The sequence below is a fragment of the Pristis pectinata genome, chromosome 38 (assembly GCF_009764475.1).
Source record: "Pristis pectinata isolate sPriPec2 chromosome 38, sPriPec2.1.pri, whole genome shotgun sequence".
In the NCBI taxonomy this organism is placed as follows: Eukaryota; Metazoa; Chordata; class Chondrichthyes; order Rhinopristiformes; family Pristidae; genus Pristis; species Pristis pectinata.
This window is the reverse complement of record NC_067441.1, coordinates 6,427,077-6,715,434: the sequence shown is the minus strand read 5'-3', so window position 1 is coordinate 6,715,434 and position 288,358 is coordinate 6,427,077. Positions and strand designations below refer to the sequence as shown.

The 288,358-nt window shown below is 48.2% G+C and overlaps 5 protein-coding genes across 9 annotated transcripts in view; 3 read left to right on the top strand and 2 right to left on the bottom strand.

The window, feature by feature from the left end:
• Positions 1-17,605, top strand: part of fibpa (fibroblast growth factor (acidic) intracellular binding protein a) — a 32,770-nt gene extending 15,165 nt beyond the window's left edge. The window contains exons 5-10 of the mRNA XM_052045285.1: positions 4,894-5,027; positions 9,721-9,829; positions 10,352-10,415; positions 10,591-10,677; positions 14,831-14,928; positions 17,136-17,605. Of these exons, the coding sequence (XP_051901245.1) occupies positions 4,894-5,027; positions 9,721-9,829; positions 10,352-10,415; positions 10,591-10,677; positions 14,831-14,928; positions 17,136-17,205 (562 nt within the window). The 3' untranslated portion in view covers positions 17,206-17,605. The remainder of the gene's footprint in view (positions 1-4,893; positions 5,028-9,720; positions 9,830-10,351; positions 10,416-10,590; positions 10,678-14,830; positions 14,929-17,135) is intronic.
• Positions 17,606-23,609: 6,004 nt separating this feature from the next.
• efemp2a (EGF containing fibulin extracellular matrix protein 2a) lies at positions 23,610-40,486 on the top strand. Its single transcript, XM_052045281.1, has 11 exons — positions 23,610-24,044; positions 29,447-29,559; positions 30,656-30,704; positions 33,668-33,895; positions 34,550-34,672; positions 35,492-35,608; positions 36,842-36,961; positions 37,822-37,941; positions 38,721-38,847; positions 39,420-39,615; positions 40,235-40,486. The coding sequence occupies exons 2-11, from the start codon at positions 29,479-29,481 to the stop codon at positions 40,394-40,396; spliced, it is 1,323 nt and encodes a 440-aa protein (XP_051901241.1). The 5' UTR covers positions 23,610-24,044; positions 29,447-29,478; the 3' UTR covers positions 40,397-40,486.
• Positions 40,487-43,583: 3,097 nt separating this feature from the next.
• On the bottom strand, positions 43,584-80,970 carry mus81 (MUS81 structure-specific endonuclease subunit). Of its 3 annotated transcripts, none has more exons than XM_052045268.1 (17): positions 80,885-80,970; positions 78,518-78,717; positions 77,760-77,889; positions 74,813-74,982; positions 69,760-69,858; positions 69,036-69,116; positions 68,550-68,638; positions 62,152-62,316; positions 58,670-58,894; positions 57,129-57,256; positions 54,809-54,921; positions 53,543-53,659; positions 51,700-51,795; positions 49,923-50,045; positions 46,390-46,493; positions 45,501-45,584; positions 43,584-44,956 (listed from the first exon to the last, which is right to left on the bottom strand). In XM_052045268.1, exons 2-17 carry the CDS (start codon positions 78,638-78,640, stop codon positions 44,890-44,892), a joined length of 1,914 nt encoding a protein of 637 aa, XP_051901228.1. In that variant the 5' UTR covers positions 78,641-78,717; positions 80,885-80,970; the 3' UTR covers positions 43,584-44,889. The 3 variants fall into 3 exon arrangements, with proteins under 3 accessions (XP_051901228.1, XP_051901230.1, XP_051901229.1); XM_052045270.1 differs by having other exon boundaries at positions 58,670-58,891; XM_052045269.1 differs by having other exon boundaries at positions 80,917-80,942.
• Positions 80,971-94,369: 13,399 nt separating this feature from the next.
• nudt22 (nudix (nucleoside diphosphate linked moiety X)-type motif 22) lies at positions 94,370-106,119 on the bottom strand. Of its 3 annotated transcripts, none has more exons than XM_052045287.1 (6): positions 105,904-106,119; positions 103,340-103,826; positions 99,839-99,946; positions 97,702-97,799; positions 96,006-96,099; positions 94,370-95,581 (listed from the first exon to the last, which is right to left on the bottom strand). In XM_052045287.1, the coding sequence occupies exons 2-6, from the start codon at positions 103,805-103,807 to the stop codon at positions 95,477-95,479; spliced, it is 873 nt and encodes a 290-aa protein (XP_051901247.1). In that variant the 5' UTR covers positions 103,808-103,826; positions 105,904-106,119; the 3' UTR covers positions 94,370-95,476. The 3 variants fall into 3 exon arrangements, with proteins under 3 accessions (XP_051901247.1, XP_051901248.1, XP_051901249.1); XM_052045288.1 differs by having other exon boundaries at positions 105,874-105,925; XM_052045289.1 differs by lacking the exon at positions 105,904-106,119 and adding an exon at positions 105,488-105,548.
• Positions 106,120-159,316: 53,197 nt separating this feature from the next.
• dnajc4 (DnaJ (Hsp40) homolog, subfamily C, member 4) lies at positions 159,317-276,929 on the top strand. Its single transcript, XM_052045290.1, has 7 exons — positions 159,317-159,442; positions 166,063-166,182; positions 168,535-168,628; positions 200,794-201,008; positions 222,338-222,502; positions 257,604-257,690; positions 276,285-276,929. The coding sequence occupies exons 2-7, from the start codon at positions 166,097-166,099 to the stop codon at positions 276,382-276,384; spliced, it is 747 nt and encodes a 248-aa protein (XP_051901250.1). The 5' UTR covers positions 159,317-159,442; positions 166,063-166,096; the 3' UTR covers positions 276,385-276,929.
• The last annotated feature ends 11,429 nt before the right edge of the window (positions 276,930-288,358 follow it).

The following is a 288,358-nucleotide window of genomic DNA, read 5'->3' as shown; positions in this document are numbered from 1 at the left end:
TCATCAATGTCCTGTCCCTATTCCTTCCTTTTTACAATATTTTTTTTGATTCCACATAGAGAATACAGAGTACATGAATCAGTAAAAAGGTAAAATAGTACTAAATACGTTGTCCTAAATCATATTTGAAATCACAATACCCCATATTGGTAATTAAAAATGATAATTAATAACCATTAAATTGGAATAATTTTATTATTAAAAAAATCTAAACCCACTACCAGGACTGTTTGGTTAAAAAAAAAGAAACCCTTAACACGTAATAATATCAGCCAATATCTACTTCAACCACCAAATCAAAGGTTTTGAAAGTAGTTCAAAAAAGGTCCCCACAATGTTTGGAAGTCTAAGTTAGATTCAGAATTTGAACAATGGATCTTCTCTAAATTTAGGTATGACATAACATCCCATGGTCATTGGACACGAGTAGGGGGAGTAACTTCCTTCCATTTAAGCAACACAGCCCTCCTGTCTATAAGAGAAATAAAGGCCAATAAATGTAGATCAGAAATCTCCAAAGTTAAATCTTTTTCTCCAACAATGCCAAATAATGCACCCAAAGGATTCGGCTTAAAATTTATTTTAAAAAGCACGGAAAAAGTTTGAAATACCTCTGTCCAGTATTTTTTAAGACTCGGACATGTCCAAAACATGTGGATTAGAGAAGCCTCTCCGTTGTTGCATTTATTACAACAGGAAGATATATCTGAATAAAAACGAGATAGCTTGTCCCTATTCCACAGTGAATCCGATAAAAGTAGGAAGACTCGGACATCCTCTCCCTCACCCTCAATGTCAGCACAATGAAGAAGCAGGTCATTGACTTCAGGAAGCGGGGCGGAGCACACGCTCCTGTCTCTATCAGTGCTGAGGTGGAGATGGTTGACAGCTTCAAGTTCCTAGGTGTAAATATCACCGACAACCTCTGGTCCAGCCATGTGAACGCTACGGCCAAGAAAGCGTCTCTACTTCCTCAGAAGGCTAAGGAAATTCGGCACGTTCCTGATGAATCTTCCCAGTTTTTACAGATGCACCATAGAGAGCATCCTATCCAGATGCCTCACGGCTTGGTACGGCAAGAAGGATCCTGACCCGAAACGTTGACTGCCTGCTTTTCCCCACGGATGCTGCCTGGCCTGCTGAGTTCCTCCAGCATCATTGTGCTTTTCATCTTGGTACGGCAACTGCTCTGCCCGAGACCGCAAGAAGCTGCAGTGAGTTGTGAACACAGGCCAGCGCATCACGCAAACCAACCTCCCCTCCACTGACTCTGTCTACACTTCCTGCTGTCTTGGGAAAGGACCCCCTCCCACCCTGGACATTCTCTCTTCTCCCCCCTCCCATCAGGTAGAAGATACAAAAGCCTGAGAACATGTACCACCAGACTTGAGGACAACTTCTATCCTGCTGTTATCAGACTCTTGAACTCTCAGTCCCACAATCTACCTTGCTGTGGCCCTTGCACTTTATTTATCTGCCTGCACTGCACTTTCTCTGTAACTAGAACACTATATTCTGCATTCTGATTTCCATTTTACTACCTCGATGGGCTTACGTACGGAATGATCTGTCTGCTGGACGGCACACAGACAAAAGCTTTTCACTGTATCCCGGCACAGGTGACAATATCAGAGCAGTTGCCACTCGGGACATTGTGGGTTGCTGAGAGGCACGGTCGCGCTGCAGTGCAATCTCGCAAACCCGCTCCCTCCCACCAGGCATGTAAGAGAACGGAACAGGCCGCCGTGTGCCCCTCTGTCGCACGCGCCCGGCCGCCTCAGAAATACACCTACCCCTCCGCTGGGCCTGAACGCTGCAACTCCTGGTGGAATGTTGCGCTCGTCCCAGGGACCGCCAAGAATGGGGGGGGGGGGGGGGGGGGGGGAATAAACATCGTCAAACACACACAGCAGACATCCGTATACACACAGACACACAGACAGACATACACACAGACAGACACATGCACACACAAACACTCAGGCACATACAGACACGCACACACGGGTGGGAGTTGTTGGGGAAGTGTTGGGGGCTGAGTGATGACCCGTGTTGTCCTCTTAGCTCTATTGTTGGGTTGGGGGAGGGAGTAACTTTGCCCCTCTGCCCCCACACAGGGTACGGTGTATTTTAATTGGCTGCCTCCTGTTAAGCACAGTTTACACGTAGCTCTGGGTGTCCCGAACAAGAATGCAGGAGGGGGCTCAGTGAGCCAGGTGTCGCTCACACACAGTAGAGGCCATGGGTGCCTATTCTTCATGGGGCAGGGGGCGGGCAGCTCGTAATGTGCCCACATCCTGCCTGGTTCCTATTTGGGCCCTGGCATCTGACTATCTTTGGTGGTGAGGGTTTCTCCTGTGTGCTCAGATCCCGCCACTAGGAGGCAGGCACGCTCCATGCAAGAGACAGAACCACATCAAGGCAGGACGTGCTCCCAGTGACAGATGTTTCTTGTCTGTCCTGTAAAAGAGCAGAGATTTCTTTCCTTGCACACCTCTTCATCAAGAGCACACAGTGGCACAGCGGGTGGAGCCAGTGCCTCACAGCTCCAGTGACACAGGTTCAATCCCCACCTCTGCCGCTGCGTGTGCATGTGCGTGTGTGTGTGTGTGTGTGTGGGGGGTTTGCATGTTCTCCCTGTGACCCTGTAGGTTTCCCCTTGGGTGCTCCGGTTCCCTCCCACATCCCAACGATGTGCGGGAGGTGTAAGTTGGCCTGCTAGTGTGTGGGGGAGGGGTAGAATCTGTGGGGGGGGGAGTTGATGGGAATGTGGGGAGAATAAAATGAGATCGGTGTAAATGGTTGATGGTCGGCATGGACTCTGTGGGCCGAAGGGCCTGTTCCCATGCTGTATCTCTCTATGACTCTCTACGGAGGGTGGCAGGTGAATTGGGAGGAGGGTTGGTGGGAATATGGGGAGAACGGATTACTAGGAAATAAATGAGGGAAATAGGCTTGTGCTGAGAGCTGGCATAGACACAATGGGCCAAATATCCTCCTCCTCTATGTAAGAAGATATGAGAAATACTGTATGTTATTGCTCCCTCGACCACCTATTCCTTCTAAAGAGAGGATCCCCCAGCTCCCCCCCAGTGCCCCACCCCACCCCAGCCAGTACAGAGAACCTGCCAACCCAGGCACGGGACGGTAGTGGAGCAGTTAGCGTAACACTTTACAGCGCCAGTGACCCGGGTTCAATTCCGGCCGCTGTCTGTAAGGAGTTTGTACATTCTCCCTGTGTCTGCGTGGGTTTCCTCCGCGTGCTCCGGTTTCCTCCCACATTCCAAAGACGTACGGGTTAGGAAGTTGCAGGCGTGCGATGTTGGCGCCGGAAGCGTGGCGACACTTGCGGGCTGCCCCCAGAACACTCGATGCAAAAGATGCGTTTCACTATGTGTTTCGATTTACATGTGATTAATAAAGATATCTTAACCCAACCCATTGACTCCCAGTCAAAGCGTTCCCATGGAAGGGGTCCAGTCATCTGACTGTGCTGGAGCTGCAGTACGTTATTGTAGGAGGGTACTCCGCCCATCAAGTCTGTGCCAGCTCTCTGAGTGCCCCCCGGCTCCTCGTGTTACCCTCCCACGGCTCTCCCCCCCTCCCCCAGCACTCTCCCCTGTTGAATCTGCTCTCACCATCTTCCCAGACAGTGCAACCCAGATCTCAGCACAAACACCAGCACCGACCGGATGGGCTGAATGGCCTGTTTCAGTGCGGAATGATTTGATGGAGGTCTGGCCCACGTGTCTCCGTCAGTACTGAGGAGGAGGCCAGGAGAGGTGGGGTGGAAGGGTGAAGGGGGCCAGAGGTTGAGAAAGGTGTGGGGAATGGAGATGGATGGGGGGGGGGGGGGTGGGGTTGAGGAGGAGGAGCAAGAGGGTGGAGTGGGGAGGAAGTTGAGGAGAAGGTGGGATGCGGGGAGGAGGGAATAGTGCAGGGGAAGTGGAGGAGAGGAGGAAGGCGATGGGGAGGAGGAGAAGGCCTTGGGCGAGGAATTTGTGCAGGGGAGAAGGGCAGAGAGGGGGAGGAAGAGATGAAAGGAGCCTTGGGGACGGGAGGACAGTTGAGGGTGATGTTGGGTTGGTTGGGTGAGAGGGGGTGTCGGGCACTGTTGTCACCACTTCTGGTTCTTGTTCCCTCCCTCTGAACACTGTCTTCTTCCCAAGGGCACAGGTTTAAGGTGAGAGGGGAAAGATTTAAAAGGGACTTGAGGGGCAACTCTGCGCAGAGGGCGGTGGGTATATGGAAAACTTGTCTTGCATACCAATCGTACAGTTACATTGGGTTGGTACAGAGTGCGTTGATGTAGTACAGGTAAAAGCAATAACAGTACAGAGTAAAGTGTCACAGCTACAGAGGAAGTGCAGTGCAATAAGGTGCAAGGTCATGATAAGGTAGATCGTGAGGTCAGAGTCCATCTCACTGTGATAAGACTATTGAACGGTTCCCTTATACAATGAGATGGACTCTGACCTCACGATCTACCTTGTTGTGACCTCGCACCTTATTGCACTGCACTTTCTCTGTAGCTGTGACACTTTACTCTGTGCTGTTATTTTTACCTGTACTACATCAATGCACTCTGTACTAACTCAATGTAACTGCACTGTGTGATGAATTGACCTGTACGATCAGTATGCAAGACAAGTTTTTCACTGTACCTCAGTACAAGTGGCAATAATAAACCAATACCAATACGGAAGTGGTTGAGGCTTGGTACAATAACGACATTCAAAAGCCATTTGGACAGCTACATGGACAGGAAAGGTTTAGAGGGACATGGGCCAAACACAGGCAAATGGGACTCACTTAGAGGACAGCATGGACGAGTTGGGCCGAAGGGCCTGTGTCTGTGCTGTATTACCCTAACTTTGACCCCTCTCCCTCCAGTGACTACGCGGCCGTGGTGTTCTTTGCCAACAATCGCTTCGAGACAGGCAAGAAGAAGCTCCAGTACCTGACCTTTGAGGACTTTGCCTGCTGCGCTGAGCAGCTGATACAGAACTGGACCCTGGGAGCCGTGGGTGAGTGAGGGCTTCTGTGGCCCCAGGGGGGCCTGCTGTGAAATGTGGCTGCAGTTTGTTGGGAGCTGCACCTGTACAGTCATGGAGACTGACCAACAGTTTCCCATCCACACTCTAAAGGTACCATCGTTCATTTCTTCTGCAACCTCCCAGGCCTAGAGTCATCGAGAGATAACAGCACAGATGTGCTGATGAGGCTCTATGGGGCACTGGTGAGACCTCGTTTGGAGTACTGTGCACAGTTTTGGGCCCCTTAGGAAGGATGTGCTGATGTTGGAGAGGGTTCAGGGAAGATTTATGAGGATGATTCCCGGAATGAAAGGGCTTACTTACCATGAGCGATTGTTGGCTCTTGGACTGTACTCACTGGAGTACAGAAGAACGAGAGGGGACCTCAGAGAAACATTTCGAATGTTGAAAGGACTGGACAGAGTAGATGTGGCTAAGCTGTTTCTCTTGGTGGGTGAGTACAGGACTAGAGGGCACAGTCTTAGAATTAGAGGGCACCCATTTAGAACGGAAATGAGGAGAAATTTCTTTAGCCAGAGGGTCGTGGACTTATGGAATTTGTTGCCACGTACAACTGTGGAGGCCCGATCATTGGGGCTGTTTAAGGAGAAGATTGATAGGTATCTAATTAGTCAAGGTATGAAGGGATATGGGAAAAGGCCAGGAATTGGGGCTAGATGGGAGAATAGTTTAGCTCACGGTGAGGGAGCGAAGCAGGCTCGATGGGCCGAATGGCCTACTTCTGCTCCTTTGTCTTGTGAGAAACGGGCCCTTTTAAGTCGAGCTTCGTTGTCATGCGCACAAGTGCGGTGAGGTACAGGTACAGTGAAGAACTTGCAGCAGCATCACGGGCACGTGGGTTCAGACAACAACACAGAACATAAATTATACAAGACAGTGAAGAAAAACACTGTAGAACAAGACATTTAGTGCAAAGAAGCCCAATCAGAGACAAGTCCACGGCAGTGCAAGAGGCAGTCCGTAGTGTCCCATTGCTGAGGTGGGGTTAGGGTTGTACAGGTTGGTTCAGGAAGCGAATGGAAAGTAGCTGTTCCTGAACCTGGTGGTGTGGGACTTCAGGCTTCTGTACCTCCTGCCCGATGGGAGCAGCGAGGAGAGGGTGTGACCCGGATGGTGGGGACCCTTGATGATAGATGTCGTTTTCTTGAGGTCACTGAGTCCACCGTGGTCATTAGCCATCCATTTACACAAACCCGTTTTACTCTCCTCACAGTCCCGTCGTCATCCCCCAGATTTTACCTGTCATCAACACGCGAGGGGCAATTTACAGTAGCCAGTTCCCCTGACTCTTTGAGATGTGGGAGGAAACCCACATGATCACAGGGAGAGCATGCAAACCCCACACACAGAAGGCACTGGAGGTCGGGATCGAACCTGGGACTCTGGAGCTGTGAGCTCTGCAATCTCAGCCACCGAGACGGACAAGGGCAGCAGGCCCAGGGGAACACCACCACCTGCGGGTTCCCCTTCAAGCCCCACACCATCTTGACTTGGAAATATATTGCTGTTCCTTCACCTGGAACTCCCTCCTTCACCAGAGGACTACAGTAGTTCAAGGAGAGGATTTGCCCCCACTTTCTCAAGGGGTATTTAAGGATAGAGGTGTACAAAATATTAAGAGGAATAGACAGAGTGGACAGCCAGCACCTCTTTCCCAGGGCACCAGTGCACAATACAAGAGGGCATGGCTTTAAAATAATGGATGGGAAGTTTAAGGGAGATATCAGAGGGAGGGCTTTTACCCAGAGAGTGGTTGGGGCATGGAATGCGCTGCCTGGTGCAGTGGTGGAGGCTGATACGTTGGTCAAGTTCAAGAGATTGTTAGATAAGCATATGGAGGAATTTAAAATAGAGGGATCTGTGGGAGGAAGGGGTTAGATAGTCTTAGGCGAGGTTTAAAGGTCGGCACAACATTGTGGGCCGAAGGGCCTGTATTGTGCTGTACTGTTCTGTGGTTCTACGACAGGCAATAAATGCTGGTCTTGCCAGATCCCCAGATAGAGTCCATATAATGCACAACAACCCCCAGATTATATTTCTTAAATCCCATAGTTTTAAAATGTTTTGTAGTCCACTTTCCAATTGGAGGCTTTGATTCCCAGACCCAAGCTCACCAAGATGAAGAGAGGTGTGTGTCTCATCATCCATCGGGACCCAGACTTCTGTCATTAATGCTATTGGTGAGAGAACGTTGTGGGGAGTTCCCTGGCTCTTCCAACACTGGCTGTAGGAGGGCGAGTGGAGGGAGAGTGTGGTTAGAATCCTACAGCACAGAAACAGGCCCTTCGGCCCACCTTGTCCATTCTGACCCACCTACACTAATCCCATTTACTTGCACTCTTGGTCCACAGCCTTCTATGCCTTGGCAATTGATGTGGGGGAAGAGATGTTGGTCACCCATTTGTAGTTATTTGTATTTTAATCACTGGTTTAGCCAATATTTTGAAGGAGTTCGAGCCATAAAGACACAGCAAGGGAATAGGCCCTTCGGCCCATTGAGTCCAAGCTAACCATCGAGGATCTATTTTTCACCAGTCCTACACGATCCCATTTTATTCCCTCCATATTCCCATTAACACTCCCCCACTGAGATTCTACTGCATCCCACTTTCTCCTCTCCAACGCTCCCCCCTCCTCCATTCCTGGACACTCAACCTCCTCCCCAACCCTGCACCTCCTCTCCCTTTTCCTCCTCCCCACTCCATCCCCTGCCCCACCCCATCGCACCCCCTACCCCTAGTTCCCCACACCCTCCTCTAGCTCCTCAGACCCCACCACCCATAGCCTCCTCCTCCTGGGGCCAGTACTAATCCCCTCAACCGGCTCACTTTGCTGTTTGTGGGGGCTTCCTCCGTACTAATCAGCTGCTGTGTTGCACAGCAGGGGCCACATTTCGGAGTTACTTGATGCAGATGAGGAGGCCCAAGCCTCTTCCTAAAAAATTATTATAAAGATTCAGATAGGTAGTAAAAGAAGTTCCCTCCCCCCCCCCGCGCTCTCTCTCCCCCCCCGCGCTCTCTCTCCCCCCCCGCGCTCTCTCTCCCCCCCGCGCTCTCTCTCCCCCCCGCGCTCTCTCTCCCCCCCGCGCTCTCTCTCCCCCCCGCGCTCTCTCTCCCCCCTGCGCTCTCTCTCCCCCCCGCGCTCTCTCCCCTCCCGCGCTCTCTCCCCCCCGCGATCTCTCCCTCCCCCTCCCCCTCTGCCCTCCCCCCTCCCCCTTCCCCGTTCCCCCCTTCCCCCCTTCCCCCCTCCCCCTTCCCCCGTTCCCCCCTTCCCCTCTTCCCTCTCCCCTCCCACTCCTCCTTCTCCCTCTCCCCTCCTGATCCCTCCTCCTCCTTACATACTACTCAAAAATATTAGTGTTCCATCATTGTCAAACTTTGAAAACTGCATTTGGTGTGATTTGTTGCAATTAATATTTTTTAATTGTTCAATATAATTGTAATTTCAAAGGCGTTGTAATGTTAAAAACATTTATACAGAACACAGCCAAAGATGATCACTCTTTTTAATACAGATTTCACTTTACTACACTCTCTAACTTTCACATTTCCCCTTCTGCCTTTTGCAAGGAACGTGCTGATTCACTTACTGATCGAGCAGACAATGTCCTGGACTATAGATCCACAGTTATGATTTTGACTCCCAACCCAGCAGCTAGGGATTTAAATTTGTGATTAAATAACTCTGGAATTTAAAAAGTGACTGCAGCCTTGGATCCACAGCTCTGTTGTAAACTGGTGACGTCCAAGAAGAAATTGATTGCCCATATCTCGTCTGGCCTATATGTGTCTCCAGACCTGTTGACAGCTCTTCCATTCAGGGGCAATTAGAGTTGGACACTAAACATATACATAGAGCACAGAAAAGTACAGTTCAGGAACAGGCCCTTCGGCCCATCATGTCTGGGCCGAACACAATGACAAATTAAATCCCTTCTGCCTGCACAGGATCCATATCCCTCCATTCCCCACATATTTATGGGTCTGTCTAACAGCCTCTGAAACACCACTGTCGTATCTGCTACCACCCCTGCCTTTGCAAGGAACGTGCTGCTTCATTTACTGGTCAAGCAGAGTCCTGCCCTATATATCCACAGTTATAAATTTGACTCCCACATTCCAGGCACCCACCACTCTCTGTTTTTTAAAAAAAATCTTGCCCCGCACATCTCCTTTAAACTTACCCCCCTCACCTTAAATGCATGTCCTCTAATATTTGACATTCCTACCCTGGGACAAAGATTTTGACCGTCCACCCTACGCCTTTCATAATTTTATAAACTTCTCTCCTCAGCCTCCATTGCTACAGAGAAAAGAACCCAAGTTTGTCCAACCTTGCCTGATAGTTCCTACCCTCTAATCCAGGCAGCGTCCTGGTGAACCTCTCCAAGGCCTCCACATCCTTCCTGTAATGGGGGCGACCCGAACTGCACACCATAAATGTGAATGTGAATAACTAGCAATGTGAATAACTGAAAATATCTAAAACGTGTTAATGCAATTATATGTGAATTTCTTTAGCACTGGAAATGTTAGAAAGCTCTTGCTCAGGCTTCAGACTCACGAAGGGTTGGAGGGTGTGTGCTGGGGTGGGGGGGGGGCTGTTGGTGAGGAGTGGTCAGTCAGTCCAGCGGCAGGCACTGTGTGATTGTCCTCTACTGCAGACTCCAATGTTGATGACATGGATGTGGACCTGGACAGAGAATTCCTGCAGGACCTCAAGGATCTGAAAGTGCTCATCACCGACAAGGACTTGTTGGACCAGCACAAAAGGTACAGGGGTTGTTCGGAGATGTACTCGGTCCCTCTACCCTGTCCCATCACACATTCCTGGGGTCAGACGCAGAGTGAAGCTCTCTCTGTCCCATCGCACACTCCTGGGGTCAGACACAGGGTGAAGCTCCCTTCGCACCATCCCATCACACACTCCCGGGGTCAGACGCAGAATGAAGCTCCCTCCGCACCGTTATATCACACACTCTCGGGGTCAGACACAGAATGAAGCTCCCTCTACACTGTCCCATCACACACTCCTGGGGTCAGACACAGAATGAAGCTCCCTCTACACTGTCCCATCACATACTCCTGGGGTCAGACACAGCGTGAAGATCCTTCTACACTGTCCCGTCACACACTCCCAGGGCACGGGTCAGACACAGTGAAGCTCCCTCTACACTAACCCAGTTGTTGAGGTGCGGAAGCAGCTGTGGAAGTCTGCCTCCCTCCTTTTCAGCTGTTCAAGCATTGAATTGTGAAGGATTCCGATGATCGATTTCTTTCTGTGGTTTCCCTCAGCTTGGTCTGCACTGCTCTGAGGGGCAAGGTCAGCATCTTTAATGAAATGGAAGCAAACTTCAAGGTAAAGCACAAGTATTTAATGTGTCAGAGACTTGGCAGTTGTGCAGTGCTTTAGGCAATGCTTCCTCACAGTTGGCAGTAAGTCTTTGCAAGGAATGCGAGGGAACATTGACTAACGTACTGCCCAGAGAGGGTAGAGTCCTTCCTGAACACCTCTGCTGTGACTCCCTCTGCAGAACCTCTCCCGGGCTCTCATCAACATTGCTGCCAAGCTCATTCACACCAAGGACGTGCGAGATCTCTTCATTGACCTGGTGGAGAAGGTGAGTCCACGACGGTAGTTCTCACGGAGCTGAGGGGATCTCTGGAATTCCGTACCCTCGGGAGTTGCAGAGGCTGGATCATTAGTACTCAAAATGGAGGTAGATAACTTCCTGAAAGATCAGGGTGTTGAGGGTTTAAGGAGAACTGGTGCACAGGAGGAGTTGAGGCCTAGGGCAGATCAGCCATGATCATGTTGGAAGGTGGCACAGGCTTGAGGGGCCGAATGGCCTTTTCCTGCCCCTATTAAAGAGTCACAGCACGAAGCAGGCCCTTCGGCCCAACTCGTCTATGCCGCCCTGAGCTAGTCTCATTTCCCTGCCTTTGGCCCATATCCCTCTAACCCTTTCCTGTCAATGTACCTGTCCAAATGCCTTTTAAATTGATATTGGTTTATTATTGTCACTTGTACCGGGGTACAGTGAAAATCTCGTCTTGCATACCGACCGTACAGGTCAATTCATTACACAGTGCATAGAGGTAGTACAGGGTAAAACAATAACAGAATACAGAGTAAAGTGTCACAGCTACAGGAAAGTGCATTGCAGGTAGACAATAAGGTGCAAAGTCATAACAAGGTAGATTGTGAGGTCAAGAGTCCATCTCATCGTAGAAGTGAACCGTTCGATAGTCTTATCACCGTGGGATAGAAGCTGTCCTTGAGCCTGGTGGTGCGTGTCCTCAGGCTCCTACCTGATGGGAAAGGGGAGAAGAGAGAATGACCCGGGTGGGTGGGGTCTTTGATTATGCTGGCTGCTACACCACAGCAGCGAGAGGTATAGACAGAGTCCATGGAGGGGAGGCTGATTTCCGTGACGCGCTGGGCTGTGTCCACAACTCTGCAGTTTCTTGCAGTCCTGGGCAGAGCAGTTGCCGTACCAATCCATGATGCATCCAGATAGGATGCTTTTTATGGTGCATGGATAAAAGTTGGTGAGTGTCAAAGGGGATGTGACAAATTTCTTTAGCCTCCTGAGGAAGTAGAGGTGCTGGTGAGCTTTCTTGGCCATGGTGTCTACGTGGTTGGACCAGGACAGTCTGTTGGTGATGTTCACTCCCAGGAACTTGAAGCTCTCAACCCTCTCGACCTCAGCACCATTGATGTAGACAGGTGCATGTACACCGCCCCCTTTCCTGAAGTCAATGACCAGCTCTTCTGTTTTGCTAACATTGAGGGAAAGGTTGTTGTCATGACACCATGTCACTAAGCTCTCCATCTCCTTCCTGTACTCCGACTCATCGTTGTTTGAGATGCGACCGACAACGGTGGTGTCATCTGCAATCTTGTAGGTGGAGTTAGAGCAGAATCTGGCCACAGTCATGAGTGTATAGGGAGTGCAGTAGAGGGCTGAGGACGCAGCCTTGTGGGGCACCAGTGTTGAGAATAATCATGCTGGAGGTGTTGCTGCCTATCCTCACTGACTGAGGTAAATATTGTAATTGTGCCCGCCTCTGCCACTTCCTCTGCTTCCATGTATCCGCCACCCTCTGTGTGAAACCGTTCACCCTTGGGTCCCTTTTAAATCTTTCCCCTCTCACACTAACCCTCTGCCCTCTAGTTTTGGACTCCCCTACCCTGGGGAAAAGACTGTGTGCCATTCACCTTACAAGACCATCAAATATAGGAGCAGAATTAGGCCATTTGGCCCGTGTGATTAATAATAAACCAATTACATAAATCCTACCTCAATCCCATTTCATTCTCCCCACACTCCCATCAACTCCCCCCCAGATTCTACCCCTCACTGACACATGGGAGAATTTGCAGCCAATTAACCCACCGACCAGCACATCTTTGGGATGTGGGAGGGAACTGGAGCACCCTGGGGAAACACACTGTCACACACACTCACTGACACTGACAGACACACACACACTCTGACACAGACACACTGTCACACACAGACACTCACGCACATACAGACACTGTCGCACACACACACACAGACACACACACAGATACACAGACACAGACGCACACTCACTCACACAGTCACACGCAGTCACACACACAGTCATACACACGCACGCAGTCACACGCAGTCACACACACACATGCAGTCACGCACAGACACACATGCAGTCACACACACACACACACACACACACACACACACACACACACACACACACACACACACACACACACACACACACACACACACACACACCCCCAGAGGTCCCGAGGTCAGGATTGAACCAGGGTCCCTCCAGCTGTGAGGCATCAGCTCTACCCACTGCGCCACTGTTTTTGCTCCTTAAAACATTTCAACCCAGACTTTAGAGCCAGCAAGTGCAGTTACTGCTGTACAACATAGTCCATTTACTTCCATTCCATTCTCCAGTAAACACCTTCTGAATTTTTGTAAAGTTTACAAAGGGGAAGCAAATTGATGCAAACCATTGCATTGTTAATGTTTTGCTGTGTGCAGTTCAGTTGCACGCAGGTGCTGATGTCTGTAGGTGCACTGCAGGAACTGCACTCCGAGTGAACGTTGGGGAGTGAGAAACCAGACGGTGTATCTTGAATGAATCTGTGTGATCCACACAGTGCTGTGGCCCAGGGACAGCAGCTCACAGTGCAACACAGCAGCTGGGGAATTTAAATTCGGCTAATTAAATAAATCTGGAATAAAAAGCTGGTCTTAATAACGGTGACCGGGGAGTTACCTGTCTGGTTCACAAGTGTCCTACAGGGATGGACATCTGCCCTCCTTTCCCCAGTCTGCAGCGTACGTGAGCATCAGCACCAGGGTTGGCACGTACCTGCCCCCTGGGTGGGCCCAATGTAATTGGTTTATTATTGTGGCAAGCACCGAGATACCTGTGAAAATTTCTGCGTGCCATCCAGACAGATCATTCCGTACATAAGTATATCCAGGCAGTACAAAAGGAAAACAATGCAGAATATTGGAATTAGTTTATTATCATCACTTGTATCGAGGTAGAGCGAAAAACCTCTCTTGAAAAACACAGCCCGTACCCTCTGCCTTCAAGTAAGTAGGTGGGTGAGGGAAGGTTGCCCCAGGGTCCTCAGTTCCCTCCCATGTGCCAGAGCCGAGCTCGGCTGCAGGTACCCCTGGCTCAGTGAAGGACCCCTCAGATTCGGATTAGTTTATTGTCATATACACCGGTGTGCAATGAAATTCCTTGCTGGCGTGAAGCTCACAGAGTAAGCAGTGTACATGGTGATAATAAATACAGTAACTCCGGCAGTGAGTGCAAAATGACAGAATACAGTGTTACAAGGAAAGTGCAGCGCAGGCAGACAAGTAAAATGCAAGGGCCACAAGGAGGTAGATTGGGAGATCAAGAGTTCATCTTTAGCGTTCAAGAATACAGCAAGGTAGGAGCTGCTTTTGGGCTTTTGTATCTTCTGCCCAATGGAAGGGGGGAGAAGAGAGAATGTCCGGGGTGGGTGGGGGTCTTTGATTACGTCGGCTGCTTTCCCTGAGGCAGCGGGAAGTGTAGGCAGAGTCAGTGCGTGGGGAGGCTGGTGTGCGTGGTATACTGGTTGGCGGGGGTATCTCTAGGGTGGAGGTGACCAAGGGCTGCAGGTGACGGCATCTAACGGGAAAGGAAGGCAGAGCAAGTGTGGGAGGTGGGGCGGGCAGATGGGAACAGTGGGCGGGGAGGGGACCCAGCGGGAGTGGCGTGTGGGATGACGGGCAGATGGAGTGAGTGGAGGAGGGGAAAGGGGGTGGGGGGGTGTAGGAGGAACGGGGTGGATCAGGACGAGAGAGAAAAGGGACAGAGCGGAGAGCAGGTTAACAGAAGTCAGAGGTTTCAATGTTCAAGCCATGGGGTTGTAGACCACCCAGGCAGAATACGAGGTGCTGTTCCTCTGGTCTGCCTTCACCCTGGCAGTGGACGAGACTGAGGACAGGCATGTCGGTGCGCGGACAGGGGAGGGGAATTAAAATGTCTGAGCAACCACAGTGGACAGAGTGCAGGGTTCCCGGCGGAGCGGTCGCCTGGTGGTTTGGGCTTCACTGACTGACTGACTCTCTGTCTCTGTCTCTGTCACTCTGTCTGTCTGTCTGTCTCTCTCTCTCTCTCTCTCTCTCTCTGTCTCACTCTCTCTGTGTCTCTCTCTCTCTCTCACTCTCTCTGTCTCTATCTCTCTCTCTCTCACTCTCCCTTCGATTGGTGCAGTTCATCGAGCCTTGCAAGTCGGATCGCTGGAGCAGCAACGACGTCTGCATTTTCCTGGCACAGTACACCAACACAGCCCGCGCCCTCGACGCCTTCAAGTAAGTAGGTGGGCGAGGGAGGGTTGCCCGAGGGGAAGCAGCCCCAGGGCCCTCGGTTCCCTCCCGTGCGCCAGAGCCGGGCTCGGTCCTAGGCTGCAGGTACCCCTGGCTCAGTGAAGGACCCCTCAGATCCAGAGTTGTTTCTCGTCCATATACATCATGGTACAACGAAATTCCTGGCTCACGTGAAGCTCACAGTATCAGTAATAACAAATACAGCAACGAGCACAAACCAACAGAATGGTGCAGAGAACTGAAGTAGGGCAAGAAGAAATGCTATAGTGACAATAACGGGTAGAATTGAGGATTTGAAATGCAGCACGTAACAAGGGGAAGGGGATGTAACGGAGGGGACTGGTTCAGAAACCTGACAGCAGTGGGGAAGAAGCTGTTCTTGAGTCTGGTCCATAAACTTCATTCCCAACCTTTGCCTCGCTCCTCAAACTCTTCTTTTAACCTAGTCCCATCAATGCATGAGAGAGTTTGAGTTACGATCGCCCCTTTGCTGACCCCGAGCTGTCCCAGAGCCCTAGAACCTGTTAAAATGTAGTAACAGTTGTAAGGTAGGCGGCAATTCACTGGTGTGTTTAAATATTCATTACAAAGTAAAACTTAATATACAGGTCGCAGGGAGGATATTCCCAGTGGATAGAGCATCCAGAGCCAGGGGTGGCACTCTTGAGATTCGGGATAACCATAAAACCATAGAACCATACAGCACAAAACAGGCCCTTCGGCCCACCATGTTGTGCCGTCCATCAAACCACCCTCACACTACCTAACCCCTTCCTCCCGCATATCCCCCCCATCCCACACTCCTCCATATGCCTATCCAACAAGCTCTTGAACCTGTCCAATGTATCTGCCTCCACCACCACCCCAGGCAGTGCATTCCATGCACCAACTACTCTCTGGGTGAAAAACCTCCTCCTGACATCTCCCCTGAACCTCCCACCTTAAAGCCATGTCCTCTCGTCTTGAGCATTGGTGCCCTGGGAAGGAGGCGCTGACTGTCTATATCTATTCCTCTCAATATTTTATATACCTCTATCATGTCTCCTCTCATCCTCCTCCTTTCCAGTGAATAAAGCCCTAGCACCTTAAGCCTCTCCTCATATTCAATACACTCTAATCCAGGCAGCATCCTGGTAAATCTCCTCTGCACCCTCTCCAACGCCTCCACATCCTTCCTATAATGAGGCGACCAGAACTGAGCACAGTACTCTAAGTGTGGCCTAACTAGAGTTTTGTAAAGCTGCATCATCACCTCGCGGCTCTTAAACTCAATCCCGCGATTTATGAAAGCCAACATCCCATTGGCCTTCTTAACTTCTCTTTCCACCTGTGAGGCAACTTTCAATGAACTGTGAATATGAACCCCCAGATCCCTCTGCTCCTCCACACTGCCAAGTACCTTGCCATTCAGCCAGTACTCTGCCCTGGAGTTTGTCCTTCCAAAGTGTACCACCTCACACTTCTCCGGATTGAACTCCATCTGCCACTTGTCAGCCCAGCTCTGCATCCTATCAATATCCCTCTGTAAGCTCCGACAGCCCTCCACACTATCCACAACACTGCCGATCTTAGTGTCATTCGCAAACTTACTAACCCAGCCCTCCACCCCCTCATCTGAGTCATCTATAAATATCACAAAAAGTAGAGGTCTCAGAACCAATCCCTGCGGGACACCACTAGTCACTGCCTTCCAATCCGAGGGCACTCCTTCCACCACAACCCTCTGCTTTCTACATTTAGAACTGAAAATGTGCAGAAATTTCTTCACCGAGCATGTGGAATCTTTCCTACACAAGGCAGTGGAGGCCAAGTCATTAGATTTATTCAAGAAGGAGGTAGATCTACTTCTTAATGCCCAAGGGGATGCAGAGGTGGATGATTGAGTTGAAAGGTAGAGCAGATCTGAGGGGTTGAATAGCCTCCTGTTTTTTTTTATATCCCTTGCTATGTTTTTTTAAAGAAGTTATATTTTGGACAGTAGAATTTTCAGTTACTGAAATAATGACTGGTTCACAACTTCCACTGCATCCCACAGTGCCATTGTGTGACCGGAGTTTGGAACTGCAGATGGAACATGTATTTGGGGTGCCAGCTTGAGACATTACTACCGGGGTGGGGCAGGGGAGCAGATAAAATCAGCACAGGGGTCCTCCATTGTAATGTCTGGCTGGTTTTGTCTTATATTTATCCAGACACCAGGCTTTGTGGGAGCGATACATGGGCACCATAAAAAGTTGCATCATGAAGATGTATCACGACTGAGGATTGGCTCAGGTCTTGGCCCCGCACGGAGGGAGCTACAGAACTCAGACTGCTGTTCGCAGGGAGAGACCCACCAACTATCCGAATCAATCCTCTGCAGAAACTAGCAGGAATCTGCAAACCCGTGAGAGATTTTATGAGTGTGGCTTCTTAAAACTTTGGAATGATTTAAAGAGTGGATCCTGCCCTGGTGGACCCTGCTGTTTGTTATTTTAATGTGGAGGGAGCAAAGGGCCTCTCCTTCACGGTGTTTCCCTGGGGCTTGTCCAGGGGACTGTGTTATCCGGGGGACAGGATTTTCCGAGGGACTACCCACTTCAAAGGCAAACAGGCTGCCCGAATGTTCAATAAACAGGTTAAACCCTCTCACTGCCGTTGGGTCTGCAGGAGAGTTGAATGATTCTGCATGTCAGCTGTACTTCACCGGCTGCGGAGATGCGGGTGGAGGGCTGATGGAGGAATGTGTGTTAGTTTCTCTGTTCTCTGTCTTACATTCTCCTGCCCCCTCCTCTCACACTCTCGCTTTCTGACATCTGCCTCCCTCCTTTGGTTCCCTCCCTCCCTCTCTGCTTCTCTATCTACCTCTCGCGCACCCCCTCCTCTTCCCTCCCCCTCCCCTCTCATCCGTTCAAATCTCTCCTCCCTCCTCTAAACTCCTCCCCTCCTCCACCCCCTCCCCTCCTCTACTCCCCCTCCCCTCTACCCCATCTCCCTTCCTCTACCCCCTCCCTTCTACCCCCTCCCTTCTACCCCCACCCCTCTACCCCATCTCCCTTCCTCTACCCCCATCCCTCTACCCCCTCCCCTCTACCCCGTCTCCCGTCCTCTACCCCTCTACCCTCCCCTCCTCTACCCCCTCTCCCTTCCTTGACCCCTCTACCCCCACCCCTCTACCCTACCCCTCTACCCCTCTCCCCTCTACCCCTCTCGCCTCCTCTACCCCCTCTCTACCCCCCTCCCTCAACCCCTCTACCCCTCCATTCTCTATCCCCCTCCCCCTCTACCCGCTCCCCTCCCACCCCTCCTCTACCCCCTCTCCCTCTCCCTTCCTCTCCCTCACCCTCTACCCCTCCCCTCCCCTCTCCCTACCCCCTCCTCTACCCACACCCCCCTCTACCCACCTCTCCCTCTACCCCATCTACCCCCTCCTCCTCTACCCCCTCCCACCATGCACCTGTCCCCCTTCTCTTCCTACCCCTCAAATGCCCTCTACCCTCCCTCATCCTTCCCCCCTCCTCTCCCGACCTCCATCACCAATTCTCTCTCCCCCCACCTTAACCCATCCCCCCCTTCCCCCACCTTCGCACTCCACCTCACTAACCCGCCCCCCCCTCCCGCCTCCTCTCTCTCCACCCTTCCCTTCCTCCTCTGCCCTTCAGCCCATCATGTCTGTGCTGACTGGCAGGCACCCAGTTAGCAACTGTACGCTAACTCCTTCTCCCCTTCCTTCTCCCTCCCTTCCCTCCCTTCCCTCTCTCCCCTCTCCCCTCTCCCCTCTCCCCTCTCCCCCACAATGCTGTGGACAGCAAAGGATTAGTGGAAGATTGTTCGGCCCCGGATGGGGTAGGGATGGCAGACCTCCAGCCCCGGAGGTCCACAGCCGAGCCCCATGTTACGGGAGGGTTGCGTTCCGAGAAAACGGCCCCATCGCGATCCTCCATAATGCGAACCCGCGTCACCTGCGCGTGTGTCGGGATGCACACGCTGAAAGAGAATGAATTTTGTCTCCATTTATTTACCCTTTTCCCATAAATTTCCTAAGAGGGAATTTTTATTCTGCGTCCCAGATTTTCTGGTAGTGATCTGTGGATTCCGTAAGGGAGAACTTCCGTACCTGAAATGAGAGGGTCGTCTGTACACTGAAACATCATTTTTTGTTAAAAGTAATCCCAGTTTCCCGGTTAGACTGGGTTTTCCTCAGAATCCCTGGATTATTTAATTTCAGGAATTTAGATCCTCCAACAGCCACCCCAGGTTCCGTGGGTTACTTGACCAGTGACCCGACCCTGGCATTACCGGTGTCTCCTCTGGTGCAGACACGGGGTACTCATTGTTGCCCATGGGAGGTAGTTGTCCGCTGAAGGTGCCTGCCTCCCGGATCCGTCCAGGAATTGTGGATGGCAGCCCATAGGTGGCCACACTGATGATGGATGTGTCGGTCGACCAATGGGGAAGTAGAGTGCTCCAAGGGTTGGGAGAATTTGGTGATAAACCATCCCTGGTTACGTTTGTTTCTGAGGCTCCTTGGGGCACCAGGAGTGGCCACCAATTGATTCAGTGGCAGGTAGCACAGTGGCACAGCGGGTAGTGCTGCTGCCTCCCAGCTCCAGAGACGCCGGTTCGATCCCAACCTCCGGCGCTGTCTCTGTGTGTGTGTGTGTGTGTGTGTGTCTGTGTGTGGAGTTTGCACGTTCTCCCTGTGACCCCCCCGGGTGCTCCTGTTCCCTCCCACATCCCAACGACGTGCGGGCTCGGTGGGTTAGTTAGCCCCCAGTGTGTGGGTGAGGGGTAGGATCGGGGGGTGGGGGGGGGGGAATAAAATGGGACAAGTGTGGGATCAAGTACATCTCTGTGACGCCGTGAGGAGAGGCAGTCGGAAGGTTCAGAACAAAGCTGGGAAAAGCCAAAGGCTCTGGGAATCTGGGAATAAGCAAGGGCTGGATAACGGAGCTCGTCAGGGAGTGCCGGGAAGAGCTCGGGAATGGGGAGGTGGGATTAAGCCCGTGGATCTGTGGGCGGCACAGTGTCGCGGTTAGCAGAGCCACTTCCTCACAGCTCCAGAGACCCGAGTTCAATCCTGACCTCCGGCGCTGTCTGTGTGTGGAGTCTGCACGTTCTCCCGGTCATTGCGTGGGTTTCCCCCGGGCACTACAGTTTCCTCCACACATCCCAACGATTAGTTGGTCACTATAAATTGCCCCAGTGTAGACAGGTGTCAGGAGAATCAGGGGGGTCAGTCGAAGGCCATGTCAAAGAGAAATAGATAGAGAAACAGCACTATTGGAATTGCTCTGCTGCGAGCCAGAATGAACGCGATGGGCTGAACAGCCTCCTGCGTTGCAGTAGAAGAGAAATCTGCAGGGAAATGGAGCAGGCTTCCAATATCAGTACAAGGCCTGCTTCACCATTGGATTGATTTGGGTCCTTAAACCTACCTTCACTCCCACACTATCTGCACCTGACGCTGGCCCTCATCTTCAGGAGCTTAAACTCGAGCCTGACGCCAGAGGTTCACCAGGATTCTGCCGGGATTAGAGAGAACCGGGGTCTCTGAAGCTGGGAAGCAGCGGCTCTGCCCGCTGTAACACTGGCTTGCCTCTAAATCCTGTCAGGTTCAACTTCCGTCCCTTTGGTTAGCATGGAAACATGACAACTGTAGGGCCTGGAGAAGGTCCAGAGGAAAAGGATCCCGGGAATCAAAGGGTTAACATACAAGGAGTGTTTGATATCTCCGGGCCCGTACTCGAAGGAGTTCAGAAGGATGGAGGGGGGAAGTCTCATTGAAACCTACCGGATACCGAAAGGCCTGGATAGAGTGGACGTGGAGAGGATGTTTCCATCAGCGGGAGAGTCCAGGATCCGAGGGCACAGCCTCAGAACGAAGGGACGTCCCTTTAAAACTGAGATGAGGAGGAATTTCTTCAGCCAGAGGGCGGTGAATCTGGAATTCATTGCTACAGAGGGCAAGTCATTGGGTGCATTTAAGGCAGAGACTGACAGGTCCTTGATTGGTAAGGGAGGGGTGCAGGGTTATGGGAAGAAGGTGGGAGAGTGGGGTTGAAAAAAAAATCAGCCACGATTGAATGGCGGAGCAGACTCGATGGGCTGAATGGCCTAATCCTGTCCTGTATCTTATGGCTTTTCACCACATGGCTCCCACCAGCCCGAGGCTCACCCCTTCTTTCTGGACCAGGAATACAGCAGGAGACTTGCAAGTGAACCTGTCGCCAGCGTGTTGTGATTTTAACAGAGAGCTGAGCTGCCACTGTTCTTGAAGTAGAAACACCTCGAAGGGTTAAGGGTTCAGTAAACGCGCACAGCATGTGCAATCGCCCCCCCCCCCCCCCCCCCTCCGCTGTTGTTCAGGTCTGGTGGTTTGAGTTGGCGCCTTCTAAGTATAGACCGGTAGTTCTGGACCCTGTCTTTATTGCGATGACTGTAGTGCTTCATGATGCTGGGAGGGGGAGGGAGAACTCTGCAGCTGCCATAGAACCACCATAGCCACACGTAGCCTTCGAGTTTGTCTTGGTCCAATCCCATCCAATCTGGACGGCTCCCAATCCAATATAGGAGTTGAGTCAGTGGCTGACGTATGTGCTCGGCTCCATGCATCACCAGGGAGAAGGCCTGTAAATAACTCTGTTTTCGGGCAGAGGAGATTGGGGTCTGAGTGGCTGGATGGGGAGAGGTTAGGGTTAGGGGTCCCTGTAGCTAGGGGTGTGAGCATAGGCACCACTTCCATCTCTTCCCAGTGTGAGAGCTAACAACTCTGCGCACACACACACGCTCACTGACACACACACCATCACACACAGACACACTGACACACACACTGTCACACATACTGACACACACTCACACACACACTCACTGACACAGAAACACACTGACACAGAAACACACTGTCACACACACTCACTGACACTGACAGACACACACGCTCTGACACAGACACACTGTCACACAGACACTGTCACACACACACTTGCACAGACACTGTCACATACAGACACTGTCGCGCACACACACACAGACACAGACGCGCACTCACTTACACAGTCACACGCAGTCACACACACACAGTCACACACACGCGCAGTCACACACACACATGCAGTCACGCACAGACACACATGCAGTCACACACACACACATACAGTCTCACACACACACACGCAGTCACACACACACACATGCAGTCACGCACAGACACACATGCAGTCACAGACACACACACACACACACATGCAGTCTCACACACACACACACACACACACTCAGTCACACAGATACTCCATAGCACCTCTGCGTCCAGGGAGAAAGCAAATGTTTGTTCAGAGTGGAAAGTCCAGAACAAGCAGGCAGCACAAGTGGCTCAGCATGTAGAGCTGCTGCCTCAGAGCTCCGAAGACCCGGGGTTCGATCCCGATCTCAGGCTCTGTCTGTGTGGAGTTTGCACGTTCTCCTTTCCCCCGGGTGCTCCTGTTCCCTCCCACATTCCCAACAATGTGCAGGGTGGGTGCAGGGTGAGGGGTAGAATCTGGGGGGAGTCGATGGGAACGAGGGGAGAACGGAATGGGATCGGTGTAAATGGGTGGTTGATGGTCAGCAGGGACTCGGTGGGCCGAAGGGCCTGCTTCCGTGCTGCGTGATGGATGACCAAGGGTGGGTGTGGAAACCAGGGACAATGAAAGAGGCTCGAGGAAGGTTTGGGCATTGAAACTGCGGGTGGAAGGTGACAGATGGTGGATCAGAAGAGGCTCGGTGGGACTGAGACACAAGGGGCTGCAGATGCTGGGATGTGGATCAACGGTGTGCTGGCGGGACTCAGCGGGTCGAGCAGCATCTGTGAAGGCGGGGAAATGTTGCTCCAGTGCTGGATGTGGCCGTACCGATGAGCAGAAGCCAGTGGGCCGGCGCGGTTCACCTGTGGCTCCAGGTAGTTTCATCAGTGGAGGATGTCGGCAGCAACATCACCGGGGCAAGACTCACAGGTTAAGTCACAGAGAGAGACACAGCCCACCAACGCCGCACCAACCATCCATTAATCCTACTTTATTCTGCCCACATTCCCATCAACGCCCTCCCCCCCCCCCCCAAATTTCACCCCACGGGGGAACGTGCAATCTCTCTCTCTCGCTCTCTCTCTCTCTCTCTCTCTCTCTCTCTCTATATATATATACACACACACACACGCAGCGCCGGAGGTCAGGATCGAACCCAAGTCTCTGGAGCCATGAGGCAGCTGCTCTACCCTTAGGGTCCTCGCTGACCCTAACTCTCAGGACGTGGCCCTCAGAAAGATCCAGGGTCAGGGTTCACACTGACCTGGGTCAGAGGTCACACTATCCAAGGTCAGGGCTCACTCTGGTTGATGCGGAGGGAGGTGTCACATGGGTCAGGGTCAAAAGTCACTGACCAGGATCGTGGGGGGTGTGAGAGTGGGGAGCATTAAACAATCAAAGTCATTAAAACTGAATTCTTAAAGGGCAGAGACTCCAGAACAAGACGTGTCTCTGGAGCAGAATGTCTCTTGCTTCCAGTTTCAACCCCCCCCGCCCCCCACTCGAGTTCCATGGAAGGCAGGGTGTGTGTTGTTACTCCCTGCTGGGGTCAACAGTTGTTGCCATGTTACTTACACCCTTCTTCACGCCTGCAAGGAATTTCATTGCACCCTGGGTGTGTGTTCTCTGCCAGCTGAACAAACAGTGAATTCCGGCCCTGTCCCAGGCACTAAAGTGTTAACGCTGCTTGTTTGACATCTGTTATTACTGTGGAGCTAAGTAGAGCCAGGTGGGGTTGTGGCATAGTTCGAGCTGTTAGGCAAACACACTGGAATTTGGAGCTGCAGAACCAAGGGAAGGAATGAGAGAGCAGAGCAGAGAGGGAGAGGTACACGAAGGAACCGGGCCAGAGAGAGGGAGAAGCGGGGGACAGAGGGAGAGAAACCGGCAGGGAGAGGGGGGAGACGCAAAGTGAGTCCGGAGCGAGAGGGAGTCCAGCCTCTTCCAAACATCCAGATGAATCAGCACCTCTCGCTCAGCTAATTCCTGACTGGGAAGTAATCCAGGAACCAGCTTGTGGCCTGTTCGACCCCTTCACTCCACAACTGTTGACCGGTGAGTAAACTGCAAAGAAACTTCTCTCTTCTGCGCGGGAGAGGGTCATGGGTAGGGAGTCACTGAGGGGTAGGTAGCTCTGGGAAAAAGGGACATTGGGCAAGAAAGAGTAAATTCCCTATAGGGCAGCGTACATGCCAAAAGACACGACTTCTCTGGAGCAACGTGAATGGTTACTCTGCTCCCTTTCACTGTGTACTTAAGAGCTTTATAAATGTTTAAATACCTTGCTTATTTCCCAACTAAATAGCGCTGTGAAAGTATCCTTGAAAAGTTCACTGGCATTAACCAGAGACCCAATTGCAATCGCCATACCTAATGTTCTCTTAGTAAAGGTACATGTTCCACTTTCAGTAAAAAAAAGTCCAGCTCTCCCCCAGTAAAGATAAAATGCCCCTCTCTGCAAACAGTCTCAGAAAACATAACATCTTTCTCTCTCTTAGCATAACGTGTCTCTCAATAATACATCTCTCTGACAGAGATAACCTTTTCTCTGTCTGTCGTTGGAAACAAAATGTAACGTGAAGATTAAGTGGTAGGATGTTTCAGTAAATGTAACCTCTATCTTTGCCAAGAGATGTTTTTATGATATCTCTCTCAGCAAAGAAAAAAACTTGGCTAAGTAAACATAACATCTCCCTGTCTCACAGTAAAGATGTCACTTTCTGTCCCAGAAAGGTAGCAAGTTTCCCTATTTCTTTAATAGCCAATCTCTGAAGATTTTTCTTTCTCTCTCAGTAAATATAACCAGCGCCTTATATAACATGTTTTCTGTCTTAGCAAAGGAGGAAGTCTCTACCACTCTTATCTTAGTAAAAATATTCCTGTCTTAGATAACAACCTACCCTGTATTTGTATGGTCTTAGTAAAGATATTGTTTCACTTTGTCTAGATACCAATAACTTTCTCTTGAAGCCTTGGTAAAGGTAACCAGTCTCTGCCTTTCTTCGATAACCACTCCTTCTAGTAACAGTAGCACGACTCTCCTTGACTTGTTTTTTCCCTGTATTGTAACAGATGGCATGTGTGTCCCTCTCTGGTACACACTGCCTCCCCTTCTCTTGGTTATGAGGCATCCCTGTCTTTCACAACCAGACTCCGATAACTTTACCCACCGTTAGCAAAGATGATTTATTTCGTGCTGTTAGTAAAAATAATCTGTCTCACTCAGTTTGAAATAACATGTCTCCACGCCTTGCTAGAGATTATGCCTCTCCCTGTCTAATCAGTCAGAGATAACCGTACTCCTCAATATTAAAGATAACATCGAAAGGTAACACTCACTCTGTCCTTGTTTAAAAAAAAGATGTCTTTAGGTCAGCACGGTGGCGCAGCGGGTAGAGCCGCTGTCTCACGGCTCTGGAGACCCGGGTTCGATCCCGACCTCTGGCGGCTGTGTGTGTGTGTGTGTGTGTGTGTGTGTGTGGAGTTTGCACGTTCTCCCTGTGACCCCGTGGGTTTCCGCGGGTGCTCCGGTTTCCTCCCACATTCCAACGGCGTGCAGGGTCAGTTGGTTAATCGGCCCCCTAATGTGTAGGTGAGGGGAATGTGGGGGAAATGGGTTCCACAGACCTAAGTAGGGAATGGGACTGATGGGATGTTTGGCACAGACTCGATGGACCAAATAGCCTCTGCCTATATCATAAGAAAATCTGAGAAGTGTCTCACCATAGATACCGATCTTTAATAACGTGTCCTTATTAAGTGAGATGTCTTTACAGATTAAACCGTCTCAGTAAAAACATTGCATCCTCTCTTAGGTAACATGTCTCTCTTACCAAAGATGAAATATATGTCTATATAATATAGATAACATCTCACCCTCGCTTCTGTAACATGTCTGAACAAAAATCTTTCCCTCTCTTAGTGCAGGTAACACACCTCTCCCTTATTAAATATAATCTCTTCCTCTCTTAGTAAAAGTAATTTAATCATCCTGCCTTAACTAACATATTAATAAATGTAGTCTTTCTCTCCCTCTCTTAGTAAAGATAACATGACATCCCCTCTTAGATTACATCTCTCTTGCTTAGGAAAGAAAACCTTTCTCCCCCTCTCAGTAAAGATAACATCCATCCTTGTTTTCGTAAAAATTATGTCTTACCCTGTCTACAATAAGCAACCATAGATAACCTTACTTAGCCTTAACAAAGATAACATCTGTCAGTCTGTCTCAGACACCAGCCTTTGATAAACCTGCCTCTTTTTCAGTAAAGATGGTCTCGCCAATTCTTCGGTAACGTGTCTTTCCATGCTCCCTTTAGATAACGTCTCTCCCTCCCTTGGTGAAGACAACATGTTCCTCTGTTTTAGATAATGGGTATCTCCCCCTTTCTGACGATCACTGCCTGTCTTAATCAGAATCAGATTTATTATCACTAACTTGGATGATGTGAAATGTGTTGTTTTGCGGTACAGTACAGCGCAAAGACAGAAAATTACTATAAATTACAAAATAAATGCTGCAAAAGAAAAGGAAGAACGAGGTAGTTCACAGGTTCATAGACCCTTCAGAGATCTGATGGCGGTGGGGAAGAAGCTGTTCCTGAATTGTTCAGTGTGGGTCTTCAGGCTCCTGTACCTCCTCCCCGATGGTAGCAACAAGAAGAATAACCTGCCTCTTTGTGTCTTTAAAGTGGTGAAGGGGACCCAAGGGGGAATATAGATAGATTCGACGAGTGGGCAGAGATCTGGCAAGTGGAGTGTAATGTGGGAAAATGTGAAATTATGCATTTTGGCGGGAAAAATAAAAAGCTTACCATCTCGATGGTGAGAGATTGCAGAACCCTTGAGATACAGAGAGATCTGGGAGTCCTAGTGCATGATTCACAAAAGGCTGGTATGCGGGTACAGCAGGTGATTAAGAAAGCCAATCGAATGTTGCCATTTATTGTGAGCTCAATTGAATACAGAAGTAGGGGAGTTATAGTTCAGTTATGTAGGGCATTGGGAGGCTATAGCTGGAGTACTGTGGGCAGTACTGGTCTCCTTATTTAAGGAAGTTAATGCATTGGAAGTCATGGAAGGGGCAGATTGTCCAACGAGGAAAGGTTGGACAGGCGCTGCTTGTATTCGCTGGAGTTTAGAAGAGGTAGAGGGGATGATTGAATGGAAAGATCCTGATGTGGAGAGGATGTCTCCTCTTGTGGGAAAATCTAGAATCAGGGGCCACTGTTTAAAAACAAGGGGCTGCCCATTTAAGGTAAAATCATTTCTCCGAGGGCTGAGAGTGTTCGGAACTCTTTCCCTCGAAGGGCAGGGAAGCAGAGTCTTGGAGTATGTTTAAGGCAGAGGTAGGTATGTTCCTGACAAAGCGAGAGTGAAAGATTGAGACACAAGAGACTGCAGTTGCTGTCGCATGCAGTTCTGGGGGAACTCAGCAGGTCAGGCAGCATCTGTGGAGGGAGACAGACAGCGTTTCGGATCGAGACCCTTCATCAGGGTAAAACGTTACCTGGGAATTCGAGTCGAGGTTACAGTAGGATCAGCCACAATCCTATTAAATGGCAGGGCAGGATTTGAGGGGTTAAATGACCTCCTCCTGGTCGTTTTGCTGTCTCACTGTCTTAGTAAAGTTAATACATTCCCCCTCTTCCTTAGTAAAGATAACTTCTCTCCCTCTTGGATAACACGTCTCTCCTGTCTTAGATAACAAGTATCTACCTGTCTTCAAAAACATCTCTCAATTTCTTGATGGTATGTCTGTGCTTTACAGAATGTGCTGCGTTAGATAACCTGCCTTGTCTGATTAAGTAAAGGTAACACGTCTGTGTTTTAGTGGATAACACAGCTGTCCTAGATAACATGTCTATTCCTGTCTTAGTAAACATACCATCATTCTATCTTAGTAAAGCTGAGCTGTTTTTCCCTTTTTAATGATTGTGTGTTCCAACCTATTAGATAATGTCTAACTTACTTAATGCATCTTTTCCTGTTGGGTAATGTGTCTGTCTTCAATAAAATATCCCTCCTTGTCTTAGGAACAATGATAGGAACAATGATGTCTGTCAGTGAAGGTGGTGCCTCTTTTAGCAAAACCAATTCTCCCCGCAGAAATATCTCATCGTAAACGTAACGTCTTGGTAAAAAACATGTCTCAACTAAAGTGCCCACTCTCAGCACACCTTACATTTCTCAACTAAGCGAAACATTTACTCAGAGTCAGAGAGCAATGCAGCACGGATGCAGGCCATTCGGCCCAACTGGTCCATGCTGACCACGGTGCTGACTTCCGAAGAGAAGGGTTCCCCGTGCCACCAGAGCGATCGGTATGTACCAACCGTCCCCTGTGTTAAGTGCAGGATGACAGTCTCAACCTTTGGACGCAAGGAGATTTACAAGAAAGTTGCCGGGCGGGACTCGAGGGCCTGAGTTATAGGGAGAGGTCGGGCAGGCTGGGACTTTATTCCTTGGAGTGTAGGAGACTGAGGGGTGACCTTACAGAGGTGTATAAAATCATGAGGGGCGCAGGGTGAACGCACACAGAGCTAAAACTAGAGGTCACAGGTATAAGGTGAGGGAGAGAGATTTAAAAGGGGACCTAAGGGGCAACATCTTCACACAGGGGGTGGTGCGTACGTGGAACGAGCCGCCAGAGGAAGTGGTTGAGGCAGGTGGTACAACACCTAAAACACACTTGGACAGGTTCATGGATAGGAAAGGTTCAGTGGGATATGGGCAAAACATGAACGAGTTGGGCGGAAGGGCCTGTTTCCGTGCTCTGTGACTCAGTGAGGGGAGGGAGTGGGTTCATTTGGGAAGCTCCTGAGTCTACGTAGCAAGTGAGGGGAAGGGTTGGCAGGGCAGCACTACATGGGGCGGAAAAGTCTCCATGGGACGGTGGGAGCTGTTTGTGGGTTTGGGGGCGGCGCTAGAGTTGGTAGGGTAGGAGTGGTGGGGAGAAGGCTGAGGATTTGTGGGGTAGGGAGGGAGTCGGGGTGAGTCGAACAATGGCCCCAACCCTCTCAGCGGGTAGTGCTGCTGCCTCCCAGCCCCAGAGACCCCGGTTCGATCCCAACCTCTGGTGCTGTCTGTGCAGAGTTTGCACGTTCTCCCTGTGGCCGCATGGGTTCCCCTGGGTGCTCCGGGTCCCCCAGTGTGTGGGTGAGGGGTAGAATCTGGGGAGTGGGGGTTAACGATGGGAAGAACAGGGAAGTAGTGTAGATTGCTCTGTGATAGGCATGGGCCTGATGGGCCAAATGGCCTTAAGGAGGTCTGGAGTAACAAACAATCCCCCAGCATCAGGTGTGTCGCTCCTGTACCTGCAGTCTCCGTGTCTCCAGGAGGTATGAAGTGTTCTGTGCCTCGGGTGGTACATACCCCCTCCTCCCTCCTCCCTCCTCCTTGCCCTCCTCCCCCTCGCTCCGACAGCCTGCCTGAGGATCTCTGCCCTCTGATTTCAGGCGCCGACCCCGTTCCTCGCCCGGCGGGTAGAATGCTGTGGCTGCGGCTCCTCGTTGCTCTGCTGCTCCAGGCGGCCACATCCCAGCAGGTGGACGAAGCCGTCACCTACACGGTGAGTCCTGGCCTGCGAGCTGGGGTGTTCTGCTCCGTCCGTTGTCCACTCTCCTCCCCCTACCCCTCCTAGGGAAAGGGGCGGTGAGGGAGCACCACGGGAGGGGCAGTGAGGGAGCTCTGCACTGCAGGAGGGGCAGCGAGGAGGGAGCGCCGGACTGCAGGATGGGTGCTGAGGGAGCTCTGTACTGTGGGAGGGGCGGTGAGGGAGCTCTGCACTGCGGGAGGGGCAGCAAGGAGGGAGCGTTGCACTGCAGGATGGGTGCTGAGGGAGCTCCGTACTGTGGGAGAGGCAGTGTGAGGGAGCTCTGCACTGCAGGAGGGGCGGCGAGGAGGGAGCTACTGACTGTGTGTACCGGGGGATCTTCTGCGGCTTCACCAGAAGTTCAGTCCCTGCTGGGAAGCTGGCATTCCCTGTGCACAGCAAGATCCCATACGACATTACCCAGCAGGTGATGTGTTCTGGTGACGGGTTCACAGCCCTGGGACATGGCGGAGAACTCCGGTGGTTCTCCTGTGAGACCGTTCGCCCCCGCCTGAGCAGGGCAGACAGATCTCAGGGTCACACAGTCTGGGTGGGGGGCTCGAAGTCCCGGCAGGCACGCCGCTGTGCAGTGATGGGGTCCTGGGACCTCTACGTCTGGGGCAACACCCGCACTATGTGCGTGGCTCCAGATTCCAGCTTCTGCAGAATGTCTGTCGCCCGTCCGGCTGGGGACACAAGGTTAGGGTCAGTGACACAGGCGGCGAGCCCTCTCTGTGTCGGGACAGAGCTGAGCCGCAGCACCCTGCTGCTGATTGACAGTCCCCTCTGAACAACTTGTTGACGCTTCCCTTCTCCAGACTCTGTGTCCTGTCGAAACTTCTGCTCGGGGGTTCCAGGAACGTCCTATCCCCATCTCCTGCCATTGGCCAAGCAGCCTGTCCGTCACTGACCACCCAGCCAATCAGAAAGCTGGGGGTGCCTCCCTCTGCTGGTCCCCCCTCCCTCAACACCCCCCCGCCCCCCACCCCAGGGTTGTATCCTGGTGCAGTGTGGTGATATCTCCCCCACTGTCTCCTGTGGACACTGACTACCTGGCTGTTTCTATTCACAGGAGTGCACTGATGGATACGAGTGGGACCACGAGAAGCAACATTGTCGAGGTGAGCCGGGGAGTTTCTGGGGTGTGGGCTGGGATCACAAACCCCCCGCGCTCTCCTCAGGGTCAAAGTCGGGTTTACAGTCACACACACAAGTCCACATGTGCACAGGTGCAATGAAAAACTTACTTGCAGCAGCATCACAGGCATATAGCATCAGACACACAATGTTCACAAGAGAAGCAAATTATACAAGAAAGAACACAATTTAGAGCAAAATAAAAGCCGACTGTAGTGCAAAGTGGTCCCAGTGTTGCTGTACTGAGGCAGTGATTAGGTTTGTTCCGGTCGGTTCAAGAACCTAATGGTTGAAGGGAAGTCGCTGTTCCTGAACCCGGTGGTGTGGGACTAGGTTCAAGAACAGCTGCTTCCCTTCTGTAATACAAAAACAGTGGAAAAAAAGGGACTAAAACCACAATAAAATAGCAACGTAGACTGAGGGAGATCACAACACAGTCTGCACCTGAAAATACTCTCCCAGATGCAACTCCCAGGCCTTCCGTTCATAACAGCAGTGGCCTCACTTTATCCCAATGGCATGAAAAGGGATTTTTCCAATTTTAGATAAACCCCCCCAGTGGGATTTACCCCTTCCCCCCCCTCACTCGCCAATCCTCTCATTTTTGTCCCCTTTCTCACCCCTCCCTCCAGCCCCCCCACCCCCATCACCCATCTTCAGTCCCCCTCCCCTCCTGGGTCCACCCACCCACACACAGTTCAACAGGCTTTCCCTACCACCCCCCCACCCCCCGGTCCTGGTTCCACCTGCCATACACCTCTCCCCTAATGGTCCTGATTATCACCTCCCTCCCTCCCTCCCTCCCTCCCTCCCTCCCGTATCCGAGTCCAGCACTGGGAGCCCTTTGTGTTCCTGCTTCTCTCCCTCCGGCAGCCGTCCCTGCCTCCCCTCCTCCCTCCTCCCCTCCTCCCACCTCCCCCCCTCCTCCCGCCTCCCCTCCTCTCCTCCTCCCCCTCCCCTCCTCCCACCTCCCTCCTCCCCCTCCCCTCCTCCCCCTCCCCTCCTCCTCCCCTCCTCCCCCTCCCCTCCTCCTCCCCTCCTCCCGCCTCCCCCCTCCCCTCCTCCCCCTCCCCTCCTCCCGCCTCCCCCCTCCCCTCCTCCCCCTCCCCTCCTCCTCCCCCCTCCCCTCCTCCCCCTCCCCTCTTCCCGCCTCCCCCCTCCTCCCCCTCCCCTCCTCCTCCCCCCTCCCCTCCTCCCCCCTCCCCTCCTCCTGCCCCCCCTCCTCCACCCTTCCCACCTCCCTCCTACCTGCCTCTATTATCTCCCTCTGTCTCCAGCCCCCTCTCACCTCCCCTACCTGCCCGTCATCTTAGACCCCTCCTCAGTCCACCAACCACCTGCCTCGCCCCTCACCCCCCTCCTCTTTACACCGGCCATCCCCCGCTCGCCCCCCCCCCCCCCGCCCCCACTCTCAGTCCCGACGCAGGGTCTCGACCCGAAACGTCGACAATCCCTCCCTGCCAGATGCTGCTCGAGCTGCTGAGCTCCTCCCGCAGACCTTCGTTGCTCACTTTGTCCCCACCTCCCCTGAAGCCCGTTTACACCCTCCTCCCCACTTGCAGCCCCCTCTGGGTTAGCACTGGCAACAAACGGAGTAACGTGACCCGTCTCGACCCCTCGGTCAAATCGACTGTGATCAGCTGGGGTGATTGAGTGCACTCGGTGACTGATGCACCCCACCAGAGACAGCCTGCCGACCTGAGACCCATCCATTGTGGACCTCTCCTGTGTATGTCAGAAGGCCGTTAACCCGTGCAGCAGAGTCCTAGAGTCCTACAGCACGGAAACAGGCCCTTCAGACCAACTCGTCCATGCCGACCAAGATGCCTATTTAAGCCAGTCCCATTTGCCCGCGTTTGGCCCGTATCCCTCTAAACCTTTCCTGTCCATGTACCCGTCCGAATGTCTTTTAAATGTTCTCATTGTACTCACCTCAACCATGTCCTCTGGCAGCTGGTTCCACACACCCACCACCCTCTGTGTGGAAAATGTTGCCCCTTTAAATCTTTCTCCTCTCACCTTAAACCTGTGCCCCCTAGTTTCAGATTCCTCTACCCTGGGGAAAAGACTGACCGTCCACCTTATCGATGCCCCTCATAGTTTTGTAAACCTCTCACCCCTCAGCCTCCTTCACTCCAGGGAAAACAGCCCTGGCCCGTCCAGTCTCTCCTTATAACTCAACCCAGTAACGTCCTTGTGAGTCTTCCTGTCCAGCTTAATGACATCCTTCCACACAGCCCAGCACATCACGGAAACCAGCCTCCCCTCCGTGGACTCCGTCTCCACTTCTCGCTGAAGCAGCCAGCGTAACAAAGACCCCTCCCCACCCCCGACATTCTCTCTTCGCCCCCCCCCAACGGGCAGAAGATACAAAAGCCTGAAAGCACGTACCACCAGACTCAAGGACAGCTTCTATCCCGCTGTTATAAGACCATTGAACGATAAGAGGGACTCTTGACCTCACGCTCTACCTCGTCGTGGCCCTTGCACCTTATTGTCTGCCTGCACTGCACTTTCTCTGTAACACTTTACTCTGCATTCTGTTATTGTTTTTCCCTTGTACTACCTTAACATGATGAAATGATCTGTCTGGATGGCCTGCAAAACAAAGTTTTTCACTGTACCTCGGTACGTGTGACAATAATAAACCAATTACCAATAGTACAGCGGCCAGGCCTGCACACAGTCCTCCAGGTGTGGTCTGACTAATGTCTTGTACAGTTGTAACACGACGTCCCAACTCCTGTATTCAGTGCCCTGACCCTCGAAGGCCAGCGTGCCGAATGCCTCCTTCACTGCTGGTGTGTGTCAGGAGAGCCCCAGTGAAACTGGACGTGTGTGCGAGAGCTGGTATCAAATGCAACCGGTTGTCCAATCGTTGCCACTGTTTGTGTACGATAGAAGTCGCTACAGAAATGTAACTCTCCCTCTTCTCTCTCGGCTGCAGATATAAACGAGTGTGAAACCATTCAGGGTGCCTGCAAAGGGGCGATGAAGTGTTTCAACCACTACGGCGGTTACCTCTGCCTCCCCCCCTCGGCCTCCATCATCTCCCAGGACATGGCACCCGATCAGGAGGCTGACACCCTGCCGCTCGAGCACCCGAGGGAGACCCGTCCCGGTGACAGTGGGTGCCCCCTGGGTTACATCCGTGACGAGGAGGACCAGTGTGTGGGTGAGAGCAGGGGCGGCGAGGTGAGGGGGATTGCAGTTGGACCTGGGACAGGGGTCAGGGCACCAGTAGGAGACTAACCGCCCTGGGAGGTCGTTCGGCCCATTGAGCCTGTGCTGGGCGGGAAATTCCCCAGCCCAACCCAGCTTCCTGCCCCATGGACTGGGCATTGGCAGAGTCGGGGGGCAATTCAGCCCCTCGCATTGGTCAGGCCAGTGGCAGGCTCTTCATCTGTGCCTTCTCCACCAAACTGCCCTGGTTCTCGCGGTGAGGCCCTCCCTCGGCACGGCACTCCCTCCTCGCTGCCCTCCATCGGGGCAGAGCTCCCTCCTTGCTGCCCCTCCCTCGGCACGGCGCTCCCTCCTCGCTGCCCTCCATCAGGGCAGAGCTCCCTCCTTGCTGCCCCTCCCTCGGCACGGCGCTCCCTCCTCACTGCCCCTCCCTTGGCGCGGCACTCCCTCCTCGCTGCCCTCCATCGGGGCAGAGCTCCCTCCCCGCTGCTCCTCCCTCGGCACAGCGCTCCCTCCTGACTGGCCTCCCTCGGCGTGGAGCTCCCTCACCGCCCCTCCCGCAGCGCGGAGCTCCCTCCTCACCGCCCCTCCTTCCTCACGGCCAGGCTGTATCCAGACCTGACTGCCCGTTTCCCCCTCCACACAGACCAGGACGAGTGTGAGCAGGATGTCCACAGCTGCCAGCCCAGCCAGACGTGCATCAACACCGCCGGCAGCTACGAATGCCAGTGCCCAGATGGTTACCAGAAGGTGGGGGCCGAATGCATCGGTAAGGTTCACCCCCCAACCCCGGCCGCCCACGGCTCTCGCAGTCTTCCCTCTCCTCGCCTCTCCCAGACTCCCTGCCGGTGGGGTATCCATCACACGGGACTGGGACCTCTACATCCTCCCTCCCTCCCGGGCACGGCTCCTGGGCTGGGGGCTGTCCCCGCCATGTGTTTCCAGACTTCTCCTTCCCGGAGTTTTCTCCTGGTCTCTTGTGAGCCTCAGGAAAAGGCGAATGTTAGATCCCAGCCCAGCTCTGGCTCAGTCCTGGTGATGGGGACGACGCAGGCCCTTGGAGAACCTCCTGGCTTTGAAGAAGTTGTAGAGATCAGGAGATTTGTAATGCCCCCCGGATCCAGCAACTGAGGTCGGGGTGGGGGTGGGGGGGTGTGGGTGGATCAAATCTAGACCCAGGGTTCATCCACAGCCGAGAATGGATTGGCCAGATGGAGACACGAGAGAGACAGCTGATGCAGGAATCTGGAGCAACACACAAGATGCTGGAGGAACTCGACGGGTCGGGCAGCATCTGTGGAGGGAGATGGACGGTCAATATCCAGATGAAGTGTCTCGACCCAAAACGTCGCCTGTCCATTTCCCTCCACAGATGCTGCCCGACCGGCTGTTCCTCCAGGACTTTGTGTGTCGCTGCACACTGGCCAATCCCACCCTCACAATGCAAAGCCCCAAGGGCTGTGGGGAGCGGTGGGTGTGGGTGGGGGTGGGGAGTGGGTCCGAGGGGAGAATCTGGGAAATGAACAGCTCCCCCCTCGCCAAGGGGAGCGGCTCGCAGAGACGATTCACCAGCTGCCTTGCCTTTCAGATATAGACGAGTGCCAGTTCAGGCGCTGTCAGCATCGCTGCGTCAACTCCCCGGGCTCCTACACCTGTCAGTGTGAGTCCGGCTTCACCCTGGGGCATGACAACCGCTCCTGTGTGGGTATGTCCTCCTCTGCCCCGCGAGACCCCTCCCCCTCTCTCCCCCTCTACCCTTCTCTACCCCGCTCTCCCCCCCGGCCTCTGCCCCCTCCCATCTTCTCTCCCCACACTCTCCCCCTGACCCTCTCCCCCTCCCCCTATCCTCTCCTCTCCCCTCCCCCTCTCCCCCCTCCCCCTCTCCTCCCCCCTACCGTCCCTCCTACCCTCCTCCCCCTCCCCACCCTCTCCTCCCCCACCCCTCCTCCCCCTCCCCACCCTCTCCCCTCCCCCTCTCCTCCCCCACCATCTCCCCCCTCACCCTCCCCTCCTCCCTCTCCCCCTTCCCCCCTCCCCCTTCCCCCCTCCCCCTTCCCCACTCTCCCTCCCCCCCGGTCTCCCCCTCTCCCTCCAATCACCCCATCTTGCCCTCCCTCCCCCGTCCCTCCAATCACCCATCTCCCCATCCTCCCCTCCTCCCCCTCTCCCCCCCCACCTCACTGCATCATTACCACATGGGGAGGTGACCATTCAGCCCACGGAGTGGCTGCTACCCCCCCCCCCCCCCGGGGTTGACAGTCGGTGACTCTGCAGTCCTGCCATTTCTCTCCTGGACACTAGTCGGATTCAGCAGGAACACCAGCTCTCCATGTCTGACAGGATCCCCCTCACCGCCGCCGCCGCCGCCGCCGCCGCCGCGCACCTTTCCTTCTCGGGGTCTTGCCTTGCTCCGCCCCAACCGAGCCCACACCAACCCCACCCCCATCCCACCAGCACTGGGTGGGGGGATCCGCTGTCTCCCTGCTCCTCCACTCCCAGCACCTCACAGCTGTGGGGTGAGCCGCCACCCAACCCCCCCCCCCCCCCCCCCCCCCCCCCCCGCCTTCACCCAACTAAATCTGTCGCCGCCGCCGACGGTGGCTCCCTCGGTCCGCCGGTGGGGGAGGGTGCTCCCGATTCCCAGTGTCCCGTGCGGCGTGAACGCGGACTCCCCGAGTCCTCATGTCCTACCCGTGGGTGGGGGGAGCCTCTCCCCTCCGAAGCTGCCCCGTCAGATACCCTGCTCGTCCAGTGTCAGGGGGCACATGTCCGGCCGTGACCTTTCCCTCGTCACGCCGGGTGTAGTACACCCCCCAGGCCCTTCGGCCCCTCGATCCTGTCCCACAGAGACCGCTCGGCCCTTCGATCCCGTTCCCCAGAGGCCGTTTGGCCCCTCGATCCCCCTGTCGACCCCCCAGTAACGGCGGCCGTTCTGCAGACGTGGACGAGTGCAGCATGGGCGCTCCCTGCGAGCAGCGCTGCTTCAATACCTTCGGCTCCTTCCTCTGCCGCTGCGGACAAGGCTTCGAGCTGAGCGCCGACGGACAGATCTGCCAAGGTGAGGGGGCCGGGGACCCTGCCTCACCTCTGGTCCAGACTGGGGGGTGTGTGTGGGAGGTGGGGTCTGGGGTGGGGGGACGTGTGTGGGTGGGGATGGGATGGTGGGGCATGTCCCCAGGGCAGTGATCAGACGCGCAGGATCAGAACACAGAACAGGCCTTTCGGCCCACAAAGTCTGTGCTGACCACGATGCCAAATTAAACTGAATCCCTTCTGCTTGCTCGTGATCCACATCCCTCAATTCCTTGTCTAACAGCCTCTTAGCTATGACAAGGAATGGAGGGATGTGCCGGGTGCCTGGAACTGGCTGCCAGGGGACAGATACAATAGAAGTGTTTGCCTCCTCCACCTCCCCCCTGGCAGTCGGTGCCAGGCACCCACCACTCTCTGTGTGAAAATACTCACCCCCTTTAAACGTTCCCCCTCTTGCCCTAAACGCACGTCCGCTAGTGTTTGATGTTTCTACCCGGGGGGAAAGAAAAGACTCTTGACTGCTTACCCTGTCTGTGCCTCTGGTAATGTTATCACCCTCGATCAGGTCTCCCCTCAGCCTCCGCCGCTCTAGAGAAAACAACCCCAGTTTGAAGGGGAGGGTCACGGAGAGACAGGGAGGGGGTTGGGGGATGAGACAAGACAGGGGCTTTGGTTGGTGGGACAGAGAGCCCCAGGGAGGGAGGGGGTGGTGAATTCTATCGTTAGACTGTCTATGGCGTCAGTGTGGGAGGAGGAAGTGGATGGACGGTGCGGGGGTTGTTTGCTGTGTCCCGGCCAGTATTCAGGACTGGAAGGGTGTGTTTCGTCCAACCGCTCTTTAACTTTGCTGCTCGCTCAGCCCTGTCTCACTCTGCCTTGCCCCAGACATCGATGAGTGCAGCTACTCAAATTACCTCTGCCACCACCAGTGCGTCAACGAGCCGGGAAGTTTCTCCTGCGTCTGCCCCGAAGGATACCAGCTCCTGGGCACCAGGATCTGCCAAGGTACCAATAGACCTTCCCTCACCGTGACCCCCAATTTGCGCCGGTGGGTAAGAAAACAGTTGGCCTCGGCTCCCACCGCAGCGCGGCGGGTAGAACCGCCGGCTCGCGGCTCTGGAGACCCTGGTTCGATCCCAACCTCTGGTGCTGTATGTGTGGAGTTAGTACGTTCGCCCTGTGGGTTCCCCCCCTCCCCCCCGGGGGCTCCGGTTCCCTCCCACATCCCAACGCCGTGCGGGGGTCGGTGGGTTAATCGGCCGCTGTAAGCTGAGCAGCGGTGAGGGAGTGTCCGATCACTGTGGGGGCTCAGTGACTCACAGAGGGGTCACTGTGCTTGCTTCCACCGGTCCACCACCACCTTGCTCCCCAACCCACTGCCTGACTTCCCACCACCCCCTCACCCACTGACTGCCTCCCCTCACCCCACCTCCCTCGTCCCCTCACCCACTGACTGCCTCCCCTCACCCCACCTCCCTCATCCCCTCACCCACTGACCCCCTCATCCCCTCACCCAGACTCCCTCATCCCCTCCCTCTCCTCACCCCACCTCCCTCATCCCCTCACCCAACCGCTGCCTCCCCTCACCCACTGACTCCCTCCCCTGACCCCCACCTCCCTCGTCCCCTCACCCACTCCCTCATCCCCTCCCTCTCCTCACCCCACCTCCCTCGTCCCCTCACCCACTGACTCTCTCGTCCCCTCGCCCACTGATCCCCTCGCCCCCTCACTCACTCAGCTCCCTCGTCCCCTCACCCACTGAGCTCCTCCTCTGCCTCCCACAGATGTGAACGAGTGTGAGACAGGTCAGCACCAGTGCGCCGAGGACCAGCTCTGCACCAACGTGTACGGGGGCTTCCGGTGCGTGGAGAGGAACCAGTGCCTGGAGCCCTACGTCCGAGTATCCGACAAGTAAGCCCCCGCCGCCTTCGGATCCCGTCAGACCCGCTCCCCTTGCCCTATCCCGAGGGACAAAAGGTGCTCCCTGGGTAAGGGGTCCACAGCCTTGGGGAGGGGGGGGAGGGTAGTGGGGAGAGAACAGCATCCCATAACTTCACCCCCTCCAGACACCCTGTTGAGCAGAGGGGGAGGGCAGTGTGGCTGTGTCACCACTCTTACCCCATCCAGCTACCCAAACCCACCTGGGCAACCCTGCCTGCGCTTCCTCAGAGACCCCCACACACCCTCGTGTCTTGCAGCAGGAAAGTGTGGAGACTTGAGCACAGCAGGATCCCGAACAGATGGCTGGCTCTTTGCCATCTCGGCCTCAGGACCCCCCTCCCTGGGATTGAGGGTGTGCTGCACCGTCAGGGGTGGGACGACGTTATTGCCCCTCCCGTCGGCCAGGGGTTAAGGTCCCGTGGGGTAGTCGAGAGTGCGGCACCCCCAGGGGGTACAGTGTGGGAGACGGGTTGGCGTCTCTGGAGCGATGAGGGGGGGGCCCTTCCCTCCGAGTGAAGCCGTGGTGTGTCCGGTCCCTGCAGCCGCTGCCTGTGCCGATCGAACAACGGAGCCTGCGGGGACAAGCCCGCGTCCATCGTGTACCGCTACATGAGCATCACCTCGGAGCGCAGCGTCCCCTCCGACATCTTCCAGATCCAGGCCACCAGCATCTACCCCGGGGCGTACAACACCTTCCGCATCAAGGCCGGCAACGAGCAGGGAGAGTTTTACATCAGGGTGAGTTCAACCTTCCGTGTTTGCTGTTGACAGGGGCCCCTTGCTTGGGCAGGCTCTCGGGATGTGAGATAGCTCGCTTCCAAGTGTGGTCACTGCGCCCGAGGTCCCACACGGCCAGGACAGGGAGAGGTCCCGGTCCAATGGTCAGAAGGTCAGAGCAGGTTCCAACTCATCCCTACCTGCACAGAGACTGCCCGACTCCTGCCCACCAGGCACCCATACAGCTCCCCTCTCCCCACGTGCTCCCCACCCGTACAGCTCCCCCTCCCCGCATGCTTGCCCTCCCTCCATTCCCCACCCCTTCAAAGCCCTCCCACGCACCAAAACTCTCCCATTCCCGCTCTCCCCATACCTATCTCCATCCCTCTCCTCCCTCCACCCAGCATCTGCCGTCTCTGGTGTCTCCTTCCCCGTCTCCCCCAGCCTTCCTCCACACCACTCCCTACGAGGGCCGTCGGGAAGCTCTTCTTCCCGGAGCGAGGAGTGGGAACTCGGAGCTCCGTGCCCCGTGGTGGTACAGGGGGTTGGCCGGTTGGGTCGGCACGGAATGCCCGTGGTCGGTCGATCGCCCGGCGAGGAGCAGGACGGCCCTCATCACTCTCTGTTCTCATCCCCACAGCAAATCAACAACATCAGTGCCATGCTGGTGCTGGTCAAACAAGTGACGGGACCCCAGGAGTTTGTCCTGGATCTGGAGATGGTGACTGTGAACCCACTGATGTCGTACCAGTCCAGCTCCGTGCTGAGGCTGACTATATACGTGGGCGCGTACGCCTTCTAGGGCGGAGGAGTGAAGCCTCGCATTAACGCTGTAAGAGAGTTCTTTAACTTTAACAAAGACGGTCTGCAACCGACCTTCTGTATCCCTGAATCCTTGTCCTTTGTGGTTCTTTCACCGGTAAATTTTGCAAAAGTCGAGAACAAGAAGCTTGCTGCTGCCTGAAGTTAAAGCAGCAAAACGCTGGAGATAAGAGGAGCAGGCCATTCGACCCCTCAGGACAGACCCACCATTCAGTACGATTGTGACGGATCTGCCCCCGTGCCTCAGCTGATCGGGCAGCACCATCTTATTGACCAGAGAGACCGTACATGACACAAACAGGCCCTTCGGCCCTCTGAGTCTGTGCTAACTAATCCGACCCCAATTCCATTTTATTCTCTCCAAATTCTTCCATATGGATCACAGAAACTTAACATTTTTGATCTGAGCCCCTTTGTCTGAACCTCTGTAACTATGAAACGATAACTACTTCTCTGTCCGGGCCTGCTGAGTGCTTGGGGCATTTTCTGCTTTTACCTCAGATTTCCAGCATCTGCAGGACTTTCCTTTCCCCTCTCCAGTTCCTCCCCTCCCCTCCGCTCCCCTCCGCTCCCCTCCCCATTACCTCCCAGTTCTGCAGGTTGGGAGTTTCCGTGTGGTCTCCCAGGCTTGAGGCAGAGCACTCCACTGGTCCATCCACTCACTGAACCTTCTGTCTTTATTTTGTTTCAGTTTAAAACACCACTCCAGCAGCACCCAGCTCCGCGTCACTGTCTCAGCCCTGGGCCATCCAGAAACGTCCCAATGCGTTGCAGCTGACACATGCTAAACAAACCTCTGATTCAGCCGGGGGGGTTACCAGGGCAGAGCACGCCGTTACTTCTATGACCACACGCACACAAAGTACAGACATCACGAACAACACACAGTGAATGTACCTCAACACACGATCCGAGGAAACACATTACAGGAGGGTATCAGGCAGGGCAACTCTGACTGACCGCGTCCCTCAGGGACCTCACTTTGATTTCAGGATACATTTAAACACAACACAAATAGCAACAAGCCACAGACTTAGTAAAACGCCAACACATCACACAGAATAAAGCTACAGTTCCTGGCATTAAACCCACTCTGCAGTCGATCTAGGCATCGGTAAGGCCCCTCTCCCACCCTTGCCCAAGGAGCGCCTGGACACAGGATGCCACCCCACGTGGTGCTGTGTGGGGTGGGTTCGGGACGGGCTGTGAATGCAGGGCGTGAGGGAGTGGGGAACAGCCCACAGCAGGGCAGCAGGATCTGCTCGGGCCCCTGGCTACCTGTGGGAAGGGAGGATGGGGGGGTGGGGGGGGGGGTAGTGAGAGAGGGGCTACCCAAAACGTCCTACTAGAGGTGGGGACCAGATGTCCCTTCGCTGGCCCCCACCCCCAAGAAGTGAGCAGTGCCAGGAAAGGGTGGGGTGGATGGGGTGGGGTGGATGGGGTGGGGTTGATGGGGTGGGGTGGATGGGGTGGGGTGGATGGGGTGGGGTGGATGGGGTGGGGTTGATGGGGTGGGGTGGATGGGGTGGGGTGGATGGGGTGGGGTGGATGGGGTGGGGTGGATGGGGTGGGGTTGATGGGGTGGGGTTGATGGGGTGGGGTGGATGGGGTGGATGGGGTGGGGTGGATGGGGTGGGGTGGATGGGGTGGGGTGGATGGGGTGGATGGGGTGGGGTGGATGGGGTGGGGTGGATGGGGTGGGGTGGATGGGGTGGGGTTGATGGGGTGGGGTGGATGGGGTGGGGTGGAGGGGGTGGGGTTGATGGGGTGGGGTGGATGGGGTGGGGTGGATGGGGTGGGGTTGATGGGGTGGGGTGGATGGGGTGGGGTGGATGGGGTGGGGTTGATGGGGTGGGGTTGATGGGGTGGGGTGGATGGGGTGGGGTGGATGGGGTGGGGTGGATGGGGTGGGGTTGATGGGGTGGGGTGGATGGGGTGGGGTGGATGGGGTGGGGTTGATGGGGTGGGGTGGATGGGGTGGGGTGGATGGGGTGGGGTGGATGGGGTGGGGTGGATGGGGTGGGGTGGAGGGGGTGGGGTGGATGGGGTGGATGGGGTGGGGTGGATGGGGTGGGGTGGATGGGGTGGGGTGGATGGGGTGGGGTGGATGGGGTGGGGTGGATGGGGTGGGGTTGATGGGGTGGGGTGGATGGGGTGGGGTGGATGGGGTGGGGTGGATGGGGTGGGATAGTGGAACAGGGAGGATGCAGAGGGGAGGGGGAGGGGAAGGGGGACTGGGGGAGTGGGGAGGGGGAGAGGGGAAGGGGAGGGGGAGGGGGGAGGGGGGAGGGGGATTGGGATTGGAGTGGGGAGGTGGAGTGGGGAAGGGGAGAGGGGGAGGGGGGAGGGGGAGAGGGAGAGGGGGAGGGGGGGAGGGGGAGGGGGGAGGGGAGAGGGGGAGGGGGGAGTGGGGAGAGGGGGAGGGGGAGGGGGGGGATGGGGAGAGGGGGAGGGGGAGAGGGGGAGGGGGAGAGGGGGAGGGGGAGAGGGGGAGGGGGAGGGGGAGAGGGGGAGGGGGATTGGAGTGGGGAGGGGGGGGGAGAGGGGGAGGGGGAGGGGAGAGGGGGAGGGGGGAGGGGGAGGGGGAGGGGAGAGGGGGAGGGGGGAGTGGGGAGGGGGAGAGGGGGATTGGGATTGGAGGGGAGGCGGTGTGGGGAAGGGGGGAGGGGGAGGGGGATTGGAGTGGGGAGGCGGTGTGGGGAAGGGGGGAGGGGGATTGGAGTGGGGAGGCGGTGTGGGGAGGGGGAGGGGGAGAGGGGGAGGGGGATTGGAGTGGGGAGGGGGAGTGGGGAGGGGGATTGGGATTGGAGGGGAGGCGGTGTGGGGAAGGGGGGAGGGGGGGGGGGAGTGGGGAGGGGGAGAGGGGGAGGGGGAGTGGGGAGGGGGAGAGGGGGATTGGGATTGGAGGGGAGGCGGAGTGGGGAAGGGGGGAGTGGGGAGGGGGAGGGGGAGGGGGACTGGAGTGGGGAGGCGGTGTGGGGAAGGGGGGAGGGGGGAGTGGGGAGGGGGGAGTGGGGAGGGGGAGTGGGGAAGGGGAGAGGGGGAGAGGGGAGAGGGGGAGGGGGAGGGGGGAAGGGGGAGGGGGGGAAGGGGGGAGGGGGGAGAGGGGGGAGAGGGGGGAGGGGGGAAGGGGGGAGGGGGGAGGGGGGAGAGGGGGGAGGGGGGAGAGGGGGGAGGGGGGGGAGGGGGGAGCAAAGAGCAAGATGGAAGTGCAAAGGGAGCACAGTCAATGTGGGGCAGTGGAAGAGGGACAACTCCCCGGGGCTGTTCTGGAGGTGACCCATGGGTCTGGCCTGCCCTCCGCCCCCACCCAGAACCATCGCCATTACACTAGGTACCAAAGCCAAGAACTCCCCAGTGCTGCCTGCACACTCCAGACCGACCCACGTTTGGAACAAGCCGTGGATCTACGTGGACGGCGGGTACCCGCGGACAGTCCGCAGTGGAGCCGGGCAGCAGTTCCCTGAGCTGCGTCCTCCCCTGCTGAAGGCATCGGGGTGAGCAGCCACTAGCACTGGGGCCCCGGCGTTCCCGGGTCCGGAGACACCCTCTGCTCTCCCGCCCTCAGTCCGAGAGCGAGGTCGGATTTCACTGCCCTCCGCTCCCTCGGAACGAGAGGGAGGCCGGCCTTGACGATGCACAGGGGAGAGCGCCAAATCCCGGCCCACACCTCTGCGAGAGAGGAGAGGAAGTTAAACAGTAAACAAGTTTCAGGGACCGCATGACGGCGAGACTCGGGAATCGGAAAGTCAGAAACCTCGGGAACAGAGTCAGCAAGTTGAGAGAGAGAGATCCTGACGGGGAATGGGACGGTCTCCCTTCTCAGAACAAACCCCACAGAATCTGTGAGGACAAGCATTGTAGCTCAGGATGAAGCTCTTCATTGATGGCCGCTCAGAATCAAAATATCCATTCGTTTACTTTAAAATCTGGTCCACGTCCAGAACGACATGAAGGCCTTCCATTCAACTCGTGATATTTTTGTTAAAAAAAAGTTGCTCCACCCAAACAGTGAAGCGACGGGCTGCTTCTGTCTTCCGTAAGCAAAGTGCGGCGGCACTTTTATCGACTAAAATCCTTGCCCGAATCTCCAGCTCCTTCGGGGAGTCGGGGGGCAGTTCAGTGCCCAACTCTGGTCAAGGCAACGTGCAGAGAAATAGGATGCAAGGGAATGTGTCCGTAGATCCTGCACACCAAGGAGTCGCGGGCTTCTCTCCGGGAAGTGGCGGAGGAGGGGAGGGGGGGAGGGATGGAATGGGAGGGAGGATGGGATGGAGGGGAGGGGTGGGATGGAGTGGGAGGGAGGTAGGGATGGAGGGGAGGAGGGAGGTGGGGAGGGGGTGGGAGGGAGAGAGGGCAAGAACTTGGTTCCAATTGATAGCAGCTCCTCAGGAGGGGTTCCCTCGATGGGTCGAGGTGTGGGGTCCCTCCAAAGGGAGGTCCTGCTGCGGTTGGTGCCACCGTGGGCCTGACTCAGCAGAGGGGTCCTTCGGTGCAGTACAGCTGTGACACCGTCTTGCTCAGCGCTGGCCCCAGGTTCCTTGGGAGGGAAAGTGCAGGGAGTTGATTTGTCCCCGTTACAGCTCCACGCAAACCTCCCAACACATCGCAATCACCGCAGGCTCAGTCACGTAACGTTCAGGGTGGGAAACCGATGTAGGTGCAGATCCCCCCACACAACCACCCCAACCCCCCCCCCCCCCCCCCCCCCCCCCCCCCCCCCCCCCCCCCCCCCCCCCCCCCAGTGTGGAGGGGAAGGGACTGTGGGTGAGGGGTTTACCTGCTTGTGATCAGGGTATCAGCAGTCAGTGATGGACCCTCACCACAGAACAACCGGCCCTGTCCTCATCTCCCTCAAACCCACCCTCTCTCCCTCCTCCCTCAAACCCACCCCTTCTCCTTCCCCCTCCATCCCACCCCCTCTCCCCCTCCCCCTCCCCCTCTATCTACCCCACCCCCTCCCCAAGTGTCCATGCCACCCCTCGAGTGCCGTGGCCCAGTTGCTGCAGGTGGGGTTAGCCACAGAGCCTGAGGTAACGCTGCCGGCGGCGGGACCCTGCGGACTGCGCTACCCCAGTACTCACCGCTGGGTGTTGCCACACTTGATGTTGGACAGCAGCTTCTCCCGCCCCAATGCCGTCGGACACGCCTCATAGGCTTTCATCAGGCTGTCAATCAGAAGCAGAGGTCTCAGTGAGGCCGCCAATTGAAAGCAGGGATCGCTGTCAGCCAACCAATCAGAAACACCTGGCAAGGACAGTTCCCTCCCATTCACTGTCCAAGGGCTGGTTGTCCGCAGTGTGGGGACTCCGTGCGGCACCTCGAATTACAACCCAGGAGACCATTCGGCCCTTCCAGTCCATGCCGGCTCCCAATCTCCTGCTTCTTATTCTCTCAACTCACCTTTGCCTCGCTTTGCAACTTATCTGGAACACAGCACAGAAACAGGCCCTACGGCCCACAATGTCTGCTGAACACGATGCTGAATTAAACGAAATCTCTTCTGCCTGCACATGATCCACATCCCTCCATTCCCTGCACATTCATGTGTCTAACAGCCTCATAAACCTCCTTGTTGTATTCCACCGCTTCCCCCAGCAGCCTGTTCCAGCTACCCACCGCTCTCTGGGTTAAAAAAAACTGGCCCTGCACATCTCCTTCCCCCTCTCACCTTAAATGCACATCCTCTGGTGTTTGACATTTCTACCCTGGGGGAAGAGATTCTGTCTACCCTATCTGTGCCTCTCACAACTCCACACTGAAGGAGCCGGTTCAACCTCCCACACTCCTCTCCCTCATGAGCCGCTGAATGGTGCACTTGAAACTTTAATGTTAGAGCCCTCACCCACTGGGGCAAGGGGAAGTTCCCCGAGCAATGGTCGCTGGGGCAGAGCGGAGATCACACCTGTGGTGCTGCGTATCCGATGCTCTGTGCCTGTGATGCTGCTGCAAGGAAGTTCCCCGGATACGCACCTGGCCACGGAGTCGTAGTGGCCCAGAATGGCCACGGCCTTCTCCCCACTGATACCATTGATCTGCATCAGCTGCTTAGCAAAGACCTCCTTCACAGTCTGCGCCTGAAAAACAGCAGCCACATTTAACAACAACCTGCATTTATATAGCACCTTTAGACACGGGAAAACGGCATTATTACTCATTCGTGGCAGCAGGTAGAGACCTGGATTTGATCCTCACATCCAGCAGTGTGTGTGTGTCTGTGTATGTGTGTGTGTGTGCCTGTGTCTGTGCCTCTGTGTGTGTGTGTGTGTGCCTGTGTATGTGTGTGCCTGTGTGTATGTGTGCGTGCCTGTGTCTGTGTGTGCTTGTGTGTGTGCCTGTGCGTGTGTGTGTGTATGCGTGTGCCTGTGTGTGTGTGTGTGTGCCTGTGTATGTGCCTCTGTGTGTGTGTGTGCGTATGCCTGTGTCTGTGTGTGCGTGTGCCTGTGTGTGTGTGTGTGTGCGCGCGTGTGCATGCTTGTCTGTGAGTGTGTTTCCTTCCCGTGACCCCATGGGTTTCTCCCGAGTGTTCCGGTTTCCTCCCACGTCCCAACAACATGCAGGGTCAACAGAATGTAGAACAGCACAGAACAGGCCCTTCGGCCCACCATGTCTGTGCCGACCATGATTCCAATTTAAACTAATCCCACCTGCCTACAAGCGGCCCATGTCCCTCTGTTCCCTGCCTGTTCATGTGCCTGTCTCACTGCCGAGTCGTTATCGTATCTGCTTCCACAACACCCCTGGCAGTGCACTCCAGGTACCTACCGCTTGCTGTGTAAGGTAAAACGCCTCGTAAATCTCCGCTAAACTTTCCTTTGCTCACCTTAAACCTATGCCCTCTAGTATTTGAGGTCATAGGTTAATTAGTCGCTGTAAATTGCCCCCAGTGTGTGGGTGGGTGTTAGTTGATGGGAAAGTGTGGAGGATAGATTAGTATAAGATTAGGAGGGGGATGAGACACGGAAGGAAAGCCCGTACTCTACGGAGGAAGAAGGCGCAGCACGTTCCGGTGATCCGATATACACACCAGACCTCGGAGGGATTGAGTGCAGATTCGTTGCTCTGATTGGAATATCAGCAGTTTGACTCAAATGTCAGCAAAACAAAGGAGCTGGTCACTGACTTCAGGAAGTGGGTCAGAGCACACGCCTGTCTATCAGTGGTGCTGGGGTGGAGATGGTTGAGAGCTTCAAGTTCTTAGGTGCAAATATCACCAATAATTTGTCCTGGACCAGCCACGTGAACGCTATGGCCAAGAAAGCTCACTAGCGCCTCTGCTGAGAAGTTCGGCCCGTCCCCGATGACCCTCACCAATTTTTACAGATGCATCGTTGAAAGCATCCTACCCGGATGTATCACGGCTTGGTACGGCAACTGCTCTGCCCAAGACCACAAGGAACTGTAGAGAGTTGTGGACACAGCCCAGTCCGTCACGGAAAACAGCCTCCCCTCCACTGACGCCGTCTACACTTCCCGCTGCCTCGGGAGAGCAGCCGACATAATCAAAGACCTCTCCCACCCCAGACATTCTCTCTTCTCTCCCCCTCCCATTGGGCAGAAGATACAAAAGCCTGAGAACACGTACCACCAGGCTCAAGGACAGCTTCTATCCCGCTGTTATCAGAGTCTTAAACGGACCTCTCATACACAACATGATGAACTCTTGATCTCCCAGTCTGCCCTTGCATCTTAGTGCAGTGCAGGCAGACAATTTCTCTGTAACTGTAACACTATATTCTGCATCCTGTTTTCCTTTATACAACCTCGATGTACTTATATACGGAATGATCTGTCTGACTGGCACGAAACTGTATCTTGGTACATGTGACAGTAATAAACCAATTCCAAATTGGACTTGGCGACCAGAACGATTGGGAGATTGAAAGGGTTAAACAACGCCCAGGGCTGACAGACTGACTGAGAGACAGTTGAAAGGGCAGAGAGAACAGAGGGAAGGGCACAACTACTGTGTTGTGGAGGCAACATAACTACTGTTCGACAGACTTTCAGTGCAGGAATATCAGAAACCTCCCAGTAACGTTAGGAGGAGGCCCATTGAGCTCCTGCTGTCCCAGAGGTAGGAGGATATATTGAACTCCCAGAAAGTTGAGCTGGGGTTCAGTTGGAAATTTCAGATCGAGACTTGCTCCAACTGAATTAGCAGAAGAGATTCAAAGGGTTCAGGACCCCATGACCATGCGGAAGGGATCGGATGAGACGCGCCTCAGCTCAGAAACTGGGATGTGGGTCATTAATATATTGTAAAAGGAGGTGGCCTTTCTGCACCACAAGGCACTCTACTGTTCAATTATCACTGCGCCCTCATGCACTTTGGCTGGGTTTGGGGTACCCAGCACCACAGGGTAGGCACTTCTTACAGAGTAATGTAGTTTGATGGCATTTATCACAATGTTTGCTAATTGCCAATTAATGTACCCCTCATTAGGATGTTAAGGCAAGAGGTAAATGGGCAGGGCTTAGGACTGGCAATGCTCAGGTAAAGAAGCAGGGCCTGGGTAAATCAGGTGCCCAGGTAAATGGGCAGGCACGGTAGTGTAGTGGTTAGCGTAATGCTATTACAGCGCCAGCAACCCAGGTTCAAGTCCGGCCACTGTCTGTGAGGAGTTTATATGTTCTCCCCGTGTCTGCGTGGGTTTCCTCCGGGTGCTCCGGTTTCCTCCCACGTTCCAAAAGACGTATGGGTTAGGAAGTTGTGGGCATGCTATGTTGGTGCCAGAAGCATGGCAACAGTTGTGGGCTGCCCCCAGAACACTCTATGCAAAAGATGTATTTCACTGTCTGTTTCGATGTACATGTGACTATCTTAGGTTCAAGGGCTGACAGTGCCCAGGTAAACAGGCTGAGTTTAATACTGACAGGGTCCTGGCAAGTAGGAAATGTCTGGGTAACTGGGCAGTGCTGACAGAGTGCAGGTAAACAGAAAGTGCTCAGGTAACTTGGCAGGTTCGGTTGTGGTCAACTCATTGTAGGAAGGATGTGGCAGGTAATTGGTCTGACAGTGCCCATGCTCTAGAGACGTCAACCCAAGTCCAAGGCACACCAGGAGGGAGTGATTAGCTGCTGCTGTGATTAGATGCGTGATTTCGGACTGCGAGGGGAAGATGAGGGTTGGTGAACAGGGGAAGGAGAGGTGTCACTCTGAATCAGGTGCACGAGAATTCAGGGGGTAAAGGACGTTTGAAAGGGACAACCAAACGAAGGTATGTCATGCCAGAACGCAGGGCTAAAGGGAAGGTGGAGTCAGTGACGGAGCAAGGGAACGGAGAGGGAGCAGTGGGTTGGAAGGATCAGGGGGACCTGGTGCAGAGAAAGATCCCACACCTCCAGTACAATACAAATACGCCCTCAGCCACAGCTCGTACACAGACGGGAGTATCCACCTCTCCCGCTCAACACGAGGAGCCGGGGAAATCCTGCCGTCCCGTCTTGATCACACGGTCTGGGGTCCCAGCAGGGACGAGGGAACCCCCATCCCCCACACTCACCCTGTTCTTCATGGCTCCTTCGTTGAAGTCGTTGAAGGTGAGCAGGATGCAGGTGTTGGAGTCTGTCTCCTCCTTGCTGCACGCCACTTGCTCCTCCTTCCTGCAGCTCACCAGGGTCTTTTGCTGGGGGAGGAAGGTACGGGAATGTTAAGATCCTCTCCCTTCTGCGGTCAGGTGTGCCGCCGCTCCCCCTCCCCTTCCTGGGAGCCACAAGGTGCGCCCTCCCCTCTCTTATACTGTTCTCCACGTGGCTGGGACTGACAAACCCCTGTTACACAGGGGGATCCCTGCTGGAGCCATCAGCTTGTCTTGTGATGACGTTAACAACGCTCCCTCCCAGACCAACACCCGGTGTACAACAAAGTTGCCACGCTAGTTGATAGGGTGGTCAAGGGGCATGTGGTGTGCTGGCCTTCATTAGTCGGGGTATTGAGTTCAAGAGCCGCGAGGTGATGTTGCAGCTCTATAGAGCTCTGGTTAGACCACACTCAGGGTATTGTGTTCAGTTCTGGTCGCCTTATTATAGGAAAGATGTGGAAGCTTTAGAGAGGGTGCAGAGATTTATCAGGATGCTGCACGGATTAGAGAACATGTCTTATGAGGATAGGTTGAGCAAGCTAGGGCTTTTCTCTTTGGAGAGATGCAGCTTGAGAGGGGAGACAGAGGACATCTTCGAGAGGCAGTGCCTCAAGAAGGCGGCATCCATCATCAAGGACCCTCACCCCCCCCAGGACATGCCCTCTTCTCGTTACTACCATCGGGGAGGAGGTACAGGAGCCTTAAGACCCACACTCAACGATTCAGGAACAGCTTCTTCCCCTCCGCCATCAGATTTCTGAATGGTCTATGAGCCCATGAACGCCACCCTTTCGCACTATTTATTTATTTTTGTAACATAGTAATTTTTATGTCTTGCACTGTATGGCTGCCACAAAACAACACATTTCACGACATGTGTCAGTGATAATAAACCTGATTCTGACTTGACAGAGGTGTACAAGATTATGAGGGGCATAGATAGCGTGGACCTCTTCCCCAGGGCGTAATGGCCAATACCAGAGGACAGCCGTTTAAGGTCAGAGGAGGAAAGTTTAGGGGAGATGTCAGAGGTAGGTTTTTGTTTTACACAGAGAGTGGTGGGTGCCTGGAACACACTGCCGGGGGTGGTGGTGAGGCTGATACAATAAGGACATTTAAAAGACTCTCAGATAGGCACATGGATGTAAGAAAAATGGAGGGTTGTGGGCTGTGCAGGAGGGAAGGGTTATATTGATCAGACAGAAGGTGTTTCTATAGGTCGGCACAACATTGTGGGCCGAAGGGCCTGTACTGTGCTGTAGTGTCCTATGTTCTCCCCGTCGACTCTGTTGCCTCACGCCAGGATCCTGAAAGCAACACGCTCCCTGGCGCTCTGTAGGAGGAGGTTACCGGGAGGACAGAGGAAACGATTCATGGACGTGCTCGTCTTCCCGCTACAACCCCACCAACTCTTGGGAGTCTCGCTCCAGGAGCGGAAGGAGAATGCTGCGTTGCTTCAGGAAGGCCGACGGTATCATCAGGGATGCCTGCCACCCCTGGCCATTCCCTGTTCTACCTTCCGGGAGACAATACAGGAGCTCAAAAGCCCCGGACATCCAGACTCAAGAACAGCTCCTTCCCCGCTGCGGTCAGACCCCTGAACCAATCCCCTCTGTCACACCCCCTTCCCGGTGGGGCTGCCACACCTTGGACTCTGTGTTCCTGTGCCTGAACACAGGGTTACAACAGAAACACCTACCAGGTACAGGTTCTGCAGGTATCGGGTCATGATCGTGAGGTAGGCGGCCGACTCCTTCACGTCCTTGGTCCGCTTGACAAAAAATCCGTCCACAACCTGCCGGGCGGGACGTACAGAGGGTCAGGCAACGGTCAGTACTCTCGCGGCAATCCAACACCCCCACAGAGCGGGGCACTGGCAACTGCAGGGGCACACGTTTAGGGACGCTGCAAAGCGGGGGTTAGGGAGTTGGGTCTGGTAACGCAGTGGGTTTTCGGGAAACCGAGGAGATTTACAAGGACGCTGCTCAGGATTGGGGAGCATGCCTTATGAAAACAGGTTGCGGGAACTCGGCCTTTTCTCCTTGGAGCGACGGAGGATGAGGGGGGATAGAGGTGTATAAGATGATGAGAGGCATTGATCAAGTGGATAGTCAGAGGCTTTTCCCCAGGGCTGAAATGGTTGCCACAAGAGGACACAGGTTTAAGGTGCTGGGGAGTAGGTACAGAGGAGATGTCAGGGGTAAGTTTTTTACTCAGAGAGTGGTGAGTGCGTGGAACGGGCTGCCGGCAACGGTGGTGGAGGCGGATACGACAGGGTCTTTTAGGAGACTTTTGGATAGGTACATGGACCTGGGAAAAATAGAGGGCTATGGGTAAGCCTAGTAATTTCTAAGGTAGGGACATGTTCGGCACAGCTCTGTGGGCCAAAGGGCCTGAATTGTGCTGTAGGTTTTCTATGTTTCTAAATGGTCTCACCAACCGGAAGCAGCAGGAGGTTCGGAATCTAACAGAGCTTCCGAGGACAATGGAGGGATAGGTGCTCGGAGAAAGACAATAATAATTGTCCTTAGGGTGAAAGTGTGATGGGAGGTGGTGCAGGTATAACAGGAGAGCACAGAAGAAAGCAATGTTTAAGAGGCATTTAGGCAGACACATGAACAGGCAGGGAGTGGAGGGATATGGCCCACGCGCAGGCAGTTGTCCAGTTTAAATTAGTGTCATGGTCAGCACGGACATTGTGGGCCGAAGGGCCTGTTCCTGAGCCGTGCTGTTCTGTGTGAACACTGGCGATGGGTCAAGTGAGGAAAGGGAGCCACAGCCCCGGAGCCTGGTCCTCCCACTCACGAGCAACACACAATCTGCTGGAGAAACTCAGCCAGTCGTGCAGCATCTGTGGGGGAGGGAGAGAGGGATCATCGATGTTTCGGGTGGAGACCAAACGTCGACAATTCCTTTCCTCCCAGGGATGCTGCTCGACCCGCTGAGTTCCTCCAGCGGGTGGCTTGTTACTTCAGATTGCAGCGTCTGCGTGAATGCACACTGTCTTTTCCCCGGGGAAGGGGAACTAAAAACTTGAGGGCACAGGTTTAAGGTGAGGGGTGCAAGATCTAAAAGGGACCCGAGGGGCAGCTTCTTCACACAGAGGGTGGCGGGCGTGTGGAACGAGCTGCCAGAGGCAGTGGTCGAGGCGGGTACAACGACAACATTTAAAAGACAGTTGGACGATGACAAGGATTGGAAAAGTTCAGAGGGAAATGGGCCAAACGCGGGCAAATGGGACTGGCTTAGTTGGGAATCTTGGTCGGCACGGATCAGTTGGGCCGAAGGGCCTGTTTCTGTGCTATCAGTACCGTACCTGATCTTTTGCCTCTCTCATTTTCCAGCCAATGCCCATTCCCCTCACTCTTTGTCCTTCACCCCCCCCCCCCCACACCCTCACCTCTTCCCCCCTCCTCGGTCTTCCCACCCCCCACCTCCCCTCGCTCCCCGTCATTCCCCATGGAACTGCGTCGGCGGAGGCTCTGTTGACGCTGGCGGAGGAACGGAGTTTCTCAGGCGGCGCCTGCTCCCGGCGCGTTTACCTGGGTGTTGACGATCGCCTGTTGCAGCGTGCTCTCGGGGAGGCTCAGGTGTTTGACGAAGCTGCAGTCCTCGACCAGGTAGATGCGGTTCCTCAGTCCACAGCGCTTCATCCGAAACTGGAGAGACAGGCAGTTAGACATGGGCGTCCCTCAGCGTCAGGCAACGAGCCTCCTGCACAGTGGAGCAGCGGGTAGAGCTGCTACCTTGCAGTTCTGGAGACCCGGGTTCGATCCTGACCTCCGGGGGTGTGTGTGTGTGTGTGTGTGTGTGTGTGTGTGTGTCTGTGTGTGTGTGTGTGTGTGTGTGTGTGTGTGTGTGTGTGTGTGTGTGTGTGTGTGTGTATGTGTGTGTGTGTACGTGCACGCGCGCGTGTTCTCCCTGTGACCCTGGGTGCTCCGGTTCCCTCCCACGTCCCAATAACGTGCGGGGTCGGTGGGTTAATTGGCCGCTGTAAATTGCCCCCAGTGTGTGGGTGAGGGGTAGAATCTGGGAGGAGTTGATGGGAATGTGGGGAGAATGAAAATGGAATTGGTGTAAATGGGTGGTTGATGGCCGGCAGGGGCTTGATGGGTGAAGGGCCTGTTTCCGTGGTGTATGACTATAAGGACTACCGACCTGGGGCAGCTCACTGAGGCAGAGTACACCACGGGACGGAGAGAGAGACAGAGAGAGAGACACACACACACAAACTGACACAGAGACACATACAGACAGACAGACACACAGACAGAGACACACACATACAGAGAGACATACACACAGACAGGAGACAGAGAGAGACACACACACAGAGGCAGAGACACGCTGACACAGAGGCAGAGACACACTGACACAGAAGCTGACTCAGAGGCACACTGACACAGAGGCAGAAACACGCTGACACAGAGGCAGACGCTGACACAGGGGCAGAGGCACACACTGACACACAGACAGACGCTGACACAGAGGCAGACGCTGACACAGAGACAGGCACACGCTGACACAGAGACAGACGCTGACACAGAGACAGACACACACTGACAGAGGCAGACGCTGACACGGAGACAGATGCTGACACAGAGACAGACACACACTGATACAGAGACACACACTGACACACAGGTCGGCCTGGGACCTGTAGTGGGCTCAATATCAAACTCCTATAGTTACTGACCACCGACACTGAGACACAAGGAGCCAGTCACGGAGAAGTTGGGACTTTGGTCCCGAACGAACAGCCCCCACTGTCGGCCGCCCCAGCACATGGTGATGGTGACGCTCCTTACCTTCTGCTCCCGGAAACGGCCGTCCACGATGCTGCCGCACAGATCGTCCATCCTCTTCCTCTCCACCACATAGTCCAGGACCAGCTCCCGGGCACGAACCGGCTGAGGTTGCCCTGTGATGGCGACACAGGTGGATAGGGGATAAGGTGGTGTTCAGCCTGCTCACCTTCATAGGCAGGAGCACTGAGTTACAAGAGTTGGGATGTCATGTTACTGCTGTATAACACTTGAACACTGTGTGGAGTTCTGGTCACCACACTACAGAAAGGACATGGTAGTCGGCCGAGGGTTCCGGCCGGTCGGCCTGCCTGCCCGTATTCCGGGTTTACGTGCGCGCGCGGGTGTCCTTGGAGAGGGAGCACGCGGTCTCCGCGGGCACTCTGGTTGAGTTCCGCGCTCAGGGGATCGCGTGTGTCGTGGACGGTGAGAGCGTGATTCTTCTCTGAAGTGTTGCGGGTGTGTTTAGCGGGTGTTTAGTTGGCGTTATTTTGCTGTAGTTCTGTAGCTGCTCAGTCTCTTCTCTTTCTGTATTAGTTGTAGTGTTTTGGCACTCCTTTTGTAGTGCTTTTAGTTAATAAATGTTTAAAAAGAAAGGACATGGTGGTGCTGAACAGGGGGTAGAAAGGATTCAAATGGATGTTGCCAGGATTGGAGAGCTTCAGCTATAAGTTGAGACTGGATGGGCTGGGACTCTTTTCCCAGCAGTGAAGGAGGCTGAGGGGTGACCTTACAGAGGTTTATAAAATGATGAGGGGCACGGTCACAGGGTAGTGTAGTCTTGAACTAGAGGGCATAGGTTTAAGGTGAGAGGGGAACAAATTAAAGGGGCAAGTCTTCTCACAAAGAGGGGAGTGGGTGTATGGAACGAGCTGCCAGAGGAAGTGGTAGAGGCAAGTACAATAACAACGTTTAAAAGACAGTTGGACAGGTACACGGATAGGAAAGGTTTATAGGGATAGGGGCCAAACGCAGGTAAATGGGACTAGCTTAGGTAGGCAACTTGGGCAGCATGGGCAAGTTGGGCGGAAGGGCCTGTTTCCATGTGGTATAACTCCATGACACGGTGTAGAAAGTTGGAGAAACTGGGAGAACGGAGTGATTCTGGCAGGAAGGGAGAGAGGCAGTGTAACCTGGAGCTGTGGGAGTCTGTGGGCTTGTCATACATAGTGGCCACCAGCCTATCCCTGAGGTGGAGATGGGGAAGTGTCTGAGACAGAGGAGGGTGGGAATTGGACGCTACCTGTCCTGCTGGATGTACCCGGATTTTTTGTTTTTATTTCAGATTTTTAGTTCTGCATCTTTTTCGCTCTGAGTCCTACTCTAAGAAGAGGCTGGTCAACAAGACAAGGTTGAGTGTGGTCAAACGCGGGCCGTCTGTCCAGGGAGCCAGTCCACGTCTAACCTGAGACAGTTCAGGAGAAACACTGTAGCCTCCTGACTGACCATTTGCCCAGGACCGCGAGGAACTGCAGAGTTGTGAACGCAGCCCAGTCCGTCACACAGACCAGCCCGTCACACAGACCAGCCTCCCCTCCACTGACCCCGTCTGCACTTCCCGCTGCCTCGGGACATAATCAAGGACCCCTCCTTCCCCGGACATTCTCTCTTCTCCCCACTCCCAATTGGGCAGAAGATACAAAAGCCTGAGTACACGTACCACCAGGCTCAAGGACAGCTTCTATCCCACTGTTATAACGGACCTCTCATACGCTAAAACATGAATTCTTGATCTCTCAATCTACCTCATCATGGCCCTTGCACCTTATTGTCACTGCACTTTCTCTGTAACTGTGACACTTCATTCTGCATTCTGTTTTCCTTTTTACTACCTCGATGTACTTATGTACGGTATGATCTGTCTGGATGGCGCACAGACAGAAGCTTCTCACTGTATCTCAGTACATGTGTCAATAAACCAATGCAATTCAATAAAGCAGTGGACCTGACTATGCAGAGTTTGGAGCTAATCAAGGCTAAGTAACATGACTTATGGATGACTACTGAAATAAAATGAGTAGTTCAAAAGATTTGAGGTTATGGATGAGCTAAACTATACCAGAAGATAAATGGAGAAGGAGGAGGGAGAGAGAGAAAGATTTGGAGGGAGAGGGGCAAGAGGGGGGCAGAGGGAGAGGGGGAGAGTGAGAGGCAGTGCGAGGGGGAGGGCGAGGGGGGATAGCGAGGGGGGAGAGCGTGAGGGGGGCAAGGGGGTAGAGCGAGGGGGTAGAGCGGGGAGTGGTGGGGGGAGTGGGAGGGAGGGGAGCGAGGGGGGGAGCACGAGGGGGGAGCGAAGGGGGAGAGCGAGAGCGGGGAGCTGTACCTGGACAGTGCTGCAGCCTCTCCCGGGCCACCCACAGGAAGTCCCCGACGTGAAGCTTGCGAACATCGAAGTTGATTTTGTTTTTCCGCAGCTCGGTGACCAGTTCCCGCTTCCTGTGACTCGCTCCCCTAAAGGAACAACAGACCAGCGGTCAGTTGGGGCGGGGGGCTGGTAACGGGAGAGGGAGGCCGCTCGCAGGGGTAAGGGGGCAGCGGTCTGGACTCTCTGCGCGGGTCTGCCACTGCGCCATACGTCTGTAGTGGGAGAAGGAAGCGTCTCCCCACTGGGCTCCGGAAGCAATGAGATTGGCCAATGGTCACGCGCCCCGAAACAAAAACGTTGGGACTCCTGGGAAGAGGGAGTGATCGTCCAGAGTTCCTGCCCCCCGACTGCCGGGCGATTTCCCAGCGAGGACAAGGTCAGGGTCAGCTGTCAGTGCCTTTCCTCAGTACGTAGGCATGGAGACGACGGGGCAGTGCCCCCGCCACCTCTGTATGGAGAGTTAGCACAGCAGAGGAGCGAGGGGTGAAAGACGGCGAGAGGGTTAGTGAGGGAGGGGGGAGGAGGAGGGGCAGAGAATGGGCAGCGGGGGGGGGGAAGGGAACAAGAGAAGGCAAGGAGGGGGTGGGGGGGAGTGGGCGGGGGGGTGCCGGGGCGGGGAGTGTGAGACCGCAGGAGGCAGAGGGGAGGGGCAGAGAGAGAGCATGGGCGTTGGGCTAGAGAGCAGACAGCGAGGGGGGAGTACTTGCAGGGAAGAGGGGGCGTGTGTCGGAGTGAAGGGTGGGGACTCCCAGCAGAGGAGAGGATGGTGGAAGGTCACTGGGAGGGAGTTACTGTGACCTGTTGAGCCCCGTCCCGGTTAAATTGCGCAGATGGCATGAGGAGGGAAAACAGACATCGCAGGCTGAGGGAGAGAGGGGGGTAGGGAGGGGGGATGGGAGGAAGGGGGAGGGTGGAGGTGGGGAAAGGGGAGAGTGGGAGGAGGGGGGAGGAAGGGGGAAATGGAGGGGGGAGAGCGGGAGGGAGGGGGAGTAGGAGGGGATGGGGATGGGATGGGTGGGCAGCAGGGGGAGTGGGGAGCAGGAAGGAGGGGAGGGGTGGGGAGTGGGCGGGAGGGAGGGAGGGAGGGGTGGGGGGGAGCGCGGGGGGGATGGGAGGGGTGGGAGCTGGGGGGGGGGTGGAGGGAGGGGAGGTGTGGGGAGCCAGAGGGGAGGGGGCTGGGAGGGGAGGGATCGGGTGGGAGCTGGGGAAGGAGGGATGGGAGTGATGGGGAGTGGGAGGGACCGAGGGAGGGGTGGGGAGCAGGAGGTGGGGGAGAGTGGGGGGGATGGGAGGGAGCTGGGGGGTGGGGAGCAGGAGGGGTGGAGGGAGGGGAAGGTTGGGGAGCAGCAGGGGGAGGGAGGGGAGAGTTGGGGAGCAGGAGGGAGAGGTGGGAGGGGGGAAGGGGAGGGGAGGGGTGGGAGTGGGAGGGGGAGGGGCAGGGTAGGGGCAGGGGGGCAGGAGGGGTGGGAAGCAGTTGGGGGTCCTCATCTCCGACATACGCCGTTGTTTCGATGAAGTCGATGCATAGGACGACGTCGAAGTCCCCGGGGCGGAGGGTGAACTCAGGGACGTGTGTGAACGCGGGCTGCCGGTGGCGGGGGGCGCAGGTGGTCGTGCTCGGGGTCTCTGCGGGTGCCCCAGTGCCCAGCACGGTGTCTGTCAGTCTGCCGGTCGGTGCTTCGCCGGGCTCCGTGGGGAAGGGCGGCAACTGGACGGCACTTCTGCTGAGGAGAGAGAGCAACGTGAGTCAGAGGCAGGGAGCTCCCCCATAGCCCACCAGTCTGTCCCCCACCCGTCCCACCCCCACACCCGACCACCCATCCCTCCCACGCATCCCACCCCCACACCCCACCCCTCATCCCTCCCCCGCACCCACCGCCCACCCATCTCCATCCCCCACCCATCCCTCCCCCACTGCCCACCCCTCCCCACACCCCACCCATCCCTCCCCCACACCCACCTTTCCCCACACCCCACCACCCATCCCTCCCGCAGCAACACCCACCCCACTTCCAGAGCTACTGCAACAGGTGACACGGCAGCAGTCGGAACCACTGCCTTTCAGCACCAGCGATACAGGTTCCATCCCAATCTCCGGCACGGTGTATGTGTGTCTCTGTCTGTGTCTCTGTCTGTGTTTGTGTCTCTGTGTATGTCTGTTTGTCTCTGTGTGTGTGTGTGTGTGTGTGTATATATATGTGTGTGTGTGTGTGTGTGTGTATATGTGTGTGTGTCTCTGTGTGTGTCTCTGTGTTTGTGTGTGTGTGTGAGTATATGTGTGTGTGTGTTTCTGTGTGTGTCTGTTTGTCTGTCTCTGTGTGTGTGTGTGTGTGTGTGTGTGTGGGGAACGAGCTGCTGGAGGAATCGGTAGAGGCAGGTACTGATTTATTCTCCCTGTGGTGTGGGGTGGGGTGTGGGGTGGGGTGTGGGGTGGGGTGCGTGGGGAACGAGCTGCTGGAGGAATCGGCAGAGGCAGGTACTGATTTATTCTCCCTGTGGGTTTCCTCCCACATCCCAACGACATGCGGCTTGTTTAAGTGGCTGCTGTAAGTCATCCCCAGAGTAGGCAAGTGGCAAAAGCCTCAAGAGGGGGAGTGGACAGGCATTTGAGAAAGAATAAGGGAATTAGGGAGCTGGGGAATGGGATTGATATGGTGGGAGCTTGCATGGACTTGATGGGCCGAATGGCCTCCTTCTGTTGCAGTTAAATAACACACACTGCTGCAGTGCAGTGTTACTACCAGTGTTTCTCAGGTGAACCAGGCTGCTCGCAGTTTACCATCAGTGGACCCAAGGTGAGTGGGGAGCTCTGAGCTGGGTCCTGGACAACATTCATCCCTCAGCAAACGTCACTGAAACACTTTGTACAAACAGAGATGCTGGAAAGACTCAGCAAGTCAGGCAGCATCGGCGGAGAGAGACACAGAGATGCTGGAAACCGTCTCTCTCCCTACACTCGCTGCCTGACCTGCTGAGTGATTCCGATATTTTCTATTTCAGGTTTCCAGCAGTTTGATTTTTCAATTACTACAGTGGATCATTGTTTCATTGCTGTTTGTGGGTTTTACTGCGCATTAATAGTTCTGCACTTTTTCCAATATTATAACAGGGAAGCTTTTTGGTGACTTTAGGTCACTGGCCTACAGTTCAGTGACAGTCACTGGCCAAGTGCGAGGTGTTGCACTTTGGGAGATCAAATGTAAAGGAGCAGTACACTGTTAATGGGAAGACCCTTAACACTGTTGATGTACAGAGAGATCTTGGGGTCCAAGTCCATAGCTCCCTGGAAGTGGCTGTACAGGTTGATAGGGTGGTAAAGAAGGCATATGGCATGCTTGCCTTTATTAGTCGAGGCACTGAGTTCAAGAGTCAGGAAGTTATATTGCAGCTCTATAAAACTCTGGTTAGGCTGCATCTGGAGTATTGCATTCCATTCTGGTCGCCCTATTGTGGAGGCTAAGGAAAGGGTGCAGGAGAGGTTCATCAGGATGCTGCCTGGATTAGAGTGCTATAAGGAGAGGTTGGACAAACTTGGGTTGTTTTCTCTGGAGCAGCAGAGACTGAGTGGAGACTTGATATAAGTTTATGAGAGGCATAGATAGAGGACACATTCTTTTCCCTAGGGTCCAGATGTCTACTACTAGATGGCAGGCATTTAAGGTGAGAGGAGGGAAGTTTAAAGGAGATGTGCGGGGGCGTTTTTTTTACACTGAGAGCGGTGGGTGCCTGGAATGCGCTGCCAGGGGTGGTGGTGGAGGCAGGTACGATAGAGGGGTTTAAGAGGCTCTTAGATAAGCACATGAATGTGCAGAGAACGGAGGATGTGGACATTATGTAGGCAGAGGGGATTAGTTTAGTTGGGCATTTAATTACTAGTTTAGTTAGTTCGGCACAACACTGTGGGCCGAAGGGCCTGTTCCTGTGCAGGCCTGTTCTCTGTTCTTTGTTCTATGTGAAACACAGGTCAGGAAAGGCAAGTCCACCCTTCTCTGAGCCTGTGGCTAGAACAGAGGGTACACAGTAAGATCCATTCCTGGGCAAGACAATCTCATTTGGTTAACGTTCTATAATCTGCCTCAAACTCTTGGGTTTGGACCATAGAAAATTCACCAAAACCTTTTTTTTCTGGGGTGGGTGGGGAGTTCCAAATTTACATTACCATTCAGGTGCCAGTCCTGCCACCACAGGACCTTGACAGACTGGGCTCTGTCCTGCAAGCACCTTGTGAGTGTATTGTTTAAGGAGGTGATATGAGTGGCATTGAGGCACTGTACTGAATTAATGGTACAATCCATGTAGAGGAAGATGTGAACCCAATGTATTTACTGTACTATATTATAAATAAAATATATATTTGAAATTCTTTGGGTCATCATGTACATCAGTAACCCCTCCAGCTCTGCCTGTACACCTGTGCTTGTAACTTAATCCGGTGGGATCCAGAGTCATACAGCACATAAACTGTCAACCACCACTTACACCAATCCCACTTCATTCTCCCCACATTCCCGTCAACTCCCCCCAGATTCTACCCCTCACCCACACACTGGGGTCAATTAACCCACCGACCCTACACGTTGTTGGGATGTGAGAGGAAACCGGAGCCCCCGGGGGAAACCCACGGGGTCATGGAGAGAACATGCAAACTCCACACACACACACACACACACACACACACACACACACACACACACACACACACACACACACACACACACACACACACACACACACACACACACACACACACACACACAGCACCGGAGGTTGGGATCGAACCCGTGGCTGTACCTGCAGCGCCACCTTAGCCCGACACATTAAAGCCTTTCCACTGTGAAAGTGTGAAGGGGTGGGCAATAGGACGAGATACCAGCGGAGAGTTGGTGGAAGGAAAGAAACGAGAGAGTGAGAGTGGAAGACCACTGGTCCAACACACAGCAGCCGCTGATGGTAAAGCCCGCTCTCGATTCCTGGTGCTTACTCTGCAGCTGGGGTCGCTGGGGGCTGGTCCTCTTCACACTCCCCGACGAGGATGGGCTCAGCGGTTCCCACCGCCCCTCCCTGCACCTCCTCCAGCCGCTCCTGCTCCAGGTGCTCTGCGTTCAGCTTCTCGCCCAGCTTCAGACCTTTCTCGGTCAGGGTGAATCTGAGTGCACCGGACAAAAGGAGACCCGCTTAGAGTCAGAGAGATGTACAGCCCTTCAGCCCAACTTATCCATGCCAACGTTGCCTACCTGAGCCTGTACTTTGCCCATATCCCTCTAAACCTTTCCTATCCATGGAACTGTCCAGATGTTTTTATAATTGTATTGGTTTATTATTGTCACTTGTACCGAGGTACAGTGAAAAACTTGTCTTACAAACCGATTGTACAGGTCAATTCATTACACAGTTCAGTTACATTGGGTTAGTACAGAGTGCATTGATGTAGTACAGGTAAAAACAATAACAGTACAGAGTAAAGTGTCACAGCCACAGAGAAAGTGCAGTGCAATAAGGTACAAGGTCACAACAAGGTAGATCGTGAGGTCAGAGTCCATCTCATTGTATAAGGGAACCATTCAATAGTCTTATCACAGTGGGGTAAAAGTTGTCCTTGAGCCTGGTGGGACGTGCCCTCAGGCACCTGTATCTTCTACCCGATGGAAGAGGAGAGAAGAGAGAATGACCCGGGTGGGTGGGGTCTTTGATTATGCTGGCTGCTTCGCCAAGACAGCGAGAGGTAAAGACCAAGGAGGGGAGGCCGGTGTCCGTGACGCGCTGGGCTGTGTCCACAACTCTCTGCAGTTTCTTGCAGTCCTGGGCAGAACAGTTGCTGTACCAAGCCGTGATGCATCCAGATTGTACCCACCTCTCCCACTTCCTCTGGCAGCTCGTTCCACATACCCACTATCCTCTGCGTGAAAAACTTGCCCCTCAGATCCCTTTTAAACTTTTCCCTTCTAGTCCATCGCGCAAACCAGCCTCCCCTCCACTGACTCCGTCTACACCTCCTGCTGCCTCGGGAAAGCAGCCGACATAATCAAAAACCCCTCCCACCCCCGTCGTTCTCTCTTCTCCCCTCTCCCATCGGGCGGAAGGTACAAAAGCTCGAGAACACGTACCACCAGACTCAAGGACAGCTTGTATTCTCGCTGTGATAAAACTCTTGAACAGAGCGTTCATACGATAAAGACGAACTCTTGATCTCTCAGTCTACCTTGTTGTGGCCCTTGCACCTTATTGTCTCCCTGTACTGCAGTTTAACACTGTATTCTGCATTCTGTGTTTGGTTCCTTTTGTAGTACCTCGATGTTCTCATGTACGGAGTGATCTGTCTGGATGGCACGCAGACAAAAGCTTTTCACTGTGTGCCGGTACAAGTCACCATAATAAACCAATTACAGATTTAGACTCCCCTACCTTTGTGAAAAGACAGTGACCGTCCACCGTATCTCTGCCCCTCATGATTTTATAAACCTCTATAAAGTCACCCCTCAGCCTCCTCCAGGGTTAACAGTCCCAGCCTACCCAGTCTCTCATAACTAAAGCTCTCCGGACCTGGTAACGTGAATCCTTTTTGCTTCGTCGGCTTGCTGAGGCGTGATGAAATGTCACCCACCCACTTCACAGGAGGTACTGGGGCAGATGGGCCACAGGGGTGGGGGGGGGTGGATTCTGGTGCTTGGGGCCTGAAAGGCCTGGATCGAGCGGATGTGGAGAGGACGTTCCCCTCCGTGGGAGAGTCCAGGATCCGAGGGCACAGCCTCGGTATAAAGGGCCGTCCCTTTAGAACTGAGATGAGGAGGAATTTCTTCAGCCAGAGGGTGGTGAATCTTGGGAACTCATTGCCACAGAGGGCGATGGAGGCCAAGTCATTGGGTGTATTCAAGGCAGAGATTGATAGGTTCTTGATTGGTAAGGGGGTTAAGGGTTATGGGGAGAAGGCAGGAGAGTGGGGGTCAAAAAAAACCAATCAGCAACGGGAACATGCACCCAGTGAATGAAACCTCTCCAAGTATTCCTCACCACCACCCGTCTCACCACTGCCAGCAACGTATGCGGTTGGGCTCAGGAAAAATGTTCTTCACTCTTCTTAGTCTCTGTGCTTGATTACACATTCCCAGACTGTTACTATGGAAACACGGGGTCGCCCGAGGATTAACGATTAGGGAGCAAGTTGGCGGCTGGAATTCACGACGGATTATCAAAGAGGCCCCGCCACACTGACAGGCACAGGGCTGCAGTGAACCCTGGCATAAATAGTTAGAAGTGGCTCAGGAGGGAGCTCAAGCTGGTTCCTCAAGCTGTAAACAAAATATTTTCCTCATCTTTCCTCTTTTGCTTTAAGTCTGCGCCCGCAGAGAATTGCTTCTCCTTTATTTACTGTGTCTAATCCTTGCATGATTTCGAACTGCTCCATCAGTGATCTCCCTACTACGAGAACCTCACCATTCACCCATTTCTCGTTCCTATAAACATTCTATTAAATCCCCTTGCCCTTCCTAGGGTGAGATGCCCAGAGAGAGATTCTAAATTCTCCTGCCACTGGAAGCAGCTTAAATGCTGCTGTGGTCTTAGCTTCAGTCACAAACCCCAATGGTGCACTTACAGCCTCCTCGCTACTGTGCAAGAAAGATTCCCCCTCATCCTCCACCCTAAAGCTCCTATGGTTACTATTATTTCTAAGCTCTCTGATTCCAGCCTCTCAACGGCAGGAAACAAAACCGCAGTCGCTCGAAATCTGAAATAAAAACAGAAAATGCTGGAAACACTCAGCAGTGCGAGCAGCATCTGTGGAGAAGGAATCAGAGGCAAACATGCTTGATTACAAAGTTTTTTCAGTTTTAATGGAAGGGCGGTGAGCTGAAATGCTAACTGTGTTTCCCTTGCCATAGATACTGCCCAACTCAGTCCAGATGAAGGGTCTCGACCTGAAACATCGACTGTCCATTTCCCTCCACAGATGCTGTCCGGCCCGCTGAGTTCCTCCAGCAGCTCGTTTTTTGCCCAATGTTGTGAGTTTCCAACATTTTCTGGGGGTTTTTTTTGCAATATTTATTTTTGTAATTTATAGTAATTTTATGTCTTTGCACCGTATTGCTGGAACAAAACTACAAATTTCACCTTGTATCAGTCAGTGATAATAAATCTGGTTCTTATGCTGCTTTTATTCCCCTGTGGGAGTGAGATCTACATTCCACTCGCTCTCTGGTAACCGACTGGGATTTATTAGCAACTGTCTTACACTGACAGTCCATCGTCACCGTGCGTTGTTTCAGGAAGTCTAATGGTATCATCAGGGATGCCCGTCACTCTGGCTCTTCCCTTTTCTCTCTTCTACCTTCTGGGAGAAGACACAAGAGTTTGAAAGCCGGGACGTCCAGACTCAAGGACAGCTTCTTCCCCACTGCTGTCAGACTCCTGAACCAGTCACCTCCCTCACATCCCCTTCCTGGTGGTGTTCTTGAATTCTTAACTCTACCTCTTCCGTTATTGTCACTTTAGTGTATCTTTTTGCACTAGCTCAGTTTGCACGACTATCTTTGCACCATTCTGCTGTTCTGCACTCATTGCTGTATTTATTATTACCATGTACGGTGTTTACTCTGTGAGCTTCACCCATGCAAAGAAGCGTTGGAAAGGGTGCAGAGGAGATTTACCAGGATGCTGCCTGGTTTAGAGAGTATGCATTATGAGGAGGGACTAAGGGAGCTAGAGCTTTACTCTTTGGAGAGAAGGAGGATGAGAGGAGACATGATAGAGGTGTACAAAATATTAAGAGGAATAGATAGAGTGGACAGCCAGCGCCTCTTTCCCAGGGCACCAATGCTCAATACAACAGGGCGTGGCTTTAAAGTAATGGGTGGGAAGTTCGAGGGAGATATCAGAGGGAGGTTTTTTACCCAGACAGTGGTTGGGGCATGGAATGTGCTGCCTGGGGCGGTGGTGGAGGCAGGTACATTGGTCAAATTCAAGATAAGCATATGGAGGAATTTAAAATAGAGGGATATGTGGGAAGAAGGGGTTAGATAGTTGAGGTTTAAAGGTCGGCACAAAATTGTGGGACGAAGAGCCTGTACTGTGCTGTACCGTGCTATGATTCTATGAATTTCATTGCACCCTGGTGTATATGACAATAAACTAAACTAATCTAGTTCTGGTCCCTCCATGAACGGAAGTATCACCTCTGCACCTTTCCTATCGAATGGTTAAATCAAGTTCAGGATGGTTCTCAATAAAATTTCAATTATTACAGCATAACGTAAATGAACAAGATATAACCGATGGTTTCCTATCACATGAAGGATGTGGAGGGTGTGGAAGATGTTCACCAGGATGCTGCCTGGATTAGAGGGTGTTGTCTATAAGGAGAGGTTGGACAAACTTGGGTTGTCTTCTCTGGAGCAGTGGAGGCTGAGGGGAGATTATGAGGTTTATAAGATTAATGAGAGGCAGAGACAGAGTAGATAGCCAGAGTCTTGTTCCCAGGGTGGGAATGTCAAACTATTGTTTGGGCATAGCTTTAAGGTGAGAGAGGGGAAAGTTTAGATTTACAACGCATTTTTTTAAACCAGTGAGTGGTTGGTGCTGACACAGGTTTGGGTGCCTGGAACGTGGTGCCAGGGGGCCGAATCAGACACAAGAGCAAAGTTTAAGAGGCTCTTAGACAGACACATGAACAGGCAGGGAATGGAGGGATATAGATCATGTACAGGCTGCCGTGCAGGTTAAACTGGCATCATGGTTGGCACAGACATTGCGAGCCACAGGGCCTCTTCCTGTGCTGTTCTACATCTAACACCGTTACATTTCCAAAGCATTTCACAGAGACATTATGAAACAAACTGAGACAGCTGTAAAACACAGCGACCTTTTCCTATTCGACACAGGGCAGAAAGCCTGCTAACGATTTGCCCTTCTTTCTGTTGGTATTTTTGCAAACTAGTGAATGTGTCAGGTATCAACGCTCCCTCTGTAGTGTGGAGCACAAAACTGCATGCAGTACTCCATCTGAAGTTAACGGACTTTCTAAGTTTCAAAGAGAAAGGGTTAGAGGAGGGAGGGGGAGAGGGAGGTGAGGGGCCGGGGGAGAGAGAGGGGAGGTGAGGGACGGGGGATAGAGGGGGGTGGTGAGGGACGGAGGAGAGAGATAGGGAGGGGACGGAGGAGAGAGAGAGAGGGAGAAGAGCAGAGAGGGAAAGGGAGAAGGGAACAGAGGAGGGGGGGAAAGGGGGAGAAGGGGACAGAGAGAGGGAGGGGGAGAAGTGGATGGAGGAGAGAGAGGAGGAGAAGGGGATGGAGAGAGGGAGGAGGGGACAGAGAGAGAGAGGGAGGAAGGGACAGAGAGAGAGAGGGAGGAAGGGACAGAGAGAGAGAGGGAGGAAGGGACAGAGAGAGAGAGGGAGGAAGGGACAGAGAGAGAGAGGGAGGAAGGGACAGAGAGAGAGAGGGAGGAAGGGACAGAGAGAGAGAGGGAGGAAGGGACAGAGAGAGAGAGGAGGGGACAGAGAGAGAGGAGGGGACAGAGAGAGGGAGGGAGGAGGGGACAGAGAGAGGGAGGGAGGAGGGGACAGAGAGAGAGAGGGAGGAGGGGACAGAGAGAGAGAGGGAGGAGGGGACAGAGAGAGAGAGGGAGGAGGGGACAGAGAGAGAGAGGAGGGGACAGAGAGAGAGAGGGAGGAGGGGACAGAGAGAGAGGGAGGAGGGGACAGAGAGAGAGAGGGAGGAGGGGACAGAGAGAGGGAGGGAGGAGGGGACAGAGAGAGGGAGGGAGGAGGGGACAGAGAGAGGGAGGGAGGAGGGGACAGAGAGAGAGAGGGAGGAGGGGACAGAGAGAGAGAGGGAGGAGGGGACAGAGAGAGAGAGGGAGGAGGGGACAGAGAGAGAGAGGGAGGAGGGGACAGAGAGAGAGGGAGGAGGGGACAGAGAGAGGGAGGGAGGAGGGGACAGAGAGAGAGGGAGGAGAGGACAGAGAGAGGGAGGGAGGAGGGTGAGAGAGGGAGGAGGGGACAGAGAGAGAGGGAGGAGAGGACAGAGAGAGAGGGAGGAGAGGACAGAGAGAGAGGGAGGAAGGGATGGAGGGAACTGAGAGAGGGGAGTAGAAGGACGCAGAGGAACAAAGAAGAGATATTCAGGGTGCGAGCTCCAGGCACTGAACGCGGGGACAACCAATGGTTGATCAATAATCCACAAGAGGCTAGAAGTGGAGCAGAGAAACCTTCGAGCGTTGTCGAGGTGACAAAGAGAATCTGACCACGAGGATGATCATTTTAAAACTTGATGCTTTGTTGGCCCAGGAGCCAATGGAGGTTGGAAAATAAAGAACCAAAATTAAAAGGAAGAATAACTGTTGGACACCTTCAGGATCTGTCGCGTCTATGTGATGCCTTGTCCTACCTGGCTGGGAAACCGGTCTTTATCACGAGGTCCTTCTGGATTAAGGCGCTGATAGATGACCATGCATTGTACCGGTAACTTGCTTTAAACTGTTTAAAAAAAAAATAGCTAACAAGAGAGGGACTTACAGAATTGGCAAAAGACTAGTGAACTGAGTGTGAATGGGAGCGACTGGCCCAGGTATCGCCGTTTGTCTGTGCTTTTCTCCCGAGGCCCCTGTGAGCCCTGAAGCCACCAAGGAATCCCACCGTTGAGGGAAGGACCCCGGCCAACTGTGTCAGGCTGTGGCGTCCAGTCTCAGAGGGCTGGTGGGTGGGGGGAGGGGGAGGGGAAGCCCTGCGAGCAAGCTGCACACATTCCTATGGCGGTGTGTGTGCGCGTGGCGAGTTGTGAGCGGAAAGGGGTTGAAGGTGACACGCTCGCCGGCGGGAGGGGCGTGAGTGGGACGCGCCGCGGTTACACCAGGGGGTGGGGGTGGTGACTCACGTGAGTGAAGGATATCCTGCACAGGGGCTGGGCTTTCCTCTGCAGTTCTCCCTTCGTCATGAAGCCTCGGTAACCCGGTTTCTGTACGGATTGGGACAGAGAGAGAGCAGCTCACAGTAAGGCAGATCGAGTTCATCCGGGCGCGATTTATAGTCAGAGAGCTACACAGCAAGGGAACAGCTGCCTGTGCTTCTATTCCACACACACCTCCTTCCACCCCTCTCCATCTCACCCTCCCACCTTGCATGCTTTTACCTTAAGCAAAGAGCTATACAGCAGGGAAACAGGCCCTTCGGCCCAACTCGTCCATGCTGACCAAGTTGTCTACCTGAGCTAGTCCCATTTGCCTGCGTTTGGCCCGTATCCCTCCAAACATTTCCTATCCATGTACCTGTCCAAGTGTCTGACCTGCTGAGTTCCTCCAGCATTTTGTGTGTGCTGCTCCAGATTACAGCACCTGCAGAATCTCTTGTGTCTCTGTCTTTTAACTGTACCCGCCTCTACCTCCGGCAATTCGTTCCACATACCCACTGCCATCTGTGTGGAAAAGTTGCCCCTCGGGTCCCTTTCCCCTCTCACCTTAAACCCCCGTAGTTTTAGACTCCCCTACCCTGGAGAAGACTATGACCATTCACCTTTTCTATGCCCTTCGTGGTTTTATACACCTCTATGAGGTCACCCACCACCCCCCCCAGCCACACCCAACGTGAGCCCCCGCACTTGCCTTGGCCTCTCTGTAGAAGGTCAGTAGGAGCGCATACCCTCCCGAGCGTTTCTGCGGCTTGTATTCTTGCTCCTCTCGGTTCTCCTGACGCCTTCTTTTCTGCAAGAGGAAAGGACGGGTGTGAGTTAGTGTATGGTATAAATGGCCTGCGGAGGGGCCAGCTCCCCCAACACCTTGATCCCATTACATTAGATCCACGGCAACGTCGACAGAGTCCCAGACTCACAGAGCACGGAAACAAGCCCTTCGGCCCAACTCGTCCATGCCGACCAAGATGCCCATCTAAGCTAGTTGCCATTTGCCTGCATTTGGCCCATGTCCCTCTAAACCTTTCCTATCCATAGGATGCAGATCGGTTTGGTTCTGAGGTGTGGACTCTCCGTAGACAACACATACTTGAGGAGTTGGGGCCCAGGGCAAATCAGCCCTGATCGTACTGAATGGTGGGGCAGGTTTGAGGGTCCTGCTCTTGCTCCTATTGTCTTGTGACAAGTAAGATGGTTCAAGCAGTTCGCTCAAGAGCAAACACATTCGGTGAGGAGGAAATGGCGCTGAAAACACAACTTAGGTGGATGGGGAGCATCACCGTTTGGTTCCATGGCCGCCCCTCGGGCCTTGGACGGGGACCCGAGGCAGGACAGGAGAGGAGAAAGACGGGGTGTCCGCAGACAACCTGAAGGGCAGTCCGCAGCAGGCTGGGCACCAGTGCCGGGCATCCCACGGTCAGGGCAGGGCTGACCGACGTGCTTGGTAGGACCAGCAGTGCAGCCGTGTTGAGGGAGATCAATGTAATGGTCTCCAGTCTGCAGGCGAGATACAGGAGGAGGCTGAAGTGTTAAACGTCAGGGCGTCTGCCACGCCAGTGCGTTTCCATCAAGTCCTGTCCCACCCTGCTAATCTCTGCAGAAGATAACCCGCCCATCCTATGTATCAGTCCGGTAAACCTTCTCTGGACTACCTCCAAAGAAAGTACATGCACCTGTCTACATCAATGGTGCTGAGGTCGAGAGGGTCGAGAGCTTCAAGTTCCTGGGAGTGAACATCACCAACAGCCTGTCCTGGTCAAATCACGTAGATGCCACGGCCAAGAAAGCTCACCAGCGCCTCTACTTCCTCAGGAAGCTAAAGAAATTCAGTTTGTCCCCTTTGACTCTCACCAACTTTTATCGATGCACCATAGAAAGCATCCTATCCAGCTTGGTATGGCAATTGCTCTGCCCAGGACTGCAAGAAACTGCAGAGAGTTGTGGACACAGCCCAGCACGTCACGGAAACCAGCCTCCCCTCCATGGACTGTCTTTACTTCTCGCTGCCTTGGCGAAGCAGCCAGCATAATCAAAGACCCCACCCACCTGGGTCATTCTCTCTTCTCTCCTCTTCCATCAGGTAGAAAATACAGGAGCCTGAGGGCACGTACCACCAGGCTTAAGGACAGCTTCTACCCCACTGTGATAAGACTATTGAATGGTTCCCTTATACGATGAGATGGACTCTGACCTCACGATCTACCTTGTTGTGACCTCGCACCTTATTGCACTGCACTTTCTCTGTAGCTGTGACACTTTACTCGGTACTGTTATTGTTTTTACCTGTACTACCTCAATGCACTCTGTACTAACTCAATGTAACTGAACTGTGTAATGAATTGACCTGTACGATCCGTATGTAAGACAAGTTTTTCACTGTACCTCGGTACAAGTGACAATAATAAACCAATACCAATACCAATTAACACCCTTTCTTAATTAAGGAGAACAACAATATCCAGAGTACTCCAGAGGTGGTCTTGCTAACGCCCTGTATAACTGAAGCATCCCACTACCCCTGCAATAAACAATAACGTTCTGAAGGCGTTCCTAACGTCTTGCTGAACCCGCACACTGATCATCTGTCAGTCATGGACCAGCAGGCCCTGATCCCGCTGTAACTCGCCAACCACTCACCATTCAGATAATACGACTTCTATTTTCCCTGCCGGAATGGATACTTCCACATTTTCCTGCATCATACTCCATTTGCCCACTCACTATCCTATCTATATCCCTCTGTAGCCTCCTCATGCCCTCTCTTCACAACTTAATTTCCTACTTACTTTTGACTCATCAGCAAACTTAGCAACCACCCCACTGGCACTGGCACAGGCACAGGGAAAATATAATCGTACCTGCCTCCACCACCTCCTCTGGCAGACACAATTATAATGTTTAAAAGGCATTAGGAATATCGTTCCTGAGATTCACCACCCTTTGTGTGGAAAATCTTACCCCTCAGATCTCCTTTAAATTTCAGTGAAAAGCTTTGTTTTGTATGCCATCCATACAGATCATTTCATCACATCAGTACATCGAGGTAGTACTGGGGAAAAGCAATAACAGAATGCAGAATACAGTAAATGATATTAGGATAGGAGGGGCACATTAAATATATGCACTCCCTCAAGATGGCAATGCACTGTCAGACTAGGCTAATATAAACAGAAAATTCCGGAAATACTCAGCAGGTCAGGCAGCATCTGTGGCTACACAGGTAGATCGGGTGGTTAAGAAGGCTTATGGAACGCTTGCTTTCATTAATCGAGATATTGAGTACAGGAGTCAAGAAGTTCTGATGCTTCTCTATGGAACTCCAGTTAGGCCGCATTTAGAGTATTGTGGACAATTCTGGTCACCTTACTACAGGAAGAATGTCGAGGCTTTAGAGAGGATGCAGAGGTTTACCAGGATGCTGCCTGGATTAGAGGGCATGTGCTATCAGGAGAGGCTGGACAAATGTGGGCTCTTTTCTCTGGAGTGGCGGAGGCTGAGGGGTGATCTGTTGGAAGTGTATAAAATGATGAGGGGCATAGATAGGGTGGACAAGCAATATCTTTTTTCCATTATTGAGCAATCCAATACCAGAGGGCATGCGTTTAAGGTGAGACGGGACAGGTTCAGAACAGACGTGAGGGGTACGTTTTTTACTGAGAGAGTGATGGATGCCTGGAATGTGTTGCCTGATAGGGTGGTGGAGGCACATTCACTGGGGGCTTTTAAGAGGGGCTTGGATGGGCACATGAATGAGAGGAAAATTGATATGGGCATTCTGTAGGTAGGAGGGATTAGCTATGTCGGCACAACATTGTGGGCTGAAGGGCCTGTTCTGTGCTGTACAGTTGTATGTTCACTTTAAACCTGTGCCCTCTAGTTCTTGACTCCCCCACCTTGGGGAAAAAAAACACCATCCATGCCCTTCATAATCCCAGGTGCAACGCTGATGAATCTGTGTGACACTCAACCTGAAGTCTGAGGGGAGGTGCCAGTTTTGGAACTAAACATTCCGAGTGTTTTTCCCAATAGGATCGCAGGGATATTTGTTCATAACTGTCTGCTGCACACAAAACTGGTAAGATTTCTTCCAATTAAACTGCTCCCCCTCGGTCCCTTTGTCTCTTCCCCTGATTCACCCAGTCCCTCCTACACCCACCCTGCCCCCCCATCACCCTGATTCTTTCCCCTCCCCCACCCACTCCATCTGCCCATCACCCACACACCCCTCCCACTGGGCCCCTCCCCCTCAATGCTCCCATCTGCCCATCACCCACACACCCCTCCCACTGGGCCCCTCCCCCTCAATGCTCCCATCTGCCCATCACCCACACACCCCTCCCACTGGGCCCCTCCCCCTCAATGCTCCCATCTGCCCATCACCCACACACCCCTCCCACTGGGCCCCTCCCCCTCAATGCTCCCATCTGCCCATCACCCACACACCCCTCCCACTGGGCCCCTCCCCCTTAATGCTCCCATCTGCCCATCACCCACACACCCCTCCCACTGGGCCCCTCCCCCTCAATGCTCCCATCTGCCCATCACCCACACACCCCTCCCACTGGGCCCCTCCCCCTTAATGCTCCCATCTGCCCATCACCCACACACCCCTCCCACTGGGCCCCTCCCCCTCAATGCTCCCATCTGCCCATCACCCACACACCCCTCCCACTGGGCCCCTCCCCCTCAATGCTCCCATCTGCCCATCACCCACACACCCCTCCCACTGGGCCCCCTCCCCCTCAATGCTCCCATCTGCCCATCACCCACACACCCCTCCCACTGGGCCCCTCCCCCTCAATGCTCCCATCTGCCCATCACCCACACACCCCTCCCACTGGGCCCCTCCCCCTCGATGCTCCCATCTGCCCATCACCCACACACCCCTCCCACTGGGCCCCTCCCCCTCAATGCTCCCATCTGCCCATCGCCCACACACCCCTCCCACTGGGCCCCTCCCCCTTAATGCTCCCATCTGCCCATCACCCACACACCCCTCCCACTGGGCCCCCTCCCCCTCAATGCTCCCATCTGCCCTCCCCACCTCCCTTATTTGGTTCCATGCTCCACCTTTCTCTGCTATCAGATCCCACCATCTGCAGCCCTCACCTGTAATCCAAACTCCTCAGTGTCCAGCAACGTACAGTCACATGCACACAGGCGGAGACGGGGCAGCTCAGTGGCACAGCGGGTAGAGCCGCTGCTTCACAGCTCCAGAGACCCGGGTTCGATCCCGACCACTGGTGCTGTGTGTGTGTGGAGTTTGCACCTTCTCCCCGTGACTGCGTGGGTTCCCTCCCACATCCCAAAGACGGGTGGGTCAGTGGGTTAATAAGACACTGCAAATTGCTCCCCCCCCCCCCCCCCCCCCCCCCAGTACGTGAGTGGCAACAGAATCAACGAGGAGTAGGTAGGGCTCTATGAGGGTAAGACACAGGGGGTAGTGGGGAATAAGGAGGGGATGGCTGACCAGGATCCAACATGGACACGATGGACTGAATGGTCACAATAAGTAAGCCCTTCCTGGGAAAGTAAACCCGGATAACAAAGTCACTGGAGTGGAAACAGTCACCCGAACCTTGTAACACAGGCGCAGAACACCACAGTAACACCCCGCAATCACTCAGCGCTGCCCCGTCGAACTTCGGCACTTCCTCACGGCGAGGCAGTGGCAAGAGAATATGTTCGGTTCTCTCCACCAGCAACGCTGGCGGAGCCACTCTTCAGCTGGGGCAGCGCACACTCACGGAAGGGGATGGTCTCTGCTCGGCCGCGTCCTCTTCCTCGGACACGCTCTCTGCCGCCCAGCAGCTCGCCGCCTTCGCCGGTGACCTGGCACCGGGTGCCTTCTTCCTCTCGGCCCACGCTGCGTTCACGGGGACTGGGTCGCACACGTAATGAATGGGGGCATCTCTACCTGGAACCAAACAGAGCAGAAACCCTTGTTGAACCCTTGTTGTGGTTAAGACAGTGTATTGTCCTTTATCAATCGTGGAATTGAACTTAGGAGCCAAGAGGTAATGTTGCAGCTATATAGGACCCTGGTCAGACCCCACTTGGAGGATTGTGCTCAGTTCTGGTCGCCTCACTACAGGAAGGATGTGGAAGCCATAGAAAGGGTGCAGAGGAGATTTACAAGGACATTGCCTGGATTAGAGAGCTTGCCTTATGAGAACAGGTTGAGGGAACTCGGCCTTTACTCCTTGGAGCGACGGAGGATGAGGGGGGACCTGATAGAGGTATATAAGATGATGAGAGGCATTGATCGTGTGGATAGTCAGAGGCTTTTTCCCAGGGCTGAAATGGTTGCCACAAGAGGACACAGGTTTAAGGTGCTGGGGAGTAGGTACAGAGGAGATGTCAGGGGTAAGTTTTCTACTCAGTAGGTGGTGAGTGCATGGAATGGGCTGCCGGCAATGGTGGTGGAGGCGGATACGATAGGGTCTTTTAAGAGACTTTAGGATAGGTACATGGAGCTTAGATGGCATACATGGGTAAGCCTAGTAATTTCTAAGGTAGGGACACGTTCGGCACAGCTTTGTGGGCCGAAGGACCTGAATTGTGCTGTAGGTTTTCTATGTTTCTATGAAATCGTGGCTCTGACATCGCAGAGACTCACTTCACCCGTTACTTCTTGCGTACACGTTAAACTATTTCCAAATTTCCTTACGGAATAGGAGGCCATTCAGCCCAATGAATCCACGCCGGCTCACAGAGCAACCCTGCTAATTTTCCCATCACCTATTCTTCCCACATTCCTTACAATTCTACCCTTCACCCACACACGAGTGCAAGTTACAGCAGCCAATTACTGGAATTGGTTTATTACTGTCACATACAGTGAAAAGCTTTTGTTTTCCATGCCATCCAAACGGATCATGCTATGCTTAATTACAGCAAGAGAAAACAGACTGCAGAATATAGCGTTCCAGTTACACAGAAAGTACAGTGCAGGTAGACAACTTACAGCGGCCAATTAACCCACTCACCTGCACGCGTTTGGGATATGGAGGAAACGCAGTGGCACAGCGGGTAGGGCCGCTGTCTCACAGCCCCAGAGACCCGGGTTCGATCCCGACCTCCGGCGCTGTCTCTGTGTGGAGTTTGCACGCTCTTCCCACGACCGCATGGGTCCCCCCACCCCCGGGTGCTCCGGTTTCCTCCCACATCCCAACCACGTGCGGGATGTGGGAGGAAACCGGAGCACCCGGGGGAAACCCACACGGTCACAGAGAGAATGTGCAAAGTCCACTCACAGGCAGCGCCAGAGGTCGGGATTGAACCTGGGGTTTTTGGTGCAGTGAGGCAGCAGCTTTACCCGCTGCGACGCTGAATTGTCCTTCTTTCTCAATACATTATCAGGCTTGCCGACTGCAAGCCAAGCTGGTTACGAGGTGTCCCGGGACAGCCCCAGTCACCAGTTAGCCACACACCTGCCCCTGATATTTTTCCGATCAACAGTGCCCGGCTTCCACCTCTGTCTCTGCCACCAACCCATCTTGTACTTAAACACAGCCACGAAGGAGAACACCCTATACCTCTTAGAAAGGCACATGCTCCACCTCACAATCCTGCCCTCCTGCTCTCTTCTGCCTCCCTTCCCTCTGTTTGTTGGCACCAGTTCAGACAGCAGCCAGTTGGAGGCAGAGGAACAGATGTGTAGACAGATTATGGAGACGTAAAAGCAACAGGATTGTCGTAGTGGCTGACTTTAACTTATTCAATATTGACTGGGACTTCCTTCGTGCAAGAGGCTGAGATGGGATAGAATTTCTTTGGTGCATACAGAGGGTTTCTTGAAACAGTACATGGGTAGTTCAACTAGGGGAGGGACCATCAGTACGGAAGCTATCAGAGAGGATTCTTAGGGATAGGATTCATGCACATTTGGAAAAGCATAGCCTGATTAGGGACAGTCAGCTTTGTAAATTGGTTTATTATTGTCACAAGTAGTGGATAGCGTAATGCTATTACAGCGCCAGCGATCCGGGTTCAATTCCGGCCACTGTCCGTAAGGAGTTTGTACGTTCTCTCCGTGTCTGCGTGGGTTTCCTCCGGGTGCTCCGGTTTCCTCTCACATTCCAAAGACCTACGGGTTAGGAAGTTGTGGGCATGCTATGTTGGCGCCGGAAGCGTGGCGACACTTGCGGGCTGCCCCCAGAACACTCTACACAAAAGATGCATTTCACTGTGTGTTTCGATGTACATGTGACTAATAAAGATAATAAGGTGCAAAGGCTATGACAAGGTAAATTGTGAGGTCAATAATCCATCTTATCATACTAGGGGACCATTCAATAGTCTTATAACAGCGGGGTAGATACTGTTGTTGAGCCTGATGGTACGTGCTTTGGGCTTTTGTATCTTCTGTCTGATGGGAGGGGGGTGAAGGGACAGAGACTGGGGTAGGTGGGGTCTTTGATTATGTTGGCTGCTTTACCGAGGTAGTGAAAAGTGTAGACAGAGTCTACAGAGGGGAGGCTGGTTTGTGTGATGTGCTGGGCCATGTCCGCAACCCTGAGCAGTTTCTTGCAGTCCCGGGCAGAGCAGTTGCCGTACCGAGCCATGATGCATCCGGATAGGATGCTTTCTGTGGTGCATCTGTAAAAACGTGTGCGGTAGGTCATGTCTTACAAACTTGATTGAGTTTACTTGAGGAGGCAATGAAGGAGATGATGCTCTGTGTGTACCCACCGTGCTCAGCGTAGTATTCAGCCAGCTTCTCGTCGAGGCGATTACAAATTCCGTCCCCGAAGCCGTAGAGAATCCTCGCCTCTCTCCCGTTCCGCAGTGGCAGGGGGTACATGGTCAGGGATCGGATGGCCTAAACTCCAGACAAGCACAAACCGCCGGTCAGCACAAGGGCCGAGTCAGACCGGGCGGTGAGGTCGCCCATGCCCGTTGCTGACCAAGACCTGGTGATTCAGCACGAAGTGGGAGATTGCTGCTGGAATCTCACTGTGCTGCGTGCTTCAGCACTGCGTGGCTGCCCACCAAGCTCTTCCCCGGCTGCACAGAGTGAGCAGCCCGTCGGATACAAGACAACCCTGTCCCTTGCACCGGAATCCTGGACCGTCCCAGCACGGACACAGCACACTGCACCCAATGGTGAGCTGCTGCAATGGTGCCCAGTCTTACCAAACACCCCCCCCCACCCTTAAATACCTCACCCAGTCTCACCAAACACCCCCACCCTTAAATATCCCACCCAGTCTCACCAAACACCCCTCACCCTTATATACCCCACCCAGTCTCACCAACCCCCCACCATTAAATACCCCACCCAGTCTAACCAAACTCTCCCCACACCTTTTAATATCCCCCAGTCTAACCTCTCTCCCCCTGTCAGTACAGGAGGTGGCGAGAGAGGTAACTCATGAAGAAGACATGATGTGCCCAACCACCCCACAGCTTCCCGACCACATCGGTATTAGCGGCAGGTATTAGCGAACCTTCTCGTAAACGATTTGAGACTTGTGTTGTCTTTCTGCCGCTGCGTCTCGCCACTCCACCAGCCACTGCAGGAAGAGTGGGTTAGGGCAGACGGGAACCAGCTCGTCCCTCCCATACTCCATGCTTGATGCAGGCTTCTCCACCAACGCGCCCAGCAGCTTAAGCCATTGGAAAGGAGAGCGAAGCCTAACAGCCAGAGCTGGGCAGGGGGAAAGAAAAGAGATTAGGGTTACCAGGCTGAATCAGTGCAACGCCAGTGATCTGTGTGTCGGTGAGTTAATTGGCCACTGTAAATCATCCCCCCTAGTGTGTGAATGAGTGTCAGGTTAATTGGTGACTGTAAATTATCCCTAGCGGAGGTATCAGTTGGAGAATCAGGAGGAGTTATTGAGCATGGCCCTGTACGGCAATTCCAATGCACAGGAACGCAAGAGGCTGCAGACAGCAGTGGTCACAGCCCCGGTCCATCATGGGCACAGCCCTCCCCGCCACTGACAGCATCTACAGGAGGCGCTGCCTCAAGAAATGGCATCCGTCATCGAGGATCCCCACCATCCGGGCTGTGCCATCTTCTCGCAGCTCCCATCGGGCAGGAGGTACAGAAGCCTGAAGTCCCCACACCACCAGGTTCAGGAACAGCTACTTCCCTTTAACCATTCGGTTCCTGAACCCTAACCCTACCTCAGCAACAGAACACTATGGACCTCCTCTTGCACTGCCACGGACTTGCCACTGATTGTGTCTTTTTACACTACTGTCTTGTTTTACACAGTTTTTTCTTCACTGCCTTATATAATCCATGTATATTTTACGTACAACTTATATTGTGTGTGTTGTCTGATCCAATGTGCTCCAAGTTTTTCATTGTACCTGTACCTCACCGTACTTATGCACATGACAACAAACTTGACCTGACTTGTATATGACAGCAAGTAGGTAGGAGGGAAATAAGGAGGATGGGACTGTTCCAGAGGGCAAATGCCCTCCTTTGGTATTCATATGAAAGTTAATCCAGATTTTCTGCGTAACCAAGATCTTCTCAGCAAATGCAAACTCACGACTGGGTTACTATGGAACTAAATCTCATTCCCCCAAGGCTGATATGTCGTCTTCCCCAGACAGTGACTGCAGTGGGAGCCGGAATACAAGGAAAAGAACGTTACACGGTTTGAAGTGTGTTTGAAGAGCAGCAGCAAATCCCAAAATATTTCTGGTATCCCTCTGTGTTGAGACTTTCTGTCATCTTGCAGTGAGGTATTAGGGTGGCTCAGTGGAACAACAGGTAGATCTGCTTCCTCACAGCTGCAGTGACCCCGTTTCGATCCCGACCTCCGACGCCGTCCACGTGTGCAGTCTGCACATTCCCCCCCCTGTGACCGCATGGGTTTCCCCCGGGTGCTCCTGCTTCCCCCCACGTCCCAACGACGTGCGGAGTCGGTGGGTTAATTGCCCCCAGGGTGTGGGCGAGGGGTGGGATCTTGGGGGAGTTGATGGAAACGTGAGGAGAATGAAGTGGGATTGGTGTAAATGGGTGGTTGGTGGTCGGTACGGACTCAATGGGCCGAAGGCCCTGGTTCTGTACTGTATCACCCTTACGATACTCCCTTCGAATCCCCAGTCCCTGTGCAACATGAAGGGTGTAGTATCGACCACGTTATTTTGGCCCAGCTCTTGATATGTTGGGAAGTCTCAATCCCAGAAGAGAAATAACACCTTTGGCGGCCTTCACATTCTGTTCAGGACATCCCGGGGACCTCGGGCTAAGTAAGTGGTTGGAAGTGTGGCCACTGCAGGACACGTTGGCAGCCAAAGTGTGCACAGCAAGATCCCACAAACTGCACTGTGACCAGGACAGGCAGACCCCGTCTCAATTGGTCAAGGGATAGAATGCAACTCACGTGACGAGGTGCTCCCTCCCGCAGTGCGGCGCTCCCTCACTGCCCCCCCCCGCAGCGCGGCGCTCCCTCACTGCCCCCCCCGCAGCGCGGCGCTCCCTCACTGCCCCCCCCGCAGCGCGGCGCTCCCTCACTGCCCCCCCCCGCAGCGCGGCGCTCCCTCACTGCCCCCCCCGCAGCGCGGCGCTCCCTCACTGCCCCCCCCGCAGCGCGGCGCTCCCTCACTGCCCCCCCCGCAGCGCGGCGCTCCCTCACTGCCCCCCCCCCGCCTGCAGAGCAGTGCTCATTACCCCCCCCGCAGCGCGGTGCTCCCTCACTACCCCCCCGCAGCGCGGCGCTCCCTCATTACCCCCCCCGCAGCACGGCGCTCCCTCATTACCCCCCCCCCCGCCTGCAGAGCAGTGCTCATTACCCCCCCCGCAGCGCGGTGCTCCCTCACTACCCCCCCGCAGCGCGGCGCTCCCTCATTACCCCTCCAGCAGTGCGGCGCTCCCTCACTTTACCGGCCCGGGCCTGTCGCGTTGTCACGGCAACCGCCGTCTGTCTGCCCGTTCCGGAAACCAGCCGGGGTGTGCCACCCTAATAACAGTCCCCGGCCGGAATATTTCTTCTCAGGTCGCCTTCTTTTTGTTCCACCGCACCCGGACAGTTACTCGGTGCGCCAGAGTGGCTGCAAACCTTGCACTGAGTATTGCAGAGGTGCAGAGCCCACCTATTGCAAGAAAATATATGTTATTTATGTAGACTGCAATGACCCACAGCTTGTATATAGATGGGAAAAATAAATAATAATCGATTCCTGATATCTGCTGGAACATTGCAATCATCCACTTTCAGTAGTCAACCCACATTCGGATATTGATTGCAACAGCCCTGTTCATTGCAATGATCCACTGCCTGCAAACTGACTGCAACAACCCTCTGTCCGTTTGTTCAGTAAAGCACCGTCCGCATATTCATTGCAATAGTCCGCTCTTTGGATATTGATTGCAATACCCAAATGAAATTGTAATAACCCCATATCCACTTGTTCAGTCCAATAAAACGCCGCCCATAAATATATTCCAATAACCCACTGTCCATATGTTAATTGCAAATAACCCAATGCTTGGAAATTTATTACAATAAACCACTACCTGTATATTGATTGCAATAAACCACATGTCCAATTATTGATTTCATTAACCCACAGTCCAGATGTTGATTGTAATAACCCAATGCTTGGAAATTGAATACCAGAAGCTACTAACTATATATCAATTGCAATAATCCACAGACCAGATGTAGATTGCAAAATCCCACTGTCCAGGTGTTGACTGCAAAAACCACAAGTGATCTTCATGCAAGAACCGTACCTCTGATCTCCTCCGGCCCACCTGCGTTTGTCCTCTGTGCCTGAACTCCCGGCCTAGCTCTAACTGAAAAGAGTGGCAGGAAACGAGAAGGAGTTAAAGTTTATTTTTTAATTAGGCAACTGGAGTTGTTTCTGTCAGCTTCAAGGTGTGATGTCTCAGGATCCTGATCCTCGGATAGACCTGCAGCGACACGTTCTTTTAGAATCGGGAGGCTCGGAATTGTCTGGCTCTCAGCTAGTCCACCACATGTATGGCTTTGGTTGGCATGAGGATTCCATTGCCAGCAGGGAACAGGGAGCAGGGGTGGGGAGCAGATGTCCCATCCGCACAACTGGTCTCAGCCTTCTCCCTGAACAAGACAAGGAGAAAACGAGGCAGGAGCTTGGTCATTCCCCAGTCTGCCTGTGGTGTGCATGAGAGGGATTTCTACTGGGGTTTCCGGTATCTTTTGTAGCTGGTGCAGATACAGCTGGGGCTGACCAGCCTTTTTAAAGGGACATTGGGAGAACTGTGTGCAATTAGAATCATAGAGCAATACGGCGCAGATACAGGCCCTTCGGCCCAACTAGTCCATGCTGACCACGGTGCCCACCCAGCTAGTCCCAATTTCAAAAGACAAGTGAGCAGAAGTAGGCCATTCGGCCCATCGAATCTGCTCCGCCATTTCACCATGAGCTACTCCCATCTAGCCCCAATTCCCAGTCTTTTCCCCATATCCCTTGATATCCTGACTAATTAGATACCTATCAATCTCCTCCTTAAACGCCCCCAATGATCGGGCCTCCACAGCTGTACATGGCAACGAATTCCATAAATCCATGACCCTCTGGCTAAAGAAATTTCTTCTCATTTCTGTTCTAAATGGGTACTCTCTAGTTCTAAGACTGTGCCCTCTAGTCCTGGACTCCACCATCCTGCATTTGGCCCATATCCCTCCAGTCCCCGCCCCTCCCTGTACCTATCCAAGTGCTCCCTAAATGATCCTGTTGTACCTGCTTCACCCACTTCCTCTGGCAGCTTGTTCCATGTACTCACCACCCTCTGGGTGAAAAAGTTGCCCCTCAGGTCTCTTTTAAATCTTTGCCCTCGCACCCTAAACCTATGCCCCTAGTTTGGGACTCCCCTACCCTGGGGAAAAGACTGTTACTGTCCACCTTATCAATGCCTCTCATAATTTTAAACACTTCTATAACTTTGTCCCTCACCCTCCTACGTTCCAAGGAATAAAGACGTCACCCGGCCAACCTCTCCCTATAACTCAGGCCCTTGAGTCCTGGCAACATCCTCGTAAACCTTCTCCGCACTCTTTCCAGTTTAACCATGTTTTTCCTGTTACAGGGTGACCAAAACTGTACACAGTGCTCCAAATGTAGCCTCATCAACGACTTATACAGCTACAATATAATGTCCCGAATCCTATACTCAATGCCTTAACTGATAAAAGCATTTTTCACCACTCTGTCTACCTGTGATGCCACTTTCAACGAACTATGCCCTTGTACTCCTCACTTACTCTGTTCCATTACACTCCCTAGTGCCCTACCATTCATGATACAAGTCCTACACTGGTTCGACTTTGCAAAATGCATCACCTCACACTTATCTGTATTGAAATCCATTTGCCACTCCTCGGCCCACTTCCGGAACTGATCAACATCCCCCTTCTTCACTATCAACAACACCTCCCAGTTCCATGTCATCCACAAGCTTACTGATCAAGCCTTGTGCACTCACATCCAAATCATTTATATAAATAACAAATAACAAGGGTCCCAACACCGACCCCTGCGGCACACCACCGGTCACCGGCCTCCATCCCGAGAAACAACCTTCAACAACCACCCTCTGCTTCTTACCTCTGGGCCAACTAACTGGCTCTCCCTGGATTTCATGGGACCTAACCTTCCAGACCAGCCCACCATGTGGGACCTTCCATGTGGCTAAAGTCCAAGTAGACTACATCCACTGCCCTACCCTCATCTACCTGTTTGGTTACCTCTTCAAAAAACTCCACAAGGTCCGACAAGCACGACTTTCCACACACAAAGCCATGCTGACTTCCCTGTCTATCCCAATGCTGGTAGATCCTGTCCCTCAGAACTCCCTCCAGTAACTTCCCCACCACAGACGTCAGGCTGACCGGCCTGTAGTTCCCCGGCTTGTCCTTGCTGCCCTTCTTAAACAACGGAACAACACTAGCCAGCTTCCAGTCTTCGGGAACTTCACGATGAAGCAAATATCTCCTCAAGGGCCTCCACAATTTCTTCTCTAGCCTCCCTCAAAGTCTGAGGATGCACTCGGTCAGGCCCTGGGGATTTATCCACCTTAATGTGCTGTGAGGCTGCAAGTACCTCCTCCCTGGTAATATGAATTCCCTCCAAAACCTCTCCACTGGCTTCCCTTACCTCTTGAGCAACCATGATTTTCTCCTCAGTAAACACAGAGCAGAAACATTCATTAAAAATCCCACCCGTCTCCTGCTGCTCGAGACATAGGTGGCCCTGCTGATCTTTAAGGAGACCTACTCTCTCCCTGGCCACCCTTTATATAGCTATAGAACCTCTTAGGATTTTCCTTAACCTTACCTGCCAGATCCGTCTCGTGCCCTCTCTTTGCCCGCCTGATTTCCCTCTTTCTTCTTTTTCAATCTTTTGATTAAATTTCAAATTAATTTCAAATTAATATACATAACATTAGTGATTGTACACATGGTGCCAAGAGATCAGGATAGCAATAATAACAGTTGACATGTACACTCACAGGGAGTAAAATATATAATCTGAACCTCCCAATGTCTTACTAAGTGAGCATGATACAAAAGAATTTGAAAAGAAATTTAATTATATGAAAAGAGAACCCTCAAGTTTAAAAAAAAACAAAAACAAACCAAAAACTTCAAAAAAAAAAGCCGGACTGATGTTTCTTCGGTTAAAAGAAGATTGTCATGTCGTCAGCTCCACTCCTCTATATTCAAAGGTTATTGAAAGGACTTGAAAAAGGTCTGTTCATATCGTATGGAAATATTGAATAAATGGACTCCAGACTTCCTCAAATTTAAGCGAAGGATCAACAGTCCCGCTCCTAATTTTTTCTAGGTTTAAGCATGTCATAGTTTGAGAAAACCATTGAAATGTGGTAGGGGGTATAGGGTCCTTCCATTTAAATAGAATGGATCTCTTGGCCATTCATGTAACAAAAGCAATCATACGACAAGCAGAAGTGGATAGATGGCCAGAATCCATCATCGGTAACCCAAGCATTGCAGTAACAGGGTGGGGTTGTAAATCAATATTCAATACAGTTGAAATGATATTAAAAATGTCTTTCCAATATTTTTCCAAAAGAGGGCAGGACCAAAACATATGTGTCAGGGAAGCCACCTCCGAATTACATCTTGTCACATATAGGATTTAAATTTTAGGTTTTAATCCTTATTAGAAGGGCTTGATAGCAATAATTTATGATCTGATTATGAAAATACGTCTAGAGACACTTGATAAAATCAAGAATGAAATGGGAAAGAGAACTCCAGATACTTTTACTTATAGAGACATGGAAGAAAATTCTCCAATTAGTTAATACATCTTCAATGTGTGCTGGACACTTTGATACAGTTTAAGGTGGTTCACAGGACCCATATGTCTGATTTCCCTCTTAAGAGTATTCTTAATCTTTTAATAGTCATCAAGGGACTCATTCATCCCTGACCTCCTAAACACAATGTATGCTTCTTTCTTTTTCTTGACCAGAACCTCTATAACCCTCGTTAGCCAGGGTTCCCTAAACTTGCCAGGTTTACCCTTCACCCTAACGGGAATATGCTGCTCCTGGACTCTTGATATCACACTCTTAAAAGCCTCACACTTGCGATTCGTTCCTTTCCCTCCAAACCGGCTCACCCAATCGACCTCTGCCTCATTCCCCCAAAATTAGCCCTGGTCCAATTTAGGACCCTAACCTGTGGACCTGTCCTATCCTTTTCCATCACTATCTTAAAACTAATAGAATTATGGTCACTAGAGCCAAAGTGCTCCCTGACTGCCAGTTCTGGTCGCCCAGGTATAGGAAGGGTGTCATTAAGCTGGAGAGGGTGCAGGAAAGATTCACGAGGATGCTACCGGGACCGGAAGGTATAAGGAGAGGCTGGACAGGCTGGGACTGTTTATCCTGGAGCGAAGGAGGCTGAGGGGTGACCTTATGGAGGTTTATAAAATCATGAGGGGCTCAGATAAGGTGGACGGTCACCGTCTTTTCCCCAGGGTAGGGGAGTCTAAGAGGCCATAGGTTTAAGGTGAGAGGGGAAAGATTGAAAGGCGGACCTGAGGGGCAACTTTTTCACACGGAGAGTGGTGGGTGTGTGGAACGAGCTGCCAGAGGATGTGGTAGAGGTGGGGACAATTAAAAGACATCTGGACAGGTAAATGGATAAGAAAGGTTTAGAGGGATAGGGGCTAAACGCAGGTAAGTGGGACTAGCTCAGGTAGGCAACTTGGTCAGCATGGACAAGTTGGGCCAAAGGGCCTGTTTCTGTGCTATGTGTGTGTTTGTGTATCAACTACAGTTCAGGAGATCAGGGAGCTTCTGTCTTCTACTCTGCCAGCAGATGGCACCAATGTACCTTATCATACAGTGATATAGAACCCGACATTTGTCCCAATGTGTTCATGCTATCGACACTATCCCATTTACCAGCACTTGGTCCACAGCCTTCTAAGCATTAGTGATTCAAGTGCTCGTTCAGAAGCTTCATAAATGTTGTGGGAGTCTCTGCCTCCACCACCCCCTCAGACAGCTCAGTTACGGAGAAAGTGCACTGCAGGCAGACAATAAGGAGCAAAGCCATAACGAGGTAGATTGTGAGGTCAAGAGTCCATGTTATCATACTGGGGATAGAGGCAAGCTGAGAGAGTGGGAGAGAATGTAATGTGGAAAAATATAAGGTCCCTCCGCACCATCGGGACTATCTACAGGAGGCGCTGCCTCAAGACGGCAACATCCGTCGTCAAAGATCCCCACCATCCGGGCCGTGCCATCTTCTTACAGCTCCCATCGGGCAGGAGGTACAGAAGCCTGAAGTCCCCACACCACCAGGTTCAGGAACAGCGACTTCCCTTCAACCATTCGGTTCTTGAACCAACCAGCACAACCCTAATCACTGCCTCAGTACAGCAACACCGGGACCACTTTGCACTAAAATAGACTTTGTTCTTTTTTTGTTCTAGTTGTGATCCTTCTTGTCACAACGTGTATAATTTATGTTTAGTTTATGTCTTGTGAATGCTGCTTATCTGATGCTATGTGCCTGTGATGCTGCTGCAAGTAAGTTTTTCATTGTGCCTGTGCACACATGGACTTGTGCATATGACAATAAACTTTACTTTGACTCTGGTGAGACAAATATTTATTAAATGGTGAGAGATTGGGTAGTGCTGATGTTCAAAGGGACCTGGGTGTGCTCACTCACAAGTCACTGAGTTCCAACCTGCAGGGGAGGGCAAGTGATTAAGAGGGGAAATGGTATGTCAGGCTTTATTATGAGAAGGTTTGATTGCAGGAGTAAGGGAATCTAATTGCAATGGTATAAGAGATTGGGTGAGATCACATCTGGAACATTGTGGACAGCTTTGGTCTCCTTACCTTAGGGAGGATACACTTGTCTTCAATGGAGTGCAGTGAAAATTCACCAGAGTGGTTCCAGGCTTGGTGGGTTTCCTGTGTGAGAGAGATTGACAGGTACTGTATTCTCTGGAGTTTAGAAGAACAAGAGGAGCCCTCACTGAACATAGAACAGTACAGCACAGTACGGGCCCTTCAACCCACAGTGTTGTGCCGACCTATATAAACCCCTCCTACACAGCCCATAGCCCTCCATTTTTCCTACATCCATGTCCCTGTTGTATCAGCCTCTATCGCCACCCCCGGCAGTGCATTCCAGGCACCCACTACTCTGTGTGTTAAAAAAATACCTACCTCTGACATCTCCCCTAAACTTTCCTCCTCTGACCTTAAACGGATGTCCTCTGGGATTGGCTATTGCTGCTCTGGGGGAAAGGTGCTGGCTGTCCACTCTGTCTACACCCCTCATAATCTTATACACCTCTATCAAGTCGCCTCTCATCCTGCATCGCTCCAAAGAGAAAAGCCCTAGCTCACTCAACCTTTCCTCATAAGACATGTTCTCTAATCCAGGCAGCATCCTGGTAAACCTCCTCTGCACCCTCTCTAAAGCTTCCACATCCTTCCTATAATGAGGCGACCAAAACTGAACACAATACTCCAAGTGTGGTCCAACCAGAGTTCTATAGAGCTGCAGCATTACCTCTTGAACTCAGTACCCTGACTAATGAAGGCCAACACCCCACAGGCCTTCTTAACAACCCTATCGACCTGCATGGCAACAGTGAGGGATCTATGGACTTGGACCCGAAGATCCCTCTGTTCCTCCACACTGCTAAGAATCCTGCCATTAACCTTGTACTCCGCCTTCAAGTTCGATCTTTCAAACTGTATCACTTCACATTTTTCCAGATTGAACGCCACCTGCCACTTCTCCACCCAACTCTGCATCCTGTCTATATCCCGTTGTAACTTACGACAACCCTCTACACTATCCACAACCCCTCCAACCTTAGTGTCATCTGCAAACTTACCAACCCATCCCTCCACTTTCTCAACCAAGGCATTCGTAAAAGAACAGGGGTAAATTTACAAATTTACTCACTGAAGTTTACAAATTCCGTTCAGGGTTCGACTGGCTGGATGCAGGGAGGATGTTTCCGCTGACGGAGGAGACCAGACCCGGGGTCACCGTCTCTGAATATGGACTAGGCTACTTTGGGCCGAGGTGTGGAGAACTGAACCCTTTGGAAGTCTGTGGAGGATCAGCCACTGGGTTCACTCAAAACAGGGATGGACGGATCCCTGGATATTGTGGGAGTCATGGGGATAGGGAAAACGGCGCGGAGACGGAGGATCGACGGAGCCCGCAGAGAGTGGTAAACACGGCCCAGTCCGTCACAGGCTTCTCCCTTTCTTCCACAGTCCATCCTCACTGCCTGTTGCTTCAGGAAGGCTGACGGTATCGTCAGGGATGCCCTGACCTTCTACCTTCTATCTTCTATCTTCTGGGAGAAGATACAGGAGCTCGAAAGCCCCAAATGTTCAGACTCAAGGACAGCTTCTTCCCCACTGCTGTCAGACTCCTGAACCAATTACCTGTCACATCACCTTCCCGGTGGTGCTCGGGCTCTTAACTCTACCACTTCTGTTATTACATTGCATTTAAAGCATTTCTTTCTGCGCTACTTCAGTTTGCACCACGATACTTTGCATCATTCAGCTGTTTTGCGCTCATTGTATTTATGATCACATGTACACCGTTCACTCTGTGAGCTTCACTTGAGCAAGGAACTTCATTGCACCGCAGTGTATATGACAACAAACTAATCTGATCTAAGAGCAGCCATGATCTAGGCAAACGGTAGAGCAGGTTCGAGGGGCCGAATGGCCGACTCCTATTACGTTCTCTGGAAGTGGGGGCTTCACGGGGAAGGATGGGAACACGGTTGGCATTGCAGACACTGCGAGTTTGCATCATCCGTCTCTTCCTCACCCTCCCCTTCGCCCCCTCTCCCACCCACCCCTTCCCCTCCCTCCCTCTCCCCTCTCTCCCTCACCCACCCCTCCCCCTCCCCCTCTCCCTCACCCACCCCTCCCCCCTCCCTCACCCACCCCTCCCCCTCCCCCCTCTCCCTCACCCACCCCTTCCCCTCTCCCTCACCCACCCCTCCCCCTCACCCACCCCTTCCCCTCACCCACCCCTCCCCCTCCCCCCTCCCCCTCTCCTCCCCCTCACCCACCCCTTCTCCTCCCCCCTCTCCCTCACCCACCCCTCCCCCTCTCCCTCACCCTCCCCTTCGCCCCCTCTCCCACCCTCCCCTTCTCCTCCCTCCCTCTCCCTCCCCCACCCCTCCCCCTCCCCCACCCCTTCCCCTCCCCCACCCCTTCCCCTCACCCTCCCCTCCCCCTTCCCCTCACCCACCCCTTCCCCTCGCTCCCTCTCCCTCACCCTCTCCTTCTTTCACTCACCCCTTCTGCTTGCCCCTTCCCCTCACTCCTCTCTCCCTCACCCTCCCCTTTGCCCCCTCTCCCACCCTCCCCTTCCCCTCGCTCCCTCTCCCTCACCTATCCCTTCCCCTCCCTCCCCCCACCCACCCCTTCATCCTCCCCCTCTCCCACCCACCCCTTCCCCTCACCCATCCCTTCCCTCAGCCCTTCCCCTCCCCTCTCCCTCACACACCCCTTCCCCTCGCCCCCCTCTCTCCCTCCACATGCCCCTTCCCTCTGACAGGGCACTGCACACTTGGTACTGCCCCTCGGAAAGTGCAGCCACACTCCTCCCGTACTCTCTCCTCCCTCAGCGCTGGCTCCCCACCAGTGTGACACTCCCTCTGACAGGGCAGTGCACCCTCGATAACAGCCTTTCAAATGTCCGGCACTAATCCTGTACCTCCAACAGCCCGCTGGCCACTGCGGCGTTCCCTCAGCACCGCCCCTCCCAGAGAGCAGAACTGCCTCAGTATATCATTGAACAATGAAGTAAAGGAGGCACAGACCACAGACGCTGGAACCTAGAGCAACAAACAGCCTGCTGGGGGAGCTCAGTGGGTCGAGCAGCATCTGTGGGGAGCAAAGGGGATTGTCAATGCTTTGGAACCAAGACCCTGATGCAGGGTTTTGACCTGAAATGTTGACGATTCCTCTCCTCCCCACGGATGCTGTTCGACCTGCTGAGTTCCTCCAGCAGATTGTTTGTGGCTTAAGATAAAGTAACCTGGTCCAAAGTGCTTGGACCTTGGAGTGTTAAAGGAGGCAAAATTCAGTGCTAAATAATAACGTTTGCTTCAGGTTTTGCATTGCTGTCTTTGGAAGTGGCTCAGTATCACTGCTGGTGGTCCCATCACCTCACTGCTCCAGCACTCCTTGGAGGGTGGGATGCGACGGCAGGGTGTCAGATCGAGTAGAGCCGCTGTCTCTCAGCTGCAGGGACCCCGGTTCGAGCCCAACATCCGGCGCTGCCTGGCTGGGTGGAGTTTGCACATTCTCCCTGTTGGTTCCCCCCAGGCTCTCTGGTTTCCTCCCACATCCCAGTGGCAGGTTAATCGGTCGCTGTAAGTTGCCCCTAATACATGGGTGAGTGGTAGAACCTGGGGGGGGGGGGGGTGAGTTGGTGAGAATGTGGGGCTAAGTAAAGGGTTAAGGGGATTCGGCCTGACATTGAAGACTCTGACAAACTCCTACAGGAAGGCATTCTGACTGGTTGCATCATGGCCTGCTGTGGGAACTCCACTGGACAGGAACACAAGAGGCTGCAGAGAGTGGTGGGACTCAGCCGGTTCCATCACAGGTACAGCTCTCCCCACCATCAAGGACATCTACAAGAGGCGATGTCTCAGGAAGGTGTCAGCAAGGGTCTTTTGTGACATACCAAATCTCCTCAAACTCCAAAGTGCAAGTTATGTATAGTATGTTAAGTTTATGTTAACTTATGTGTGTCCCCATCTTGTAATGTACTGTGCTGCTTCTGCAAGAAGCTAATCTTCATGGTGTTTTTACCACCGTGCATGTATGCCTATGACAATAAACTTGAACTGGCTTGAGGGTCGGCATGGACCCGATGGGCTGAAGGGCCTGTTTCTGAGCCGTCTGACTCTGGGATCGCAGACACAGTTTCCAAAGGTCACGTTGGACATTGCTCCGCACCAACGACAGCTCCTGCGTACCCCGGCAGCTCTCCATCTCCTCCGAGGAGGTGTTACAAGTGAGGGCTTGTCCATGAGGTCTGGGCAATGCTCCAAGTGCAGCAAGCACTGTCCCTCATCCTGCCCCTCTGAAGAGCTCCTGTTTTGCATCTATTTAGCTTTCAGGCTGGGACTCTTGCTCGGTCCTGCCAACCGTTTCCTTGCCTTGGTAACCAGGGGCCTGGTCGGCAGGAATTCCCAGTGGTTTGAATCGAGTTCCGGACACACCCCTCACCCCTTTCACCCAGGGGACATGCCCCTGCGTTCCCCCTCGCCACCACTGCAAGGTCAATGACCTCTGCGATTGCGAGCTCTGCCAGTGTTTAACTCCTTCTTGGGGTTGAGAATGGCACTGGCAAAGGTGTAACATCCATTCCTAATCACCCCTCAAGAGCTGTGTGTGTCCGCGTGCGTGCGGTTTCCACATTCTCCCTGTGACCGCGTGGGTTTTCCCAAGGCACTCCACTTTCATCCCACATCCCAACGACGTGCAGGGTCAGTGGGTTAATTGTCTGCTGTAAATTGCCTCCCCAGTGTGCGGGTGAAGGATAGAATCTGGGGGGAGTCGATGGGAATGTGGGGGGAATTAAAATGGGATTTTGTGGGCAAATTGCACCCCCCCACCCCACCATCAGGAGTATCTACAGGAGGTGCTGCCTCAAGAAGGCAACATCTATCATCAAAGATCCCCACCATCCGGGCCGTGCCATCTTCTCACAGTTCTCATCGGGTAGGACGTACAGAAGCCTTAAGTCCCACACCACCAGGTTCAGGAACAGCGTTCTTTCTTGTAAAATTTGTGCATAATTTATGTTTTTCTTGTGAATGTTGTGTGTCTGATGCTCTGTGCCTGTGATGGTGCTGCAAGTGTTTCATTGCACCTGTGCACACATGGACTTGTGTGCACATGACAGTAAAATCGACTTTGACTTATTGTCTCCAGTAGCTAGGTGGTAGAATTGACGGGAACGCGGGGAGAATCAGCTAGTGCGGGGGTCCAAGAGCTGGCCTGGACTCAATGGGCATGTGTCGTAAGGAAAGTTATGTGCCCACTTGTTGGTGAGAGAGGTGGTGGGTTTGGGAAGTGGTAACAGAGGAGCAGGGGCAAGTAACTGGAGGAAAATAAAGATTCGTGCGGAGAGACGTTGTACTGACTGGTGCCCTTCACCACCACTGGGCCGTCAGGGTCAGAGGCAGCAAACATTCAGCCAGGGGGGTGAAGCAACATTCCCCTCCCTTTCTGGAGGACACAATTGGGGTGGGGGGGGGGGAAGAGGGGAGGTGAGGAAGAAGTTTCTCATCCAGAGCAATAAAGGCCCGGGCACGGTAGTGTAGTGGTTAGCGTAACGCTATTACAGCACCAGCGACCCGGGTTCAATTCCCGCCGCTGTCTGTAAGGAGTTTGTACATTCTCCCCGTCTGCGTGGGTTTCCTCCGGGTGCTCCGGTTTTCTCATACATTCCAAAGACGTACGGGTTAGGAAGTTGTGGGCGTGCTATGTTGGTGCCGGAAGCGTGGCGACGCTTGTGGGCTGCCCCCAGTGGGCACTGTACATCGAAACACACAAGGAAAGGTGCATTTCCCTGCATGTTTCGATGTACATGTGACTAAAAAAGATATCTTATAAAAAGCAAACAGCTGGAAGAACAGCGTGTTGAGCAGCATCTGTTGGCGAATTGTCAGTGTTTCAGATTGTGACCCTGCATTAGGACCAATCAGACTCAGGGGCAGGTGGCAGTAGGTGATGGGCTCAGCAGGAACCGGGGGTGGACGAGGAATTGTCCAGCAGATTTCTGTCACCCAGAAGACAGTCTCTCAGCCCCGGCTCGCTCTGGAATCAAACCAGAGGAGGCGCCACCTGGACCACTGGTCTCTGGATGTCCCAGGAAAGCCCAGTGTCCCAACGCTGCTGTGATCGCCCCTCAGCCTCCGATCTGCTAATGCCCTAATCCTGCACTTTCTGCTAAATCCTAAAGTTCCTTCTTCACCCAGAGGAACCCACTGCCTTAGAAAGCTATTGCATTACATTTAACAAGTGGTTCATTTTGGTTGGTCAAATATGATGGCAGAATATAGTATTAATGGTAAGACTCTTGGCAGTGTGGAGGATTTGAGGGATCTTGGGGTCCGAGTCCAAAGGACGCTCAAAGCAGCTGCACAGGTTGACTCTGTGGTTAAGAAGGCATACAGTGTATTGTCCTTCATCAATCGGGGAATTGAATTTAGGAGCCAAGAAGTAATGTCACAGCTATATAGGACCCTGGTCACACCCCACTTGGAGGACTGTGCTCAGTCTGGTCGCCTCACTACAGGAAGGATGTGGAAGCCATAGAGACGGTGCAGAAGAGATTTACAAGGATGTTGTCTGGATTGGGGAGCATGCCTTATGAGAACATGTTGAGGGAACTTGGTCTTTTCTCCTTGGAGCCACGGAGGATGAGGGGGGACCTGATAGAGGTGTATAAGATGATGAGAGGTATTGATCATGTGGATAGTCAGAGGCTTTTTCCCAGGGCTGAAATGGTGGCCACAAGAGGACACAGGTTTAAGGTGCTGGGGAGTAGGTACAGAGGAGATGTCAGGGGTAAGTTTTTTACTCAGAGAGTGGTGAGTGCGCGGAATGGGCTGCCGGCAATGGTGGTGGAGGCGGATACGATAGGGTCTTTTAAGAGACTTTCGGATAGGTACATGGAGCTGAGAAAAATAGAGGGCTATGGGTAAGCCTAGTAATTTCTAAGGTAGGGACATGTTTGGCACAACTTTGTGGGCCGAAGGGCCTGAATTGTGCTGTAGGTTTTCTATGTTTCTAAGTATCGAGACAAGCAGGTGAATCTCCAAGGCAGAGAAGGCTACAGACCAGGTGCCGGTAAATGGGATAGGTACTTGATGGACAGGATGGGCTGAAGGGCCTGTTTCTGTGCCATATGGCACTGTTCACAGAGGAGCCGATGGTGCGTTGGCTCAGGACAGCAGCTGCTGGGCTCAACACAACCAGCAAATAACTCATCCATCAAATTGCTATACAAAGACAGGTCTTTTAATTGACGTTGAGCCCCCCCTTGGTGAGTGAACGCAGCAGAATTGCCTGCCGTCACCAGACAATCCCTCGCTGACCCCCGCCCCCCCCACCACTCATTCCCCAACAGCTCCGTCATCCTCTGAATGGCACTGCCGATCAGACTCAGGGACAGGGGGCAGTAGGTGATGGGCTCGGCAGGAATGGGGGGGGGGGGGGGGGGGTCATAGGGAACTGTCCGGCAGATTTCTGTCACCCAGAAGATGGAGTCTTTCAGCCCCCAGTTCACTCTGGATTCAAACCAGAGGAGGAGCCACCTGCACCCCCGGTCTCTGGATGTCCCAGGGTAGCCCAGTGCAGAACCTGCTCACTGAGCATGTTCACTGGTATCCAATCACTGGGCTCCTGTGAGCCCTGAGGATAGGTGCCCAACACACAAACACACATGGATGGAATGACGTTGACTGTTAACCAGAGCAGACGAGTCTCTCAAGGAAAGACTGCAGGAGGCTCCAGAGAGAATACGTCCCTACGGAGATCTCAGTTAAAATGCACAACAGTGGTGTGAGAGGGAGAGGGAGGGAGGGAGGGAGGGCGGGAGGGAGGGAGGGAGGGAGGGAGGGAGGGAGGGAGGGAGGGAGGGAGGGAGGGAGGGAGGGAGGGAGAGAGAGAGAGAGAGAGAGAGAGAGAGAGAGAGAGAGAGAGAGAGAGAGAGAGAGAGAGAGAGAGAGAGAGAGAGAGAGAGAGAGAGAGAGAGAGAGAGAGAGAGACACACACACACACACACACACACACACACAGTGCCGGTGAGCCACTTGAGGACCCCACCCAAGGAAGCCCCCAGGTTCCCTGGCACACTGACATCACCCCCTCCGGTGTCCACGCCTTGCATTCAGCCAAGCTCCGCGTGGACCAGTGAGTAGAGCTTGACGCCTCCCTTAGCCGATGGGCACAGCTCCTGCCAGCTGCTCGTGGCCTCCTCCATCTTCAACACATCCTGTTGAGAGAAAGATAACAAGCTGGCACTCGAGGTCAGGTCAGCAGAAGCTGCAGGAACCTGTGAGGAAGCTCAGCTGCAAAGGTGAGCACAGCAAGCTCCCACAGACGGTGACGTGATAATGACCGGGTTTATTAAATAAAGTGATGCTGGTTGAGGGATTAAAATATCAGCCTGGAGGGACTGGCGGGAACTCCGGTGCACCACCACCACCCAGTATAGTGTTTACGTTCACCCAGGGAGCAGATGAGGTTCTCATCCGTAACGTAACAGGTCCCACACCCCTGCTCCCCCTTCCTCACCAGGAAGTCCACTATGTGTTGGGTCGGGGCTTAAACCCACAGTCAACTGGTCAGGGGTGGGGGGGGGGGGTGGTGGTGGGGGAGGGAGAGAGGGGAGGGGGAGGGAGAGAGGGGGGTGATACCTGTTGTGTGATGAAGATGATGTTAGTCGACTCCTGAGCCTCTGGGCCACCGATCAGATAGCGCTGCCTCACCTCCTCTGAGGTCAGCTTACACCTGTCCGGAGAACGCACAGGAACATAAGAAGCTGCAGGGAGTAGTGGACTCTGCCCAACACATCAGGGGCACATCCCTCCCCACCATCGGGAGTATCTACAGGAGGCGCTGCCTCAAGAAGGCAACATTCATCATCAAAGATCCCCACCATCCGGGCCGTGCCATCTTCTCGCAGCTCCCATCGGGCAGGAGGTACAGAAGCCTGAAGTCCCCACACCACCAGGTTCAGGAACAGCTACCTCCCTTCAACCATTCAGTTCTTGAACCAACCTGCACAACCCTAATCACTGCCTCAGTACAGCAACACTGGGACCACTTTGCACTGCAATGGATTTTATTTTTTGGTTTAAATTGTGTTCTTTCTTGTACAATTCTAATGTATTCTCTTGTGAATGTTGTGTATCTGATGCTATGTGCCTGTGATGCTGCTGCAAGCAAGTTTTTCAATGCACCTATACAGTATGTACATGTGTTTATGACAGTAAACTCGACTTGACTTTAGAAGCACAAAGACTCTAAACAAGGCTGCACTCCACAATTTTGTACCAACATATGAATGAGGGACAGGAGTACGTCACTCCTGTCCCGTCATCGAATTAGGTCACTCCCGATCTGACTGTAACCTCAAACCTACACCCCCGTCTTCCCCATTAAACCTTTCACCCCCTTTCTTATCTACCCCAGCCTTGATGGTATTTAAAGACTTTGCTTCCAGTGCCTGGTCCCAAACCCTCAGGAAATGTTTTGCCTCAGGTGACCCCTTAACTTTACGCCACTTGTTCTAGATTCTCCCACGGGGGCAAACACCCTCTCCACACCCACCTCGTCAAGACCACTCAGGATCTTACTATTCAATCAAGTCCCTTTTTGCTCTTCCAAACTCCAGCAGAGGGAACCGGCATGCCCAGAAATATTCCACATGGTGGGAAAATTGAAAGGCAGTTCAGTTTTCTGTTCACTGCAGTTTAGACAGAGTGCTGCACTGCCAGGAGGGATGTTGAACCCAGCACACAGCGTCCTCCCCGGGAACATTGTTGACCAGGAACTGTGACCTCCATATTTACCAATAGATGAGATCCACAATCAGGCAGCTCAGTGGCGCAGCGGGTAGAGCTGCTGCCTCACAGCTCCAGAGACCTGGGTTCGATTCTGATCTCCGGCTGTGTGTGTGTGTGTGTGTGTGTGTGTGTGTGTGTGTGTGTGTGTGTGTCTCTGCATCTGTGTGTGTGTCTCTGCGTCTGTGTGTGTGTCTCTGCGCCTGTGTGTCTGTCTCTGCGTCTGTGTGTGTGTGTGTGTGTGTGTGTGTGTGTGTGTGTGTGTGTGTGTGGAGTTTGCATGTTCTCCCTGTGACCGGGTGGGTTTCCTCCCACATCTCAACGACATGCGGGGTTGCTGGGTTAATTGGCCGCTGTATATTTCCCCCCTCGTGTGTGGGTGAGAGGTTGAATTGGGGCAGGGGAGCAGTTGATGAGAATATGGGTAGAATAAAAATGGGATTGGTGCAAGCCAGGAGTTTGATGACCGTGTTCCCTCTACGACTCTGCCCAGAAAGGGGGTGGGTACGGGGGCAAATTAATACTTTAAAAGTAAGACGCCCCATACCTGACGTAAAACTCCGCACTGGCTCTCCCTGCACTCCTGTTATTCCGCACAATTCCTAACAGCAGGGGTCTGTTTAAACTTTCCAAGGGGATGTTAACCTGATGAAGAGAACAAAATGAAACAGACATTACAGATCCACCTTGTGTTTGTCTGCACCTCACTGGCAGATCCCAACCAAAGATGCTTTGTAATTTATTCATTTTTCAGCCTATTATCTGGCAAGGTCGACATTTATTGTCCATCCCTGACTGGCCTTCAAAAGGCGGTGACATTTTGGTAGCCTTCTCGGTTTTATTCTTGAAGAGTGAAGCACATGGTGTAGGTCAGGAGTCACATATCGGCCAGACCTGGTAAAGTCAAGGTCAAAGTCGAATTTACCGTCATATGAAAAACTTACTTGCAGCAGCCTCACAGGCACATAGCATCAGATGCACACTGTTGACAAGATACACAAGTGATGGACTCTTGACCTCACAATTTACCTCGTCGTGGCCCTTGCACCTTATTGTCTGCCTGCACTGCACTTTCCCTGTAACTGTAACACTTTATTCTGCATTCTGTTATTGTTTTCCCTTGTACTACCTCAATGCACTGATGTGATGAAATGATCTGTATGGATGGCAGGCAAAACAAAGTTTTCGGTACATGTGACAATAATAAACCAATTACATTCACAAGAAAAAAATGAATTAAACATAAATTACACCCAATTTTTACAACGAAGAACACAATTAGGACAAAAAAAAGAGTCCACTGTAGTGCAAAGTGTTCATAGTGTTGCTATACTGGTCAAAGAGAGTCCCACCATTCCATCCCGCCCCACCATTCAATATGATCATGGCCTCATGTCCCTTCCTGTCCCAGTTCCCCATGAACCTCAGTTCCCCGACAGTTCAAAACATGTATCCACCTCCTCTTTAAACATCTCCAGCGATCCGGCCTCCAACCCTCCGACGTAGAGAGTTCGAGGGATTCACCGCCCTCTGCAAGAAGGAATTTCATGCCGAGGTGTTTCCATGAGTGGGAGAATCTCGAATGAGGGGACACAGTTATTAGATTTGGGACCGGTCGTTTAAAACTGAGGTGCGTAGAGGGTGGTGAATCTCTGGAATTCTCTCCCGCAGGGAATGCCTGTGTGCCCTGTGACGCTGCTGCTAGTCTTTCATTGCACCTGTGCATACATGTACTTGTGCATATGACAATAAACTCGACTTTGAGACAGAGGACTGGACCATTGAAGGCATTTAAAGAGAAGATAATTTTTTTTTGAAAGACAAGGGAAATGAGTGCTGTGGGGAACTGCCCCATCCCATCGGGCAGAAGATACAAAAGCCTGAAAGCACGTACCACCAGGCTCAAGGACAGCTTCTATCTCGCTGTTATAAGACCATTGAACGGTCCCCTAGTCTGATAAGATGGACTCTTGACCTCACAATCTACCTCGTCATGGCCCTTGCACCTTATTGTCTGCCTGCACTGCACTTTCTCTGTAGCTGTAACACTTTATTCTGCATTGTTTTGCTCTGTACTACCCCAATGCAGTTTTGTAATGAATTGATCTGTATGAACGCTACGCAAGACAAGTATTTCACTTGTACCTCGGTACAAGTGACAAAAATAAACCAATACCAGAAGAAGAGACGAGACCCGGGGCAGATCAGCCGTGCTCACAGTGAATGGTGGGGTAGGCTCGAGGGGCTGGCTGAACCCATTTGCTCATTCTGTCTGTGGCTTTGGTCCTGTTTAAGGAAGGAAAGAGGGTCAATTGGCTCTTTATTGCCTTGTGAGTTCGGGGGCAGCTAGGAATAGACAATAAATGCTGGCGTTGCCAAGGACATCCAGATCTCCTGAACAAATACATTTTATAAAATGCAAACCAAATGTTGCCGTAGAGGATAAAAAGAGTCTTCTGCCTGCTCTGGATCTGTTGAGGGGTGAGGGCGAGGCAAGCTTTTTGGTAACATGCAGAAACAGGCCCTTCGGCCCACCGAGTCCGTGCCAACCATTAACCACGCATCACACATTCTCCCCCCACTCACTCCGCCTGATGATATTGCAAGGGACTGGGTGCGAGCTAGCACCCGAGGAAGGGGCCAAACGGCGCTCGCCGGTTGGCGAGTCACGCCTGGAGCAATACCTCGTCACGAATCTCTCCTAAAATGGAGGCAAAGAGCTCTTGAACGACCAGCTCGGCCGACAAGTGTTCCAGTCGAATGGATTCCTCTGGCACACCCTTCACGGCTGCCTGCAATCAGAGAAATGGGTCGAGATTAGGAACAGTAAGGGGAAGAAAAGAATCACTGGTGGGAGTTGTCTATAGGCCACCAAATATCGACATTACAGTGGCACAGTCAATAAACCACGAAATATCTGATGCATGCAAGAATGGAACGGTTGTCATGGGGGACTTTAACCCACATAGATTGGGCAAATCAAGTTGGTTGAGGCAGTCTTGAGGAGGACTTTATAGAATGCATCCCTGATTGCTTTCTTGAACAGCAGGTTAGTGAACCTACAAGGGAACATGCGACAGGTAAAATTAACAACCTTGTAGTTAGGGATCCTCTTGGAAAAAGTGATCACAGTATGATTGAGTTTCTCATACAAATGGAGAATGCAATAGTTTGATCTGAAACCAGCATATTATGCCTAAACAAGGGAGACTACAACGGGATGAGGGAGGAGCTGGCTAGCATGGACTGGGAACACAGGCTATATGGTGGGACAGCTGAGGAACAGTGGAAAACTTTCAAAGAGATTTTTCAGTGCTCAGCAAAAGTCTATTCCAGTTAAAAGCAAGGACAGTAAGGATGGGGAGAGCCAGCCTTGGATAACTAAGGAAATAAAGGAAGGCATCAAGCTAAAAGCTCATGCATACAAAGTCGCCAAGAGTAGTGGGAAACAGGAAGATTGGGAAATCTTTAAAAAGCAGCAAAGAACCACTAAGAAAAGCAATAAGGAAAAGGAAGATAAATTATGAAAGTAAACTAGCACAAAATATAAAAACATATAGTCAAAGTTTTTATAATTATATAAAGCAGAAAAGGCTGGTTAAAGCGAATGTAGGTCCCTTGGAAAACTAGAAAGGGGAATTAATATTTCTCTCTTGAATATAGAGTCACAGCACGGAAACAGGCCCTTCGGCCCAACTTGTCCATGCCAACCAAGTTGTCAACCTGAGTGAGTCCTATTTGCCAGCGTTTGGCCCATATACCTCTAAACCTTTCCTATCCGTGTGCCTGTCCAAACGTCTTTTAAACACTGTAAATGTACCCGCCTCTGCAGCTTCCTCTGGCAGCTCGTTCCACCACCCACCCTCCTTTTATGAAAAACTTTGCCCCTCAGATCCACTTTAAATCTTTCCCCTCTCACCTTAAATCTTTGCTCTCTAGTTTTAGTCTCCCCTACCCTGGGAAAAAGACTGTTACTATGAACTATAACCCTCATGATTTTAGAGACCTCTGTATGGTTATCCCTCAGTCTCCTTGGCTCTTGGCTTATCTGGTCTCTCCTTATAACTCATGCCCTCTAGTCCTGGGAATGTCCTTGCGAATCTTTCCTGCACCCTCTCCAGCTGAATGACATCCTTCCTACAGCAGGGCAAAATATTCAGTGACTCGGCCTCCACAGTCCTCTTGGGTAGAGAATTCCAAGATTCACCATCCTCCAGGTGAAAAAAATCTTTTCTCGTCTGTCCTGAATGGCCAGCCCCTATGTATGAGCTTGTGACCTCCCCCCTTACCCCCAGATCGCAACACCCGAAGACACCTCAGCTACCTGTCAAGCCCCGTAAGAACTGTGCTTGTTTCAGTGAGATCGCTCCCCATTCATTCCTTAGGTTGGAAGACTTTATCGAGTTTAGTTGAGGTAAATCAGTCCCAGCCCTGAACTTCTCAGAAATATTTGGAAGGACTCCAAGGTCTCTGCAAAGTCACAATACTGTATGGACCAAGAATACGAGAGGAGACATGATAGAGGTGTACAAAATATTAAGAGGAATAGATAGAGTGGACAGCCAGCGCCTCTTTCCCAGAGCACTAAAGCTCAATACAAGAGGGCATGGCTTTAAAGTAGTGGGTGGGAAGTTCAAGGGAGGTTTTTCACCCAGAGAGTGGTTGGGGCGTGGAATGCGCTGCCTGGGGCGGTGGTGGAGGCAGGTACATTGGTCAAATTCAAGAGATTACTAGATAGGCATATGGAGGAATTTAAAATCGAGGGATATGTGGGAAGAAGGGGTTAGATAGTCTTAGGCGAGGTTTAAAGGTCGGCACAGCATTGTGGGCCGAAGGGCCTGTATTGTGCTGTACTGTTCTATGTTCTAATACATCACTGAAGCTTCACTTTAGTCGAGTATCCGTTATTCTGTACATTCTGGCCTGCAATTATTTACTATCAAGGGTGATTATCTTGTACCACACGGTGTAATGTGACTTGCTCCTGCTGCACTATTGGGTAATGTGGAAATGGCAGAGGCTTTGAAAGACTATTTTGTGTCAGTCTTCACGGATACGATAGGAGGTGAGGACCTCAATACAATCGCTATCACTAAAGATGTAGTGCTGAGCAAACTAGTGGGCCTAAAGGTAGACAAGTTCCCTGGTCATGATGGAATACATCCCAGGGTACTGAAAGAAATGGCAGAACTTATAGTAGAGGCACTTGTGATAAGTTACCAAAATTCTCTGGACTCTGGGCAGGTCCCGGCGGATTGGAAGACAGCGAATGTCACGCCACTGTTTAAAAAAGGATGTAGGCAAAAGGCAGGTAACTATAGGTCTGTACTGACCATGGGCGTGGCTCAGTAGGGTGGTAGACTCCAGACCACTGGCACTGGGCAGTAGGGAGACAGACCCCTGACCACGGGCACTGGGCAGCAGGGTGACAGACCCCTGACTAAGGGCATTGGGCAGCAGGGAGACAGACCCCTGACCATGGGCATTGGGCAGCAGGGAGACAGACCCCTGACCACGGGCATTGGGCAGCAGGGAGACAGACCCCTGACCACAGGCATTGGGCAGCAGGGAGACAGACCCCTGACCACGGGCACTGGGCAGCAGGGTGACAGACCCCTGACCGGGCATTGGGCAGCAGGGTGACAGACCCCTGACCGGGCATTGGGCAGCAGGGAGACAGACCCCTGACCATGGGCATTGGGCAGCAGGGAGACAGACCCCTGACCACATGCATTGGACAGTAAGGAGACAGACCCCTGACCACGGGCATTGGGCAGTAGGGTGTTAGACCCCTGACCACGGGCATTGGACAGTAAAGTGTTAGACCCTTGGCCACGGGCATTGGGCAATAGGATGATAGACCCCTGACCACGGGCATTGTGCAGTAGGATGATAGACCCCTTACCATGGGCATTGGGCAGTAGGGTGTTAGACCCCAGACCACTGGCATTGTGCAGTAGGGTGATAGACCCCTGACCACGGGCACTGGGCAGCAGGGTGACAGACCCCTGACCACGGGCACTGGGCAGCAGGGTGACAGACCCCTGACCACGGGCACTGGGCAGCAGGGTGACAGACCCCTGACCACAGGCACTGGGCAGCAGGGTGACAGACCCCTGACCATGGGTGTGACTCAGCAGGGCTGACAGACCCGTTCCCATGCTCTCTGCGTTATGTGCACCTACCTTGGGCTCCGGGTGGCCCCCTGGGACATCCACCAGACCCGCCGCCTCAGCCACCCGGTCGCTCCTCCTGAGGAAAACAAAGAGGCTGTCGGCAGTCTGGAGCATGGCCCCGACGCCCAGCGGCTCCGCCAGGTAGGCCTGGCTGTCGCCGAAGTCCCTCAGCCCCCACCGCTGGAGGGCCGGCGCCTCCGCCGACCAGTTGGTGCCCAGGTAGTCACGGTAGCAGGTCAGTCCTAGCCGCAGCACCAGCCGCCCGTCCCGCAGCTCGGCCGAGTGGAAGCGGAACTTGGCCCCGTTGAAGAGCCAGGGCTGGGCCCTCTGCCGACACTCCCAGGTCTCCGCGATCCTCCGCTCGTGGCCGGGGTGGGGACGGCGGTTGTGGTCGGTCGAGAGCTCTGCCTGCACCTGCTCCTGAGTCAGCCCGGCCCCTGGGGGGCACCGGAGCACCACTGTGATGTCCGGGTCCATCCTCTGCGCCCCACGGCCGCTGGAAGCAGAGCAGGAGGGAGAGGGGTTATGTCGGCATCTGGGAAGCCACTCGGCCCATCCAGCCTGACCCACCGTTCAGTGAGATCTGTCTGTAACTCCACCGGTGATCTTTCAAACCGCCCCCCCCATTCTACTACCACTCCCAACCCCACCCTCCCCCTGAACCCCACCCCACCCCCACACCCCTCCCCCAAACCCACGCCCCACCCCCCACATCCCTCCCCAACCCCACACCCCACCCCCCCGAAAGCACGTACCACCAGGCTCATGGACAGCTTCTATCCCGCTGTTATCAGACTATTGAACGGTCCCCTAGTACCATAAGATGGACTCTTGACCTCACAATCTACCTCGTCGTGGCCCTTGCACCTCATTGTCTGCCTGCACTGCACTTTCTCTGTAACTGCAACACTTTATTCTGTATTGTTATTGTTTTCCCTTGTACTACCTCGATGTACTGTGCAGCGATTAGTGTAACACTATCAGTGCCAGCGACCCAGGTTAAATTCCCGCCGCTGTCTATAAGGAGCTTGTACGTTCTCCCCGTGACTGTGTGGGTTTCCTCCGGGTGCTCTGGTTTCCTCCCACATTCCAAAGACGTACAGGTTAGGAAGTTGCGGGCGTGCTATGTTGGCGCCAGAAATGTGGCGACACTTGCGGGCTGCCCCCAGAACATCCTACGCAACAGATGCATTTCACTGTGTTTCGATGTACACATCACTGATAAAGATATCTTATCTAATGAAATGATCTGTATGGACGGCATGCAAAACAAAGTTTTTTCCACTGCACCTTGGTACATGTGACAAGAATAAACCAATTTAACCTCTGCCTTAAACATATTATGATTCAGATTAGTTTATTGTCATACACACCAGGGTGTAGTGAAATTCCTTGCTCGTGTGACGCTCACAGGGTAAGCAGCGCAGGCAGATGCGCAGTTTTACATTGGCATCGTGGTCAGTACAGACATTGTGGGCCGAAGGGCCTGTTCCTGTGCTGTTCTGTTCTATGTCTTGGGTTTTGCTCCTCTAATGACCCTTTGGGTGCAAAGGGGAGGTACAGGGTTGGTGGTATGAAAACTGGAAACGCTGGGAAATCTCAGCAAGTCAGGTGGCACCTTGTGGAAGGAGAAACGGTCAACGTTTCGGGTCAGAACTGGGGAAGAGTTTTCTTTGTTGGGGTAAGAAAAAGTTCTTCCTCCAACCTGTACCTGGCCTCAACGTGGCAGTAGAGGAGGCCGTGGATGGGCGTGTCGGTGTGGGAGTGGGATGTGGAACTGAAGTGGGTGGCCACCGGGAGATCTTGGCTGTTGCGGCAGGTGGAGCGAAGGTTCTCCCAATCTGCGTCAGGTCTCACCGATGTACAGGAGGCAGCACCAGGTTTTCAGAACGAGGGAAGCTGGGGGAGGATGTGTAGACCCAGGATGAGTTGCCAGGGCTTAATGGGGACACCTATCAGCACATTGACCAGGATTGATGGTAGTTCCTCCTCTGGTCGAATAGGCAAGCATTACAAATGCAAAAACAAAATACCCAGTCTCAAAGATTGCCACATTTGATAAAGAGCAGCAGTGAGAGAAAAAAAATACACTCTGGACTTAGAGGAGACCGAGGAAGTTAAAAAGTATGGGGAGTTCGCGCGGGGTCGAAAACTTACCTTGACAACGAGCATCATCTGCACTACACTCACATGAAGCAGTGACGGGGACAAATGAGACAAGTTCCTGTCACTGCGCATGTCCATCATTTCAGCCAGTCAGAGGCACACATCGCACCTCACAGGGTAACGACCCGTACCAGTGAGACGGTCTTACCTGGGGAGGCCGGCTTCCGAGGGAGCACTGTCTCACCCCGTGGAACGCCGTGTAACAATGTAGCGCATTCCATGGAACGTGACGTAACAATGCGTCCATTCCATAGAACGCGGTGTAACAATGTATCGCATTCCATTGGAACGTGACGTAACAATGCATCCCATTCCAAAGAACGCGGAGTAACAATGTATCTCATTCCACTGGAACGCGGACTAACAATGTCTCTCACCCCGTACAACGGGGAGTAACAAACTCTCACCGTGCCCCTTATTCACTGGCTACTCCACGCTCCATTGATTAATGTACCCGGAAACTGACTCCAGGGTCTATTCCGGAATAGGCGGCACTGGCCAAACCGGCTCGGTGCAAAATTTCACGTCGAGTTTCACAAAGCGGAAGTCAGAGTGGGATCGCTGTTCGCGATTGGTTCAGCGGGCTGCATGTGAGAGAGTGGCGGCTGAACGTTCGTCCGCAGATGGGGGCACCGGAGGAGGATGTTCAGCCCGTCGTGCCTGAGCATGGACACTTGCTGCCGAGTGGTATCTGCCTCCGGTTAGGAGGGCCGTTTCATTCCGAGGTCAGGGAATTTGCATTGCGCCCTGGCCGAGAAGAGGCAGCGGCGAGCCTCCCAACTAGCAGTTCAGCCTCAGGACATGTAGTGCTACAAGGAGAGGCTATACAGCACTTCCAGTTTTCCTTTATTCAAGTAGATTATTGGCGAGCTGCATTTGATGCATTGATTGCTCTTGTCCTTCTATTTTGTTTTATATATTTAGTAGGATATGGGCAAGCCCAGCTTTTTATCGTTGATCGCCAATTACCCATGCACTGCTGCCTATTCAACTGTTGCAGTCCTTCTGGTGAAAGTTTATTGTCAGATATAAAAAAAAGTCGAGTTTGTTATCATAACGCACAAGTCCATGTGTGCACAGGTGCAATGAAAAACCACTTGCAGCAGCATCACAGGCACAGAGCATCAGATAAGCAGGATTCACAAGAAAAACATAAATTAAACATTAATTATACAGTTTTTACAAGAAGTAACTCAATTAGAAGAAAGAAAGGTCCATTTTAGTGCAAAGTGATCAGAGTGGTCATAGTGTTGCTATACTGAGGTAGTGATCAGGGCTGTGCTGGTTGGTTCAAGAACCGAATGGTTGAAGGGAAGTAGCTGTTCCTGAACCTGGTGGTGTGGGACTTCAGGCTTCTGTACCTCCTGCCTGATGGGAGCTGCGAGAAGATGGCACAGCCCGGATGGTGGGGATCTTTGATGATGGACGTTGCCTTCTTGAGGCAGCGCCTCCTGTAGATACTCCCGATGGTGGGGAGGGATGGGCCCGTGATGTATTGGGGCTGACTCCACGACTCTCTGCAGCTTCTTACGTTCCTGCGCATTTGAATTGCCGTCCCAGACCGTGATGCAACCAGTCAGGATACTTTCAACAGCACATCTGTAGAAGTTTGTTAGAGTGTTCGGTGACAAGCCAAACCTCCTTAACCTTCTAAGGAAGTAAAGACGCTGGCGCGCCTTCCTTGTGATTGCATCTATGTGCTGGGCCCAGGACAGGTCGTCCGAGATGTTAACGCCCAGGGATTTAAAGCTGCTGACTCTGTCCGCCGCCGATCCCCAAGGGTAGATTGGTGAAGGTGCTCCTGCAGTGCCACTGAGGAGGGAGTTTCAAGATTTGGATCCAGCGATGATGAAGGACCACTGGTACTGTAGGGCAGGCAGGCTGTCTGTAAGGAGTTTGTATGTCCCCCCCCCCCCCCCCCCCCCCCCACCGTGTCTGTGTGGGTTTCCTCCAGGTGCTCCGGTTTCCTCCCACATTCCAAAGACGTACAGGTTAGGAAGTTGTGGGCACGCTATGTTGGCGCCGGAAGTGTGGCGACACTTGTGGGCTGCCCCCAAAACACTCTACGCAAAAGATGCATTTCTCTGTGTGTTTCAATGTACATGTGACTGATAAAGATATCTTATCTTCCAAGTTGGGATGGTGTACAACTTGGAGGGGAATGGGAATGTGAAGAGAATAAAATGGGATTAGTGTAAATGGGTGGTTGATGGACCGCACAGACTCAGTGGGCTGAAAGGCCTGTATCTCTCTATGAGAATGTGATGATTCACTGACCTGCAGGTTCCCCAGGTCTCACGTCTGTTACGAGCCAGGTTGCTATTTGGTGAATGTCCCTTTAAGGCACCTGGACATTACAGTAGTAATGTGTGTGTGTGTGGTGTCACCAAGACAGCAAGATAACAACGTGTTGGCTGTTTTGCTCAGTGAGTCGAAGTGAGTCAGAGGAGGGAGAAAGAGAGAGAGACACTGACTGCTGGTCTCTGTAACAATGGATGAAGAACAATAGCTGTGTCTGTCACTACAATCCATGTATGGATTTTTTTTGGAGCAAACAAATGGAGTCCACTTTGTCGTTAATCTGTAGTGGGAAACAGGTATTTCTGTGGGCGGCCATGTATCGAATGCTTTCGGGGTGGCAGATACTTCGGAACAAAGCAGTGGAGATCATCAGTGATTGACGTGTTGTATGGGTTCCATCGTGGAACGTGTGGATTTCGTAAATTCTCTCTACATTTTCTCTTCAGTCAACGGTGGTTTTGCAAAAGCCTTTGCTCACGTTTCACCTTATGACTTGCTGAACGGAACTTTGAGAACTATTCCTAGACTTGGGGTTTGGGAATTTGCCCCACACGCACACACACTTTGAGTTTATTAGATTTGGGGTTAATGTTTAACATCTAACGTTTTTGCTTTTCTTATTATTATGAGTAGTTATTAATAAAATAGTTTCTAACACTTGTACATGACTCAGTGTGTTTCTGTTGTTGCTGGTACGTAGCGCATCATCCTACCCGGGAACAGTGTTGTGCTTCCCTGATCGTGGCTTGGACTGAATTACCTCTACCCAACATGCAGGGAACAACTTCACACAGACTGCAGTGGTTCATGGTGGTAGCTCAGCAGCAGTCTCTGGGGGGACAATAAATGCTGTCACTTGCCAGCAACGGCCACCTTCTGCATCACCGCCTGATATGGAGGCTCCAACACACAGGGTCGCAAGAGGCTGCAGAGGGTTGTAGACTCAGCCAGCTCCATCATGGGCACAACCCTCCCCACCATCGAGGACATCTTCAAGAGGTGGTGCCTCAAGAAGGAGGCATCCATCACTAAGGACCCTCATCATCCGGGACATGCCCTCTTCTCGTTACTACCATCGGGGGGAGGTACAGGAGCCTGGAAGACCCACACTCAAATGATTCAGGAACAGTTTCTTCCCCTCCACCATCAGATTTCTGAACAGTCTATGAACACCACCTCTTTTGCACTATTTATTTTCGTTACTTGAAATTTTATGTTTTTGCACTGTACTGCTGCCGCAAAACAACACATTTCACGACATACGTCAGTGATAATAAACCTGATTCTGATTCTTCTGAGAATGAAGAAAAAGATAACACTACGAGATTAGGGGCAGCCCAGTGGACCAGCGGGTAGAGCCACTGTTTCAGACCTAGAGACCCGGGTTCGATCCCAACCTCTGGAACTGTCTGTATGGAGTTTGCACATTCTCCCTGTGCCAATCTAAGAGCCTCTTAAATGCCTCTATCGTATCTGCCTCCACCACCACCCCTGACAGCACATTCCAGGCACCCACCACTCTCTGTGTAACAAAAACTTGCCCCACACATCTCATTTGAACACCCCTCTCACTTTAAATGCATGCCCTCTAGTCTTAGACATATCAACCCTGGGGAGAAAAGATACTGGCTGTCTATCTATCTATGCCTCTCATAATGTTATAAACTTCTATCACGTCTCCCCTCAGCCTCCGCTGCTCCAGAGAGAACAACCCAAGTTTGTTCTCTCCTTATAGCTCATGCCCTCTAATCCAGGCAGCATCCTGGTGAACCTCTTCTGCATCCTCTCCAAAGCCTCCACATCCTTCCTGTAACGGGACAACCAGAACTGAATGCAATACTCCAGATGCGGCCTGACTGCTGCAAGCAAGTTTTTCATTGCACCTGTACCTCACTGCGCTTGCGCACGTGACGGGTTACACCCGAACCAGGAGGGGGCCAACATCCTTGCGGCGAGATTTGCTAGCGTGGTTCGGGAGGGTTTAAACTAGTTTGTGAGGGGGAAGGGAACCGGAGGAGTAGGTCAGAGGAAGAAGGGGATGGGGAAAAGTTAGATCAAACAGGTAGAGAGGCTTTGGGGAAGGAGAAGCAGAGTACAGGCTATAAAAGTAGTAACGTAGATGGACTGAAGTGTGTTTACTTAAGAAGTGCCAGGAATAAGGGGGATGAACTGAGGGCTTGGATAAGTATGGGGGACTATGATATCGTGGCTATTACTGAGACATGGCTGACGTCAGGAGAGGAGTGGATATTGAATATTCCTGGTTTTCGGTGTTTTAAGAGGGATGGGGGGGGGAGAAGAGGAGGAGGGTGGCGATACTGGTCAGGGACACTGTTACGGCTGTGGAAAAGATGGATGTTGTAGAAGGACCATCTCTAGAGTCCGTATGGGTGGAATTAAGGAACAAGAAAGGAGCAGTTACTCTACTAGGAGTATTCTATAGGCCCCCCGGTAGCAGTAGAGATATAGAGGAGCAGATTGGCAGGCAGTGTTTGGAGAGAAGCAAAAATAACAGAGTTGTTATAATGGGAGACTTCAACTTCCCAAACATAGACTGGAACCTGCTTAGTGCCAAAGGTTTAGATGGGACGGAATTTGTTAAATGTGTCCAGGAGGGATTCCTGACGCAGTATGTTGACAGGCCGACTAGAAGGAATGCCATGTTAGATCTAGTTTTAGGAAATGAACCGGGACAGGTGAAGGATCTATTGGTGGGTGAGCATTTGGGGGACAGTGACCATTGCTCCATAACCTTTAAAATTGTCATGGACAGGTGCAGAGAGGACAAGAGGTTTTTCAATTGGGGAAGGGCGAACTACAAGGCTATAAGGAGAGAACATGGGAGTGTAACTTGGGATGTTCTTTTTGAAGGAAAATGTACCATGGAGATGTGGTCGATGTTCAGGGATCTTATGCAGGATGTTAGGGATAAATATGTCCCGGTGAGGCAGAGAAGGAATGGCAGGGTGAAGGAACCGTGGGTGACGAGAGAGGTGGAACGACTTGTTAGGGAGAAGAAGGTAACATATGTGAGGTATAAGCAGCAAGGTTCAGACAGGGCCCGTGAGGAATATAGGGTAGCGAGGAAGGAACTTAAGAAAGGGCTCAGGAGAGCTAGAAGGGGACATGAAAAGGCTTTGGCTAGTAGGGTTAAGGAAAATCCCAAGGCCTTTTTCAAGTACGTGAAGGGTAGGAGGATGGCTAGGGTAAACGTAGGTCCGATTAAGGACAAAGGTGGGAGAATTTACCTGGAGGCGGCGGAAGTGGGAGAAATTCTCAATGAGTACTTCTCTTCGGTATTCACCAGGGAGAGGGGTCTTGATGATGCGGAAGGGAGTGCTGGTAGGGGTAATGTTCTCGAGGTTGTAGATATCAAGAGAGAGGATGTGTTGAAGTTGTTAAATTATATTAAGACAGATAAATCTCCGGGGCCTGCCGGGATTTACCCCAGGCTGCTTCGAGAGGCTAGGGAGGAGATTGTTGAACCGCTGGTAAGGATCTTTGAGTCCTCGTTGTCCACGGGGATGGTGCCAGAGGATTGGAGGAGTGTGGGATGGAGGGATATGTGGGAGGAAGGGGTTAGGTAGTGTGAGGGTGGTTTGATGGACGGCACAACATGGCAGGCCGAAGGGCCTGTTTTGTGCTGTATGGTTCTATGGTTCTATGGACAATAAACTCGACTTGACTTGAGCCAGGCCTGAGTTCATCCCCCTGTGAGAACCTTCAGCTCCTGACACCTGCTCTCCTCAGAAGGCTTCTCTGCTGAGGGTAAATGCAATCTGGGGTGGAGGGTTATTGTCGCAGTTGCCAGGTACCTTCAGTTGCTGCATGCAACCAGCTATTTCATCTGTGTGTGTGCCTAAAGTAATAAACAAGCTATTTGACCACATAGATGAGTCCTCATTTCAGCGAGATGGTAAGGAGAAGATGGAACTAAGATAAGGTATCTTTATTAGTCACATGTACATCGAAACACACAGGGAAATGCATCTTTCGTGTAGAGTGTTCTGGGGGCAGCCCGCAAGTGTCGCCACGCTTCTGGCGCCAACATAGCATGCCCACAACTTCCTAACCCGTACGTCTTTGGAATGTGGGAGGAAACCGGAGCACCTGGAGGAAACCCACGCAGACACGGGGAGAACGTACAAACTCCTTACAGACAGCAGCTGGAATTGAACCTGGGTCGCTGGCGCTGTAATAGCGTTACACTAACCGCTACACTACCATGCCTGTAACTGCTTCCCCCTCTTCGACATGTAGATGGGCTGATTAGTAAGTTTGCAGTACCTCAGCGTACTTGTGCACATGACGATAAGCTCGACTTGGTTAACAGAAGTGCAGAGGGGTTAATCCAGCAAGGTTAGTGATAAGGCTGCAGTGGGAAGCAAGTTAAGTTACTTTCAGTCCTAGCGCAGGGTTGCAGAGTCCTTGTGTGTGTGGGTAGTGAAGCTAAGTTAGCAGCAGCATTGATTTGACAGGGTGAAACTTTGCACAGGCGCGTCTTTGGATGCTGTGTCAAAGAGGGAATTGTGAGAATGGGATTAGGGATAATTACTGTCATATTGTTATTGTCATACGCACAAATCCATGTGTGCATAGGTGCAATGAAAAACTTACTTGCAGCAGCATCACAGGCACATAGCATCAACTGAGCAGCATTGACAAGAAAAACATAAATAAAACATATTATACACTATTTTTACAAGAAAGAGCATAATTAGAACAAAAAGTCCATTCTCAAGCTGATTTCAATGCAGAAGAGGGAAACAGAAAAGTAAAGGGTCGCAATTCCAGATACGAAAGGGTCAGAGAGAGGATGTGGAAAGGCCGTGACCCCCTGTAAATTGGCCTGATAGGTAGTTTGCCAGGAAATATTCTGCCTTCAGCGTTGCCAGAACTTCACGCTCATTTAAGAAACATGATCAGAAAATAACCTCCGATTGGCTGAGAATCAACTGCAAAGCTCACAACAGGCCCCACTGAATCGTGTTGACGTTAGACAGAGTAAAAAAAAGCACGGAAGCAGGCCCTTCAGCTCAACTTGTCCAAGTTGCCTACCTGAGCTAGTCCCATTTGCCCGAGCTTGGCCCATATTGGTATTGGTTTATTATTGTCACTTGTACCGAGGTACAGTGAAAAACTTGTCTTGCATACCGATCGTACAGATGAATTCATTACACAGTGCAGTTACATTGGGTTAGTACAGAGTGCATTGAGGTAGTACAGGTAAAAACAACAGTACAGAGTAAAGTGTCACAGCTACAGAGAAAGTGCAGTGCAATAAGGTGCAAGGTCACAACAAGGTAGATCATGAGGTCAGAGTCCATCTCAGAAAAGGGATCCCTCTAAACCTTTCCTATCCGTGTACCTGTCCAAGTGAATTTTAAACGTTGTTAATGTACCTGCCTCAACCACTTTCTCTGCATACCCAGTGCTCACTGTGTGAAGAAGTTGCCCCTCACATTCCTTTTAAACCTTTCCCCTCTCACCTTAAACCCATGCCCTCCAGTTTTTAGTTTCCCTTCCCTGGGAAATAGACAGTGTACATTTGCTCTATCTCTGCCCCTCATGATATACATTGACAACAAACACTATTTGTCCCCTGCCCTCCCCTCGAATAGCTCCCTGTGTGGCTCCGCCTTTGGCAGGGCCTCACGATCAGTTGAGGCAGTGAGTCTCAGGGGGTGGGGGGGGGGGGGGAGTCAACTGACCAGTGGAGTTGTGGGTGCGTCATATACGAAACCTGAGCTACCTGCACAACTGTGTGAACGTGGGCGGCATGGTGGCGCAGCGGGTAGAGCCGCTGCCTCACGGTGCCGGAGACCCCAGTTCAATCCCAACCTCAGGTGCTGTCCATGTGGAGTTTGCATATTATCCCTGCGATCGCATGGGTTTCCCACATCCCAACGACGTGCGGTGTCAGTGTGTAGGTGAGGGGTAGAATTAGAGGGCATGTGGGGAGAAGAGGCAACATGAAAATTGGGATTGCTTTATGAGCCAACACAGACTAAATGAGCCAACACAGACTAAATGGGCCAAATGGCCTCCCCTTATCATAAGGAGATTTTACGAATGAGGAACTTGGCCCCTGTAGCCCGCTCCCCGTTCAATAAGATTGTGACACACTCCACACTCCCGACCCCCCCCTCAGTAAACCTTTCACCCTTCCTTGCTGATGGTTCCTCTCCACAAAGGCAACCACAAACCAGTCCTGCCTCAACCCTGAAGCACACCGGGGCTTCCTGCAGGTGTGACAGGAACTACGTCTCTCGTTAGACGAGCCAGTCGGAGTTGGATCACTTTCTCCCCAACGACTGCAACTTCCGTGGGAGACCTCGGCCAATTTCCCCCGCTCCGGGCTCGGGGCACGTTGGAGCCAGAATGCCTGTGGTCAGATGGCTCCAAATAATCTGGCAAATTTGGAGCAGCCTTCTGATCTGTGTGTCTCCATCTCGATGGTCTGTGCATTTAGGTGAGATGTCATCAGCAGGATGACATTACATCCTCGGTTCTCGTGGACGTTCAACTTCCAGGGTTGTAATGATGCCCAGCAGTGGCTCAGAGGGTCAACACCCCTCCCGGGTTTAGTAGCTCGTGAGCCTCACCTGGACTGTGGAATCCAGGCCAGTGGAGAGTGGAAGGAGGTGGTACAGGGCGGCACAGTGGTGCCTCCCAGCAAGTTCGCACACATCGCGTTCCGCCAACGGCTGGTGGTGTTGGTCAAGGGACTCCCCTAGATACTGGGGAGATCAAACCATCAGTGACCTTGGGTCTTTAACAAGGGTAAGCTGGGTAGAATATAAGAGCAGGGATGTGATGTTGAGGCTCTATAAGGCATTGGTAAGGCCTCACTTGGAATACTGTGTGCAGTTTTGGGTTCCTTAAGAAAGGATGTGCTGATGTTGGAGAGGGTTCAGAGAAGATTCATTAGAATGATTCCAGGAATGAGAGGGTTAACATATGAGGAACATCTGACGGCTCTTGGGCTGAACTCCTTGGGGTTCAGAAGAATGAGGGGGGACCTCATAGAAACATTTCAAATGTTAAAAGGCCTGGACAGAGTAGATGTGGCAAAGTTGTTTCCCATGGTAGGGGAGTCTAGTACAAGAGGGCATGACTTCAGGATTGAAGGGCGCCCATTCAGAACAGAGATGTGGAGAAATTTCTTTAGCCAGAGAGTGGTAAATCTGTGGAACTTGTTGCCACGGGCGGCTGTGGAGGCAAAGTCATTGGGTGTATTTAAGGCAGAGATTGATAGGTATCTGAGTAGCCAGGGCATCAAAGGTTATGGTGAGAAGGCGGGGGAGTGGGGCTAAATGGGAGAATGGATCAGCTCATGACAGAATGGCAGAGTCGATGGGCCGAATGGCTGACTTCTGCTCCTTTGTCTTATGGGTTTAACATCCTTTCCGAAGGCAGCAGTCTGCCTGCGGACCCCCACGCCAGAGACCTTGGGCTGAATTACGGCCCCAGTCCTGTGGGGAAGGAACCTGAACCCATGGTCCTCTGACCCTGGGCGAGAGTGAGCGTGCACTGCTTACTGAGGCACAAGTGGGAGATCAGAGAATCTTGCCCAGTACACCACCAGGGCGGCTCAGTGGCGTAGTGGGTAGAGCCACTGCCTCGCAGCTCCAGAGACCCAGGTTCGATCCCGACCTCTGACACTGTCTGTGTGTGTGTGGATTTGCATGTTCTCCCTGTGACCCCATAGGTTTCCCCATGTGCTCCAGTTTCCTCCCACGTCCCAACGACGTGCGGGGTCGATGGCTAATTGCCCCCCTTAGAAACACAGAAAACCTACAGCAAAATTCAGGTCCTTCGGCCCACAAAGCTGTGCCGAACATGTCCCCACCTGAGAAATTACTAGGCTTACCCATAGCCCTCTATTTTTCTCAGCTCCATGTATCTATCCAAAAGTCTCTTAAAAGACCCTGTCGTATCAGCCTCCACCACCGTTGCCGGCAGCCCATTCCACGCACTCACCACTCTCTGAGTAAAAAACTTACCCCTGACATCTCCTCTGTACCTACTCCCCAGCACCTTAAACCTGTGTCCTCTTGTGGCAACCATTTCAGCCCAGGAAAAAAGCCTCTGTCTATCCACACGATCAATGCCTCTCATCATCTTATACACCTGGAGATATTCAGAAAAGAGTTGAGTTTCTCCAAACACACGCCAATCCAAAGTCAAAGTCGAGTTTATTGTCAGATGCACAAGTCCATGTGTGCACAGGTGCAACGAAAAACCTACTTGCATCTGCATCACAGGCACAGAGCATCAGATAAGCAGTATTCACAGGAAAAACATAAATACAATTTTTACAAGAAAGAACACAATTAGAACAAAAAAAAGTCATCAGGACTGGAAAGGAACAGGGCTTCTAAGAAGGTGGTGGGGGGGGGAAGGGGGAGAAGCAGACGCAGGCAGGGGATAGGTGAGTCCAGGTGAGAGGTGAATCCAGGTGAGGGGTGATGGTGGGTGGGTGGGGGAGGGGGAAGAGATATAAGAAGCTGAGAGGTAGAAGAGGCAAAGGGCTGAAGAAGAAGGAATCTGGTAGAAGAGGGCAGTGGACCATGGAATAAAGGATGGAGGAGGGGAGATGGGCAGGTCATCAAGGCGGGGAAGGGAGCCACAGGAATAAGGGAGGACAAAAGAATTGGGGGGGGGTGGTATAAAAATAAGGGGTCGAGCTACCGGAAATTAGAGAAATCGATTTTGAGGCCATGTGCTAGGCCCAGGACAGGTCATCCGATATGTAAAGCCCAGGAATTTAAAGCCATCTCAGAACCCATACAAGGCGATTCATGCCCAGAGGAGGCCTGAGAAGACATATACACTGATATGATAACCATACCTCTGCAGTACTATAATCATTGCTATAAAAACTGATAAGAATGAACAATTACTGAAACTGGAAAGAGAGAGGTTGTTGGTAGGAACAAGTATTCAGACTTTGGGATTTAGTAATATTATGGGAGCTCTTTTGTTTGTATGCATGTCAATAAACAGGCTGTTCATAACCTGGATCATCCCGGCCGTGTCATCTTCTCGCAGCTCCTATTGGGCAGGAGGTTCAGACGCCACCACCAGGTTCAGGAACAGCCTCTTCCCTTCAATCATCTGGTTCTTGAACCGACCTGCACGACCCTAATCACTACCTCAGTACAGCAATGCTTTGACCACTTTGCGCTGTGATAACGACTGAGTCATCATGGTTGAGGGATGAATTTTGGCCTCAGTACACTGGTGGGAGCTCTCCTGTTCATCTTCCGAATATTTCAGAATGGAGCCAACTCAAGAGGGCAATTTCTGTTCTTAAATACCTGAGATATTGACTCCGTTTCTCCCTCCACGGATGCTGCTTGATCTGCTGAGTGTTTCCATTGTTTTCTAGTTTTATTTCAGCAACTGCAGTTTGTTGTTGAATTTAATTTTCAGTATACCAGCAATTTATTTCTGCATTTCTTTCACAGACCTTCTGGTCCATACGGCTTCATCTTAAGAAGAATCCAGATGACACTTGAATCGCCAACGCACAGAAGGCTATGGACTAAGTGCGGGTGAACGGGAGTGGTATACATATTTACAATGGTCAACATGGAGATTGAGGGGCCGAAGGGCCTATTTCTATGCTGTACAAATCTATGACTCCATCTCAATGAACTGTGTATGTCCTGCTCCCTTCCTGCCCTTTTCTCTCTCCTCCTGGCCTACCCAGTCCCTCCTACACCCACCCCCCCACCACTCTGTCTCTTTCCCCTCCTCCACCCACTCCATCTGCCCATCACTCACACCCCCCTCCCACTGGGTCCCCCCCCCCCCACTGTTCCCATCTGCCCTCCCCACCTCCCTTATTTGCTTCCATGTGCCACCTTCCTCTCCTATCAGATCCCACCATCTGCAGCCCTCTGTCACCTCCACCTCTCAGCCTCTGTCACTATTCCCACTCTCCCCTCCTCCATCAGCCCATCACCCTCCTCACCTGGATCCACCCCTTCCCCTCACCTCTTTATACCGGGTACCTCCCCTCTATCTATGTGGGCGGCATGGTAGCGTAGCGGTTAGCGCGATGCTATTACAGCGCCAGTGATCGGGGTTCGATTCCTGCCGCTGTCTATAAGGAGTTTGTACGTTCTCCCCGTGTCTGCGTGGGTTTCCTCCGGGTGCTCCGGTTTCCTCCCACATTCCAAAGACGTGTATGGGTAGGTTAATTTGGGTTTAAAAAAAAAATGGGCGGCGTGAACTCGTTGGGCCGGAAGGGCCTGTTACCACGCTGTAAATAAAAAAAATCATTCAGTCCAGATGAAGGATCTCAACCCAAAACGTCGACTGTCCATTTCCCTCCACAGACGCTGCCTGACCCGCTGAGTTCCTCCAGCATCTAGTTTGTTGCTCCAGATTCCAGCAGCTGCAGTCCCTTGTGTCTCCTGTGTATATGTCTTCTTAGGCCTTCTCTGGAGATTGAGCATGAACCACATGGTGTGGGTCCTGAGGTGGCTTTAGAGAGGTGAAGAGAAGGGATGGGGCAAGAGCAGGTAAGCGATAGGTAGATCCAGGTGATGAGAGGGGATAGGCAGATGGAGGAGGGGAGAGTGGGAGTGGCGACAGAGGCTGGGAGGTGATAGGAGGAGGTGACGGAGGGCTGTAGGTGATGGCATCTGATGGGAAAGGAAGGTGAAGCAAAACTTATCCCAGCCAGATTTATATCCTTTCTTGAATATGGTCACAATTAAGGTGTGAGTTTCCTCTGTGGTCCTCTGATGTCCCCCTCTTCCCACATGTGGGAGATGAAGCTGTGAATTAGAACATAGACCAGTACAATACAGGAACAGGCCCTTCAGTTCATGATGCTGTGCCGAATTAAACTAGTAATTAAGTGCCTAACTAGACTAATTGTGCCTACACAAATCTACATCCCTCCATTCTCTGCACATCCATGTGCCTATCCAAGAGTTTCTTAAACCCCTCTATCGTATCTGCCTCCACCACCACCCCTGGCAGCACATTCCAGGCACCCACCGCGCTCTGTGTAAAAAAACCTTGCCCCCGCACATCTCCTTCGAACTTACCCCTTCACCTTAAATGCACGCCCTCTAGTATTAGACATTTCGACCCCGGGGGAAAAATACCAACTGTCTACTCTACCTTTGCCTCTCATAATTTTATAAACTGCTATCAGGTCTCCCCTCAGCCTCCGATGCTCCAGAGAGAACAACCCAAGTTTGTTCTCTCCTTATAGCTCATGCCCTCTAATCCAGGCAGCATCCTGTTTACCATCTTCTGCACCCTCTCCAAAGCCTCCACATCCTTCCTGTAAGGGGGAGACCAGAATTAAATGCAATACTCCTGATGTAGAGTTTTAGAGAGCTGCAACAAAATTTCTTGACTGTTAATAAAGGCAATCCTTCTTCACTACCCTATCAACTTGTGGCTGAAGACCCTCTCTGCCAAGTTTCAGAACCTTGGCAGGGTTGCTGCTGTCTGCTCCCCGTTGTTCCTCAGTTGACACGCACTGAAACCTCGGCCAATTTTCTGTCCCAAGCTCAGGGCTCGTTGGAGCCTCAGTGCCCGACTGATTGCGATCAGGTAGCTTGACGTAGTTTTGGAGCAGAGACCTTCTGGCTTTGTGTGGCTCCATCTCAATGATCTGTGTGTTTATGTGCAGAATCATCAGCGGGGTCACATTACATTACTGGCGTAAGTGCAAGTCTGACACTTCCTGGGCAATATTGCCAAATGTGACTCAGAGGGTCAACACTCCCCTCTGATTCAGTAGTTTGTGAGCCTCACTGCAGAGTTTGAGCCTAAAGTCCAGGCCGGTACTGCCACTGCAGAACTGAGAGAGTGAGTGTTTGAGTGAGGTGTTAAACTGACGCCCTTTTGAATGGAAAGGAAATGTACTAGAAGGAGCAGAGGCATTACAGGGTAACATTTACCCCTGAACAGTTGTTACCAAGATGCACTGAAGCATGGCGACTCTTTGCAAGCTGCTCTCAGCAGATCTATTCATTACATCTTTTATAATCGTTCTACTCTTTTCCGTTATTGTTTTTCCCTTGTACTACCTCAATATACTTGTGTTTTGAAATTATCTGTTTGGATGGCACGCAAAACAAAGCTTTTCACTGTATCTCGGTACATGTTACAATAATAAACCAATTACCAATTACGTGACTTGCGGCGCAGCGGATAGAGCTGCTGCCTGGCACCTCCAGCGACCTGGGTTCGATCCCGACCTCCAGTGTTTCCTGAGCTCTCCCTGCGACCGAGGGGGGTGTTTCCCCCTGGGTGCTCCAGTTTCCTCCCACATCCCACAGACGTACGGGTTGGAGGATTAATTGGCTGCTGTAAGTTGCCCCTAGTGTGTGGGTGAGGGGGAGAATCTGTGGGGGGTGTGGGGAATTGATGGGAATGTGGGGAGAATAGATGACAGGGAAAATTAGTGGGTGAATGGCAATACTCTGTGAGCCAGCATCAACGATGGGCTGAATGTCATAGGGCAATATGAAGTTATCATTTGGTTAGTTAGTTAGTTAGTTTAGTTTAATGTCATATACAGAGGGTGTAATAAAATTCCTCGCTCGCATGAAGCTACAGAGTAAACAGTGTACACAGTAATAATAAATGCAGCGATAAGGACAACTATGAGCACAGAATGGTGCAAAGATTGTAGTGCAAACTGAGGTAGTGTTTAGGATTTCTCAATAGGCAGCATTCACAAGGTCACAAGACAAAGGAGCAGAAGTAGGCCATTCGGCCCATCGAGTCTGCTCCATGAGCTAAACTACACTATTCCTATCTAGCCCGAATTCCTGGCCTTTTCCCCATATCCCTTGATACCTTGACTAATTAGATACCTATCAATCTCCTCCTTAAACACCCCCAATGATCGGGCCTCCACAGCTGCATGTGGCAACGAATTCCATAAATCCATGATCCTCTGGCTAAAGAAATCTCTCCTCATTTCTGTTCTAAACAGGTATCTTCTAATTCTAAGACTGTGCCCTCTAGTCCTGGACTCACCCACCAAGGGAAACAGCTTAGCCACATCTACTCTGTCCAGTCCTTTCAACATTCGAAATGTTTCTCTGAGGTCCCCTCTCATTCTTCTGTACTCCAGTGAGTACAGTCCAAGAGCTGACAAACGCTCATCGTATGTAAGCCCTTTCATTCCGGGAATCATCCTCGTAAATATTCTCTGAACCCTCTCCAATATCAGTACATCCTTCCTAAGATAAGGGGCCCAAAACTGCACACAGTTTCCAATGTTACAACAGTGACCACTGAAAAGAATCAGCTGCAAAGTCTGTTGAGATGTCCTGACAGTGTGAAAGGAACTGTGGAAGTGCAAGATTTTTTCAGACAAGTCAGGCAAAGTGCAGTTAGTTGGATATCTCTGCACCTTTGGCGTTATAGCTTCACTGTGCTCAAAGCAGTCATCCAAAAGAGCACCTGCAACAAGTCAGCACTCCCTCATGACTGTACAGAATGCATAGCTGAATCTCTGGATTTAACCCACTTCAATAAAAGTTTAAAGATACAAATGGAAGAATGTTACGTGCCCTCATGTCGGTGCTGTGAACAGGGGGGTGTGTGTGTGGGTCTGTGCAAGGGCCATGACGAGGTAGTTTGGGATATCAAGAGTTCACCTTTTAGTGCATGGGAGGTCCGTTCAAGAGTCTGATAACAGCGGGATAGAAACTGTCCTTAAGCCTGGTGGTATGTGCTCTCAAGCCTTTGTATCTTCAGCACAACGGGAGTGGCGAGAAGAGAGAATGCCCGGGGTGGGAGGGGTCCTTGATTATGTCAGCTGCTTTCCCGAGGCAGCGGGAAGTGTGGACGGAGTCAGTGGAGAGGAGGCTGGTTTGCCTGATGGGACTGGGCTGTGTTCACAACTCTCTGCAATTCCTTGCTGTCTCGGGCAGAGCAGTTGCCGTACCGAGCTGTTTTGCATCCAGATAGGATGTTTTCTATGGTGCATCTGTAAAAATTGGTGAGGGTCAACAGGAACATGCCAAATTTTGGCATCTGTGGACGTAACTAAAGTCTCCAACCAGATAAGATATCTTTGTTAGTCACATGTGCATCGAAACACACACTGAAATGCATCTTTTGCGTAGAGTGTTCTGGGGGCAGCCCGCAAGTGTCACCACACTTCCAGTGCCAACATAGCATGCCCACAACTTCCTAACCTGTACGTCTTTGGAATGTGGGTGGAAACTGGAGCACCTGGAGGAAACCCACGCAGACACAGGGAGAACATAAAAACTCCTTACAGACAGTGGCTGGAATTGAACCCAGGCCACTGGCGCTGTAATAGCGTTATGCTAACTGCTACACTACCATGTAGCAGAACATGGAGAACATCTCAAGGTGTTTCTCAGGATGCTTGGGCAGCTGACAAAGCTCAGTCGAAGAGGTTGGCTTGAAGGACAATCATCGAGGAGAGGGAGGTGGAGAGATTTAGAGAGGGAGGAGTTCCAGAGGTCGAGACCACGGCAAATGAAGGCAATGACGTGGTGATTAAATTCAAGGACGAACGCAAGACTGGATATGGACCTGATGCAGGGTTTCAACCCAAAACATAGACAGTTCCTTTCCCCCCACAGATGCTGCTCGACCTGCTGAGTTCCTCCAGCAGATTGTTTGTTGCTAAGACAAAGAAAGGGATTTGAAAACAGGTATAGAGTCATAGAGTCTTACAGCAGGGAAACAGACCTTTCACCCAACTTGTCCGTGCCGACTGTGTTGCCCAGTGAGCTAGTCCCATCTTCCTGCATTTGACACATAGCCCTCTAAATCTCTCCTATCCATGTATTTATCTAGATGGCTTTGAAACATTGTTACTGTGCTCACCTCAACCACTATTTCTGGCAGCTCATTCCAAATATGCACCACCCTTTGCATGAAGAAGCTGCCCCTGATGTCCCTTTTAAATCTCACCTCTGATCTTAAACTGGTAATGACGCAGACTGTCTTATGAGGAAAGGCAGGACAAGCTAGGCTTGTATCTGCTGAAGTTTAGAAGGGACTTCATTGAAACATGCATGAATGTAGAAAGGATGTTTTCTCTAGAACTAGGGATCACTTTAAAAATAAAGGGTTGCCCACTTAGACAGAGATGAGCTGACTTTTTTTTCTCTTTGATAATTGTGAGTCTTTGGAATTCTCTTCCTCAAAGGACAGTAGAAGCTGCCTGTGAATATTTTTAAGGCGGCAGTGGAAAGATTCTTGTTAAGCAAGGGGGTGAAAGGTTACCAGGAGCAGGCAGGAATGCAATGGTGAGGTTAGAGGCTGAGTGGCCCACCAACCCACGTCTTCTGCTGGGAGGTGGGAAGATGATACTTTGCAATTTCTGCCTGTAAGTGCAGTGTGGACCAATCACGGACTTGGACGGACGTTGTGAAGGTAGACCAGGCCTCAGCAAACAGCAGCCCGGGCCAGAGGCTTGTTAATGAAGGGCCACACTGCAGGGAGTTAAGCACAGAGTGATATGTAGCCCTTACTCCCTTTCACTCATCTTTCCTTTCATGCCTGCCTCTCTTTCACGCTCTCCCTGTTGTCATTCTCCCTCCTTCTCATTCTCCCTCTTTAGCCCTCCCTTTTTGTTTCACCTTCCCTCTCTCGCCCCTCCCCGTCACCCACCCTCTCCCACTTTCTCTCTCGTCCTCCCTTTCACCCTGCTTCCCTCTCTCCTGCCTCCTTCATCCTCCCTCTCTCATTAACCTTCCATCTCGTTCATACCCACCATCCTGTCCTCCCTTGCCTGCCCCCTCTCTCTTCCTCCTCATCCCCCCAGAAGTAGAAGCACCATCTTTGAATACATGAAGCTGCTGAGGAATATTTGCAGCTTCAAGTTCCTGGGTGTCAACATCTTGGAGGATCTATCCTGGGCCCAGCATATAGATGCAACCATAAAGAAGGCGCACCAGAGTCTCTCTTAGAAATTTAAAGAGATTCGGCATGTCATTGAAGACTCTCACAAACTTCTACAGATCTGCAGTGGAAAGCATTCTGACTGGTTGTATCACGGTTGGGTATGGAAGCTCCAATGTACAGGAACGCAAGAGGCTGCAGAGAGTGGTGGACTCAGCCAGTTCCATCACGAGTACAGCTCTCTCCACCATCGAACACATCTACAAGAGGCGATGTCTCAGGAAGGTGCCGTCCATCATCGAGGACCCCCACCATCCGGGCCGTGCCCTCTTCTCGATGCTGCCATCAGGCAGGAGGTACAGGAGCCTGAAGACCCCACACCACAAGGTTCGACGACAGCTTCTTCCCCACTGCCATCAGGTTCTTGAACTCACCTGAAAAACCCTAACACTACCTTGGATGATATTTCCCTCAAGATGCACCAATGACGTATTTTTATTTTGTCATGTAAGTTATGTATGATCTAAGTTTATGTAATTTCTGTTTGTCATATCTACAATGTACTGTACTGCTGCTGGCATTTATACTCTGGGTACGTGTGCCCATGACAATAAACTTGAACTTCCCTAAGTTCATAAGTTGAGGCATTGACTACGAAGAAGGTTCCTCGGCAGTGAGCATGGGTTAGCACACAAGAGCCAACAGACGAGGGGAGCTGACCCAGAGTGGGTTGGGTAGTCAGGTCTGGAGAGTCTATGAGCACTGGCTCTCGAACCCTCATTTATTGCGCTGATCAAGTGTTTAGATCACAGATACACAGCGCACAAAGGAAACGCTGTGAGCAGGGAGCTGACAGGAGGCAAAAAGGCTGCCACAAACATTATGGCTTTATTCCTTAATCAGTCATTAAAGTGAAATTTCCCTGAAATAATTGAAGGAATTAATATGGGGGAACGATTATCCGTTTAGTGAACTGGAGTTTGAGGTCTGGACTTGATGGTCTGTAGCAATGGAACAATTCCTGGAAACGGTGAGCGATTCCCGAGCTGGTGAACTGATAACACCGAGCCCTTTAAGATTAATGCTGCCCGTCAAGACGTGATTACTGATAGACGCTGGAATATCATGGAATATCAGGCCTATCTCTAGATTGTGACTGCGGCGGCTCAAGCAGGCTACACAGCCCGGAAGTGCCGCAGTTTGACGGGTGCCAGGCTGCACCAGTTCCGACAACTGTCTGCGGTCCCCATGGTTTGCAGAGGGCTGGGTAGTCAGGGTTTTGTTTGTAACTGACTGCTAGGCAGTAATATGCACATGGGCACTGGATGTGGCCTTGCTTAACAGGACTGCTTAAGCTCATGTTTGGTAGGACCTCAGTTTTGACCCTCACTTCCCCCCTCGCTTGGTGACTATTTGGCGTGTCCCCGATGACCCTCACTAATTTTTACAGATGCACCATAGGAAGCATCCTATCCGGATGCGGCACGGCTTGGTACAGCAACTGCTCTGCCCAAGGCTGCAAGAAACTGCAGAGAGTTATGGACACAGCCCAGTCCGTCACAAAAAAACCAGCCTCCCCTTCATTGACTCCGACTACACTTCCCACTGCCTTGGGAAAGCAACCAACATAATCAAAGACCCCTCCCACCCCTGTCATTCCCTCTTCTCCCCTCTCCCATCAGGCAGAGGATACAAAAGCTTGAAAAAAGCATACGGTTAGGTTAATTTGGGGGTTTAGAATGGGTGGCGCGGACTCGTTGGGCCGGAAGAGCCTGTTACCACGCTGTAAATAAAATTTAAAAAAAACCAGGCCCAAGGACAGCTTCTACCCCGCTGTTATCAGACTGTTGAATGGACCTCTTGTATGAAAAGTTATTGGTATTGGTATATTATTGTCACTTATACCGAGGTACAGTGAAAAACTTGTCTTGCATACCGATCATACAGATCAATTCATTACACAGTGTATTGAGGTAGTATAGAGTGCACTGAGGTAGTACAGGGTACAGAATAAAGTGTCACAGGTACAGGGAAGTGCATTGCAGGTAGACAATACAAGGTCAAACAAGGTAGATTGTGAGGTCAAGAGTCCATCTCATCATATAAGGGAACTGTTCAATAGTCTTATCACAGTGGGATAGAAGCTGTCCTTGAGCCTGGTGGTACATGCCCTCGGGCTCCTGTATCTTCTGCCTGATGGAAGAGGAGAGAAGCGAGAATGACCTGGGTGGGTGGGGTCTTTGATTATGCTGGCTGCTTCACCAAGGCAGCGAGAGGTATAGAGGGGAGGCTGGTTTCTGTGATGCGCTGGGCTGTGTCCACAACTCTCTGCAGTTTCTTGCAGTCCTGGGCAGAGCAGTTGCCATATGAAGCCATGATGCGTCCGGGTAGGATGCTTTCTATGGTGCATCGATAAAAATTGGTGTTTGTCAAAGGGGACATGCCAAATTTCTTTAGCCTCCTGAGGAAGTAGAGGTGCTGGTGAGCTTTCTTGGCCGTGGCATCTACGTGGTTGAACTAGGACAGGTGAACCTTTGATCTCACAATCTACCTCGTCGTGGCCCTTGCACCTTATTGTCTGCCTGCACTGCACTTTCTCTGTAGCTGTGACACTTTACTCTGCATTCTGTTGTTGCCTTCCCTTTGTAGCATCTCAATGTAGTGATGTCTTGAAATGATCTGTATGGATGGTGTGCAAAACTAAGTTTTTCACTGCACCTCGGTACATGCGGCAATAATAAACCAATTTACCAGCCTGAGGTCTCTCCTTCTCCTTGTTGTTAAGTCACTCTCCGTGCCAAGGTAAAAGATCAGCCATGACATGGAATGGAAAGCAGGCACAAGGGACCGAAAAGCCCACTCCTGCTTCTATTTCCCAGGCCCCCATTTACTAAAGCTCCCAATACAGGAAGATGCTGGTGGCTGACATTAATTTCAAGGTCAAACTTGGTCACAAAACCACACTGGGAGATAATGATTGGGGCAGGAGGTCAGTTGGTGGTCAGCTGGCTAGTTTTGGTGACAAAGATTTTAAAAAACTGCAGGTTACTGGAAATCCAAAATAAAACTGAAACACCTAGCAGGTCGGTCAGCATCCATGGAGAGAGAACCAGTGAACATTTTGGGTCAGAGACTCTTTGTCAGGTGCCTGCTGATAGACTGAGGCTGGTTGGGATGGTATGTCAAGAGTTGAGCCTGTATGGGTAACCAGATGCCCGGAGGCATTGCCAGTAAAGATATGGAAGGAACTCAGGAGAAGAAATCGAAACCAACTTTCCCCTCCCCAACCAAGGGCACAGACAGAAGTCCCTGCATGCTTGCTAAGATCAACAAAACCTGAGAGACAATCGGCTGGTCAGAATTCTGCTGACATATTGTTTCAATGAGCCTCACCAGCAACCTCTGTACACGGCACCTGGTGTGGGCAATAGCTAAAAAGAGACACAAGATGTCTTTTTGTCAAATCTATTTAAAAAATGGAAAATAAAAAAGTGTGTGTTGATTTTCACATCTGACAGACAAACAGTGTCTTCAGAAAGCTTCAGAACAAGAGAAGAAGACTGAGCCAATGTTGATAAATTGCCAAGCTAATGATATGACATTAAGGCTTCGTGATGGACGGACTTTCAACATAGACTTGTGGAGCACCAGTTCTGTGCAGCTTACGCATTCACTCGCATTCACAAAACAACTTAGTTTTCAGTGGCAGAGAAGGTGGAGGGAGGAATGGGTAGAACAAAGGAAACATCTCCAAAAGGGCAAGACTAACTGGGTGAACGAGGTGTTTGAAGCTTCTTTGTCTGTGTACCTGTTGCTAACAGCAGGGCTGTGGGACATGCCCAGCCGGTCAGGCTGTACTACTGGAGAGAGAAAAGCTAAGCCAATATCACAGATGGATGACTGGCAGAAATGGCCAGTTCTGATAGAGTGAGCTGCCAAGATTTAATATTGAGTCCGGGCGGCTGCAACATGCCAAGATGGAGTGTTGTTCCTCAAGCTTGTGTTGGACCTCGTTGTAACATTACAGGAGGCCGCAGACAGAAGGGTCAGAGTGAGTGGGAGTGGGATGGGGAATTAAAGCGGCAGGCAACGGGAAGCTCAGGGTTGCTCCTGAGGACTTAAAGCAAGTGCTCCGCAAATTGATCGTCCAATCTGCGTTTGGTTTCTCCACTGTAGAGGAGGCCACATTGTGGACACCGAGTGCAGTTCACTAGATTGGAGGAAGTACAAGTGAATTGATGTTTTAAGCAAAAAATGAACTGCAGAAGGAACTTTGGTGGGTCAGGCAGCATCTGTGGAGGCTAATGGAAAGTTGACGTTTCAGGTCAAGACCCTTCATCCGAAACGTTGACAGTCCATTTCCCTCCACAGATGCTGCCTGACCTGCTGAGTTCCTCCAGCAGTGTCATTTGCATCTGCCATCTCCGAGTTGGTGGAAGGGTAAGTGTTGCTGTGGGCTTTGGAGAGAGGTTTATGGGAGCCACAGACATTGGCAGTGCTCTTCCTTCCCTCAAGGCCTAAAAGGAGTTGATGGGCCAACTTACAACCACTTTGCACTGGCATCGCTGTGATGCTGAGGACATCCCCCAGCTCCTGGGGTGATCTACCAGCACTCCTCCTGCCACCACCCTCTTCCCCCCACTCCTCCCTACCCCTGACATTATCCCTGCAACACTTTTCCACTGTAGTTAAGTAAACTCTGCTGCATGGGTTCTAACTCGCACCAAATCGTGTTTGACCATTCACCCCCGAGCTTGCTGGTCAACATCTCATAAGGCCACATAAACAGGCCCTTCAGCCCACAGAATCCATATTGATCATCAATCACCCATTTACACTAATCCCATTTTATTCTCCCCACATTCCCATCAACTCCCCCCCCCCCCCCGATTCTACCCCTCACTCACACACTAGGGGCAATTTACAGCAGACAATTAAACTACCAACTCTGGGATGTGGGAGGAAACCACAGGACCCAGGGGAAACCCACGTGGTGACGGGGAGGACGTGCAGACTTCACACAAACGCTGGGGGTGGGGGTGTGTGTCAGGATTGAGCCTAAGTTGCTGAATCCGTAACACAGCGCCTCTACTAGCTACACCACCTTATGAAGGGAGCATGACGATGATTTGAGCACAGCAAGCATCTGCAAACTGCACTGTGATAATAAAAACAGAAAATGCCAGAAACACTCAGAAGGTCAGGCTGCATCTGTGGAACAAGAAACAGTTAACGTTTTCAGGTCTGGGACTCTGCATCAGAACCTTAACTTCTTCCAGTGTGACAATGGCCAAGTCACCTCATACAGTGATGTCTGGTTGAGGGAATGACATTGGCCCCAAGTCACCAGTGGGAACTCCCCTATTGTACTCCCACTGTGGCTGCGGAATCCATCACGTCTGCCTGGGAGGCCTCTACTTAATATCTCATTTGAAAGACAATGCATTACTCTGGGAATACTGGCTGTCCCCAAGTAACGGACAGGTTCCATTTTTACAGATGACCATTTTGTCCGCAAGTCAGAGACTACACAAACATCTCTCAATATGGTAACCACACCTCCACTACATCAAAAGCACGTTAGTCAGGAAAGAAAGAGCGGTAACTAAAAGTGGAGAGAGAGAGGAAACTAATTCTACCATTTGTGGGAGCAGAGGTACAATCCTTGGGCTCTTGAATTTACCAAGCTTGTAACTATAAGTTATGTACGCCCAACTCTTGGACAGCCCGTCCTTTCGAACGAGTGTTTGGGAGGGCAGCAGGATGGGATTGCCAGCTGCTGCAGGGCCGCGGGCATCTTCTGCCACGTGGAGATTTGGTTTGTGGCTATAGAACAGTACAGCACAGGAACAGGCCCTTCTGCCCACAATGTCTGTGCCGACTATGATGCCGAATAAAACTAAACCTATCTGCATACAAATGATCCATATCCCTCCATTCCCTTCATGTTCATGTGCCTACCTAATTACCTCTTAAATGTCACTACTGTGTCTGCTTCCACCACCACTCCTGGCAGCATGTTCCAGACACCTACCACCCTCTGTTTAAAATAAAACTTATTCCGTACATCTCCTTTAAACTTTCCCCCTCTCGCCTTACAGCTAGGTCCTCTAGTATTTGACATTTTTACCCCGGGAAAAAGAGTCTATCTACCCTATCCACGCCTGTCGTAATTTTATGAACTTCTATCAGGTCCCCCCTCATGACACCACATGGAAAGGGGAATTTTTCTTTTGACCTTTACATTAGTTCAAAAAGTGTTTCAATGACTGAAGGGGAAAGGTAGAAAGTAGGTCCTATATCATTGCATCTGGCAGAGGAAGATCTTGCATTTTGGAAGTACAAATCAAGGGAGGACATACACGGTAAATGGTAGGGCACTGAAGAGTGCGGAGGAACAAAGGGATCTGGGAGTTCAGATACATAATTCCCTGAAAGTAGAGTCACAGGTTGACAGGGTTATAAAAAAGGCTTTTGGCATCCTGGCATTTATAAATCAAAGTATTGAGTATAGGAGTTGGAATGTTTTGGTGAGGTTGTATAAGTCATTGGTGAGACCAAATTTAGAATATTGTGTGCAGTTCTGGTCGCCGAACTACAGGAAGGATGTCAGTAAGATTGAAAGAGTGCAGAGGAGATTTACAAGAATGTTGCCGGGTCTTCAGGAGTTGAGTTACAAGGAAAGCATGTTAGGACTTTATTCCTTGGAGCGGAGAAGAATGAGGGGAGATATGATAGAGGTTTACAAAATGATGAGGGGCATAGACAGAGTTAATGCAAGTAGGCTCTTTCCACCTAGATTAGGAGAGATAAGTACGAGAGGACATGGCTTTAGGGTGAAAGGGGAAAGGTTTAGGGAGAACATTAGAGGGAACTTCTTCACTCAGAGAGTGGTGGGGGTGTGGAATGGGCTGCCATCTGACGTGGTAAATGCCGGCTCACTCTTAACTTTTAAGAGTAAATTGGATAGATACATGGACGAGAGAGGTCTGGAGGTGTAAGGGCTGGGGGCAGGTAGATGGGCCTAGAAGAATAATGTTTCAGCACAGACTAAAAGGGCCAAATGGCCTGTTTTCTGTGCTGTAGTTTTCTATGGTTCTATGGAATCTGAATGGTTGAGTTAAACGCCCTGGTTTAACTGCACCTTGCGCTTAGTTGGCCAATGTTTTTATTTGTATGCATTTGATGGGTGGCCGCACTTCCGACTCGCAAACTGTCCGGGTTACGAACAGTGCTCAGAAACAGAACCCTGTCGTAACCTGGGGAAGGACCTGTGGGATTATAGGAGCTCGTTTGTACGTACGGGTGTCTGTAAGTCGAGCGTTCGCAACCCAGGGACAGCCTGTCCTACACTGGGAGTGTCAGCGTGGGTTGTTGTCCTTGTATCATTGCGGTGCAAAGTGATCACACAGCCTTCTGATCTAAGGGGCAAGAGGGTGAGGCACGGCTGACATTGAAGGAAGGAAGTCAGAAATAATATCTGAACTGCACTATTATTTTGTAATGTAGCACAGCAAATCTGATTTTAAAGATTAAAAAGCTCAATCATCAGGAAGGTTGAAACAGATGGTAAGATATCCACGTGCCATTTGAACACTGCCTCAACCCGGGCTAACAGTGCTGGCGTCAGCCATTTAATGGGCTCTTGCCACTCGGAGTGCAGCTAAAACTCTTAATTGGTTGGCTTTGAACTGCAGTTGTTTCAGACTGATTTAATCTGCACAGTTCAGCCCTCTGGCTGATATTGTTTGGTGCAGATTAGGGTTAATCCCCTTACTCTTCCACAGTTCACTCTCTACCTTTGTTTTGTCAGACTATATTTTGGAACCGAGAGCAATACAGCATGGAAACAGGCCCTTCGGCCCAACCTGTCCATGCCAACCAAGGTGCCCATCCAAGCTAGTCCCATTTGCCCGTGTTTGGCCCATATCCCTCTAAATCTTTCCTATCCATGTCTCTGTCCAAATGTCCTTTAAATATTATTGTACCCGCCTCTGGCAGCTCATTCCATATACGTACCACTCTCTGCCTGAAGACGTTGTCCCTCAGGTCCCTTTTAAATCTTTCCTCTCCCACCTGAAATGTCCTTGGTGTCATATTGTGCTCTAGTGAAACATCTTAGAATCACGGACTCGTATAGCACAGAAACAAGCCCTTAAGCCCACAGTATCCATGTCGAGCATCAGATACCACCTATGCTAATCCCATTTACCAGGACTTATTCTGTAGCCTTCCCATTACTTGGTGATTTAAGTACATGTTGAGATACTTCTTAATGTTGTGAGGGTCACTGTCTCCACCTCCCCCTTAGGCAGTGTGTTCCAGATTCCAACCACCCTCCGGATGGACAAATTCTACCAAAGATCCCATCTAAGCCTACACTTTTTTCCTTGAACCCAGGTCCTCTGGTTTTAGACATCTCTCCTATGGCAAAAAGTTTATTACCTACCCTACAACTTTGTAAACTTGAGCTATTTCACCACACTAAACATGAGAAAATAGGTGCAGGAGTAGGCAGTGGTTAAACTCTGAAGCATGAAGAGGTGTGGGCGCAAATGCAGGCGCAGAAATGCAGCCAAGAGGAAGAAGAGACCTCGCAAACAGAGATCAAGTACTATTGTCAGAGCCCACCTTGTTCACCGTAGAAGAGCCTCAAGACGTTGCCCTCAATAAGAAGCTACGATAGATCAAAGAAATAGTGAAAACCATGTTTTGAGCTGAACTAACCAAGTGCTAAAGACGTGCACAAGGCTGACTTGTACTTGAGGAAACTTTATTTGAATGCAACTTCGTTCTTCACACCCATGTTCACTGATTCAAATAGAAAATAAAAGCCTACAAGTACTGAAACTTGAAAAAAAAACTAAAGATCCCATCTAAGCCTTCACTTTTTTTTCTTTGAACCCAGGTCCTCTGGTTTTAGACATCTCTCCTATGGCAAAAAGTTTATTACCTACCCTACAACTTTGTAAACTTGAGCTATTTCACCACACTACACACGAGAAAATAGGTGCAGGAATAGGCCACCTGGCTCCTCAAGCCTGCCCTGCTAATCAATATGTCCATGGCTTATCTACATACCTCTCCTGTACCAGTTCCCCATGGCCCTCAGTTCCCCAGCCTTATCTACCTTCACCTTAAGTACTCCTAACGATATAGCCTCCACAATCCTCTGTGGTAGAGAATTGCGGAGAGTCACCACCCTCTGTGGAAAAGGTTCTGTAGAAATGCAGCTAGAGAGCATAGGTTTAAGGTGAGAGGGGAGAGATGTAATAGGAACTGGAGGGGCAAGTTTTTCACCCAGAGGGTGGTCCATATATGGTTGAGGAAGGTACATTAACAACACTTAAAAGGCACTTGGACAGGTACAGGTACAAGCTTTAGAGAGGTATGGGCCAAACACATGCAAATGGGACTAGCTTGGATAGGCATCTTGGTCGGCATGGACTGGTTGGGCCGAAGGGCCTGTTTCTGTGCTGCATGACTCTATGACATCGGGCTGTTGTTGGATAGCTCCTAGCATGTCAAGCAATGCAATTACTCCACTGAGACAGCAGGGTGCTGTGCTCCCTCTCTGTGTGTGGAACTACATGGGCCTCTTCTGCTGTCTGTGTTTAGTCAGAGCTCTTGGGTTGCCATGCCTTCGCAAGACTCCCTTTAGTCAGGCAGGCAGAAGAACAGGCGGCATAACTCAGTGACGAGTTTGCTGATGAGAATGTGTGGGAGGCTGTGGCAAGAATGTTTGAGGCTGAGGGGTCAAATCATTCCCTAAAACGATCCAGGCTGTGAGTACATCCAGCTGTGCAGGGTGAAGGGCCGCACTCTGCCAGGTTGCATTTGTAGTAGTGCCCTGTTATATGATGGGTTCAGGGGCCTGATCATGTTTTCCCGGACACCATCAAGCACTTAAGAACTCTTGCTTAAGTGCAGATACAGAGATGTCCACTTGCACGTTCTCAGAGTTATTTTTACATGCACCCATTGACAATGACCAGAAAGACCAAAATAAAAACCACACAGACCCCCACAATGCAGAGTAATCAGGGAGCACACAAGCCCAGAAAGCAGATTGCTTAAAGATGCTTTTTTTTAATGTGCTACACAATCCAAAGTCAATTTCAATGGCCTCCCGAGATTTGATGTTTACAGTCATAGAGTCATACAGCATGGAAACAGGCCCTTCGACCTAACTGTTCCATGGTGACCAAGATGTCCCATTTGCCTGCATTTGGTCCATAACCTTCTAAACCTTTCCGATTCATGTACCTGTCCAAATGTCTTTTAAAAGTTGTCATTGTACTTGCCTCAACCACTTCCTCTGGCAGCTCATTCCATATAGATACCACCCTTTGTGTAAAATAGTTGCCCCTCAAGTTCCTATTAAATCTTTCCCCTCTCAGCTTAAACTTCTGCCCTCTAGTTCTCGATTCCCCAACCCTGGGAAAAAGACTGAGTGTCATTATATTGTACCTGCTGTCCTTTGGACTGTGCCCGAAGTCAACCATCCAAGGAATCACGCTGCAAGCTGTGAGTACACGCGCCGTGCTGTCTCCAGGACTAATGGAGATGGATGAAAGCTGATGAGTCCCCGGGACCTGATGATCTGCGTCCCAGGGTTTTAAGGGGTGGCAACGGAGATAGTAGGTGCAATGGTTGTCATCCTTCCAAAAGTCCCACAGATTAGAAGGCAGCAAATGGAAACCCACCCAAGAACTGAGGGAAAGAGAAAACACCAGTTAGCCTGGTCTCGGAAGGAATAGGGAAAATGCTGGCATCCATTCCCTTTCATCAGTGGTAACGGGACATTTAGGAATAGGCAGAGTCAACATGGACTTACGAAAGGGAAATCATGTTTCATGTTTCTGTGGAGTTGCAGACAGCAGAGTAGATGAGAGGGAACCAGTTGTGTGTTTCACCTTTCAGAAAGCCGTCAATAAGAGATTATGAAACAGAACCTTGGTCGGCATGGACCAGTTGGGCTGAAGGGCCCATTTCCATGCTGTATAATTCTATCACTTGGAGGAATAATTTCCAGGTGAAATCATGCCAAACACACACAGAACCAGCCATTTCTAATCGAGATCCACACTGGTGCACGTACACTCTCGTACCTGACTGTTCTCTCCGTGGAGTTCAAGGTGATGGTGACTCTCTACTTCCTGGCCACTGGATCATTCCAGGCACATTTATCAACTTGGAACTCATTGCAGCACCAGAGAGGTCTTCAAAGTTTTTTCCAACTTAGTCACCAGGATTTGCCAATATTCTCAGCCTCCATCTCCTTATGCTCTTCCTGCTCTGCATCCCTGATGTTCTGGAAGACTGGAAAGCCGCCTCAGACTCTGCCAGAACAAAACAGAAGATGGTTGTATTTATAAGCTGTGGCCTAAACACTTACATGGTAGTGTAGCTGCACAGTTGTTAATGAAGCTGTCTAATAGAGTCGTCGAGTCATACAGCATGGAAACAGGCCCTTCGGCCCAACTCCTCCATGCCCACTGTGTTGCCCAGTGAGCTGGTCCCATCTGCCTGCGTTTGGCCATAAGCCCTCTAAACCTTTCCTATCCCCATGCTTGTCTAGATGGCTTTTAAATGTTGCTAATGTGCCTGCCTCAACCGCTGCTTCTGGCAGCTCACTCCAAATATGCACCACCCTTTGTGTGAAGCTGCCCGATGTCCCTTTTAAATCTCTCACCTCTGATCTTAAACCTATGCCCTCTTGTTTATAGCACCCTCTCCTTGGCAAAAAAAAAGGGATGTAACAACAATGAATGTTAATGAGCATACCTGTTAGATTTTGTATAGTCTCCACTCAAGGGGTGGTTGATACCTCTGTAGTCCCTCTGCACAGGTCCAGTGATCCAGTCTCCACAGAGAATTCCAGACATTCACCATCCTCTGTGAGAAGTAATTCCTACGCAACTCAGTTTTACACGACTGCTTCCTTATCTTGGAATACTGTCCCTCCTTTTCAGACTCTCCCACTAGTGGAAACATCTTGATATCTAACCTAGTCATGCCCCTTTGGATCTTATATGTTTCAATAAGATCATACTCATTCAATTCCAAACACAGATCCAACTTCTTCAACTGCTCGTGATCTTATCCCATTCTTTTCATCCGGGGAATTATACGACTACCTCCAATTCTGGTAAGTCCTTTCTTAAAACTCTCCAGTAAATCATACTGAAATGTAGTCGATGCTAGTTGAATTACTTGACAGGGTGGGTGTGCAGAGAACGTTTCAGCTTGTGGGAGAATCTGGAACTAGAGGTCACTATTTAAAAATAAGGGCTCACTCATTTAAGCCAGAGATGAGGAGAGTTTTTCATCTCAGAGGACATGAAACTTTGGAACTCTCTTCATCAAATGGCAGTGGAAGCAGTATCTTTGAATTTTTTTACGGTAGAGGTAGGTATATGTCATATTCCTCAAGACGTAGCTGGAGGCTATTCACCCCATCGAGTCTATGCCAGCTCCAAAGACGTACAGTTTAGGAGCTGCAGGCATGCTATGTTGGCGCTGGAAGAGTGGCGATACTTACAGGCTGCCCCCAGCACATAGTAATGCAGAAAGATGCACTCAGTGTGTGTTTCGATGTACATGTGACTAATAAATAAATATTTTAGCTTATCCCTATCAATTCCTTTTCCCCACTTATTTCCTGTACCTATTCTTTCTCACACCTCAATCAGCTCCTCACCGATCCACCTATTGCTTGCTCGCTCTAGCCCCACCCCTCCCCCCTTTATGCTGGCTGTCTCCCCTTTACTCTTTCAGTCCAGATGAAAGGTCTTGACCCGAAATGTCGACTGTCCAGTTCCCTCCACCACAGATGCTGCCTGCCCAACCCAGTCCCTCCAGCAGCTTGTTTTTAACTCCCTGCTTATTCTTCTGACATGCACTTAAACGGGGGTAACTACAGGAGCCAATTAATCCTTTAGCACCTCCTTGGAACATGGGAAGAGACCGAGGCACCCAGAGGAAACCCATGCATTCACATGGAGAACACGCAAACTCCAGATTGATACCCCACCCAAGGTCAGAATCGAACTCGGATCGCTGGAGCGTTGAGGCAGCACCTCTACTAGCTGTACCACTGTCAACCAAAAGGGTGAAAGGTTACTGGGGGTAGGCGGGAATACAGTAAGAGCAGCCACGATCTTATTGAATGGCAGGCCAGGCTTGAAGGGCGTGTGGCCTAATCCTGTGCCTAATCTGTATCTTTGTATGTATATACATATGGTATGGATGTATGTATAATACATATCCCAGGTATTGAGTATAGGAGTCAAGAAGTTATGATGCATCTCTATAGAACTCTAGATAGGACACATTTAGAGTATTGCGTGCAATTCTGGTCATCTCACTATGGGAAGGATGTCAAGGCTTTAGATAGGGTGCAGAGTAGGTTTACCAGGATGCTGCCTGGATTGGAGGGCATGTGCTATCAAGAGAGGCTGGACAAACTTGGGCTCTTTTCTCTGGAGCGGTGGGGGCTGAGGGGTGACCTGTTGGAAGTGTATAAAATTATGAGGAGCATAGATAGGGTGGACAGGTAATATCTATTTCCCATTATTGAGTGATCCAATACCAGAGGGCATGTATTTAAGGTGAGAGGGGGTAGGTTCAGAAGAGACGTGAGGGGTAAGTTTTTTTTACTGAGAGAGTGGTGGATGCCTGGAATGCGTTGCCTGATAGGGTGGTGGAGGCAAGTTTACTGGGGGCTTTTAAGAGGGGCTTGGATGGGCACATGAATGAGAGGAAAATGGAGGGATATGGGCAATCTGTAGGTAGGAGGGATTAGCTATGTCGGCACAACATTGTGGGCTGAAGGGCCTCTTCTGTGCTGTACTGTTGTATGTTCTATGTACATTTGAATACATGCAGTCACAACTACTGAGAAATGCTGAAAACCCCACAAGGCTATGAAGCCTCCAAACATTCAATGTGACTCACAAATGAATGGCCAGATAGTAACAGCTGGTGATCTTGGCCACTGCGCACAGAATCATGGCCAATAAATGTAATGAGATTTGCAATGAATTTTATCATGTCTGCATTCATACAAGAAAACTTTAAAAAAATATATTAATAGGATTATTTAACTTCCCCGTATATATTTTCCACAACGTTTGTTTGGTGCTGCATTTGGCCAAGGTTCCACTGTCCATCACAGCACAGTGTGTGCGTCACCAACATTAAAAGAAAGTTTCCTTTCAAAAGCTGGCATATGAGATCCTGTCAAATCCTGCAATGTTAAAGAATCCCAGAACTAGGAAGTACAGAATTGAATCTTATTATACTTAACAGATAGCAACTTAGATTCGGATGACCACAGAATGTCTGCTTCCAGAACAAAAGAGCAGGGAGGTCATACTAGAAACACTACTTAGGCCACAGCTGGAGTAATGTGTACAGTTCTGGGTGCCACCTTACAGGAAGGGCATGCTGGCACTAGAGAGGGTGTAGGAGAGATTTATGAGGATGTGTGAATCTATCGCTATGAGGAAAGATTGTACAGGCCAGAATGTTTTTTTTAAATGAATGGATCACTAGTCTCTTGCCTCCCGTGAGGGGAATGACATGAAGGATGTTCGTGACACAAGAGGCTGCAGATGCTGGAATGTGGAGCAACCAACAACCAGATGGAAGAACTCAGCAGGTCGAGCAGCATCTGTGGGAGGAAAGGAAATGTCGATGCAGGGTTTCGACCCGAAACGTCAACGATGCCTTTCCTCTCACAGATGTTGCTCGAACCGCTGAGTCCTTCCAGTAGATTGTTTGTAGATTTTGGTGTGGTGCCAATCAGAAGCATGGCTCCATACATCTCCGGATATGTCTCTTGGAGTTGGTTGAGGCACTACTGGGCATTTTCCACATCTCAAAGAGCAGAGTGGGCTTTGTTGGTTCCAGCAGAGTTTGCGGATGACCCAGTCTCTACATTATAAGGATGGGGATGCCCTGGCATCTGTGGGTTCTGGGTTGGCTGATCCTCAGTGGATTTCACTGAGCCATCATCTTTCTGTGCTGAATAGAGCTCTCTGCATATTGTTTCAAGAAGCAGTTCTCCTCTCTTTATTCCATGGAGAGGACTCTGAATCGCAGGACCCTGCTTCCAAGGAAGGGTCATTGATCGGAAACATCCACATCTCCACATCTGCTCCATAGATGATCTAAGAAGACCGAACAAAAGCTGGGCTTGCTGGCTCTTTACGGTTCTTTCCTTTGTCAGGGCCAAGGGGAGCAGAGCCTGCGTGCTCTTTCTGGAGGAGAGATGTCTTCCATTCTCTTTCTCTTGCATTCTTTCTCTCTGTCACCTTGTGAGCATTTACGAGAATGAAAAACCTTGTTTGGGGAAGTCAAAGAGTATTCATAGTTCTACCCAGGCGACACCTATAGGAACACAAGTCACCTTGCAAGAGCAGATACTCCACTGGATGACAGCTGAAAAGCCAAGTTGAGCGTGCACTGGAATGCAAGGAGATCAAATGTAAAGGGACAGTATGCTTTTAATAGCAAGACCCTTAACGGTGTTGATGTACAGAGGTATCTTGGGGTCCAAGTCCATAGCTCCCCGAAACTGGCTGCACAGGTTGATAGGGTGGTAAAGAAGGCATATTGCATGCTTGCCTTCATTAGTCGAGGCACTGAGTTCAAGAGTCAGGAAGTTATGTTGCAGCTTTATAATCTGGAAGATTGCATTCAATTCTGGTTGCCCCATTACAGGAAGGATGTGGAGGCTTTGGAGAGGGTGCAGAAGATGGTAAACAGGATACTGCCTGGATTAGAGGGCATGTGCTATAAGGAGAGGTTGGACAAACTTAGGTTGTTTTCTCTGGAGTGGCGGAGGCTGAGGGGAGACCTGATATAAATTTATAAGATTATGAGAGGCATAGATAGACAGCCAGAATCTTTTTCCCAGGGTTCAAATGTCTAACATTAGAGGTCATGCACTTCAGGTGAGGGGGGGGGGGGGTGTTCAAATGAGATGTGCAGGACGTTTTGTTTTTACACAGAGTGGTGGGTGCTTGGAATGCGCTGCCAGGGTTGGTGGTGGTGGAGGCAGATACGATAGAGGTGTTTAAGAGGCTCTTGGATAGGCATGTGAATGTGCAGAGAATGGAGGGATATGGACGTTGTGTAGGCAGAAGTGATTAGTTAGGCATGAAATTTATTTATTTATTTATTGAGTTTAGCTTGGCACAACATCGTGGGCCGAAGGGCCTGTTCCTCTGCTGTACTGCTCTATGTTCTAATCCAGTGCCAGTATTCAGGGACTGATGCACTGTCTCAACACTGGCTTTTTGTCAAGACCCTTGTGTCTCCCATCTATTCCAATCCCATTTACTGGCACTTGGTTTGTAGCCTTTTATGTTGGCCATGTTTTTCACATCATAGCATTATAGCCGTCCCAGGTGGACAAAAAGATTGTATGGTCGCTATTGGAAGAGCAGAAAAGACATGGGCCAATATTTATCCCACATCACCATAATGGAGTCCATTTCCCTCCACAGATACTGCCTGACCCACTGAGTTCCACCAGCATCTTGTTTGTTGCTCCAGATTCCAGCATCTGCAGTCTCTGGTGTCTCCACTACAAAAGATGAGTCGCTCATTATCATAGAGCAACAAGTGGGGGATTAGAGTTCGAGAATCAGACAGCACAGAAGCAGGACCTTTGGCCCGCCGTGTCCATGCTGACCATCACGTGCCTATCTGTCCCAATCCCATTTACCAGCAGTTGGTGTGTAGCCATCTCTGCCTGCCACGTTTTCCATGTCCTAGCACGTTAAAGCGCTTGATGTCGTGAAAGCCACTGCAAATATGCCGACTGTGCTTCCTTCACCCTTCGGTAAGATCTGCAACATTCGGTACTGAGCCACAAAAGACATCAAAGTAGAGGATTGAACACTCGCTTTGACGAAGTCCCTTGGAGGAGGAAGGAGAGACAGAGGATGTCAGCAGATGTTTGTGTCTCAGTTAGGGTCAGTCAGGAGTAAGAAGGATACACAAGAGAGACTGCAGATGCTGGAGATCTGGAGCAGCCAGAATCTCCCGGTGGCCAGCCATTTCAATTTCACTTCCCATTCCCACACTGACATATCTGTCCACGGCCTCCTCTGCTGTGAATTTGAGGCTAAACTCAGATCAGAGGAACAATATCTCATATTCCCCCTTGGTAGTCTCCAACCTGACAGCATCAACATTGATTCCTCCAGGAATAACTTCCCTCGGTTCCCCCCCGCCTTTGTTTTTCCCTTATCCCTCTGGCCCCTTTACCCCTTCTCTTTCCCCTCCCTATCCTCATGACCTGCCCCTCACCCATACCTCCTTCCCTCTATTCCGTGGTCTACTGTCCTCTCCTATCAGCTTCTATCTTCTTCAGCCCTTCGCTTCTTCCACCCATCACCTCCCATCCTACTCATATCATTCCCACTCCCCCCCCCAACTGGATTCACCTATCACCCCACCAACTCATGCTCCTCCCCCTCCCCCCATCTTTTTATTCTGGCTTCTGCCCTCTTTCTCTCCAGTCCTGATGAAGGGTCTTGGCCCGAAACGTCGACTGTTCATTTCCCTCCAATAGGTGCTGCCTGACCTGCTGAGTTCTTCCAGCATTTTGTGTGTGTTGCTCCAAGAGTAAGAAAGATGGTCAGTTTTTCCTTTGCTTGACCCAAGAGCCCTGAGACAAGTTGTACCTCCCTTGATCTGGCCAAGATGGGCATATCATAGTCATACAGTACAGAAACAATATGTAAACAGACCCTTCGGCCCATTAAGTCCATGCCACCTGGCAAGCAGCCACTTACACCAATCCGATTTTATTCTCCCTGCATTACCAACAACTCCCCCCAGATTCTACCCCTCACTTAAACTTAGGGCAATTTACAGCGGCCAATTAACCTACCAATACGTATATCTTTGGGATGAGAGAGGAAACCTATGAGGTCACAGGGAGAACGTGCAAACTCCACACAGACAGCACCGGCCAGCAGGATTGAACCTGGGTCACTGGAGCTGTGAGGCAGTAGTTCCACTAGCTGCACCACTGTGCCACCTAAATTAGGGCTTTGATAGCCTACGCAGGTCAGACTTGTGCCAAAAGTGCCCTTATCCATTCGAACATTGGGCAATGCAAGACACTTTTTAAACTGAACTTTGCAAAGCATATGTCTTCAGAAGGATAAACAGAATTGGCAAATGAGGGTCAAGGGAAAAAGCAATGTTTTCATTCTAGATTAGAATCAGGTGGTTTAGGCTGAAGACGTGTTATCCTGTGAATTTAAAACATAACCACACCGAGAGCCACGGGAGATGTTTAACACAACACAGATATTTACTTAACCATTGGCTTTGAAGGGGCAGGCTAATTGACTTCAGTTGTTCAGTGTGGCGATTGCTTTGTTTCAATTAACAAGGCTTCACAGTTGTCAACATCAAGTGCATGAGCAGGGAATTTTCACTTAGCGGTCGGACGGTTTGACCGCCTAGTCATTAGAACTGAGCTATGAGATTGAAAATGGGCTTGAAGAGAAAATGCCTTGCATTACTCCAGAAATTCCACAAGGCACATGGGCTTGGGCATTTGATTGCAATGCTCCTTTTGAAGCATTGACAGCAAAGTTAAAACAAGTTCTTACAGGAGGGTCCATCATTACAGACTGCACTGGGTCCCCATTAAGTTCTATACTTTTATGAAGCAGTCTGCCCGAGGAACTCAGTGGGTCGAGCAGCATGTTGGGGACGGGAAGGAACCGTCAACATTTCGGGTCAAAGCCTTGCATTAGGAACTAAAACACTGCTTGACCCGCTGAGTTCCTCCAGCAGAGTGTTTGTGTCTCCATATTCCAGCATCCGCTGTCTCTTGTCTCTCTGTACTTTTGTCCTTGGGGTCTTCCTCCCCACCCCCCAAAGCACAAAGAGCCTAGTCCTGATCTAACTCCTTGATTAGCCTTGGCCCACTGTGGCCCCGATCTCCAAACCTCCCCAATTACCTGATCGTTAACCCTACCCCAGGTGCCAGGCCTGATCAGGCCAGCGACTACCAGCCCCGGCTTCACCTCATCCTTAGGGCTGAAAGGGAGTGTGATAGCCATTAAGTAGCTACCGGGTCTTACACTTCCAATGCTGCAACAATGTGCCCATGATCGAAATCGTGCAAGCATAAATCAGCTATGATCACATTGAACAGCAGGGCAGGCTTGAGGTGGCTTATACCTCTGCCCCTATTTTCTTATGTTCACTGCTACAACCACATGGCACACTGGAGTTCCTAGGCCATAATAACATCGCCCAACTCTCCTCCTACATCAACCTCATCCGATACTTTTGCTCACCTTGTTTCCATCAGGCATGCTACCTTCTATACTGGCCAAACTCCCTTGTTCTGCCCTAGGTCAATGCAGCAATGAACACATAACCCTGGGATCATCCAAAGGCGTGCTGTCCCATGTCCTAACTTGCACCAAGATCCAGCACCCCATTGCTCACTTACACTGTCTCCCAGTTAAGTAACTCCTTGATTTTAAAATCCATCATGCACCGTAGTGTAGCGGTTAGCGTAGCGCTATTACAGCGCCAGCGACCTGGGTTCAATTCCCGCTGCTATAAGGAGTTTGTACGTTTTCCCCGTGTCTATGTGGGTTTCCTCCGGGTGCTCCAGTTTCCTCCCACATTCCAAAGGTGTACGGGTTAGGAAGTTGTGGGCATGCTATGTTGGCACCGGAAACGTGGCAACACTTGCGGGCTGCCCCCAGAACAATACGCAAAAGATGTATTTCACTGTGTGCTTCTATGTACATGTGACTAATAAAGATAGCTTAAATCTTATGTCTTCCAGCCTTAGAACCCTCTGAGATCTCTGCATTCTTCTGGTTGGGACTAGGGCACATCCACAACTTCCCATCAATCTTCCATTAGTGGCTGTGCCTTCAGGGGCTGGGTGTTAAGCTCTGCAGTTTCCTTCCTAATCTTTCCTCTTTCTCTCACTCACACACACACACGAATATAGGAGCAGGAGTAGGCCATCTGGCCCCCCCCCACCAAGCCTACTCTGCTATTCGATACAATAATGTCTCTTTTTTGCCAGTTCCTCATAGCTCTCAATTCCTCCTTCAGGGACCCCTTGAAAGCTTTCCAGTAAGTGTTTTGCCACCTACCATGGCATTTAATTTTGTGGCCCTAAAGTTGCACAAGTATTACTCTATGATTCTAAAGGCTCGTCCTTGATGGGAATATGGTGTCCTCCTACCCCTGTTACTTATGTTCTCACACAGCATGTTCATTGTCTCTCTCTGCAGATGCTGCCTGATCTGCTGAGTGTTTCCAGCTTTTTTCTACCTTTATTTCAGATTTCCAACATCTGGAGTTTGTTAATTTTCATGTTCCAATGTCAGTTCCTCTTCAATTCATACACGGGATTAGCAAATGCAACGCACAAATGACTAGGTTAATGCTGTGTAAGATCTTGTACAGTTTTCCAACTAAAAATACTTATAATCACATGAAAATTGCACAAGGAAATATTAGCGCTCTGGGGATTAACATTAGCAAGATCAACTGTGATTCCATGTTCCAATCTGTAGTAATTAGAGTATTCTCCTAGGAAATGGCAGGAACAAGAGTTTGTGGAAAATGATGGTAAATTATGCACTAATCTGCAATGGGAAATGGCACGGATTCAAAGCACTTGCTCTCACATCGCGACCTGCGCTAAGAAACTACCTGGTAGTACATCATATAACACAGTAAACCCTTTCTGTTCCATCGTCAGATAGGTTGTGGAGAGTTAAAGGAAGTGCACCGTGCTTCACTGGGGAGATGTAGGGGTCACAATAAATTCGAAGCACTTGAATCTGAGCTTAAAACTGTGATCTCTTAATACATCTTTTTATTATAGTAATATTACATCGATGTGAAACATACACACAAGAATGCTGCAGTTGGAGTTGGGCTCGATGTCTCACTGTCCTCATGAGCAGCATTTTGGGTGAGTTACAGGAACATTGGGGGGAACTCAACTAGTAGAGTTCCATCAACCCGGGTTCAATCCTGAGCTCCAGTACTGGCTGTCTGGGGTTCGCACATTCTCCTTGCAACTGCTGGACTTTCCTCCCACATTCCAAAGCCATGCAGGTTGGGAAGTTAATTGGCTACTGTGATTTGCCCCAGTGGTTGGTGGCTGATAGGGTGGTGAAGGGAGTTGATGGGAATGTGGGGACAATAAAATGGTAAAAATGGGTGCTTGATGGTTGGTATAGACTTGATGGGCTGAAGGTTCCTTTTTCCCTACTATGTCTCTCTATGACTACGAGCAGTGCTAGAGGAACTGTATCCTAGGATGCATCAATTAGTAATTGGTTTATTATTGTCAAATGTACTGAAGTACAGTGAAAAACTTTGTTTAGCATGCCATCCATACAGATCATTTCATCACATCAGTGCATTGAGGTAGTACAAGGGAAAACAATAACAGAATGCAGAATAAAGTGTTACAGTTAGAGGTAGTTTACAAATACAGAGAGGAGCTCATCCTCATTTATATGGTGCCCTTTGCAATCTTTGGACATTCCAAAGTGCTTTACGGCTACTTAAATAGTTCTCAAAGTGCAATAGTATAGATAATGAGGTGACCAATCTGTGTGCAGCAAGCTCTCTTAAATCTGCAATGAGGGCTTAAGCACAGCAATCAATCTTTTAGGGATGTTAGCTGAGAGGTAAATTTGATGCAGTAAGTGGAGGATAATTTTAACTTCAAAACAGTGTGATGGAATATTACACTCCCACTTGAAAGAGTAAACAGTGCCCTGGTTTGTTATCTTATATTGCACTGCTGTGCCAGCGCTGGATTGGATTGGTTTATTATTGTCACATGAACCTAGATACAGTGAAAAGCTTTTGTTTTGCATGGCATCCAGACAGATCATGCCATGTGTAGTAAATCATCAAGGTAGTAAAAAGGAAAACAGAATGCAGGATATAGTGTTGCAGTTACAGAGAAAGTGCAGTGCAGGTAGACAAATAGAGTGCAAGGGCCACAATGAGGTAGGTTGGGAGATCAAGAGCTCATTTTTTAGCATACAAGAGGTCCGTTCAAGAGTTTGATAAAAGTGGGATAGAAGCTGTTCTTGAGCCTGGTGGTACGTGCTCTCAAGCTTTTGTATCTTCTGCCTGATGGGAGAGGGGAAAAGAGAGAATGACAGGGGAGGGAGGGGTCCTTGATTACGTCAGCTGCTTTCCAGGGGCAGCGGGAAGTGTAGACGGAGTCACTGAATGAGACATGCCTATACGAGGCTGAACCTGGAGTATTCTAAACAGTTGTGGTTTCCTTACTGAAAACAAAAGGATATTCTTGCCATAGAGGGAGTGCGGTGAAAATTCACTAGAGTGGTTCCAAGGTTGCTGTATGAGAAAAGATTGAGTAGACAAGGCCTGTATTCTCCAGTTTAGAAGAATGATAGGTAACCTCATTATTGAGAGCTCAATAGGTTGGATGCTGGAAGAATGTTTCCTGTCACTAAGCAGTCTAGGACCTGCGATCATGGTCCCAGTGTAAAGGGCAAGTCATCTAGGATGGAGTTGAAGAGAAATTCCTTCACCCAGAGCATGGTGAATCCTTGGAACTCTCTATCCAGAGGGCTGTGAAAGCTCAGTTGTTGAATTAGTTCAAAACTGAGATGGATAGATTTCTGGTTGTTGAGGGAATCAAGGGATATGGGGATGGGGCAGGAAAACTGAGCTGAGGTGGATTTGCCATGGATGGTGGAGCAAGATGTTAGATGCCCACTCCTGCTTCTTATGTCCTTACATCCCTAACCCTGTGAAATGCAGAGGTGGGAAATATCAGCTTTCTAATTTTTTTTCTCATGAGTGACACTGCTCTAATTTATGATGCCTCTTTGGTCATGATTCCCTCACCAGGGGAAAATCTTTAGTCCGTATTATCCCCTTTTTAACATTTCAAACACCTCTGTCAGATTGTCCCACTATTTTCCCAGCATGACAAGAGATTACCCTGTACAAATGAAAAACATTAACACTGGAAAAATAATTGCCCACTTGGGTTTCAAGAAACATTTGTTACTTACTTATGATGTAGGAGACCATGCCCATTGGGTCCATGCATGCTCCCAGCAGCTCAACCGATCTGTCCTTGTAACTCTACAACCTATTCTCTCCCAAATTCTTATACGAGTTACCTATATTAAAAGGTGATTTACAGTAACCAACTAACCTACCAGCATGTCTCTGAGAAATGGGAAGAAACAGGAGCACCCGAGGGAAACCCAAGGATCACAGGGAGAATGTTCAAACTTCACGCACAGAGAGCGCCGGAGGTCGGGATTGAACCCGGGTCACTGGAGCTGGGAGGCAACAGGACTACCTGCTGCACCATGTTATTTACGTTGATGCAGCTATCACTGATTTAAGTCACCCAAGCGATCTATCCTGGATCAAAGTCTTATTTATATTTTAAGATAAAAAGAAAAAGAAATTTTGATATCTTGATCACTGTCTGGATTCTGAGTGAAATGGAATGGGGAAAATGTGTTTTTTGGTGACATGTACAACTGCAGGAGAGGGCCACAAAGAACAAGGCAATTGTCCCATCGAGCCTGTGCTGAACACTCCAACTTGGGCCACTCCCCCACAGCCCCACAAATTATCCAGTTCCCTTTCAAAAGCACCAACTGAATCAGCTAGCGCTGCCCTTTGAGGCAGCGCATTCCAGATCATTACTTGCTGCGAGAAATATCATTCACATCTACCCTCTGGTTCTTTTGCTGATTATCTTAAATCCACCTCTCACTTTACCCTGCCCTTGGATGGTTTCTCCTTTTGGTATTCAATCAACAGTTTTTAAATGTCCCCTTAAATAAAATATCTATTTTATTCCCTCCTACATAAACAAGGGTTCATGTACCATACCGTATTGTTTCCTTTGGCTTATTGTCTTATGGTGGACATCTATTATCTCGAGTACAAATCCATGGTATGTACGGTTCCTTTCACAGGTCCTTCAACGGAGGATCAGCCCACATCAGTCTGTAGCATGACCTGGATAACATCAAGGCTTGTTCTCGCAAAGTGCAGGGTAATGTTGACATCACATCAATGATGCACTATTTCTGTGAATGGACAAGTCAGATTTGATACATTGCATGCTGAAATTCAGGGAAGCTGAGCGATGAGTTGCCTTGTGTACTAGGAATTAGTCATCTACATTTTGCAACCTGAAATTAATTTAATTGTGTATGGCTAACACACTAGCATTGTGGTCTGTGACAATAGCAGCATCTTCCAATTAGCTGAATTTAAATTGAGTATAAAAGTTGAGTATTGAGTTGGGAGGTCGTACAGGATGCTGGTGAGGCCGCACTTGGACTACTGTGTTCAGTTTTGGTCGCCCTGCTATAGGAAAGGCATTATTAAACTGGAAAGAGTGCAGAAAAGATTCACAAGGATGCTGCCAGGACTTGAGCGACTGAGTCATAGGGAGAGGTTGGACAGGCTAGGACTTTATTCCTTAGAGCGTAGGAGACTGAGATGATCTTATAGAGGTGTATAAAATCATGAGGGGCATAGATAGGATGAATGCACTCAAGTCTTTTTCGCCAGATTTGGGGTATCAAGAACTAGAAGGCATAGGTTTAAAAGGTGAGAGGCGAAAGATTTAAGAGGAACTTCAGGGATAACTTTATTTTTTAAAACACACAAAGGGTGGTATCTATGTGGAATCAACTATCAGAGGAAGTGGTTGAGGCAGGTACAATAACAACTTTTAGAAGACATTTGGACAGGTACATGGATTGGAAAGGTTTAGAAGGTTATGGGCCAAATGCTAGCAAATGGGACCTGCTTGGATGGGGCATCTTGCTTGGCATGGACCAGTGGGGCCATAGGTCCTGCTTCTGTGCTGTATGACTATGATAATGCAAGAATTTAAGGTAGACTTCAGTATATCTTCATCACAATTCATCCATCCACCACAAATGCATCAGCCAAATGAAGCTCAGTTCATGTTTCAAGTGAAGAGCATGAGAAATAGCTGTCACCTCCTCTTGACTTACAACTGGACCTCTGTTCTGCACGTCCCAATTTCTTGGGGAGGTAGGGGGAAAGAAATTCACCACTGAGCAGAAGCTCATTCGTTTAAACATCAGGATTACAAACAGGCTGCTGGACCTTGTTTCCACACTCTCTCCAGAAGCAGGCATCTTGAGAGATACTAGAAAAAGCAGGACATAGAGGGATATGGAATTAATGCAGGCAAGTGGGATTAGTACAGATTGGCATGATGATCGTCAGACATCCAGTGGGCTGAAGTGCCTGTTTCGATGCTGTGATTCTAAGCATATTCTCCACTCCTGAATGCATTTGTACAGAGTAGACCAGAACAAAGGTACTAGCTATAGGAGACACGAGACTGTAGATGCTGGAATATGGAGCAACAAACAAACTGCCAGAGGAGCTCAGCGGGTCGAGCAGCATCTGTGGGAGGAAAGGAATTGTTGACGTTTCAGGTTGAAACCCTGCATCAGGACTGAGAAGGTTCCGACCCAAAACGTCGGCAGTTCCTTTCCTCCCACAGACGCTGCTCGACCCGCTGAGTCCCTCTGGCAGATTGTTTGTTGTTGCTACTGGCTAGAAGAGATGGTGATGAGGCATGAAAACAGAGAAAGGACAAATATGTACAACAGCACAGGTTCTGCTCTGCTGAGAGTGGGGAAGGAGTCTTGGACTGAATACACCAGTAGAACAACAGAATGGAAGAGCTCAACAAAAGAGTAAATTTGGATGTAAGGCAAATATCCTACACAGTCCACAGGCAGTGTTGGATAATTGGGGGAGGGGGTGGTGGTGGTGTTGGGGGGGAGAAGGGGTTGTTAGTAGTGCTGGGTGGGATTGAAGGCAGGAAGAAAGGCACAACAATACTGTTATTTTTGAGGAATTTCCAGAATGGAATGTTATGTCCACTTCCGATGAACCTTGGTTACCCAGACCATAGAAGAAAGGGAATGGACAATATCCAGGAGCATTTATGCAGAAGCAAGGACTCCAAAACGTCGACAGAGATGGATTGTTGCTTCCGCTACCGTGCTGTAAGGTCCCAAGCAAACGCTGCGGCCTCTTGCCAAGCCAATCCAGCGCAGAAGACTGACATCTTCTCAGGCAGCTTGATTACCAAACAGACCTCCGTCTTTCCTCGCCTCTGCTGCTCTTTTGTCCTCCGGGTCTTTTCATCCATTGCTCTCATTCTGCTGAATGAAAGAGGTCAGCCGTGACATCACGAGCATTCAGGGACCAGTTTCCCCTTTGCGGCTCACGTTGTTTGGCAGCCAGTTTCGCGTTACATCAGTTACTGTCCCATTTGGCATGCCGCCCCTTTAACTGTTTAGTAGAGGATGCACATTTTTGGCCATGCTCTCCCAAGAGCCGTCAGCTGTGATTAACAGAGTCAGAGTCACACAGCATGGAAACAGGCCCTTCAGCCCAACGTGTCTGTGCTGACCAAAATGCCCATCTAAGCTAGTTTCATTACCTTGTACTACCTCAATGCACTGTGTAATGAATTGATCTGTATGAACAGTATGCAAGACAGGTCTTTCCACTGTACCTCAGTACAAGTGACAATAATAAACCAATTCCAATTGCCAGCTTTTGGCTCTTATCCCTCTAAACCTTTCACTGTTCAAATATGTTAAACATTGTGATTGTACCTGCTTCGACCACTTGCTCTGGCAGCTCGTTCCATGCACCCACCACCCTCTGTGCCCCTCGGATCCCCTTCAAATCTCTCCCCCTCACCTTAAACCTGTGTCAAGTCTTAGACTCCCCTATCCTGGGAAAAAGACTCCAACCTTATCTATGCCCCTCATGATTTTATAAACCTCTAAGGTCAGACCCCTACGCTCGAGGGAAAAGTCCCAGCCTATCCAATCATTCATTTTAACTCAAACTGGAGGGTTTTGCAACATCCTTGCAAATTTTTTCTGTACTCTCTCTAGCTTAATCACATGCATTCTATAGTATGGCAAGCAGAACTGCACTCAATACAGGCCCTTGCAGGCCACAGTTAGATTCAATTCCACATCAAGTGTAAATTATTCACATACAGTGGCACCAGATCTCACATTACCCAATCTCTAGTGCTGGGAAAGCAAGGATGGGGTGTGGGTGACGAATTGCTGACATTATCCTCTCCTTAACCTATGGGTGCTGCCTTGAACAGGGTCAGCTGCAGTGGTGGCTTGCCTCAGTGGGCAGCCTTTGTGTTGAAATCTCACTCCAAAGACTGGAGCCTGCAGTCCTGGCTGATACTACCAGTGCCAAGGGAGTGCCGCACTAATGGAGGTACCTTTTTTTCCAGGTGAGGAATTAACTGGGAGTCAAAAAGCAAGCTGCTGCAGGAACTCAGCAGGTCAGGCAGCATCCGTGGAGGCAGAGGGATGGTCGACGTTTCGGGTCGAGACCCTGCATCAGGACTGAGAGTCCACTTGCTTTACTGGGAGGTCCCACAGTCTTATCTCAAACTAGTTCTCAGTAGCATCCCGAGCCAACATTTTTCCCCTAGTCTGGTCATTGTCATGTTGTTGTTTGTGGGAGCTTGCTGTGTTTTCTACACTACAGTGACGATGCTTCAAGTGCGTTAATTGACTGTAACGCACTTTATGACACCTTGAGATTCTGAAGCTTGGGACTTATTTTCTTTTCTGCATACCCAGCTTATCTTTAATGCTGGATCTTGTGGACTTAGAGACGCGCAGGGACTCACTGCCAGCCTCCACACCATATTCTGCCTAACCAGAGGCCTAACACTAAAGGCATCAGCTTCTGTGGCACTCAGTATTATAACACAGAACAGTACAGCACAATACAGGCCCTTCGGCCCACAATGCTGTGCCGAACTTTAAACCTCACCTAAGACTATCTAACCCCTTCCTCCCACATATCCCCCTATTTTAAATTCCTCCATATGCCTATCTAGTAATCTCTTGAATTTGACCAATGTACCTGCCTCCACCACCGCCCCAGGCAGCGCATTCCATGCCCCAACCACTCTCTGGGTAAAAAAACCTCTCTCTGATATCTCCCTTGAACTTCCCACCCACTACTTTAAAGCCATGCACGCTTGTATTGAGCATTAGTGCTCTGGGAAAGAGGTGCTGGCTGTCCACTCTATCTATTCCTCTTAATATTTTGTACACCTCTATCATGTCTCCTCTCATATTCTTGGTCCATACAGTATTGTGACTTTGCAGAGACCTTGGAGTCCTTCCAAATATTTCCGAGAGGTTCAGGGCTGGGACTGGAGAGCAGGGTCAGGAAAAACAGAACTTATCACAAAAACACAGGCCACTATGTGCTGCACGAAATGTGGTCACCAATGTGTACACAGTAAGAAACTGCACATAGCAATCTAACAAATCATCTATTTCGTCTGGTATTGATTTAAGGACAACTTTCGATCAGTTCACAGGGAACATTCCCCTATTCCTTCTTTGCTCATGCCATGTTTTCTTTTTCCAACTTCTCATCTGAGAGGTTTAAGTCTCATCCAAAAGACTGTGCAGCACTCCCTCATCACTGGCACCAGGGGCATCAACGTGGATTGTCCGCCCAAGTTTCTAGAGTGGGACTTGAACCTGTGACCATCTGACTCAAAGGTGAGAGAGCCATGGGTGACACCTCAGCTTTCTGAAAGCATTGAACAGTACAGCACAGGAACAGGCCCTTCGGCCCACGATGTTTGCGCCAACCACAATGCCAAATTAAACTGATCCCATCTGCCTGCACATGATCCCGCCTCTCCATTGCCTGCATGTTCATGTGCCTTTCTAAATGTCTCTTAAATGTCACTACCATATCTGGTCTCACCATCCCTGGCAGTGTGTTCCAGGCAGCTACCACTCTCTGCGTAACAAAACTTGCCCCGCACATCTCCTTTAAACTCTCCCTCTCTCACCTTAGAGCTATGCCCTCTGGTATTTGACATTTCCACCCTGGGAAAGAGACTGACTGTCTACTCCACCTATGCCTCTCATAAGTTTATAAACCTATCAGGTTTCCCCTCTACCTCTGATGCTCCAGCGTGAACAATCCAAGTTTATCCATCCTCTTTAATCCAGGCAACATCCTCGTGAACCTCTTCTGCACCATCTCCAAAGCCTCCACGTCCTTCCTGTAACAGGACAACCAGAACTGCACACATTACTCCAAATGTGACTCAACCAAAGTTTTACACTGCTGCAACACAACTTCCTCACTTTTATACTCAATGCCCCAACCAATGAAGGCAAGCATGCCGTACACCTTCTTTACCACGCGGTCTACTGGTGTTGCCACTTTCAGGGAGCTATGGACTTGCACCCCAAGATCCCTCTGTACATCAATGCTCCTAAGGATCCTGCCATTTACTGTATAAATTAAAGTTTACATTTAAGACCCCCCAAAAGTGCAACATCTCACACCTGCCAGATTAAACTCTGTCAGCCATTTCTCTGTCCATATCTCCAACTGATCTATATCCTGCTGAATCCTTTGACAACCTTCCTCACTATCTGCAACTCCACCAATCTTTGTGTCATCTGCAAACTTACCAATCAGCCCATCTACATCAGGACGAGGAAAACTATCAGGGTTCTATCCTCTCCTTGCCACCTTGCAATACCTGCTGAATTGAGGATTCATCTGTGATTCTCCTGTAATCAAAGAGTTTGTTTGTTACATCAGGCACACACACAAATGAAATAGCTGGTTGGGTGCAGCAACTGAAGGTACCTGGAAACTATGACAATAACTCTCCACCCCAAATTGGATTTACCCTTAGCAGAGAAGCCTTCTGAGGAGAGCAGGTGTCAGGAGCTGAAGGTTCTCACAAGGAGATGAACTCAAGCCTGGCTCAAGTCAAGTCAAGTTTATTGTCATGTGCGCAGGTGCATTGAGGTACAGGTGCAATGAAAAACTTGCTTGCAGCAGCATCACAGGCACATAGGTACAGACAACACACAGAATATAAATTAGACATAAATTATACAAGACAGTGAAGAGAGAGAGAAAAAAAGTGTGCAAAACAAGATGGTGCAAGAAAAAAGACACGATAAGAGACAAGTCCATGGTAGTGCAAGGGGTGGTCTGCAGTGTTTCCATTGCTGAGGTAGGGTTAGGCTGTGCAGGTCGGTTCAAGAACCTGATGGTTGTTGAAAAGTAGCTGTTCCTGAACCTGGTGGTGTGGGACTTCAGGCTTCTGTACCTCCTTCCTGACAGCGGCAGTGAGAAGAGGGCATGATTCAGATGGTGGGGATCCTCGAGGATAGATGCCACCTTCTCGAGGCAGCGTCTCCTGTAGATGATGTCAATGTCAGGGAGGGCTGTGTCCATGATGGACCGGGCTGTGTCCAACTACTCTCTGCAGCCTCGTGTTCTTGTGCTTTGGAATTGCCGTACCAGGCCATGATGCAACCAGTCAGGGTACTTTCAACAGCGCATCTGTAGAAGTTTGTTCCTTCAGCTCTTCTGCACGGCTATGCATTCTCGTGGCGCCAGATTGTAATCGGCTCACCCTGCTCGCCCAGTTACTCCGTCACTTGTCCCATTCCAAGACCCAGGTAGTTGGGGACTGCCGACTCTGTTTGGGTTATGCCCTGCCTGTTTGATGGCTGTTTGTTTTTACTGGAGCAACAGTGATCTCTATCAGCATTCAGCCACGTCCGTGGTGGCGGTCTCATCAGAGGATCGGGCTGCTGGATTTCGTCTGCACTGTCCCATGTTTCCAGATCCACCTGCTGATCCACATTTTTGCCGAGATCTGAATTCGCCCTCATTGAAACACAGTTATCTCTTCAGGGAAAATGTAATTTGACATGATGCCAGAGGAATGCCTTTCAATTCTGGTAAAAGTTCATACCATAATCAGATAATATCCCGACTGTGTATAGGCTTTGAGCATCTTTCAGAGAAAGATGGGGGCAGGGAGCTGAGCAGAATTTTGGCAGCACTTACATGGAATTTAATACACAAAAGTAGGCCATTTGGCCCAATTGCTCCATCCTAATGCTTATACTTCAAACAATCCTTCCTCCTCTAACTACCCCCTTCTTCTACTCCTTTCTCCCTCATGTTTATCCAAGTTCTCCTAAAGTCCATCTCTGCTGCTTGCCCTAGCCACACGCCTTGGCAGTTAGTTCCACATTCTCCTCATTGCCCGCTACAATTTCCGCAGATTGCCCAGGGAGCCCCAGGAACAGGAATGTTGCTTCCAGAAACGTTACATGCTTGTTTTGCATATTTCTCTTGTATTTTTATACCTTTCATGACCTCAGAGTATTCCAAAGCACCAGATATGTGAAGCACCAATTCCTGTTGTAATTAGGAAACACAACACAGCAAGTTCCACAAACAACGATACGATTATGTAGATAATCTGTTTTAGTGGTGCTGATTGAGGGATAAATACTGACCAGGGAGGAGGAGAAATCCCCAGTGGGAATGCCCAGTGGATGCAGCCTCAGTTTAAGATCGCTTTTGAGAGGTTGCATTTACAGAAGAGCATTTGTAATTCTCTGGGTGTCACCCAAGATTTTTATCCTTCAGTCTCTGAAGTGGGACCTAAACTTACATTTTTCTCACTTAAAAGGCAAAGAGTGTTCTGAACCCCCACAGCTTACAGTGTGACAGGTCATCGTTGGCCGCTATTCAACTGTGATGGGCATTAGGGCAAACACAGCATCTCTTAAAAGCAAGGAGGAAGCTATCTTGTAAAGAACACAGGGCAAGGTGGTCCAAATTTGATTCCTTGTCCATGCAGAGTAATTGATCTCAAAGTACAGCCCTGACTTACAGACACCAGTACATAAGAACAAGCTCCCATAAATATTAAATTCAGAAGTATGAACATACGGTTATTCCTATGAACAGCAGAACTAGTTTTCTCTCCCCACTTTTAGTGATTGTTCTTTCTTATCAGTCTTGTGTGTTTTTGATGTCATTCATTGCAATACTGTGAATCACTCATATTAAGTGATTCACAGACTGTATTTACTGACTTATAGACTAAATTGACTTAAGGATGTCTGTAAAAATGGAACCTGTTCGTTAACCGGGAATGGTGTAGTGACAGGCAGAGTATAGATATCCACTTCTACGCTGGAAACACAGCATCACACTGGGACACAAGAGATTCTTCAGATACTGCAATCTGGAGCAACACACACAAAATGCTGGAGGAACACAGCAGGTCAGGCAGCATCGATGGAGGGAAATAAACGGTTGATGTTTCAGGTCGAGACCCTTCATTGGACTGGAAAGGAAGAGGGCAGAAGCCAGAATAAGGAGGTCGGGTAAGGGGAGGAGCACAGGCTGGCAGGTGATAGGCGAGTCCAGGTGAGGGGGGGGGGGATGAAAGAGAGTGATGCAAGAAGCTGAAAGGTGATAGGTAGAAGACGCAAAGGGCTGGAGGAGGAGGTAGGAGAGGGCAGTGGACCATGGAAAAAAGGGGTGGTGAATAGATGGGCAGGTCATGAGGGCAGGGGAGGGGAAAGAGAAGGGGTGAGGGGGGTCACAGGAATGAAGTGGGGGGGAAAGGGGAGGAAAAGAGGGGAGGGGTTACTGGAAGTTAGAGAAATTGATGTTGAGGCCTTCAGGCTGGAGATGACCAAGGCGGAACATGAGGAGTTCCAACCTGCATCTGGCCTCAAATGTGGCCACTCTGGGAGGAGCTCATTCAGCCCATCGCCCCTCTGCCTGCTATTTGTAAGAGTTATCCACTTGCCCTTCCCCAAGGTTTTCTTCCTCAAGCACTTAAAATCCCTTTTGATAGTTTTCTTTTAATTATTCACCATTTTTGGGGATCAGTCACTGGCAAGACCAGTTTTTACAGCACATCTCTAATCCTCAGGAAGGCAGTGGTGAGCCCACTTCTTGGACTACAAAAGTTTTCCGGGGAAGTTCCAACTGAATCTGCTTCCACCGTGCTTTCTAGCAGTGGTGTCCCTATTACAGTGACTCCCCTCTCAGCCTGATGTCTCAGGGTCTGGGTTTATTCATCTGAACTTTTAGCTAAAGTTTTAAGTTAAACCAGTTTCCCTCTTCTCGTCCTTGTTCCTCTGGTGTCTTCTGACAGAAATGAAACATTGTGAAGGCAATTCATGGCTTCATGACATTATGTTGTAGTCTTACCCGTAAAGGCCTTGTGTTGGCAGCATCAAGCTTTAGTGTGCCCTCTCTTCTCTCCTCTTCCATCGGGTAGAAGACACAGGAGCCTGAGGGCACGTACCAGCAGACTTGAGGACAGCTTCTACCCCACTGTGATAAGACTTGAATGGTTCCCTTATACGATGAGATGGACTATGACCTCACAATCTATCTTGTTGTGACCTTGCACCTTATTGCACTGCACTTTCTCTGTAGCTGTGACACTCTACTCTGTACTGTTATTGTTTTTACCTGTACTACATCAATGCACTCTGTACTAACTCAATGTAACTGCACTGTGTAATGAATTGACCTGTACGATCTGTATGCAAGACAAGTTTTTCACTGTACCTCAGTACAAGTGACAATAATAAACCAATACAACACTGCCAAGGTTTTCCATTGGATGTGAGGCACTTTAGACAAGGCACTATATAAATGACTAGGTTGTCTTTCAGTCATAGTGTCATACAGCATAGAAACAAGGCCTTTAGCCCACTGAATCTGTGCTAGCCATCCAGTACATCTATACAAATCCCATGTTCTAGCACCTGGCCATAGCCTTCAGTGCCATGCCAATTCAAGTACTCATCACAGCCTCAGCACTGCCTTTCACCCTCTGGGTGAAGAGGTTCTCCCTCAAGTTTCTTCCAAATCTCCTACTCCTAACCTTAAGTTTCTGCCTTCTAATTATAGATAGCTCTGCCATGGGGAAAGGTTTTCACTATTAACTCTACCTATGCCCCTCACGATTTTGTACATCTCTATCAGGTCCTCCGCTCTAGGGGAAACAAACCCAGTCTATACAATTTCTCCACTTAACAGAGACCCCCAATACCATTCTGTAGACTAGTTCATTGGGGTCTTGACCCAAAACGTTGACTGTCCATTTCCCTCCATAGATGCTGCCTGACCTGCTGAGTTCCTCCAGCAGTTTGTTTCTTGCTCCAGATTCCATCATCTGCAGTCTATTATGTCTCCACAGCTGTTTGTGATACCCTGGGGGATACAAAAGATTCTTTCTATACCTCATATTCCATTTGGGCAGTTGACAACCCAATGGTATACACACTGAAAACTTCAGGTAACCCATACTGCCTGAGAAACTTTCTCTCTCCTTCTGTCAGCCCATCACCCAGTTTCATTCCCCTCCCCAACTGCCTCCCTTATCTGGTTCACATCACCTTCCTTATCAGATTCCAACACCTGCAGCCTCTGTCTCTACCTCTACCCCTCCCCTATCCCCTTTTGTTCCTCTTTCCTTATTGGTCTCTACCTATCACCCACCAACTAGTCGCCTGACTCCACCCCCACCTGTCCATCATCCACCCCCTCATCCCCATTCACCTATCACCCACTGTCTTGACCCCAGCCCTTCTCCCATCTGTCCTTCAACCCCCTCACAACCTGGATTCGCCTATCACGCACCAGATGCCTCCTAGCTCCACCCCTCCTCCCACCTAACTCCAGCTGTCCATCATCATCCTCTTCACCTGGTTCCACCTATCACACACCAGCTGTCTCCTGGCCCCACCCCTCCTCCCACCTAACTCCAGCTGTCCATCATCCTCCTCTTCACCTGGTTCCACCTATCACACACCAGCTGTCTCCTGGCCCCACCCCTCCTCCCACCTAACTCCAGCTGTCCATCATTCTCCTCTTCACCTGGTTCCACCTATCACACACCAGATGCCTCCTAGCTCCACCCCTCCTCCCACCTAACTCCAGCTGTCCATCATCCTCCTCTTCACCTGGTTCCACCTATCACACACCAGCTGTCTCCTGGCCCCACCCCTCCTCCCACCTAACTCCAGCTGTCCATCATCCTCCTCTTCACCTGGTTCCACCTATCACACACCAGCTGTCTCCTGGCCCCACCCCTCCTCCCACCTAACTCCAGCTGTCCATCATCCTCCTCTTCACCTGGTTCCACCTATCACACACCAGCTGTCTCCTGGCTCCACCCCTCCTCCCACCAGCCCCTCCCTCTCACCTCTACACTGGCCATCTCCCCCCTCGACATTCCCGGGATCTCCACCCCGAAACGTCGACCATCCTCCTGCTTCTACAGATGCTGCTTGACCCGCTGTGTCCTCCCAGCAGTTATAAACGCAAACTCTTCCTTACCTTTCCTGGCTGAGGGGCGATGCAAAACCAGCCTCACGGCTAAAGTTTACACTTGACCCAATGCGGACTGGCAGTCGGACACCCCCCACCCGGAGGGACGCGCACTCTCCTGTGTGGCTGCTCATCACTGGGATATTTGACTGTGATCGGCATCGCCGTCGACGCCGCTCCCGCTGATCGACGGCTCCTTCGACTCGCGTGGCCGCCCCCCCCCTCCTCCCGCGCTCGGCCTGACGTCACAGTTGAGGGGCGGGACCTAAGCTCCCGCCCGCGCTCAACGGCCGTCCACCCCCGACGTACCTGAAGGCGGGACGCGCATGCGCGGTGGCGGCGCCGGACGGTTGATGTGAAGGAAGTGAGGGATCCCGGCGGTTGTTTTATAACGACTGTTTTAAAAGGCACCGACCGGAGGTGGGCTCGTGTTTGGATCCTCATCCACCGCGCACCGTGAGTGGGAGGCGTTGCCGTTGGAATCGCACCGACCGTTTTCCCAACGTTAACCTTGTGACGGACGCACCTTAAAGGGGACGTTTGCGAGTGTCACCTTCCATTCTCTTGGCCGACACTTTTATCCTCGACCTCTGGCTGTGGTTGGGACTGTAGTTGTGCAGAGACGGAGGGTCTCTCACACAGGTGACACAGAGAGTCACAGGCCGACGATCTCGATTTGAGTTTACCTGTCAGCACCTTGAGGCCCAAATCAGGGCTGGCACTCCAGTGAATGGTGGACTTGCATTTACATAACACCTTAGAGCAGTCATGCTTCATATATTTGTTGGCCCGTTGCTAGCTCTCAGAACAATCCCATTCCCCTACTAATAGTCTACTTCTGATGTTATTCCAGTCAGAACTGCTATAACACCTTATTGGCTATGAAATCCTTTGTATGAACAGTGCATGTAAATAGCAACACACCCCCTCCCCCATCTGGTTCTGGTTCCATCTGCCATTCACCTTTCCCGTAATGGTTTCCATTATCACCTCCCTAATTTATTAGGTTGCAGTACAGGTAGTCCTTGTGTTCCTCCTTGTCTTCCTCCAGCAACTGCCTCCAAATTGCACACCCCCTTTTCCCCCATCTGCTTCCTTCCACCTGCCTCTGTCTCCCAATTCCACCCCTACCCAGCTCAACCTGCCTGTCATCCTTCACCACTCCTCAGTCCACCAATCACCTTGTGCTTCTGTGTCACTACTACTCCTCTCCTCTTTATACTGGCTATTTCCCCTCTCCACTCTCAGTCCTGATTCAGGGTTTCAACCCAAAATGTTGTTGACTGTTCCTCTCTCCACCACCGCCCCCTCCCCCAAATGCTGCTCGACCTGTTGACTTCCTGACTTCCTCCAGCAGACTGTTTGCTGCTAATGTAAATGGAAGTTTGTCAGCTAAGGAATTGCTTTTGGACTACGTGTACCATTACTTGGGTGTTTGAGGCAGACATTTTGCAGAAGCAGCAGTCTGATACATGGCTGGTTTATCTGACAGTTGAGGGGAGTGGTTGGAAAAGTTAGGGTGAGTTTCCTTGGAAGAGAGAAGATGAAGACTGAATGTTAAATGTCTAGGTTTTGATAGGGTGGAAACAGAAAAATTCTTCCTCTTGGCAAAAGAGTCAGTGACTAGAGGTTTAAAATTATTAGCAAGATATCTGGAGGGGGTATGAGATTTCTTTTCCTCAGTTGTTTTGATCTGAAACACTCTCCCTCCTTGTGGGACTTGAATCTCATAACAATGACTCAGATTGTCACTTATCACTCGCAGTGGCTATTTCATCAAAATACAAAGTCTACAAAGTTAAATATCACAGAATTGACACCGCCAGCCTGATAACCCTTGCAATTAAAAGCTCAAAATGTAATTTCTCATTGTAAATCAAAGTTCAAACCTGTGGCAGTAGAGTAATCTTGGATCTGAGGAAATATTTAATATCTTGACCAAGAAATGAAGGGGATGAAAGGTTTAACAAGCTTCCATCTGACCAGGTTGCATCGATTTTCATTTGGGATACATAACATTATAGTTGAGGATACTTGAAAGGCCTTCCAAACAAAAGTAAACATGAATTTATGTGCTACCCTGTAATATTATTCAGGTCAGCTAATTTCAAGGTGCGATCACAGGCAGTGGGTCGTCCCATACAAACCCCTGTCAAGAAGTAAAATAATGATAGACTTTATTGCTTAGACTTCTACTTATCCACAACAACAGCAGTCCAACACATACAGTTTAAGGATTGATGCTGCAAACACCAATACCAATTTGATGCCTCTGTCAGTCAATGAGTTGAAATTAGGAGAGGTGGGGAATGAAATTCCTAGCAGGGCTTAAAGCAAGTACAATCCATTTAAGGACCATCTCTTGGAACTACAGAAAACATAACTCCACCAGAACTCTATGTTTAAATCCCTCCAATCAGGCTTCTGCCCTTAAGGAAGCACCATATGATTGTGACAGAGGTGACCTTGTCCTTCTCAACCTTTCTGCAGCCTTTGACGCCTTTGAACACTCTGTTCACCTCCAATACCTCTTTCCAGTTGGATGGGACTGCCAAAGAATTACCAGCAATGGTTTCTCATTTCTCATTCTCCTGAGGAACTATCAGTGCACCCCTTCCCACTTCTCATTTACATACTACCTCTGAGAAATATTACTTGAAAACACAGCATCACTGCCACATACGTGATGATTACATTCAGCTCTTCCTTACCACCACTGACATCTCTTAACCCCACCACTGTTTCTAAATTGTCAAGCATCCAATCCAGAATCAGCAGAAATTTATTCCTGTTAAATATTGCAAAGGCCCAAGTCATTCTCTTTTGTTCCTGTCACAATACCTATTCACTGGCATTAATTCCTTTGCCCAGCTACAATCTGGAAATTAATCAGATTGTTGTCAACCCCTGTGTCATACTTGATTCCAGGGAGAGCTTCACCCCATCATCCAAGTCATGAGTGAGTGCCTATTTCCATATCAGCAACATGGTATGACTTCACCTTGTTTTTATTTTCTCCAGATTTGCCTATTCCAACACCCTCTTGGCCAGCTGTCCTCCTCCTACTCTCTGTAGACTTGAGATCATCCAAAACTGAAGACTGTGTTCTAATTCCCACCAAGTCCCATTCATTCCTAATCTCCTTTTTGGACTGACCTGCATTGGCTCTCTGTTAAGTAAACTTCAGTTTTAAAATTCTCACCCCTCCCCTTCTCTGAAACCCTCTTCAACCTGACAGTCCTCCAAGAACTCTGCACCTCTCTAATTCATGCCTCTTGATCATCTTCAGATGTAATCCCTGCACCATTGCTAGCCATGCCTTCTGCTGCCTGTGCCCCAAGCTCAGGAATTTCTACCTCTATTTCTCTTCAAGTTACTCCTTAACTCTGCCTTTGACTGAGTGTTTAATCACCAATTTCTCCTTTGTGTCTGTTTTTGATTGAAAATACCTCTGGGAAGTACCTTGGGACATTTTACTTTGTTAAATTTATTATATAAAATGGAAGTAGATATTGTTACAGCAATCTCTTTCAATAAAGACACGAAATGCAGTGAGGGATGGTTACCTGATGCAAATTATGTGTGTAAAATCAATTACAGGCGCTTGCGCAAGCTAAAAAGCAAAATGCTACAAACACTCAGCGGGTCAGTCAGCATATGTGGAGGGAGGAACAGAGTTAATGTTTCAGGTTGGTGACCTCTATTCAGAACTGAAAGGTCACCCAGTTCCATTCAGGTATGGAGAGTCTTCAGGTGTGATTAACAGAAGGTTAACGAACCTAAGTGTATCTGTTTTGACCTAGATTTGTGATAATAATGTATGTAATGTGATGTTTGACTAGCAGTTGAATTACAGTGAATGGCAATTACAGTTGCCATTTTTATCAATCCAGAGAGTTCTGCAGAAGTGGCTGTGCAAGCATGCTCTGTTAGCGTGCATTGATTAGAAAGTCTTTGGGGTTGGTAATGCACTTTCTGATTTTTTTCAATGGTTATGTGGGATCATATTTTGTCTTTTGAACCACAGAACTTAAATAGCAATGATGGCACAATCTGTGAAGCTCTTTGTTCGGCAAGGATTTGTAGCGTGCTGACCTTGCACATTAACTTTGGCTACAGTAAGGTTCCTACGCCTTCCGTTTTGCAAGGGTTGACTTGTGTCACGTACTGTTCCTCTGTGACAGGTGATATTCCCTCAAGCACTCTGAACTGCTTGCTTTGGTGGTGAGCTGCTGGCTGCTTGCCATGCCAGGTGTAATACTTGCAGTTTTTTTTCTGATAAGGAACTTGATTATCATGTTTACAAAGCTGAGAAATATTTTACATCTAAATTTATGAATTAATCACGTGTTATTCTAGGTTACATTTTAATAGAGTTTTAAAAAAAAGGAAATGTCATCAATTATAACTAATAATTAGTGCCAGTTTCTTTCTGTACTTTTGGTCATTATCCATGCACTTCCTGTTACTCCATCATATACAGTATAATACAATTTTGTTCAATGTATAGTGCAGAAACATGTCATTTGGCCCCTCTAATCTGTGCTGGTGCTTATACTTGAAATGAATGTACTCCCACCTTTCTTTCTGTCTCCCTGTTCTTCTTTTCCTTTTTCCGTTATGTGTTTATCCAGCTCCTTTGAAATGCTATTTGTCTCAACTGCTTCCTATAGGAGAGCTTTCCATATTCTCACAAATTCCTTACTGGACATTATACTTACATGACCCCTACTTTGATCTATCCTACATATAGAATCATCCTGGCTGTGTTCAATCAGTTCAGAATTTTAATGCACTGAGTTCCCTATCAGCCTTCTCAGTTAAACTTTAATGTGTGTTGCTTGACCAATTGTGTGGTCACTGGATGGAATGCTACAGCTTGTAAAACTGGCCCATAATTACATTTATTTCTTCCATTTATGAAACATTTGCTACATCTTGTCTTACCTTTACAATGGCACAGTGGAGGCCGTTTGGTTCATTGAGTCCATGCTTGTTCCCAGTGGAGCAGCCCCATTCTCTCTCTCCTTATTTCCCCTGTACCCCTGCAACTTATTCTTTCATACGTACCCATCAACTCCTCTGTGATTATTTTTGCCATTAGCCTGCACTAAGGCGTAATTTACTGGAGCTAATTAACCTATTAGCACTTCCTTGGGATGCGGGAGGAAACCTGGAGGAGATCTACGTGGCCATGGAGGGAACTTGCAAGCTCTTCTCAGACAATGCCCGAGGTCACGATCGAACCCACATCCCTGAAACTGTGAGGCAGCAGCACTAACTTCTGCACGACTGTGCTGTTCTACTTACATGAGGCACACACATTTTATTGCAAGCTCCCATGGCAACCTTGGCCGTGGAACTGGTGCTGTGAATGGAGCTTACAGTGCCAACGATGTCGTGCATTGCTGGTCTTATTACCTCTTATCCTTGTAGAGCATCAGTACAACATTTTTAAATATTAATCCTTTGCAAACTGAAGTTCAGCTGTAATAATACTTTAGAGATTCAGTATAGCTTCACTAAAAGAAATTAACTGTGCTTTACCCAAGGGCACTCATGACTTGATGCACAGCCCAATGTTGCAGCCAGGGATAAACCTATGGTTCAGCTCAAACTATCTTGGCTGAAGTTAAAATTTCTTTCTCTTTCTCTCATTCAGTCTGTCAGAAGTGGAGTGTTTACTATCGATCATTCTCTCCTGGGCAATTATCTTTCTTATCCAAGGCCTAGAGAGGCATTACTGCAATCCTTAGAAAACTGTTTTATAGTACAGTAGTTTTTCTTCTGGTAGGTATAATGATTTCCTGACAGTAGTGGGGGCTGAATAACCCTGTCCATATGAACGCTAGAAAAACTCCGATGGGTAGATAATCCATTTCCCCAGCTTAGCCAGCTGTCAAAGCTATTAAAGACTCTGAATGCTTCTGAATGTCACTCCCATTCAGAAACATCCAAAACTAATACTAAAACACTTCATTCTTTAAATACTTTCATTAATAATTTTTGCTTTTAAGAACATCCTAATGAAAAACTTTAAGTAAACTCAGTTCAAAAAACCTTCATAGTCTAAAACCTGCCTTTCACGTTCAACTGTTACTCACCATTGAAAAGAACTGAATCACTGAATTCGCACGGGTCTCACCTGGTGCAGGTTTACTGAGTGGATTTCCAGTCTAACTCTTGGGGAGTTGCAATTAAGTAGCTGTCCCTCCTTGGCCTCCATGAGGGGTAAAATGTCAGGGGGCTATCAACAAGACACTGCAAGCACCAGCAGTAACTTCAGAGCTTCTGCAACCTTGTATGCAATTGTGCAGGATTTCCAAGCTTTTGGACACCTACAGGAGGATTTGACACTTCTTAGGAAAATCTAGGTCAATCTTTATCATATATGTGAATTATTTTCTATTTTATCCTTATTTACGTAGGTACATTTAATTGCTTGCCTCTTCAGGAGCCATTTGTCATACATAACTGAGGTCATGTGCGTTGGGGAATATTGAACTATTCGTATCTGAGGTTTCAGGTTCCATTTTGTAGTTTTAGTAAGACGATGCAGCTTTCAGCTTACTAATGTTAGCCCTCTAAGGGATATCACTCCTAAAGTCATGTATTTCATAGTTCAACTAAACGGAAATGTACCAATGATGACAAATTTGCTTTGGTCACAATGGAAAGCAGGGACTAGTAGTGTGTGTAGCTCATGTCCACACTGAGTAGAACATTTCCTGACTGAGGTGTACAATCTATTCAGAATTTGTCGTTAATTTATGTTTAATTTGACTGCTCCTTTGATTTACGGTGTCCCATAATGTGTTCATAGGCAACTTATACTTTTATTATTATTGTTGCATGTCTATTAATCGCTGTTGACCTCTTTAAAATGGGATTAATACTGTTATTGCAATAGATCACTATATTGGATGACTTTTAACAGTGGATTGGACTGTGAACTTCTGAGTCAGCAAGTTGTGGATTCAAAAAAATCTGGGCTGGAGTACTGAGGGAGGGCTACACCACTAGTGAGTTCCATGTTCTAATTATTAAATATTACTGTCGTTACCTTTGTTTACCAGGTTGAGAGAAAATCTCTTGGGGCAACGGTGTGAGATGCTGCTGAGTGCCCAGACATTAGCCTGCAAGTGTTGCCAAAGGTGCAGATTATCCTCCAGGAGGTTCTCCACAGCATTGCACAGGTGTGTAACAGTCAGTAGGCTTCATCACACGAACAGGGTTGTGCATGAACAGTGCAACTTGAAGATGTATGGGTTTCAGAGTATTTTTCTTCCTTGCTGATCCCCATATACTCTGTGATAGCAATGCTTGTGGTGACCAGATGTCTGAGATCAGTAACAGGGTGTGGAGGTAATGGGATGGAAATTCACCCCCTGCTACTTTATTGAGAATTTTAAGAAAATGTTAAATGAGGCTCATTCTTTTTCTATGAGAACTTAATGTGTTGTTTCACAGACTGAAACATTCATTTCACTTTTCATTGGTCCATAGGGATTAGTCATCAAATGAAACCTCCTGAAGCTAAAATATGTATTCATACTCTCTAAAGCAGTCAAGAAACATACTTAAACCAATAAACTAAGGATTATTGGCAGAACAAGCATTACACTTTTTCTGTAGCTATATGCTTAGGATAAATATCATGTTGAAAGAAAACAAAGCATCAGTTGCTGGCTGTGTGTCATGGGATGACATCAGCAGCCTTTTGATTAGACCCAAGAGCACAAGAAATAATACAGTAGCTTTGAACAGGGAATGAGCTTTCACAGTTCCCACTCAGCTTTTCACCTGAATTCATCTGGCGACTTCCGCATTCAGATTGATGGGTTTTTGCTTGGCACAGATTTTGAGGGTTATGGAACTGAGGCGGGCAGGTGGAGTTATGCTACACCATGATCTAACTGAATGGTGAAAAGGATTCAAGTTTCCACCTGGCGCTGCAACAACAGAAAATCTTACACTAATAGTGATGCATTAGAATGGTGATTGGTTATTTGAATATCTCCTATCTTACCTCTGACCATACACTTTCAGTAGTAGGTTGACTGAGGCCAGTTGATCTTTCTCAATTGCCCTAGCAGCTACTAACAGAGTAGTGTCAGGCAATACCTACTGTACATCCTATTGATAATTGGCATGTGTGGTGGCAACAAGCTTTGTGGCCATTGATGTCAAATACCAGAGTTTTAATGCTGGGGAGCAGAAACAATGGAGTAGGAGAAGCAAGTTCCAATTCTCAAAATCTGTTAAACTTTCCCTGCACACCAGAAGAGTACCATTACTGTATTCTGCCAATATTCTCCCATTTTATTGAAAAATGAGTAGGCAGCAGACCCTCAAGTCCATACTATCATTCACTATCTTCATGGTGTAACTGCATTGTGACTCCATCCACATACTTCGGCTCCAAGTCCCTTGGGTAGAAAAAAAAATCTCTCCATGTTAGATTTAAATGTATCCTTTTGTGGGAGATAGTTCCAAACATTTGCCACCCTTTGTGTGATGAAGTGTTTCCTAACCACTTCTAACTGCCCTGGCCTTGATTATAAGGTTATGTCCCCTTGTCCTGGACTCCTCCCAACAGCAAAAATACTTCTTCTCTCTATCCTTTCCTTTCAGAATCCAAAAAACTCAGTCAACTCAGCCTTGAACTTCCTACATTCCAGGAAATATAATTAAAGTTTATATATTTGTGCTGCAGAATTTAACTCTTCTAGCATCGTTGACATTCTGATGAAACTGTATTGGTTAACACTCCATAGATAGCAGCAAAACGGAGAAACAAGATAGCAGCCACTCTCTTTAGTATCCATTTTCATTTGAGGTTATAGGGAAACGGGCAGTCATAACTATATCTGGCCCTGTTCTCCTTAATGTTTAATCTCTCTGGAATGATCATTGGGCAACGAATAAGAACAATTAACCTAATCTCTGTCACCAAGCCCAGGCTGAGCCATGGTGACATTCCCAGCAGCTGGCCTGATTGAGACAAGCCAACTTAACGTTGACCAGGAATCAGAGCTGGGAGCCTCGAATCTGCAGACTGTGTATCTATATTCCACTGTTTCTACAGCAACTGGAATAATATGTTTACCATTGTGAGAAGGCTTGATAGTTTTGTAGTTAAATTGTTATGGAACAATGAAGTTCATCATTTCTACCTAGAGTCTCTTTACCAAGTTCGGTAAAACAAAATTCCAGTAAACATGATCTCTTGGCACTGTGCTCTGTTACAGGGCAAACAAGCCACCAACTCCCAGATCTTAGACAAACTGCTGTGAAACCAGTAAGAAATGCTCAAGAGGAGCCAACATTAATGGTCCCTGATGTTCTTAATTTCATGTCCAAAAGAAAGTATTTGGTCCCTTTGCCATGCTAATATGACACAAGGATAAGTCAGGTAGGATTGGATTGAGGACTGCACCCTCAGTGTACACTTTCTTGAATAGCCCAACATTTTGCTTGTACCCAAGTTGTAGCATTTAGAATTAACCGGTAACAGCCCGTAGTAACTTGTCTTCTGTTTTGGCCAGATTCAGCAGTACTACATACTACACTATTCTTGGGATCAAACCAGATGCAACACTTGAAGAGATCAAGAAAGCTTTCCTTGAACAGTCAAAGAAGGTAGGGAAAACTTGCATCTTGTCTTGTGTGCACTGCATGTTCCTTACAGACCGTGGTGTCACAATTAATGGTGCAAGATAAGTTATTAACATATAACAAAGCAAAAACAATTTGCTGACTCTTAATATGATCACAGTCTGACCACCTTTCCTAATATCTCTACGTGTGGCTTGGCATCGCTATTTCATGATAATCTCTGCTTTGTAGCATCTTGAGATGTTCTGCTGTGTTGTAGGGTTCTCAATAATACTTTATTGTTGTGGGCTGAGGGAAGGTTAATAATTATGTGGAAGTATCATACAGTAACAACTCAACCACTCTTGGCATCTCCAGCTCTAGACTGCTTCAATGACGATCTTAGGTTAGGAATCAGAACAAATGTCAACTGAATGAACAGGATTTTGCTGTACTGTACTGCGTAAGGTAACAAGCTCTCCACATACTTGGGCCTTGGATCCATTTCCTTCACTGGCAGGCTGGCTCTCTACTGTATTCCTTGATCATCTGTTTTTCTCCATTCACTTACCTTGCTCCATAGTTACCTGAGTGCATGTCCTGATGTCACATGATACTTCTTAGATTTGTTTCTTCTAAAGAAATGAACTATTCTCCCAAGTTGTGTGAGGGTATTTTCTCTCCTATGCCAAATTAATTGATTTAATTGACACCAGCTGCCTGGACCTTAAGCTTTGGAGTTCCCTCCTAAAACCTCTCAGCCTCTCTCTAAGATGATCCTTTCAAATCTACCTCTTAGCTAAGCTTTTAGTTGCCTCCCCTGATTTCTCCATTTATAGCTTGCTGTTGTATGTTGTCTGATAATGCTGCTAGTTAGAATATTTAACCACATTAAAGGCACTATATAATGTAGGTATTGAAATCAAGATCAGCCTGCAGGTGTGACAAGTAGAAACTTTGGCATACAGTGGATTGCAAGGTGTAAGTTCATGGGTTCTGCTCTGCTAATATAGTGATCGTGGCTGGGGTACAGGAGTTGCAGGTGTAACAAGTAGAAACTTTGGCATACAGTGGATTGCAAGGTGTAAGTTCATGGGTTCTGCTCTGATAATACAGTGATCGTTGCTGGGGTACAGGAGTTGCAAATCAGTAAGTTGTTTATCCTGAGGAGGGGACAATTCATGGTACGTCTCTTAATCCATTGATGACTGTTATATAATGACATCAGCGAAGATGTGGTGCAGGTTATCTGTTCTCATGCTATCACTCCCTTGGAAAGAGCTCATAAGAGATTTGCTGGAATGACACAAAGGAGAAGCGAGTTGAGTTATGAGAAAAGGCTCCGATTGCTCTAATTTGAGGAGCTACAAATCATAGGGATCAAAATTGAGGGTTTTGATAGAACGGATAGGGAGAATCATACATAGATACACTAGCACATGGGCAATGACTATAGATAGAAGGCGGTTGGTAAAAAAAAGTCAATGAAGAAATGAAGAGGCTTTAACTTAATTAGTTGTGATCCAGAAAGCACTGTGAAAATGTGGCAGAAGCAGATTCAATAGTAATTTACAGGAGAAAATTGTAGAAATGCTCAAACAAGTCAAATATATATAGCAATGGGGAAAGAGCAGGGGAGAGGAGCTAACTGGATCTCTCTAACAAAGAGGCAACATGGATAGAGCGGCTGAACAGCCCATTCCTGTGCTGTTTGATTCTATATAAAACAGATAAGTGTAGCGGCCCGTACTTACGAGACTCGAACCGCCATCAGCGGCCGCGCGTCACGAGCGAACCTCGGGGTGGGCCTTCCGCGCGGGATCCTGACATCACGTCCGCTGGAGAGACTCTCGGGTATCTTTGTGCGCGCGCGCGTTTTGCTTCACACAGTAAAGTGTGCTCCGATTCAGCCACAACGTCTCTGAGTTTTCCTTTTGGGAACGCGTCACGTTCGGCTACATTTGGTGACCCTGACGCTTCCAGATGGCACCTGGAACCCGCGACATGAATTCCAACGACTGGCACAACGCAGTCTCGCTCAAGCCTCCGACTTTCTGGGCCGCTCAGCTCCACGTCTAGTTTGAGCAGGCTGAGGCCCAGTTCAGCATCAGAGGCATTACAGCCGATGCCACGCGTTATCACTACGTGGTCAGTGTGCTCAACCAAGACACGGCAGGCCGGATCATCGACTTCCTGCACCAACCACCAATGGAGGACAGGTACGCTAGCATCAAGGCACTCCTAATCCGTACTTTCGGACTCTCCAGCCGCGAACGAGCCGTGCTGCTTCTGCACATGGACGGCCTGGGCGACCACAAGCCATCTGAGCTGATGAACGACATGCTGGTGCTCATGGATGGCCATAAGCCGTGCCTTTTATTGGAGCAGTTGTTCCTTGAGCAACTGCCGGAGGACATTCGCCTCCTCCTTGCGGTTGAGGATTTCAGCGACCCGTGCAGCCTTGTGGCCAGGGCGGATATTCTGTGGCAGAATAAGCAGCGGGGAGCGGCTTCCATCTACCTAACCACGACCACGCAGCCCAAGGCCAAAACCCCACAACCGAAGCCACCGAGACCCGCAAGGGACAAGGATGAATGTTCGGACCGGTGGTGCTTTTACCATCAGAGATGGGGGTCAAACACGCACTGCTGCCGCCCACCATGTGCCTTCCCGGGAAACGCCAGAGCCGGCCATTGCTAGTGGCTTCGACGGCTGGCCATCGAGACAGCCTCCTATTCCTCTGTGACCGGCATTCCAGGCGACATTTCCTGGTGGACACCGGGGCCAAAATCAGCGTTCTTCCCCTCTCCAACATGGACACCTGTAACGCGGCCCCAGGCCCTGACCTCACCGCTGCAAACGACACCATCCCGCTGCGTTTCGGACCCAGCTCCTTCACCTGGACCTTCACGGTAGCAGCGGTATCGCAGCCGTTACTAGGGGTGGATTTCCTACGGGCCAACCGCCTCCTGGTCGACCTGAAGGGCTGGCGTTTGGTCCATGCCCAGACCTTCCAGCTCGTAGAAACCCACTTCCCGGCCCTCCACTTGGACTCAGTCACACTTTCGGGTGATGAGTTCGCCAGGGTGCTGGCGGATTTCCCCTCCATCATCACCCCGCAGTTCTCCACTACTGGTCCCAAACACAGCGTGCAACACCACATTCCCACACAGGGACCACCGCTGCACGCCCGAGCCCGTAGGCTCCCACCCAACAAGCTCCACCTCGCCAAGGAGGAGTTTCAGAAGATGGAGGAGATGGGGATCATCCGTCGCTTGGACTGCCCGTGGGCATCTCCGCTGTACATGGTACCCAAGTCCTCAGGAGGGTGGAGACCCTGCGGGGACTACGGGAGACTCAATGACGCCGCAACCGCCGACTGATACCTGGTGCCTCACATCCAAGATTTCACGGCAAACCTGCATGGGGCGGCCATCTTTTCAAAAATCGACCTGGTCCGGGGGTACCATCAGATCCCTGTACACCCTGACGGTGTGCCCAAGACAGCCCTCATCACCCCCTTTGGGTTGTTCGAATTCCTAAGGATGCCTTTTGGCCTCAAGAACGCCGCCCAGACTTTCCAGAGGCTTATGGACTCGGTAGGGCGAGGCCTGGATTTCGCCTTCATCTACCTAGATGATATCCTGGTGACCGGCAAGTCACGCCAAGAGCACGTGGCACATTTGCGCCAACTCTGCCAGCACCTGAGTGACCACAGACTGGCAATCAACCCGGCGAAGTGCCAATTCGGGCTGATGGAAATCGACTTCTTGGGCCACAGGGTCAGCCAGCATGGTGCCGCCCCACTACCGAACAAAGTCCAGGCCATCCACCAGTTCCCCAGACCCAACACGGTCAAGGGCCTGCAAGAATTTGTGGGGATTGTAAATTTCTATCATTGGTTCGTGCCGGCAGCGGCGCGCATTGTGAGGCCCTTGTTCGGTCTGACGGCCAGCAAAGCCAGAGAGGTGGCATGGGACGCAGAGTCCACGGAGGCTTTCGAGCAGACCAAAGAAGCGTTGGCGAAAGCGACCCTCCTGGTACACCCGAGAATCGATGTCCCCACGGCACTCACAGTCGACGCTTCCGTCACGGCGGTCGGCGGAGTCCTGGAGCAGCTCGTCGAGGGCGTGGTGTAGTGGCCTGTACTTATGAGACTCGAACCACCATCGACGGTCATGGGCAGACGTGCAGTAGCGCGTTGCGAGTGAACCGCGGGGCGGGCCTTCCCGCAGGATCCTGACGTCACGTCCGCCAGAGAGGCTCTCGGGTATCTTTGTGCGCGTGCGCGTTTTGCTTCACACAGTAAAGTGTGCTCTGATTCAGCCACAACATCTCCGAGTTTTCCTTTCGGGAACGCATCGCGTTCAGCTACATAAGTACGTAAACAGAGGCGCTATACATGGTGTCACGTGAGTAGACAAGCGTCAAGCATTTCCTAGGGGAGAGAGCAAGGATTTAACCCAGGGCGTCACTGCATATCTCTCAGCGAATGATGATCGAAGTTGACTCCAAGTGGCCTGGAAAGTGACCCCCAACTTGTCTCCTTGGGGATGCTACAGGACTGCAAAGACGTAATGCAATAATAAACATACTCCCTAAGTGCACAGAGGAATCACCATGAAGTATGAGCCTCTCCATATCCGGTCCCTGTAAGTGCCACTGGGATCGTAAAGACAGCTCCAATATGCTTTTACATAAACAAATGCAAGGCACTAACATGTGCTTTGGATGGCAGTATCAAATGGTTGACCTTTTCAAGGTTTACATATTAGGATGTATTTCACTGCTGATTATCCTGCATTCCATGTGCGGACTGCAAAAGAGCATTGAATAAATTATGCCCAGTCTGTACCTACAATAAGTGTGAAATGATGCATGTTGATAGGAGGAATAAGGAAGTCACAGAAAATAAGAGTCTGAAGTGGGGGCTGGGGTGGAGTGGAGAGGTCATGGAACAGAGGGACCCAGAAATGCAGATGTACAAATCTGCCTTGTTAAGGCCATATTTTAAAACAGCAACTTTTTTTTTCATTCTAGAGGAACAGATTCAAAAGCAGAGAAGTTGTGTTAAACTTATAGATTCTTGGCTAGACCACACTAGTAGTACTCTACATAGTTCTTATTTCTCCAGTACACTAGGGAAAATCCAAAAACAAGGCATACATGTAACCAAAACTAGGAGGTTATTACCAGTCAGGAAAAACTGAAAAGTTTGGGTTTGTTACCTCCAGGAAAGGAAAGGCAGAGGGTACCTAAGATTTTTTTAGGTGTGATATTGAGATGGTGTTTCCACTTGTGGAGGGACCAGAATGAGAGTCCAGCGACATAACACGATCAGTAACAAATCCAATTCGGAAATCAGGCAAAACTTCACTCTCTAGATAGTGAAAGAATGTGGAACGTTTTCCCACAGGGAGTAGTGGAAGTGAATATAGCAGAGTCAGAGGAGCATTGAGGGGAAACCAGAAAAAAAACATATGAGGGAGAAAAGATATAGATGTGTTGATGTGGTGAGAGATGGAAGGAGGTTGTTAGGACCGTGATCACCAACATCATCTTTTTGGGCCAAATGGCCTATTATTTGTGCAGCATAATTTGGGTAAAAACAAGGAAAAGTGCTGGAGAAGCACTCCAGGCTAGTTAGCATCAGATATATCAGATTTGTTTAGGGTAGAGCCTTTGTTCAGACTTGTCTAAGGAGGAACTTAGCTCTAAATGTTGTTCCTTTTTCTCCTCGGATATTGACTGACCTGTACTCATAGAATGGGGAAGGCCATTCATCCCATTGAGCCTGTGCCAGCTCTTTGAAAGAGCAATTTGTCCCACTTCTTCCACTCCTTTCTCTATATTCATACAGTTCCTAATATTTCAGATCTATAACCTTTTGAATCTTACTATTGAATCCAATTACGTGGACCTTAAGATTACAATAGCTCGGTGTTTTACAAAGGAAATCTCATATATAGGTCCTTTTGTCAATCATTTTAAATCTGTACCATTAACCCTCCCAGAGTGGAAGCTGCTTTGTGTTTCAACCATTTGTGAGGGTTAATTTTCCAACCAGCTTTTTTTTCACATTAATATTTAGTCAGTAATTCAGTGACTGATTTCAAATTTGACTGAAAAAAATAATGGGAGTTTTAACATCTCTGTCTAAACTTAAATCTTGTCCTTTCTTCCAACCCTATTATAGTCAAATGCCTTTGGATCACAGTCAAACTTCACGCCAAAGAAAATGGAGATTGTAGTAGACAGCAGAGCCCCCCCAGGTTATATTGTGTATAAGGGAGGGAGTCAGTGTAAAGCTTACACAGAACTACCAAAATTACACTGACTCAGTGAGGATGAAATAATTTTTTTATTGGAACAATTGTATTGAATGACGTATGCTTAAATGTGCAAATAATTAATTAGCTTGCTTATAAGTAATTCCCTTTGCGTGAAACAGAAGGGAGGGGAGCAACACACTTTCTGTGCTGTATTGCCAATATGACAGAATTAATTCTTTTCTCAGTGGAGGATCCACACTAATTAGAACCAACGTTTTGTGTGCAGCGGTGGTCCTTTCTGAAGTGAAACCACTTGCAATAGCCCTGTAGGATTCTACTTTATGTATTCTGCTCAGGTAAGGTGTGGTAGGGATAAAGGAAAGTGGATTATTTAAGGGGCCTTAATATTCTGCACCCAGCTGGTTGGAACAAACGAGAGGAGTTCTGCATTGCATTGGGAGTGAATGTTGATGTCACTATGTCTGCCAGTGAGACGGCTATGAAGCTGAACATAAACAGCACTTAAAGTAAACAGATTCTATTAGAATCACCACAAACTACAGCAAACATGAGTTGGTGACTAAATATACGGTCATTTCCTGATAAAATCAGGATTATTTCTCTCTGAGCCAGAAGGTTTAGGAATCAAGCCTCAGCTGGAGTACAACATTCACTACTAAGGAGTACTGCTCTGTCTGAGGTGCAATTATTTTGGATGATTTGTTAAATCAAGCCCCAATCTGTCCTCCTAGGTAGACATATAAGATCCCAGGGTTCTGCTTTCTTTCAGAACAGGTGGAGTCTGTCCCCTGCCCTGTGGCCAAGATTTATTCATTAATCAGCATTGTTATAACAGATCATCTGGTCTTTGTGAAATTATCATGGGGGGGGGTGGGGAGCATTCTCTTTGCAAATTAGTTGCTGGGTTTCTTACAATGCAACAATGACTACACTTCAAAGGTAGTTGATTGGCGGTAAAGTGCTTTGGGACATCTCGAAGTCATGAAAATCATGAAATAAAATGGAGGTACACATTGGTGTCCATTAGGCAAAGTAAGATCTGGCAACCCAGAGGTTAAATGCACTGCCTAGTGAAATGGTTTAGAGTTGAGTGCTTGTTGAGCCTGAGTGCCCATGGATTGGAGGAAAGGTGAGGAAACTGTGGTCTAGAGTCGCCTTCTGAAACTTATGTAGAGCTAAAGGATTAGATGTTGAAGGGCTCAGCCAATATTGAGAACAAAGTATTTGAAATGTATATATCTTCTATGTATTGGTGACTCTGATGAGAAAAAACTTGCTATTATGTACTAAATTCCTCTTTTCCCCAGTTTTGGTATGGAATATTTTTGTATGTTCCTGTCCCAAAGCAATGCTACCTCCACACTGCCAGCTCTCAGCTACCACCTTTCATGTTTCTCTCAGTTTTGGTCATTAATTTTTTATTCTCACCTAGCTTCTTATATCTTCAAGTTATTCCTTGTGACTTGGTAGCCAGAGTTGATCACAGGACTTGAGATGTGATCTGACCAGAGGGAATTTTAACATGACATTCTCTGACTTGCTTTGGCTCTATAACTTTGTACTTGGTCTGTTGATTGCTGCTCACCACCATGATTCCTGGGATAAGGAGTTGTCCTTTGAGGAACAATTGAGCAGAATGGACTCATACTGTCTGGAGACACAAGAGACTGCAGAAGCTGGAATCTGGAGCAACACCTAAAACAAAAAGCTGGAGGAACTCAGCAGGTCAGGCAGCATCTATGGAAAAAAACTCTCCTCTTGAGATCTACCCAGCCCCCATCATCCTGCCTCTTTCCCCTCCTCCCACTGATTCCCCTCCCCCATTGTTCCCATCTGCCCTCCCCACTTCCATCCCTTGATCCCATGCTCCACCTTCCACTCCTATCAGAATCCATCATCTTCAGCCCTTTGACACTTCCATCTATCACTTCCCAGCCTCTGGCGCCATTCCCATTCTCCCCTCCTCCATCTGCCCATCACCCCTCCTCACCTGGATCCACCTGCTAGCTCTTGCTCCACCCCTTCCCTCCACCTTTTTATACTGGCTATCTCCCTTCCAGATGAAGGGTCACAACCCGAACCGTCGACTGTCCATTTCCCTCCACAGACGCTACCTGACTCGCTGAGTTCCTCCAGCTTTTTGTTTTGTGTGTTGCTCCATACTCCCTGAAGCGTAGAAGAACGAGCAGTGATCTCATTGAAGCATAAGGTTCTGAGGAGGTTTGGCAGAGTAGGTGTTGTGCATTTTTTTTCCTAGAACTCAGTAGCATAGTTTCAGAATCCTGTTCTGTGGCACTACCATCATGCTAAACAGGGCAGAACGCAAACAGATCTTGCAACTCAGGACTGGGCAGCTACGAGGCACTGAGGGCCATCAGCAGCAGCAGAGTTGTACACAACCACAATCTGCAACTTCAAAGCCTGTTGTACCCCCCTCTCCACCATTGCCATCAAACCAGGAGATCAACCCTGGTACAATGAAGAATGCAGGAGTGTATGCCAGGAGCAGCACAGGCCTATCTCAGAATGAGGAATCAACCTGGTGAAGCTACAAATCAGGACTACTTGCATGCCAAACAACATAAACAGCATGCAACAGACAGAGCTAAGCAATCCCACGACATCTAAGCCCTGCAGTCCTGCCACATCCAGTCATGAATGGTGGTGGATAATTAAGCAACTCACTGGAGGAGCAGGCTCCACAAATATTGCCATTCCCAACAATGAGGGAGACCAGCACATCATTTGCAAAAGAGAAAGCTGAAGCACTTGCAAGAATCCTCAGCTGGAAGCGCTGAGTGGATGATCCATCTTGGCTTCCTCCAGTGGTTCCCAGTGTGATGAATGCCAATTCAATTCTCTCCATATGATATCAAGAAACAGCTGAAAGCATTGGATACACTATTACAGCGCCAGTGACCCAGGTTCAAATCCAGCCACTCTCTGTAAGGAATTTGTACGTTCTCCCAGTGTCTGCATGGGTTTCCTCTGCGTGCTCCGGTTTCCTCCCACATTCCAAAAAAAAAGATGTACAGGTTAGGAAGTTGTGGGCATGCTATGTTGGCGCCGGAAGCATGGCGACACTTGCGGGCTGCCCCCAGAGCACTCTATGCAAAAGATGCATTTCACTGTGTGTTTTGATGTACATGTGACTAATAAAGATACCTAAATATAACAATGGGTATGGGCCCTGCCAACATTCCGGCAACAGTACTGAATGCCTGTGCTCCAGCACTTGCAGTGCTTTTGGCCAAGCTACAACACTGGCATCTACCCAATTGCCCAGGTATGTCTTGTCCACAAGAAGTAGGATGAATCCAACTCAGCCATTTACCACCCCATTAGTCTAATTTCAATCATCAGCGGTGATGGAAAGGATAATCGATGGTGCTATCAAGTGACACCTGCTTAGCAGCAACCTACTCACAGAAGCTGTTTGGGTTCTGGCAAAGTCACTTAGCTCCTGATCTCATTACAGCCTTGATCCAAACATGGACTCCAGAGATGAAGTGAGAGTAACTGCCTTGACATCACAGCAGCATTTGCTCAGGTATGACATCAAGGAGCCCTGGCCAAAGTGGAGTCAATGGGAATCGGGGAAAACCCTCTGCTGGTTGGAATCAAACCTGGCATAAAGGAAGATGGTTGTACTGCTGAGGAGTCAAATCATCTCAGCCACAGGACATCTCTGCAGGAGTTCCCCAGGGTAGTGTCCTCAGCCCAGCCATCTTCAGCTGCATCATCAATGACCTTCCTTCACTTGTAAGGTCAGAAGTAGGTGTGTTCACTGATGATTGTGCAATGTGCAGCACCATTGGCTACTCCTCAGATAACGAAGCAGTCCACAACTAAATGCAGCAAAATCAGGACAATATCCAGGCCTGGGCTGATGTGTACCACAAATGTTACTTGCCAACAAGAGAAAATTCCACTGTCATCCCTTGACATTCAATGGCATTACCATCACTGAATCCTCCACTATCAGTTACCACTGACCTGAAACTGAACTGAAGAAGCCATACAAGAGCACGTTAGGAGCTAGAAATCCTGTGGCAAGTAACACACCTCCTAACTCCCCAAAGCCTGTCCACATCTACAAGGGTCAAGTCAGGAGTGTGATAAAGTACTCTCCATTTGCCTAGATGAGTGCAGCTTCAACGACATTCAAGAAGCTTGACACCATACAGGACATAGCAGCGAGCTGACAGGCACCCCATACACAATCATTCATTCACTCCACCACTGATGCACAGTAGCAACAGTTTGTACCATCTACAGGATGCATTGCAGCAACTTCCAAACCCATGACCTCTACCAGTTTAATAGGACAAGGGCAATAAAAACATGGGAACACCACCATCTGAAAGTTGCCCTCCAAGCCCTGCACCATCCTTTGGAAAGATATCACCGTTCTTTCACCATTGCTGGCACCTGGAACCCTCTCCCTAACAGCATAGTGGGTATGCCCACTTCTCAAGGACTGCAGCGGTTCAAGAAGGCAGTTCACCACCACCTTCTCAGGAGCGCCAAGGATGGGCAATTAAACACTGGCCATATCCCTTGAATGAATAGAAAAAAACGGGGGGTTGCTTAATAAGACCAAAATGAGGTGGAATTCTCCGCTGATGGGTGTGAACCTTTAGAATTCTGTACCCCAAATGCTATGTATACTGAGTAAGTAAGTATATTCAAGACTGAGATAGATCTTTGAACTGTAGGGAGTCGAAGGTCATGGATGATTAGGCAGGAACATAGCCAAATAGCAGATCAGTCTTGGATCATATAGAATAGCAGAGCAGGATTTGGCTGCATAGACCACAACTGCCCTTTTACATTCCCATTCCTGATTGCATGGGTTTCTGATTTTGTTTTCTTCCTATTAAGGAATTATTTACACTTTCCTAGATTAAATTGCCTATCCCATTGTCCCACTTTCTTACTCAGTGCCAAATTTACTCTCTGGTTCCTGAAGTCTTCAATTGCAATTCCTAAATTGTACAGCCTTTCCTCCAAATTGCTGTTGCCCACTAAGTATCACCCACTGTAACTTCAGTGCTGCCGCAGGGATCATTCAAAACAAAACCACTTCACTTGTAGCCTGGAACGGTGAGAGGAAGAAATACCTCAGGTAGTTTCAGAACACTGAGATTAATTTAAAATGGCAAATTGGACATTGCTGTGAACAGGTGTTTAAAGTACCACTCCAGCATGTGGCTCTACACTGATTTTTATCCTGAAGCGTTCCCTTGAAAATTAATGATTGATGCTAATAATGACTCCTGATGTCTCTTGTGCACAGGAGCTTCTGAGCAGTGAGCATTGCTGGGTTCACAGCAGAGGATAATGATCTAACCTCTGCTATCTTTGCACTTGCACTTTCATTAGGAACCTTTAGTGACTTTATATTTCCTCCTTCCTCCCCTGACCTGTGAATCCTGCAAAGAATTACACAGAACTTACTGTCCAGCAATGGACCACTCATACCATCTGCTCTGTACTTTATGTTCCTCAAGAGCCTCCTATCACTCCATCACCATAACTTTCTATTCTGTTTACTAAGCTTCCTTTCAAATGCATCTACACTTATTTGCCTCTATTACTCCCTATGGGAGTGAGGTCTCCATTCTAGGTCTGAATATAAAAGAAATCTCCTGATTTCCTCACTGCATTTATTAGTGACTTATGTTGTATTTATGGCCTCTGGTTCTGATCTCTCCCCCACACTGTGCACCCTTTTAAAGACTCTGTCAGGTCATTTCCTGACCTTCTCTTTAGAAGCCTGTTCAGTCTTTCAGTTGGTATCATCCTTGTCAACTTTTTTGCACCTTTTCTAGCACTTTTATATCCTTTTTTTTAAATAATACAGAGACCAGTGCTATGTACTGTGAGCAATGACATCTAGCGCTCCTGTATACTCATGGCTGAGAAAAAGCCCTCAATACCGACCAGGGATGGCACCATTTCCAATACCATACAATGCATTGCACATAGTTAGACCATCAAAATTTGTTTTGAAACAGATGAATTACATTTGCATTGTCTGCGACCAAATGAGCACGGCTTTCCTGCAAATTGCATCTTTTAGTCAGTTGGCTAATAGTGAACTGTAAAATGTAAAGTTCATTGTGTTTACTTACCGTATAATAACAGTTCAGTCCTGATAATCACATAACTCGCTTGCTGAGGAATGTTATGCTTGGATCAGGTCTACTATAAACTTCAGATAAAAATGGCCAATTTGCAGATCTTTGTGTTACAACCCGTTTAATCAATCATCATTCAGTCTAAACAGAAAATATTCTGCAGAATGTGACATTTTACACAGAAGTGATTAAAAACCTCTCTTATATCGGGCTGTCACTAAGTGACATTAGGCAGCAGGATGGGATTTGATTTCCTGAGTATTGCAACGGGAGGAAAAGAGAACATTTAGGAAATAATTGATATAGGAATCAGTGGTCCACACACTGGGAGTAAACTGAAAAGCGCTGTGATCCCCTAGGAATTGTTACTATGGGAAAGAACTTGCATTTCTGTAGTGCCTGATACAACCTCAGGATATCCAATGAAGTGCAGATTATGTGTTGATATTAACAGAATCAGGAGAAATGGATCATGGTCTGGGACGGCAATTCGAATGCACAGGAACATAAGAAACTGCAAAGAGTAGTGGACTCTGCCCAACACATCACGGGTACATCCCTCCCCACCATCGGGAGTATCTACAGGAGGTGTTGTCTCAAGAAGGCAACATCCATCATCAAAGATCCCCACCATCCGGGCCATGCCATCTTCTCACAGCTCCCATCGGGCAGGAGGTACAGAAGCCTGAAGTCCCACACCACCAGGTTCAGGAACAGCGACTTCCCTTCAACCATTCAGTTCTTGAAGCAACCTGCACAACCCTAATCACTACAGTTTAGCATAACTTTGACCGCTTTGCAACAAAATTGACTTTTTATTTTTTATTCAAATTGTGTTCTTTCTCGTAAAAATTATGTATAATTTATGCTTGATTTATGTTTTTCTTGTGAATGCAACATATGATCCTATGTGGCTGTGATGCTGTTGCAAGCAAGTCTTTCATTGCGCCTGTGCATACACGTACTTGTACATAAGACAATAAACTCAATTTTGACTTTTTGACTTTGGGGCAGAAAAGTGGAGTTGTGGGAGATGAGCCATAATCTGATTGAATAGTAAAGCAGGCACGAAGAGAGTTTGGCTGACTCCTCCTGCAATTTCTTACTTGTGCTGAGAGGAGGATATGAAAGGATTTGAAACTAAGAGCAAGGTATATAAGATGGGTTTCCTGGATACACAAAGCCAGCTGGAATAGGGCAAGTGCAGGGGCCGAGGTTGGTGAGACTGTGTGAGGTGTGTGTGTGGGGTGGGGGGGGGGGGGGGGGGATAAAACTGCAGCATTTTTTGGATTTGCTATAGAAGAGGCAAAGACAATGTTTGTAAAATTGGTATTTAAGGTTTTCCAATACAAAGAGGCTGAAGTAAGGTGTAATTAAACATTGTCCTTAAGGCAGAGAATGTGTCTGTTCTCGGTTCTGGGCAAGGCCTTGGAGAGAGCAGAAGAAATTTGCCAGAACATTGACAGAGATAGGGCAGGCACGGTAGTGTAATGGCTAGTGTAACGCTTTACAGTGCCAGTGACCCAGGTTCAAATCCAGCCACTGTCTGTAAGGAGTTTGTACGTTCTCCCCGTGTCTGCTCCGGTTTCCTCTGGGTGCTCCAGTTTCCTCCCACATTCCAAAGATGTACAGGTTAGGAAGTCATGGGCATGCTATGTTGGTGCCAGAAGCATGGCGACACTTGCGGGCTGCCCCCAGAACACTCTACGCAAAAGATGCATTTCACTGTGTGTTTCGATGTACGTGTGACTAATAAAGATATCTTGTCTTATCATTTATATAGAAGCTGGGTTGTTCTCTTTTAAATCAGGGATTAGGAAGAGAAATCTAAATAAGGACAAACTCTTACTCCATCAGCAGAAAGCTTGGCAACCAAAGGATACAGAGTTAAGGTGACTGGAAAGGAATCTGAGGGGAGATAAGGATACTTCTTTTGTACAGCAAGTTGTTTGAATACACTGCCTGAAAAAACAGTGGAAGCCGATTCAAAAAGGAATAGGATAAATACTCGGATTGGGAAAAATTTGTAGGGATTTGGGGAAAGAGTAGTGTCTACTTCTGTATTCCGGTATCTGAGTACAAATAAATCTGTATTACATGTAAATTTTTTGGTAACTGCTTCCAAATGCATTTAAAAAAATCAATGCAACTGTACCTTTAGACTCCTGTTCCTCCAATACTCCCATTTACTTCTTCCTTTTGCTTTCTCATTCACAAATTGTGCTCATTCACATTTTGAACTGTGCCGTCAGCTCTCTGTGCATTCCTTTAACTATCCTTTTCTTTTTTGCTGTCTCCCTTACCATTTGTGTCATCAGCAAAACCCTACAGAAGGTGAAAAATCAAAAAAAAACAACTGCCGATGCTGGAAAACTGAAATAAAAACAGAAGATGCTGGACAAATTCAGCACATCAGGCAGCATCTGTAGGAAGAGAAACTGAGCTAACATTCCCTGAGTTAACTGGCCCTTCGTCAGAGCTGCCACTACTGTATGCATTTTTCTTGTTACTATGCTCAAATTATTTAAGTGGTTCTAACTGGTTCCCAGGACATCCCAATCCCCAGACCCCAGAAATCTAAAACAAGATCCAAATATATGTTGATAAATGATGAGGATATAATTTAGTTTTGCCAATACTGAAGGTATTCAGCTGAATGCCAGTTAGAAGGGCTGAAATGGTTGCCACAAGAGGACACAGGTTTAAGGTGCTGGGGAGTAGGTACAGAGGAGATGTCAGGGGTAAGTTTTTCACTCAGAGAGTGGTGAGTGCGTGGAACGGGCTGCCGGCAATGGTGGTGGAGGCGGATACGATAGGATCTTTTAAGAGACTTTTGGATAGGTACATGGAGCTTAGAAAAATAGTGGGCTATGGGTAAGAGGGCTAGTAATTTCTAAGGTAGAGACACATTCGGCACAACTTTGTAGGCCGAAGGGCCTGAATTTTGCTGTAGGTTTTCTATGTTTCTAGAACTTTTGCAGAGCCAAAATGTTGACTATTTCTCTTTCCACAGGTGCTGCCTGACTTGCTGATTTTTTTGTATTTCCTATTTTTGTTTCAGATTTCCAGCATCTACAGTTTTTGTTTGAATTTCATGTTTTTGTGCTTGCCTCCCTGAACTTGAGTGAAAGGAGCACATATGGTGATGACTTTGAAGATGGAAACAAAGCAGTTCACTCATAAAATTGACACGGGCAGCAGGCTGACCAATAGAGGAATGGTTAAGTGTGTGTGTGAGTGTGAGGATCCATTAGTGTGCCAAGTTTTAAGAGTGGATGTAGTGCTGGGAGGGCTGAAAGAGCTGAAGTGGCTAAAGGCAACCTTGCTTGTGACGTGTCCTCGCACCTATATGAAGCATGAACACACTTCTTTCAGGGTATCTCAAAGTATTTTACGGCCAGTTTTGGAGGGCCGTCTCTTCCGTAATGTAGGAAATGTGACAGCTAATTGGTGTTAGGCGATTAGTAGTGACCAGATTATTGGCCCTGCTCTCCTTTGATGTTGAGTCATGTGATGTTTTGCATTCACCTGACAAAACAGACTTAATCTCTCAAATGGACTTGTGAAGATCGACATTACCCCAGTAATGAGACTGGAACCTCAGCCCAGATTATTGTGTTCAGGTCTCTTAAAAGACTTCATGCTCAAAATGAGGGGAGGGTGAATTAGGAAGTCTGATGTGATGGGCCGAATGGACTTTATTGCAGCTGGATGTCCGAGGAATGCATGCAGCCCAGATTGAGTGAAGCTAATGTTTTGATGGGAAGAGTGCTGTGGCGTGTGATACCTAATGAAGCAGGCTAGTAGCAGGTGATAGTCAAACATTGGGAAAATGCCAGTATAGTTATGGGGGATCCCAGGTGAGACTTGGAGAGGATCATACCTGCCTCCTTATAGTGGAACGTGTAGCTGGGCAGGACACTCTGAATGAGAAAAAAGGAGTCACAGTCAGTGAGCCAATTTTCAACAAAAAAAAACCTTCCAAAGAAACCAGAGTTAGGGATGGAGATTTTCAAGTAGATTAAACAAAAATTGGAATCTTTTAAAGCACATGCTTGCTGCACAAAATGAGCAGGAGATAATCTGTCAGAGCAGGTTGGGCATGTTATGAAATCTTATCAGAGTTTTCTTTGAATTGGTCATTTAGGATATTCAGCCTGGTTATGGGGGATCATTGTTCCTATCCCAGTGCCTTACTGTGGGCTTCTGATCTGCAACAGCAGATAGCGGCTGCACTCCCTTGTCAGAAGGCGAATCAGAAAAGATCAGTTCAAAGGACAGAGGCACCCGCTAACTTTTTCATTTGTCAGCATTCGATTAAGGAAAGAAAACAAACCGAGGGCTGCATTCTCCAGTTTTATGAGAATGAAATGAGGTACATCTGTGTGTTGACATGTGGCCTGAAACAACAACAGCACGTTTTCAGGGCTTGCAAGCCTGGCGTCTTGCATCAGATCACTTAACTAGATAGAATTCTTGTTGAAAGGAAAATACAATTTTTGGTGTCGTCTTGGTTGACGGTGGGTCTCACTTAACCCTTTGAGGGATGAGCACCTCCTGAGTTTATGGTAGCAGCAAAGCCAAACTATAGAGCTTTACCTGGGAGTAAGGTAACTTTGATTAGACTGCCTTCTGGCCAGCTAAGTTCACATAAACCTGGTCACCAGTGGACCTGGGGAAAACGCTTCGCTCAGAGAATGTGGAATTTACTTTCTCACAGGAACGCTTGTTTGGAATGGTGTGAATGCTCTTTAGATGAACCTGAATGAAAATACAAGGGAGAAAGGAATAGTAAGATACAGTGATGGAATGTAGAGAGTTGCTTGAAGCATAACTACCAGCATGGAGCATTTAGGCTGAATAACCTGTAACTGTCCAGTTGATACTATATATTCTAAGTAATCAGTGATGCTCTCTCATATGCCATTCTATGACTTGTTCAGGTGCACCCGGATAGTGCAAGGCTGCATAACAGTATCTGTGATTAGGACACACCTGGAGAGCACCATTCACTGAGATCTCATATTGTACTGCTCCTGCCCATCTCAGTGTTAACTCCTGGTGACCATCCAGTCAGAGAGGCCTGTTTCTCCTGGATGTGGGGTTGTAGGTGGAACAGAGACTCAATGAATCTATTCTAAGTCATTTTTGAGCAATGTGAAAACTTAATGCCACATGCCAAGGTGGAATTAGGTACTCCAGAACGTCCCAAAGTACTCGGTGGAATACTCTTAAACTGTAGTCATTGATGTGAGCTAGGAAATATGACACCATTAATGTCTGGCAAGATCTCACAGTCAATGTGATAACCTGGTCATCTATTCTTCAGGTGTTGGTTAAAAAAATAATTATTGGTCAGGGCAATAGGAGGAAGTCCCCTGCTCTTTGAAAAAATAGCCATGGGGTCTACTACATCCATTCTAGAGGTGCCTTTGTTTAACATCTAGTCTGAAAGTCCAGCCACTGGCAAGTACAGGCACCAATGTAAATGTTGCTGCTAGAGCAATACACACACAATGCTGGAGGAACTCAGCAGGTCAGGCAGCATCTATGGAGGGAAATTAATTCTATGGAGGGAAACGGCATTGTGTGTGTGTTGCTCCAGATTTCCAGCATCTTCAGTCTCTCTTGTGTCTACATTCTCTTCCAGAATACATTGAGTGAGGGAGCTAGGAAAAACCGTTGAGTGATTGGGTTGGTAGTGGAGGGGCGGGGCAGGGACAAACGGACAACAAAGTCCTCAACTTTGCCAGTGAAAGGACTTTTTCCTTGCTAATGGCTTCTTTGTGCTTGGCAATCTGCGCACACATCTGAGAAGCGGGACATATGCCTGTGTACAGACTATTTAGGTGAAGACACCATGCTGAATCTGATAAAGGCCAAGAAGTCTCTCTTGTAGTTTGGGCTCTCTTCTACGATGTAAGCACACACAGGCATCTGAGGCAAACTGCTAAACCTAAGAGTTTGGGGTGTTGGGGGGTGCTGTGGAGAGAAAATGGGAAATGAGCAAGACCGTAAATATGTCACAATCCCTGACGAGCAGAAGGCAAACAGCTATGAAAGCTTTGAAAATTAATTAATCTGCAGGCGTTATTGGGTTCAGTGCCTCCCCTTTAGACATTTCTCCTGATGACCTCAGCAGTACTCCCTGCACAGAAGTAAAATGAACAGAAAACAAATCCCCAAAGGGCGTTAACAATATAGATGTTCTATCAAATCTGTAAAGTAATGACAAGATTTTTTTTAAATAGTGAACTCTGCGGTCAACTGGGCCCAGCAGTGTGGGAGTAATTTATTAGATGGACAGTTTCCGAAATCATTCACGCCCTTTTAGCTCTCTGTGTGCATATTGTCAGCTGCAAAGCCATCTGAACGTGACTATGTATATGCTTTATGCACTTAGGCCAACAAAATAAAGATGACGTCTCTTTAATTATGACATTCTTAACGTGGTGCAGCACTTGCCACAGAAACTTACTTAAATAACTTGCCTTTTCATGAAATTTAACATCTGAGCTAACCCTTGCAAGCTAAAATCCATTCCAAAAGAATGAGAGATATGTTCAAACTAATTCTTTGGTGTAGAAAGTGCAGAAGGATTTCTTTTTTCTGTATTGTATCAAAATTGTCAAAGAATTCTACAAAAAGATGTGTTTGCAATACAAAGTGATTAAGAATCAAATGTAGAGATAGATCTCCGACAGGTGAGGTAATGTGGACTAAATCTGTTAGAAAAGTTGAAATTGCTTAAATAATGGTACCATTTAAACAAGCTAAAGTAACTAATTTTAGCATTTAAACTATAATTGAACACAGTATCCACATGTTTCTCTTCCCCACATCTTGCAAAATTCCCTGAACTTGACCGGACATTTCATTCCAACAACCCTTCCAGTTAAACACAGTAAGTGCAGTGGGGCAGCACAGTGGCACAGCTGGTAGAGCTGCTACCTCACAGCTCCAGGGTCCTGGGTTCAATCCTGACCTCCGGTGCTGTCTGTGTTGAGTTTTTGCATTCATTCTGTGACTGTGTGGGTTTCCTCTGGGTACTCCAGTTTCCTCCCACATCCCAAAGATGCATGGTTGGAAGGCTAATTGGCCATTGTAATTTGTCCCTTGTATAGGAGGACAGTAGAGCTGATGAAAATGTAGGGAAAATTAGTTGGGGAATGGAATTGCTCTGTGAGCCAGCATGGATTTGATGGTCTGAATGGCCTCCCATGTTGTAAGGAAATATGGAAAGAATCTTCCACCAGCTAACCAAACAAATATGTAAACAAATATGAAGTCACCCTTGAGCATCAGTGATAAACATAAGCAGATATTATTAATGCAAACTGGATTTCGGAATCCCATACGCAACCCAGTTGCAAAAGAAAATAAGGTGATATTTATATAAGGTTTTTTCCTGCTGACTCCTAACTCATTTAGTTTTGGGTGTTTACAATAAAAGCAGGTGAACGATTGCTGTTTATTTTAGCGCTGGGAGTCCATCTGTTTACAACGTGCAGGGGGGAAGTTCATATTGGGCCTTACAGACAGGTGGGTGGGCCGGTTTCAGCATTATACCTGCAGAAACCAACTGTGAGAATTGTGTCAATCGCTGCATGGATTTGGTTCTTCAGTGGAACTAACAATGGTAATGAGAAACAAAATCTGGAGTTTTAAAGAAAATGATCCAAAAATGCCACTCCAATTTGTGGTTTAGAGTTAATTTGGACATGAAGCATTTTTTAATTTACAGTAAGGGGCCACTCAGTACACTCAGTTAACCGCATTGCAATCACCACACTCGATTCCAATTTGATAAGTAGCATTGCCTTGAACTGATCTTTTGCAAAGATTTTGACCTCTAAATACTTGCATTTATTCCCGGAGCCTCAGAAAAACAAGCATTAAATGCTATTTCCTCAAAAATATTGGGGGACTGGTTAACACTGGATGTTTGAATATCAGCAGCCCATTTGTGTTGGCAGGAAATTTAATGCAATTAACCTGACATTGTGTGAAAAGATTAGGGTCGGAGTTTAAAAAAGTCACAAAATTCTGCTCCAACCTTTCATGCAGAGCTCCTACCTTGTTTTATCTTCTTTGCTAAATGAAGAACTGTTTAAATAATTCATCTTGACATGGTGAATGGAAGCCGGCTATAGCCCAGCTCCTAAGTGTGATTAATATTTGGCCGTTATTTTAATATATAATAAAACATCCGGCATCAGCACTAATGTCACTTTATTCTACCTTTCTCTTGTGTACCAAGGCACTCGCATGTTGCCAGGAATGGTGTAGTTTCAGTCTGTATACGTTAAATGAATGAAGAATCGATCAGGGTAATGGCCACATCAGAGTCTCAGTGTGGTTTGCAGGGAAACACCTAGCAAGCTGGATTTGGCCCATAGGCTATCATGTGCCACTGATCTACCCCGCATTCTATGTTACTAAATGGCCTCTGCACTCCTGGGTGATGGGATGAAAGAAGAAAATCAAACATTGCTTCTGTTCCTGATTACAATCCAGTGACCCCTCGGAAGTATTTGCGCGCGCGCGCGCACGCGTGTGTGTGTGTGTGTGGATATGGGCTGAACATGAATCAATCACTCTCAGTCTAGTACTGATAGCACCACACAGAGTCGGCATAGAGTCAAAGAAATATTTGGCTCATCATGTCCAAGCCAAACAAAATTAGTTTCATAGACTCATTTGGTATTGGTTTATTATTGTCACTTGTACCGAGGTACAGTGAAAAACTTGTCCTGCATACCGATCATACAGGTCAATTCATTACACAGTGCAGTTACATTGGGTTGGTACAGAGTGCGTTGATGTAGTACAGGTAAAAACAATAACAGTACAGAGTAAAGTGTCACAGCTACAGAGAACGTGCAGTGCAATAAGGTGCAAGGTCACAACAAGATAGATCGTGGATCGTGAGGTCAGAGTCCATCTCATTGTATAAGGGAACCGTCTTCTCTTCCACCTTTGGATATAGAAACGTTCCTCCTCTCTTATCCTACCAATTACCTTAAATCTATGTTACCCCAATTATTGGCCACTCTATTAAAGTAAAAATGTCTTACTTACTCAATCGTCTCAGCCTCTCATAATTTTATGCTTCCCGATTAAATCTCCCCTCAGCCTCCTCTGTTCCAACAAAAACAACCCCAACTTAGCCAGTCTCTCCTCAAATTTGTAATTTATCAACATCTTCATAAATCTCTACACCCTTTCTAGTGCTAACACATCCTTCTAGTATGATGAGCAGAAGTGTAACCAGTCCTCTAGCTGTGGCCTGACTGGTGGTTTTTGCAGTTCAGGTATGATCTCCCTGCTCTTATATTCTATTATTTAATGAAGGAAAGTATTCGTGTGCCTTCTTAATTGTATTACCTTTGTGCCTTCAGGCATCTGTAGATATGCACTCCAAGGTCAACTATCCTTAATATCTGACAATTTATCGTGTAATTCTTTGGCTTGTTTGCCCTCCCCAATATATTACTTCACACTTATCTGCATCACATTCCATTTACCACTTTTTGTCCACTTGACCCATCCATTACTATCTCCCAGATTCAGATTATTGTCATCTACACCAAGGTGCAATGAAATTCCTTGCTCCCTGCAGCTGAGAAAGTTCTTTCTTGCAGTGAGCCACACATTTTTGGTACTATCTTAGTGGTTGTCCCCATTCACAAAAGTTGCTGTCCCCATTCAGAAAACAGTTGATACTGAACTTACTCTTTGTGCTCCATAACTCGCAGTCCAAGCTGTGCTTAGCCCTGGTTATGCTGTAATTACCTCTGGCATTTACTTATTACTCAGATTGATGTAGCTGAGCTATAAAGTGCGTTCTTCAAATATTGTTTCAAAACAAGAGCTCGACTGTGTATGCTGCACAACGACTATAAGGCTGGAGCAGAAATGTGCAATGTCTGATGATGACAGTGATTGTTGATGATGCCTTCTGTTGCCTTTTTGTTGGTTTAATGTGTTTCAACTGATGTAATAGCAAAACCTGGTTGGGAATGATGAAACATTACTCCACTTGGGAAGACTCCCTCAATGGGACACTTATTGTTTCTCTTTATGCAATGAAGGTGTCTTCGTTTGCAGTACAGAGTCATAGAGTACTACAGCACAGAAACAGGCCCTTCAGCCCACCTAGTCCATGCTGACCTGATCTTCTGCCTAGTCCCAACTACCTCCCCCGTACCATATCCCTCCAAACCCCTCCCATCCATCGACCTATCCAAACAGCTCTTAAATGTTACAATTGAACCCACATCTGCCACTTCCGCTGGCAGCTCGTTCCACTCTCGCACCACCCTCTGAGTGAAGAATTTTCCCATCAGATTCCCCTTAAGTATTTCACCTTTCACCCTAAACCTATGTCCTCTAGTTCTAGTCTCACCCAACCTTGGAGGAAAAAGCCTACATGCATTCAACTCCCTCCCCCTGGGGCGGGAGAGGGACAGGGTCAAGCTGAGCAGAGCTGGGAGCACTCATTGAGTCAGTGAGGCTCTTCCCTTGCCTGCTCACTCCCCTGTCACTATGATCCTTTCCCACATGCTGTTTTTGTTCATTTCCAACTTGAGAACAGTTTGAGTTATATTCATCAGGAATTATAGTCGTCAGGAATGGAACCCTGTTATAACCTGGGAATTGCTTGCATGTTGCACACTTTGACCAGTCTGCAAAGCGAACTAGCTGGCAAGTGTATTCCTCTCAATTTGTCTTTGTGTTAGCCTAACTCCAGAAGTCTTGCCCCATTATAGAAACTTGAGTGCAAATACTTGGGCTGACCATCCAGTCAAGCACTAAGCAAGAGTTGCATTGTCAGAAAAGTTCTTTTGGTTAGCTGGTTAACCACGATCGCTCAGATGGTCTGCTGTATCAGGTAGCTCAACGAGAATCCACCTCATTACTTCACAGAACAGCAGGCCAGTTATCCTTCTGCCAACACCACTAAAATTGATTATCTGGTTATTGTCAAATTGCTGTCATATTTTTGGGAGCTTGGTGTGTACAAGTTGACTGTTGAATTTCTTAACTATATCCCCAAAGTACTTGATTGACTGCAGTGTACTTTGAGATGTCCTAGGGTGATGACAATGTATAAATACAAAATGGTTAATTTATTAAACATATTCTATCTTACATATTTTTTCCAACTCTTTACAGCTGCTGTGTATCTTCCCTAGATTGTATCCAGGTTCCAACTTCCCGTTCACAGTGAATTGCTTCGCATTAAGACTCTAAATTGAAGTTGTCCTGTGAATTTAAAATAAGAATAGTATGATCAGGGACTCGAGGCTTATGGGTCAGATCTGAGTGCCCAGCGCAGGATGGTGGTACCTGCACATGTTGAGTTATATTAATCAGCAGCCAAAAGATCAATGATGGTACCAAATAACAAGGTAGTAAAACTGCAGGAAACTAATTCTACAAAGCTATTTTCTAACCTGGGATTTTTTTGTTTTGCCTTTATTTTCCTGTTCATTTACAATATCCAAAAGCAAAGTGCAAGAACAGGTTCTTTACTGTGGGTTAAACTGAACCGTGTAAGTGCCAGACCTCTACAGATGAAAGAGGGCCATCGCTACTCAGTTCAACGCCTCTCAGCTGCGTTCTTTTGTTTCTGTCGAAACCCGTTCTTTGTCCAGAAGTAGTCAGGGAATTATGCAGTGTGCTACCAGAATTCCAGTACCTTTTTAGAACCACTGCCGTGGCTGAGCGGTTGCAAAGGTCACTGATCTGACTGTGAACATGGTGGTGCCAGGTAGTATTGAGTTCCTGGGAACCCTGGCAGAGGAGCAGGTGGGTGGGGAGCCCCTTTTCTAGTTATGTTTTAACACACAGTGTGGTGCATTTGCAGTGTGACTGACTGGTGTGATGAATGCAGTCCACCTCTCAATCCTTACACTCACTGCATCTGTCTCTGAGAGAGATTATAGGCTTGTTACTGTGCATTACTGGGCTTCATTTCTCACTTACTTTGCAAATCCATGTGATTACATTAGTTAAATTTGTTTTCAACAGTCGAGATCTTCTTATATCACAAACTACATCCCCCACAAATTTTCTATGCCCTGTGGCCAGCTTTCCAAGATCACACACCAGCTAGTCTCAGTGCTGTAGCTTACCATCTCCTTCCAGAGTTACCCTGGAATCTTCAGAGGTTAAAGATTAATCTCCTGTAGCAGCTGAAGATTAGTAAAAGGGGTCTTTTTTACATTTTTATTGAACACTTTTGTTTCTGGTATTACAAAAATATTGGAAACATGGTGATGATTTACTGAACAGTGTGGTTGGATGTTTAGAGATCACTCTCAAATAGTGCCTTGTTGATGGTGAACGTTTTGGGATGTCAGAAAGTGTGCCATCTATAAAATGCATTGCAGTTATTTGGCTAGGATACTTCTACAGTGTCTCCCAGACTACAGGTTTGCCAGACTCTGACCAGATCTTGTGGACAGTAATAAGCTGGTCTTCTCACCTCATTTGACCATCATAATTACGTCCGTAGGGTGAAGGCCAAGAACCACCTGACTGTGAAGTGAACAGCAGATCAGAAAATCAAACCCTAGGAAATAACAAATGCCAAGGACAAAGCTAAAATTAAAGTATAGCGAAGCTTGCCTGGAGAGAGAGGTGGTTTGGTGAACCTTTGCTGCTGTGACCCAGACTGTGCCTTTACTGATGTGCAAGTATTTAAAAGCAACCTCTCCTTTACCAGCTGCCTGGTTATACCCTATCCTCTTGTTGACTGTGGAAGGGCTTAGAGCATGCCTTAAGCTATAAACAAGATTTCTTAAGTGCAATAAAGGAACAAGTGAAAACTAATAACGCAGGAAGTCACACCACTGTTAATACCTCACTGGTCAACCATTCTTAATATATAATGGTCTATGGCTGAATGTGCAATAGCTCTCTTTCTTTCTCTCCCTCTCTCTTGACTGACATCACAGGGCAGCTGTGAAAGCACAAGCTTGCTCTTTTGTGGTGCCTTTCACAACTTGGGATATCCCAAAGCCTCCAAAGTACCTTTGAAGTGAAAGGCATTTATCATAGTGGAATGGAAATGCAGCCTTTGAATTTGAGGTTTGTTTGACAAGAGAACTTTTGTTTTGGAAACCAAGTTGTAGCAGTCTGTTTAAGATCCAAATGGCATTTCTTGACTGGGTCTACATGCCCTATCGCCTGGTGGGAGTATGGACCTAGGACAGTGCAGGGCTGTGCAGGTTCAAATGTATCCCAAAAAAGGGCACAATTTAGAAATCTGAGTTGGGTGATATTGTTGAAGTAAACAATGAAAGTCTCAGTGGCGTGGTTTGCTTTAGCTTCGGACAGAGCTTGCAAAAATCTTCGTGTAGTTCCTCCGTCCATCAAGCCTGGCACATGTAGTAGAACAACTCCAGACCTTAGTGTAAGGCCAAGCTCAAGGAGTCCCTGTCAGCTTATTTATTGTGATATTTTCTGTTTTTCTATAAAAATACTTGTTAAGCATTAAAGTACTTGAAAATGTTTCACCTGAATTGCCCTGAGCTTTAAATCGTGTGTTCCAATAGGTTGCCCCATACTGTAGAATTTCTGCAATGAATCTCTGAGCACCCTTGATGCCTTATGAACCTCAGATTCCACATTTGTATTTGTGTGACCCTGATTTTGTTACACGTTTGCGTATAGGTTGGGTTGTTATTTGAAATTGGTATGGTGTAGTGGTGGGGTGAAGTGAAAAAAGAAAAATGTGCATTTCTTTCATTAAATCTAGGCACTGTTGCAATATCGATAGCCAGTTGCTGTGCCACAAGCACCCACCAATGCTAATGACCAGAGCATCTATTCCATGAAGTTGGTTGACGAATACTCAGCAATGTATCAGGGTAGCTCTTAGAAATATTAGCCATGAAATCTTAAATATCCTGTTCCTTCCTGAGAGGGCAGATGGGGTCTCAGTTTACCTTTTATGAATGATGGCACCTCCAACATCCCAGGAATCCATCAGCATTGCACATTGCACAGCCTAGATTTTAGTATTCCAGGTCTGGTGTAGGATGTAAACCCAGAATCTTCTGATTCAGAAGCAAGAGCGCTACCCATTGAGTCATGATTGACAGTGGCAGGAAGAGCGGGCCAGTACGATGGAGAGGATTGTGTGGTGGGACGCAGCTGAGTTTTGTTTTATTCTTTACAGGATGTGGGCCAATATTTATTGCTCATCCTTAATTGCCTATTGAAATGGTGACGAACCACTTTCTTGACCTGCTGCAGTGAAGGTACTCCCAATGTGCTGTTGGGTGCACAGTTCCATGATTTGGACCCAGCTGCATTGATAGAACAGCAAAATTTGTATTTGGCAGCCACGGTGTGCCTTTGGTTGAGGGAATAACTGTTTAGGTCATGAATGGGGAGCTAATCAAGTGGGCTGCTTTGTGCTGGGTGGTGTTGAGCTCCTTGAGTGTTGGTGAAGCAGCACTCATCCAGACAAGTGATGTCAAGGACAATCGCAGTCATTTTGCCCTCTGTGTGGAGAGTTTGTGAAGTGGTTCATAGATACATGTGACTTAGTTCTCTTTCTCTTTTGTTCTTGATCTTGCCCTACCTCCAGAGGGAGCTAGTGCCCACAGAGAGATTGTGTTAGCTGGCCAGATATTAGACTTGGATGGACAGTGGATGGCCAAGGAAGAAGCCACGCACTCCATTGATGATTGATGTTCGATGAGCTGGAGAGCGGGGGGTGGGGGAGGGGAACAGAGACCGCATTAAAAATTCTCCACAGGAATGTTCAGAATTAGCAATTATCATTATCTTTCTGAAGTGCACAGCAAGTAAGTTTTGATTTAAATGATTACAAAGTGGATGAATGGACTGATTAGGTCAAGTTGACTCTGTCCCACTTTAAATCCCACTTGTTTATTAGTTAGTCTATTTTTGACGATGTTTGGTAATTGCCTCTACTGTTCAGGAACATAAAAACAACAACAGACAAGATAGCTCCTGTGGTCCACCCTGCCCATCTCACACAATCGCAATGACTAGGGAAACAAAGGACTGCAGATGCTGGAATCTAGATGAAAAAACACTATGATGCTGGAGGAACTCAGCATCCATGGAGAAAAGCAGGCGGTCAACGTTTTGGGTCAGGACCCTTCTCAGTCCTGAAGAAGGGTTCTGACCCGAAACGTTGACAGCCTGCTTTTCTCCACGGATGCTGCCTGGTCTGCTGAGTTCCTCCACCATCACTGTGTTTTTTCACACAATCGTAATGCCTTGATTACCTCTGTAAATTACTATTCCAAGTTGCTCCGATCAGCCTACCTCTGTAAACCTATGGTCATTGAACACTGTGCTACTCGTGTTTTTACTTGCAGCAGTCCATTCAGCCCCTCTGCTTGCTGGCCTCCACTGGCTCCTAACTCTTCAACATCCCAATTATAAAGTTCTCTTGCAAGTTTTCAACTCCATCTGAGGCCTCTCCCCTCCCTATCCTTGTAACCAGCCCCGAGCTGTCTGTGCTTCTCCAATTCTGGCCTATTGCTCATCTCTAGCTTGAGTAGCTCTGTCAATGGCAGCAGCGTCTTCAACTGCACAGACTCAGGCTGTACCAACTCTGGAATTCTTGTGAGGTAAATTCTGGAATTCCTTCGCTAAACTGCGCTGTGTCTTTTCTCTGAGATGGTCCTTGAAACATTTCTCTTTGGCCAAGCTCTTGGTCATTTTCTCTGTTATCTCCTTACCTGGTTTTGTGTCATATTTTGTTTAGTAATTCTCCTGTGAACCAGTTTGTGACTTATGCTATATTAAATGTGCTTTACAAATAGAAGTTGTTATCACAATGTCCACACTCTACCCCACCCGAAAAACAGATTAAAAAAAACAATGGCCAATTTGTAGGGGGATGGTAGAGGGAATTAAAAATCTTCGGAATTCGCTTCAAATCCCTTGGGCGATTGAAACTATTCCAGGAGATAACCGCCTGTTGCCTCTGTGTGAATGAATATATTTGTTTTCTCATATTAAACAAATGGGGACCCTCAAGGCAGCAAAGTACATCCAGCCTTAGCTTAATTAGTTTAGTGTGTATCAGGAAGACACTGTGTCTGGTGGTGACTTGGGAAGTTAATGGAACTGTTGTCACAGTCAGTTGAGGTTATAACTATTATATAGAAATCTGCAGTGGAAAATTATTCCCCTGTGTGTGGGTTTGCTCCTTACAAGCCTCCACCCACCTTTCTTCATCTTACCCCACAAGACTATCTTTCCATTTCATTCTTCCCCATGTACTTGTGAGATTCCCCCAAATGCATGTATGCAATGGAGTCTCTTTTGTTGCCTGCCTGTGACTTTGAAATGAATATTTCATAATATGTTTTATCAGCACTTTTTGATCCACCCAAACAGTGAAATCAGATTCTGTCTTTGATTATGTCACAGAGATGTGTGTTTAGATTAATACCCAGCACATTGTTAAATATACTTGATTGGATCATTAACTAGCCCTGTTCAAGGCACAGGGAAATTGGTCCCAGCTCCTGCACCTGAATAAATTACGCAAATGGCAGATGCTGAATAACAATAATTTGCTCAATGGCCTGTGTATGCATGAGTGCCATGAGAAACGAAAAGATATCCTGGAGTGATTGCAAGGCAGCAGAGTAATCTGTGGGTTCAGAGCAAGGTTAGGAGCTGCCAATGCTCCTCTCCCACCATTAATTATGTCAACGGCATCCATTGATTAGGTTGCCACTTGCTCCGAGACACCCAATGGTCACTGTATTGGTCACACCAGAACATCTTCTGGGAAGCCTTCTGGTCATTTGTCAGATGGAATTTGGTGGATATAGGATAAGGCGATCATGTGAGAGTAGGTTATGTTCTTGTGTGGAAGAGAAAGACTATCATAGATTTTTATTTTAATTATTTACTTAAGTAAGGTAAGCTCACTGGCAAGGGTAGCATTCATTCCCCTATCCCTTATCACCCTTGAAAGGCCACCTTTTTTATGGGGCTGAACTACGTAAATCCATTGTACCTTCTCTAAGACTGACTACTATTCTGCAGCATTACTTCCTCTTCACATAAGAATTTTTAAAAGTTATTATTATTGCCCCATTTGTCACTCTGTCATACTCAACTGGAGAAACACAACTGCACTGAATCATTTTGTATCTTTGCTGTATAGAGCAGCACATTGGTTTCCGTCCACGGCATTCTGCAGTGTAACCAGTGGCATCATAAACCTGTAGGGACATGAATGTGAAAAGTATTCCACCTGATTGGCTCAAACATCAGCTCTCCCCATCACTGGCACACCATGGCTTCAGCGTGTATCGTCCACAGCAACTCACCAGTTTCTTAGACAGAGCCTCCTGAAACCACAACCAGTAATGGCTCGAAGGATATTAATCAGCTACTCTTTCATATAAATAAATAAATTGATAACAACGTTTCATCATGAAGCTCTGGAAAAGCTGGATCACTTCTCATATCTTGGGACCCATCCCTCAAATAAAGACAGACATTGATGGGTGTTTGAAGATCATGACCTTGTGCAAAGCTCATGGCCTACTGGGCAGCAGTGATCCCTGCCCTCCAAATGCTTCTGAAACCACTACCATCTACAGCAGATACTTTTAAAAAAATAGAAAAATAACTCCATTGCTGATTCAGCAAATCCTTCATTGGAAGGACAAGCGAACCAATGTCAGTGTCCTCTCCCTGGCAATCATGCCTAGCAATGGAGCATATGCTCCATTGGGCAGGCCATTATCATTCACATGCCCAACACTAGACTCCCGAAACAGGTGCACTGTTTTAAGTACAAAAACAAACTGCTGGAGGACCTCAGTGGGTTAAGCAGCATCTGTAGAAGGAAAGGACTGATGCAGGATCTCGACCTGAAATGTCAATACTTCTAGTTCGGCTACTCAACCCGCTGAGTTCCCCCAGCAGTTTGTTTTTTGCTCCAGGTTACTGTATCTGCTGTCTCTTGTGTCAACACTATTTCAAGTTCTGTGTAGGGAAGAGATTGGGACAGAGGCAAAGATTCAAGTATATGCTCAAAGCCTACTTGGAAAGAATGCAGGGTCCTCACTGATTTTTGGGAACCCCTGGCCCTTGACCACTCAGTGGTGTAGGAGAATTTGAGATGGTCTTGAGAACCTCAAGTCCATGCAGTAGGAGCACACAGACGGCAAATATGCAACACTATCTGCCCACTTGACCCATCAGGCACTTCTTGCTCCGTCTGGTAGAACCTGTGGTTCCCACATTGGCCTCATTAGTCTAGTCCTGGAAGAACCCACAAAACTGGAGTAAAAGCAAGTCATCCTTAATCCTCAGGGATTGCCTAAGAAGAAGAAAACTCCTTCATAGATGCAGGGTCAAAATTCTGGAACTCCCAACCTAACATCATGGGTTGAAGAGGAAATCCCAAAGGTGTCTAGGAATGGGCAGTAATCATGTGCCAAATGCTATCAGCCACTCCGATGAGACTTGTGTGGGACATCAGACAAGAGGCATGAAAGGATCATCCCAAGGAATTATTGTTAGGAACAGTGGAGCAGTCTGTCATGGGACGCCATCATCAGACAGGTCACAGACCAGCAGCAGCAGCACTCTCTTATGGACATTTGACGTGCTTTTGGATTGAATAAATGACTCTTGAATTCATGACCTCTGGTTTTGGAACCCTTTGGCTCAGTATTAATGTTTTGCTGGCAGATGTTGCTAATGCAATGAGGATGCAAAGCATTTGGAGTGGGTGTTAAGTAGATTATTATTGGTGGCCGAACTTATTCCCTACTTTCACAATCCAGATCCACCGTTGAACCCTTCAAAATAAGATCTGGTTGTTTCAGAGCATTGGTAGGAACAGCACTGGCCTCTCGCTGTACTCTTGTGTGCTGGAACATTAACTGGAATTTGGCTCTGGTGTAGTTTACTTTCAATCCCGAGGGGATTCTCTCAGAGTCTGTGAGGCACAAATCACCTTCTGCATTTTAGGAAATTTTTGCAGCTGGTGTGTCCAAATGGGAAAGAAGCATTTCCATTGTTTTGACATGTTAAGTGTTGAACATAATGTTTATGCGCTGCAGTGAAGTGACTGATAGGTTTTTTGGATTTAATTTTATGTCAGTCATTGTGTGAAGGCTCCTACTGTGTGTAAAAATAAAAGGAATTTTAATTTGTAGAGACTTTATTTGCAGGTTTATGCCACACCCTGTTCTAGACACTACCAGCCTGTGCTTTATTTTTACCATATTCAACACAACAAATTTCCTACTCTTACCATTGTCTCATCCTCCTTATCTTTATAACCTCTTCCAGTCTACAAACCTCCAAGATATTGGTGGTTCTCCAAGTTTGGCCTCCTGATTTTTCTTAGCCTGCCATTAACAGCCATGCCTTCAAGTGCCTCAGCTCTCTTTCTGGAAACTTTGCCTCTGTCCTAATCTCTTCCCTACACAGAACAGGAAATGTTGTCAACATAAAAAACTGTAATCTGGAGCAAAGCTTACACCTTTGACCATGCTTTTGGTCATTTGTCCTAATAATCTCTTGATGTGGTTGGATGTCAAACAGTCCCATTTGCTCTGATAAAAGGTAATTAATATGAAATATTTCTCTCTCTCAGATGCTGTCTGATCTACCGAGTATATCCAGCATCTTCTATTTTTTATTTCAGATTTCCAGCATCTGCAGTATTTTGCTTTTGGACTTCCTGGTCCAAATGTAACCATGTTGAATTAATTGTGTGAAATATCTTCCTCTACAGCTCCATCCGGACATCGACCTGTCCAACCCCAACCTGCACACCCAGTTTGTAAGGCTGAATGAAGCATACAGTGTGCTGAGCAAACACAGCAGTCGCAAAGAATACGACACAAGGCTGCAGCGACATGCCTCTTTTGGAGAACCCTTCAGTCCACAGGGACACAGCTGCAAAAACGACCCTTTCTTCTACCATGTGAACCCAACATCAAACTATGGGTAAGATGCATAACAATCTTGGGTCAAAGTTCACCATCCTCTGGAAGAAAGGTGGTAGGGTGGATGAAAAATGTACCATTTGGCTCCAAACCTAAGCCCACTGAGATATCACTATTAGTGTAGCTCAGTCAGCCCTCTTGCCACCACCCCCCTCACCCCCGCGCCCCCCCCCCAACACTTCTGGATTCAAGTCCCATACCAGGACTTTTGTGTGTGCACAAGCGTCATTACTGAGGAAGTGTTGCATTGTTGAAGATATCATCTTTTGGAAAGATGTTAAACCAAGGCCTTGTGTAGCTTGTGAAGCTCTGTTTAAAAGAGCAGGGGAATTCTGAGCTTCAGCCAAAACGTCACTCAATGAATGCCACTAAAAGCAGATTAATGCTTTGCTGTTTTTGGGAGCTTGCGATGGGCAAATTGGCTACCATGTGTTCTGCATTACAACAGTGACAGTGACCACACACCAGAAGTACATTGATTGTACTTTATAGCTCTGGTACGACCTGAGATTGTGAAAGGCTTTGCATAAGTGGAAACCTTTTCACTATCTCAGCAGGCAGGTGTTGGTGTAAACCACAGCTACTCTGGAGGGATGTTTTCCCTGGCTCCAATTCAAACCTGTGTGGAATGTCAGGTACATTTTCCCTTGCTTTGATGGATGAGGCACTGGCTGTCATTGTTAATAACAGCATTGGAGGAAGGGTGGGTGAAATACAGAAAGTGTTTTCTGGTTCACAGTAGGATATCGCTGACTGTTGTAGCTTGATCACTGTTGCTGTGTACCTATTGTAGTGGATCTCCCCACCAAAGGAAATAATTTAGTGTCACAGGAAGCCTGTTAGGTCATTCCAGAGGAGTTAACCACATTGGAGACATATAAAGGCTCAGACTCAGTATAGCAGACAGCTTTTCTCCCCAATATTAGTGATCTGGCTGGTTTTTCATCACAATTCAGTAGCTTCATGGTTACTTTTTGAACTTAAATTCAGATTTCAAGCTGCTGTTGTGACTTGAGCTCACGTACTTTAGTTCTGAATAACTGGTTCCTTAATATAACTCACTAGTTTATCCATAATAAATCACTGATGTACCAACACTTTCCAGAAGGTGATTCTGAATGAATATATTGGGTGATGCAAACTTGTAGATACCCCTTGGATTATGTCAGTCACCAAAGGCTCTGAATAAAGGGACATAGTCATATTGGAGATCTTAGCAGAGTCATAAAGTCTTAAACATAAAATATATAATTCAAAAGATTAACAAGTCGCAGTTTGTGGTTTCTCACAGCCGCTTCTAACTTGACTACATTATGCAATGTTTTTTTAAGCCTGGCATGATCACTTTGCTGTTTTTTTAACCTATCATCTCACTCTTTCACTGAAGACATAGTTTTGTGAATGTTGAAGTTTTGTGGGGACAGAAGAACTGGAAGCCCCTTCAACACAAAGTGGCTTTCATGCTAGTGACTGAGTGCTATTAGCATAATTACTGGTTGTTTAAAAATATCTATCCCTAGCTCATGTGCAACTGAGATGAAAACAGTTGCAATAATCCACGATTGACCACAAGTGCTTGTGTGTTTGTTTAGGTGGCTGTCTATGAATTACGTCATTATGTCACTCAAATACATCTGTGTTGTCCCATCAGATTCTTCATGTTACTTATTGGCCTAATTGAGATGAGAGTGGTTTGAAACCCCTCACCCTAAATCATAACAGCCAGGAGTTTAGACTACAGCTTTAAATTTGAATTCCTTACTTCAGTAAAGGACAAGGGGTGATGTGAAAGTGGTGCTTTAGATCATAAAGGTGTTTGATAGGGTAGATGAAGAGAAAATTTGTTCTATAAAATTTCAACTTTGGAGGAATCCAAAAGTAGGAGCCATAAATATACGATTGTCTCTAATCAATCCAATGGGGAATACAGGAGAAAGTTGGGAGGATGTGGAACTGGCTCCGATAAGGAGCGGTTGAGGTGAATGGAAATGAAAGGTATGGAAGGATATACTGAAAGAGTGAAATGAAGAGGAGTGAGAGGAGAGCCCAGGTAGAGCAGAAACATCATTGTGGATCAGTTGGGAGAATGACCCATTTACCAGGCTAACCATTCTGTGCAAATTCACAAGTGAAACAACCACCTGATATTCAACTATAACTGCTAACTACCTGCCCCCTCTTTACAGCATTTCTTCCCAGTTCTGTCCATGCTAACTATCTGACTGGCTGAGAGGGTTGTTGGATATCGTTCACAATTGGGAAGGTGGTTGAATTTTCACTCTGAAAGGAGAGAGACATTTGGGGCTATTGATAACAGATAGCAGTGGTGACAAAGCCCAAAACAAACTTGATATGGTGATCCAATATTTCTTTTTTGGGTTTAGCAGCCTCTTATGTTCTAACATTGCCTAGACATTTGTATTTGTGTGGATGCGGTCTCCACTCACAAAGGTCAGAAGTTATTTGCTTGGGTGAATGCACTAGGTGTTGGCTGAGTTGTCGAATGTACAGGCTTTAAAAACATTTTGGAAAATGAACATAAATGAGTCTCATTTTCCCCTTTCATGCATGCCAGACATTTATGGGAGGCAGTAAACTCCAGTTCATTTACCTGCTGCACAGTGCCTGTCACCAGCAGCAGTAACCAGAAGGGAATGTAGCATGTGCAGAATTTAGAGCCTCTTTGTGATCCTCTTTGCAGTTTGTTGTTAACTCGTGAACCATATTTCACATGGGCTATTGCACTCCGATATTGAGGTGACAGTATACGATCCAAGGAGGCAGTCACATATTTGGTGGGAGCTATGGCAGTCCAGATAATGGAAAATGGGGCACAGAGAGACATGGTTTTGATCTTTGGTCTTACATGAATTTATCTGGGCTTCATAGTCAAACAACTACAGTGAAGTTTCTCAGGGCTAAACGGGAATCAATTTAACCTGGGATTCTGCTTTTGATGGCACTTACTGCATGTGCATTAGTTTCACCTAAAGCTGAGGGGCTTTGGATAGCCTCCTTGGCTAAATTATCAGAAAAGAAGTCAGCACCCGCAGATCTGCATCCTAAAAGTTAGGCAATAGGAAAGCAATAAGTCTTTGTCTGCCCTAATCCAATGGATGGGAGAAAATGAGTCTTTCATTTCTATAGTCCTTTCACAACATCAGCACATCCAAAGGTGCTGTGTACTTTTTGAAATGTAGTCAGTATTTCAATGTGAAAAACGTGACAATTTACAGATGATGCCAGATAACCTGTTTCAGTGATGTTGGTCAAGGGTTAAATAATGGCCACAGAGCTTCAATAAAGTAGCATCATGGGATCTTTTATCACCAGATCCACTTCCAAGGGAAGAAAAAGGCCTTTGGTTTAATGTCTCATCTAGAAGGTAGCACTTCCAATAGTGCAGCACTCCTTCATTGCTTAGATTAAGTTCTCGAGTCTCAGTAGTGGGACTCAACACCACAATCTGCTGACTGAAGGGCAAGCAAGTGTGCTATTCACTATGCGACCTTTGGAGAGGAGCATGGCTGTCCTTCGGGTCTTTGGGAAATGAAAGTTGAGTTCCCTGTCAAGGTCTATGCAGAGCAAGTGCGGAGAGCACATGGAGAATTTTCCACCAATACTCCACAGAGTTTGGGGTGTGAGTGATGCTTCTGGCACACTGGGCAATTGTTAATCAGGGGCAATAATTTTTTACAATGTCATGATATTTACTGGAGAACAGTGCAGCAGGAAAGTAACACTATCTAACGGATTGCTGCTTAGAGAATGTCTCAAATTCCTATCCAATCCTATAATCCCTCAATTATGACAAATGTTGCCCATTCACTTGCTTAGTATAGAATTTTAGACCAAAGCACAACAATTAAATGCTAAATCCTGTTCTCACCATACAATGCTCCTTAATTCTCCACTACTTAACTCGTAATGCACTCAATCCGCTAAATCTCATGTAGCATTTCCAAGAACTATTCACTGTTGTTCCTAATTCACTGACTAATGTCATGTTTCAATGACTGGGATACAAAGAGGTCTCAATCTTAGAATTTGCAAAGATCCTGGTAAAAACAGTTCACAGTTTTGTCTTGTGTGTATCAGGGTTATGCTGTATTTGAACTCCCAGTCAGCAGGAGAAATGGCTTAGCTGTTGGAGCACTTCAGCAGTAGTTAGTTGGAGAAGTGTGAGGTGTAATAAACAGGGAAGAGACCAGAGCGGAGTATCAAAAGGTCTTGGACCATTTGAGCTGAGTGGTCTGTTTCTGCCCTGTAGACTCTTTGCAGTTAAAGGAGTGTGGTCAGGGCATTGAGACTTTGGGATATAGAGACAAGGGTGGTCAGTGCTGAGCTGGGTATATTGGGCTTGAAGTTCTGCCTTCAAAGTTGAAAGAGTACAAAGTGGGATATTTTAAATAAAGGGCTGTCTTAAAAGAGACGAGGCACGTGTGATATTGGATTTTATTTCAAGGACTACAGGAGCTAAACATTAATATGTTACAGTGAAGCCTTAGTATGCCCTCAGTTGGAATGCTGTTTGCATTTCTGGGTTTTAAACATAGGGAAGGATAACAGGGTAAAAGAGAGCGCAGCATCAGTGTAGAGAGTGAGATTCATGAGGATTCTGCCTGGTTTAAGAAAACACAAAGACAAAAATAGACATGAAAAATTGGGACTATTCTTATTACAAAAAGGGAGTTAATGGGATGATAAAGCTGTTTAAAATTATGAAGGGCTAGGATGGAGCACGCTAAAGTAAACAGATAAGCAGAGTTTATTCTAACCACTTGCTGTTGGCCAAGCATATTGCATCCAGCCTGATTTACGCACAATGTGTTTATAAAAGGAAACCAAAGCAAAGGCTCTGTATGTGCTGCCTGGGGAGATGAGGGGAAGAAATAATCCAAAATAATCTCTGAGTAGGAGCCTTTATTGCACAGCAGAATGGGAGGGCTTGTGACTTATAAACCATAAAACCATAGAACAGTACAGCGCAATACAGGCCCTTTGGCCCACCATGTTGTGCCGCCCTGCAAACCACACCTAAGACTATCTAACCCCATCCTCCCACATATCCCTCTATCTTAAATTCCTCCATATGCTTATCTAACAATCTCTTGAACTTGTCCAATATATCAGCCTCCACCACCGCCCCAGGCAGCGCATTCCATGCACCAACCACTCTCTGGGTGAAAAACCTCCCTCTGACATCTCCCTTGAACTTCCCACCCATTACCTTAAAGCCATGTCCTCTTGTTTTGAGCATTGGTGCCCTGGGAAAGAGGCGCTGGCTGTCCACTCTATCTATTCCTCTCAATATCTTGTATACCTCTATCATGTCTCCCCTCATCCTCCTTCTCTCCAACGAGAACAGCCCTAGCTCCTTTAGTCTCTCCTCATAATCCATACTATCTAATCCAGGCAGCATCCTGGTAAATCTCCTCTGCACCCTTTCCAAAGCCTCCACGTCCTTCCTATAATGAGGCGACCAGAACTGGACACAGTACTCCAAGTGTGGTCTAACCAGAGTTTTGTAAAGCTGCATCATCACTTCGTGGCTCTTAAGATCCTCCGACTTATGGAAGCTAATATCCCATAAGCTTTCTTAACTACCCTATCTACCTGTGAGGCGACTTTCAGTGATCTGTGGATATGAAGCCCCAGATCCCTCTGCTCCTCCACACTGCCCAGGATCCTGCCATTTACCTTGTACTCCGCCTTGGAGTTTGTCCTTCCAAAGTGTACCACCTCACACTTCTCCAGATTGAACTCCATCTTCCATTTCTCAGCCCAGCTCTGCATCCTATCAATATCCCTCTGCAAGTTTCGACAGCCCTCCACACTATCCACAACACAACCAATTGTGTCATCTGCAAACTTCCCAACCTTCCACCCCCTCATCTAAGTCGTTAATAAATATCACAAAAAGTAGAGGTCCCAGAACCAATCCCTGTGGGACACCACTAGTCACAGCCCTCCAATCCGAATGCACTCCCTCCACCACAACCGTCTGCTTTCTACAGGCAAGCCAATTCTGAACCCACACGGCCAAGCCTCCCTGGATCCCTTGGTCTCTGACCTTCTGAAAAAGCCTACCATGTGGAACCTTGTCAAACGCCTTACTAAAATCCATGTAGACCACATCCACTGCACTACCCTCATCAATCTTCCTGGTCACTTCCTCAAAGAACCCTATCAGGCTTGTGAGACAAGATCTTTCCTTCATAAAGCCATACTGGCTGTCCCTAATCAGTCCATGATTCTCTAAATGCTCATAGATCCTATCTCTTAGAATCCTTTCTAACAGCTTACCCACCACAGACGTAAGGCCCACTGGCCTGTAATTCCCTGGACTATCTCTACTACCTTTTTTGAAGAAGGGGACAACATTCGTCACCCTCCAATCCTCCGGTACCATCCCCGTGGACAATGAGGACTCAAAGATCCTAACCAACAGTTCAGCAATCTCCTCCCTCACCTCACGAAGCAGCCTGGGGAATATTCTGTCAGGCCCCAGGGACTTATCTGTCCTAATATTTTCTAACAACTCCAACACATCCTCTCTCTTAATATCTACATACTCTAGAACATTACCCTCACCAACACATCATAAAGCATCGTCGTCAGCATCATCAAGACCCCTCTCCTTGGTGAATACTGAAGAGAAGTATTCATTGAGAACCTCACCCACTTCCACAGCTTCCAGGCACATCCTCCCACCTTCGTCTTTAATTGGACCTACCTTTACCCTAGCCATCCTTCTGCTCTTTACGTATGAGAAAAAAGCCTTGGGATTCTCCTTAACCCTACTCGCCAAAGCCTTTTCGTGTCCCCTTCTCGCTTTCCTCAGCCCTTTCTTAAGTTCCTTCCTTGCTACTCTATATTTCTCACGAGCCCTATCCGATCCTTGCTGCTTACACCTTATGTATGCTGCCTTCTTCTTCCTAACTAGTCGTTCCACCTCTCTCGTCACCCACGGTTCCTTCACCCTGCCATTCCTTCTCTGCCTCACCGGGACAACTTTGTCCCTAACATACTGCAAAAGATCCCTGAACATCGACCACATCTCCATAGTACATTTCCCTTCAAAAATGTCATCCCAATTTACATCCCAAGTTCTCACCTTATAGCCTCATAATTCGCCTTTTCCCAATTAAATATCTTCCCATCCTCTTTGCTCCTATCCATGTCCATGACAATTCTAAAGGTTATAGAGCAATGGTCACTGTCCCCCAAATGCTCACCCATTGATAGATCTGTCACCTGTCCCGGTTCATTACCTCAAACTAGATCTAATATGGCATTCCCTCTAGTCGGCCTGTCAAAATACTGTGTCAGGAATCCGTCCTGGACACACTTAACAAACTGCGTCCATCTAAACCCTTGGCACTAAGTAGGTGCTAATCAATATTTGGAAAGTTGAAGTCTCCCACTATAATAACCATGTTATTTTTGCATCTTTCCAAAAACTGCCTCCCAATCTGCTCCTCCGTATCCCTACTGCTACCAGGGGGCCTATAGAATACTCCCAGGAGGGTAACTGCCCCTTTCTTGTTCCTAACTTCTACCCATATTGACTCTAGAGAGGATCCTTCTACATCATCTACCCTTTCTGCAGCTGTAACAGTGTCCCTGACCAGTACCGCCACCCCTCCTCCTCTTCACCCCCCCTCCCTATCCCTTTTAAAACACTGAAAACCAGGAATATTCAATATCTATACCTGCCCTGATGTCAGCCATGTCTCTGTAATAGCCACAATATCATAGTCCCATGTACTTATCCAAGCTCTCAGTTCATCTCCCTTATTCCTGATGCTTCTCGCAATTAAGTAAATGCACTTTAGCCCATCCACCTTACTACTTTTATAGCCTGTACTCTGCTCCTCCTTCCTCAAAGCCTCTCTACCTGTCAGATCTGACTTTTTCCCATCCCCTTCTTCCTCTGACCTACTCCTCTGGTTCCCTTCCCCCTCGCAATCTAGTTTAAACCCTCCTGAACCACCCTAGCAAACCTGGCCGCAAGGATATTGGCCCCCCTCAGGTTTGGGTGTAACCTGTCCTCTCTGTACAGGTCCCACCTTCCCCAGAAGAGATCCCAATGATCCAAAAATCTAAAACCCTCCCTCCTGCACCAACTTCTCAGCCATGCATTTATTTGCCATCTCCTCCTATTCCTACCTTCACTATCGCGTGGCACTGGCAGCAGTCCCGAGATTGCTACCCTCGAGGTCCTGTTCTCCTGCCTAGCTCACTAAACTCACTTTTCAGGACCTCATCCCTCTTCCCACCTATGTTGTTGGTACCAACAGGATCCACGACTTCTGGCTGTTCTCCCTCCCGCTCTAGAATCCTGTGGACCCGATCAGTGACATCCCGGACCCTGGCACCTGGGAGGCAACATACCATCCGGGATTCATGCTCACTGCCACAGAACCTCCTATCTGTTTCCCTGACTATCAAGTCCCCTATCACTACTGCCTTCCTCTTCTCCTCCCTTCCCTTCTAAGCATCAGGACCAGTCCCAGTGCCATAGACCTGGCTACTGCTGCTAGGCCCCGGCAGGTCATCTCCCTCAACAGCCTCCAAAGCAGAAAACCTGTTACTGAGGGGAACAGCCTCCGGGGTCCTCTGCTCTATCTGCCTATTTGTTTTCTTTTTCCTTTTCCCTCTTCTGACAGTCACCCTTCTATCTACTTCCTGGACTCCAGTAGTACCTGCTCTAAGGGGGGTGACCGTCTCCTTATGTACAGTATCTACAAAACTCTTCCCCCTCCTTAATGCTGCACAGTATTTGAAGCTGCAACTCCAGCTTATCAATTGTGAGCCGAAGTTCTTCCAGCCTCAAGCACTTACTGCAGATGTGGCCATTGTGGACCGCAGCAAGGTCCACTAGCTCCCACATCAAGCAGCTGCAGCACACCACCATGTCCTCCATCTGAACTAATTCTTTTTTCCCCGTTTTTCTACTTAAACATTTATAACAGGTAACAGGTAAACCTTACCTTTACCTACCTACCAGCTACTCACCTGCCTTGCCCCTTTACGCCTAAGCCCCTTAAGCCAAAGCCCAACCACTCTGCTCCCTCTCACTCCGCTGCCCGCTGGATATGGCGGTTTGCTTTTTAAACTGCCCGCGCCTCACCTGCCGACGTCATGCGCCTGAGCAGTCCAGCCCCCACTATTCCCGACTAAAAACTTATAAAACAACTTAAAAAGGAACCTTATAAAATCTAACCCTTATAATAAAAACCCTATGAAAAAAAACTTACCTGCTCCGAAGTCCCGACTTCTTCCAAAGTGAAACCCACGAAGCCTCACTATTTTACATTAGTGAAGTAGTGAGTAGTAATGTAGCCTCACTACTTCACTGATGTGAATTAGTAATTGAAACAGTGATGTAGGAACATAAACATGAGAAGGTTATCTACCGCTCTGAACCTCTTCAGTTACTCCAGGTCCCTCATATTTCTTAATACCTTTAGTTATATAAAATCTTATCAAAGGTTTAAAATTAATAATTGACACAGCGTGATTCACGTTTACCGAAGAGAGTTCCAATTTTAACCACCCTCCTTATGTAGAAGTGTTTCCTGAAAGGTTGGACTCTGTTTTGCACTCTGCTCCCTAATCCTGGAATTCCCAAACAACAGAAATAGTTTATCTCCACCTTGCCTATCATTTCCCCTTAATATCATGAAAACTTTGATCGAATATATAAGTATGGTTTGGATAGATGGTTGAGGAAAGAGAGAGAAACAGTCATGGGAACAGAATGGGCCCTCGAGATTCAGGCCACTTACCAACACACACTGCTTGGCCCAACTGCTGTAATTTTCCTGTTGGTGTGTAAGGCAAAAGAAGATGGTGAGGATAGAAAAGGTCAGAGAGGGATTTGTAAAGATTGGGGGCACTGAAGCTTTACTCAGAGTGACACGTGTGGTTAAAGTTTTCAGGCACAGCGATAGGGACAGAAGCTTCCATCATTTCCTCCTGGATGGAGCAAAGGTAAGAGCAGCCTCAATTAGGAAAGCTGTGTGATTAAGTAGCCTGCTAAGATTTAAGCCCCTAGTATATGTGGAGCCGCATCAGGAGCAGAGAAAGGGTGAGAAGGCCTAGGTGAGGAAGGAGGCTACCTTTAACCAGAAATGGCTTGACTTGTAGTGATTGTGAGTTGGGGTTTCACACTCATAAAGAATCAGCAAAGAGGAAAGAGCTGTGCGCAAGTTTTTGTTTAATTCCAGAAGATAACTGGTGTGCTCTGATGATTAAAGGCAATGGTGAATGGACTTGTGGTAGATTTGTGTGAACTATTTTTTGTTTTGCACTCAAAGTGAGATTTAGGTACCTACTGAACAATGACTTTTGCTTCCCATCCTCACCCTCCTTGTATACTACTAATTCAGTGCCGAATGGCAACAAAATCTTTCTGCAAGGTTTTTATCAGGAATTTTAGTGGCAGTGGTTTGAGAACATGAGAACAAAAGAAATACTAACAAGCATAGGCCCTTGTACCTACTCCACCGTTCAATATGCTTATGACTGATCTTTCACCTAAGTGCCACTTTCTTGCACTAACCTCTTGTCTCTTGGCTCCTTAACATCTAAAAATCTATCGGTTCACAAAATTTCACCACTTCCTGTGTGAAGAAATTTCTTCTCATCTCTGTCCTGAATGGCTGACCCCCATTTTGAGACTGTGACCCCTAGGTTCTAGGAGAGACATTAACTCTGTACCTACCCTTAAGAATTTTGTATTTCTTAATGAGATCACATTCTAATCTTAAGCAGACTAGACCTGCACTCTCTTAATCTCACCTCATGTGACAGACCTAGCATCCTGGGAACCAATCTGATGAGCCTTTGCTGCACTCTCTCCATTGCGTCTAACCTTTCTTAGGTAAGGAGACCAGACCTGCACACAGTATTCCAGATGTGGTCTCACCAGGGTCCTATGTAATTGGAGCAAGACTCAAATCCTCTTTCAATGAAGGCTGACATATCATTTTCTGTCCTAATTGCTTGCTATGCTTGGGTGTTAACTTTCAGTGATATGTGTACATGGGCACCCAGGTTCCTCTGAACACAACACTTCTCAATTTCTCACCATTTAAAAAAATACTTTCAATTCTTTCTACCAAAGATTTACATTTATTTCCAAGTTGATTGGGTGTCCAGTGGAAGAATATCAGCAATTTTGTATAAATTATTTAGAATATTGTGAGCAATTTGGAGGCCCATATCTAAGGAAAGATGTGCTGGCCCTGGAGAGGGTCCAGAGGAGGTTCACAAGAATAATCCCAGGAATGAAAGGCTTAACATATGAAGAGCGTTTGATGTCTCTGGCCTGTATGCAGTTCAGAAGGATCTCATTGAAACCTACCAGACACTGAAAGGCCTGGATAGAGTGAACGTGGGGATGATATTTCCATTAGTAGGAGAGTCTAGGATCCAAGGGCACAGCCTCAGAATAAAGGGACATCTCTTTAAAACTGAGGTGAGAAGGACTTTCTTCAGCCAGAGGGTGGTGAGTCAGTGGGATTCATTGTTACACGGGGCTGTGAAGGCCAAGTCACTGTGTGTATTTAAGGCAGAGATTGATAGGTTCTTGATTGGTAAGAGGCTTAAGGGTTATGGGGAGAAGGCAGGACAATGGGTTTTAAAAAATCAGCAATGATTGAATGGCGGAGCAGACATGATAGCCGAATGGCCTAATTCTGCTCCTATATCTTATGGTCTTATGGTAATGTAGTCACAGAATAATGCAGTGCAGAGCAAGACATTCTGCCTGTGGTGCCCATCACCATTAATTGGCTGGGCACTCAGTTATTGTCACTCAGCTATTCTTTCCCTATATTTGTCCCCTTCCAAGTATCCAAGACACTTTGCCATTTTCTCATCAGGCCTTGCCCTCTTGTGGCACTTGATGTGACACATCAAGAAGTAGAAACATTCAGAACAGACAGGAAACGGAAAGAGACAGGCAATGACCAGGCTAGAATGTATGTAATTAACCTCTGGATGCGGCATAATATACTTAGGAACTTCTAGAGCTCTTGATTTATCTGGTTTATCAACCCTACCTCTATGAGTCTAATCCTGATCAATTGAGAATACAGGTTAGTGGTGTTGCATAATTGTTTGCCGTTATCAAACTAATACAGTTACTGTTAATGAAATTACTGCTTGGTTAATGTTATCTTTAATGAATTTAATCTTTGCACGAAACCTAGCCATCTGGACTGCAGCTTTTCCACACTGGTCATAGGCTTGTGTTTTCTGTTACTACCCTCAGCTCTGTTTCTGGTCACTCATTTTGAAACTATTGTTTTACATGTGTCCCCTAAGCAACTCTACTCTTTTGAGCTTGGTGAAAACTCCATGTAATTGCATAGTGTCCAGTTGTCTCACGGCATTAACACTGGTAACTTTCACAGAAACAGTGCCCTTAACAAAGTAAAATGCCTCAAAATACTTCGCAAGGGACATAAGGTCAAGTGACCAAAAGCTTATTTTGGATACCTTTTAAGGAGTATCTTAGAGAAAGAGAGAAAGGCAATGAGGTTTGCAGGAGTGGGGGATGTGCCAAGTGTGCAGGTAGAATAAGACATGGGTGTCAAATCATCCTGGTCCGTTGCAGCTGGGAGTGTGAGGCTGCTGCATTTTGAGTTGAAGGTTGTTTTATTGTCGTTTTGTGTTTCTTGTTTGAGTTATTTTGCACCATTAATTTATAGCTCTTCAAATTAGTGTCTGAAATAATCCAAGGTCACTGATTCTGCTGTCTTATTGAAGCCTTAAATCAGAAATCTAGTATTCATAGAGAACGCATCTGGGCAGAGATGAGTTATACCCAATTTGTTGAAAGAACTGTACAGCAATGTGTACAAGCTGTCTGCTTTCACTGCTTGTATAATCAAATGTATTTACTTATCTTATTAACTCTGGCCTCTTAGAAACATAGAAACATGGGAGAATCATTTGGTTCCTCAAGCCTATTCAGCTGTTCATTGAGTTCATGGCTAATTTGTTACCTAACTCCTTATACCGTCCATTGTTCCATATCACTTAATACTTTAAGTTAACAGAAATCTATCACTCAGATTTAAAATTAAAATTAATCAAACATCAATTTGTGTCTACAAAACGTGTACCATCCTACATGTACGGAAGTGTTTTCTAATTTTGGGCCTGTGAGAGTTGCCGCTGAAATTTAGACTTGTGTCTCCAGGTCCCAGACCTCATATTCAATGGAAATAGTTACTGTTGATGCTGGAAATCTGAAAATACTCAGCAGGTCAACCAGCATCTATGGAGAGAGAAGCAGAATAAACATGGTCATCAGGGTTGATGGCCCTTGATCAGAAATGGTTTCCCACTATCTGCTCTGTCAGTTCCCCTTAAATACCAGGAAAACTTTAATCAAATAATCCCTTTAATGTACTAAATTCCAAGGCATTCAACTCTGGCCTATGTATCCTCCCCTTCTGATTAAATCCTCAGAGTGTCTTTCTGGGTCTCTGGGGCTAGCATATTGTAAACTTCAGGACTCGAGATGTGGCCTAACGAGGCTTTGACTAGCTGGAGGTTGACCTCTGCCTGACTGTCATAGGAGTCATACAGCACAGAAGCAGGCCATTCGGCCCACTATGTCCATGCCAACCAGTGGGCACTGTATTCATCCCCCATTCCAGCACTTGGCCCTTAACCTTCAATGCCTAGGTGATTCAAGTGCTCATCTAGACACCTCTTAAATGCTGTCAGCGACTCACTTCCACCACCCTCTCCAGCAGTGGATTCCAGGTCCTCGCCACTCTCTGGGTGAATAGATCCCCCCTCTGATCCCCTCTAAATCTCTTACCCCTGATCTTAAGTCTATATCCTCTAGTTTCGTTCACCTCTGATGAGGGGAAATGACTCCTGCAGTCTACCCTATCTATTACCCCTCATAATTTTGTATGCCTCAGTTATGTCCTCTGAACCTCCTCTGCTGCAGGGAAAACACAGTCTCTTTTCATAACTAAAGTGCTCTATCCCAGGCAACATCCTGGTGATTCTCCTTTGCATCCTCTCAGTGCTATCACATCCTTTATTGCAGTCTTGTAGGCCAGCATGCCATCACATATAAGATTAGATATTTATTAGTCACATGTACATCGAAACACACAGTGAAATACGTCTTTTTGCATTGCTAAGAACGTGCTGGGGGGCAGCCCGCAAGTGTCGCCACTCTCCCAGCGCCAACATAGCATGCCCACAGCTCCTACCCTGTACGTCTTTGGAACGTGGGAGGAAACTGGAGCACCCAGAGGAAACCCACGCAGACACGGGGAGAACGTACGAACTCCTTACAGGCAGCAGTGGGAATTGAACCCAGGTCGCTGGTGCTGTAATAGCATTATGCTAACCGCTATGCTACCGTGCCTCCCATTCGTAGTCTTGCCTTCATCCATTCAGACCCTCTGCTCTGGAATTTCCACTCTAAACCTCTCCAACTCCCAGTTTCATAAAGACCTCACTTCCCTCCTTTAACAGGATTTGGTCTTAATGACTTTGTTTCGGTGTCAGTGTCTCCCTATTCCAGATAACCATTTGAGGGCATTTCTTTTTTGTTAAAGGCACTGTACAAATGTGATCTTTCTGTATATTGCTTTAAATCTTCTGATAGGCTAAGCTGTTCTCCATTATTTTTTTGAAATGTTCGACCAGTACCGCATGAATTGCTGTGTGTTGAAATCATCGGGCTCATGTAAAGTCCAGCACTTAAAAGCCTTGTTCTTCCTTCATTGGGTGTGTGCGTCGGTCCTTGGTTTGGAATGTACTGGTTCTTTCTCAAGTGCTGAGTGCCATATAAAAGAGAGTAATGGTAGCATGTGTGATCCATTTCACTTGTCTCTTTCACAATCAAAAGAACTCGGATCCATGCTTGACATACCTCTTCATCCACACCTTGTGTGTAAAGTGAACAGAGTGCTCAAACAAAATAAGCTGCCCAATCTCGAAAACCCCACTTTCTGCCAGTGATGCGGAACCCATGCATTATAATCCTAGCAGGTTTTTGAAAAAAATAATAATCACCCTTTCATCCCTTTTTATTTCCGCTCATATTTTTAATTCCCATCTTGTCAATTTGCCTGCATCGCATCAGTCACCAGACTGACAGCTTCCATCCATTAACAGAGGAGTCCAACCTCGTTTTATAAAAAAAAAGCAACATCTGGTCTGGGCTGGTGAAGATTAGTGCGCTGTAAATATTTTCCCTTAGCTGGAATGGAATGGACGTATGTTTGAAGAAAGTTTTTCTTATTGTTCATAGGTATGCCCCTTGCTGCGCAGAGTGGGGTCCTTCAGTTACTGGCACCTTTTCTACTCCACGTTAATTCTTTTCACACCCTTGGTCAAAAGCTTGTGTGGGGAATGTGTGTCAATAGCGTAAGATCTGGAGCATGCCATCTCATTGTCATGAGCTTCGTGTCCTTTTCAACATTGACTCATTGGAAGAGCCACCACAACATAGGGATGACCTGTTCACCAGATGTTACAGAAAGAGCAGGCACGGCCTAGGTCACTGAAAGCAACGGGAAAAGTTCCTCTGAGCCAACGCTTGTGTCTATTTTACCTAGATAAATCTCATTAAAACTTCCTTTACAATGCATCACTGCTGTTCACCTCTTCCTCCCATAACCCCCACCTTCAACTTCTGCTATCCCTCTCTTCACCTCCCTACCTCCCACACATCTCAACACACCTCCCATATCCTTCTCTTCACCTAACTGCCTTTCACATCTCCTTCCTCATCCTCCCACCTCCCTCAGCTCCACTTCCCCACCTCCTGCTTCCCCCGTCCTCACCCGCCTATCTCCCATGTCCCCATCTTCTGCTACCCACCTTCCATATCTCCCATCCTCAGTTGCCATCTCCACCCACATACCTCCCATATCCCCCTCTTTCTCCTTCCACCTCACCCACCCCCTATATCCACCATCTTCACCTGCCTTCTAGTACACATTATCTTCACCTGATCACCTATTACCCCCTCCGTCCCCACCCATCCACCTCTCATACCCCTCAATTACCTACCGACCTGTCATACCTCCGTCTTATCTCCCATATACACTATCCAACTTCCAGTAAATTGTTCCCTCTCTGTCCCTTTTCTCTCCTGATCTACCCTGTTCTCACCCCAGACCCCCATCACCCCGTTTCTTTCCCCTCCTCCACCCACTCCAACTGCCCATCACCCACACACCCCTCCCACTGGTTCCCCTCCCCCCACTGTTCCCATCTCCCCTCCCGCCGCCCCTCCACCTATCAGATTCCTTCTTCAGCCCTCTGTCACCTCCACCCATCACCTCCCAGCCTCTTGTCACTATTCCCACTCTCCCCTCCTCCATCTGCCTGTCACCCCTCCTCACCTGGATACACCTATTGCTTGCCAGCTCTTGATTCACCCCTTCCCCTCACCCCTTTATACTGGCTATCTCCCCTCTATCTTTCAGTCCAGATGAAGGGTCTCAACCCAAAAGGTCAACTGTCCATTTCCCTCCACAGATGCTGCCTGTTCCGCTGAGTTCCTCAAGCATCTTTTGTGGTGCTCGTCTTTCATACCCATCCTCCCTACCCACCTTACATACCTTTCATTTTCACTGCCACCCATCCACATCCCTCAACCTCATCATAATAGTCAACCTCACCTGTTCATCTTTTTAGTATTTTACCCAAACCATATCCTTCAAATCATAAATTCATTAGAAGCAGGAGCAGGCCATTTGTTTCCCTATGTCTGATCTGCCATTTAAAAGGAAATAACTGAACTTTACATCAGTGTCACTTTCTGGCACTAACCCCAATGCCCTTGATCCCTTTAATAATCCAATTTACCCGCATCATATTCCTTAATAATCCCACATATCACACCATATTCCTCAATCCTACTTACCAGTACTATATCCCTTAACTCCACTGGCCTGTTTTCTCTCTGTTTTGCTCAAGTTTCCCTCTCTAGCAGCACATGTAATTGCTCCTTTGCCCTACTTATATGGTCCACTGGAGACTCTCTCCCTGCCACTTCACCTTCATTCTGGTTGCTCTCTGAATTAACAACTTCCTCAATTTATCTGGAGTCCACCAGCATTCCGAGCCCTCCACGTTGTGGACATTTTCCGAGAGCCAGCATTCTCCGTTGTCTCGTAAACTTCAATTAGAAGCTTCCTGGTGCTGATTTAATATCTCGTCACATTGTCAGCAATTCTTTTACTGCAATGCTTTGTAGACAGTAAGATTTGACTGAGATATGGCCATGTATTTATGAGTACAATTGCAAGGCAGTAGACTCACTTTGACCTTTCATAGGATTTCACTATTATGCCTCTGGGCTTGCAACTTCTTGGCATTACTTTAACCGTATAACTACCAAGCCTCGCTCCAATATTTCTCTTTCCTCCACCCCTTTTCTGGAATAAAGTTTGGTGATTCCCTTCTTGCTCACCTGACTGAAGTGGCCATCATTCAGATATAAACTAGGTGTGGAGGCCTTCAGAGTGACCATCAAGCAATATCCCCTCCCTTTTGGTAAGAGTTTTGGCAGGGTCTGATTTGGGACAGTCAGCATGGCTTTGTGCATGAGAAGTCATGTCTGACAAACCTCTTGGAGTTCTTCAAGGATCTAACCAAGAGGGTAGATGAGGGTAGGGCAGTGGATGTTGTCTACATGGACTTAAGCAAGGCCTTTGACAAGGTTCCTCATGGCAGGCTAGTCTGGAAGGTTAGATCGCAGTGGTAGGAAGCAGAGGGTGATGGTCGAGGGTTGTTTCTCAGACTGGAGGCCTGTGTCTAGTGGTGCGCCAGAGGGGCCGGTGCTGGGACCTTTGTTGTTTGTAATTTATAAAAACGATTTGCATGTGAATGCACAAGGCATGGTTAGTAAGTTTGCAAATGATACTAAAATAGGTAGTGTTGTAGATAGTGTAAAAGGTTATGAAAAAATACAGGGGGATCATGATCAGCTGGGTATGTGGGCTGAGGATTAGCAAGTGGCTTTCAATCCAGATAAATGTGAGGTATTGCATTTTGGGAGATCAAACCAGGGTAGGACTCGTACAGTGAACGGTAGGACCCTGGGGAGCATTATGGAACAGAGGACCTAGGAGTGCAAGTGCATAGTTCGCCGAAAGTGACGTCAAGAATAGATAGGGTGGTGAAGAAAGCATTTGGTACGCTGGCCTTCATCAGTCAGAGCATTGAGTACAGGAGTTGGGAAGTTATGTTGCAGTTATACAAGACATTGGTGAAGCTGCACTTGGAGCATTGTGTACAGTTTTGGTCACCCTATTCTAGGAAAGATGTTATTAAACTGGAGAGAATGCAGAAAAGATTTACTAGGATGCTGCCTGGACTTGGTGCATATTTGGAATGAGCTGCCAGAAATAGTGGTTGAGGCGGGCGCATTAGCAACGTTTGAAAGCCATCTTGATAAGTCCATGGATAGGAGAGGCTTAGAGGGCTTATGGGCCAAATGTGAGCAGATGGGACTAGCTTGCTGGGCAACACAGTGAGCATGGATGAGTTAGACTGAAGGGCCTGTTTCCATGTTGTATGATTCTGAGTTGCAGGAGATGTGGTCAGAACTCTTCTCCACAATCAAAGTGTGCTGGGACCAACTGAAGCTACTTCTACGGGACTAAAGGTAACTAACTCTGCATAGTCCAGGCATTCCAACCGGTCTGTATGGCTCAGAAGGACTGCGGCAATTCAAGAAGGTGTTTCTTCTCCATTTTCCCAAGATTCAGGCAATAAATGCTGGCCTTGGCAGCAATGCTCACATCCTGAAAATGACTAAATCAAAAGAAGCATGTTCCATGAGTCTTTCGAACACTGCATTCTTTATTCATCACACTTGGAAGCTACTGGATGATGGGAGTCATTATTTTGCACGGTTCAGGCTCTCACCTAATCTTTTTTGCTCTTCATCTACACAGGAAAAAAAGTCCCTGCAGGCAATTCAGTGGTATCATAGTAGCCTAAAATCTGAATGGCATAGTGTTACGTAATCCAGTTTAGATTTAGTGCAGAGTGAATTGCCTCAGCAAAGCTGCCTCTGGTGAAGTTGCATCAATCATGCAACTGGACTGCACACATCCATTTGTGATGCATGCCAGCAATTCCCACCTTTTCCCGGTGTCAGATGTGCACCTAACCATGTCACTGATTGCACACTGTTTACTTCTGCTCACGTGGACATGAATTGGTGCTCAGAGCTCCAAACTGTAACTGCTGTGGAGCAGTCTCAGCAGAACCCGGCTCACACCACACGAGTTCTTCTCACTAGTTAAAGAGACACTCTGCTGATACTGGGAGATGCTACTGGGAAGATTCATAGCGAACTGTAGGTTGCTCATTCTGTTTCCAAAGTCCACAGAGTGTACCATCACTAACAGGATCTGGCTGCTGGAATACTCATGCAATATGTGCACTCATATGAGTAGCAATCCATCATTGGAGACACCGTTACAGCTGTAACTGGACACTCAGGGTGGTTTAGACCCACCGGGGCAGGAGACAAAGACCTGTCCAACTGTGAAGAGCCTTCATGGACACCACATCTTATCTGGAGCACTCCGACGAACAAGCTCAGGTTCTCCAAGGCTGTCCTCACTGAGGTGCGTTAAATGCTGAGGGAAGACCTTTGGCCGTGCTCTCATGCTTGGACTGCCCTCTCAGTGGAAGTTATATTTATGCTTAACCTGATCCTCCTCACCATAGGATTATTCCTAGTGGATCAGTGGATCTCTGTCATTCTTCTAACAAGTGTAGGCATTCATTGATAATACCCTTGTGCCATTAGGGCTCTCTTTAATAAGCTGGACCTTTATATGAGCAGGAAAGCTTTCTTCTCCCACCACGCACAGATTACAACATCAGTGCATGAATCCCTGATCCAATTACTAAAGTGGGTTACTACAATGATCTTCAGTGATCTACAGCTCACCCTTGACATATCTTGTGAGGACATAAAGCCTATTGCTCCATTGGGTCAGGATTCTCATTCCCAGTGGTGACAAATTGTGCTACCTCCTGCCAGATTCCTCAAATGATGAGAACGTTATCGAGCAGCATCCATGGAGGGAAAGGAACTGTTGATGTTTCAGATCAAGACCCTGTACTCTTCTAATAGTGGGCAGGCACAGTAGTGTAGCGGTTAGCGTAACGCTTTACAGCGCCAGTGACTTGGGTTCAATTCTGGCCACTGTCTGTAAGGAGTTTGTACGTTCTCCCTGTGTCTGCGTGGGTTTCCTCTGGGTGCTCCAGTTTCCTCCCACATTCCAAAGACGTACGGGCTAGGAAGTTGTGGGCGTGCTATGTTGGCGCCGGAAGCATGGCGACACTTGCGGTCTGCTCCCAGAACACTCTACACAAGAGATGCATTTCACTGTGTGTTTCAATGTACATGTGACTAATAAAGTTATCTCATCTCATCATCTGCCAAGCCTTCTGGTCCCCTTGACACACAGGACTTCTCTTTTGGCATGTACTTCTTTGACCAGAACTTCCAGGTCCCTTTGAGTGAATCTGGGAGCTCACCCCCTCTGCCATAAAGGCTTTGTCTCCTCTGTGACAGGCAATGTGTGTTGCTGATGTCTCGTTCCTATGGGGACGTGTCTTTATGGCGTGGTGCCTTTGTCACATTGGTGTGCAGCAAGTTGTCAGAAACTGCATTCAACTGAGCCTGGTCTTGTCGGGAAATGCACAGGCCTTGGTTTAATGTACCTTTCTAGGTATAGTACACCACAACACTGTTCCTGACTTAATTTCATGATTTATTGTGGGGACCTGAATTGATGTTTGAGTTTAACACATTAAAAGTTCAGAGACTTATTAAAAGCACTGACCCAATTTGTAGGAAAGTGCCTCCTGTAATCAGTAACTTGCATAGTAATTATGTATAACCTACAAAAGAACAGGAGTAGTATGTGACTAATATCCAATAAATAGAAGTAGAGGGTAATGTATAATTTTAAGAGAAAAGAGTTCAGTGTCCATCTCAGGTAAAGTGGGAACGGTCTTGCTGAGCTTTCTCATGCAAGAGTTTACACAGGCTGGCTATTGTACACTTGCATCCTCCCAGATAGATGCACGACTTGCAAAGCATGCTGATCAGGCTAAAGCAATATGATCATTTACTTACAAGCTGAAGTGAAAAGAAGAGAAATCAGTCAACAATACATCTTTCTGAAAGTAGCATTGAATTTTATATTCAACTAATCTAACAGAAATGCATTTATTGGGTTTAATATTTTTGTATTATTGTTTTCCTGACCTCCTCCTCCCTACCCCTCTTAATAGCTTTAAGAAGTCTGAGCAGCAGCGATACTGGGAGCAGTTTCGGTACCCAACGGAAGAGAATACATCTTTTCAGGGTACAAAGAAGAGAAAGAGAAATCTGAAGGCTTTTGGTTACTGCGTCTGCATTATGTTGGCTGGAGTATTCATCCACTATGTTGGCTTCAGGTATGTTTGATGAGAATGAGCTGTTTGAATTTCCTGCATTTGCTCAGCTGTACCACAACATGAAACATTTGAGCAGTAAAGTGTTTCACACACACATTCCTGTGTGCAGCATTGGTCAATAGCTGTTCACCACTCACACCTGTTTTCATACTCATCACATGTTTATGGGATGAAGGTCCTTTCTGTGTGCTGCCAGTCTACAAGTGGAAATATATTTGTTAAAGCAGAGTGGAGTGTCGGGACAGTGCAGCAGGAGCTTTACTCTGTACCTAATCCACGTTGTACCTATCCTGGGAGTGTTTGATAAGACATTGGAGGGAGCTTTACTCTGCATCTAAGCCATGCTGTCCCAGCAAGTTTGCTGTGACAATGTAGATGAAACTTTCCAAGGACACCTTGGAGATGTAGTGTCTTTAATGTATTAAATAGTCCCAAGATATTAAACAGACAGTAACCAGATGAAAAAGCAGCCAAAAGAAGAAACATTACTCCGGGTTTGGTCAAAGAGAGGACATTTAAGGAGAGTCTTAAATAAGTGGGAAGTCGAATATGGTGAGGAATGGAAGAGCTTGGAACGTACTTAGTGGCCAAGTGTAACTGGCGGAAGAACAAGAGGCCAGAGTGCAAAGGAGTAGAGCTGCAGGAAAGTGTAGGACTGGAAGGTCACAGAGCAATGAATCCGCGCAAGCACTTGAACACGAGGGTGAGAATTTTACATTTGAGGCATTGCTGCCGAGGCTGGATCTACGGCATTGTGGATCTGTCTCATCGAGCCTTCATTCATTTCTCCTTTCAAATATCAGGAAAGGAGATTTTTAGCATCACAATGAACATGGACAAAGAGCTTTTCATTTTCAAGCAAGCGCCTAATTTGCATCAAGCCCAAGTTAACGCTTTGAAAATAGGATTTGGGCACCAGAATAAGAAATATGAGCAGGCTTCTTTCACTCTTATCTATTCCCCTGCTGACCAATATACTTCAGATTCCCAACACTTGCTCTTTTTCATATTTCCAACACTTACAACTGTTATTTTATCATCAAGCAGTTTCTTCAGAATGAAGAGTTTGGTGCATTTTAGAAGTGGGAACAATGATGCTGATTAACCTGTAATTTATACACCAAATAGCAGTTCAATGAACCTTTGTGCATGTTTGTGGATAGTGTTGAAAATGTTAAATGTGTTGCAGCTTTGCCCTTCCTGTAAGAAGTATTACTGTGTACTGCTTTGACCTTCTTCCAGAGTAATCTCTTTGTTCATTTTCATGCCCTGTTATGTCCACAGGGCAGTGCACAGACAATCTGATGTCTTTTTTTCCAGCATTTCTTTGCACAGTTGCTCTGTGGGCACACTGCCAGTGTGCAGGGATGTCACGTTTACTTCAGGTGAAGACTCCTAATCAAATGATGTAGTTGTTTAAACTCTGTCAGATATCATGCTCATGAACAGTTCTAAGAGAAGACATGCAGCACATCAACACTGTGAAAGATCTTTGACAGATTTCTCCTATCAGTCATAATTTCCTGACAGCCCTGCATTTCTTTTTTCCTTTTTGATGTATAGATCCAATTCCCTTTTGAATTTGCTCCACTGCCCTTTCAGGCAGTACACATCCCATTCCAGATCATAATAAACTCACTGCATAAAAATATTTTTCTTTATCTCCCTTTTGGTTCTTTTGCCAATTATTTTTGATCTGTGTCCTTTGGTTACCAAGTTTTGTGCCAGTGAAAACAGTTTCCCCTTATTTACTCTATATCAAAGTCTCTGAGTTTTAAATTTCCTCTTAACCTTTGCTGCTCTAAAGAGAACAATCCCAGTTATTCCAGCCTCTCCAAAAAACTGAAGTCCCAAATTATTGGTGTCTTTCTAGTAGTTCTCATCCCTACTTTCTCCAAGGTCTTGGTGTCCTTACTGAACAGGGGTGTCCAGAATCGAACACATACCTGAGCCAAATATTGGGTATTTTTTTAAATATCAGTTTGCTCCTTGAATTTCAAAGCCACTTACTCTTCTCGGGAGGGATTGCATATTAATAATCTTTATCTGCAACTTTTCCATGGCAGCTGGTGGAATGTGTTCATTTGGATTATAGAGGAAGCAAGGGTAATAAGGATCAGGCAGGAAAATGGTCAGAGAGCAGATCAGCCGTGACCTTACTGAATGATGGAACAGACTCAAGGGGCCATATGGCTCACTACTTCTCTTCTCATTTCTAGTTGTCAGTTGCTCTATCCTAGATGGTGAGTTCACTGGCCATGGCACAGAGGCAGGTTTAAATGCAAGCTCATTAATGAGTGGTTTCTCTTTGGGTAAAGGAAAAGCTTCATAAAGCCAATAGATTCTCTGGAAGATAGGCCTGCACTCACTTATTTTAATTTCAAAAATATATTTATTCATAATAAAAAATATATACAAAGAAAGAAACAGTGCAAAAAAACTTCAACATTCATGGTCGTTACATTAAGTCATGTAAACTTTTAAAGAGAAAACACAAACGTCGCACCATTGCCACTCACAAGGCCCCCCGAAGTGATACCTCTTTCATTGTTCCAGGGGCTTCACCACCCAACACCGCCCCTCCATGTGTGGTAGTGGAAGGAGCCTATACTGTGGTCCTTCCCCACAGAGACGTAGCATTGGCTGCACCGAGTTTCAGTGTGTCCCTCAGCCTGGACTCTGCCAGTCTGCAGCATTCCCTTACGGACATCTCGCTATGTTGAAAAACCAACAGGTTTCGGGCAGACCGAACTATCCTTCACCGAGTTGATGACCTTCCAGCAGCACTTGATATCCGTCTCGGTGTGTGTCCCTGGGAACCGCCTGGGAACACCTTGGGAACACCAGGACCTCTTTTTTTTCACATGAATGACAGGTGAATTCATTGAGACATGGGTTCAGAGGGGATTTGGCAGGCTAGCTGTTGAGAGGCCCCTTCTTTAGTATGGTGACACCAGCACTTGGCGGTGTGGTCTGAAGATTAGAGGTTGACCATTTAGGACTGAAATGTAAAGCAGTTTCTTCACTCAGAGGGTTGTAAGGCTTTGAAATTCTCTGCCCCAGAAGGCTCTGGATCCTCAGTCATTGAGTGTATTCAACACTCAGATTTATAGACACAAGGGAATCGAGGGATATGGGATCAGGCAGGAGGTGGGACCGGTAATAAGGCCAGCTGTGATTTTGTCAACTCGCAGAGAAGGCTCAAGGGGCTGTGTGGTCACTACCTGCTTCCTCTGACAGCACCCAAAGGCAGGTAGTGGCCAGTTATCCCAAGCCTGGGGGTGCTGAGGCCAAAGTAGCCCTTAAGTTGACATCTAGACACTTGACATGCTGGTGGGATCAGCTTCAGTGTTTGTTTGATACCATGCCCCATTAAAGCCAATAAGGAGTATAATTGTGTGGGAATTAAAATACCCAGTTCTTTAAGGTTCTTGGCGGGTCCCACTTCTGACACCATGTTATGTTTGTTCTTCATCAAGAGTCAAATTTCGCGTGGGTTTAACATCTGAACATTTTATGAACCAACAGCAGACAAGCTTGTTTTCCCTCTCTTTTTACAGCCGCTTCCTGTTCCCCCATGTGATCACTTGCATTGCCTACTGGGAACTGTAGTTCTTTATTATAACTACATAATAACACAAATGGGCTTATAATCTCCCACTCCCAACGCACCCTGTCCCAGCTGAGATCAACTAACAGCACAGAGCAGTGCTAGAACTAAGCATTTTCCTTATCCATGTTGTTCAGTGCCACATAAGGCAGTGCACCCACCCAGTGAGGCCATTCATCCATTGTAACGCCAGTGCCGTAGCACTCTACTCTTCACGTTGCCTGACTGTCTGAAATTCATTGTTCTCTGCAGCAAACAATTTTAAATAGGCTTGCTGGTAACCAGTGCATGGCACAACTTTCAAAGTCGTGTTTATTGTCATACACACAAGTCCATGTGTGCACAGGTGCAATGAAAAACTTACTTGCAGCAGCATCACAGGCACATAGCATCAGATAAGCAGTATTCACAAGAAAAGCATGAACATCAATTATTACAAGAAACACATCTAAAACAAATAAAAACTATACTCTGGGAATAATACTCTGGGATCTTTTACATCCACTGGGATAGCAAACAGGATCTTGATTTGACATCTCATCTCAAAGACAGTACGTCCTCAGCTAGAGTGTAAGCTGAGGACGTACTGTCTTGTAATAACTGAAGGGTGGGGGAATTCTCTCTCGTGTGCCAGCTGTGTCTCAGTAGGTAGTACCCTTGCACCTCAATCAGAAGGCAGGTTCCACTCCTGAGACTTCAGTACAATGTTTAAGCTTACACTAGCTGAGGACGTACTGTCTTTGAGATGAGATGTCAAATCAAGATCCTGTTTGCTATCCCAGTGGATGTAAAAGATCCCAGGGTATTATTTCCAAGAAGTGCAGGGAAGCTCTCACTGCTGTCCTGCCAATGTTTATCTCTCACTGACCATCGCTAAAATACATGTTCTGGTCATTATCATGTTGCTGCTTGTGCAAACTGTTTGTGTGGAAATTACTTGCTGTGCTTCCTACGTTAGAAAACTTCAGAATCGGAATCCAATTTATTATCATTGACTTGAAATTTGTTGTTTTGTGGCAGCAGTACAGAGCAAAGACATAAAATTACCATAAATTACAAAAATAAATAAATAGTGCAAAACAAAAAGGAATAGTGAAGTAGTGTTCATAGGTTCATGGACTGTTCAGAAATCTGATAGCAGAGGGGAGAAGTTGTTTTGGGACCGTTGAGTGTGGTCTTCAGGCTCCTGTACCTCCTCCCCGACGGTAGTAACAAGAAGACGGTATGTCCTGGACGGTGAGGGTCCTTAGTGATAGATGCCGCCTTCTTGAGGCACCGCCTCTTGTAGATGTCCTTGATGGTGGGGAGGGTTGTGCCCATGATGGAGCTGACTGAGTCTATAACCCTCTGTAACCTCTTGCGATACTGTGTGTTGGACCCTCCATACCAGGCAGTGATGCAACCAGTCAGAATGCTCTCCACTGTACGTCTATAGAAATTTATAAGAGTCTTTGGTAACATACCAAATCTCCTCAAACTCCCAACGAAGTAGAGCCGCTGGCATGCCTTCTTTGTGATTGCATTAATGTGTTGGGCCCAGGCTAGATCTTCTGAGATGTTGATGCCCAGGAAGCTGCTCACCCTTCCCACCGCTGACCCCTCATTGAGGACTGATGTGTATTCTCCTGACTTCTCCTTCCTGAATTCCACAATCAATCCCTTGGTCTTGCTGATGTTGAGTGTGAGATTGTTGTTGCGACACCACTCAACCGGCCAATCTGTCTCACTCCTGTACGCCTCCTCATCGCCATCTGAGATTCTACCAACAATAGTGGTGTCATCAGCGAATTTATAGATAGTGTTTGAACTGTGCTTGGCCACACAGTCACGAATGTAGAAAGTGTAGAGAAGTGGGATAAGCACGCATCCTTGAGGTGCGTCTGTGTTAATCATCAGCGAGGAGGAGATGTTATTGTTATCACTGATTGTGGTCTCCCAGTAAGGAAGTGTTTCATTGGCCATGGAGCACTTTGGATCAAGAAAGGCTCAATATAAATTAATTTCATTTTTATGTTATATGCTCTAATTGTTTCGATGGGTTCACAAGAATGGGAAGGAAAAGTTATTATGGTGACACAAGAGGCTGCAGATGCTGGAATCTGGAGCAACACACAAAAAGCTGGAGGAGCTCAGCGGGTCAGGCAGCATCTGTGGATGGAAATGGACAGTCAACGTTTTGGATCCTCCAGTCTTTTGTGTGTTACTAAGGAAAAATCATTACTCGCTATAAAACAATGTTTGGGCAGACAATCACTGCTTTTGGGAAGGAGTTGTGACAGAATTCCCTGACCAGGTACCATGTAGTTCAAAGTCAAGGTTGAGGTTATTGTCACATGCACAAGTCCATGTGTGCACCGGTGCAATGAAAAACTTACCTGCAGCAGCATCACAGGCACAGAGCATCAAGTAAGCAGCATTCACACGAAAAACATAAATTATACATAATTTTTCTGAGAAAGAACACAATTAGTACAAAAAAACCCGGTCCATTTTAGTGCAAAGTGATCTGTAGTGATTAGGGTTGTGCCGGTTGGTTCAAGAACCGAATGGTTGAAGGGAAGTAGCTGTTCCTGAACCTGGTGGTGTGGGACTTCAGGCTTCTGTACCTCCTGCCCGATGGTGCTGCGAAAAGATGGCATGGCCTGGATGGTGCTTACATTGGTGATCACTACCGACAGCCTTCCTGCTGTCCTAACCTAATTTTGTGCAGGAACTATAAACCTGGTAGCCATTCGCACACACTGAGGCCAAGTTTGGAATACTGATTGAAAGTCCAAAAAACTGCAGCTGTTGGAAGCCTGAAATTAAAGCAGAAAATTGTGGAAACACACAGCAGATCTTAGACCTGAAACATTAACTCTGTTCCTCTGTCTGCAGATGCTGCCTGATTTGCTGGGTGTTTCCAGTATTAGAGTACTGAATGTAGTTCCTGTCACACACTCTCCAGCAATGTGTCAAGAATACATTACTATGTCATGTGGAGACACAAGAGACTGCAGATACTGGAATCTGGAGCAACAAACAGTCTGCTGGAGGGAAGAAAGGAATTGTTGAGGTTTCGGGTCACAATCCTGCCTCAGTCCCGGTAAACATTAACAATTCCTTTCCTCCCACAGATGCTGCTCGACCTGCTGACTTCCTCCAGCAGATTGTTCATTGCTTACTATGTCATGTGGTTGTTACAAATGAAACTTTAAGGAAATAGGCTTACAAATGAAACTTTAAGGAAATAGGCTGGTTTTCTTTGGAAATTGGAAGTTATTTTATGTATTGAGTGCAGAGTATCGGTTAATGTAACATCATCAGACAATTGGTACAAGCGAACAGATATAGCATGGAGCTCCACAAATCAGGAACGGTCCAGGTTTGACACATAATTGGGGGTAGCTTGTTGTAGAACAGCTGGAGAGAAGGTTTTCCTGCTTATGGGAGAAGCAAAAAATCAAGGGGCATAAATATAAGCTCATCACTGAAATTCCCAAACAGGAAATTCAGGGGAAATGCCTTCACCCAGGGAATAGAGAGAGTGTGGAATTGATGAATTTATGGAACCTTTCAGGCAAAAGCTATAGAGGTATTAAGGAGAAGCTTGAATGATACATGAGGAATTTTAAGGTTTAGATTTCCTGTGGCTTCATTTAGATCCACTTGAAGAGGGTGGTACAAACCAAAATACAGGCACAGACCTCTGGGCCAATTGACCTGTTTCTGTGCTGTAACACGATGCAATTCTAAGTTGTCAGGAGGTGTTAGAGGGACATTACAGTTAGCCTGATATCCCCTTCACTACAAAATGTCTGTAAAGGGTTCCATTCCTTAGTGGTGTTCTGTGTATATGGAGCATGAGTTAGGTTCAGGCTACAGTACAATGCCTCTAACAATTGTTGCTTGTGTAGACATGCATGTAAGAAGAAGCCACTCGGAACATTGGCAAAAAAATAGCAGTGGGGTTTGTATCCTAATGTGAATGCTTTCAGAAAGGAAAATAACTGGGGAAATCTCCTGCCACATCTTGGTCATTCATTGCGTGTAACGTCTACAAATGAGTAGGTGGGTGTACTCATGTTAGATTATCCTCTGTTTGCAGCAGTAAATAAAAGCACATCAAGAGAGGAGCATCTTGTGTGTCAACCCCAATGAAATCCACATTGCTACTAGCTGAAACTGCATATTGAACTAATTATTTTACTTAAACTGCTGGTCAGAGATACCGAAGAATTGTGAGTTGTTGTAGTTTCCCACTAAACACTTAGACACACACACATTTCCTGAAGTCTTCAAGTGCGTCATTAGTGATTTAATGACGGGGGTGAACAAACATTCTGTATATGATTTTTGAGCTCTTGTTTAGTGCTCTCTGGCAATGTCCACTGACGAGGCTCCAGCAGACACAGCCATTTGTTTTAAGGACCATTCTTTCAGTCTCTCCTAAAAACACATAAAACAATTATCTGTGGCCCATAACTAACCCTTACCATGATCTGGGAAAGGGTCCTGACTAAGGACAGCAGTAATAACAACTTCATAGAAAATTTTGAAGAGTGTTAGTGTCCTGGCTAATACTTAAACCTCAAAAACCAGATCTGGCATTTTTTACATTGATATTTGAAGCATCTTGCCATTAGATTATTACATTGGCTGTCAAGTGCTTCAGGCATTCTGAGGTTGGGAAAGTTGCAAGTTCTTGCCTTTCTTATTCGTATATATAAAATGAACAGATCTGCTGTTAGGGTGCAGCATCCAATGCCCTGCCCAAACTAAGATTAGCTCACTGTTACAGTAAAGGTTGCCAGCAATGGTGTTCCACATCGATCCTGCACCCAATCATCACATGTCACATGTCCCTTCTAAATGGCCAGTCTCAGAGAGCAAAGCAGGAGATCTCCTTTGACCTCTTGTTTTCTTTTAGCCTTAAACCTGCATCCTCTAATTTTAACTCCCTCTCTCATCCATCAAAACCCTTCATTATTTTGAATGGCCCTATTAAATCTCTGTCTCATAGGAGAACTTCAACAAGTGATAGAAATCAATTCTATCACTTTTTCTGAAAGCTTTCTCTAGTGGCGTATGAAGTGGCTCAAATAGATTGGGAGAAACTTACACCGATTCTCCTTCATCTGATGCTTCTGACACCCACACCGTTACCAAGGAGTCATTCTTTCCATCCTTGGGATGTAGGCATCACTGGCAAGACAGACATTTACTCACTAATTTAGTGATACCCAATAGAGGGCAGTTAAGAATCAAGCTTTGAAACTAAAGCAAGATATTCTGAAAGCTGGAAATCTGAAAACCTTTTCCCCAGGGTAGGGGAGTCCAAAACTAGGGGGCATAGGTTTAGGATGAGAGGGAAAAGATTTAAAAGGGACCTGAGGGGAAACTTCTTCATTTAGAGGGTGGTGAGTATATGGAACAAGCTGCCAGAGGAAGTGGTTAAGGCAGGTACAATAGTATCATTTAAGAAACACTTCGATGGGTACATGGAGGAATCTGGCTTGGAAAGATATGGGCCGAATGCAGGAAATTGGGACTAGCTGGGTGGACAAAGTGGTCGGCATGGACTGGTTGGACCAAAGGGCCTGTATCTGTGATGTATTGCTCAAGTCCATAGGTGTGGCAACATCTGTAGAGAAGGATACAGCATTAATGTTGCATCAGAAGTTCTGGTAAAAAGCACATGATTCTGAAACATTGAGTGTTTTTCTCCCACCGTCTGTCTGTCTGTCTCTCTTTTACCCCCCTCTCTCTCTACCACCACCCCCCACACCCTCCCCCCCAAGCCCAGGTGCCTAGGTGTTGGCTACTTTTCTGTTTCTGCTTTTTCTGTTTTTATTTTGAAATCCATCATGTTAGGTGTGGGACCTGAGTCAAGGACACTGGTCTGATTTCAAAGGTCTTTAGAGATTTTGTAAATAATGATTCAAAAGTTTCAAGGTCACTGTTTCTGTCCACACACACGCACACGTGTGTGTGTCTGTCTGTCTCTCACTCTTGTGTCTGTCTGTAGCTCTCACTGTCCCTCCTCTCTGTCCATGTCTCTTTGTCTTACTCACTTTGTCTCTGTGTATGTGCTCTGTCTCAATCTGTCTGTCTCTGACCATTTCTTTCTTTTCCTCTTTGTTTCTCCTTCTCTTGAGAAAGACGGATAATATGCACTTGAGTAACTGAGCTGGTGGGGCTCGTAAATTGCAATGAAAATTCAGTTATATACTGAAGAATCAGTGCATATTCCAGTGTAAGTAGTCGTTGAGCCTCATCAATTCAGAGCACTGTTTCATCTACTTGCAACATGCAAAACATCATATCATACATATTGCTGTGTACAAAGCGGTCTTGCTTTGGGCAAATTGAAAGAGCAGATTAGAATGAATAATGCCACACCATCAAGGGATTTGCTAACCCCAGTGCTTTGTGGCACTGGCCAATTGTTTGTGCCTGTCCCACGGAGACATCCATGAGAGAGGCTGTTGCAATTTTAAAACCAAAGCACTTTTATCAGATTTCAAATAGCTTGTCATTGCCGCCCCCATCCCTCTGTGCTAGACCTTTGAAAACGGGGTTGGTCAGGATAATCTCCCCACTTAGCCAGTCGGACATTTGATAACTTTGAAAATGCAGTGCTGGAATTTTGAGAAATATGATGAGTAATTTCCTGTTGGAGCCCCTGGGCATCTGTCTGAAACCAATGTGCTGGGAAGTGTCCTTTCATTGGTAAACATCCTTTGCTGGAAGACCTCACCACTCTGGGTCCAAGCAAGAGGGAGAAGTGTCTACAGTCCTTTGGCCTCCTGGGCTAATTTAGATACGTCCTTGAGATGAAATACCTGGTTCCGCTTAAAGTTTAAAAGAACTATATTACATTTATCCAGTGCCTTCTTGCAACCTCAGGGCACTCCTAGCCTCTTTATACTCACTAAGGTACTTTTGAAATTAAGCCATTCTTATAATACAGAAAACACGGCAGCTATTTCACACAGCAAGATCCCACAAACCACAATGCAATAATTACCAGATCATGATGCTGATTGACAGATGAATATTGGCCCCAGACCTCCCCTGCCTGTCTTTGAATAGTGGTAATTTACATCCACTTGAGGGAGCAGATGGGACCTTGGTGTAACTAACGTCTTGTCCAAAGGATGACACCTCCCGCAATGCAGCCGTTGCTCAGTGCTGCACAAGAACATCATTGCGGAGCTTGCGCTCGAGTCTTGTGGAGTCGCACTGGCATCTCACGTCCCTCTGACGCAGGAAAGTGCAATACATCGAACGACCATTGATTCTGTCTGTGAGAGTTAATGTGAACCAACAAAAACACAGATCAGTGTACGAGGCTGTAACAATGGTTTATCTCAAAATACGGTCCATTTGAAACTGGTCAGAAGTTGAGATAACCATACAACTTTTTGTAATTAAGGTGAAATTGGTTAGAAAGGTTCTGACTTTTGAATAGTCAGTTAAGAGTTTGGGTAGATGAAAAGATACATTCTTATATGTCTACTTTTAAATGTTAATCACTTTGAAAGCTACAATTCACATCATGCATTAAGAAATTGTTCAGTGAACCACAATTCAACATATCGATGCTCACTGATAAAGACACCAGGGACCAAATCGGCCAAATTTAATTTCCTTAAAGCACTTCTTAAAGCAGAACTCTATTGTCATACAATACAGATTGGATAATGTGAGATTGAGCAGAGCTTAGGCACAGGTAGTTCAATTAGGGAAAAGCCCTCTCCACACAAATCCAAATGAACACTTGCTGCATTCAGTTCTGGGCAGTTTCAACAAGCAGGGTAAGTGAGAAGGAGGGAGCTGAGTTGCTTGAGCATACAGTGCTCAGTCGCTATCTGAGAGAAACAAAGGCCTGAGTCTGTTTTGGATGGATGCCCATCATTCATTTGTTGCTGAATCCTGCACAGCCAGCAATTATTTTTTTTCAATCTCTGTCATTTGCTTTGCTTCTGAAATGACAGGTTGATGAAGGGAAGAAGGTAGACTTGTATCAGTGCAGCATCTTTCACAATCTCGCCATCCCAAAGTCTTTTGGAAGTGTGATCACTTTGTAATGTAGGAGGTGCAAAGGGCAATTTGAATAGAGCAAGATCCCACAAACGACAGTGCATTAAAGCTTGCCATTCGAAATTGCACCGTAGATCTCTTGCATGCACCTGAGAGGGAGACAGGGTCATCTGAAAGTGGAGCAGGGGCTTGTGGTTGTCACAGCAAAAGTGGGAGGATGTGTGACTGACAGATGAAGGGTTGTGTGTTATGGGGTGTGGGTGTTGGCCTGGGAAGGTGCCATGCAGCTGTAGGCAGGGCATTTGTTTTCTGAGTTGCCAAGGTGGTAAAGAAAGCGTATGGCACACTTGCCTGCATTGGTCAGGGCACTGAATATAAGTCATGTTGCAACTGTTAGGCCACATTTGGAATCTTGTGTACAGTTCTGGTCATCCCAATACAGGAAGGATGTGGAGGCTTTGGAGAGGGTGCAGAAGAGATTCAATTAGGATGCAGCCTGGATTAGAGAGAATTAGCTATAGGGAGAAGTTGGACAGACTTAGGTTGTTTTCTCTGGAGCGTCGGAGGCTGAGGAGAGACCTGATAGAAGTTTATAAAATTATGAGAGGCATAGATAGGGTAGGTAGTCGGAGTCTTTTTCCTAGGGTAGAAATGTGAAATACTAGCGGGCATAGTTATAAGGTGAGAGTGGGAAAGATAAGGGAGATGTACGGGGCAAATTTGGTTGTAGTGCATGGATTGTGCTGCCAGGGGTGGTGGTGGAAGCAGACACGATAGTGGTGCTTAAAGGGCATTGAGACAATCACATGAACAGGCGAGGAATGGAGGGATGTGGATAATGCATAGGCAGATAGGTTTAGTTCATTTGGCACCATGGTCAGAACAGACGTTGTGGGCCAAGGGGCCTGTTCCTGTGCTGTACTGTTCTATGTTCTATAGATGTGCACCTATCATTCAGGGAGGGGGCAGTACACACTCCCTCCCATCTCCGCTCTATGCCCCTTCTCCTACCGGCCCCAGCCCTAACCTTGTTGAATCCCTAGCAACTGTCTGAAGCTATTTTAACAGTGGTCCCCTGCAGTAAAGTTCACCCCTTCACAGCAGCCCTCCCTACCCCATCGTGAGAAATCACCTCCACCACTGGTACCGGTACTCGCAGTAAATTAATTAAAAGGTGTCCATTTTCTTGGCACACAGAAACAAGAAGTGATGCTTTAAGAACACAAGCCGAGCTGACAAAGGAGCAACAAAATCAAACAGCTCATGTAAAAGCTCTGTAAAAGCCTAACTTAACACAGGGTGTTGTCCTCCCAGAACCCAGGTTAAATACTTCAACTCTGTTTATCTCATTTCATTGAAGAGCTCTTCTTAATGGGAATTAAGCTCATCTAATGTTACCCTTTCAGTGTAACCTGGAAAGCCTTTTGCCTTAAACCTGGGCAATTCAATGTAAGACACATTGACCCTAAGCAAGATTAATGTATGGTGTCTCTTTCAATCAGGGTTCAGCTCCAAGTAAACATGACTATGTAAGCTATAGGGGTGGCATTCAGGTTTCTGTAATCCACCCAGGCCGTCTTGTAAAGAGTGACAAACTGGATGGTCTGTGATGTGTGAGTGTTGCACTTCTGAAAGGGAAGTATTCTGACCCAATTGGTCCTGTAATTTTAACACTGGGTGATCGATGTCCACATTTGAGCTGCATTGTAGCACTTAATTACAGTTTCAACTTTTTGAAGCAATAATTCAAAGAACAGAAGTTGTTGTCTTGTGTCTGCAGTTCCTGCTAAATAAGGAGGAACGTAGACTGTTAGCCACACTTGCCACTCATGAATTCCTACAGGTGATCTGTACTAAGATCTCCTTCCTTACATTACCAGGCCATGTAACTTCCTGCTCCCAACTTGTACAACAAACCCTGCCTTCTAATTTTATGTCACTTCCAAACACCATTGGACGATGTTCCCTCTATGCCTACGTCCAAGTCCTGTTTATAGTGAAAAGCTGAGGCCCAGGACCCAGCCTCAGGGGACACCACTTGTCAGATTCTACCAATCGGGCAGCACTCCCACTATCTCTACTTTTCGTCTCCCGATCAATTACCAACACTACATGGTTACCTCTTAATTGGTCTGTTTTTTTTTCTTACTGGCAATCTCTTCTGTGCAGTCACTTTTAATTCCTCCTGGAGGTTTGTAAAGGCAGCATCTGCAGGCACACTCCTATCGATCAGGCTCCTGGGCCATGGGAGCTTTTTCCTATTCTCTGTTTAGATATGAGATGCTGGTTCAAAGGTGCTGAGGTAGTCTTCCAAAACAATTGTGCTGTTCATGGGAACTGGTTTCACCACAAGATTGTAGTGCCACATTATTTGTTGTTAGAGCATCTACTTGCCAATTCCAGGTCAATAACTTAATCTCAGAAACAAGTGACCAGGAACAACTGTGTAGCTGGAACAAGTCCAGAAGCAGTTCTGACCCAGTAACTGAATGTTTATATTTGAAACAAATTATCAAAATATCAAAGAGGCTCTTTCCTTTGAAGTTTTAATTAGTCGGGGTGGGAATTCAAAAACAGGTTTATTTTGGTGTGCTTGTTAGTGGTGGGTATTTACGGGATCTAATGTAGTGCAATAAACAACGACTTGATACGATGAATACAATAAACAATGATACGATAATATCATATCTTTAACGTAGTCAGACATCCCAAGGTGCATCACAGGAGTACAGTCAGACCAAGCCCCATTCGAGGGTATTAGGGTAAGGGACCGAAAGCTTAATCAAAGCTGTTAGTTTTAAGAAACATCTTTTAGGAGAAGAAAAGGACGGAGAGTTTTAGGGAGAACATTTCAAATCTTGAGCCTCTCAGCTGAAGCCACATATGGTAAAGAAATGCGACGATGATTAAGAGGCCAGAATTTGAGGAGATTTCAGAAGGTTGCAGGGGCTGGAGGAGGTTTAAGAGATGGAGAGTGGCAAGACCACAAAGGAATTTTAAAATTTAGGGCAACACAGTGGCGCATTTAGTGGAACTTCTGCCTCACAGCTCCAGTGACCCAGTTCAATCCTCACATCCAGTGGTGTCTGTGTGGAGTTTGCAAGTTCTCTCGAGCACCGCACAAGTTTCCCCCAGGTGTTCCAGTTTATCCCACATCCCAAAGCCTTCCGAGCTGGAAGGTTAATTGGCCATTGTAAATTGTCCCTAGTGTGGAGCTGAGCAGTGGAATCTGGGGAGGAGTTGATTCAAAAGTGGGGAGAATAAACAGGGATCAGTGCAGAACTAATGTAAGTAGGTGCTTGATGTCAGCGTGGACTAAGCAGGCCTGTTTCCCTGTTGTGCAACTCTAGCTTGATAAGAATTTTATAATTGGGATATTGGTTAACTGGGAGTTAGTGTAGAACAGGTGGTGAATGAAGCAGACTTGGTAGAAGTTAGGATGCTGCAGCCCTGTTTTGGCCAGGGCCTTCATCTATTGACTCCTCCTGTGTAGTTCAGCATGTCCCAGCACGTGAGTTATACTACCTAGAATTATTTATATTATTAGGTTTATTTCAAGATACAAGGAAATAACGAAAGAAATGTTTCTCTACACTCCATCAATTATTACTCTGAAGAAAAAAATAAGCTGTAAAGTGCTTTGGGATGTCTCAATGTCATGAAAGGCATGACATTGAGACATCCCAAAGCACTTTACAGCCTATTTTTTCTTTAGAGTAATAATTGCTGGTGTAGAGAAACATTGCCGCGCGTTCCCCACAGACAGCAGTAATAATGACCAGATTATCTGTTTTTATGATGTTGATTGTGTAATAAATACTGGGGAGGATGCCGGTACTCTTCTTGAACTGGTGCCAAGTCAGAGGTTTAACCTCTCAATGAAGCAAGGCAACTGACAATGCTGCACTGCCTCAGTACTACACCGAGAGCTTGGATTTGGTACCCAGTTTTCCAGAGTGGGACTTGAACTCACAGCCTTCTGACTTGAAGGCTTTTATCTTTCAGTGGTTGTGATGGTGCGAGGAGCCACACATCCAAATATCAAGATCATCCTCTATCCTGAAGTAGAAGTTCTAGCCTTTCTCCTTCAGCCTCTGCATTGAGCAAAGTCCGTGGTGATGTCAGTCACCATTTCTGTTCCCTGTGCTCACTTCTCTCTGAATTTACTGCTCCTCTTGCTACATTCAAGTCAAGTCGAGTTTATTGTCATGTGCACAAGTACAGTGAGCTATAGGTACAATGAAAAACTTACTTGCAGCATCATCACAGACACATAGGTTCAGACAACACACAAAACAAAAATTATACATAAATTTTGAAAAAAAGACTGCAAACAAGACAGTAGTGCAAAAAAAACCGACAGAGACAAGTCCACGGTAGTATGAGAGGGGCTGTTCCCGAATAGCTGTCCCTGAACCTGGTGGTGTGGGACTTAAGGCTTCTGTACTTCTGCCTGGCGGTAGCATTGAGAAGAGGGCATGGTCCCCACTGACTCACATACACAGCCACCCCATTGACCTTGCCATCCCACAGTGATGTGAATTGCAAGCAAAGTCCTCCTGACTTTGAGCTGTGAACTCTTAATAAGTGGCTTTTTGCATTCAGGATCACTGCGCTGCAGCTGGTTATACAGCCATCCTCTCATTGTCACCTTAATGGCACAATGGATCTCAGCTGTGAGCTCCTGAACTCCAATAACTGGCCAGGTTGGCCTTCATTTAACTGCAAGCAGTTGCTGAGTGCTTGTTTACCTTCTGTGCTGCCGCTATTAACTGCTGAGTGAGGTGAAAAGTGCAGTGATTTATTATCAGGTCAGATAAATACTCCAGCTTTAGACACCTCCATTCTTCCTGGGAAAGAATTCAGGCAGATGTAGCCACACACACTCACCACTAAAAAGCCCCCATGTGTGACTCCTGGTGGTCGAAGATCAGGCTTTATTGAAAGAGATGGTATCATTCCTGCAAATGTGTGAGATCGTCCATCACACATTTACTGTGAGGCCCCGTCGGTTCCTACAAACTGTATGGCTATCATTCCTCAATGCTCACCAGCTGTTGATCAGTGCCTACAAACTGTACAGCTATCATTCCCCAATGTTCACCAGCTGTGGATACAAAAGCAGCCTCATGCACAAATATTGATTTTCTGTTATTCTTTTGAAGGTTGCTTTTTTTTTCACTGCCTTCCGAAAGCTGGCTTCAATCAAATCCTCCTCAGCCCCTGTGCTGAGATGGCTCTCTCCTGCCCAGGATTCTCGCACATATCTTCAGCCCACTCATGTTAGAGTGAGGGAACAAATTAAACCTGTCTTCCTGTTCCTTATCACTATCTAGTGGATCCCTTGGCAAGAACATCTGGAAGCATTGGGTGAAACCAACAGATTACTTGATTACATCTCAGAGGATCACAATGATCCAACACATTGATGCAATCACCAGCAGCTCTACTTCGTTAGGAATTTCAGGAGATTTGTTATATCACCAAAGATTCTTATAAATTTCTATAGATGTACAGTGGAGAGCATTCTCACTGGTTGCACCACAGCCTGGTATGGAGGTTCCAATGCACAGGATTGCAAAAGGCTTCAGAGGGTTGTAGACTCAGCCAGCTCCATCACGGGCACAACCCTCCCCACCCTCAAGGACATCTTCAAGAAGACGGCATCCATCACAAGGACCCTCACCATCCTGGACATGCCCTCTTCTCGTTACTACTATCAGGGAAGAGGTACAGGAGCCTTAAGACCCGCACTCAATGGAACATTGAGGAACAGATTCTTCCCCTCCACCATCAGATGTCTGAACGGTCCATGAATCCATGAACACTACCTCGTTATTCCTTTTTTTGCACTCTTTATTTATTTTTATAATTTATAGTAATTTTATGTCTTTGCACTGTGCTGTTGTGGCAAAACAACACATTTCATGTCATATGAGTCAGTGATAAGAGTTCTGATTCTGGGATTTGTTGCAGCATCGTTCAAATTGACTGCTGTGTTTCCTGTGTCATAATGATGACTGGACTTCAGAAGTACGTCATTGGTTGGAAATGTCTAGGAGACATGGAAAGCCCAATGGAAGCTCTTCCTTTGATCAACTGTAATTCTCTATGCAATTCAATAGCCTGATGCCCGCCCACTCTCTGGGGTCAGGTATGAAGCATCGGGTAAACTACTGAAGAAAACCCAGTCTATAGCCTTGAGTGTCTTCCCTTTTCCAAAGGGCTGGCAGGCAGAATAGTGACAGCCAGAGAGAGGTTTGTCACCCCTCTTCTAAGCTGGTAACTCCAATTCTACAAACGCTGTAATTGCTTTGAATGAGTTGAAGTATGTCATTGTTAACCAATGGCCCATAATCACCACCTTAGACCCCTACTCCGATGGGAAGCAAATAAATTCAAGTGGGGATAAAAGGTTTTGCTTTTATATAGTAACTCTCACAACATCAGATTGCCCCCATACACTTTGTAGCCAATGACACACACAGAAGAGCTGCCCAGCTCTTCTTTCAGCAATGTCGCAGGATCTCTTACACCCATCTGAGGGGGCTCTCAGTTCGATGCCTCTTCCAACAGACTGCAGCGCTCCCTCAGAGTTCACAGTATTGGTATATTATTGTCACATGTACTGAGATACAGTAAAAATCTTTGTCTTGCATGCCATCCAAATAGATCATGTCATATGTAATTACACTGAGGTAATAAAAAGAAAACAGAATGCAGAATATAGTGTTGCTTTAACAAAGAAATTGCAGGGACCATGACAAGGTAGATTGGGAGATCAAGAGTTCATCTTTTAGCGTATGAGAGGTCCATTCAAGCTAGAGACACAAGAGACTATTGGAATATGGAGCAACACACAAGATGCTGGAGGGACTTCAGGAAGTGGGGCTGTGCACATGCACCTGTCTACATCAATGGTGCTGAGGTTGAGAGGGTTGAGAGCTTCAAGTTCCTTGGGGTGAACATCACCAATAGCCTGTCATGGTCCAACCACCTAGATGCCACAGCCAAGAAAGCTCAGCAGCACCTCTACTTCCTCAGGAGGCTAAAGAAATTTGGCATGTCCCCTTTGACACTCACCAACTTTTATTAATGCACCATAGAAAGCATCCTATCTGGATGCATCACGGCTTGGTACAGCAGCTTCCCTGCCCAGGACTGCAAGAAACTACAGAGCATTGTGGACACAGCCCAGCAAATCATGGAAACCAGCTTCCCCTCCATGGACTCTTGTCTATACTTCTCGCTGCCGTGGTGAAGCAGCCAGCATAATCAAAGACCCCACCCACCCGGGGCATTCTCTCTCTCCCCTGTCCCATCAGGCAGAAGGTGCCACCAGGCTCAAGGACAGCTTCTGAACTGCTGTTATAACTATTGAACAGTTCCCTTATACAATAAGATGGACTCTTGACCTCACAATCTACCTTGTTATGACCTTGCACCTTATTGTCTACCTGCACTGCACTTCCTCTGTAGCTGTGATACTTTACTCTGTATTCTGTTATTGTTTTACCCTGTACTACCTCAATGCACTGTGTAATGAATTGACCTGTACGATCGGTTTGCAAGACAAGTTTTTCACTGTACCATGGTACAAGTGACAATAATAAATCAATACCAGTACCAATCAGGCAGCTTCTATGGAGGGAAATGGTCAGTCGATGATCAGTCCAGATGAAGGGTCTCAACCCGAAACATCGACTGTCCATTTCCCTCCATAGATGCTGCCTGACCTGCTGAGTTTCTCCAGCATCTTGTGTGTAGGTCCATTCAAGAGTTTGATAACAGCGGGATAGAAGGTGTCCTTGAGTCTGGTGGTTTGTGCTCTCAAGCTTACGTATGTATCTTCTGCCCGACAGGAGAGAGGAGAAGAGAAAATGATTGGGATGGAAGGGTTCTTTGATTCTATTAACTGCTTTCCCGAGGCAGCGAGTAATATAGATGGAGTCAGTGAAGGGGAGGCTGGTTTACATGACGGACTGGGCTGTGTTCACACTAAGCCATGGTTAACCTTTTCCGGTGGGGTCAGGTCATTGAGTAGGTTTGGCCGTACATGACGGACACAGGCAACAGGCAGGCCAAGATGCACCCACATCATATGCTGCGTGGGACGGCAACTAGAATGAATTGCAGCAGCTAACTCTGTGCAGGAACATCATTGGAGGCTCACCGCAGCTGTCCTGTAGAACAGTCTGGCTCTGTCATTTGACAGGAAAGAAAGGGCTTGCATTTGTAAATTGCCTTTCACGCCTTTCAGATTTTCCCAGAGAGTTATAAAGCACATGAAGTACTTTTTGAAATGTAATCATTGTTGTAAAGTAGAAAACAAGGCCACCCATTTGCACACACCAACTCCCACAGCAGCAAAGTGGTAATCTGCTTTAATCAAGTGATAAATTTTAGCTTCAGGACATAGGAGCAACTTGTATCTCCTTAGCGCTCTTTCTAAACAAAAAGGTGGGATCTGTTATGTCTGTGGTGAACTGTACTGATGTTCAATTGTAAATAAGCAGAAATTTCCCTGGCTGAATAGTGACAAGAATGATTTCGTCCCCGAAAAACTGTTCCCTAACCACTAACAATATCTTCCTCTCGGACATCCGTGTATTGGTATTGGTTTATTATTGTCACATGTACCGAGATACAGTAAAAAGCTTTTGCCTGCGTGCCATCCAGACAGATCATGCTGTATATAAGTACATTGAGGTAGTGAGAAGAAAAACAGAATGCAGAATATAATGTAACAACCAGAATATATTGTCAACCAGATTGCTTGCAACTTTGGTGTTATGCTTAATCCTGAAATGGACTTCAGACTATAAATACGTGCTATCATTAAAACTGCCTGTATCCATCCACTTATAGCATAAACCTAACTGGGGCCCTATCTCAATACTAAAACCCTCATCCATTTCTTTGCTGTCTCTCTCGCTTTGACTATTCCAATGCATGCTGTGGAATCATGCAACAAGGAAACACAGGAGCCTGAGGGCACGTACCACAGACTTAAGGACAGCTTCTACCCCACTGTGATAAGACTATTGAACGGTTACCTTACACGATGAGATAGACTCTGACCTCACGATCTACCTTGTTGTGACCTTGCACCTTATTGCACTGCACTTTCTCTGTAGCTGTGACACTTTACTCTGTACTGTTATTGTTTTTACCTGTACTACATCAATGCACTCTGTACTAACTCAATGTAACTGCACTGTGTAATGAATTGACCCGTACAAGCAGTAGGCAAGACAAGTTTTTCACTGTACTTCAGTACAAGTGACAATAATAAACCAATACCAGTACCTAGTCCGTGCTGACCATCAACCACCCACTTACCCCAATCCTACACTAATCCTATTGTATTCTCCCCACATTCCCCCCCCCCCCAACAATTCCCCACAAATTCTACCACTCACCTACACACTATGGGTAATTTACCTACATGTCTTTGGGATGTGGGAGGAAACCCGATCACCTGGGGGAAACCCACGCGGTTGCAGGGAGAACATGCAGACTCTACACGGACAGGATTGAACCCAGGTCTCTGGTGCTGTGAGGCAGTGGCTTTACTAGCTGTGCCAACATGCCACCCTTGCTTCTGGATGGCATCCTTCCTCTACTCTGTAAACTCAGTCAGACAAAACCCTGTTCCCCCTTGTCCCATTCACCCATCGCTCTCTGTGTTTGCTGACCTGCATTGTCTTCTGGTTATTGGAATTGATTTATTATTGTCTCATGTGCCGAGGTACATTGAAAAACTTGTTTTGCATACCATCCACACAGATCATTTCATCACATCAATGCATTGAGGTAGTACAAGGGAAAACAATAACAGAATGTAGAATAAAGTGTTATAGTTACAGAGAAAGTGCAGAGCAGGCAGACCACAAGGCGCAAGGCCATAACGAGGTAGATTGTGGGGTCAAGAGTCCATCTTATTGTAACAGAGAACCATTCAATAGTCTTATAACAGTGGGATAGAAGCTGACCTTGGGCCTGGTGGTACGTGCTTTCAGGCTTTTGTATCTCCTGCCGGATGGGAGGGGCGGGAAGAGAGAATGTCCCTGGTGGGTGGGGTCTTTGATTATGCTGGCTGCCTTACCGAGGCAGCAAGAGGTGTAGACAAGAGTCCATGGAGGGGAGGCTGGTGTCCGTGATGTGCTGAGCTGTGTCCACAACTCTCTGCAGTTTCTCACAGTCCCGGGCAGAACAGTTACCATACTAAGCCGTGATGCATCCAGATAGGATGCTTTCTATTGTGCATCGATAAAAATTGGTGAGGGTCAAAGGGGACATGCAAGGGGACTGGGCTGACCCCAGAATACTCTACGCAAAAGATGCATTTCACTGTGTGTTTTGATGTACATGTGACTAATAAAGATATCTTAATCTTAAATTAAGCAAACATATTGTAAAATTGTCATCCCTAGTTTTCAAATCCCCCCATGGTCTCCCTCCCTATAATCAATATAATCTTTTCTGGCCTTACAATCCTCTGAGCTCAGCAATTCTGTCCTCCTGCTCATCCCCAAATTTAATAGCCTCCACCATTGACAGCTGAGCTTTAGGTACCAAGGCAATCAGCCCTGGAATTCGCCCCCAGCCCCTGAAAAACCTCTCCCTCGCCTTCCCCCTTTAAGATGTGCAAACTCTGGCCAGCGTTTGGTAATCTGTCCTACATACTCGGTGTGAAATTTTGTTTGATCATTGTCCCTGTGAAGGTCCTTGGGATAATTAGCCACGTTAAACAAGTTGTCGTTGGTTTATGTCACCTCCCAAGGAAGGGGTGCGGTGAGCAATTATCTTCCCCAGGATAGTGCAGTGGGACGAGCATAGGAATCCTTGTCACTGTTTAAATCCTCTTTCAGTAACACAATGACATTGTCAGCTCAAAATGGAGACTGCCCTGTTCTTGCCAAGGCAGAAGTGGATCAAGCTCCTGGTGCTAGAACTGTTCTGTGAGTTCACAGATCAGCTAAGATAACATTACTTTGATGGCCTCGACTGGCCCTTTCAAATGCTAATGTATGCCGATTGACAGTTGGAGTTGTAACTTCTAATCACGGTCAACTGTGAAGCCCTGTCTGGACGAACAATGTGAAAGAAGTCTGCAGAGTGAGTGAGGCCAGACAGCTCTTGTAGTTGCTGAGGAATGGAACAGCGACCACTACAAAGGAAAATTACTTGCTCTGTAATTTAGCACAGCAATTGAAAATGTTGTATTCTCTTTTTCTCTGAGAGCCAGCCAAGGTTAACAAAAACTGTCAAAATATGCATTGAGCCATTGCTACAACTCGCTACAAGATCTATGCACTCCAGTTCTGGCCTCATGCACCCACAGTTTTTTATCAATGGCCCAGCTATCAATATTGGTGTTTCAGCTACCCAGACCTGAAACCCTGTAACTCTTTCCTACATCTCTCCCCCTCCCTTTTCTCCATTATGACAATCCTTAAAGCTTCTCTGAACTTTTGGTCACTGGTCTAATATCTCCTTATGTTGCTTGATGGCAGCTTTTGTATTACGTTCCTCAATCGCCTTTGTGCTATATGAACGCAGTTTGTTATTTTTGCTCTGACCCACTTATTGCTTTACTGTTAAAGTCAAAGACATCATCAAGTGAACCAGTACTTTCTTACAAGTCCAAGGCTGATCCCAGGCAGACACAAGATAGCTGAGAGAATTCCAAAGGTACGGATATAACTGCAATTTCTCTGCTCTGGTAACTACTAGGAGCAAACAAATACTTAGGGCTTGCTGGAGCATTACCACCCTACAATTACTGCTTCAAACACCTCTGTTCTATTGCCAAATTCCTCACTATCAATGGCTGTGGGATAAGGAAGAGCTAGGATTCCAAAAGCAGTTCCCCACATGTCTCCGCATTCACAAGGTGTTAGTCCAGAATCTGACAATATGCTCAGTTCCATTGGAGAGTTGCCGTCACGGCAATGCATAAGAAGCAACCATCATCCAGGGAAAAACATTCATGGAAACATACAGCACAGAATCAGGCCCTTTGGCCCACCAAGTGTGCACTGACCATCAAATAGGCACTTGCACTAGTCCCCTTTTGTTCTCCCTGCATTTGCAAAACTGGTCATAAATTAGTCATACTAGTTGATCAGTTTGCACTAAAATGGACTTCTTTTTGTTCTAATTGTGTTTTCTTGTAAAAATTGTATTTATGTTTTTCTTGTGAACGCTGCTTATTTGATGCTATGTGCCTGTGATGCTGCTGCAAGTAAGTTTTTCATTGCACCTGTACTTGTGCACATGACATTAAGCTGGACTTTGACTTTGGCAGAAGGTATGGAATTGTCCAACCAAATGGAACGTTCCACGGCAGCAAGTCCAGGCTCATCGTTCATGACACCAGGGAGAGAGTACTCCCACAAATGGATACTGAGCAGCTGGCCCCTGCGCAAAAACCTGTCAACTTTATTGCTGATGGAATGTTTGGGGAAAATTATAAACACCATGTACACATTGTAAGCGAATGTAATGATACACTAGGTACAGTGAACGAAGCAGAGGAGCATCACCTATTGTAAATTGTATGATTAAAGTATACTTTTGGAATAAATATCCTTCATCAGATATAATTTGACAGCAAGCCACAAGGAGATATCAGGCAAGGTAACATAAGCTTGGTCAAAGAGGGAGGATTTAAGTAAGCTGGTTAATGTAAATCACCTCCTTAGTGTAGGTAAGTAACAAAAGGTCCAAGGGGAAGTTGACAGGCACAGGAGAGTGAACATGTTGCAGGGAACACAGATTAAATACAGAGTAAAACTTCATTTACACTGTGCCATCAGACACTCCCAGAGCAGAGACATTGTGGCTTAAGATATTTCCCCTGCTCACTTCACAGTCCCAGAATAGCCTCCCATAAATGTTAATTAATGTGAATTAGAGGTGATTTTGTGGCCATGCTCCAGGCTGACTTGGAGAAGGGTTGAGATGTTCAAAAGCAATGTCTTTAGTTGAATGTGAATGTTTCCCTGGAGAGCTCTTAGCTCTTCTAAAAATGTGACATGTCCATTTGAACAGGATAACAATACTTAGTTTAATATCTTGTCCAAAGGGCAGCACCTCCAGCAATGCTGAATGTGGTTACTGTGCTCATTAGGTTGTGCAGATTTAATGAAACAGGGGTGGGGGTCAGAATTTGGAAGATCTGATGGAGTAAGGTAGAACTACTTCCTCTGACAGGTGTGTTGGTAACCAGAGGTCGTGGGTTTAAGGTAATCAGCAAACGAACCAGATGAAGTGGTCGCGGCAGTGTGTTGTGATTTAGGATGCACTGCTTGGAAGGTCAATGGAAGTTGATTCAATAGTGACTTTTGAAAGGGAATTAAATAAACAATGGTAAAGCAAAATCTGTGCGGGGCTATAGGGAGAGAGCAAGGCATGTGGGGTGTGAATTGTTAATTAGAGATCTGTTTCAAGGCACTATCACAGCACAGTGAGCTATGGACCCTATGATTCTGCAGTCTCATATTTCACCTCTGCTTTCAGCTTCGGTCTTCCTTTTGCTGACAGAGAGAAAGAGGGAAGGAAGTTAATTGCATTTGTATAGGACCTTTCGTGACCTCAGCAAGTCCCAAAGCACTGGTATAAGGAATGTATATTATTTAGCCTGTGAATAAGGAAGCAATAATTGGGAGCTGTATGGAAAAGGAGCCAGTAGAAAGGTTCTGCTGGCATCAATCTTCATGGTTTTTTTTCTCATATCCTATATACAAATTTTTGTAGATGTTTTATGTTAGAATAAATACACAAAATGTTTCTTCAGACTCAAATTTCAGTGTTAAGAAGTAGGGTAACAGGAACACTATTGATGTTCATGTCTGTCTGTAATGCATTTGGCAGCTGTGTACATCATTGCATGAGTTATCTAAAGAAATATAGTTCCTTGTAGGTGGCATCATGTGGGGATCATGAATACTTTATGGCTGCAATAAAGGAATTTTACAACTGAGGTGACTTTAGGCATCAACAACAGGTGCAGCATAGATGTGTCTGTAGGTTACAGGTTCTGTTTGCCGCAGGACAATATTGGAGTTCTGCAGTAACTCTTCTTAGGTGATTATTTGCACAGGACCTGTGCTATCCTTTCCAGACCTTGAGTACTACATGAATGGTGTTTGCACATTCTCCCCGTGACTGCATGGGTTTTCCCCCGGGTGCTCTGGTTTCCTCCTACATCCCAAAGACGTGTGGTTCGTTGGGTTAGTGGGCCACTGGGTGCAGGCGACGGATAGGATCTTGGGGGAATTAATGAGATGTGGGGAGAATAAAATGGGATTAGAGTAGGACTGGTATAAATGGGTGCTTGATGGCCAGCATGGACACAATGGGCCAAAGGTCCTGTTTCCGTGCTGTATCACTCTATGACTATGAGCAAAGATCATGCACCAGATCCTCCGATAATGATTCACTCTAAACCCTCATCCACCCTTGCACTGAGAAGTGACAAGAATCATTCACATCAAATAAGTGCCAGGCAATCATTATCTCCAGCAAGAGTGAGTCCAGTCACCTCTCTGTGACATTCAGCAACATTTTCACCATCCAGGATAAAATAATTTGAGTACTAAAATTTGCTGGCTAAAAACTCCACTGTCTCCACTATTGGCGTACTTTGGCTGCAGCTGAACAGCAGTTTTCCATGGCTTCAATAACACTCCACAATACTATGACCCTCATTACGAGCAGAATAAACCAGACACCATCCTAACTTAGAAATGTTGTGGTTTTCCTTCATTGTTGTGGTCCTAAATCCCGGAATCCCTAGACAACCACACTGGAAGAGTCCCTTCACCATACAGACTGGAGCAATTGAAAAAGGGCCCTCAGGGCAATCAGGGACAGGCGAAGTCGTGTTTATTGTCACATGCAAAAGTACATGTATATACAGGTGCAATGAAAAACTTACTTGCAGCAGCATCACAGGCACATAGCATCAGATAAGCAGCATTCATAAGAAAAACAAATTAAACATAAATTATACACAATTTTTACAAGAAAGAACACAATTAGAACAAAAGAAAAGTCCATTTTAGTGCAAAGTGGATCAAAGTGGTCATAGTGTTGCTAACCTGTAGTGATTAGGGTTTTGCCAATCAGTTCAAGAACTGAATGATTGCAGGGAAGTAGCTGTTCTTGAATCTGGTGGTGTGGGACTTCAGGCTTCTGTACCTCCTGCCCGATGGGAGCTGCGAGAAGATGGCACGGCCCGTATGGTGGGGATCTTTGATGATGAATGTTGCCTTCTTGAAGCAGCATCTCCTATGGATGCTACCAATGGTGTGGAGGGGTGGGCCCGTGATGTATTGGGCTGAGTCCACTACCCTCTGCAGCTTCTTATGTTCCTGCACATTCGAATTGCTGTACCAAACCATGATGCCATCAGTCAGGGTACTTTCAACAGTACCTCTGTGACAGTTTGTTAGAGTGTTTGGTGACAAGCTGAATCTCCTTAACCTCCTAAGGAAGTAAAGATGCTGGCACGCTTTCCTTATGATTGCATGTACGTGCTGGGCCCAGGACAGGTCATCCTATATGTTGACGCCCAGAAAATTAAAGCTGCTGACTCTCTCCACTGCCAATCCCCCAATGTAGACTGGTGCATGTTCACCCTCCTTCCCCTTCCTGAAGTCAACAATCAGCTCTTTTGTTTTGCTGATGTTGAGCAAGAGGTTGTTGTTGTGACAGCACACAACCAGGTGTCCTATCTGGCTCCGGTAAGCTGACTCACCGTCACTTGTGATTCTTCCAACAACAGTAGTGTCGTCGGAGAATTTGAACATGGCATTGGGGCTGTGCTTAGCCACACAATATTGTGTGTATAAAGAGCAGAGCAGTGGACTAAGCATGCAGCACTGAGGTGCACGTGTGTTGATGGTCAGCAAGGAGGAGATTCTGTTACCGATCCTCACTGACTGAGGCCTGCCGATGAGGAAGTCGAGTATCCAGTTGCAGGGGGAGGTACAGAGGCCCAGGTCTTGAAGCTTGATGATGCGTTTGGATGGGATGATTGTGTTGAACGCTGAGCTGTATGAGTTCCTGTTGCCCAGATGGGTCAGAGTAGAGTGAAGAGCCACAGAAATCACTTCTGCTGTTGACCTGTTGTGGCGGTAGGCAAACTGGAGTGGATCCAGGTCACCTCTGAGGCAGGAGTTGATTCGTGCCATAACCAACCTCTCAAAGCACTTCATTGCGGTTGATGTAAGAGTACCGGCTAAAGGCAGTGGAGTCTGCCCTTGCCAGCAAAGCCTATGTTATAAGGATTTTATTTTAAATGATCCTCTGTCACCACATAATCATGTTAATGCAATACCTATAAATGTTTTAACAGCAGGCCTCCTTGATTAATCAAAAGCCATTTCTATCAGAGACCATTAGAGGAGGCCATTCCCTCTGTCCCCCCCACCCTTTGTTCTCCCTTATCCCTCTGGACCCCTCACCCCTTCTCTTAACCCCTCCCTTACCCTCACGACCTACCATCACCCACACCTTGCTCTCTCAGGTTCCCCACCTCCTTCCCAAAGGAAGGCTTTATGTCAACCTAATGAGTAGGGAAGCCTCCTTTGGCGGGTTCTCATTTCAGCTCTGCCTCTTGACCAGGAGGCTCACGCACCTCTGCCTCTGGGGAATCTGGTTTCAATATCCTGACATCATTGGCACAACTGAAAGCAGAGGAAAAGGAAACATTTATTGCAGCAGGCACCTCACCTAGGAGAGGGTGGGAGGAAAAATAGTTGGGAAAGTGATAAACGAAAGGGAAACTGCACAGAGGCATGTATGCATGTACCCATCTGTAACTGGAGCTGGACAAGGGAACAGCATTAACTGCAGGACGGCGCACACAACTGGCAAACCCCACTGCGTTCCTAACCACTGTCCAGAATGTTGCTGTGCACATCAACACGCTGATAGGGAGGTGGGTCATTCAGCAAAATGAAGCAAGCTAGATACACCCTGGAAACAGAAAAAAACTTGGAAATGGAGACCAGCAGGATAATCAAAATGATTGGATTGATGTTCATTAGGGCTTTGATGAGCTGAGTGGCTGCCTACTACGTTGGAGTATTCTCTGGTCCTATAATATGTTGGTGTTGGAGTCCTCTTTGAAAGATTTATCTTCTTCTCCTCCTGCTCAGATATTGTACAACAGAAGTGTGCAGTGAGAGTAGCAGGGCATCCAGCACCTTGGTAAGTAACAGGGTCAACTATCTTTGTTCATAACCATCCTCTCTTGAAAGCACATCAGCAATCCATCATCGCAGCTGCATCCAAAAGTACTCCAAGTCCTCACAGCACTCTGGGTGCTCCTTCACCATGCAGACTAGGAAGGCAGATCACCACCATCCTTTTTGAGGGCAGTTTGGTTCAGCCAGTAAGTCAAAGTTCAAAGTCGAGTTTATTGTTGGATGCACAAGTCCACATGTGCACAGGTGCAATGAAAAACTTCCACAGGCACAGAGCATCATATAAGCAGCATTCACAAGAAAAACATAAATTAAACATAAATTATACACCATTTTTACCAGAAAGAACACAATTAGAACTAAAAAACACAAAGTCCATTTTAGTGCAAAGTGGTCACAGTGTTGCTAAACTCTAGTGATGAGGGTTTTGCTGGTTGGTTTAAGAACTGAATGGTTGAAGGGAAGTCGCTGTTCTTGAACCTGGTGGAGAGGGACTTAAGGCTCCTGCACCTCCTGCCCAGCGGGAGCTGCGAGAAGATGGCATAGCCCGGATGGTGGGGATCTTTAAGATAAGGTTATGGTATCTTTATTAGTCACATGTACATCAAGACACATAGTGAAATGCATCTTCTACGTAGAGTGTTCTGGGGGCAGCCCTCAAGTGTCGCCACGCTTCCGGCGCCGACATGATGATGGATGTTGCATTCTTAAGGCAGTGCCTCCTGTAGATACTCCCGATGGTGGGGAGGGATGTGCCCCTGATACATTGGGCAGAGTCCACTACTCTCTGCAGCTTCTTACATTCGAATTTGCCATACCAGACCATGATGCTACCAGTCAGGATACTTTCAATAGTACATCTATGGAGTGTTTGGTGACAAGCCGAACCCCCTTAACCTTCTAAGAAAGTAAAGATGCTGGTGCGCCTTCCTTGTGATTGCATGTTGGCCCATGTCCTCTGAATGATTTTAAACAAAGTTTCTTGCTTGCTTCAGAGTTCTTGTTCTGACATGGTAGTCACACTTCCAGTAAAAGAGCACTTGAATCAGTGCTGACTCGATTATTTGTGACTTTTAACTGTGACAGATTGGTTCTTTAAAGTGGGATGATGTTGGAAAGCTTATGTTTTAGAATTGGCAGCTATGATGAAAAGTACAGTTAGTGTGTGCACAAGAACTGCTGATTTTATATGCTGCAGTCTGCAAGTTCAGTTCTGATTTAACATATGTAGTTTATCAGGGATATGTGAACTCTTACAAGCACTGAAAAAGTAATGAATGTTTGTTTACGTTAGAACTGCACGTTAAATACATATTTACACATAGTAATCTCCACAGTTTAGTTCTGTTCTCTAAATGCAGGCGTGAGTATCTCTGTATTCCTTAATTCTCCAGCCTCTCACTAATTAAACTCAGGGCACATGCCAAGGAGCTGAGAGTAGTTTCCCGCCCAGACATCCAGCTGACCTGGCACCTCGTGACCAACAGAGCTATGTTCAATCCCCACATTAATTAATGATTTATAAGGATTAAATACCTAGCGGATAAGGGCATTGCCAGATGAATTACTAAATCCCACTGACCACGTGGGACTGGTCTATTCTGACTTAGCTGCAGTCATAGCAGAAGCACTGCATACAGGGTTCTGAGAGGGACGGACCGGGTCAGCGCTGACAGGCTGCTTCTCCAGAGCCAGGGGCCACACTTAGAATATTGGAGGGAGGTACCCATGAAAGAAATGTCTTCACTCTGGACTGTGAATCTTTGAAATTCTTCAATCCAAGTCAGACAGTTTTGGAGGGGGGGTGGTGTGCTCAGTGCATTGTAAACTGAGATCAATAGACTTCTGGAAGAAACAGGGACCAGGTGATATGGGGATTGAAAGTGGAATCATTGGAGGATTTCAACTATGATCTGACTGAATGCTAGAACAGAGCTGAGCCCACCTCACCCACCGTAAAGCTAGAAACGGGAAAAATAATGCACCTTTTCACAACCCAAAATGCTGCCGCCAATTCCTGCTTAACATCTTTCCAACCAGACAATTATAGTTCAACCTGCAATGTCTCCCAGCCTTGTTATCTTTAATCTAGGCCATTTAATTTCCTCTGTGGAAAATCACCATTTTGTGTAAATATAGTATTGGCGTGGAAAGGGGATTTAACTGCTCAATGACTTCCGTGTGGAAATCGATAAGGCCTACCTGAAGATGCGGTTTATCCTTGGAATAATTTACACAAAACAATCAAAGCCTGGCTGGAGTTCAGCGCTCTAATCTTTCCCAGATCATCTCGGTTCCAACTTTCTTCATTTTTAAACTGTTATGTGGAGCCAACACTTAAACCACAAGTGCTGAGACTCCTTTCCAAGAATATACAGTGGAATTGATTTTACAATACTGTAAGCAGCCCCTTTGAACTTCAGTACTGAGGCTGGAAATTCCTATAAATGGTATAAGATATTCCGACTATCATTCTTTTGAGGAACAATGCAGATGGTGTACATTCAACAATTGCCTGAAGAAAGATATATTTCCCTTGAGTCAGTATATTTTAGATTCACTGGATTGGTTGTCAGGTTGAGAAGTTTGTCCCAGTAAAGGATAAGGAAGTTTGGCCTATAAAAACAGAAAATGCTGGAAATACTCTGCAGATCAGGCAGCAGGACAGAGAAGCAGATTTAACATTACAGATCATCAAAGTCAAAGTCGAGTTTATTGTCATATGCACAAGTACACATATGCATAGGTGCAATGAAAACTTACTTGCAGCAGCAGCACAGGCACATAGCATCAGAGACACAACATGCACAAGAAAAATGTGAACTAAATATAAATTATACAAAATTGTACAAGAAAGAACACAATTAGAACAAACAAAACAACGCAAAGTGCAAAGTGGTCATACGTTGTTGTACTGAGGTAGTGATTAGGGTTGTGCAAGTTTGTTCAAGAACCGAATGGTTGAAGGGAAGTAACTTCTGTCAAACCTGGTGGTGTGGGACTTCAGGCTTCTGTACCTCCTGCCCGATGGTAGCTGCGATAAGATTGTGTGGCCCGGATGGTGGGGATCTTTGATGATAGATGTTTCCTTCTTGAGGTAGCGCCTCCTATAGACACTACTGATGGTGGGGAGGGATGTGCCTGTGATGTATTGGGCTGAGTCCACTACTCTGCAGCTTCTTTTGTTCCTGTGTATTCAAATTACCATACCAGACCATGATGCAACCAGTCAGGATACTTACAACACTTTCTGTAGAAGTTCAAAATCAGAATCAGATTTATTATCACTGACATATGACCTGAAATTTGCGGCAGCAGTACAGAGCAAAGACATACAATCTATAAATTACAAAAATAAATAAACAGTGCAAAAAAAGGAATAATGAGGCTGGGTTCATGGATCGTTCGGGAATCTGACAGCAGTGGAGAAGAATCTGTTCCTGAATCATTGAGTTTGGGTCTTCAGGCTCCTGTACCTCCTTCCTGATGGTAGTAATGAGAAGAGGGCATGTCCCGGATTGTGAGGGTCCTCAGTGACGGATGCCACCTTCTTGAGGCACCGCCTCTTGAAAATGTCCTCAATGGTGGGAAGGGTTGTGCCCGTGATGGAGCTGGCTGAGTCTACAATCCTCTGCAGCCTCTTGCGATCCTATGCATTGGAGCCTCCATACCAGGCGGTGATGCAACCAGTCAGAATGCTCTCCACCATACATCTATAGAAATTTGGAGGAGCGTTTGGTGGCATCCCAAATCTCAAACTCCTAATGATGTAGAGCTGCTGGCGTGCCTTTTTCGTGATTGCATTAATGTGTTGGGCCCAGGCTAGATCCTCTGAGATGTTGACGCCCAGGAACTTGAAGCTGCTCACCCTTTCCACCGCTGACTCCTCAATGAGGACTAGTGCGTGTTCTCCCGACTTCCCCTTCCTGAAGTCCACAATCAGTTCCTTGGTCTTGATAACATTGAGTGCGAGGTTGTAGTTATTGACACCACTCAACCAGCCGATCTGTCTCACTCCTGTACGCTTCCTCGTCACCATCTGAAATTCTACCAACAACAGTGGTGTCATTGGCGAATTCATAGATGATGTTTGAGCTGTGCTCAGCCACATAGTCGTGAGTGTGGAGAGTGTAGAGCAGTGGGCTAAGCACGCATCCTTGAGGTGCGCCTGTGTTGATTGTCAGCAAGGAGGAGGTGTTATTCCCGATCTGCACTGACTGCGGTCAGTTTGTTGGAGTGTTCAGTGGCATGCTGAACCTCCTTAATTGTCTAAGAAAATAAAGACGCTGGCACACCTTCCTTGTGATTGCATCTATGTGCTGAGCCCAGGAGAGATCATCCGATATTTTAACACTTAGGAATTTGAAGCTGTTCATCCTCTCTACCATCAATCCACCAAGGTAGGCTAGCGCATGTTCACCCTCCTTCCCCTTCCTGAAGTCAACAATCAGTTCCTTAGTTTTACTGACGTTGAGCAAGGTCATTGTTGCAGCACCACTCAATGTGTCCAATCTCACTTCGGTAAACTGATTCTTCACCACTTATGATTCATCCAACAACAGTGGTGTCATCAGCGAATTTGTATATGGCGTTGGAGCTGTGCTGAGCCACACAGTCATGTGTGTATATAGAGTAAAGCAGGGGGCAACTGTGTTGATGATCAGTGAGGAGGAGATGTTGTTAGCAATCCTCATGGATAATGACATTGATGATTAACTTTCCAGGTTTATATGTAAGGATAATGAAAATAAAAGCACAAAAGATATGATAATTTTTTTTACATTAGTCAGACCATAACGGGCCATCTTTGGCAACAGTTATCAAAGGGATGTTTGGGCCATGACAGAACTTACCAGAATAATACCAGAGCTCGCAGCTTGCTTACTCCACTGTGAAAATAAGTGCTTGAAGGAGAGCCTCAGAAAGCTTTTCAAAAGTGTTTGAGATTGAAAATATCTGTAGAAGGCAGGGATATTTTGAAGGGGCAAGGCACATGGATCACCATATCTGATAGAGGTGGTCTTCCCCTGTGCAGCACCAACTCATGTGCTATAGGTTTTCTCACCAGAGGTAATTCTCCTTTGGCTTGGCAACCCTAGTCCTCGGTTCCTAAGCACTGGTGCATTCAGTGCACCTACCATGCCTTTAGTAAAGCTTTTGCTTCCTATGAGAACCTCAATAAAAAGAGGCTTTCTCCTGCCTGTCTAATCAAGTAACAGTGTGCTTCTACTTAGAACAGGGATAAGTTTTGATATTCAGTCACACATGCACATTTTCCCCATTCTGCACCCTGTAATGGCTCCAGGCCCTGGTGGAGCCTGCCCCTTACAACACAGAACCAGTTACATTATCATAAAATATCCCTTTCTCCATCCATTCCTTTCCTCTTGAAGCTGCATGAACCAAGGCCTACTTTGACATGGTTCTCATGCCTGTTTCTGTCTCTCAACCTATTGACCACTCTGAGAAACATTAAAATAAAACTCCCTCCCGTCAAGCCTCTAATGCTGTGATATTCCACAACCTTTAATGAAGGCTCAGCCAAATGATGTAGCACAGTTCCTCAGAGATGAAGAAACTTCTGGCATCTTGCCTCAGGTGGTGTTCCTCTAGGAACCTGGATTGGCAGCAGAAGTGATTGAACGGACTTCACGCTTAAGCTCCACGCATTCTTCAGCAGGATTCAAGAGACAGCAATCAGTGGCAAGAAACCTAACGGATATATTTCCTTTCAGAGAATGGTAGTATGTGTCTGAAATCAGCACTGAGATTGGAATAGGCTCTCTCCCACCCCAACCCTACCCCTGCTCTAGTCTACCCCATCATTCATTTACAGCATGGTTGATCTGCATCAATTGGTTTTTGGTTCCCTCTCCCTTTAAGCCTTGCTAACAAGTATCCATAAATCTCACTTTTGAAATTATAGATTGATCTCAACAGATTTTTCGGGAGAGAGTTCCAGATATTCAGTGTTCTTTGGGTGTGAAAAAATGCCTCCTAGAATAACCCCTCAACTCTCTAACCTCAGGGTTATGCTGTATTCTGGTTGTTGCTGCTTCCCACTGGAAATGCATCTCAGACCGGTTCCAGTTTTAACAGTCTTGGACAGCTGAGCTGACAGCAGTATTATCTCTTGTGCATTTGTGGTCACGGCCTTTTGTACTGCTTTAAGCCAAAATCTTGCCCTTCAAATTTGCAAGGGAGAAAAGAAACTAGTTGTAAATCAAACTTTATTGCCTTGCAGGAAACTGGAAGAAGCTCACAATAATTTCATGGACCACAAGGACCGAGTTATAACAGATATCTATAACGAATCCAAGGAAAGAGCAAGGTAACATTCCACCTGTTAACAAGTGTCCTGGAGTGATTGAGAGCCAGGTAAAGGTGATAGGACTGATTGCACTGGGGGCAGGGATTAATGGGGAACTCCTCTGGGCAGGGTTGTTGGGGAGTCTCCCTATGGTTATGGTTGTTGGGGAGACTCCACTAGGCAGGGTTGTTGGGAAGTATCTACTGGACAGGGTTAGAAGAAGCCTCGACTGGGCAGGCTAAGGGGAGCTTCCACTGGACATGGCTAGGGGAAGCCTCCATGGCAGGGTTGTTGGGGAGTCTCCACTGGGAAGGGTTGTTGGGGAGTCTCCATTGGGCAGGGTTTTTGGGGAGTCTCCACTGGGAAGGGTTGTTGGGGAGCCTCCACAGGACAGGGTTGTGGGGAGTCTCCACAGGGCAGAGTTGTTGGGGAGTCTCCATTGGGAAGGTTGTTGAGGATTCCCCATTGGAAAGGTTGTTGGGGAGTCTCCATTGGGAAGGTTGTTGAGGATTCCCCATTGGAAAGGTTGTTGGGGAGTCTCCATTGGGAAGGTTGTTGAGGATTCTCCATTGGAAAGGGTTGTTGGGGAGTCTCCACTGGGAAAGGTTGTTGGGGAGTTGTTGGAAGCCTCTCCTGGGGAGGGCTAGGGAGAGCCTCTTCTGGGCAGGGCTGGGGGAGCCCCCACTGGTTGGGGCTAGGGGGAGCCTCCGCTGGGCAGAGTTTTGTTTGCAATTCTAAATGATATATTGAGCGTGAGCCAGTAAGTGATGTTGAGCAAAGGATTGTCTGAATGAGCAAGTCTGAGAGTGAGGGAGGGTGTAAGAAAGAATGATTCTCTGATTGAGTGAGCTCATTAAGCATTCTTGGCAGCTTTGAACTTCTGACTTGGAGATTATAATGAGATTTTGAATGAAGATACAGATCTGGTGTGCTCCAGCTTACTGATGATCACAGTGTCCAGGGAATGTTAATGACCATGACTTCTTTTGCCCACATGGCTTTCAATTTGAGTCAAAGTCTGTGTTCCAATACTCCAGATATCTGGAACGCTCCCCATTCATGATTCTGTGATGACCAAATTTCACAAATACTTTCAAATGTCAGTCTTATTTAATATTACTGCAACAATGTTCCAGTGTCTAACTTTGGGGAAGTTGGCTTGTGTTTGGACAATGGATTAATTACAAGCTGTGGAGCAGCTTAAGAACGGGGATCTGTGAATGCGTTGCACTGCTCAGACTGAGTGCTTGCCATATTTTGGTGCGGCAGCCTTTTGCCCCACCCTTCCCTATCCTCATCGCACCTTGAGTCAGGCACCACACAGTGATGCTGTTCAAAGCAGCAATCCCTACCTCTGCACTCGGAGGAGGTGTTCTCGCCTCAATCCCATCCACTGATGGACTCAGCATGGCAGTAATGTGTCCATGAATCATTTATAGCATATTTAAATCTGTTTGTGCCTCTCCCTGTTTCTGTTATATCCTATGGTTCTACAAACACCATCCTCCCATCAGCCCTCCGTACCCCAGCTCCACACTCTTGTGCATTCTCCTCTTCTTAAGCCCTGCACCTGTATTTCCAACTCGTTGAAGCAGCCAGCATAATCAAAGACCCCAACCACCCCAGACATTCTCTCTTCTCCCGTCTCCATCGGGCAAAAGATACAAAAGCCTGAAAGCACGTACCACCAGGCTCAAGGACAGCTTCTATCCCGCTGTTGTAAGACTATTGAACGGTTCCCTAGTATGATAAGATGGATTCTTGACCTCGCAATCTACCTTGTTATGACCTTATTGTTTACCTGCACTGCACTTTCTCTATAACTGTAATACTTTATTCTGCATTCTGTTATTGCTTTATCTTGTACTACCTCAATGTACTGTTGTAATGAATTGATCTGTATGAACGGTATGCAAGACAAGTTCGTCACTGTGCCTTGGTACATGTGACAATAATAAACCAATTCCCTTTTTAAAACTATGATTCTCCCTATCCCTCTCACCCTTTAAGATGCCTCAGAGCAAATCTCAAACTCTTGTTCATCCTACCTTGGTTAGTTTTTGCCACATTTTACCACCTCAGGATTTCTACTTACGTTGGCAACAAGTGTTGCTTTTTGTTAATGGGGGAAAATGCAACTTGGAATATTTTGAATTAAAACACAACGAAATTACTTTGAAACCCTGAGGGGGCATGGCACAGTGGATGTTGAGATGTTTCCACTAGTGGGAGAGTCTCAAATGAAGGGGACATAGTTACAAGAAAAGGGAGCAGTCACTTAAAACTGAGGTGCGTAGGATCAACTTCTCGCAGGAGGTGGTGAATCTCCAGGCTAGATTGTTGGAGGTAAAGAGGAGGTAGATAAATTTTTGAAAGATTAGGAAATTAAGAGCTATAGTTGGCACAGAAGAGGAGTTGAGGCCTGGGGTATGTCAGCCATGATAGTGTTAAATGGTGGGGCAGGCTTCCGGGCCAGAAAGGGTGCTTAAGAAAGTTTAGAAGACATTTGCAGTGGCCTATTCCTGCTTTTATTTTCTTCTAAATTAAAATTAAAAAATAAACTACAGGCGCCGGAATTCAGAAATAAAAACAAAAAGTGCTGGGAACACTCAGCAGGTCAGGCAGCATCTGTGGAAAGAGAAACCCTTAGCATTTGAGGTCTGGGACCTCCGCCAGAACTGATGAAGGGTCCTGGATGAAGTTTTGATTGAGCATCCCAGACCTGAAGCATTAGGCATTAGGCTGGAGACACAAGGGACTGCAGATGCTGGAATCTAGAACAAAAAAACAAACTGCTGGAAGAACTCAGCGGGTCAGGCAGCAACTGTGGGAGGAAATGGACGTCGACATTTCGGGTCGAGACCCTTCATCTGGACTAAAGGAGTAGAGGGGAAATAATCGCTATAAAGAGGTGAGGGGAAGGGGTGGGGTGAGACCTGGCAGATGGAGAAGGGAAGGGTGGCAGTAGCGACCGAGGCTGGCAGGTGATAGATGGAGGCCACAGAGGGCTGTAGATGGTGGAATTTGGTAGGAGAGGAAGGTGGAGCAATGGAACCAAATAAGGGAGGTGGGATAGGCAAATGGGAACAGTGGGGGGGGGGGGGACCCAGGGGGAGGGGTGTGTGGGTGAGGGGCAGATGGAGAGGGTGGAGGAGGGGAAAGAAACAGGGTGATTGGGTCTGGAGTGGGTGTTGGAGGCACTGGGTGGATCAAGAGGAGAGAGAAAGGGAGAGCAGGTTACCTGAAATTGGTGAATTTAATGTTCATCCCATTGGGTTGCAGACTACCTGCTTCCCTCTCCACAGATGCAGCCTTTCCTGCTGAGTGTTTCCAGCATTTTCTGTCTTCATTTCCTATTTTCTTGTGTGTGCTGTTTCATATGATCCTCAGTAGTTCAAACAGAAGGGCCCGGGTGAGTGCGCCATCAATGGCGCATTCACCAGCATTTGCTTCCATTGAATCAGTGGGGGATTCAGCAACAAGCCAGTGGCACTGTTAACCACTGGACCGGTAGAAGTATTCAGCACTGGGCTGGCAGCACCTTCTGGCACCAAAGGTCCAATTACATCCCTGAGCATGCATTATTTAGACCTACTTGCCAAGGATGACAACTGGAGATGGAGGCAGCTAGTACTTCTGAAGTTTGATCCGTAGATCACTCTAAGAACAGAATTAAGAAAGTAATAACAGGAGGCTGCATGAGTGAGCTGAATGGAGAGAGTAAAGCTGAAAATATTTCACACTTATCTACCCTGTGATTAGCCATGTAATCATCTGTCTCTGGTTTTACATTTTGCATTTATTCTGTGTTTACACTGTCAGTGCAGATAACAACATTCTGTGTGCTACGATGTTCAAGCACCAGTCAAAACCAAAGGCTGATCATTTGTGCTGCCTTTGAATATAGGAATAGCGGATTTTTCATCACCTTGAACTTGCAATCCTATTTAGTTAAATCATAGCCAAACTATAACTAGAGTATAGTTCTGTGGCTTTTAATGTCCAACTCTAGCAACAATCTGAGAATATTTAGTTATTTCTGTTTATTTAATAAATTACAGGTTGGACATATGTTCCATGAAAATAGAGCTTCAAAGGAAATTGGTAAAGTATTGAAACAGGGTGAAAATATTTGAGACGTTGAGCTGTCTTTTGCCTTTGCTTTTGGCCATTTCTGGGTTTGGCATTTAGTTCCACCTGCCACCTCACACAGGTGCCCACTCTGCATGGGTAAGTCTAGTCAGTGCATGTCAACAGGGCTTTCGAAGCGGAGGCCTGGTTCTGCTTTACCCCATGTATGCTTCCAGCAGTGCCTCATGGATAACAGCTAGGAGCAAGAGCCCTGAGCTAGTGCCTGAACTCAGAAGGGGGTTTGGAGTTGCCAGGTCCCAAACCTACAACTTAAAAGGACGAGAGCAAGGGACACACAAGAACACCATCGTCCATGAGCTCACCTCCAAGTCACACAACATCCAGACTTGGGAAATATCTCACCATTTCATGATTGCCCCTGGGTCAAAATCCTTAACAGACCACAGTGGGAGTACCTTTCCCCATGGACTGCACTGGCACAAGCAGGTAGCTCACTGCTATAATCCTGAGCAGAATAAATCTCTGTTCAGGCCTTTCCATAGTCAGTGAGTGAAGAAATACATGTTGACAGCATTGAACAGCCAGCCAAGAGCCCATGAGTAACAAACTCTGCGTATGTTTATATCTATTGCACTGGTGTGTATATGGGATGTCCTTGTGAGAAGAAATGACCAAATACTGTTTACAGCTGTTTCATGGTTCTTCAGCCTTCGCCCTGAGTACTTTTCTTATTCCCAGCTGTGTACTCAAAAGCAAGTGCCAAATATTTATGCAGCTCCTATGGCTACACAGGGCATAATTAGACACAGTTTAAAACTGAACCACACAAGAAGTTTGATCAAATAGAGGCTCATCTCAAAGGAGGTTTACGGTCGGAAGTCTGCGATTGAGGACCCAGGCAGCTAAAGAGGGCTGTCAGTATTGGGGTGATGGAAAGGCAACTGTAGGGAAGGAAGAGGAGGAGCATAGACAAGGTTTATGCTTGCACATAATCCTGGAGAATGTTGCAGAGATAGACGGGACTTCTGGATGTCAGATTTAATTCAGTGGGATTGCTCTTGGAGCAAAGGAAGTTGAGATGAGATTTAATGGAGATGGGTGGCACAGTGTCGCAGCAGGTAGAGCTGCTGCCTCACAGTGACCTGGGTTTGATCCTGACCTCCGGTGCTGTCTGTTTGTGGAGTCTGCTCATTCTCCCTGTGACTGTGTGTGTTTTCCTGCACATCCCAGGCTGGTAGGTTAATTGGCTGCTGTAAATCACCCTTAGTATGTAGATAGGTGGTAGAATTGATGGGAGTGTGTACAGGTAAGTTACAAGGAAGATTGGGATTGTTGTATGAAATACTATTGACTCAGTGGGCCAAATACCCTCCTCCTATGTCAGAAGGAAAAATGGAATCTATGGAAAAGATTATGCCGGCTTTAGACAGGGTCAGTAGAAGTTGTTTCCTTTGGCAGGGTGGTTCACCTTTTGGGGAGAGGAAGATACAAGAGGATTCTGAGGAAAAACTTACTTATACAGAAAATAGAAAATCTGGAACTCATTGCTCGTAGGAATAATAGAACAAAATCAATCAGTGCTTTCAAAAGGGCATTGCAAGGGCCCTGAAAAGAGAATAATTTATAGCGCTGTCAAGAAAGATTTGGGGAATAGGACTGATGTCATTGCCTACTTGGAGCTAGGACAGATTGCACCATATCCATTCCAGGATCCTACATGTTGCCGGATGGGTAGTCAGTAGATATTAGTGAAGAAAGGGAGTGATGGGGCCACAGAGCTGTACAGCACAGGAACAGGCCCTTTGGCCCACCACGTCCTTGCAGGTCTTTTTGCCTATTTTCACCAATCCCATTTGCCCGCATTAGGTCTGTATCCTTCTTTGACCAGCCTATTCAAGCACTTGTATCTGATTCCACACCTCCTCTGGCAGCGCCTTCCAGACATTTACCCCTCAGATCCTTTTAAAACTCCTTCCTCTCAATTTAAACCTATGCCCTCTTGGTTTTGATACCCCTACCATGGGAAGAAAGATTCTGTCTACACCTCTCAAAATCTTACATACCTCTTTCAGGTTACCCCATGGTATTCTTTGCTGCAGGGAAAACAAGCCCAGCCTATCTGATCTCTCCCCATAAAAATTGGTAAGTTGGTTTATTACTGTCACGTATCGAGGTACAGTGAAAAACTTGCCTAACCTTCATACAGATCAATTCATTACAATAGCGCATTGAGGTATTGCAAGGGAAAACAATAACAGAATGCAGAATAAATGTTAAATAAATGTTACAGAGAAAGTGCAGTGCAGGTAGACAATAAGGTGCAAGGTCATAATGAAATAGATTGTGAGGTCAAGAGTCCACCTTATCATACTAGGGAACCATTCAGTAGTCTTACAACAGCGGGATAGAAGCTGTCCTTGAGTCTGGTGGTACATGTTTTCAGGTTTTTATATCTTCTGCCTGATGAGGGGGGGGAGAAGAGAGAATGTCTCTTTGGGTGAGGTCTTTGATTATGCTGGCTGCTTTACCGAGGCAGCGAGAAGTATAAACTGAATCCACGGAGGGGAGGCTGGTTTCCATGATGTGCTGAGCTGTGTCCACAACTCTCTGCAGTTTCTTGTGGTGTCCGGCAGAGAAGTTGTAAAGCCCTCCAACTCAGGCAGCATCCTGGTGAATCTCCTCTGCATAGGGATTAGTCCACTCTTTTTCTCCTCCTCCAATGACACATTAAAAATAAATTAATTACTTGATCGCATTTTGTGAGTCTGCATTGTGAACAAGCTGCCCGCCTACATTACCAGACTTCAAAAATACTTCAAGCTTCATGATGTGGAATTGCAAAAGTCACTGTAGAAATCACTTATTTTGTTTCCCCTGACTTGCTTTTCACTTGATTGAGATTTCCACTATAGGGATGGTGTGATGGGTGGAGGGTGGGGGGTAATCTCCAGGCAACTCAAGTCCCCAGGTCATAAAGGCGCCACAGGAATGTGAGTTCTTTCCATTTGCAGGAATAACGTATGCCAGTGAGAGTGTTAAACTCTCATTGCAATCATCTGAACCATAGACCTTGCTCCTACATATCAGGCACCTGTTCCTTACAGCTCACTGCTCTTGTGTATCTCATTGTTGTAGATAAAATCTCCAAAATACCACCAGCTGAGACAGGCCCAGTCCTGTTCATTATCTGTTCCAGCAAGATCAGTTGAATGACTCAGCTTCTGCACCAATAATACAACATGTTTTTATGGTGGCACTGAACTGCAGCCCAGCTCTATCTCGATGAGACAGTGTAAAGGGAGCTTTTCTTATGTAGCTAACCTATGCAGTCCCTGGGTGTGTGTGACCAGACAGTGTAGAGGAAGCCTTACACTGTATCTAACCCATGTTGCTTCTGATCTGGGAGTGTATGACAGGACAGTGTAGAGGGAGCTTTACTCTGTGTCTAAGCCATGCTGTCTATGCCCTTTTTGTTTACAAAGGAGGTTTATTCAGTGACTACAGCATCACATTATTACAATACTTCAATATTCCCACAATTTACAGACAATCACTTCAAATTACAACGCAGTCATCTCTATCCAGAACGCGCTTGAACCCCTGTGGTGCCCACCAATCCTGGAAGGCCCCCGTGTGCTCCTTCTGCAGGGACACATGGACACGGACGCAACCCCGGAAGAGGGGCAAGCAGTCAGCTTGGGCAGAACTCTCAACTACCCGCCACATAGACCCGTGACTGGCCACGTTGGCCAAGCCCAGGAGCAAACCAATCAGGAGATCCCCAGACCAACAACCCCCCCCCCCCCCCCACCCCCTGCACCAGGTGACCGAAGATCAGGAGCGTGGGGCTGAAGTGTGGCCAAAACTTAAGGAGCAGCCCCTCCAGATACTCAAATAGAGGCTGCAACCTTTCACACTCCATATATACATGGTACACTGACTCCTCCTGGCCATAGAAATGGCAGGTGGCTGGGGAGTCTGTAAACCAACTTAGAAATCCGTTACATGGTACTGCTCTGTGCTACACTCTCCACCCCAGGTCCCCACTGTAAAGGGGGAGGACTCCCCCATAAAGAGACCTCCACTGGGGACCAGGGACCTCCCTCATTGCTGGATGGCAAAACGGACCACCACGGCGTGTCCGGAGCTGTCCCTGCCCTGGGGGTATGTGGTGGGACAGTGTAGAGAGAGCTTCACTCCGTGTCTGACCCATGCCCTGGGAATATGTGATGGGACAGTGTAGAGGGAACTTCACTCTGTGTCTAACCCATGCCCCGGGAGTGTGTCACCAGACAGTGCAAACGGAAAGTTACTCGATGTCTAACCCCTGCTCTCCCTGCCCCTGGAGAGTTTTCGTGCCCAGCCCCCTTTTTTGTGTGTTTTTTTCAAATAACTTCATTAGAATTTCAATGCAAAACAAAGCTTAAATTTTATTCTCAGTGTCCAGGACGCCCATGCATTCTTAGCTGTTGCAGAAAGTCCTAAGCAAACCAGTGAGCATTGTATGCTCCCTCCGCAGGGCCACTCAGGCACAGGAGAGGGGCAAGCAATTGAGATGGACAGATCACCCCCCCTCCCCCAGTGGCTCACTGTCTGGGCTTATGATTGGCCATCTTGGCTAGACCCAGGAGCAGACCAGCAAGAAAGTGTCCAACAGGACTCCCCAACTGCCTTCCTCCCTGCCTAAATAGTACCCAAAGGTCAGGAGCTTGGGAGTGAAATGCGTCTAGAGATCGAGGAGCTGCCCCCTCAAATATTCAAACAGGGGATGAAACCCTACAGCCACACCCCCATCACTGTCACCATTCTATATATGCTTCTAGCACAGACTCTTCCAGGCTGCAGAAGTTACAGGTAACCTGGGAGTCTGTGAAACTGCTGACAAATCTGTTGTACAACACTGCTCTGTGCAATGCTCTCCACCTCAGGTCCCCAAGGTAAAGGGGGGAGGAATTCCACACGGAACAACCTCCGTTGGGGACCACCCCTCCCTGCCAGGTGCTGAAAGGGCTGTCTGACACAATGTGCCCAGATGGCAGACAAAGGCGAAGAAGGGGAGAGGGTGCACAGCAGCCCCCTCAGTGTAGCATGGAATGGCACAGAGGGCATTTTCAAGGCACAGCTCAAGTTGCGTAGGAACATTTGATGGGACAGTGTAGCAAGAGCTTTATCCTGTATCTCACCTATGCTGACCCTGCCCTGGGAATGCATGACGATTTTTCCTCAGGTTATCCCTGCTCTGGGAGCGTTTGGACAATGTAGGTGGAACTTTACTCTGTGTCTAACCTGTGCTACTCCAGCCGTGAGAGTGTGCGACAGGATTGAATAGAGGGAACTTTACTTTGTGCCTACCCCCACATGGTCCCTGCCCTTTGTGTTTGATTAGACAGAGGGAGCTTTGAAAAGCAAAGAACTGCAGATGCTAGAAGTCGGAAATATAAACAGAAAGTACTGGAGATATTCAGCAGGTCAGGCAGCACCAGTAGAGAGAGAAACAGAGTTAATGTTTCAGATTGATGGCCCTTCATCAGAACCCAGGGAGCTTTCCTGTATTTCTTACTGGTTCTTGTCCTGCCCTGGGACTATTGCACAGGACAATGGAACAGCTTTAGTTTCTCTGTGACTCTTGTTCTTTCAGTCTCTTGTTACATTGTTTTGTTCAGGAGAAGATTAATACCTGCTGCACTGTCGAACATATAATGCGGTTTGTTTGCAAAATCTGAGTTTGTTTAGCATGCATTCCGAGTTAATTTGCTGATAAATCCATTGGATAACATCAGAGGCAGGTTTCAGCCAACAGTGGGGACAGTAAACTGCAGAGCAATGCTTGAGAACATAATCCTGGCTCTGGGCACACGTCCATGAGTTGATACTGGCCAATCAGAGAGCAGCTGTGCCAAGAAATATTCCATTTGTATTGTGACTCCCGGAAACTCCAGATCAGAATGGGGAGAATTTGCAGATCTGTGAACGTCAGGCCACTTCATTAATCATACGGCAGAGCAGCATAAACACTTGGAGCACATGGTACGCCACAGGATAACTCAGCTTTGAAAATGCCTCTAGGTAACTCTTGGACAAACACAGGGATCTAGGGAATCGGGGTATTCAAAGTATTACGAAACCGCAACACACAAATCAGGTATTTGACCCAGAAGTTTCTGTAAGTTGTTGGTAAATATTCTGCTTGAAATGGAACTAAGACTGTAGCATCAGTAATTGCTTGCTCCACACTAGGCTTTCTCCTGTTTTATTTCATCCTATCAGCTTATCCTTTTGTTTCTTTCTCTTTCACATGATTATCTTGCTTCCCCTTCAAAGCACCTCCAGTATTCGCTCTCTGGGAGGGCACATTGCACGTGCTGTGTATGTTTCTCCTGGATTCCCTCGGAGGTCTGGCCAGCTATCTCATTTTGGTGGCCCCTGGTTCTGGTCTCCCTCATGTGGATACATCTCCTTTATATCTACCCCTAACAAAACCGTTCCAGTGGTAAAGAACCTTTATGACATCTCCCCTTTTCCAGAGAAAAGAGCCCCAGCCTGTTCAGTATGTTGTAATAGTATAATCTCTCAATTCTGATATAACTGCAGCAACTCTTTGTTACATCTTTTCCAATGCTTGTCTACCCTTTTTGTAAACTGGATACCAGAACTGTGACTGTGCTCTCAGTGTGATCTAAGATTTAACACAAGTTTAACAGAATTTCTATGCTTTTTATTCTGTCCCTGTAGTAATGAACCCCAAAGCTTGGATTCTTTTCTTATATCCTTGTTAATCTGTGTCACTGCTTTTGGTGATAAATGTGTCTGAACCTTAGGTTCCTCTGTTCCTCTACGTAGACTTACCAGAATTAATCAGTGTAGGAAGGTGATTCGCACTTACCTATTTTCGTGTTCTTACTGCTAATTAGACGTCCGTTGATTTATGTTGCTGCTGATTTTGAAATTGTTCTTCCATTCCCTGAGTACACATTATGCCTGCATGCTGTAACCGGTGTTGGTCCAAGCAACGATCTCTGTGGAACACCCCCTTACATTCATTTATAAATCTGAGCAACTCCCCTTAATGCCTTCTTTACGCTTTCAGATCGAATTCCATTTTTGCACTGATCTGTATGTGTTGGGAGTTGGTGCTGGCCAAAGTTAATATTTTGCCAAAGGGTTTCCATTTCTCTGGTGAAAATAGCAATGCACATTTTTCCAGCACCTTTACAATGCCCCCAAGTGGCTTAAAGCCAATGAAGTACTGCTTGCTAAACTGTAGTCATCATTGTTACAGTGTTGGAAACACTGCAACCAGTTTGCAAGCAGCAAGTTCCACACAAACAGTTATAAGCAGATAATCTCTTCCTTAATGATGCTGGCTGAGGGCCATCAGCTCAGAACTCTAGGAAAACTCCCCTCCTCTTCTGGTAGGGCCACTGGATCTCTTAGGCACACACTAAGTGCAGCCTCAACTCCCTGAGGTTGCAATGGCAGTTAAGAAATATCCCACAACAGGAGGCCGTTTGGCTTATTGCATCTCCTTGGTGACTCTGATGGAACCCTCATCTTAGTCTCGTTCCCTCTTCCTTTCCTCAGCTTAGAACATTGCCCAGTGCTCTTTCTCTTAGCTGTCTGCCTTTCCCCAGACCCTTTAAATGTCTCCTTCACTGGAATGGTTCCAGGAATGAAGAATTTCAGCCACAGGGTTAGACCAGAGAAGTTGTATTCTCCTTAGATTGGGATGGGATTTGAAATGAGCGCATAAGATCATGACACCTTTAGGCAAAGTAAATAGAGGGAAGCTTTCCGATTCGTGAGTGGATCAAGGAACAAGGGGTGCAGATTCAAGGATTTAGACAGGAGATGAAGAGGAGTATGAGGAAAAGTGGGGGCCACCTGCAGGAGTGGTGGAAACAAGGTCAGTTCCAGGCTTTTAGAAGAACGTTTGCTGGGCACTTGAGCAAATGACTGAATTGCTCTACGAAGAGCTGGCACAAATTTGGTGGCCAAATAGCCTCCTGTGCCCCAGAAATTCCATGATTCTAATTCTATGAAAACAATCAAGGATTTTACTCCCTAACTGATTCCAGTTAATATTCAAACGTCCCTCTGTGTTTAAATCAAAATACCCCAAATCTCACCTTCAGTAATGGTAAATAAAAACAGGAGAAGCTGGAGACACTCAACAGGTCAGGCAGCTCTGGAGAGAGGTGAATGGTCATTGATTAGAACTCTGCTTCCTTCTCCACAGTTGCTACCTGACCTGCTGAGTATTTTTGGCATGTTCTGTTTTTTTTTAGTTCAGCTACCCAGCCTCTGCAGTTTTTTGCTTTTACCTCACCTTTTGATGTTTTGGTGACAGTCTTCAATTTATGCTTCCTAGTTACTCGCAAACCAGGGCTTCCTTTTAATTTGCTCTTTCAAATCTTCCTTGTGATTTTGACCCCCTGTAAACACTATAAATAGGAGGTGATGCAGGCATGAACGTGATAATTATCTGGAAGTTATCTACACGCTGTGATCGCAGCTATTTGCTTCTTAAAATACTAATCCAATCTCACCATGGAAAGTACAATCTCAAGGACTATAGACTGTGAATCCACCCCAAATAACGCAGTATTAATACAGGACAAAAGATTGATCTCACACCTTTCCCTTAACTGACGATAAATTACTGGAGGAAGTTCACAGTCCAGACAAAGGATCGAGCAGATTAGTAAAGCCACTGTGTTAACACAGATGCCTAGAAAATGAATTACACACCAGTGTTTTTTATGTGCTATGCTGGAAGTCTGTAAGGTAAAAATATTCATTCCCATCCATTCCTACCATTTGTACAGTAATATATCACAGTAGCACAGCTAGTAGAGCTGCTGCCTCAAAGCTCCAGCGATCCAGATTCGATCCTGACCTTCGGTGCTGTCTGTGTGGAGTTTGCATGTTCTCCCTGTAGCCGCAAGGGTTTCCTCCAGGTGCTCAATTTCCTTCCACATCCCAAAGATAATGTGAGTTGGTAGGTTAATTGGTCACTAAAAATTGCCCCCAGTGTGTAAGTGGTAGGAGAATCTTGGGGGTGGAGGAGTTGATTGGAATGGACAGACACTAAGTTGCAGGGAAAGCTTAGTGGGTGATTGTTCTGTGAGCCAGCATAGACTAAATGGGCCAAATGGCCTTCTATGTCATAGAGAAGTATCTGGATATTCTTAGGAATAAAGAGTTTTGAGTTTGGGTTTGAACTGCCGCTTGTCTCTTAGATGGATTAAAGTTCAGCTTAAGCAGGTGGTGACTCTTTCTTTAACTTTGGACAGCTTTGTACTTTCATCTTCTGTTAGCTGATTTGCGTTTTGATCTTTACACTCACATTGGCTGCAGCTCCTGTGCTTGCTCTGATTTCTATCAGTCTCCAGTCCAACAGTCTGCAGTTCAGATTAGCCATTACTGGTGCTTTTGCTTGCCTCCCCGCAGCCTGTAGATTGCTCCCACCTTGAGAGGAGGCCATTATTATATCAAAAACAATATATCGGGAAACATGCCATAAATATTCACCTCCAAGTGCTGACATTGAAACTGAAACTTCAGTTCACCCATCAGGTGAATCCAAAGTATCTCATGCCTGCAGCTCAGGGAAGTGTAGGGGAAATGCAATGGTGCCCTTCACTCCCACCTTAGAGAGCAGGTGGTGATTTGGTTCAGTGCTTCCTCTCCCACTGTGCAGTTCGCCCTCAACTCCAGAGGGTATAGGCTACGTCTGAGTTATATGAATTACAGCCCAGATTATGAAGTGTCTGGAGTGGGACATGAATCCACAACCTCCTAACTCTGGGGTAGTTACCCGTCACTGGTGTGCCCTTTTTAGTTTGTCTGGCTGCTGGTTCTTTATTGTGCATCCCTCCTCTCTGGGTTGGCTTGGATTTGTTCCGGTGATGCCCATTGTGGGCTGACAGTTTGGTCACAGAGCAGTTAAGTTATCAGAGGCTTGGACCATTGATCCAGAGACTCATGTCTGAAGCTTGCCACAGCAGCTGGGAGATTTAACATCAAATAATTGAATAGTGCTGCAATAGATCGTGAACTTACATTGTGATCATGCATTGGATTGTCTTAAACACATCTGGTTTATTAATGTCCTTCAAGGAAGGAAATAAGCCATCCTTATGTGAGTATTGAATGGTTCCCTTATACAATGAGATGGACTCTGACCTCACGACCTACCTTGTTGTGACCTTGCACCTTATTGCACTGCACTTTCTCTGTAGCTGTGACACTTTACCCTGTACTGTTATTGTTACTACATCAATGCACTCTGTACTGACGCAATGTAACTGCACTGCGTAATGAATTGACCTGTACGATCGGTTTGTAAGACAAGCTTTTCACTGTACCTTGGTACAAGTGACAATAATAAACCAATACCAATACCAGACCGACCAATGTGGGTGACTCATACCAGCCTCCTCAGGGTAATGATAAATGCCAACAACTCCAGTGCCGTCACGTCCTTTGGAAACTTGTGACAGAGGTGCTGCAGTATCAGAGGTGCTCATCACTAACCTGACGCACTGTCCGCTCTCTCAGCTTAGACGCGAAGAGTCCCAAGCTGAGCCCAGTACGCATCCATCAGCCAAACCACTAAAACCAACGGCCCAATCATTCCGCTCCACCGCCCCCCCTCCCTTGTGATCTTGCTGTGCACTGGCCTCAAACCCGCGACCCCCTGAATCAGTGGCAGGAGCGCGACCCGCTGACTCCCAGGGTCCCTTAAACTGACGAGTGACATAGGCAGAGAAGAAGACCGACCACTGCCCCCGACAGGACTCGTGTTAAAACTGGCTCACCGTGCAGGGTGTGAAGCATAGCAGGTTGCACAGCGCCTGTGAATCATACTGGTCTGTCCAGGAGATTCACCAGGATGTCGCCCGGGATGGAGCAGTTCAGTTACAAGGAGAGACTGGAGAGGCTAGGTCAGTTTTCCCTGGAGCGGAGGAGGTTAAAAGGCGACATAATTGAGGCATATAAAACAACGGCAGGCAGACATTTCCCCATATCAGAGGTAGATAAAACGAGAGGGCGTAGGTTTAGGGTAAGGGGGAAGAGATTTAGGGGGGATCTGAGGGGGACCTTCTTCATCCACCCCCTGGAATGAACTGCCTGAGAGAGTGGTTGAAGCTGAGTGGCTGACAGCACTTAAGAAATGTTTAGATGTGCGCTTGAATCACAGAGGCACAGAGGGCTATGGACCAGGGGCTGGGTGAGGGGATTAATATGGAAGGGTGCCCGCTGGTTGGCGTAGCATTGGGTCGAATGGCCTGTTTCCATGCTGTGCGATTCTACGATTGTGTCTGTCTGATCTCCGTGAAGTGTCCCGTTGCCCTCCAATCACTTGCCAGATGTGCTTGTGCGCCTCCGGAGGCTCTGCCTGTGAATCGGGCACGCGGGAGCCAGTTGGAACTGGCGTCTGTCAGGAGTGGGTGGGGTCTGTCTGCGGACCTACGTGTGTTGCCGCACACTCTGGCCCACGGGGACCTGTGACGCTCTTGCCATGCCCAGATTATGCCTCAAAGTGATTGTGTGCATTGAAATGAAACTGCCTTTCTATTGTGCTCCCGACGACTGGAGCTCTTGTTCCAAGTCAAGGCACGGCGGAAGTATTCATACTTTGCATTCATGCCCCTGAATGGGGAATGCGATACCCCATAGTAGGTGACTTGTTTTCATCTGGTGATTAGACACCCCCTCCCCCCACCCCCACCCCCTCCCTCCCTCAAAAGGATCATTCTTAACTTTACACCAACACCAAGTTAAGAAGTTCGTGAGACAGTCCGTGAGCCTGACAGTGGCTGCAGCCCAGGGCCAGGGAGGGGAGAGGGAACAGACCAAGGAGAAGTGGGAGTCTCCGTGCCAACCATCTCCTCCACACACAACCCCCACCCCACCCCAACTCACTTGTGACCAGTTCAGTAGCTTGGCAGCTGCAGACGGTATTAATCCCTCTGATGGACGCAGCAAAGGCACAGACACTCAGTAACGTGCTCCACTGAAGTGTAGCTTGTGTATCTCGCTGACAGTAACCTGACAAAGAAAGTGCTGGTCGTCTGCAACCCCCCTTCCCCCCCCCCCCCCACCACCTAATCTCGCCCCAACACCCAATGTGCTTGCTATCCCTCACTAATTGTGGGCCAGGTTCTAAAATCATCATCCAAATCCCTGCATGGCCTCACCCCTCTCCCCGTAATGTCCCGTGAATCCTCAAACCCCCCCCCCACCTCCCAGATCTCTGCACTCCTCCACCTGCAGCTCCCCGGTATCACCATCCCGCTGTCTACACTTGGATTTCAGCATGGCCAAGGCTCTGGAACTCTGTGCCTATCCCTCCAAACCAGCCTCTGTGACCAAGGATTGGACTGTGTCATTATTCAAGTCGCTGTCGTACAGCACAGAAGCAGGCCCTTTGGCCCATTTTGTCCATGCTACCCACCCATCTGCACTAATTCCATTTACTGGCACTTGCTCTGCATCCTTCTATGCCTTGGTGATTCAAGTGCACCTTGGGGCGTTTTACAAGCAGTAAGTGCAAGATCTTGCGGCTTGGTAACCTCCAGTTCATTATGTTGTTTAAATATTTTGTCCTTGCACACTTACCTCTCCTCCTCTGAAGGTGCTGTCTCCATTCAAGCACCTGTAGGCAGGAGGGACAGGCAACTGAAGGGTTACATCCAGGGCCTGCTGCTGTTCCCTGCCTGACGTTGCCAACCCCACTCCTGCATGAGGCGGGGGACACTGGATGACGATCAGGAACAAAGTCCTCAGCTGATCTTCATTGTCCTCTTGCCTTTAGGTCTGAAGGTTCTGGGTTTAACACCTGGACTGTCAGTCCTCTGCAGTGCAGGGAAGGGTGCCTCACAGTCAGGAGAGCTGTTGAATAGATGAGACCTTGAAAGATCCCGTGCAGCACTTCCAATGAAGTCCAGGGTGATCCACAGTGATGTGGACAGCGTTTATCAAGCAGTCAGTATTACGGATTTAGATGGTCATAAGACATAGGAGTGGAATTAGGCCATTCGGCCCATCAAGTCTGCTCCACCATTCAATCATGGCCGATTTATTTTTCCCTCTCAACCCCATTCTCCTGCCTTCTCTCTGTAACCTTTGACACCCTTACTAATCAAGAACCTATCAACCTCCGCTTTAAATGTACTAGATCCATATGATCAGGTCTTTATCGAGTTAGTGCCTGTGGGATCTTACTGTGCACATATTGGCTGTCATGTTTGCTGCTCTCCAGGACTGACTGCACTTCATAACTACCTCAGTAGTTGTAAAACAGTCTGGGATATCCTGAAAGGGATGTGAAAGGTGCTAGAAAATTGCAGGTCCTTCTGTTCATTAAACCAGAGGCGTTGAGGCTAATTATATCTCCTGATATTGTTCCTGGGATCAGCACACTCAGCTCAGACCTTCACTAATTGAAAACCTACTGACGTTGTCCCTATGTGCCACATGCATCTATTTAGTATCTGTCACCTTTTCAGGATGTATCAAAAGCACATTGACAGTGGACATTATTTATTCATTAACCTGGGTGTCGCCAGCAAGGCCCAATGTTTGTCCCCAGCTCAAACTGCCCCTGAGAAGGTGGTAGTGAGTCACTGTGGTCCTTCTGTAGTAGCTTCCTCCCGTGTGTACTGTTGTAGGGTGTTCCAGAGTCATCCTGCTTGGAAACAGGCTCTTCAGCCCATTGAGTCTACACCAACAATCAAGCACCCAGCTACACCAATCCTATACTAATCCCCATTTTATTCTTCCTATTGAGTATATGCCTCTCAAACCAATCCCCCTAAATTCCATTCCCCCACTTATTTCCCTGTAACCTATCTGGCCAACAACCTCTCTCACACACCTTGGGGATGTTGGAAATAACCAGAGCACCCAGGGCACACTCATTTTCAGGGAGAATGTGCAACTGCACACAGTCAGCACCAGAGGTCAGGATCAAACCCGTGTTACTCGAGCTGTGAGGCAGCAGTACTACCAGCTGCGCCACTCTGCCCATGAACAATGTGTCAGTTCTGCTCCAGAGAGAGTGCTGACTCTCACAAAGAAAGATTTGAAATGGGAATACAATGGGATTAGCAACCCTTCAGGATTTTCCTGGAACATCCAGAGTAGAATCATAAAGCACGCCATTCAGTCCATCAGTGCTGGGCCAGCTCATGTGATCCAATTCACCTCACTCCCCAGCTCTTACCTGAGAAGCTTTTCTCCTTCAAGCCTTTATCTCTTTTACAAATAACTTTGCATGTGTTTCCACTGTCCTCTGAGGCATTAATTAATCACCAGATTTATGCCATTAAATGTCCCCAGGTCATGCTTCTTGTAGACCCATGCAGGTGGGTTCAGTTGAATTGGTTTGGAACAGAATTCAGAAACAGATGGATCACCTGAGATGAAGTGGAGGTGGTGTTCATGTCTGTTACCAATTTTCATCCCTTGTGACCTCTTGTCCAGGCTCCCCCATGCTCACACTCTTATTTCTCGTAGGATGAACGGCTTCAAGAAGCAGCAAGAAATCCTTCGCCAGAAGCACGCAGACTTTATGGAGAAGTATAGGCTGAAGAAACAAGGGGGCGATGACAAATAAAAGCACTGCAGGACGTCCCACAGTGACTGTGTCTGACTCCAGTGATATCCATCTGTTGCACCGACACTGGCTTCCCTTCAATGGCAGATAGCTGACGAGACAACACAATCCATTTGCTTTAGCATATCAGTTCTCAGATGTGGGAGTCTTTAGCAAGTCCAGGATTTACTTTCCAACTCCAGTCATCCTCAGTCTTCAGAGTCTAGTCCAGGCAGTGCAGGCATTTGGTATACTTTGCATCAGCTTTAGGCGACGAGGTTTTGTGTTCAGTTTACTCAGCTTCGTTGGTGTGGAGACTGGAGTTACATAAAGACCCAGATCAGGTAAGAACAACAGGATTCCCTTCTTAAAAGAACATTAGTGAATAGGTTGAGCATTCTAGCAGCTTCACAGTCATTTTCACTGGATTCAAATTCCCAATCCAGCAGTGTGGAATCTGAACTCACTTTCTTGAGATGACTGGTCTAGGTTCTCTGTAAAAATGGCCAGGTTATGAACACCATCTTCATCTAACTTTAAATAAACCCAACCTCTCTTTAGGTTTTACTGCACCAATGCTGTCGGAGTTATTCCTGACCTGACTTGTAGTGATTTCAGTGACTCACAGAAGTTGATCATATCGGGTGTTTTATTGAGATAAATATGTTTCCAGTTTTACTTGACATATGAGTCTGATACATTGTTGCATTGAAACATCTAATTCTCAATAGTGTTCCACCCTTGAATTTTGCTGAGTATAAAATCCGCCCCTCAGTTGTATCAATGTTCCCGAGCCACTAACCATTACAGGATTACTCTTCAATTTGCATTCACTCTTGTTAAGATCACTTAGACTTGCAATTGCTTAGAAATACATCAAATGGAGAGAACAAAATCCAAAGCATTTGGCTCCACTGCTCAGTGCTGGTGTTTTTGCTCCTCACCACCTGACTTCATCTAATCCAATCTCTTTATCCTAATCCCTTCTCTCTAATGCATTTAGCCTCCTCTTTATAGGCAGATAGTTTTATGGGGACAGGCTGGAGGGGCAAGGTTTGCATCTGCTGCAGTTTAGAAGAGAAGGTGACTTGATTGAATTATACGATCCTAGGGCTGACAGGGTGGATGTGGAGAGGATGCCTGTGGGAGAATCTAGAACGAAGGGTGACTGTTTATAAAATAAATTGATTAGTAAGGAGGTTAAGAGATATAGGGAGAAGGCGGGAGAGTGGGGTTGAAAAAAACAATCAGCCATGATTGAATGGCAGAGCAGACTCGATGGGCCGAATGGCCTAATTCTCCTATATCTAATGGTCTTATAAGGGGTCACCTATTTAAGACAGAGAAGGAAACATTTTTCTCTCAAGAGTTTGCGAATCTTTGAAACTGTCTTCCTCAAAGGGCAGTGGGAGCAGCCGTTGAATAGTTTTAAGGCAGAGGTAGATACAAACTTGAAATGCAGTGGTTTGACAGATTACCAGAGGTGGTGAGGGATGCAGAATTGAGATTACAGTCAGATCAGCTGCGACCCTTTTGAATGCCAGACCAGGCCTGAGTGGCTGAGTGGCCTTTTCCTGCTCCTGATTCATATATCCGTGACTGCCTCGATGATAACTGCTACAACCACTCCATGTGCTTGCAGGGTGCATGTTTTCAGCTCTCCCGGGGTAAATAGATCATTCCTGAATTCTATTTAAGACATTGTATGTGGAAACTGCCTTTTCCATCAGCCCTGGCATAGAGGGTAGCACTCTCCCCTCTTAAGTCAGAAGGTTATGGGCTGAAAACCCTCTCCAGAGAACTAAGACAACACTTAAGAATGCTTTACTATCAGAAATGCCATCTTTTGGATTGAAATCCCACCTACCCTCTTCAGTGGATGCAAAAGATGCCGAGGCTGGACTCCTCCCTGCTGTCCTGGGGCCAGAATCTACCCCTCACTCAACCTCACTGTGACGCACCAGGCCGTTATCGCATTGGCTGCTGCATTCAGTGCATTGCAGCAGTGGCCACACTTCGAAAGGTCTTCGTTGGCTGCGGAGCATGGGATGGTGAAGGGTGCTGGAGGAATGCAAGCCTGCCTGCCCCTTACCGTTACCCCTCCCTCTCAGCACATCTTATTTCTAGCTTCCAATCTCCTTTGTTGATTGTTGACAGAGCAAATAGAGAGGTAGTTCCTCTGGTTTGAATTGCCGGTGAAGTGTAGGCTTGGTGGGCGGGTGAAGGATACAGGGGACTCCCGAGTAATGTGTGTAAAGCTTTTCTATTCAGCGCGGGAGTTCAGTCAGTAAACCATTGCTGACATTGCTTTCACCCAGCCCAGGATGTTGCTCTTGGGGAATGGCCAACAGACGCAGGTAACACAATAGGGCCGTGGAGGAGGGGGGAGAGAAGAATAAGTGGCTAGAAAATAAGCCGCTTCTCAAAAGCTTCATGGTGAGGGAAAGTCATTAAATTTACATTAAAAATCAGAATGTTGATAATTCCATATACCACATACCAAATGCTAGCAAAACTTCAAAAGGAGGCTGTGAAATAATGTACAGTAAAACTCCAATAATCTGCAAGCTTCAACAGTGTTGGACCTGAGGATTTTCTGAATTATTGGGTGTTATTTTTATTAATAAGATAAGATTTCTTTATTATTCACATGTACATCGAAACACACAGTGAAACGCACCTTTGCGTAGGATGTTCTGGGGGCAGCCCGCAAGTGTCGCCACGCTTCCGGCACCAACATAGGATGCCCACAACTTCCTATCCTGTACGTCTTTGGAATGTGGGAGGAAACCGCAACACCCGGAGGAAACCCACGCAGACACGGGGAGAATACAAACTCCTTACAGAGGGCAGCCAGAATTGAACCCAGATCACAGGCGCTGTAATCGCATTATGCTAACCGCTAGGCTACAGTGCCGCTGTTACCACAATATGCTTTTAATTTACTTTTTTTTAGCATGTTACAACAGTATTATAATCCATTTTCTCGTGAACCAGGTAAGTCTAAAGTTAGCAAAGAGCAAACTGCTAAGGAACCCAGCGGGTCAGGCAGCATCTGTGGAGAGAAATGGACAGTCAACGTTTCGGGTCATCAGGACTCTACAGGTTCCAGCATCTGCCGGCTCTTGTGTCTCCCCAAGTTTAAAGGGAGCACAGGAACCAGGGACCTGGTGAGTGGGAACGGAGTTTGGCAAACACCACATGGTGAGCCAAATACTGAACCATTTGGGATTTCCAAATAGACAGATCATGGATTATCAGAGTTTATACTATACTGGTAATAAATAGAGTAGTTAAGGATCATGCTGGACTCCCACCCTGCTCCTTTGGACAGCAGCACCTATTCACTAGGTATTAAATGACTAAATAACATCAAATGTCCACATAAAAGCAGGCCTTTAGCTCAATTTGTCTATGCCGAATGTTTGTGCTCTACACAAGTCTTCCCTTCATGAACTCCAGTGCCATAACCTTATTTTCCTTTCTCCCGTGTGTTTATCCAACTTCCCCTTAAATGCATCCTTGCTATCTGCCTCAGCCTCTCCCTTCCATATTCTCCCAAATTTCATCTTTGCCCATTTACTGCTTGTGATTCCATTACATGTAAGGGCTGAGAAGGGAGGGATCTCACCCTTGGGAGGAGGGAGATGGTGGCACTGCTCACACTCACTGGCACCCTGGTCATTTGGGGCAATTTCTGGGAAACAGACTGTGCCTTCAATTCTGCGCATTGTGAAACCGGTCTCTCCAAAGTATCTCTCCTGTGTCTAATACCGGACGGGACATGCCGGAGGGCCTGTGGAGGAATGAGCTTTTGGGTTTCCCATGGGCTTAGGAATGGTGACAGGACAGGGAAGTTACAGAGAGGAGGCAGGTCAGAACATCTGAAATGTGAAAAGAGCACAGTGCTGCTGAGGTGTCAGTCTTGGCTGAGTAAAGTGCACTCTCACCTCCGAGTCTGAAGATTGTGGTTTGAAGCATGCACAGAAACTTGGTCACAATCCAAGCTGTTACTTCAACATTGCACTATATGAGCACTCTTTTGTTATAGCTGCTATATTTTTTCCTGTGCATGGGCCCTCTCTGCACAACCTCTGTAAAAGAGCCCCTGCCCTACTTAAAAAACTTACAGTGCCCTTTAATCAATGTCCAGATCCCCAACCTGTGAAGTGTGACACTCTGGAATTTTCCAATATAGTTGGGCAACAGAGTGGCGCAAAAGGTAGAGTTGCTGCCTCACTATTCTAGCAATCTGAGTTCAATCCTGACCTCTGGCGCTGTCTGTGTGGAGTTTGCACGTACTCCCTGTGGATTTACCTGGATGCTCCAGGGTTTCCTCCCACATCCTAAAGTCGTACAGGTAGGCTGAATGGTAAATTAAATTAAATTGGTTTATTATTGTCACATGTGCCAAGGTGCAGTGAAGAACTTTGTTTTGCATGCCATCCATACAGATCATTTCATCACATCAGGATATGAGGTAGTACAAGGGGAAGCAATAACAGAATGCAGAATAAAGTGTAACAGCTACAGAGAAAGTGCAGTGCAGGCAAACAATAAGGTGCAAGGCCATAATGAGATAGATTGTGAGGTCAAGAGTCCATCTTATCATACTAGGGAACTGTTCAATAGTCTTATAACAGCAGGATAGAAGCTGTCCCTGAGCCTGGTGGTATGTGCTGTCAGGCTTTTGTATCTTCTGCCCAATGAGAGGGTGGAGAAGAGAGAACATTGGTGGTGAGTGGGGTCTTTGATTATATTGGCTGCTTTTCTGAGGCCGCTGTAAATTATCAGTGTAGGTGAGCAGGGAGTTGATGGCACGTGAGAGAGAATAGGTTACAGGGAAATAAGCAGGGAAATGGAATTGCTCTGTGAGCTGGCATGGATTTGATGGCCTGAATGGCCTCTATCTGCATTGTAAGGAAATATGAAATAGTTAAGAGAAACCCTGCCGTTAGCATTTCCAAACAGAAAGGAGATGCTAGGGTATTCTCCTGTTAATCAGGTGATTGAAATGCTGCAAGTTCAGATTGACTTTACACATGAAAATATCTTCCACTCACTGCATTTTTACAAGAAGAATTATCCTGGCTTTATTTTGGAGAAGTTAAGTTGCTGTAATTGCTATGTTTGTTCTTTGCTATAATTGTAAGTTCTGTTGGATTCCTTTGCCATTGAAGAGTATAGAATCATAGAGTCATTCACCACGGAACAGACTCTGCAGCCCAACCATGAAATACCCCTTTACACCACTCCTACACTAACCCCATTTGGCTCTCCCCACATTCCCATCAGGTCCCCCCCCTCCTCCCCCAGATTCTACCCCTCACCCACACATTAGAGGCAATTTCCAGTGGCAACCTACACGTCTTTGGAAGGAAACTGAAGCTCCCGGGGAAACCCACGCGGTCAGAGGAAGAATGTGTAGACAGCACCAAGAGTCCCTGTGAGGAGGCAGCTTTACTAGCTGTGCCACTGTGCTAATCTCCCTGTGACTGTGCAGGCTTCCTCCGATGCTCCCACATCATGCAGGTTGGTAGGTTAATTGGTCGCTGTAGATTGCCCCTCGTGTGTTGGTGAGTGAATGGTGGGATCTAGGAAAAGTTGATGGGAATACTTGGAAAATAAATTTAGATTGCTTTAAATGCATGCTTGCTGGTCATTACATACTCAAGTGGGCTGAAGGGCCTGTTTCCGTGCTGTACGACTGTGAGCTTGGTGACCCAAAAGTGAAACGTCAAACACTTACTTTGGATAAAACAACAGGAGAAGGGAGCACAGCTTTAACCTTAAGGGTACTTTAGCCTTGACATCGTGCTCCCAGAGCGAAGGTATCCTAGAATTTAATCCTGACAAGCGCAAGGTGATGCATTTTGGAAGTCAAGTAGGGTTAGGACACGCAGTAACTGGTAGGGCACTAAGGAACGTTGATGAACAAAGAGACCTAGGGGTCCAAGTCCATAATTCCCTGAAAGTGCAATAGAGTAGTGAAAAGGCAGATGGCATGCTTGCATTTACCGGCCGGGGCATGAAACATACGAGTCAGGACATTATGTTGCAACTTTACAAAACTTTCCTCAGACCGCACTTGGAATATTGTGTGCAGTTCTGGCCGCCACACTTTCAGAAGGCTGTGGTTGCGCTGAGAGGGCGCAGAGGAGATTCTCCAGATTATATTGTCTGGATTGGAGGACTTGAGTTATTGGGAGAGATTGGATCGGCTGGACTGGTTTTCCCTGGAGCAGAGGAGGCTGAGGGGTGGCTTGATAATAATATATAATATTATAAGAAGCAGAGAAGGTTAGATAGGCAAATCTTTATTTCCGTGGTAAGGGCATCAAAAACATAGGTTTAAGGTGAGACCCAGGAGTTTTAAAAGGGATCTGAGGGGTAAGTTTTACACAGAGAACTGCCAGAGGAGGTGGTGGAATCAGATACAAACTCTACATTTAAGAGACATTTAGATGGACACAAATAGACAAGGCATAGAAGGTCCTAATGTAGGCAAATGGGATTAATGTAGAAGGACAAAAAGGTTGGCATGGACATGATGGGCTGAAGGGCCCATTTCTGTGCTGCACAACTCTCATTGATCAAGGACCAGCTCGATGCCAATGCTGGGGGTGTGATGGCGTTCAGAATCCCACTTGAGTGATGGCTGTATGTCTTTCCTTGCCCCCAGTTATTACTGGGTGCAGTGAGAAGAGCCTCTTTGGAAGGAGCAGACAATCATGACCGTGGCAAACAGAATTGGCTAACGGTGCAGGCGTTGGTACTGGTGTATTGTCATCCTAAGATTTGAGAATTCCCCCTTCAAGGAGTCATTGTGTTGAGAAAGTTGGATAATCCAGAGGCAAATCAAATTATGAAAGAGAATGGAAAAGAAGGAACTTATTAGCACAATATTAGACCACTGTTTACTACTGGGAATACTCAGTCCTTCTGTCCACTAGAGACTGCAGATGCTGGAATTTGGAGCAAAAGACAAACTGCTGGAGGAACTCGGCAAGTCAGGCACAATCTGTAGAGGGAAATGAATAGTCGACATTTCAGGTTGAGACCCTTCACCTGGACTGGGCTTCTTTCCGTTAAATGTGACATTGGTTTATGCAGAGACATTATATCCGTCTTGTGACATGGTACACCCCATTGAGTTGAGGATTAGCTGTGCAAATATGCTTCACTCCAACTGCACCTGATCTACGCCATGTCCCCCTTTCTCATGGTTTGCACACGTGCGTTTGTACATTAGGTTGAGTTGACCACATTTACAGTGCAAGCATTAATATCAGGACAGGGTGTCTGTGCCCTTTCAATAGCAAGTTGTTATCCAAGCCTCCTAAAGAAACCTGCTGACGTCAGTCTAGTTAGCCAAAGCATTTTCCAGCTAATGAAGTATTTGTTTGTTTGACGTGTAGTCGCTGTTGTAATGTAGGAAACGTGACAGTTGATTTGCAAACAGGAGGCAGAGAGACAGCAAAGAGCAGGTCTATGTTTTCTTAATTTTGGCTGAGGAATAATTCCAGGTGCTACAAACTCTCCAGCTCTTCTTTTGGTAGTGTCCACGATGTCATGTACACTCACCTGAAGCGACAGATGGATTTATGCCTCATCCGAAAGACAGTATTTCAGACAGTGTGGTACCCCCTCATTAGAAATGAAAGGAACTGAGCCTGCTCTGCCATTCATGAAGAACATGGCTCACCTTCCAAGTGAATGTTGTCCTGAGAATGTCGACCTGAATTATGAATACCTGTCTCCGGAGAGGGGCATGCACCCACAACCTTCTGGCTCAGACACACATGTGACCCAGTGAACCACGGCTGACATTAGATGTCCTAACTGCTCCACAATCAGTCACACAGGTCAGAGGAGGCGGAACCTACTGAATCCCCATAGATTCATTCTTTGCGCTGTGCTTATTGCAAGAGCTGAACTGCAGCGCGGTGCCAGTGCAGATTAGCAAATCAATTCAGCATCAATCCAGATAACAAGGCTATTTATAACTGGTTATAGATTAAGCACAGCTCCACAGTATACATGCTGTGGTGTGACCTTGCAATCTCAGTAATAATAGAATGTTTTTCCTCCTACCTGCCGCTGTTATGACACTGGATCACTGGGACACCTCTTCACAAGCCCTCCTCTAACTCAGTCAAGTGGACGGAGTACATGTCAGCCCATGTTGGCAAACATCTCGTCCACCAAAGCAAAAGGCAAGGAGATCCTCGACCTATAGAGCATCACAGCCAACCAACTCTCTGCTTTCATCCAATACCTAGAATTGAGCTGAGAAATTCACTGGACATTAATCAGGAGCAGGAATCCTTGCTGATTCCCCTGTCAACCCAGGAGTGAATGGAAGCAGTTACTCTGGCTGATTCCCTCCTCCCTCTAACTCAGCTACACTGCAGCCAGCTGCAGCATTGAAACTACTTGCCTAACTCAGATCACGTTCCTGAAGGTTTGGAGCAGTACAAATCTTGCCCTCAATGTCCTCTATCCTTTGAAATAAGGTTAATGTGTGGAGGCTCCTCACAGCTTGGAGTGGAGCAGGTCAACAGTGGCTGAAAAACTGAGGATGTTCCCCACCTTATAATTTCTGCAACAAGCACAGCGCAAAGAATGGGTTGATGAGTGACTTTGTGGCATTTACCCACTACTGGCTCTAAATAACAGGGCCCAGCACAGCTTAAACATTGGTCTTAGAATTATAGAATGGTACTGCTCAGGAGGAGTGCATTTGACCCATCATGCTGGTGCCAGCTCTCTGAAAGAGCAATTCTACAGTCCCACGGCCCCACTCTTCCCCTTAACTCTGCTAATACATCCTCTTCCAGTGTTTATCCAAATCCCTTTTGAAAGTTCTCATTGCATCTTCTTCTTGAGAGCAATGGACAATTCACCAAGTGAAAGCAGTTTTCGTAGAGTCACTCAGAGAACAGAAACAGGCCCTTCCACACTGAACCATCAAGCACCCATTTGCACCACTCCCATACTAATCCCATTTTACTCTCACCTCCAGATTCTACCACTCACCTACACACTAGGGACAATTTACAGGGGCCAATTAACCCACCAACTCGCACACCTTTGGAATGTGAGAGGAAACCGGAGCACCCCAGGGAAACCCACACAGGGACAATGTGCAAGCTCCATGCAGACAGAGCCGGAGGTTGGGATCAAACCCAGGTCTCTGGAGCTGAGAGGCAGTGCCTCTACCCACTGTGCCACTGTGTTCTCTCTTTTGTTGCCTATTACTATAAATCCACATCCTCTGGTACCAACCTTCCTGTCACCGGCAGCACTTCCTTCTTATTTTATCCAAATCCTTCCTAACTTTGAGCACCTCTCCTAAATCATCAAAGCAGAACAACCGCAGTCTTTCCATGTAACGAAAGTCCCTCGTCCCTGACAGTATTCCAATAAATCTCCCTGCACCTCCTCCAGCACTGCGACACCTTATAATTGTACACAATACTCAGGTGTGTCACAGAGATGATGTTAGAGAAAGCGTTACATAGACATAGAACTGGGGTAGGCTATTCCCAGATTCCATGCTGGTATTTTTGCTCCACACAATCCTTTTACATATTTTATATTTTCTTACAATAGTGGAAGAGGCCAATTGGCCCATCAAGTCTATGCCAGCTCACAGCAATCCAATCAGTCCCATTCCCCACATCTCCCTGTAATCTACTTTTCTCTCACATGCCCAAGAGCTCCATTTTGATTCGTCTGCCATGCACCTACACTTGGGGTAGTTTACAGTGACCGATTAGCATCCCAACCTGCACTTACCTGCAAGGCAGCTAGAGCACTCAGGCTGAAATCCATGCGATCCGAGAGGGAATGTGCAACCTCCACACAGACAACACCAGAAGTCGGGATCGAACCTGGGTCCCTGGAGCTGTGAGGCAGCGGCTCTACCTGCTGCACCACTGCACAGCCAGATAAACTTCACAAACATATTCAGCAGGATAATCTCTGCAATGCATGTGAGCAATTGACTTCTAATCCCTGAATCCAATTGGTTAAAGTGGGTGAAGGGTGGGGGTGAGTAGGTGGCAGGATACACAAAGAATGCCCCGATTTTTCCGTGAATTATTTCCCCTTTTCGTTGTCCCTCCCTATTCTGAGATCCTTGAGAGGGAGATGATAGACATGAATTCTCTCTTAATCAGGGCAAGGTACTGAAAATAAGGCCAATTAAGTAAGCAACAATTCTCTCCAGAGTTAGTGGAATGGAATAACATCCCTGTTGTGAAACAGATTCGGGGTCTCGAAGGCAAGGACTCTGAAAACAGTCTGGTAGTAAATGATTTATTTACAAAAGACGAACATGGGAAAACGGTAACGGGGATAACACACACGCGCACGGTTTATAGCGAGCTTGGGAAAATCATAACGGGGGTAAAATACACACACACACAATGAACTAGGTACAGACAATTAAGGAAAAACAATACGATACCTGCCACCCCTTGACTCAGTGCAGGCACGGCTCTATGCTACTAGGGACACTAACTAAGACGCTCCCAACCCTTTAACAGTGCACACCTCACCAGTGATTTCTCCAGCGCCGTTCACAGTCCTTGGCCTGGAGTGAAGCAGGGTGATCCCACGAAGCAGATAAAGAGAGAGCCGAGCACATGTGGCACTCTTTATAGTGCTGGAGGGCTGGGGGGGTCCAGCCCAGGTAATTTACAAAGGCCGATGGCCAGGTGTCAGCAAGGACTAATCGATCATAAAGGCCAATGGCCCAAGGCCAAGTACAAAGGTGCTTAAAGGGACCAATGGTCAGATGTGCGCTGATGGGTGGGGTGGAGCCAAACCTTGATTGGCAGTGGTGTGTCTTTCGACCAGGTAATGGGCAGTGCTGTCACGTGACAGCTATGACCCTCCACAATACAATCCCTCTGGGTTGGATAGGATTCATCACAAGAGACGGAAGGAGCATTGGGGCTTAAGGATTTGGTACATAGAATTTACTGTTCTGATTTAACACAATTTGGAGTGAAACTTCAAGGGCTGAAGCCATTGTCCTTATGGGAGGTGCTGTCATAGCGTCATACAGCACAGAAACTCCCTTCGGCCCAACTCAACCATGCCGACTGTGTTGCCCAGTGAGTTAGTCCCATCTACCCTCGTTTGGCCCATAGCCCTCTAAACCCCTCCTATCCATGTACTTATCCAGGTGTCATTCAAACATTGCTAATGTGCCCACCTCAACCACTATTTCTGGCAGCTCATTCCAAATACGCACCACCCTTTGCGTGAAGGAGCCACCCCTGATGTCCCTTGTATTGGTATTGGTATTGGTTTATTATTGTCACTTGTACTGAGGTACAGTGAAAAACTTGTCTTGCATACCGATCGTACAGATCATTTCATTACACAATGCAGTTACATTGGGTTAGTACAGAGTGCATTGAGGTAGTACAAGTAAAAACAATAACAGTACAGAGTAAAGTGTCACAGCTACAGAGAAAGTGCAGTGCAATAAGGTGCAAGGTCACAACAAGGTAGATCGTGAGGTCAGAGTCCATCTCATCATATAAGGGAACCGTTCAATAGTCTTAGCACCATAGGGTAGAAGCTGTCCTTAAGCCTGGTGGTACGTGCCCTCAGGCTCCTGTATCTTCTACCTGATGGAAGAGGAAAGAAGAGAGAATGACCTGGGTGGGTGGGGTCTTTGATTATGCTGGCTGCTTCACCAAGACAGCGAGAGGTATAAATCTCCCACCTCTGATCTTAAACCTATGCCCTCTTGTTTTTAGCAGCCCCTCCCTGGGAAAAAAAACTATGTGCTTTCACCCCGTTTATGCCCCTCTCACCCTGTCCATGCCCCATTGTCAGAGTAAACTGGGGGAGTGACTGCAGCGGATTTTGCAGATGGTACACACAGTACTCACTGTGCGTTGGTGGCAGCGGGAACAAGTGCTTGGAGGTAGTGGACCTCATTCCAGTTAAGGGACCTGCTTTGTCCTGGATG

What these genes read in the sequence shown, in the direction of transcription:
- dnajc4 (XM_052045290.1), top strand. Translation starts at nt 166,097, where the DNA reads ATGCTGCTGAGTGCCCAGACATTAGCCTGCAAGTGTTGCCAAAGGTGC. An exon ending in TTCTCCACAGCATTGCACAG is followed by an intron (nt 166,183 to 168,534) that starts GTGTGTAACAGT and finishes TGTTTTGGCCAG; the next exon opens with ATTCAGCAGTACTACATACT. An exon ending in GAATCCAAGGAAAGAGCAAG is followed by an intron (nt 257,691 to 276,284) that starts GTAACATTCCAC and finishes TATTTCTCGTAG; the next exon opens with GATGAACGGCTTCAAGAAGC.
- nudt22 (XM_052045287.1), bottom strand. Translation starts at nt 103,807, where the DNA reads ATGGACCCGGACATCACAGTGGTGCTCCGGTGCCCCCCAGGGGCCGGG. An exon ending in GGGGCCACCCGGAGCCCAAG is followed by an intron (nt 99,947 to 103,339) that starts GTAGGTGCACAT and finishes CTCTGATTGCAG; the next exon opens with GCAGCCGTGAAGGGTGTGCC. An exon ending in TCATCTTCATCACACAACAG is followed by an intron (nt 95,582 to 96,005) that starts GTATCACCCCCC and finishes TTCTCTCAACAG; the next exon opens with GATGTGTTGAAGATGGAGGA.
- efemp2a (XM_052045281.1), top strand. Translation starts at nt 29,479, where the DNA reads ATGCTGTGGCTGCGGCTCCTCGTTGCTCTGCTGCTCCAGGCGGCCACA. An exon ending in ACGAAGCCGTCACCTACACG is followed by an intron (nt 29,560 to 30,655) that starts GTGAGTCCTGGC and finishes TTCTATTCACAG; the next exon opens with GAGTGCACTGATGGATACGA. An exon ending in GGTGGGGGCCGAATGCATCG is followed by an intron (nt 34,673 to 35,491) that starts GTAAGGTTCACC and finishes CTTGCCTTTCAG; the next exon opens with ATATAGACGAGTGCCAGTTC.
- mus81 (XM_052045268.1), bottom strand. Translation starts at nt 78,640, where the DNA reads ATGGAGTATGGGAGGGACGAGCTGGTTCCCGTCTGCCCTAACCCACTC. An exon ending in GAGGCTGCAGCACTGTCCAG is followed by an intron (nt 54,922 to 57,128) that starts GTACAGCTCCCC and finishes TCGCCATCACAG; the next exon opens with GGCAACCTCAGCCGGTTCGT. An exon ending in AGGCGATCGTCAACACCCAG is followed by an intron (nt 51,796 to 53,542) that starts GTAAACGCGCCG and finishes CCCGCCCGGCAG; the next exon opens with GTTGTGGACGGATTTTTTGT.